This window comes from Dipteris shenzhenensis, chromosome 24 (genome assembly GCF_047967505.1).
Source record: "Dipteris shenzhenensis isolate YYH24624 ecotype China chromosome 24, Dip_SZ_1.0, whole genome shotgun sequence".
NCBI classification, from domain to species: domain Eukaryota; kingdom Viridiplantae; phylum Streptophyta; class Polypodiopsida; order Gleicheniales; family Dipteridaceae; genus Dipteris; species Dipteris shenzhenensis.
The window spans coordinates 21,279,791-21,507,031 of NC_141619.1; the positions used below are offsets into that span (position 1 = coordinate 21,279,791).

At 43.0% G+C, this 227,241-nt stretch overlaps 3 protein-coding genes across 7 annotated transcripts in view; 1 reads left to right on the plus strand and 2 right to left on the minus strand.

Annotated features, from left to right (window-relative positions):
• Nucleotides 1–34,509: 34,509 nt before the first annotated feature.
• Nucleotides 34,510–36,375, minus strand: LOC147886355 (3-oxoglutarate synthase-like). The gene is made up of 2 exons (XM_087395932.1): nucleotides 35,859–36,375; nucleotides 34,510–35,713 (listed from the first exon to the last, which is right to left on the minus strand). Exons 1-2 carry the CDS (start codon nucleotides 36,193–36,195, stop codon nucleotides 34,731–34,733), a joined length of 1,320 nt encoding a protein of 439 aa, XP_087252058.1. The 5' UTR covers nucleotides 36,196–36,375; the 3' UTR covers nucleotides 34,510–34,730.
• A 52,976-nt stretch (nucleotides 36,376–89,351) lies between these two features.
• LOC147886356 (Rab3 GTPase-activating protein catalytic protein) lies at nucleotides 89,352–218,459 on the plus strand. Of its 4 annotated transcripts, none has more exons than XM_087395211.1 (21): nucleotides 89,352–89,717; nucleotides 102,948–102,991; nucleotides 103,096–103,159; nucleotides 111,307–111,418; nucleotides 111,654–111,721; nucleotides 115,810–115,907; nucleotides 129,538–129,709; nucleotides 173,114–173,339; nucleotides 193,707–193,833; nucleotides 197,643–197,752; nucleotides 197,884–197,976; nucleotides 206,637–206,771; nucleotides 206,920–207,053; nucleotides 207,618–207,772; nucleotides 208,003–208,075; nucleotides 208,204–208,281; nucleotides 208,429–208,474; nucleotides 208,585–208,883; nucleotides 212,596–212,788; nucleotides 216,457–216,650; nucleotides 217,563–218,459. In XM_087395211.1, exons 1-21 carry the CDS (start codon nucleotides 89,676–89,678, stop codon nucleotides 217,860–217,862), a joined length of 2,763 nt encoding a protein of 920 aa, XP_087251337.1. In that variant the 5' UTR covers nucleotides 89,352–89,675; the 3' UTR covers nucleotides 217,863–218,459. The 4 variants fall into 4 exon arrangements, with proteins under 4 accessions (XP_087251337.1, XP_087251338.1, XP_087251339.1 ...); XM_087395212.1 differs by having other exon boundaries at nucleotides 208,207–208,281; XM_087395213.1 differs by having other exon boundaries at nucleotides 206,646–206,771.
• Nucleotides 218,460–225,804: 7,345 nt separating this feature from the next.
• Nucleotides 225,805–227,241, minus strand: part of LOC147886357 (uncharacterized) — a 1,881-nt gene continuing 444 nt past the window's right edge. Inside the window, exons 1-4 of one of the 2 annotated variants that reach the window (XM_087395471.1) lie at nucleotides 226,724–227,241; nucleotides 226,549–226,604; nucleotides 226,206–226,424; nucleotides 225,805–226,120 (exon numbers count right to left, since the gene is read on the minus strand). The exon at nucleotides 226,724–227,241 is cut by the window's right edge and continues 444 nt beyond it. In XM_087395471.1, coding sequence (XP_087251597.1) covers nucleotides 226,045–226,120; nucleotides 226,206–226,424; nucleotides 226,549–226,604; nucleotides 226,724–227,241 — 869 coding nt within the window. In that variant the 3' untranslated portion in view covers nucleotides 225,805–226,044. Of the gene's footprint in view, nucleotides 226,121–226,205; nucleotides 226,428–226,548; nucleotides 226,605–226,723 lie in introns of both variants that reach the window. The other variant, XM_087395470.1, reaches the window with a different exon arrangement.

The following is a 227,241-nucleotide window of genomic DNA, read 5'->3' on the forward strand; positions in this document are numbered from 1 at the left end:
TGTGTGGATGTTTTGACATTTTCTTCTCTCATAAAGAAAGAAAGAAACTTTTATTCTTGAAGATGGGTGTGTTACTGTATCAATCAAAGGATACTATGAACAATGCATGGGTTAAGATAATTCAAGCATGCATACTAAATCAATACATCTTAGGCAATCAAGAAGTGTTATAGCTTGCAAGCACAAGATCTAGATGATGAACAATATCATTTGTGTGAAGACTCCCCACATGAATGACAGTTATTGGAAGAATGCATGGCAATGGGCAAGACATTTATCATAATGCCTTACAAACATAGAGTACGAACACTGGTTAAACAAAGCTTGGTTGCAAGGATGGGTTGTGATGTGGATGGAATTTGCAAATCTTAATCTTAGATTAACTTTAGGAGCATATGCTACACATATGCTCAAGAAATGTTCTTGTTTCTTTATCAATTGGACAATTTTATCACTTGCGAACTTTGATAAAATTGCAATTGTAGACTTAGGATTTGCTATCTTTTGTTGAAGATGCATGCACATGCACATGCATGAGTGTGCATGCGTGCACACACACACATACACACGCGCACACACACATAATAGCTTTCCAAACTCCCATTCTCCTTTGCAAATATTTAGTTTAAAAGCTCACCCTTGATAGAGTAAACTCACCTGAATTTGTACCCCAAGCTGCTTCACCTTCTGATACACTAGTATCCATTACAAAAATGCTTATCACCCTTAGAATTCCCTACATCTCCAACAACCTTCCTTATCTCATGTGCACTTATAAGACATACAAATACAGCTTTCATTCACTAATTAATGCTCGTGATTGCATTTTCTCCCTCTCATTGACCTTATTTCTTCAGGACTAAAGGAACTTAAAAATGTCATCTCCAACCATGGAGATAAAATCCAGGCTACCTACAAAACTTTCCTTAATGTAAACACCAATTTACTTTGGGATATAGACTCAAACTTACAATTCCTTATTAACCTACCCCATGAAATCCATTCTCTCTACTCTGCTGACATTACAAACTGTTATGAAGCCATTCCTCACCATGGCACTTCTAGTCTTATGGAATCCCTATCTTATTTCTGTAATCTTGCTACCAAACTAGGTTTTAAAGGATTCTTCCAGAATAATGGTTGTTTCTTTCTCACAAAATCAACCAAAGTCCAAACCCTTTACACTTTTAGTACATTTCTTAGTTACAACCAATTCTTACTCGATTTTTGTGTCATTCAGGTTGGCCCACGTTGCTAGATCCAATCTAAACGCATTCCCATGGGTTTCTCTTGCTCCCCGCTTTGGTGCCACCTCTATCTTACTTATTTCAAATTCAAATTCATCAAGAAACTCGCACATCTTAGTCAAACCCTTTATTTATCTCACTTTCTCCATACCTTTAGATATGTCGATGACATCCTCTTCATAAATATTCCCTACATCACCAAGTTTCTTGACCCTTCCTCTAGATCACTCCATGATGACGACCCCTTTACCATCTATCCACTACACATTGTCTCACTGAAATGTAGCCTTTCCTCCTCTTTTGTTGACTCTAATCAAAATCTCATCGGCCTTGCCACCACCTTTCTTTATACACACATTACCCTCTTGCCTCCTTTTGTAGGTGAGTTCTCTATCACTTTTGGTTGGAAGAAAAAACTTCTCAAATTCCTTACCGTCTCCCTCATCAATTGTGCTGTGATAGTTTTGAGGCTTTCCTCCATCTATCCACTATCTTAGACATTTGCAAGGACAATGGCTTCCAACCAAATAGAATAAAAAATATTATCCTTGATTACATCTCTTCACATACCTTCCCTCAACTCAAACTTAATCTATTTACACTTCTTTTTCTCTTGGGTAGACAGTAGGTCATCACACTAGGTGATGACGATGACCTACTGTCTCACCTAGTGTGATGTACCCTATTGGGTCAAAGGCGAGCACACACACACACGCGCACACGCATCCTACCCCTTGTTTAAACACTGGCTCCCTTATTTTCTCCTTTATTTTACAGTTCAATTTTAAATTTTTAGTTTTCCTCATTTTTTAGTCCCCCTTTTTTCACTTTTTATATTTATTCCCTTTTAAAATATATTTCCTAATTACTCTTCCTTTTTTCTAATTTTCCCCTTTAAACGTTTTTTCTATTTTACTATTAATTTTCTTACTTTGTTCCTTTTATTTCCTAATTTAATTTCTTCTCAGAATCTTTTATTTTCTCTCTTCTTATTTTCTTGTTTTTTCTATCTTATAAGCCTATTATATTTTTCAATTTTATCTTCTTTACCTTTTATGTTTATTCCCTTATTCTTTCCTATATTAATTTTATGTATTTACTCTTTTCGCTCTTATGTTTTCCAAATTTCCTTAATTTATCCTTGTTTTGCTAAACCTTTCCTTATTTTTTCTCCTCTTTCTAAAATTTCCTTACTAAATAGCACGGTTTCCCTACTTAATTGATTTACTATTTCTTTATAATAATTTATTGTCACACTTTCTTAATCCCTCCCTCTCGGTCGCCATGACAGTTAGTCAGTCTCTCTAGCTCCCAAACCCTCGTTTTCCACACCTATGACTACTCATTTCCTACCTTGATTTTTTTGCTTTATCTTCACCATTTCAGCTCCGAACTAGGTACCTAGCTACTTATACTCCCCTTGCCTTACATTCCTCCCTCACAAAACTCTCAAAGCCCCCTAATCTCCTACTTTCAAACATTGTGCCTACCTACGGCCTTCACCTACAACTACCAAAGAAACTCCCCTACCCGCGCAGCCTTTACCCCCCGCCCGTGCGCTCCTTACCTCTTTGAATCGACTGTTGTAGTGCTGCAGCTCCAACCCATGCCCTACCTCGTCCCATGCGCCCTCTTACAGCCCGATCCTTTTACTAATGCTCGCAGTACCTCCTTGACTTCCTCTAACTTCCGACCTTCCCAAAAAAACCCCCCTAGTTTCTCGACCCTCCCTTCCTCGACTACCCCTCCCTTTTCCTATATATAAGCCTACCTCAAACTAACCTTCCCAACCTCAAACTCCATGGATGGATTTTCCTCTCCCCTTTTGGTTGCATGTCTCTCCCACCCTCAGTCTCCATTGCTCAGTGCCCTCTGCCTATGTTCTCGCCCTCTACAATCTACCCAAGAGTCTAGTCTATACTGCCACTGCCCCAGTCTAGAGCCTACCCGAGCTCCGTCTCACCCTCTACACTGCCAGTCTATAGTCTGCCCTAGTCTATAGTCTGCCCGAGCTCCATGCTTCGAGTCTACAGTCTGGACTCTGCCCCTTGCTTTGTGTTCTTTGATCCAATCGCGAGTCACCATTGTCTGTGCTGTAGTACTACGCCCATTTTATCCGGTATTCTATTGTGACCCCGATAATAAGGGAGGAGTGTTTATCAGGCATATTATAACTTATCATTGTGACAATAGTTCTTTAAAGTTCTTTAGTCAGCAGACTAAGCGTTAATTTTTATTGTGACCCCGGTAATAAGGGAGGAGTGTTTATGACACCTGCCTTACCAACTAAAGCTAAAGCTGGTTCTTACCGATTTTCTTGTTGGATGGTGGCAGGTATGTAGTTCTCCTCTTCAATAAAAGAGATGCTTGTCAGGTTTTCATCAGCTTAACTTTTTTTGCAAATATTTTTTGCTCAAACATTATTGGCATTCTTTGTCAAACAAATTCTTACATACTTTTTAATATATTTTTGTAGGTGTTTTACCTACTCACTCAAGCACTTCCTTTCACTCTATAATTGTTCTGTTTTTTCCTCTTCCCTAACTCCTTTGTCTTTTAACTATGCAAAAGGGGTTGTTGTCTTGTCTACCCCCCCCCCCCCCCCACACACACACATTTCTTCTCTTCTCTTCTTCTCTTCTTTGCCGCCTCTTCTTTATTACACTCCTTCCACGCCTCTTCTCCTTGCATGCTTGATCTCTCTACGGTCTTTTGGGTGCTCGTATAATCCTTGAAACCTCCATAAATATGTATTTGTCTCAATGGCTAGTGTGAATCTCGTCAGCCAGTACATAGTCAACCCTTCACTTACGTTCCCGTAGGAGTGGATCTCTTGGTAAGTGGACCTTGACATCAAAAGCTGGACTACTTGAGGATTCGACATCTTTTTTCAATATTGTCTTTTTCAAACTCATTATTATTTAAAAGGCTTAATTTTTGCAAACTGTAGTTGTTGCAATTTTCAAGTTATGTGTCTCAAACATTTTTTCCTTATATGTCCCCCTTTTTTTACTTTTTATCCAATTGATGGAATTAATTGTGTGGATCAATTATTGACGGGACTTTTTAATCTACACATACACACACACATGCATGCATCCTATGTGCTTTGTCCAACTAATGGTGTGAATATGTTTGAAATGGACAGTGTAACTTACATGCCATGACAATATTTTAAAATGCTCAATGTTAGCAATGGCTTGGAATGCAAACTGTGAGGCTATATCACCTTCCATGACAATGGGGGTTTTGACATTTTGCGAGTAAGTTTTTGTGAGTTTTACGAGTTTTTAGTGAATTTGTTTTATAGCTCATGGCATGCCATACCTTGCTATTTGAGTAAAGTGTTTCTTTATGAATCAAGTGTGAAAAACAAGTTCATATAATGAGTTTCAAGGAGCGATAGATGAAACATTACAAAATTCACAGTCATTCAAGTTGTATGATTAAACATTATAAATGTATGTGCTTTCATATGTCAAAGACTATAAATGTATGTGCTTTCATATGTCAAAGACTATAAATGTATGTGCTTTTATACTTCAAGCTGGATGATTAGGAGGCAGAGATGGTCCAAAAGATGGAGCAAGTAGAGATGGCACAGATGATGGAGTAGATGGCGCAACACTTATCACGGAGGTAGATGGCTAGGCTGGCATAGCAAGTCAAGGAAGTGGGGTACAACCAGCAGCAAGGAAAAGATGGCGAAGCAGAGGAGGCAGAGAAGATTCCATACAAAGCTTATTATGGTAAGAAGCTCATCATTTCTCATTTGAGTGTTTTCGGTTCTAAAGCATTTAAGCATTTAAACATATGTGCTTTCATAAGTCAAAGACTATATTCATTTCAAAACGTTGTCATTAAAAATGACCAATCCATACATATGACTTTTTTAACAAAAAATGTTTCATGCAAATGCAATTGAAGCACTTGAGTTTTATGTGCTATTAAATAGAATAAAAAAACCTTTAATAAGGCCATATAACCCAAAATTGAAAAACACAAAATTTTGGCTAAGCAAGGATGTTCCATGGAGCTAGAAGTAATTCCAATAGAGTATGTCAAACAACTAGATAGTGTCTTGGATGGCTAAGGATATGAAACAAATCAGTCGTCGTAAGTTGTGGCTGGTGAATACACATGTTTCTATCCATATCAACACCCAACACAATCATGGTAGCAAAAGTACATGTGTTTGCATGGTGTAAATTTTTCTTTCTCAACTCTTGTTGTGAAGTCCTGACATGAACAACGTGGCTTATCAGAGACATGCACCTTGTATTGCTCACCCTCTAGGTTTGTTTCTAAGTTCTTAAGGTGGAAGATTACATATCTTTCTGGTATTTTTATCTCATTGTGTAACAGAACATCACAAATTTATCCACAAGATTTCTCACATTGGTAATAGCCTTTGTGGATACTCCCTCAAACATTGCATGAGTTTGTTCCAAAAAATGTATCACTATCCTTGGGTATCAGATGTTTACAAGAATAATGTAATAAATTTTGCACACAATGGTGCAAACACAAAGGCTTTTGTGAGCAATGGAAGCAAGAGAATCCACCATGTGTCTTGTTTGCTACCCCCAGGACAATGATTAGAAAGACATCCTTTCCATTGAGGAGTATCGACAATGTCTCTGAGCATAAAGTATCCACGACTTGTATTCTTGCATACAAAGGACCCACCACAAATTGACACTCTCACATAAGCCTTAAAAGAAGCAATGGTGGTTGTTGAATACTAACCCATGTATCATACCATCCTTACTCTGTTCCATTCCTTTCATTGAGTTTTCTTTCTCGTCCACACTTGGGAGCTCAAAATATGATCACCATGATATGTTGTTGGTAGCTTAGTGACACATTCCTGCTTTTCTATCTTTTCAAACAATCTGCTCAGTTTGCTACTCCTTGGCAAGGCAAGAATCAAGTGTTGAACATGTAGTCAATCATGTTACTTTTAGTCATGTAGTTGCATGCTTTACAAAAGGAGCCTATGGAGGTAAGTATTTTCACATCCCGTATATCAGCAAGCAAGTTAGTTTCTTTATTTTTGGCTCCAACAACAATGTGGCTCCCTAGATTTGGTTGCATTTCATAAGCAATCCCTTTTAAAACGTATTTTTGCACAAGGTATTAGTAGAGTAGAACACTCATACATTCTTAAAGTACTTGATAACATGTAGATTAACTGCTCCTTTGCAATTGAAAAGAAATCTCAAATTGAATCCTCTAGAACCTCTATTGCACTAGAGTTAGAACACTCCCAAATCAACCCTTTTCCATTGCAAGATAATGATAATGTCTCCATCTCAACTCTATTAATCTAAGCAAAACTAGAAATGATAGAAATACCTGTCGCCTAGAGCAATGTAATTCCTAAGGTATAATGCAACGTATAATGCAACAGTAGACCAAACAATGTTTGACTGGTAAAAATCCCTACAAGAATTCAAATTATGCAGGGACAAAAAGAGGAGTTTGGGAGGCAAAAGGAAGGCACTAGAGATGAAAATTAAAAGTAGGAGAGATACAAAAATCTAAACGAAAGGAGAAAAAGGAAAGAGGAGGAGAAGAAGGGGAGGAGAAAAAGGAGGAAGCCAAGTAGGGTTTAGTTTAGTAGCCTTGTACTCCAACTTTGTAACTAGGGTTTATGGGTAGGCGTCTTGGTTAGGGTTATGGTGTTACTTCTTTTATGTAACATTGAAGAGTTACACTTCGCTGGGAAGAAAACAAGTAATAAAAAATGCATACAAAAAGATTTGTGAAACAAAAAGATGCATAAACAATGTGAATGACATTCATTAGACGTGCCCAGATCTAAAAGCTCAAATTTTCCTGAATATAGATCAGAACTGACACTTCGACCAAATGTCCATAAGGAAAATCAAAGTACCACTAGTTAAACGAGTTATTTTTCCTCTCCTTGGGGTCTTCTTCATCAAACTGAGCAAAGAACAACATCCTTAAATCTCACCAGGGCATACACGACAAAAACACGGACGATTGTCCTGATACACATCAACAAAGCATCCTCCAACAATCATCCCACCAACCAATGTGATGCCCACATAGTTGTTTATATTCTTGATGGAGGAGGCCAAAGCCCATGAAGAACCGAGGCCAAGTACACGATCAAGTTCATTGAAATGATGTAGCATGCAATCCTTTCAACAAGCTCACCTCCTAATGTTCAACGTGCAAATTACCATGATCTACATAGGTTGATTGCATATGCGTTTCTTGAACATCATCTCAACATTATGAAATCCAGTGATTGATGATGAAGACAAAAACTTCTAGCAACCTTTAATGGACTTGCTAATGATGTACAGACCTCATATTTCCATCAATGAAAGGTTGGACTAATAGAGATACGTTTGATGAAGTTCGACGGAGAGAATTAAGCAAACAATACTCTACATGCCCATAGAAGGAGAAAATAAGCTACCAACATTAGGAATCAACTTGATTCTCAATTACTTAATTGCAATTTCATTGCCAAAAATGGGGCTGAAAGTGGCTTCCGTCAATAGAAAGGCACATGCATATGACTAATGTTGAATTGTAAGTGACAGATCTCTGGCAAGATTGAAGCTGAAGTGGTCAATGGTTTGGTGTAGAAGAGGGTGCGGAAGGAGGGTGCTATGGAGAAGAGAGGCAGAAAGGAGAAGGCTATGGTAAGGAGGAAAGCGGCTAGTATGGCGATGAGAAGAAGTAAGGAAATGAGCTTGGCATAGCGATCATTGAAGCTCATAGCTCTCCATCGCCTCTAGAAATGGTCTCCAGATTTGCAATGAGGGGGTCCCAAATCTGTCAAGAACTGCCAATGGACACTGTCAAAATTGGAGGGCTTTGAAAGTTAGTAAATTTGGAGGGCTTTGAAGCGATGAGGCAGAACGGTGCTACAGAGAATTTCCTTTAGAGAACTTAAAGCACCTCTTAAACCCCTCTGCAATTCACAAATTGCCACATGGACCTCCACGAAAAATAAAAAATAAATTAGTTTACATTTTGAGGGAGAGCAACCATACCTATATTGGTCCCACAGGAAGGCCAAAAGAATATGCAAAATTATTTGAAATGCTATGAAATGCATGCTTTATATCTCATTTCATCCTCCTTCCGCCCTTCCACATTTTTCCCTCCTTCCTCATTTGGCCCTCCTTCTACCCTTTTTCCCTCCTTCCATCCTTCCTCCTATCCTCACTTGACCTCCGTTCTCATTTCACCCTCCTTCCTCCTATTTCCCTCCTTCCTCAGTTTTCATTTTGCCCTCCACCCTCATTGTACCCTCCTTCCTCATTTTGGCCTTCTCCCTCCTTCCTCATTTCTCATTTTCTTCTTCCATCATTTCGCTTTCCTTCCTCACTCATTTCTCCCTTCCACATTTTCCTACTCTTTCCTCATTATATTTCTCATTTCACATTTCACTTCACCTCCCTATTTTGCCTACAAACCTCACCTCCCTTTTTTGCGTACAAACCTCCTTTCTTATTTTGTTGAGCTCTTCACATTCCTCACATTGTTGTGGTAGTCGTTTGCTGGTCGTTTGGCATGTTCTAGTCATTCATGCCCTTAGTTTCCAAGTAAATCTTGTCTCTTTGCAGCCGTACACTACATTTCTCTTATAGGTTTTAGGATGTCCGAGTTAGCCATGCCTGAGTGCCTTCTCTTGTCTCAATTTCAAAGGTGTTGAACAATCGAGAAAAAAAACCCAAGTTTGATAGCATGCCAGCGTGCCATCAAACTTGCCTTTTATTGTCCTCCTTCCATGTTATGTCTTAGCAAGCTTCTAAGACAAACAAAATCATAGAATAGCCTTTAGCTAACTGCAATGCATCGTGACACAGACACACATAGTCACCCACCAAAAACAGCCATTCTACGCATCTTCAGATAATGAGGACACCATCAGTGGCAGTGCGCGGGCTGACATGTCTCTTCCACTAGCTTCCCTACTATTGTCAATCTATCGCGCCCACTTTTCCCAACATTGTTTTCCTATCTTTACCTTCTTAAGACTATAGCATCACATCAGTTAGACACTGAGATGAAGTGATAACGGAAACTTTGATCAATATATATTCAGTTGTGTGTTGATTTATTACGAGTTTTCATTTCTTGTTTTCCCTTTCATTGTGTTGATTTCACGCTAGTATGGAATATGGACATTCGTTTAAATATTAAAGGGAAAACGTTCCATTAGAGAATCCATTAAAATGAACAGGGGAAAAGGTTCCCGTATCGTTAACAATTTTATGTATGAGTTTGCACATGTAAGACAAGTCCCGTTTGGAGTCTCTACATATTCTATAGTGATTACAAAAGATTGCTTAGCGCAAGGTTAGAGAAGTTCGTTCTTGTGAACAATTGCATAGAAGAAGAAAAATTTTCAAGCGCTGAACTACATGTACATGGACAACAGCCGAAGAGATGGTGAAAGATCCTTCGTTTGAACTACATGTACATGGGATAGTGGCCGAAGGGATGGTGAAAGATCCTTCGTTTGACAAGTGCATTACCTATAATTTGTCGTTTTTGGGCTATTGAGCTCTAGGGGAAAAAAAGGCAAGTTTCATAGCACTCTGGCGTGCCATCAAACGTGCCTCTTGCTTTTTTATGTCATGTTTTGGCAAGCTTCTTGGAGCATAAGTCATAATACTCTAAATTGGTCTTCCTAATTCTCTACAACTTGTTTTGGGTAGAGCAACTTGTAGCTCATAGCAATGCAATCATTTTGGCAACTTGTAGCTCACTGCAATGTGATAACTCTTGCAAGTTGTAGCTCACTGCATACATACTCATTCTATTTTTGCATTTCCATTGAGATAAGATGACTAGAAATTTAAACAACATCATGGCTTTATAACGTCCAAACAAGGTTGAGATATAACTCCTTCAACTCTAATATTAGAGAAGCTTCTGGACTATGTTGAACGTGCAAGGCAAAACAAAAAGAGGCCACTTGATAGCTCGCTGGCATGCTATCAATATCTCTTTTTGGGATAGCTTCAAGTGATGTTATGTGTTAATTTTTGAATCAATTAGTCTCACTTTTATACTCATGAGAAGATATACACTACCTTTATGTAGAATGTTGCCTACTTACACTACTACATTCATAGTTTAAATGCCTTATATACTTGATAGTTGTGTCCATCTCCAATGGATTGGTCAGTGGAATGCTCTTTGGTTGATGCCCTATTGCATGGATACATCAATGCATTTACGTAGGATGGAAAAAGTTAACACAAAGATACTCTAGACCATGTCATGTCTTTGTTACCCTACTTGGGGGGTAGTAGCAAAACATTTTCAAAGAATAGTTGCACAAGCTTCCACATTATAAAGAACATGCAATCTAGCTTGCAAGTTATGTGGTATTTGAATTAAAGTTTTATTGTTGTTGTTATCTTCATTAAGCTACATGAAGCATAAGGGGAAGACGTCTATTGTAGTCTATGTGGGTCCTTTACAATCATGCTAAGCAAGCTAGGGTTCTCTTTATTGTGTGTCTCATGCTTGTATTTCCTAATTTTTAAAAACCTTTATGTGTCTTCATAGGAGTATTCAATCAAGAGAGTTGCTAACAATAGGACATGGAATTTTGACTTTAAAAGTTATAGTTTTGCATATCGCCGCCAAGTATATCAAATTGTGGAGAATGCATTTAGTGAAAGTGTGACTTATGAAAGCTGAATTTGTCTTCAAAAAACACTCAACATTAAATGGAAATGATTGTCTTGATGTTCCTTCTATTTACTTGCTTTTATTTAAACTTGCGTGCTCTTGGTTTTTGAAATGCTCCTAAGTACGTGGAGAAGCATTAAGCAATTCTGAGGTTAAAAATGTTATGCTCATAATTGTTGATTAGTCAAGATGTAGTGAGCTTGTTTGGTTTTATTTGCTTAAGATTATGAAAGAGTAGGAAGATACGGTTCTATATGAGATGAATTAGTACATACAAGATATAAGATTATCATGACTCATTGTTACTATAGTGAATGTGATGATGGGGTCTCAATGCAAACAAGCTACTGCTATTGAGTACTCACAAGAGGCATCAAGTTTGGTTCACCAAAGTGATCCTTAGAAGATGGATGGTGTGGCCTTTTCCTTGGACTGACAAGATCAATTGAAGGGAGACAGACACACTATCCATCCTTCATTGGATGAGGTAGGTGATTGAGATTTGCTACTTGCTTCATTTTTTAATTGACAAGAACCAAAATGAGAAATATATTGACAAGATGATGATGATATCCAAGAAAGAAACATGAAAGAGTATGAGAGGTAAAGGGAATTTCAATTCCAACAAAATCATATCAATCCATTTTTTGCCGATTCCATTTATGTGTTGTTGAATTTTAGCTTGTGAATATCCTACTAGCTTGAAATTCTTTAAAAAGTTCTGATGGTATGACTTGCATGCTTGTGTGCTCGACTTGTACGTTTTGTGTAGAGCCGGGTTGCTCTCCTTGTGTGCATGTTGTTAGGGCAATGCTTGTGGATGACAAGATGTTCAGCTTGAAATCTAACATTTAACATACTATGTTCCACACTCAGAATGGTGTATTGCAAGTCCAAAGTACCCTTGGCATGGAGGGTTGGAAAGAAGTGGCTTGCTAATACAATTCCTAATAGCTACTTTTTGCAAAGAGAGGGTGTTGTTTGACGTCTTTCTTGGTTGTGGTGGTAGCCTTGAGGTAGCTTGAAATGTAGGAGTTCACGTTTTGGCATTGATTTTGACAAAGTTATGATAGAGTGGGTTAAATACCACAAGGGTTAGTACACCACATACTTAGAGTTTCCTTATTTTTCATAGTGAAAGAAAATTTTGCTTCATGGATCTCATAAAATTTGGTTTTACATGCTTATGTGCAGTCCTAGAATACCAGAGTTGTGGGTTGGTGGGTACAAAATTATGGCATTCTAGACTTTTTATTGGCAAGCATTCTCCATGGCATTGAAGACTTCAAGATTTTAATAATTTCTAGGACTTTGCCATGTTATGCAAAGGTAGAGGAATCCCGCATGGAAAGCCATGATGAGATCTATAATACACAGCCTATCTAGACAAAGAAGAGAAATATTTGTGTGTTTGTAGATGACATTGCATTGGAGGATGATGATTTTGAAGATGAACCATAGAGATACATGTGGACACTATCCAATAATACTACTAAGTGCAAGTACACTTTGTTTTTCTTGAGCTATTAAGTTTGTTGGAGGTTTTTTATTTCAAAGTAAGAATGGCTTCTTTCTTAATCTCAAATTTTGGTGTCATTGAATAGACAAATTTTGGGCATACAATAATAAAATAGATTAGAACTTATCATCTATTTATGGTATGGGATATGTTTAGTGATTTATTGATTACATTGAGTTATTATATCAAGGATTTATAGCTAGTTGATTAGAAAACACATGGACATGGTCCAATGTTTGCTATGTTATGTTGCTACATGCACTTGTATTCTTTTTCTCTTGAACAATTAAGTTTGTTGGAATTTTTTTATTTCAAAGCAAGAATGGATTTTTATTTCCATATTGAAAAGCAAAAATGGTACTTGGATACTCGCATATTTTAACAGATGAGATATGATTATGGTTAAGGATTTGGATGGATTTAAAATTGGATGATTGAGTTGCCAATTTGAAGGCATTTCATATACATCATGTCTTTTGTAAAAAATTGGAATAAACATTGGTTAAATTGTCAATTCTAATAAGAACAAACATAATTCTTTTCCCTCATTGTCAAACATAAAAGAGCATGTTACTTTGCCCAATAAACCACAAGGCATGAATATTATACCATATGGGACAGTTTATGATGAATAATATCAAGAAGTGATTCGAATTTTACTAGTTGATACTAATTTATCAAGCAAGAAAAGAAGCTATGTTTTTTGTTTAAAACTTGAATCTTGCAATATCGATTAGTTTATTGTGCAATGATGTTTATTTTATGATGTAAGTAGGTAGGCTAGCTTGGGTAATGCCATTGTACTCTTTGTGGCTCGAGTTCTACATGAATGTGACTAGAATATCAACTTTAGTAAAATCCAAAGAGAAAATAGTTTTTTTAAAAGGTTGTTTTTGTTTTATTTCTTATGTCCTTATCTTTAAAGTATTTCTTTAGATTTGATATTTTCTATCTCTTGTATAGAATGTGTCCTATTACCAAGTTTGTGGCTCATGTATCCAGCCTAAATAACCTCACAATAGACATGATTTATTTGTAAATGTAATTTTGTGTTTGTAAAAAGTGGTGGTGTTGTGGTGTGAAATATGTCTAAAGGTGCATGTCTGTGTCCATTATTAGGTGTAGGGATTGCATATGCCAATCTAGATTCCCACACAATGAATGTCTAATATGTTTGTTACGTGACTTCATGTGCATGCAAATCTCTTTTTGAGAGTCTACAAATGTGAACATGTGATGTGAGGAAATGTGAATGTAAACCCTTGTAGAGTGTATAAGAAGGTTGTATTATGTGTACAAGTGTACCCATATTTTGGTGTGTTGTTTGTGTATTCCAACATACATATCATCATTTTGATGAGCATGTGTTCATGTCTAAAATTTTGGTGCTTTATAATCTACTACCTTTCCATTCCCTTTTGAATATGGTCCTATGTATCTTATTTACGTCATGACCAAGTGTGTGGTATATCTTAATATGTATGTGTGTGTTTATCATAAGGAATGTATATCATGTCGGATCCCCCTCATAATGAATGTCTTGGTGTGCATGGAATTTGCGTGAGGGTGCATGAGTATGTGCATAATGTGTATATATGTGCCCCTGTAATGTGAAAATCTACAGTTTTGTAACTCTTTTCAAGTGTGTAAAAAGGTGCACATGTATGTCCCTTATTAAGTGTGCGAAAATTCCTTTATGTGCACATTTCTTTATGTGTAGTTTGTGCATGTTAATGTAGCTTGTGCATATCTATGTACATCATATATTTGTGCATATATAGATTCTTTTGTGTAGTTTGTGTGTATTAACATACATTATATTTTTTATGTGCTTTACATACTGCAAAGTTTGGTTCCACCACAATTATCATCCTCTTTTGAGTATAGTCTCATTTATGAGTAGGTTAATGTACCAGAACCTTGGAACGTTATGATTTGAATCTTCTTCTTAGTCAGCACAAAATTCATTGGAGAGTTATCTCATGCAACAATACCTAGTCAATACATAATACTGTGTGCCTTGATGGCAAAGCATGGTGCCTTAAAATGATAGATGCTTACCCGAGCTAAACAAGGATGTTAGAGAATGAAATCAACATCCTAAGCCTTAAGTAGAGGTATATTATTATATTTATGACCCACCAATCAAGTCATAAGGGGAAAATATGCTTGGTTGGTTTCCCCATCATGAAGTCTAGATTTGGCACATGAGATATACCCTAAAGCTATTGATAGCTATAGTAGTAATTGTACTATGATTTTTTTATACTCACTATTAGTGCCATGATTTGATAGTATCAAAAAATTGTATTTGAATCTTATGCCATGCATTTATACTACTCAACCATTAGAAAACACTACATGCAAGTTGACACTTATAGAAAGAGTCAGTGCCACAGAAAATTGCCATGTAATGGGTTCTTAGGAGGCCAACTAGGGTTGGGTAGGAAGCCTTTAGACTAGAGTAGAAGACTAGACTCCAAGCAAGAAAGCACAAACATGAGTCCAATACATACATACATTCATACATACATACATACATACATACATATATATGTGTGTATGTGTGTGTGTGTGTGTGTGTGTGTGTGTGTGTATGTATATTCGGAATAGAAACTGAACAAAGAATAGAGAGTACACAGCAAATTGAAGATGAACAAAATTTTCCTTCAATACTGATGTAGTACAGATGATGGCTCCATCCACCCATGAACTCCCATAGTGAAGCTTAGATGGGGTGATCTAGATAGATACTAGGTGAAGAGATACTACCTAGAAGATCTGATCTGATCTGATCTGAACTGATGCAATGGACTGGGAACGTCGCCTCTTTATAGCTAGGGCAGTAGTCGGATCAACGTAGTCGGTCGACCAGTCAACCTAGTTGGTGGAACTGACTAGTCGTCCATAGAATATTCAAGGAATATTTCCTGTACCATCACCTCGGGGGCTCTCACCCCCAAACCCCCACCAAGGGGGCCACTGCCCCCCTGGGACCTCCCAGCTAGGCCCCCAGACCCTAGCAAGAGCAAGGGGCTCCCACACAATCAAGACAATGTGCCTCGTTGTGCTACCAGCTTACTTATCTTGCCTAGCCCATAGGCTAGACTCACATAGATTACCTTTCTACCATCAACGGTCTCATCAATAGACGTCATCTGACATGCAAGTCAGGATCCATCCAGTGTCGCGGGCTCACACATGGCTTCTCCTCATATGGGGGCCTTACAACTTGAGCACCTTGGACCACTGGAGGGTGGGGCATTGAGCATATCTAACACCCCCCCTCAATGTCCACCTGTAGGTGAACTACCTTCTCGGCCCAATGCTGAGTCTCTGAAGATGACCCTGAAGCTGATCCTTCTCGAGTGCCTTGGTGAAGATATCTGCTCCATTTTGCTCTGTTGGAAAGTAGACTAATTCCACTGTCCCATCCTTGATCAAATCACGCACATAGTGATACTGAATCTCTATATGTTTTATGTGTGCATGAAACACTGGATTTTTAGCAATGGCGATGCAACTTTGATTGTTGCATCTCAGCATAGTTGCCTCATCCTCTTGCACTCCCATGTGCCATAAGGTCCTCCTTAGCCACACTGCTTCACATGCAGCAAAACATGCTGCCTTGTACTCAGCCTCGGTAGAGGACAATGCCACTGTTGGTTGTTTCTTACTGATCCAAGAGAAGATACCTGAACCTAAGGAGAAACAATATCCAAAAATTGATTCTATAGAATCAACATCTCTAGCCCACCAATCTGAGTCACAATGACCAGCCAAGGAAGTGCTCGTACCATAGGTGATACCATAATCAAGAGTGCCCTTCACATACCTAAGCACCTGCATCCTTGCATTCCAATGATTCTCTTGGGGCTTATTGGAGAACTTGCTCAAAATGCCAACATCAAAATTGATGTCCGGTCTAGTGTTGCACAGATAGATGAGACTGCCGACCAACTTCTTGTAGCTCTCGATGTCTGTTGGTGGTGAGGCATCCTCCATAGATAGCCTCGCATTTACCTCCATAGGTGTAGCTATCTCCTTGCACTTGGACATACCAAATGCCTTCAAGATCTCCCTTGCATATTTCTGCCAAGAGATGAAGATCTTGCCTGGCTCTTGCCAGACTTCAATCCCCAAACAGTAGTGCATCAAGCTTAAGCTTGTCATCTCAAAATCAGTGCTCAACGCCTTTCTAGTCTGCTAGATCATGTCTTCATAGTCACCTATAAGAAGGAGATCATCCACATATAGAACAATAATAGCAGATTTTCCACCTTTCCTGTACATATACAAGCTAGCATCTGAGGCACATCTTTTGAAGTTTAATTTATGAAAGAATTTGTGTATCCATTGGTACCATGCTCTCGGGGCCTGTTTCAGCTTGTACAAAGCCTTTTTCAGCTTCCCTACCTTGTTCTCAGAATGGGGGGCCTCAAACCCTGGTGGTTGAGCACCATTCAAGAATGCTGATTTAACATCCATTTCATAAGTTGGCTACTTTTTATGAGCAACCACTGATAGTACTGTGTGAATAGTGGTCATTCTGGCAGTCGGAGCGAAAGATTCCTGAAAATCAAACCCTTCAACCTATGAAAATCCTTGTGCAACCAATCCAGCTTTGTACTTTTCCAAAGTCCCATCGGCCTTGTACTTTACCTTCCAAACCCACTTGGTGCCAATAACCCTTCTGTTAGGTGGTTGATCTACTAGCTCCCAAGTTTCATTCTTCATGATGCTGTCATATTCTACTTGCATAGCATTTTTCCAATCTCGGTCTGCAAGTGCTTCCTCCAAACTCGCAGGCTCCTTTACTTCTGCAATAATCTCAGCCATCAAGGCCATATTGACTATGTGAGCAGAAGCCCTCCTTTTCTCCTCGATTCTCTGAGACCACCTTGGTCCATCTGCATGCTGCTCAACAGACATAGGCATCAAGTTATCATGGTCGTAGAGCTGCCTTACCCCCACTGCGGCAATGGCTTTTTCGGTGGTGTAACAAGAGGTTGGTGACTTATGTCTTCATCATCTTATATTTCCTCCTCGTTTATAGCTCCTGGGATAGGTCCATAGTAAATTACCTCTTCGCTTGATGATAAAGTGGAAGAGCTCTTCTCTGCCTCCATTGCATGTGGCTACTTCGTGAACACCACATCGCGGCTCGCTATGATCTCCTTTGCCTCTCAATCATACAACTTATAGGCTTTCTTCTCATCACAATAGCCTAAGAAGATACATTTGGTGCTTTTTGGTTGTAGCTTGTTTCTCTCTTTGTCTGGTACATGCGCATAGCATTCACACCCAAACGTTCTGAAATGGGAGACAGATGGCTTCTTACCGCTGTAAGCCTTATGTGGTGTTTTACCTTTGAGTGCCTTTGTATAGCTGTGATTAAGGGTGTAAACTACAATATTGATAGCCTTAGCCCAAAAGTGGTTTGGCTATGTGATGTTGTCATTTGTCGCTTTGATCCCTTTGCTCTTGCAAAAATCTCCAAACTCTGTAGAAACAAACTCACCACCACCATCCGATCTAATTTTCTTCACTTTTCTCCCTATTTCATTTTCAACAAGCTGTAGCCATTCTTTCAATTTACTAAAATCTTGAGCCTTTTCACGAAGAAAGTACACCCACATCTTCTTGCTATAGTCGTCGATGATCAATAAAAAATAGGAAGATCCCCCCAAGGCCTGTGTAGGCATCTTATCGCATAAGTCAACATGCACCAACTCTAGAGGAGCATTTGCTCTATTCTTGCTTTTTTGTGGAAATGCCTTTCTTCTCATCTGCAATCTTCTTTTGGCACTCATTCTGCTTGTGCCTTGCCTTGTTACAATAGTAGCACTTGATCTTCTTCTTTCTCTTTTTATCATCAAAAGAAGATGGGTTACCAGAGTCCTTACCCTTACCTTTCTTTGATCCAGTCCAGAAAGCCGAATCTTCTCCAATCCTCATCTTTTAATGCATCTCCTCCTCCAGAAGCATCGTGCTGAAATCCTCAAAGTTGAGGGGTGAATTTTTATTCTGCGTATTCAACGCTGTAACAAGACCATTGTACTTTGGTGGGAGAATCCGTATGCACCTTTGTGCTAGATTCTCATTGATGATGGTGATGCCAATCGCAATCATCTGATCGTGTAGATTTTTCACCTTGGTGATGAACTTCTCTGCCGCTTCAGACTCAAACAACTTCTCGTTCACGAGTTGAGTCTCCAGATTCTGAATCCGCTTCTGATTCGTGGTCTCGTACTGATTTTTCAAGACCGTCCATGCCTCCTCCACTATGGTGACATGTTGAATTAATGCCATGATGGAATCACTAACACTGCAGACAATAGGACACAATGCATCTGCATTTCTTCTTGTCCATGTGAGAATCTCATCCGTAGTTGGTACTCTCTGTTGTCCTGTATTGGCTGGATCCGGAACTCGGCCTCACGTCCACCCCAGTAGCAGTGTCCCAAAGCTCATATGTGCTTAGGATGGTCTTCATCTTGAACTTCGAGAGAGGATAGTTAGAGCCGTCCAACTTTCCGCTTTCGCCGAATGGTGGGATTCGCAGTCTTGCGGGCTGGGCCATCTCTCACAATCTGCTCGCAAACAGAAACACACTACCAAATCTTCTTACTAGAGTCCAGGCTCTGATACCATGTAAGAAAATAATACGTCTATGCTCAACAGATAACACGATCTCGTACGCAAGAGAGAAAACAAGATAGTATGGAGAATCAAAAAATTGATTACTGTAGAACTGATACAAAAGATGGCGCTGCCTCCCAACCGTGCGCTCCTGTGAAAGAAGCTTCGATGGCATGCTGGAAACAGTAGAAGATGGAGGCTGGATGCTAAGGAATCAGGGTTTCTGTAGCCAATGATGAAATGGGCTTCACGGGCTTGCTCTTATATAGCCACCAGTCGTAGTCGGTTAGGCTCAATTGGGTGACTGACCCAGTCCGCCCAAAATGGTCGGTCCCGAAATAGGCCACCGACCATATGATAGAACTGGTGCGCAAAACAGAGCAACTGACCTACGGACACCCTTTGGCCCAGAGCCATCCGGGATCATCTAAGGCTCCAAACGGGCCCCGCAACCCGAGAGTGGGCTGCCCCGAGAAATGTTCCGTCTACCCTCAGTGTGGTCAGTCAAGGGATACCTTCCTGCACTTGCATGTAGCCTAGTTGGCAGTGTGCCAACTCTATCTGAAGCCATCCAACCATCAGGCCACACATGGCCCCCATCTGGTGTCCAAACTAGGACCTACCGGATAACCGAGCTACTCAAATGCCTTCTCCTCATATGGGGGCTTACAAGTAGAGTTAGCTGGTTCCCGCGTAGTTACACGAGAGTGGAGCATTGATATCTAACATATTGCACCAGCAACTCACAAGTCCTTGGTTCCAATGCACTCACTCACATTCACAATCAACATTAGGTGAATACGATAATAAATTTTTGTGCATCTTCTTTATATTTTTCATCCTGGCATGGTGACCTCACGAGTCTATGCATCACCTAGTCCGTCCACCCCGTTTTCCCGCTGGGCAACACCCTCAGCATCAATAGCCCCTCCTTTTTTCTTTTTCTCTTTTCCCCTCTCAACAACTCTGACAACTATCAACCCAATGACCCATCACCTTACAGCTATCCCGCTGGATCATCGCCTTATAGCTATCCCATCAGATCATCGCCTTATGGCTATCCCACCAGATCATCTCCTTACAACTATCACGCTGGATCATCGCCTTATAGCAGCTACTATCCCAACAGATCGTCGCCTTATAGCTATCCCATCGAATCATCGCCTTACAGCTATCCCGTCGGATCATCACCTTGTTCCTATCCCATCGACCCATAGCCTTACACTATCCCCCCGATCGTTGGGATACCAAAAACTATAAAAAGGCACCCTATCCCCTCAGATCATCGCATAAAAACAACAAAATTCTACCAAATTTTTGCCAGATTTTCCATAGCCGCCTACCTCTTTCCATCCTACCTTCCAACCACCCTTTGGATGTCCTCAGCCTCATCCTCCTCCACCGACTCATTCATTTTTCGAATTTGAAAGGGACCTCGGCCTCCTCCCCACAAATCCATTGCCCACCGGACCTTTTGAATCCCAAAGCACACCTCAGGGACTATCAAAATGCCATTAGACATCTTGGAAGAGGAGCTTCAAACAAAAGAGGAGATATTGACCCAACAGGTCTCCCAAGCATAACTAGCAGTGGTGGCCAGCACTCTCTCAAAATCATCGAGAAAGTGCTCCCTAGCTCCAACACAGGGGGAGTACAAGGTCTTGAGGTCCTTGGCACACTCACCACTCAAGGAAACATGGCTCCAACAACTTAATCGTTGTGTGATCCACTCTAAGTATGTGTACGAGGGGAATAATTATACCCTCTACTACCACAACGCGGCCACATACCAGTCTCTCAAGCAGCTAGAAGTACAAGCATCCCTGCAATGACAGGCTCAAGCCCGTTGTTACGGACCGTCTACCATGTCACCTCAACATGAAGCTGCTTGGGAAATTCATTTGTGCCTACAACTCAAACTCCAATGGTAGCATTCTCAATGTGGGCATGGTGCGGCTCTCAGCCTCCCCATCATTGAAGACAAGTACTCACACAAGAAATACGTGCACAAGGCCCTCGGTAAAATCTACAAGAAGAAGAGCAAGGGCCGCATCCACTTCTCCAAAATAATAAAGCCTGCGCTCGAGAAATTGGCAAGAGTGCTCCAGTGGTTGACCCAAGTCAAACACAGAGACCACCATTAGTCAATAGTGCCAAAATATCCTCGTGAGGTTGCCAGAGCAGTAGGCTACCAACTGGGTGAATTATTTATGCACGTAGATGAGAAAAGACCTAAAGACACACGGTAATGTCTTGGGCAATCAGATGATGTGCATGCCTGTAGTTTACCATATGTTGAGGCAACAACTTCCTATCAGATATGGGTTGGAGACAAGGCAGCCACAGGACCCATCCTAGTAGAGAAAGAGGTGACGGTGGCTGACCCCAAACAGCTGAGAAGCGATCCAAGCCCCACCCTCTCCAGCCGTCCTACTCAACAACCACTTGACAATCAACTGAGGAAACAATACAAAGACCATCAAGTGCAGGAATTCTTGGGGAGACAGTGATGCCTCAAGGCCTCCATTCGACACCTTAAAGGCAAGGCAACCATTCCGGACCCCATTGATGTGGAAGAGTTTCATAGGGATGACATTGTAAATATTGGTCTCCTCCTCACGGCAACAAGCATTCCCCCCACCCCCTCTGCCCCCCATACTACAACCACTACCCTAGTGCACTCCCAAGAGCCCGCTTCATTCATCACAGGCTCTTCCTCTTCTCCATGGGCTGGGCTCATAGAAGCCCTACAATTTTGCAGCGCACTACAGTACCAAACACCTGGAGGCTATAGTGCCATGTCGGCCAAACGGCTCTCACAGGCGAACCACATGGAGCTCCACTTACTAGATGCCAGATCCCTCAAGTGGCACACACAACTTTGCAGTAGAGGCAAGACCACACCTCCCAACTATCCTCCTCTCTCCTACAAGCATAACTCAGCACGTGCACAAACCACACTCTCATGGTTGCCACAAAAGCTACCAGGCAAACTGTTGACAGAGCAAAGGAGTATCATGCAAAGGTCAAAGAGCTGGTAGTCACTCTCACAAAGCTCAAGGATGAGCTCTCTACCAATGAATCCCTAGTTCAAACCATGATGGACCAGTTGGACAAGGAAGAATCCATCCTCTGTACCACGGAAGAACGCATACCACATGCCGCGAGGACCAGTATGCTAGGCTCAGGGAGGGATCCGACCAACAAATCCAAACCCTTCAAAATCTCCTTGCACAGGAGCAAGCCCTCACTGTCTCCATGTAAGCTAAGAACGAGAACCTTTGCACCTCTAGCCATGCATAGGAATTTATGTTGGAAGACAAAGAGCAGTAAGAGTTATCGATATACGTGGTCTCCACACAACTCGCCACCTATACCCTCGCCCCATGCACCGTCCCCCAAACACTCCAAATGAACTTTAATGCGCTCATGCACAAAACCTCATCTTCCACATAGATCTCACCACCCCTCTCCCCTACCCAACACACGCCAGACCATCCTTCACCTCGCAATCCTAACCACTGTCGCCTCGTCCTCACCATGCCCTACTTCTCCCTCGACCTTTAGCGTGCCAATCTATCCCTCCTCCATCCCTTCAATCTTCAAACCTTAGCCGCCCACCTCATCCTCCTAAACTTCCAGGCGTGGTGTCGAGTAATCATTGAGTCCAACAACTATCCCCACAAGACGATGAAGTGATGCAGCTAGCCAAGCCCGACGAGCTTAGCCTATGGGTCTGTACTCCTGATAGCCTCCAAGTCAAAATCGACTGGATGCTGACCTATGGCCATGCTTCTATAGTCCAAATGCAAGGATAGTTAGTTGCATATTGCTCCATGGCCTACCATCCACTTGGCATCATCATTTGTACAATTGGGTGCTACAAGCTGTCTAGAACTCACTCGAGTCCTTGGTCAGCAATTTTGAAACAATTCATGTAGCATACCTCGAAGATGTCACCGAGGAGGAAGGGCAGGAAGCCATTACTCTCTTTAACTCTGTTGCCCCCCTCATAGAAATTCTACAACCACCTCCTACAAATCTTGCCCAACCCCCTCAACAACCCACCAATCCCACCGTCCTGCCTCCTCTTCCCCGCACAAACCTACCTGAGTACTCCTATAACGCCTCCAACATGCACTCCACAGCACGGGACCTCCCAGTCCATCTCCTCCAATGCTCCTATCAACCTTCCAGATGAGGCTCTCAATACACTACTAAAGCCAGTAAATTTTGTACATACGCCCATCGATCCTTAGCCCATAGGGAATGTAGAGGAGGAGCCTATGCCAAATGTCGATGATGATGTCCCTCCAACACCCCCCTCCTCCCTGCCTAAAGATATCCAATGGCACGGCTTGACCTGCAATCATTTCAGGACTGACCTGGCAGCACCCTCATGCATCATTGGAAGACCCAACTAAAAGGCTGTTGCCTTCATTTGTATGAGATCATGGAAGTTCTCCCACTCACTCAGTTTATTACCCAGTCCTTTAATTACTAGAGGCGAACCCACTGCAAGCGCACACGTGGCGATTACCACTTAGCCCTTGATGCGATGCCCATTCCCCTCAATGACTTAGACATCGACCTTCAACCTCATTGGTGCATCCCCTTTTTGTAAAAGGAGACATTTTGGCACTACTATTGTAGCGCACGCCTCGAGCTGCAAATCCATCCCCTCTTCATACCCATGGAAAGACGATGGTCAATTCTGCGAGCTTCAACACAAAATATTATCTACAACTTCCCGAGGTACAACTTTCCCAAGGAAATGACTCAGGAGGGATTTTGATTTCACCTCAATCATTCAACGATATTTATGGCTTTGTTCTAGACCCCGTGTGGTTGCAGCGGTACACTTCAACCGCCTTATCCTTTTGCTACTCCATGATCTCCCCACCCACAGTTGGCCCATTGACGTGATCTCCCCTTTGCCTTATCCTCTCTTTTCCCCTCTACCCTTTGCCTGTTTCTCTCATGGAAACACATTGCAACAATCTGAGAGCCACTGGAGTGACACTTGAGAATGGCTAGTGCTTTGCATTGCTCTGACAAGGAGTAGCTTGAAGTGGAGGCTCTAGGCATTCCTTCAAGATCCCCATGACACGTGAGTCACTGCTGTTGAGACTACACACATCCAAAATATGGCATCATGGTATATGATGAATTGGCAAGTTTCATCTATGAGATAGAGCATATCGATTGGGGTTCCCTCATTGTTATTGTGCCTAAATGTAAAGAAAGTTGTAAATATGTGTCAACATAAAGAATGTGGATGCTACCACCATTAGAGATCACTATCCCTTGCCCTAACAAAAACAATATTAGAAAAGGTAGCTGGATCATAAATATACAACTTCTTGGATGGATTTAGTGGCTACAACCAAGTGCAAATTGCTTTCAAAGATCAATCTAAAATAACATTTGCAAATCAAGCACTATTACAACTTGTGAAGCATCCGTCTACGACAGGAAGAATAACCAAATGGCTTCTCTTGCTTCAAGTATCTAACTTCAAAAATACAAGTCCACAAAAGTGCACAACACTACATTCGTGTCAGATCTAGAGAAGAATCGACTCGAGTCAAAGACATCTTGCCTGATGCCACATTGTTCCAAATCAAGGCTATCCCAAAATGCTGTACTAGCATCATTGGATACTTAATGATGGGAAGACTCCAACCAAAGTTACGGTGGGTGGAATCCTAAAACTCATCATCAAAGATGCACTAGATCTACTCATAGTGGGCCAACTGTACAAAATAGGTAAAGATCAGATCCTATGTAGATGCGTCATGCCATATGAAGTCCCGCTCATCATTTATGAAGCACATGAGGGCATTGTAGGAGGATACTAAACTGGAGAAGCCACTGCCCAAAAAATTCTTTTAGCTAGCTATTGGTGGCCCACATTGTGGTAAGATGCCTATGAGTTCATAAAAAATTGTGATGTATGCCAAAAAACTACCAAACCCCAACACAAATACTTCAATCCCCTAACCATAGTGCTCGTGCAATAACCCTTTGAAAAATGGCTACCAATTGACTTCATAGGACCCATACATCCTGGTCCTCAAGGAATGCAAGCCTAGTACATAATTATAGCAAATGGGTTGAGGCAAAAGAAATACGCAAAGCTGATGCCAAAAGTACAGGCAAGTTCCTTTATGAAAATGTGATCACACGGTGTGGTTGTCCCTTAGAAATAGTCTCTAACCAAGCACACACTTTGTCAAAGTGATTCGAAACTTCTCTCAAGATTCATGGTTGTACACCAAAAGATCACTCCCTACTATCCACAAGGCAATGGACGAGCATAATCTACCAATAAATCTCTATGCATTATTCTCACAAAAGTAGTGGAACCCAAATGCTCCGACTATAGGCGAAAAAACTTAAATCTGCCTTAATGATGCAATTTATTATGTGCCTATGCAAAATCGCATGAGTGCACATTTCCTAACAACTAGGCAGGGACTATCTATATGATTTTATTTCATTCACCCTCTCAAAGCACATATTTCATTCACCCTTTCAAAGCATGTCATGAATTCACATTTTACAACACACACATTGTCCTCATGTGCAATTCTCACAGTCACATACACACTGATATACAAGTTTAATGGCCAAGGTACAATCCTATAAAAAATGGATGGAGGATGGATAGAAATGCCAAAGCTAAAGAAGATTCGGTGCAAAGAGTCCGCAGTCTCATCAACAAGTCCCCTACCAAAGTTCACATCCATCCACCTCTTCTCAAACAAGCGACCCCAAGCACTTGTGACAGATTTGATGAAGATTCAATGCATGAAATGGAACTAGGAGAAAAACCAATGCAACTCAAGTCTCCTTCCCACTACATCACCATTAATTTAGCTGAGTCCTTGGAACTTGTGTGGCCACCTCCATCAACATATGCACTTTCTAATGCCGCACAAGCTTTCCTAGGGTTAAGGGGACTTGGAACCTTGTTCAAACACTTACAATCCCTACTAGAAGCTCCTACATGAAAGCATATATCCATGAATTTCTCCACTCATATCACTCTAGGGATGAACAAGCTGGTAAATATGGCACCATCACTATAAATCAGAGACCACTTTATATTATTCTTGATACTACAGTGATCCAAAGGACACTTTCACTTCCAACTAAAGGGGAAAAATACCCCCCAATGCTTGCCGATGCCAAGTTTTAAGAAATTCAACATTTCCTTGCTAAGGGCACCAAGTTCCATAGGGATGGAATAATACTTCCATAGGGATGGAATAAAACTTTGTACAAAATCAAGGAAGGAGCTACATTTCTATCCACAATCTTGATTGTCAAGTGTGGAAGGAGTCAATCCCTTTGACCGCACACATTTGTTCTACTGTGGGTCCCAACTTTGAATGCTAATGATCAAGATATGGGTATAGAAATTGGGGCACATTTCAAGCATAAAGAAGAAAATTGATTTGGGCAAAAAATTTGCCTCTTTGATCGGAAGGTGGCCATGACATAGGTCTCCTTGTTAAAATGTTTGAAGAGAGTTTGAATTCCAAATTCATGTATGGGTATGCTTAATTAACATATGAGAAAAATTTTAACTTCTAGTCAAGCTTTACAAGTAAAGCATAATAAAAAATATGGCATGGGATGTACTGATGTGCAATATGCATGTATGTGCTTAAGAGTTGAAATAAGAACACTTCAAATGAGTCTATTTTGCACTTAGTACATGTACTAAGTGCCATGTAATAGCTTTAAGACACTTCAAATGAGTCTATTTTGCACTTAGTACATGTACTAAGTGCCATGTAATAGCTTGAAGACATGAAGAAATAGTTGAAATAAGAACACTTCAAACGAGTAGACCTATTTTGCAATAGGAAAAGGAATCGAACTGAGATCGAACTAGTCTACGATCTCCAAATAGGAAACATAGGAGCAAAAATGAAAACAAGCTACAGTGCACCAACAAGGTGCAGCTAGCCGACCTTCCAAGCTGGCCAACTACTATCTCCAAGAATATTAGAGTGCATGGTCAAGAACTTATCTCCCTCATAGATCTTGGAGGTCAAGGGTTCAGAAACTAATCTAGGAGGGTAAGGATCGGAGGAGAAGCAAAGGAGTGGGGAGAAAGAAGGTGTAAGAGCAAAGGCCCTAGGGGAGAGAGATGAGAAGGGGGGTGGAGAGGGGAAAGAGGAGGGGGAAGTAGGAGACAAGAGTAGGGCATGCTATTGGGCATGACAATGCAAAGGAGCATGGACACTTGGAGACAATTGCATAGAACACCAAAGTAGGGCTAAACACAATGCCCCCAAATAGCGTGGCCTTCATGCCATCATGAGATATTTATACAAGTTGGAGATCTTGTCTCTCTGCATGTATGGATTGTAGGACTTTCTCTCTCTATATATGTAGGAATTGCATCTAGAACGTGCATGTGGGATGCACATCTAGAAGTTGCATTTAGAACTTGCATGTAGAAATTGCATATATGATGCGCATGTAGGAATCGCATGTAGGATTCCTAAGAGATATTCCTAAGAGATTATCCTAGGCTCATGTGAGTACAAGTGGAGCTTTGCAACTACTCTACATGCACATTCTATGTTGCTTAAGTCCATGTTGACACAGGCTTAACACATCCCAAACCCATTTTATTACCCATCCTCAATTTATGCAACTATCGTGATCACAGAGTTGGGAAGCCATGTGTGTAACCCAATGGTTGTGGAACTTGTGGCATGCTAGTCAATCATGTTCTAATGCCTTCACAACATACAATTTTTGCTCAGTTTCCAAGAAGCTTCTATCTACCATCTATTCAAAGAGACATATGTGGTGAGCTTAGAAGAAGATTACTCTTTGATCGAGTCTAGTTGTAGTTTAAGCATCCATTGGGATTGAAATTGAGTGTAGGTAGATGGAAATCAATGTGGATCAGAACCTCAAGAATGAATTCCAAGGTTTTGCAAAAGATAGCACTTTGCCATAGGATGCGGTCAATGTTGCCTTGCATGCATGCTTCATGTTGTTGAAGTTCCCAGATCAATGTGCCTTGGATGTTCCATTCCACTCTAGAGTAATGGCTCAATCAGTGGCCAATTAATGGTGCAATCCTTGCCCTAGGTGTGTATGTTGGCATCCCAACAGTGGCGCCATGGTACTGCATAGAACTTGGGATGGGGTTTTGAGGCATGGAGGTGCACAGAGGTATTCATTCAAGAAGGCCTCGTCAAAGACCTTGGGTTGTCTCTAGTCAAGTTTGATGTTGGTGAATGTTGAGTGGGGAGTTGTTCAAGCCCCATCTGCCACCACAAGTCTTCGTATGTGGGAATTTGTTGTAGAAATCCTTGATGGGGTTACCTGGAAGTGGAATTATATTATAGTCATCCCCATATGTGGGAATTTGTTGCAGAATTCCTTGATGGGGTTACTTGGAAGTCGAATTATATCATAATCATCCCCATCATTGTATTTGGTCATGGGAATGCAATCAGGATCATCTAGGTCGTCATATTCAAAATCAAATATTAGGTCGGAGGTGATGGTAATACATGGAGATATTCTGGGGACATGGATGAGCAATATGGAAGGGGGTTATTAATGGGAGGGGTATGAGGGGAGTGGTGGGAGGATAGATCAAATTGATTGATTAAGGTGGTAATCCTTGGTGGTGGGATTAGCAATAGAAGGAAAGAAGCTAGCAGTGAGTTGCTGGTAAGTTTGTGAGTGTCGCGTGAGCTAGAAGTGGTGAGAGGCATGCCACAAACAGGCAGTGAAGGGAGTAGATATTTCACTAGAGCTTGGGAAAGGTTATGAGAGTGGTAGCAACAAGAGGAAGTGAGTTATGAGATTGGCATAGAGAGTGGTGAGATATGGCAAGTTAGAGGTGAGATGGGCCAAGTAATCCCCTGACCCTTTTTTTTCTTGGTGAGATGGGATCATCAGCTACAAGGGTGGGATGGTGGACATTTCATTTCCTATGGATAAGATTGAAGGCTTTTGTAGTAGCGGTAGAAAACCACCAATGACCCTGAGGGGAGGACTACCCATGAGGCATACATATGCAACAAAAGCATCAATCTTGAGTATAGTAAACCCTACATGGATGGACATGCAAAAGATATTTTTTTCATCTTCTATCAAGTCTTGACAAATTTTGTGCAAAGCTTTTGCCCCTATGGAACATTCCCATGTCATTGCTGCGTGTGGAGCTACTTCCATTGGTGGATTAGTGCACGCCCTTTAAGATGACGCTTTGCTTGTAGGGCTCCCACAAGCTCTTTGGTAGTGGGACTTCATTTGAGTGTGTCATCCATTGCCTCATTGTTCTGCTCTAGTAATAATTGGAGTTCTAGATTTTGAGATCGTAACTTTCTAGGAGTGCACCTCATCAAACTTCTCCTTATGGTAGATCGATGTATATGCACCTTTAAGCTTTTTCCTCTGTAAGGTGACATGTCTTGTTAAGGAATGGCTTCATTGGTACTTGACCACATTGCTCCAAGAATTGGGCTTGAGCAATGGTTGCCTTCAAATTGGTGGCAAGTTGTTCTTAGAGTACAAACCATTCACTTGCGAGCTCCTTAATGCGGAAAGTGCATGCCACTAGAGACTATTGCAACTCTACAAGATTTTCTTTGCAATCCTAAAGTCCTTCTTTTTGTACTAGTGTGAGCCTAGCTTGTATAAGTTCCTACCTTTGTTGTTGCTGAGCATGGTTTGAGGTTAAGTGGTCCTTGGATGTTTGTACGATTGTCGTAGCATGAACTACTACTGAAACTATATTTGGCTCTGCTGGAGATTGGAAGTCATGTCAAGCACTACTTTATCCTTAGCTTAGAGAGCTTGGTTTGTTCATACTTCCTCAAGTTTCTTCTTGACTATTTTGGCACGAAGAGCTACAACCTCTGTTTGGATTCCTTGGAATTGGACTTGGATGTTTGTTATAGTTTGGAGTTCCAATTCTTGGGTATTGTGACATGAAGTTGGGGGTAATAAACTTCACGCACCTCTTCACTTCCTGCAGCATTCGAACTGACTGCCAAAGACACTTATCATTGAGAATGAGACATTAGAAAGAAGCTTTTATTCCAAGATACCACACCATACTTTCCTCCCTTAGATGAGAATGAAGATGGTAACATCCCAAGTGATGTTGTAGTCAAGCATAGGGAGAAGGAAAGGATCAGCAGAGGCCATAATCTCAGCGAGCCGGTCTGCACCAAAGAGAAGAGCGATACATTGTTGAAAGAAGATCTTGTGGCTCAACATGACATGAACTGATATATATCGAGGAGTTTGAAGGGGCTGATTAGGTCGGATGGGTAGATTCCGAGGAAACATTGCACCTCCTTCATAGACACCTTTATACTTAGCTCAAAACACTCTACAAACTGTCATTAGACACAGAGGCCTATAACTTTCAATAGAGACATGATATCAAAGATTCAAGTACACAAAGAGATGTGACCTGAGATGGGCTTCGCGCTGATATAAGTTTCATTGAAAACAGACAGACGGTTGAAGAGATATGGACAGTTTACTGGAAGGGGGTAAAAACTGTCATGAAAACAGACTGTCAAACACAGAGACTCATAACTTTTTGCAATAGCATCTGATTCAAGATCTGATTATATAGCAACATGCGCCTTGAAGAGAGCTTCGCGTAATATAAATTTCATTACAATGGGACTAACGAGCAGAAAGTTATGAGCAAAACACTAATAGGGGGTCAAACTGTCATGAAAACTTCCTTCCACCCAGGCTAATTTCGCCTGAGTAGGATGCTCCCTCAAGACTCCACCTTCATCAACGATCCACCCCTCATAGATTTTGCCTAGAAGAGGGGAAGAAGTTTGCATAGTGGCTCGGGAAACAAATGGACCATGTGTGCACAGTGAGCAGCCGAATAGAAAGAACTTTTAAGGCTTTGAAAGAAAGAAAAGGGAAGAGACACTCCAGAGAGAGAGAGAACCTGAAGTGACCTTCATTACAAATAGAGTGAGAATCCACCTCAACACTACAAACACAAGGGAGAAGAAGAGGTTTCATACATACAAGAGGGAGCGGAAGCTCCAAGACTACTCATAGAGAGAGAATAAACTAGAGAGAGAAGGACTCAAGAGTCTACATAAGAGAATATCTACAAGAGGAAGAGAAGGCTCATGGAAGAGGCTTGGGGAGACTAGAACTACAGCAACATAAGGCCTAATGGTGGAAGAGACTCTGATGAACAAGGGAGAGGAGGGCTCCTTTTATAGAGACTTTGTTACCCTCCTTCACCCATTTACAATTGCTGTTTGTAGATTCCTTTCCCCATCAATCCCATAAGCACGTATGTCACCATCCATGTCCTTTTTGGCTACTCTTGCCATGTGTCCCATCAAAAGATGCTCAAGACTCTTAAAATATTAAGAAAGTCAAGAGTCTCCTCACATGGAGCCCATAGGGACCCTCTCTTTTCCACATGTCCACATCCTCCTTATTCCACATAGGAGTTCTAGAAGGATTCCTTTTGACTTCACACTCCTTCACATGCCTTCCACATGCTTGGCATGTGGCCTCTCTTATATTATTGGAACACATGGACATGAGCCCACCTCTTTATATGACTCACTCTTCCTATTTTCTAAAAAACTCATAATATCCCATACACAAATAACTCTCATCCCATACCAAGGTATTTATAATTCATACCTATGGTATTTACAATGAGCCATTCCACTCATCCTCTCTATCCCATTCAATATCATAGAAAATAGAAATAGGTGAGAGCCGCTAGGCTATCACTTGATACTCAAACCCTTATCAAACATAGAGAAAAACAATATCAATGCCAAGTTAAAAATATCAATTTTTGGCGTCACAGTATGCTCCTCCTTGGCCAAGCTAGTGAATATATATGACATTTAGCATCTGCTTGGCTTGCTGTTGGAGGATGCCAGATAGTGATGAGGTTTGAAGCTTACAATGACTTGAATCTAGCAAGCATGTTGGTTTTTTACATCGTAGAATTTCTATGCTATGAATTTGCATGCACTATCACCCACAAGTCAACTATCTCACTGATTTGGGTCAACAATCAACCACCCCATTGTTTTTTAGTAAAATAATCAATCTTGACCATTGCAATGGTTTAGGGAAACCACCCTGTTGGTTTGGATCCACTGTCAACCTTCTTGGTAGTTATGGTCAACAATCAACCACATCACTGGTTTGGTTCAATAGTTTACCACCATGAAGGTTTAGTAATCTTAAACCACAGCTTCTTTACATCCCAAACTTAGCTAGCATATAGTCCCTTATCACCTCTTTCCAACCATGAAAGCATGTAGTGTGAGGATTGCTTCCAATATCATATCTCACCGAAATATGACTCGACGCCCTATGCTACATATTAGTGAACATGTGCACTACACACACCACATGTAGGTGCCTAAACCATTGCTATCTTGTAAAAGGTAATACGTGACAACAATGCGAGTAAAAAAATTGTACAATGACAAAGCCACATCACCAAATATTTTTGCAAAACCATCGATGGTTAGTAATAGAAAAATCACCAAGGCTTTTTTTTAAGAGATGAAAAATGATAGTATATTACATCATACAACAAATAAAATTACAAAAGAATGAACCCAAAACTCAAAAGCTAGAACGTAAAAACCATGAACGAACTTGCAAACTTGAAATCTAGGAGACACAAACTAGCAACAATTGGATCGAACAAATGAACCCAAAACAGGGCAACCCAAAATTCGAAACAAGTGAAGACCAAAACTTGGAAAGAGTGAGCCTAGAACAAGTGAACTTGAGCCAAGTGAACCCAAAACCTAGAACAAGTGAATTCAAAACAAGCAAGTGAACCTAAATCCTAGATCCTAGAACAAGTGAACTTTCTAACACGTGGGATTGAAGTTAGAACAAGTGAACCCATGGCCCACAACAAGTGCTTAAAATTTGGAAAAGAAAATATTGAAACCAGGAAGGAGTGAAACTACTCCAATTGAATGTGGACAATGTGAACCTGGAATATAGAATAAGTGAATTTGGAACCAAAACAAGTGAACAAAGAATCTAGAACAAGTGAATTAACGATTGAAGTGAACTTTGAACATCATTGAAATAACCACAAACTTGCAATCCAGAACAAGTGAATCCAAAACAAGCAAATCTAAAACAAATGAACCCAAAACCCAAATGACTGGATGTAGAACAAGCAAATAAGGAACCCAAAACACTGAATCCAAAGCAGATAAGGAATCAAAAACACTGATGTCCACCTTTCCACTTAATGGGTCCATCGTCCTAGAGGCCAATCCTAACCACAAGATTTAGATGGGTGTCAAGTGCAAAACCATTTGATAGATCCCCTCCACTCCTTTCCCCAATGAGACCCCCCTTGCTTGGTTGCCCAAGTGTCCTTGCCCCCAACTCATCATTCTACCCTATGCTGGCCTTTTCCCCCCTCCCCTTCCAATTCCTAACTACGGCTAAACTTGCATCAACCTCCCCAAACTTAACCCTCATCCCTCTCTACCACGTGCTCTCCCTACATCACCCTCAAACCCCTTGCTTGTCCTCCTCACTCTTGGCTTGGCTCATGCAGCCTTCCAATGCTCTTGAGCCCTAGAGCCCTAGGTTGTCCTTGTCTCTATTTTGCCTCCTTTATGGGGCCTTCTCATTTTCTTTTGGGTAGGTGACATTCTTCTGCCCTTTGTGTTTTCTTTGTGCCATCTAGACTCTAATCGTCTCCTTGCCTCATCCTCAATGCCCATTATTCTACAATTTAGCATCTACATCATACCAATTTGTGCAATATTAGACAAACTCAATATTGGAAAGCGATACAATTTGTATACCTCTTCGTTGTAAATCCTTCTTTCATGATTCTCCTTGCCTTGCATTGATTTATGTCTACGTTGAGAAAGGATCCTACAAACCTCTTCACACTATCCCCACTTTCATCATCGTTGTCTCACCATGTTGGAGGTGAAGTCTATACAAAAACCTAATAACAAGTATACATTCTATGTGAACATGACATCTATATGAGGTACCAAAACTTCTCCCTTAACCCCTCTTCATTGAAGACAAGAGGTACACTTGGAGATTGAGTTTTAAACCACAATACGTTTCAACTGCTCAATAGGATGGCCTATCCAAAAACCAAATTACTTAATAGAAATTACAAACCAATGCCTTACACAACATACTTTGTATAATGAAAATGAGATGAAAATAGTACGTAAAGCTGCACTCTTATGGAGCTAGGAGCTTGAGTGAGATAGTGGGCTAAGAAGATACATGGGGGGGAGAGAGAGAGAGTTTTGAAAGGCACATGGATTTCTTTGGATGGAAACATAACAGCATATGGTAATACATTATGTACGTATGTGTAGCATGGATGGACACACAACAAAATATAATAACATCTTTAATGATAGGACCAATGCAGATTTGAAGGCCCATTTACAAGTTTGAAATGGACTAGCGTAGAAATGAAGGGCATGAAATATCAATTTATTTTAGTCCCCTTAGTCCTTTCAAGACTCATGTTCTCATGCGAGTTGGAGAAGGGAGATCCCCATGTACCTAGCCAAGTGTATCAAGGATCACTCATGTATTCACTTGCAACGCTTGAGGAGGGCCCCCTCAATGGTGACACCGGGCCCGAAAGCCACGGAGATGCCCCACTCGCAGTCGGTTTGTGTGTCGGAGGACGAGTCTACGCGACGAAGCTCGTCAAGCACGAAGAGGACGGTGGACGCGGAGATGTTACCGTAGTTCTCGAGGATGTGGCGACTAGCGGCAAGCTTCTGGGGGGTGAGCTGGAGGGCCTCTTCGACAGCATTGAGGATGGCGGGGCCGCCGGAGTGGACGGCCCAAAAGATGTCGTTGAAGGCGGGCTTGGCGGGGGCGTTGTCGAGGGCAGAGCGACAAAAGGTGCCGACGTGTTTGCTGACGAGGCTAGGCAAGGTACGATCGAGGTAGAACTGGAGGCCTTCAAGTTTGAGGGTACCCTCGATGATTTTCTCAGAGTCAGGGGCGAGGACCTCACCAACCCAATGGATCTCATACAGGGGGCGTTCAATGGAGGGTTTAGGCAAGGCACCAACGATGACACCAGAGGCACCATCTCCAAACAGAGCAGTACCGACTAGATCATATGGGAACTTCTCGTTGGGAGCACGAAACGTTGGAGCCGCCAGTTCGCTGCAGCATATCAAAATCCTCGACTCCGGATTGTTTTCTGCTAGATCCTTCGCCACCCTCAACGCTGTCACCCCCGCATAACACCCCAACATATATAACATCACTCGATTCACGTCTGGCCTCAAACCCAATGACTTTGTTAGCATCACATCCGCCCCTGGTATCGCCACCCCCGTCAGTGTTGCCACCACCAAATGCGTTATCTCCGATGCCGGCCTCCCCCACTCTTTGATCGCCTCGATCGCCGCCTCGTGTGCCAGCTTCGGCACCTCCTCCGCGAAGATCGAGTTCCTCTCCTCCAGGCTCGGCTGCCCTGGCGTGTAGAACTCCGGATGCTCCTTGAGAAACTTGTCTGTCAAAATAGAGTACCTTGTCTTGATGCCGGATCGATCACCTGCGGGCAAAACGGCAACAATCAATGTTTAATTTACTCGAGAATGAATGAAGTAGAAGACCCAGAGGCTTTGACGTCAATGCTAGCTGTACAACGAATGCTACGATCGTATGCTGCATGATAAACGATCTCGAAGGTCACTCACAAATGCGTTGCATCTTTTTCTTCAGCTCCACCTTCTCGCTGCTGTTCGTGATGTCAAAGTACCAGTCGGTGTAGGTTGCCTGATCGATCTTGTTGGGGGGGGTAGCCCTGCCCATGGCCAGGATGGAAGCACGGGGTTTCTCGGCGGTGGGAGGGAAAACGCCGGGGCGACTGAGACGAGGAGAGGGGGCCTCAACCCAAGTAGGGCCTTGGGGGAGAGGTGCACGGGGGGAGGGCTGTTCGACCCAGGTGGTGCAGGTGCGGGGAGTTCCGGGGGCAGGATCGGTTTGGACCCATTCACGACGGCCCTGGGCAGCAACCTCAACCTCGAGAAACATGGTGAGAGTGTGGAGGGAGAGCAAGAGAACTCCTGAAGACGAGATTAAGAGAGGCAGGAAGGCGGTCTGTTTGCGAGCTACGACGAGGATGATAAGCTTAGACAGAGCAAGAGAAGAGAGCTCAGGAACTGCTTGCAGAAGATGGACACTTCGATCCTTTCATACTCGCAGTTGATTGACCAGTCTCCTGCTTTGTTCGTCTTCTTCTCTGTAGTATGTATGTCATTGCTGACTAGTCTTCCTTCTATTTCGCACGTCTTCATTGACCCAGCACTTCCTTCTTTTTTTGGGCACTTGCACATGGCTGACACCTACACTATCCTATGTGATGTCTTCCCAATCCAATGCTCGCCCTTATTCTATCAAGATGGTTCTCATATATTGAGAATGGGTATTTAATTGCTTGCCTTTCCTTGTATACCCCATCAAGATTCTAATATATTGAGAAATACTTTAAACCTTCAAGAACTTCACATCTCGAGGGGTGTAAAAGGTTACCTCCAAAGCTGCACTCTTGGTCGGCCACCCTTAGGTACTACATCCCATGGTTGGACGATCTAAAGACCGCCGCTTTAGTGCCATCAAAGGTTGAAGGGGTCCAAAATAGTTGAGCAGAGTTGACATTAGCCAAATTCCTCTGGTGCAGGAGCTACGCAAGGTTGAAGGAGCGCAAAAATAGATAAGGAGAGCCAACTCAAGCCATCCTCTAAAGCAAGGGCCATGATAGCCCTGCTTGCTATGAAATGTGCATATCATCAATTGGCAATTTGCGTAGCATACTCATTCACACATGTCCAAATCTCCATGAATGTAGTTGGTTTTCGGCTTGAAAAAATGGATGCATGTGAAATGTTCACATGCATATTTGCAAGATGAAACCAAAAATAAGTAGAGAAGAGAGTATTTTACATAATGCAAGTGAAGATATTTAAAAAATGGATGCATGTGAAATGCTCACATGTGCACAATTTAAAAAATGGATGCTTGTGAATTGCTCACATGTGCACAACCTCAAGATGGTATCTACCTCAAGAAAGGTTGACTAACACCACACATCTCAAGGTCTAGATCATTTTAAATGCTAGATTCCTTAACAATTATTAGTTTTGGGCACTATGCATGCCTTTTCCCAGTTAAGGGTCATTGTTGTTTCATGGTACTAACGATCAACTTGTACGTCCACTGTATGTCCCAACCACCTAAGTTCTAAAGACGATGAAAAAAGATGAAGGTGTAGATTTACCAACTTATTAAATTTCCTTTTGGCCTTTTTGTTTAACCAACCAAAACATTGAAAGGAAGAATTAATTGTTTTTAATGCAAAATTGACCTTTCTTAAAGCAACACAAGCTTAGTGGAAGGGTCATTATTTCATGGTAATGATGATCATAATGTGCGGCCCTATCACGTTTTAAAAGGCAATGAAAAAAGATGAAGGTGTAGATTTACCAACTTATTAAATTTCATTTTGGATTTTTTGTTTAACCAATCAAAATGTTGAAAGGATGAATTAATAATTTTCAAGGCAACAATGACCTTTTCTAAAGCAATGCAAGCATAGTGAAAAAGCAAGTTACACATGTTTACACTTTTTGTGTCTTCGTCTACTTGCTATTCTAAATAGTTCTCCAACCTTTTGTTAGGAAATATGCTTGGAGTTTTACACTTTTATTTGAATAATAATACTCTAATTTCTACAAAACAATCTAAAATGTTAGCTTTTGTTTTATGTTCCCTCCTCGAATGTGTGTCAACTGACCACATGATTTTTACATATACTTGACTCTTTATGAACAAGTCATTTCATTTATATTACTATAACTAATTGAGGATAACCTATAAGCTTTTGGGTCATCAATGCTGATACATAGCATGCACTGGCAAGTCTGAATCAATAATGATTTGTTTTCATAATTTCTCACCTAAGTCATAGTAAAAAATTTATTGGAAACATCTTTCAAAGGTGCTCTAAAGGTGCTTTTTTGCATTGCAAATTTGCAAACTTCATTGTGTAGGACACTTTCAAATTAAGAAAATTTGATGGCTTGCACTTTTTGACAAATTGAACATGAATTTTAATCGGATATGTCATGCATCTAAATGGGGCCTACTTTTAATTCATATCATCCGAAATTGACAAAGGTTATTTTTTAAAAGTACTAAAGATTGTATTCCTAAAAATACAAACATCACTTTTTACATTTTGTTGCCTTTCAACACCAAACAAGAGTAGCCTTGTCTTTTGAACTTCATGTGTCTCTAGAATCCTAAAATCTACTAGGCTTGGTTCATCATGGACATACCTTTGAGCGTTGAAAGTCTTCAATTACTAAGATGTTCTTGAGGGAGTACTCATTAACATTGTGGTTGAAAATAAAGCTCGTGACCATGTTAAGAACATTACCCATCATTAATGCCATGTATCATCTCGAACAAATGGCAAAGAGGTGCATTAAATTTATGTTAGATTGTTTGCTTCCAACACTTCAGGGATTCACTCTTAATTCTATACAAACCATGTGCATGTAAAAGGAAAGGGGGTATTTTGAGCAAGGGTATACCACACACAAGGGAGGCTCTTTTAGTTATAACTGAATTTATGAGGTTCTAAGATACACATAATAGGGGTTCCCAATGCACAATCAAATTTGTTATGCATTGTAGGACATGGATGGTGCTTAATCAAATTTAGAGCATTTGGTAACCAATCATATTTTGGCCGTAGTTCAAACTAAAAGAGATGTTGGCCAAAACATGTTTGGCTCTATATATGTAATCAAATTCAGAGCATTTGGTAACCAATCATATTTTGGTCGTAGTTCAAGCTAAAAGAGATGTTGGCCAAAACATGTTTGTCTCTCACATATATAGTATGGCCCATCATTTTGGAGATAAGATTGCATTTGCATTGAATGCAATTGCAAATTTCCCCTCTACCTTTGATGGTTTGTGTGTGAGGCTTATGAGCAAGTGAGGTACTTGATGGATACTATTCAATATGTGAGTCTATGGAAGTTAACAAAACATCTTAGGACCTAGTCTTGTTAGATGTCTATGGTGTGGGAAAATTTGACCAATCATCTAAGTTCACGATTTGGTTAGTATACTTTCTTGAGCAAGGAAGGTAATGAGGATTGATCATCTTTTATGCCAGATCCATGCTCTACACCATCTAATGTAGTGTGGGGGTTAAAGGTCACTGTGCCTTAACCCCAGTTATGTACAATACTCAAACACATATATAAATGAATGAAAAAGAAGATTAGGGTGGTTCTGCACCCACCAAAACTTGTGTGGCTCTCTGTCTCTCTCTCTCTCCTTCTTCCATTCTTGCTTCCGTTGAGAGCACTCTCAACTGGTATCAGAGCTCGGGTGATCTAGCTGAGCGTGCGTGAATGCTTGGAAGCTCAGCAGCTCTGTGGGAGGAAGGAGAAGCTCTGTGGGAAGCTTTGTGGGCGACTTTACTTGCATCCAAGTATGCAGAGACCTTGGAGGAACCTTTGGAAAAGTCACTTTGGCTTTACGAAGTGGTTTTGAGAGCCTGTTAAGAGCTTTCAAAGAAAAAGTCGTTTTTTGAGCTTTTCCCTGTTCCGTTCGATGACAGAGACTCCGTATTGACTTGTAGAGGCAACTATTGCTTGCTTTTGGTGTCCACATTACTTCAGGAGCTTGGAAACACCTTCATTCTTGAATCCGGGATCATTTCATTGGATTTCTGGCTCTCTGTGTCAATTCCTGCGTTTTTTGCCCGGGTGTTGGAACTCAAGTTTGGAGCAACCATTTGCAGATCTGTCAGTTCCGGTGGACTCAGGAGGTCCTAAAACTTCTATGTTGCTCATCATTCGCACTCCGGTGGAGTTTACAGATAGCTCTGTTTCAAAAAACGTTTTTCAGTCCGTGTGTTGGACCGAGTGATTGAGACCACGGTTTCCAAAACCGTCTGTCCCATTGCGTTCCGGACGCCCAAAAACCCCTACCTATCAGTTCTTGCGCGATTCGGTGAAGGATTTTCAGAGTTATAAATCTCTGTGTATTCGATTTCGTCTCTCTGTTATGCATTTTTCATACTAAGGTTTTGAAACCTTAGATTTATGCCACATGGCAGTGGATAAGTGTTGACTCCCATTTCTCATTCATCGGTTGGGATTTTGGAGTTCTGGCAGAAGAGAGATATTTGCAGATTTTCTTACTGAGTCCGATTATGCAATGGCGCCCATGTTTTGAAGCATCTCAGGTTCTATTTTCAGTAGCGCTCATTACCGTGGGACTATGATTTCTTGAGCATACCTTATGCAGATCACTCTGGTTGCAGTTTGAGCAGTGTGCGCTCATTCGTGGTATGCATTGGGTTGCAATGGATGATTTATAGGCCATTTGGATGCATTGCGGTCCTTGTTGGATGCGCTGATAGGCCCAAATTGCCTTGTGGGATGCTATTTTTTTATGGACGCTTTGCACATGGATGCTATTTTAAGCTGAGGGACAGCTTTGACACATTGCAGGTGATGCACTGATAGTGCTATGCTCTCTTGGATGAGACATTATTGATGCATATGCCAGTGGACAGTGTTTATGCTTGAGTCATTTGGCACTTATTGGCATTTTCTTTTGGGCCAGATTTGCTCATATGGATGCATAGTATATGCACATGAGTCAGATGCTTTGAGTTTTGAGTTTTGGTGATATTTCACTCTATTATGGCATACACATTTGGGTGCACCTGGTATTTGGTGTGATTCTCTCTTGCAGGCACTAGCATTTGGGATTTTGCTTTATTTGCATCATGGCATCCTCTTCCATGTCTGAAAAGGAGTTTTTCAGCATTAAAAAGTTTGATGGGACAAACTTTTCTTTGTGGAAAGAACAAATAAGGGATGTGCTTATTCAAAAGAAGCAGATTAAACCCTTGGCATGTATTGAAGCTAAGCCTGCAGATATGTCTGAGGATGATTGGAATGAGTTGGATGCATTAGCAAAGTCTACTATTAGACTTCATCTTGCAGAGTCAGTTTATTTCACAGTAGTAAATGAGCAGACTACAGAAGATTTGTGGAAGAAACTGTGTGCCACTTATGAGAAGGAAACTGCCTCTAATAAAGTTTACCTCATGAAGAGGTTGTTTGAGCTGCAGATGAAGGAAGGGGTCTCCATTGCTTCTCACTTGAATGAATTCAATATTATTTTCAGCCAGCTTCAGGCTCAGAAAATGAATTTTGATGCGGAGACTAAGGCAATATTTCTCTTATGTTCATTGCCATCCTCATGGGATACCTTCCGTACAGCTGTCAGTAACTCTGCACCTGGTGGAGTACTGAAATTTGATGATGTTGTTGGTAGCTTGTTGGCCGAGGAGATTAGACGGAAGTCTATGGATGGCAACAAGCAGGATGCAGCCTTAAATGTGCAAAGGGGCAGATCACAATTCAGGGGGAAGTCCCAAGAAAGAGGGAAGTCTCGTAGCAAATCCAGGGCACGGAACATTGAGTGTTACCACTGTGGCAAGAAGGGCCATATGAAAAAGGATTGCTACAAGCTGAAAAGAGAGCAAAAGGATAAGAAAAAGAATGCAAATTGGGGTGCAAATCAAAAGGAAGAGAGTCCAAGGGAGGACAAAGGAAAAGTGAAGATCGAGGAGATCAATGCAGTCACACATGATAGTGACAATGATGTTCTCTTCATGTCTACTTTATCTGCAGAGTTGCTTACCACTTCAGATGATGCATATTCCCAGGATTGGATTTTGGATTCTGGTGCTTCATTCCATGTTACTCCCCATAGGGAATGGTTCTCCACTTATGACAGTGGAAAGACAGGTTGTGTGCATCTTGGAAATGACTATGCATGTGACATAGTGGGAGCAGGTGACATAAAGTTTTCTTTTGCAAATGGGTCTGCATTTTTTTTGAAACATGTGAGACATGTGCCTAAGCTGACCAAGAGTCTTATTTCAGTGGGTCAGCTAGATGATGCTGGTTTTCACACCACTTTTGGCTTTCAGAGTTGGAAAATTCAGAAGGGCTCTATGCTTTTGGCCAGGGGTGCCAAGTGTGGGACTTTGTATCCCTTACATGTATCAGGGGTATTTGATCATGTTGTTGCAATAACCGAGCAGCCAAGCACTTCTTTGTGGCATTGCAGGTTGGGGCACATGAGCCAGAATGGAATGAAACTCTTATGCCGTTTGGGTTATGTACCGCATTTGAGTTTCTCTGATTTTGAATTTTGTGAGCATTGTCTCTATGGGAAGCAGACTAAATCAGCCCATAAAAGAAGGGGAAAGAAAGAGTTTGAAATGCTTGATTTGGTGCATTCAGACGTATGTGGTCCCATGCCTACACGGTCATTAGGCGGGGCTGAATACTATGTGACATTCATTGATGATGCAACTAGGAAAGTGTGGGCTTATGCTATAGCTCGGAAGAGTGATGTGTTCCAGGTATTTCAGAAATGGCTGGCCTTGGTTGAGAATCAGTCAGGTAGAATGCTTAAATGCCTACGGACTGACAATGGTGGAGAGTATCTCTCTCATGACTTTCAGCATTTCTGTGATACACGTGGGATTAAGAGGGAGCTCACATCCCCTCATACTCCAGAGCAAAATCCAGTTGCAGAAAAGATGAATCGTACCATTCAAGAAAGGTTGCAATGCATGCTTTCCAATGCAAGTCTTTCTGGTGGTTTTTGGGCTGAGGCAATGAAGACTGCAGTGCATGTGATCAATAGATCACCTAGCAAGAGTTTGGATGGTGGTATTCCTGAAGAGGCATGGAGTGGCAAGAAGCCCTCTTACTCTCATTTGCGTATATTTGGGTGTGAGGCATATGCACATGTGCCAAAAGAGCTTCGAAAGAAGCTAGATCCTAAGTCTAGGAAATGCATCTTTCTGGGTTATGGTGAAAGTGGAGAGATGGGCTATCGTCTCTGGGATCCAGAAGCAAAGAAGATCATACGCAGCCATGATGTGGTCTTCAATGAGAAGAAGATGCATAAGGCACCCATGAGGGATGTGGAAATGAGGAGAATCACTTTCCAGGATGTGAATCCACCTGCATATGTTGATAGGCAGCAAGCTGTCCATGCACCAAATGTGCAAGAAATGGTACCAACAAGTACTCCTACAGGTATACAATCAAGGGTAGATGATGGATCATCTATTGGTGGAAATGATGAGCCAAATGTGGCTGATATGCAAGTGGGACAGCAAGCTGAAATGCCCTTGAGAAGATCATCTAGAGTGTCTAGACCGCCTGATAGGTTTGTTCCAGGGGTAGACTATGTGATGCTTACTGATTGCGGGGAGCCTTCTTGCTACAGAGAGGCTATGATGCGTAAGGATCAACGCAAGTGGGAGTATGCTATGCAATCAGAGATGAGTTCACTTATGAAGAATAAGACTTGGGACTTGGTTTCTTTGCCACATGGAAAGAAAGCATTGCCATGTAAATGGGTCTACAAAATGAAGGTCACAGGTGATGATGTGCCTAGATACAAGGCCCGTTTGGTTGCTAAAGGGTTCAAGCAAGAGAAGGGTGTGGACTTTGATGAGATATTCTCTCCGGTTGTGAAGATGACCACACTTAGATGCATGCTTGGACTAGTGGCAGTAGAGGATATGGAGCTTATGCAAATGGATGTCAAGACAGCTTTCTTGCATGGGGATTTGCATGAGGAAATTTACATGGTGCAGCCGGAAGGCTTTGAAGAAAAGGGCAAAGAGCATTTAGTTTGCAAGCTGAAGAAGAGTCTCTATGGTCTTAAGCAAGCACCTAGAGAATGGTATCAGAAGTTTGATGCTTTCATTCGGTCCCAGGGTTTTAGAAGGAGTGAAATTGATCACTGCCTCTACACTAAAAGGGCTAAGGATAATAGCCTGATAATCTTGGCACTATATGTGGATGATATGCTATTGGCTAGCAAGAATACTTATGAGCTAGATGCATTAAAGGCCAAGTTGCATGAGGCCTTTGATATGAAGGATTTGGGACTTGCAGGTCATATTCTTGGTATGCGCATCACGCGTGATCGGAGTAGGAAACTCCTTTGGCTTTCACAAAAAGAGTATGTTACAAAAGTATTGCAGCGTTTCAATATGGAGGGGGGGAAGGCAGTGAGTACTCCATTGCCTCCATATGTGAAACTGAGTCATACAGATAGTCCCAAATCAGATGAGGAGAGGGCCATGATGGCCAAGGTTCCTTATGCATCAGCAGTTGGGAGTCTTATGTATGCTATGATAGCTACTAGACCAGACATTGCATTTGCAGTGGGAGTTGTTAGCCGGTATATGGCTAATCCAGGAAAGAGGCATTGGGAGGCAGTTAAGTGCATCATGAGGTACATGAAGGGTACCAAGGAGATGTGCATTTGCTTTGGTAAAGGAGACATGCGTGTACTTGGGTACACAGACTCAGACTATGCAGGGCATGTGGATAGTAGGAGATCCACTTCCGGTTATGTGTTCACCTTTGCAGGTGGTGCAGTGTCGTGGATGTCTCGTGCACAGAAGTGCATTGCTTTGTCTACCACAGAGGCTGAGTATGTTGCAGCCACAGAGGGTTGCAAGGAGGCTATATGGCTTGATCGGCTAGTGGGAGATTTGGGGATTCATACAGGTGTACCGACATTGCATAGTGATTCCATGAGTGCTATTCAACTAGCACGGAATCCGGTCTTTCATGCAAAGACCAAACACATTGAGGTCAGGTACCATTTCATCAGGGAGGTACTTGAGGACAAGCGCATAGAGCTTGTCAAGGTTCATACAGATGATAACCCTGCAGATATGCTGACGAAGAGTCTACCTAGTCAGCGGTTTGAGTATTGTCGTGTATTGATGGGCATTGGATAGTATGCTCACTGGTTGTTCTCCCTTAAAGCACATTGTCCTTTAAGGTGGGAGGTTGTGGGGGTTAAAGGTCACTGTGCCTTAACCCCAGTTATGTACAATACTCAAACACATATATAAATGAATGAAAAAGAAGATTAGGGTGGTTCTGCACCCACCAAAACTTGTGTGGCTCTCTGTCTCTCTCTCTCTCCTTCTTCCATTCTTGCTTCCGTTGAGAGCACTCTCATGTAGGGCATCTATGAGGAGTCAGTTCTTTCAATTAGGTCAGCAGACTATTGCCTCAAGTGTTATTGGACTAGCATTGATATTAAAGTCTCCAATAGTTATGTCTATTGCTAGAAGGGATTGACCTTTGCTTATAGTCCATCAAATAGAGCAAGTTCTCAATGTGGCTACTTCTAGCCTGGCAAACTCCTCTAAACATTGGAATCATAGAAAGCTATGAAGTAGATGATGAATGTCCATAAGTAGAGGGGACTTGAAGGTTCCTTTCTACAAGGGTTCATAAGTATATAAATTGGGATAGGGCATTCAGTTTGTCTCTCTAATATTATCTTCCCTTCTTATAAAGAGTTTGTGGGCTTGCCCACTGTGTGACTAGGTTGCCATTTATTTGAGTGAATCTTGAAATTTTTAAAAATTTAACCGAAATTCATGAATTTATATGCAAATAACATTTAGGCTCCCAAAATTTCCTACAAAATATATATATTGTACTATATAAATATTTGGTACTAAAGAATATTTCATACAAAATATGCTTCATATGAACTATAACATTTCGTACTAAATAAGTATTTAGCTACTATTATAGGCATGAAGAAAACTATTTAAATCGATATATTTCTTACTCACATTTATGCCAACCTAGTGGGTAAAGGAAAAGTTTTTCTAAAGTGTTTGAGTTTCTATACAAAATTTTGAGTTTCTATACTCTCTCTTCTTCAGTCCACAATATGGACATGGGAGTAATGATACAAATTCATTTTCAAAGACTGGTGGAGCTGGGTCCAAATCGTTATGAACATTTGGCCAAAACATATTGCATTCTTCCTTGACATCCTTTGAGCCTCGCATTCTCTCAAGGTCCTTTATTAAATTTCGTGTCTTGTTAATTACAGTGGTAGTGTGTTCTCTCCAAGTAGGCGAATCAGGATATCTCTGGAGCATTTCCTCTTTGTATGTAATAAATGGTTTTAATCCTTCTATTTCACAGTTAGACCTCTCATTGAATTCTTGTATAGGAGCCCATGTTGGATACCTTTCCTTGCTAGGAATTGAAGTTAAGAGACTGTAAGGTTCTTCAGGTTCCCATTTTGTATCATGAGAATACTGTTGCCATTGCATTACGGGTTTTTCATCTTTAAAAAAAAAATGAAAGTAGTGTGGATTGGTATGACCTGTCAATGCATCACCACCCGTTTGTATGAAAGGTAGAATGAAGCTCTTCCAATCATACATTCTTTCGAGCCTCTCACATACTGTACTTTCCTTACGACCACCAACTTGCCTGCCACATCTTCTTACCAACTCATCTATTGTCTCCACATCCTTGCATTTAAGCTCCCTTGAGACTATGCTAAAAACCTGATCGATATCCTCATGTGTATGCCCAACATACAAAAATCCACATTCGACATCATTGAAGATTCGATGAGCAACTAGCATGGGGCAGAATGCAAACATGAGTACATTCTTATTTTCTCGCTAGCAATTATCAGCTTGTATTCTCAAAGTCGGTGGTAGGCGACCTTTTTCTGCATGTACATTGCGAATTGCCTTCATAATAGATGTTACAACTTGATTGCTATCATGTAGATGCAAGGAATCAATCCATATATCTGCAAAGAACTTAATTCCATGCACTAACACTCCACATAGATGTGTCTTTAGAAAGTGCTTTCCTTGTAATTTAGGTGGAATGGCAACAAAACGAGGCAATGTTGTTGTAATCCGATCCATGCCATCTACAATAAGGCACATGTAGTCATCGGGATGCGAAATAGCTTGCTCCTTCCAAAATGCATATTTTTGTCTGGAATGTCGAATAAGATCATGATGAGATTTTTGGTTTTTTTTGTATAATTTCCTTTGATTTGGACATGTTGCACTCTCAATCGCTCGCTTTAAATCATCACAGGCATTGCACTTTGACATTTTTTGTCCCTTGGGATTTTAACATATGCAAAGTTCTTCCAAAGAGTATACAAAGTATGAGAAGAAGCTACGGCATCCCCTCTTTGCCTTTGCTTTTCTGCAATAGAGTCAAATACTTTGAGCTTTGTCAAGCCCATTGGAAGGTGCATTTCAGTGATCGCGTCACCGTTAGGGAGTTTGGTAGATATATGGGGTTGAGGTAAAGCATTTTCATGTATGAAGTCTTGCAAAATTGATGTTGCCCTCAGAGGTATAATAGCAATTATAGCTATTATTATATAATGATAACATTGAGAGACATTGCTCTCAGCTAGAGTCTTTATATCCAAAATGATATAGATTGAACATATGTTTACAATTTAAATTGTTGCTCTTAAAGAGCCTCAATTCGTGCCATTTGCATAATTTGACTCCCCATTGTCTTATTGCTCAATGTCACGACAGTCCCTTGCCAGGTGCCATCTGCATAATTTGACTCCCACTTGTCTTGCCAAGCCTTGCCCCTTGGGTGCATTGACTCCCCATTGTCTTATTGCTCAATGCGATAGTCGCTTGCCAGGTGCCATCTGCATTAACTCCCTATTGTCTTGCCAAGCCTTGACCCTTGTGTGACATCCAGTGCAAAATACACGTGCCATCTGCATTAACTCCCACAAGTTATCTTGCCAAGCCTTGCCCCTTGGGTGCATTAACTCCCCATTGTCTTATTGCTCAATGTGATATTTCCTTGCTAGGTGCCATCTGCATTAACTTCCTATTGTCTTGGCAAGCCTTGACCCTTGGTGACATCCAGTGCATATTTTGACTCTCATTTGACATAGGAGGTGATGACTCTGATTATAATTGTCTTGGATTGGCTTCTTGCCTAGTACCCAAATAAAATCCTTCAATGGACTTCAATACAAAGCTTTAATCATGGACATTCTTCATTTGCACTGTCTCCTTCTACTTCCTCCATAGCGAGCATCCTTAAAAATTCGTGTATATGCAAAATAGTTTGCTGTGGTATTTTTATTATTCCTTCTACCTCATATCCCATGCGCTTCTTTGATTTCTTTGCCCTTGAATGCCAAGACACTATGCTTGTCTCCGTCGAAACTTGAGAGACCGCTTCATCATTTGGGACCCACTCCTTCATTATACAATTAGTACACAATGTGTTGTTATCCATATTCTCCTTCCTGCCCTTTGGCTCATACCATACCACTGTAAATGTTGTAGCTCTCCCTTGGTCATCTCTTTGCACATCAACTACTTTTGCAACCCAAAACTTCACATTTTCATATTCATCATCCGATGGCCGAACCATAACAAAACAATCGACCTCTATATCTACTTGTGGCATAAACTCTCTCTTCTTCGGTCCACAATATGGACGTGGGAGTAATGATACAAATTCATTTTCAAAGACTGGAGCTGGGTGCAAATCGTTATGAACATTTGGCCAAAACATATTGCATTCTTCCTTAACATCCTTTGAGCCTTGCATTCTCTCAAGGTCCTTTATTAAATTTCGTGTCTTGTTAATTATAGTGGTAGTGTGTTCTCTCTAAGTAGGCTTCGAATCATGATATCTCCGGAGCATTTCCTCTTTGTATATAATAAATGCTTTTAATCCTTCTATTTCACAGTTAGACCTCTCATTGAATTCTTGTATAGGAGCCCATGTTGGATACCTTTCCTTGCTGGGAATTGAAGTTAAGAGACTGTAAGGTTCTTCAGGTTCCCATTTTGTATCATGAGAATACTGTTGCCATTGCATTACGGGTTTTTCATCTTTAAAAAAAAAACGAAAGTAGTGTGGATTGGTATGACCTGTCAATGCATCACCACCCGTTTGTATGAAAGGTAGAATGAAGCTCTTCCAATCATACATTCTTTCGAGCCTCTCACATACTGTACTTTCCTTACGACCACCAACTTGCCTGCCACATCTTCTTACCAACTCATCTATTGTCTCCACATCCTTGCATTTAAGCTCCCTTGAGACTGTGCTAAAAACCTAATTGATATCCTCATGTGTATACCCAACATACAAAAATCCACATTCGACCTCATTGAAGATTCGATGAGCAACTAGCATGGAGCAAAATGCAAACATGAGTACATTCTTATTTTCTCGCCAGCAATTATCAGCTTGTATTCTCAAAGTCGGTGGTAGGCGACCTTTTTCTGCATGTACATTGTGAATTGCCTTCATAATAGATGTTACAACTTGATTGCTATCATTTAGATGCAAGGAATCAATCCATATATCTGCAAAGAACTTAATTCCATGCACTAACACTCCACATAGATGTGTCTTTAGAAAGTGCTTTCCTTGTAATTTAGGTGGAGTGGCAACAAAACGAGGCAATGTTGTTGTATTCTGATCCATGCCATCTACAATAAGGCACATGTAGTCATCGGGATGCGAAATAGCTTGCTCCTTCCAAAATGCATATTTTTGTCTGGAATGTCGAATAAGATCATGATGAGATTTTTGGTTTTTTTTGTATAATTCCCTTTGATTTGGACATGTTGCACTCTCAATCGCTCGCTTTAAATCATCACAGACATTGCACTTTGACATTTTTTGCCTCCTTGGGATTTTAACATGTCCAAAGTTCTTCTTCCAAAGAGTATACAAAGTATGAGAAGAAGCTACGGCATCCCCTCTTTGCCTTTGCTTTTCTGCAATAGAGTCAAATACTTCGAGCTTTGTCAAGCCCATTGGAAGGTGCATTTCAGTGATCGCGTCACCGTTAGGGAGTTTGGTAGATATATGGGGTTGAGGTAAAGCATTTTCATGTATGAAGTCTTGCAAAATTGATGCTGCCCTGACAGTTGAGATTCTTGATTTGGACCTTCCTCTATTACCGTGAATGCTAAATTTGTTGCCGCCCTTTGCCTTGGTGACTAAATCCCAATATGTACCATGGGATAATCCAGTAATATTGCGATATGCCTTATTGCAAATCTTTTTTCCATTTACGAGAGGTTTTACCTTTTGTCTTGAACTTAGCCTTTTATTGCCATTCTGAAGAAAGCAAGAGAGACTTGTGAGAAGGTATTCATTTCTTTCGCTTCCTCTTCTTTGCCACACGTGTCCTCTACATTCCCTGATGTCTGCAAGATCAATGAAGCGCATACATCTTCACTTGCAACAAAGATATCCCAATGCATTTAACATGTTCTCCTCCTCCATTACTCTCTTTCTCTTTGGTTGCTTTTGTGGATCTGCCTGGATTCGCTTTCTCTTTATGCATATGTATGACTGTTTTTGTTCCTCGTGCATGTTGTTATCTGTATTTATGCACTTCTTCTCCTCACATTTGTTTGTAACCAAGCATCCATGATTGGTCGTTGCATCCTTGGCCATATCACAATCAAAGTTAAATATTGAATAATCCTCTGTTGATCTCATCCTTGTTTTTAATATACTGTTAGGACCATTCAATATTTTACAAGAGTATTGAGAACCTTGAAACTCTTCCACTCTTGAGAGAACATCACTCATTGGGACATCTTGCATGGCTTTCACAAATCCACAAGCTTGATTGACACCAGGTTTGTTAATATGCATGAACTCATCCACACTTGACAAGACATCGCTATTGAAACCTTTGCCCTTCTCACTGTGCAAGAATTCATCCACCCTAGATAAGGCTTCGCTTCTAAAATCATTTTGTTTCTCGGAACCAATGAACTCATCCACTCCAGATAAGATGTCACTTCTATAATTGAGTACATTGAATTCATCCACATTTGAAGTGATAGAGCCTAGCAATGGGCACGCTTTTTAGGTCCTTTGATATTGTAGTATACCTTGTCTTTATCATTGAAAAGCACGTGCCTCTTTCTCATGTTTAAAAATTGCATGCTCCATCTCATATTCTTGCCTACCTCATAGTAGGGATCACATAAGGATGTTATGTTATCAACCATACCATCATCAGTGACTTTTAGAATCCTCATCTGTGCAAATGACCATTGCTCCACTTGTTCAAATCCCAATGCTTCACCTTCTGCTACAGTCTTATTTGCAAATGATCTCATTTGTAAAATGTCCCCTATAGTAAAATCCCTAAAACAAAATCTATAGCCATCTCCTTTGTGAGAGTCCTTTGCAAGCAAGCTGCAGTAGCAACAATTACATAAATATTAGTCTCTTTTTAATAATCTACTCATTTATTATAATTTTAAATTAGTACTTAATTTATTGGTGGGAGAAGTTATCCGATCAAGTACTCATCAGATGGACACACCGAGTTATCCTTTGCATGGTCGATCGAGCATTAAATACTATTTTTGCTCAAGTGTCATGCACATCCGTAAAAAAACACGATGCTAGGTATGTTATCCGATCAAGTACTTATGGGATGGGCACGCCAATTTGCATGTAAGTCAATTACACCTAGTTGAAGGTGCTTTGCATGGTCGATCGAGCATTAAATACCATTTTTGCCTTAGTGTCATGCACATCCGTAAAAAAACACGCTTCTAGGTGTGTTATCCGATCAAGTACTTATGCGATGGGAATGCCACTTTGCATGTAAGTCAATTCCACCTAGTTGAAGGTGTGTGCAAAGTATTGTGCCCATCGGATATGCTTTGCATTGTCGATCAAGCATAAAACACCGTTTTTGCCTTAGTGTCATGCACAACCATAAAAGAACACGGTCCTGGGTGTGTTATTCAAACAAGTACTTATCGGATGGGGGCTCCACTTTGCACGCAAGTCCGTTTCAACTAGGTTGAGGTGCGTGCAAAGTATTGTCACCATTGGATATGCTTTGCAAGGTCGATCACGCATTATACAACGTTTTCTTGGTAGTGATATGCACATCCACAAAAAAACACGCCTTTAGGTATGTTATTTGACCAAGTACTTATCGGATGGGTATGCCTCTTTGATAACATTTCAATATCACCTAGGTTAAGGCATAGGAAAAGTATTGTGCCCATCGGATATGCTTTGCATGGTCGATCGAGCATTAAATACCATTTTTGCCTTAGTGTCATGCACATCCGTAAAAAAACACGATGCTAGGTATGTTATCCGATCAAGTACTTATGGGATGGGCATGCCACTTTGCATGTAAGTCAATTCCACCTAGTTGAAGGTGTGTGCAAAGTATTGTGCCCATCAGATATGTTTTGCATTATCGATCAAGCATAAAACGCCATTTTTGCTTTGCACAACCATTAAAAAACACGGTCCTAGGTGTGTTATTCAAACAAGTACTTCTCAGATGGGGGCTCCACTTTGCACGCAAGTTGGTTTCAACTAGGTTGAGGTTCATTGAAAGTATTGTGACCATCTGATATGCTTTGCATGGCCGATCACGCATTATACACCGTTTTTTCCCTAGTGATATGCACATCCGCAAAAAAACATGCCCTTAGGTGTGTTATCTGACCAAGTACTTATCGGATGGGTGTGCCTATTTGAAAACATGTCAATGCCACCTAGGTTGAGGTGTAGGAAAAGTATTGTGCCCATCGGATATGCTTTGCATGGTTGATCGAGCATTAAATACCATTTTTGCCTTGGTGTCATGCACATCCGTAAAAAAACACGCTGCTAGGTATGTTATCCGATCAAGTACTTATGCGATGGGAATGCCACTTTGCATGTAAGTCAATTCCACCTAGTTGAAGGTGTGTGCAAAGTATTATGCCCATCGGATATGCTTTGCATTGTTGATGAAGCATAAAATACCATTTTTGCTCTAGTGTAATGCACAACCATAAAAAAACATAGTCCTAGGTGTGTTAATCAAAGAATTACTTATTGGATGGGGGCTCCACTTTGCACGCAAGTCGGTTTCAACTAGGTTGAGAAAGCATTGTCACCATCGTATATGCTCTGCATGGTCGATTACGCATTATACAACATTTTTCCCGTAGTGATATGCACATCCGCAAAAAAACACGCCCTTAGGTATGTTATCTGACCAAGTACTTATCGGATGGGTGTGCCTCTTTGAGAACATTTCAATACCACCTAGGTTAAGGCGTAGGAAAATTATGTGCTTTGCATGGTCGATCGAGCATTAAATACCATTTTTGCCTCAGTTTCATGCACATCCGTAAAAAAACACACTGCTAGGTGTGTTATCCGATCAAGTACTTATGCGATGGGAATGCCACTTTGTATGTAATTCAATTCCACCTAGTTGAAGTTTTGTGCAAAGTATTGTGCCCATCGGATATGCTTTGCATTGTGGATCAAGCATAAGACACCGCTTTTGCCTTAGTGTAATGCACAACCATAAAAAAACACGGTCCTAGGTATGTTATTCAAACAAGTACTTATTAGATGGGGGCTCCACTTTGCATGCAAGTATCTTTCAACTAGGTTGAGGTGCATGCAAAGTATTGTGACCATCGGATATGCTTTGCATGGCCGATCACGCATTATACACTATTTTTCCCCTAGTGATATGCACATCCACAAAAAAACACGCCCTTAGGTGTGTTATTTGACCAAGTACTTATTGGATGGGTGTGCCTCTTTGAGAACATTTCAATACCATCTAGGTTGAGGCGTAGGAAAATTGTTGTGCCCATCGGATATCCTTTGCATGGTTGATCGAGCATTAAATACCATTTTTGCCTTAGTGTCATGCACATCCGTAAAAAAACACGGTGATAGGTATGTTATCCGATCAAGCACTTATAGGATGGGCGTGCCACTTTGCAAGTAAGTCAATTCCACCTAGTTGAAGGTGTGTGCAAAGTATTGTGCCCATGGGATATGCTTTGCATTGTCGATCAAGCATAAAACACCGTTTTTGCCTTAGTGTCATACACAACCATAGAAAAGCATGGTCCTAGGTGTGTTAATCAAACAAGTACTTATCGGATGGGGGCTCCAGTTTGCACGCAAGTCAGTTTCAACTAGGTTGAGATGCGTGCAAAGTATTGTCACCATCAGATATGCTCTGCATGGTCGATTACGCATTATACAACGTTTTTCTGGTAGTGATATGCACATCGGCAAAAAAACACGCCCTTAGGTATGTTATCTGACAAAGTACTTATCGGATGAGTGTGCCTCTTTGAGAACATTTCAATACCACCTAAGTTAAGGCGTAGGAAAAGTATTGTGCCCATTAGATATGCTTTGCATGGTCGATCGAGCATTAAATACCATTTTTGCCTTAGTGTCATGCACATCCGTAAAAAAACACGTTGCTAGGTGTGTTATCGGATCAAGTACTTATGCGATGGGAATGCCACTTTGCATGTAAGTCAATTCCACCTAGTTGAATGTGTGTGCAAAGTATTGTGCCCATCGGATATGCTTTGCATTGTCGATCAAGCATAAACACCGTTTTTGCCTTAGTGTCATGCACAACCATAAAAAAACACGGTCCTAGGTGTGTTAATCAAACAAGTACTTATCGGATGGGAGATCCACTTTGCACGCAAGTCTATTTCAACTAGGTTGATATGCGTGCAAAGTATTGTCACCATCGGATATACTCTGCATGGTCGATTACGCATTATACAACGTTTTTCCCGTAGTGATATGCACATCCGCAAAAAAACACGCCCTTAGGTATGTTATATGACTAAGTACTTATCGGATGGGTGTGCCTCTTTGACAACATTTCAATACCACCTAGGTTAAGGAGTAGGAAAAGTATGTGCTTTGCATGGTCGATCGAGCATTAAATACCATTTTTGCCTTAGTGTCATGCACATCCGTAAAAAAACACACTGCTAGGTGTGTCATCCGATCAAGTACTTATGCGATGGGAATGCCACTTTGTATGTAATTCAATTCCACCTAGTTGAAGGTGTGTGCAAAGTATTGTGCCCATCGGATATGCTTTGCATTGTGGATCAAGCTTAAGACACCGTTTTTGCCTTAGTGTAATGCACAACCATAAGAAAACACGGTCCTAGGTGTGTTATTCAAACAAAGTACTTATCAGAAGGGGGCTCCACTTTGCACGCAAGTATCTTTCAACAAGGTTGAGGTGCGTGCAAAGTGTTGTGACCATCGGATATGCTTTGCATGGCTGATCACGCATTATACACCGTTTTTCCCCTAGTGATATGCACATCCGCAAAAAAACATGCCCTTAGGTGTGTTATCTGACCAAGTACTTATTGGATGGGTGTGACTTTTTGAGAAAATTTCAATACCACCTAGGTTGAGGCATAGGAAAATTTTTGTGCCCATCGGATATCCTTTGCATGGTTGATCGAGCATTAAATACCATTTTTGCCTTAGTGTCGCATCCGTAAAAAAACACGCTCCTAGGTATGTTATCCGTTCAAGCACTTATGGGATGGGCGTGCCACTTTGCATGTAAGTCAATTCCACCTAGTTGAAGGTGTGTGCAAAGTATTGTGCCCATCGGATATGATTTGCATTGTCGATCAAGCATAAAACACCATTTTTGCCTTAGTGTCATGCACAACCATAAAAAAACATGGTCCTAGGTGTGTTAATCAAACAAGTACTTATCGGATGGCGACTCCAGTTTGCACGCAAGTCCGTTTCAACTAGGTTGAGATGCGTGCAAAGTATTGTCACCATCGGATATGCTCTGCATGGTCGATTATGCATTATACAATGTTTTTCCAGTAGTGATATGCACATCCACAAAAAAACATGCCCTTAGGTATGTTATCTAACCAAGTACTTATCGGATGGGTGTGCCTCTTTGAGAAGATTTCAATACCACCTATGTTAAGGCATAGGAAAAGTATTGTGTCCATCGGATATGCTTTGCATGGTCGATCGAGCATTAAATACCATTTTTGCCTTAGTGTCATGCACATCCGTAAAAAAACACGCTGCTAGGTGTGTTATCCGATCAAGTACTTATGCGATGGGACTGCCACTTTGCATGTAAGTTAATTCCACCTAGTTTATGGTGTGTGCAACTATTGTGCCCGTCGAATATGCTTTGCATTGTCGATCAAGCATAAAACACCATTTTTGCCTTAGTGTCATGCACAACCATATAAAAACACGGTCCTAGGTGTGTTATTCAAACAAGTATGGGGGCTCCACTTTGCACTCAAGTCCATTTCAATTATGTTGAGGTGCATGCAAAGTATTGTCACCATCGGATATGCTTTGCATGGTCGATCACGCATTATACACCGTTTTTTCCCTAATGATATGCACACCCGCAAAAAAACACGCCCTTAGGTGTGTTATCTGACCAAGTACTTATCGGATGGGTGTGCCTCTTTGAGAACATTTCAATACCACCTAGGTTGAGGCGTAGGAAAAGTGTTGTGCCCATCGGATATCCTTTGCATGGTCGATCGAGCATTAAATACTATTTTTGCTCTAGTGTCATGCACATCCGTAAAAAAACATGCTACTAGGTATGTTATCCGATCAAGCACTTATGGGATGGGCGTGCCACTTTGCATGTAAGTTAATTCCACCTAGTTGAAGGTGTGTGCAAAGTACTGTGCCCATCGGATATGCTTTGCATGGTCGATCACGCACTATACAACGTTTTTTCCGTAGTAATATGCACATCCGCAAAAAAACACGCCCTTAGGTATGTTATCTGACCAAGTACTTATCGGATGGGTGTGCCTCTTTGAGAACATTTTAATACCACATAGTTTAAGGTGTAGGAAAAGTATTGTGCCCATCGGATATGCTTTGCATTGTCGATCGAGCATTAAATACCATTTTTGCCTTAGTGTCATGCACATCCGTAAAAAAACACACTGCTAGGTGTGTTATCCGATCAAGTACTTATGCGATGGGAATGCCACTTTGTATGTAATTCAATTCCACCTAGTTGAAGGTGTGTGCAAAGTATTGTGCCCATCGGATATGCTTTGCATTGTGGATCAAGCGTAACATACCGTTTTTGCCTTAGTGTAATGCACAACCATAAAAAAACACGATCCTAGGTGTGTTATTCAAACAAGTACTTATCAGATGGGGGCTCCACTTTGCACAAAAGTATCTTTCAACTAGGTTGAGGTGCGTGCAAAGTATTGTGACCATCGGATATGCTTTGCATGGCCGATCACACATTATACATCATTTTTTCCCTAGTGATATGCACATCTACAAAAAAACACGCCCTTAGGTGTGTTATCTGACCAAGTACTTATCGGATGGGTGTGCCTCTTTGAGAAAATTTCAATATCACCTAGGTTGCGGCGTAGGAAAAGTGTTGTGCCCATCGGATATCCTTTGCATGGTCGATCGAGCATTAAATACTATTTTTGCTCTAGTGTCATGCACATCCGTAAAAAAACATGCTGCTAGGTATGTTATCCGATCAAGCACTTATGGGATGGGCGTGCCACTTTGCATGTAAGTCAATTCCACCTAGTTGAAGGTGTGTGCAAAGTATTGTGCCCATCGTATATGCTTTGCATTGTCGATCAAGCATAAAACACCAATTTTGCCTTAGTGTCATGCACAACCATAAAAAAACACGGTCCTAGGTGTGTTAATCAAACAAGTACTTATCAGATGGGGGCTTCACTTTGCACGCAAGTCTGTTTCAACTAGGTTGAGATGGGTGCAAAGTATTGTCACCATCAGATATTATTTGCATGGCCGATCACGCATGATACACCGTTTTTTGCCTTAGTGTCATGCACAACCATAAAAAAACACGGTCCTAGGTGTGTTAATCAAACAAGTACTTATCGGATGGGGGCTCCACTTTGCACACAAGTATCTTTCAACTAGGTTGAGATGCGTGCAAATTATTGTCACCATCGGATATGCTATGCATGGTCGATTACGCATTATACATTGTTTTTTCGGTAGTGATATGCACATCCACAAAAAAACACGCCCTTAGTATGTTATCTGACCAAGTACTTATCGGATGGGTGTGTCTCTTTGAGAAACATTCAATACCACCTAGGCTAAGGCATAGGAAAAGTTTTGTGCCCATCGGATATGCTTTGCATGGTCGATCGAGCATTAAATACCATTTTTGCCTTAGTGTCATGCACATCCGTAAACAAACACGCTGCTAGGTGTGTTATCTGATCAAGTACTTGTGCAATCGGAATGCCACTTTGCATGTAATTCAATTCCACCTAGTTGAAGGTGTGTGCAAAGTATTGTGCCCATCGGATATGCTTTTCATTGTGGATCAAGCATAAAACACCGTTTTTGCCTTAGTGTCATGCACAACCATATAAAAACACAGTCCTAGGTGTGTTATTCAAACAAGTACTTATCGGATGGGGGCTCCACTTTGCACTCAAGTCCGTTTTAACTACTTTGAGGTGCGTGCCAAGTATTGTCACCATCGGATATGCTTTGCATGGCCGATCACGCATTATACACCGTTTTTTCCCTAGTGATATGCACATCTGCAAAAAAACACGCCCTTAGGTGTGTTATTTGACCAAGTACTTATCCGATGGGTGTGCCTCTTTGAGAAAATTTCAATACCACCTAGGTTGAGGGGTAGGAAAAGTGTTGTGCCGATCGGATATCCTTTGCATGGTCGATCGAGCATTAAATACCATTTTTGCTCTAGTGTCATGCACATCCGTTAAAAAACACGCTGCTAGGTATGTTATCCGATCAAGTACTTATGGGATGGGTGTGCCACTTTGCATGTAAGTCCAATTCCACCTAGTTGAATGTGTGTGCAAAGTATTATTCCCATCGGATATGCTTTGCATTGTCAATCAAGCATAAAACACCGTTTTTGCCTCAGTGTCATACACAACCATAAAAAAACACGGTCCTAGGTGTGTTATTCAAACAAGTACTTATCGGATGGGGGTCCACTTTGCACGCAAGTCCGTTTCAACTAGGTTTAGATGCAAGCAAAGTATTGTCACCATCGGATATGCTTTGCATGGTCGATCACGCACTATACAACGTTTTTTCCGTAGTAATATGCACATCCGCAAAAAAACACGCCCTTAGGTATGTTATCTGACCAAGTACTTATCGGATGGGTGTGCCTCTTTGAGAACATTTTAATACCACATAGTTTAAGGTGTAGGAAAAGTATTGTGCCCATCGGATATGCTTTGCATTGTCGATCGAGCATTAAATATCATTTTTGCCTTAGTGTCATGCACATCCGTAAAAAAACACACTGCTAGGTGTGTTATCTGATCAAGTACTTATGCGATGGGAATGCCACTTTGTATGTAATTCAATTCCACCTAGTTGAAGGTGTGTGCAAAGTATTGTGCCCATCGGATATGCTTTGCATTGTGGATCAAGCGTAACATACCGTTTTTGCCTTAGTGTAATGCACAACCATAAAAAAACACGATCCTAGGTGTGTTATTCAAACAAGTACTTATCAGATGGGGGCTCCACTTTGCACACAATTATCTTTCAACTAGGTTGAGGTGCGTGCAAAGTATTGTGACCATCGGATATGCTTTGCATGGCCGATCACACATTATACATCATTTTTTCCCTAGTGATATGCACATCTACAAAAAAACACGCCCTTAGGTGTGTTATCTGACCAAGTACTTATCGGATGGGTGTGCCTCTTTGAGAAAATTTCAATATCACCTAGGTTGCAGTGTAGGAAAAGTGTTGTGCCCATCGGATATCCTTTGCATGGTCGATCGAGCATTAAATACTATTTTTGCTCTAGTGTCATGCACATCCGTAAAAAAACATGCTGCTAGGTATGTTATCCGATCAAGCACTTATGGGATGGGCGTGCCACTTTGCATGTAAGTCAATTCCACCTAGTTGAAGGTGTGTGCAAAGTATTGTGCCCATCGTATATGCTTTGCATTGTCGATCAAGCATAAAACACCAATTTTGCCTTAGTGTCATGCACAACCATAAAAAAACACGGTCCTAGGTGTGTTAATCAAACAAGTACTTATCAGATGGGGGCTTCACTTTGCACGCAAGTCTGTTTCAACTAGGTTGAGATGGGTGCAAAGTATTGTCACCATCAGATATGCTTTGCATGGCCGATCACGCATGATACACCGTTTTTTGCCTTAGTGTCATGCACAACCATAAAAAAACACGGTCCTAGGTGTGTTAATCAAACAAGTACTTATCGGATGGGGGCTCCACTTTGCACACAAGTATCTTTCAACTAGGTTGAGATGCGTTCAAATTATTGTCACCATCGGATATGCTCTGCATGGTCGATTACGCATTATACATTGTTTTTCCGGTAGTGATATTCACATCCACAAAAAAACACGCCCTTAGTATGTTATCTGACCAAGTACTTATCGGATGGGTGTGTCTCTTTGAGAAACATTCAATACCACCTAGGCTAAGGCATAGGAAAAGTTTTGTGCCCATCGGATATGCTTTGCATGGTCGATCGAGCATTAAATACCATTTTTGCCTTAGTGTCATGCACATCCGTAAACAAACACGCTGCTAGGTGTGTTATCTGATCAAGTACTTGTGCAATCGGAATGCCACTTTGCATGTAATTCAATTCCACCTAGTTGAAGGTGTGTGCAAAGTATTGTGTCCATCGGATATGCTTTTCATTGTGGATCAAGCATAAAACACCGTTTTTGCCTTAGTGTCATGCACAACCATATAAAAACACAGTCCTAGGTGTGTTATTCAAACAAGTACTTATCGGATGGGGGCTCCACTTTGCACTCAAGTCCGTTTTAACTACTTTGAGGTGCGTGCCAAGTATTGTCACCATCGGATATGCTTTGCATGGCCGATCACGCATTATACACCGTTTTTTCCCTAGTGATATGCACATCTGCAAAAAAACACGCCCTTAGGTGTGTTATTTGACCAAGTACTTATCCGATGGGTGTGCCTCTTTGAGAAAATTTCAATACCACCTAGGTTGAGGGGTAGGAAAAGTGTTGTGCCCATCGGATATCCTTTGCATGGTCGATCGAGCATTAAATACCATTTTTGCTCTAGTGTCATGCACATCCGTTAAAAAACACGCTGCTAGGTATGTTATCCGATCAAGTACTTATGGGATGGGTGTGCCACTTTGCATGTAAGTCCAATTCCACCTAGTTGAATGTGTGTGCAAAGTATTATTCCCATCGGATATGCTTTGCATTGTCAATCAAGCATAAAACACCGTTTTTGCCTCAGTGTCATACACAACCATAAAAAAACACGGTCCTAGGTGTGTTATTCAAACAAGTACTTATCGGATGGGGGTCCACTTTGCACGCAAGTCCGTTTCAACTAGGTTTAGATGCAAGCAAAGTATTGTCACCATCGGATATGCTTTGCATGGTCGATCACGCACTATACAACGTTTTTTCCGTAGTAATATGCACATCCGCAAAAAAACACGCCCTTAGGTATGTTATCTGACCAAGTACTTATCGGATGGGTGTGCCTCTTTGAGAACATTTTAATACCACATAGTTTAAGGTGTAGGAAAAGTATTGTGCCCATCGGATATGCTTTGCATTGTCGATCGAGCATTAAATACCATTTTTGCCTTAGTGTCATGCACATCCGTAAAAAAACACACTGCTAGGTGTGTTATCTGATCAAGTCCTTATGCGATGGGAATGCCACTTTGTATGTAATTTAATTCCACCTAGTTGAAGGTGTGTGCAAAGTATTGTGCCCATCGGATATGCTTTGCATTGTGGATCAAGCGTAACATACCGTTTTTGCCTTAGTGTAATGCACAACCATAAAAAAACACGATCCTAGGTGTGTTATTCAAAAAAGTACTTATCAGATGGGGGCTCCACTTTGCACACAAGTATCTTTCAACTAGGTTGAGGTGAGTGCAAAGTATTGTGACCATCGAATATGCTTTGCATGGCCGATCACACATTATACATCATTTTTTCCCTAGTGATATGCACATCTACAAAAAAACACGCCCTTAGGTGTGTTATCTGACCAAGTACTTATCGGATGGGTGTGCCTCTTTGAGAAAATTTCAATATCACCTAGGTTGCGACGTAGGAAAAGTTTTGTGCCCATCGGATATCCTTTGCATGGTCGATCGAGCATTAAATACTATTTTTGCTCTAGTGTCATGCACATCCGTAAAAAAACATGCTGCTAGGTATGTTATCCGATCAAGCACTTATGGGATGGGCGTGCCACTTTGCATGTAAGTCAATTCCACCTAGTTGAAGGTGTGTGCAAAGTATTGTGCCCATCGTATATGCTTTGCATTGTCGATCAAGCATAAAACACCAATTTTGCCTTAGTGTCATGCACAACCATAAAAAAACACGGTCCTAGGTGTGTTAATCAAACAAGTACTTATCAGATGGGGGCTTCACTTTGCACGCAAGTCTGTTTCAACTAGGTTGAGATGGGTGCAAAGTATTGTCACCATCAGATATGCTTTGCATGGCCGATCACGCATGATACACCGTTTTTTGCCTTAGTGTCATGCACAACCATAAAAAAACACGGTCCTAGGTGTGTTAATCAAACAAGTACTTATCGGATGGGGGCTCCACTTTGCACACAAGTATCTTTCAACTAGGTTGAGATGCGTGCAAATTATTGTCACCATCGGATATGCTCTGCATGGTCGATTACGCATTATACATTGTTTTTCCGGTAGTGATATGCACATCCACAAAAAAACACGCCCTTAGTATGTTATCTGACCAAGTACTTATCGGATGGGTGTGTCTCTTTGAGAAACATTCAATACCACCTAGGCTAAGGCATAGGAAAAGTTTTGTGCCCATCGGATATGCTTTGCATGGTCGATCGAGCATTAAATACCATTTTTGCCTTAGTGTCATGCACATCCGTAAACAAACACGCTGCTAGGTGTGTTATCTGATCAAGTACTTGTGCAATCGGAATGCCACTTTGCATGTAATTCAATTCCACCTAGTTGAAGGTGTGTGTAAAGTATTGTGCCCATCGGATATGCTTTTCATTATGGATCAAGCATAAAACACCGTTTTTGCCTTAGTGTCATGCACAACCATATAAAAACACAGTCCTAGGTGTGTTATTCAAACAAGTACTTATCGGATGGGGGCTCCACTTTGCACTCAAGTCCGTTTTAACTACTTTGAGGTGCGTGCCAAGTATTGTCACCATCGGATATGCTTTGCATGGCCGATCACGCATTATACACCATTTTTTCCCTAGTGATATGCACATCTGCAAAAAAACACGCCCTTAGGTGTGTTATTTGACCAAGTACTTATCCGATGGGTGTGCCTCTTTGAGAAAATTTCAATACCACCTAGGTTGAGGGGTAGGAAAAGTGTTGTGCCCATCGGATATCCTTTGCATGGTCGATCGAGCATTAAATACCATTTTTGCTCTAGTGTCATGCACATCCGTTAAAAAACACGCTGCTAGGTATGTTATCCGATCAAGTACTTATGGGATGGGTGTGCCACTTTGCATGTAAGTCCAATTCCACCTAGTTGAATGTGTGTGCAAAGTATTATTCCCATCGGATATGCTTTGCATTGTCAATCAAGCATAAAACACCGTTTTTGCCTCAGTGTCATACACAACCATAAAAAAACACGGTCCTAGGTGTGTTATTCAAACAAGTACTTATCGGATGGGGGTCCACTGAGAAATTTCCTAGTGTGGTGGCAACAAGGATGCATGCAAAGATAATGTTTGAGTACCTTTAGGATGCACAATATGCTCCTCATATTCAAGGACCTTCACATGAAGGAGATCAAGCTCAGACTTCGATGCAGGGACAAGAAGAACATGCACACTATCACAAACGTGTAGAACATGAGCGCAAACTTCTAGAGCAAGAAATGTGGATGTAACTAAGGATGATGAAACACAAGCCTTGAGTGCACAAATTGAAGAAGATCAAGGTTGATCCACTGCAGTTATGCTAGAAGCTCTTGCTAGCAAACCACGACGTGAAATGCAAAAGGCTAGTACTGCAAGAGCCACGGTTCCAAGCAGTAAAAAAAGGCATCATCCCACTGTAGAGAAAGATCATGTGGATGAAAAATAGTTAAAAGAAGAGAAAGATGAAGAAGACTCAGAACTCGAGGCTGATATGCTAAAGGAAGCAAAGAAGGAATTCCTCCTTTATTGCAGATTCCAGCCCATTGATGGTCAACATTGGGCTTATGCTTGTAATCAGATCGCAAAAGAAGCAAAGGAGGTCAAAAAACTCACTTCAGAACAATTTGCACAGATAAGTTCATTCCATTATCCTCCTTCAACAATCTGTATATTCAAGCATGAGATCAAGTATTTGATTGAGTCTGAAAGACTTAATCATTATGTCCATGGAAATCGTAAGATATCCTCAACATCAGAGGTCTTACAGAAGGCAAGGGTTATATGGACAACATTTGGTTCTCCAAATCCTGATTTGAAGCGAAAGGTCACAAAAGCATACGCTGACACACTCACAAACTTCTATACTTCTTTGAGTGCAGTTGTGCCTAGGGGAACTCAAGAGCGAGAAGAAAATATGACAAGCCTCAAGGTGGTAAGGGACAGATATGCTGACTACACTTCTATCATATTTCATCCTGTTGAAGTGTTCAATGAGATGCTTGAAATGTGCATTGCTTGTGAGCGTGGACAGTTGACCTATGAAGCTCCTTTGTTTATCTCCGGAAAGTCAAAGGTAATGGATAAGGAGTTGACGGCAAGGATGTGGAGGCCTATAAAGTACTTACCTGACAAGTATGCATCCATGGCAGCACAAAAACTTTTAAAGAAAGAATGGTTTTTTGGAAAGAAAGACAAAGACCACCAGTGCATGGAAGAATGCATCAATGTACAAGTGAGGCGTGATGCAGTGCATAGTGCCATTAAGTATTTGCTGTCAGAGAAACAAATTCCACTTACTCATTGTAACATTGACTATAATGTGGTCAAGCATATAGCTTCTTTGTCAACACCCAAGGTAAAGCTATGGGCAAACAAGTGGATTAAAAAGGATGAAGATGGGTCAGAAATAGTAACCTCTTACATGAGAAAAGAAATCCCACAACAGGTGGTTGCATATGTGGAAAGATTAATCAGCGAGATAAGGATGCCGACAGATATGCACCAAAGCTTTCAATTCAATGTAGAGGTTATGGCAGAGTCTGGAAAGCTTGTGAACTTCAGGGGAGTTTCAGAAGATGACTTCATCAAGAATGAGTCAGCATGGGATAAGCCACAACTATTCTTTATCAATGAAGTTTCTAGCGATGATATCCATAACTTCATTGATAGAATAGTATATACCACCATTAGCAAAGTGGAAATTTGCAACATTGTCATTTTTGTTGATAAAAAAGACAAAGAAGCCATGCAGGTTACTCTAGAGCGAGCATATTCATCAAATTTGAAGATCTATAGTGGTGTTTATGCAGCAAAGAGAGGCAAGAGAGAATGTGGCATAGCGATTCAATCTCTTGAATCATTCTTCTTGTGTATGCGGAGTCCCAACCCTGATCACTCCTTACAAAAGAACATAAGAGGGAATTCAAATAATTTGAGATTAATGCTAGAAGAGCAAGATATTCCCAGGTCCATACATTATCAAAAAAACAACTATGGAAGTCCTGCAAAAAGTGGGAGTCTCTTGCTTACCATGATGGAGAATTTACTACCGGCAGGTTGGGAGGTCACCTTGTGCAGGATGGGATATTTATTTGAGGAATAACATAAAAGCTACCTTAAAATCTTATTTTCCTTTTTTTTTAAAGATGATTTTAAAAAATAAAATTTAAACATTTTTTTATTTAAATATAAATAGCACTAATTTGAAAAATAACTTTAATCTCTTTTTTTTTTAATAGATGATTTTAAAAAATAAAATATATACATTTTCACATTTTAAATAAAAAATTACGTAATTAAAAAAATAATTTTATAAAACTTTAAAATGCATTTGAAATTTTGAAATATTTTATAATTAAATTAGATGCTCCTATAAACTAAAATTTAAATAAATTTTTGCAAAAAAAAATGCTACATTAAAAAAACCTTACCTGGAATCTCCCGCTCCGTCCATCTCCGTCGCTGCCGCAATTCCGTCGAGCTCCCACAAATCCGTCGATTTCGATGAGGAGGAGCTCGATCGAGGTATGAAGAATGAGGGGGGTCCCTCTCTTTATATACGAAAATTTAGGGTTTCACTACCTCGATCGAGGTATTTCACATATCACATACATATCGATCCATCATACCTCGATCGAGGTATAGACATGCCACGATACCTCGATCGAGGTATTTGACATGCCGCATACACATCGCTCCATCATACCTCGATACCTCAATCGAGGTATTTGACATGCCAGATAAACATCGGTCCATCTACCTCGATCGAGGTATGGATCTGCCACGATACCTCGATCGAGGTATGTCAACTGCTAGCCGGATGCCGCATACCTCGATCGTGGTATCGGACATGCGGCCAAGTCATCGGTCCAGCATACCACGATCGAGGTTTCTGGACTTGCCACGGTACTTCGATCGAGGTATGTCATTTGCCATGTCGGATGGCACATACCTCGATCGTGGTATTTGACATGATCGAAGTCATCTATCCACGATACCTCGATCAAGGTATGTGGACTTGCCACAATACCTCAATCGAGGTATAGCTGGCTTGCCACGATACCTCGATCGAGGTATAGGTGGCATGCCACGAGACCTCGATCAAGGTATAGGCTCGGTTCGGTGAAAGAAAGTCTAGGACCTCGATCGAGGTATTGGCTTGGCTCGGTTTTCCTCGTGTGTGAGTTTCATTGGAGACAATACCTCGATCGAGGTATTTCACACGGAAGCATAATAGCAGATTTTCCACCTTTCTTGTACACATACAAGTTAGCATATGAGGCACATCTTTTGAAGTTTAATTTATGAAAGAATTTGTCTATCCGTTGGTACCATGCTCTTGGGGCCTGTTTCAGCCCTACAGAGCCCTCCTTAAGGTCAGCATTTAAGAATGCTGATTTAACATCCATTTGATAAATTGGCCACTTTTTATGAGCAGCCACCGATAGTACTGTGCAAATAGTGGTCATTCTGGCAGTCGAAGTGAAAGATTCCTGAAAATCAAACCCTCCAACTTGCGAAAATCCTTGTGCAACCAATCTGGCTTTGTACTTTTCCAAAGTCCCATCGGCCTTGTAATTTACCTTCCAAATATACTTGGTGCCAATAACCTTTCTGTTAGGTGGTCGGTCTACCAGCTCCCAAGTTTCATTCTTCATGATGCTGCCATATTCTGCTTGCATAGCATTTTTCCAATCTCATTCTGCAAGTGCTTCCTCCAACCTTGCAGGCTCCTTTACTTCTACAATAATCTCAGCCATCAAGGTATTGTTCTATATGTGGATGATCTCCTTATTACAGGTGACTATGAAGACATGATCTAGCAGACCAGAAAGGTGTTGAGCACTAAGTTTGAGATGTTGATGCACTACTATTTGGGGACTGAAGTCTGGCAAGAGCTAGGCAAGATCTTCATCTCTCAACAGAAATATGCAAGGGAGATCTTGAAGGCATTTGGTATGTCCGAGTGCAAGCATACCTACACCTATGGAGGTAAATGCGAGGCTATCTATGGAGGATGCCTCACCACTAGCAAACATCGGGAGGTACAGGAAGTTGGTTGGCAGTCTCATCTATCTTTGCAACACCAGACCGAACATTAGTTTTGTCATTGGTGTTTTGAGCAGGTTCTCCAATAAGCCCCGAGAGAATCATTGGAATGCAGGGATGCGGGTGCTCAGGTATGTGAAGGGCACTCTTGATTATGGCATCACTTATGTTACGAGCACTTCCTTGGCTGGTCATTGTGACTCAGATTGGGCTGGAGATGTTGATTCCAGGAAATCAATTTCTGGATATTGTTTCTCTTTAGGTTCAGGTATCTTCTCTTGGATCAGTAGGAAACAACCAACAGTGGCATTGTCTTCTATCGAGCCTGAGTACAAGAAGGCAACATGTTTTGCTGCTTGTGAAGAAGTGTGGCTGAGGAGGATCTTATGGCACATGGGAGTGCAAGAGGATGAGGCAACTGTGATGAGGTGCGATAATCAAAGCTGCATGGTCATTGCTAAAAATCTAGTGTTTCATGCATGCACAGAACATATAGAGATTCAGTATCACTATGTGCATGATTTGATCGAGGACGGGATAGTGGAATCGGTCTACTGTCCAATAGATCAAAATGGAGTAGATATCTTCACCAAGGCACTCGGGAAGGATCAGGTTCAGGGTCATCACCAGAGACTCGGCATTGGGCCGAGAAGGTAGTTCACCTACGGGTGGACATTGAGGGGGGGTGTTAGATATGCTCAATGCCCCACCCGCCTGGTAACCACCAATGGTCCAAGGTGCTCAAGTTGTAAGGCCCCCATATGAGGAGAAGCCATGTGTGAGCCCGAGGCACTGGATGGATCCTAACTTGCATGTTAGATGAGGTCTATCAATGAGACCGTTGATGATAGAAAGGTGATCTATGTGAGTCTAGCCTATGGGCTAGGCAAGGTAGGTAAGTTGGTAACACAACAAGGCACATTGTCTTGATTGTGTGGGAGCCCCTTACTCTTGCTAGGGCTTGGGGGCCAGCTGGCCCCCTAGCTGGGGGGTCCCAAGGGGGCCAGTGGCCCCCCTACTGGGGGTTCGGGGGCGAGAGTCCCCAAGGCGATGGTATAGGGAATATTCCTTGAATATTCCATAGACGACTAGTCGGTTCCACTAACTAGGTTGATTGGTCGGATCCACCAACTAGGTTGACTGGTCGGTTCCACCAACTACGTTGATCTAAGAGGCGACCTTCCTAGTCCATTGTACCAGATCAGATCTTCCAGTAGAGATCTTCCAGCTAGTAGCTCTTCACCTAGTATCTGTCTAGATCGCCATCTAAGCTCCACTATAGGAGCGCACAGGTGGATGGAGCCATCATCTGTACTACATCAGTATTAAAGGAAAATTTTGTTTCGTCTTTAGTTTGCTGTGTACTCTCTATTCTTTGTTCAGTTTTTGTTCCCCTGCGCCGTGTAATGTAACATTTTTTATTGATGTGGTGGTCATGCCACACCTTTCTCCTCTATTGGATAATGTTTTGTGACTAGGATTCCCTTAACTGTAATTTTTTTATCTTGGATAATTCATCCAATTGTTTCTAAGGGCTTCTTCTTGGCCATTCATATGTTGGATAAAGATCCTTAGACTTAGCACAAGGACCTTCTACTCGTACAACTGCTCCTGGATCAAATGCTAGCTAGAACAAAGTGTGCTTCGTTGTGATGTTAAATGCCACCATTTGATAAGACCATAGTGCCATGTGGTGGTCATGCCACTCCTTTCTCCTATGCTAGATGATTCTTTGTGACTAGGATTCCCTCAACTATAATTTGTTAATCTTGGATAATTTATGGTCTAGATATCATGCCTGGCATATGAGTTCCAGGATTTTGAAGCATTGGTTTCTAGACCGCTAAGTTTGTCATGCATCCATGTTGAGACATTAGTCTCTGAGTCATGTTTTGTACATAAAACAATGTGGGTGCTTACCAGTCTGACCTCTCAACCATGCTCAGACTTCAGCCTCTGAGTTAGCATGAGAACCATGTCTAGTTCAGACATTGCACAGTTTAGTCTTGTCACTGTCATGTTCTATCCTTGGTTCCATTCCAGTAGTCTCTCACCTTGCCTTCATGGGGGGGTGTTAGAACATGAAGCCAAGATGAGCCAGTTTGGTGTGTTCTAGTGTGAGTTCTAGTCTAGTGTGTCCCATGTGTCACATTGGGAGTTTTCCCATATGCATAGGTGTTCATATGTGTGTGTGTGTGCTATACTTGTCTAGTGTTAAATCAATCAAGTATCAAGCTACAAGCTCTTTGATCTACATGTGAGTACTTTCATTTGTTCATTGCTTAGTCATTTCATTTCCATTTCATTATGTCTTTCTTTGAGTATCATTATCTCTCTCCCTAGCCTATCCTCTCTCTCTCTCCTTCTCCACCATGTGCCTTCACTAAGAAATATCAAGGAGAGGTACTGCATGATCTCTTCATACTTATTTTTGTGCATCAATAGATTGAATAGTCTAGCATCAAGAAAGTCATCGTTCTATCCCTTTTATGGATTTCTTGTCTTTAATGTGAGACAAGCGATTAGCACTGCAATGAGATGAACTACATTTGTGAGGTTAAATTCCTATCATAGTAGCATCCATTTGATTAATCATAGGTTCATGATTTATTTGTGGATTAGGTACAACAATGCCTAGTGGTCCACATGGAAAAAAAATAAATCCATGTGCCAAAATTTTTGAATACTATACACCATCCCTAGGGCCTGCTTTTAGTGATCAAATATTCCATCTCTACCATTGACATCATTTGTCTTGTGTAAGAGATGTGAAGTTCCAAGGTCCCATTCGATTAAGCTAGAATGGACCCAGTTGCCATCTCAAAGGCATTCATGTGCACATGAATCATCAAATTCCAATCGGCCTTTCCAAATCTCCAAAAATTCATCACAATCTTCATCCCACGTGAACTTTGTATCTTGCCTTGTGATTTGATGGAGGGGCTTGTTTATGCAACAAATTTTCTAATGAGCCACCTATAAAAGTTGAGAAACCCCAAGAATAATCAGACTTTCTTGACGTTCCTTATTTCTTTCATCTTTATTATGGCATTAATTTTGGATTTCTCGATCATGATACTTTGCCTGAACTAGTGTGTCCAAGTAGTGATACTTTGCCCGAACTAGTGTGTCCCAGTAGTACCAAGACCCTTGAGAACACACAAAAGACACATTTGTGTGGATTCAGGGAGATTTGGGTCTCCTGGAATTTTTGTTTTGTACGAATTCTAAGGGTGTGTGCTTCTTATTGTAGATAGAAAAATCATCTAAGAATATTACAAGGAACTTGTAAAAGTATTCATGGAGCACTAAAAAAAGTCAGTGCATTCTTCAATCAAAGGGCATCACCTTGCTCATGTATGCACCCCTCTTGGTGATGAAGGTTATCTTTCTCACTATTCTTTGGCCACCACTATACCAATCTGTGAACCACTACATTTCATGACTTGCTACTTTGTCCAAGATGTTGTTTGTGAATGGAAATGGCAGTGCGTCTCTGATCATTTGTTTGTTGAGCTTCTTGTAGTTGGCACACACTCTCAACTTACCATTTTTCTTTGGCACAATTATGATTGGGAACAACCAATCCCTTTGTTCTACCTGGTAGATAAATCTTTCCCTTAGTAGTTGATCTATTTCAACTCTTACCAGCTTGGCATTGTTGGGTTAATTTAGTACCTTTATTGTTGCTGAATTGGCTTCACATCTAGAATGAAGGGAATTTGGTGTTGAATCAGTTTTGGTAATACCCCCTTTAGGTCCATGTACTCCCATGCAAGTAGATCCTTGTATTCTAAAAAGAGTTCTTGGGCTCAATTAAGGAATTTGCTAGGAAGTTTCTCATTCATCTAGATTAACTTTGGTTCTTCCCACATATCAAGATTGATTTCCTTGATGGCTTCCCTTTTGTGATTAAGCTTTTATTATAGATTCACTTGATATAGTAGGTTGGTTCTTCCTAGACTACTTTTTGTCTCCCTATCCTCAATGAAGCCCTTTGGGAAGTCCATCTTTGTCTCTTCATCTTCCACTCACATCTCCATCAATAAGCACATTGATCAATAGTTGATATCGGCACAATGTTGAGTGCAAGTAGCTTACCTTCAATTTTTGAGGCATATGCCTCTTCCCATTCCAAGCATTTGGGTTGTGTTTGCTTTGGATTGTGCTCTTGTCCTTTTAGCCATGGTCATCTCAATAGCATTGAGAATCCTTACTCATTCTCCATCTCGACCACGATGAACGTGACCATGAAGTATGATTAACTGATCTTTGTGTATATATCTCTACAGCATACCCTTTGACATCACAACCTTTGATTTGTAATGTGAATTTTGTCGACATATGTCTTCAAGTTTTTCCACTTGGGCTAATTTTTTGCTTCCTCAGAGATGATTTTTACTCTAGAACCCCCATCAATGAGCACTCCCTTTATTGTGTGCTTTTGAATTTTGATGTCAATCGTGGGTACCTCTTAATTACAAATTGCCATTTTAGTCATCTCCACCCTTGTTATCAATGGGTTTGCTATAGGTTTTTCATTAATTGTAGGTTTCTATAATACTTTTGCACAATTGTGAGTGAGTTCTAGTAGTAACTTGATGGAAATCATCATGTTAAGTTCTTAGAATTTCTCTTAAGCTATGTTGATTGTATTTTGCACTATTCAAATTTCTTTCACCTCTTCTTTGCTCCATGATTTGTTCTTGCCTTCATTCCTCTGTCTGCACTTAGTCTCCCTTGTTTTAATAAGCCTTTCTTTTTACTCGAGGGTGGGGCTAACCTCCTTTGCCATCTTCTTCTCTTCCTTCGAGCAAATCCTTGGCTCAATTGGATTCTTTAGACTCATCTAGATATTTTCTTATGACTTGTGATCACAAGGGGTTCTTTTTACTCGAGGATCGGGTTGAGCTCCTTCACCAACCTGAAGTTCTCCTTACCTCCCTTACATTGTTGGGTGGTGGAAGCGCATAATCACTTGCACTTTCTCAAGGTCTTCTTCTCTTACTTCTATAAAATCCCTAGCTCAATTAGCTTCTTCAAACTCATCTAGATATTTTCTTATGACCTTATGATCACTTGTGATTCCACCTCCAAGCACCAGTCCAAAAAATTAGTGCATAACCATCTTAGCTATGCTTTTGTAGCATGTCCAACTACTTATTCCACAATTTGCATTCACTCTTGTGATGGCCTTCCTTGTCACAGAAGTAACATATCGTGTTGATACTCTTAGGTCTTTTACTTGGTAGGGTCTTATGGCCTCCCTTTCCCCTTGAGGGACTTCTACATCCCTCTTGTGCTTATTGATCACTTGATGATGATTGTGTGGCCCTAGCGATTGAGAATGTTGCAATACTTACACAACCAACACATCCTTTGTTGTATCACTTGGATTCATGGATGGGAGGATAGATAAACCATTAAACACATTCATTATGGTCAAGCTACTTGTTATATTATAGGCAAGACCTTGGCATACAGCCTATTAAGGTCTTACAGGGGCTAAGAGGGATCTGGGATGGTTTTGCTCCATAATGGTGATTTTTTAGTGTTGACTAAGTTGATTACTTTGACTAGCCCAAATCATTCCATTAGGCCAATCGATTGATGATATGGCTTATGTGTCTAGAGGATTCTTGAAATTGGCAAGTGTAGTGGTTGTAAGCTAAGATTGGCATGTGAAATCTACGCTAGATTTTGAATGATCTAAGTTGGAACAAGGAAGTTGGAGTATGGTAAAGATTTTCCAAGAGTAGGGGAAGGGTTCCATCCTAGATGTTTAAGGGATAGTCCGAGTGGTCATGCTAGTTTTTACTTATTTTATGGCCATTTCTATATTTTTATGGTTCATGGTTGAAGTCAAAAGTTGTAGTTAATTGATGCACGTGATACAGTTAATGGACTTGTGGAGTAGAAATATTCCATAAATATTCTTAGATCAACAGCTTCATGGTGGCACTTATCTTTAATGATTCTATAAGGGATCATTTGATCTCTATAGAGGTGACTTGATTAGGCATTCAGAGCTAGAGATATGTCAGAATAGCTACCATAGTGCTCTTTGATTGTGATCATCTATCTTCTCTAGCATATCCCTTATCCTCTTTGCTTCTAGAGTTTTTCACTCTAGCAACATGGTTTTTAAATATCTATTTTTAGCTTTCTCTATGCACAAGTCCATGGTCTAAAGTTGGTTAGAGAAATCATGTTTGTTAGGGATTGCAAAAATTCCATAGATAATGCTAGTTCATCCCTCTTCCAAAGCTATTGTGTACCAACTATTAGAGGGAAAACTTATTGAGGTCAATGGGTGTCATCATAATCTTATAATTGAGCTAGTTACCAAGAAATTGTCTTTGCTAGTGGATGGTTGTCAAGGGCTAAAGACCGTTGATGACTTCATATTGATTCTTTTGTTTGGGGAATGCATTGCAAGAGAATTTTGACTGAACAATCTTGTACATGCTAATAAGATTGCATGTGTAAAGTTTTTTTGGAGATTTTGTGTCTTCAAAACCAGATTGGCAATGTCTTGGATTTTAAGGGCAGAGAGAGGGAAGTTAATAGCTTAGGCTCATTTGCCCTTAGCATGGTCTGTAAAGAGATTGCCAAAATCAGTAAGACTAATGTTCATGATAGACTAGGGAAAGTATTTATAATATTATTTTTGGAGTGTAAGGCTACACGACCAAATATGGGTAATGGGTAATGGGTCATTGACCCCATGTTCCCATTCATTGTAGGCTGTGGGATCATCTAGCACTATGAGGGAAGTCACACAAGTGGTAGAGCGTGTGGTGGATGAGCAAGTACCAGTGCAAGGGAATGTTTTGGTAATCAGGCCAGATCTTAAGAGTGCTACTATACAAAGAAGCAAGTTGGAAGAAACTGTGTCAATAAAGCAACTTAAATAGAGGTGATGTCTATGACAAGGGGTGGATCTATTGATGGTGATGTAAATTGCATCATACCTCTAGAGCAATAGGGCCAAACCCTAACCCTAACCTTAAGGGATTCACATGTACATCTTCATGTTCATGTTCAATACAACTTAGTGTATTGGTGGCTATATTGTGTGCACTCCTCTCTCTCTCCCTCTCTCACTTTTGCTATCATAGTATCAGAGCACCAAGTGCTCCCAAGCCCTTGTCTTGTCAAGGCATCAAGCCCTCCGTGCGTGAAGCATCTTCCATTGAGAGAGTTTTTCATCAGAGAGAGTATAAGCCCTTGCTCCCTCAAGGAAACAAGCCCTCTTTGTGAGGCACCTTCATCATTTCTCAAGTTCATCTTGTAGAGCATCTTCTCCTTTTCGATCTAGTTCAGAAAGCTCATCATTTTGAGCTATGGAGAAAAAGTTATGGTGTTCCAAAGTTTCATATGTTTCTTTGAGAGATTTCTCGTTTAGGGTGCAAATTATTATAAGGTTCGTACTTTTGGTTTCATCTTTGGTATAGCGTGACAGTCTGTCTTTTAGCCTACAGTGACTTTTTGATTATTTTGTCGATGATTCGTCAAGGGATAGAGTGATGGTTTGCACAATTGGTTTATGGCCTTAAGTTTTAGAAACCTTACAATGAATCCATCCAACAACTCAAATGATAGAAGCTTCAAGGCTTCTCTTGGAGAACTATAAGCAAGCTCATGCTCCCAGCCTTCTCCTACAATGAGCTTCTACAAACAACACGGGCTCCCAAGTTGCAGATCTGACTCAACGTTACAACAACCTCAACTACATTCTACACCCTCAGCAAGGGAACCACATGCTTCAACTAAACCTTGAGTGACAGCCAGCGAAGGCAAGCAATGAGTGATAGCAGGGGTTGTGTGCAAAGAGATCCAACCCTTCGGTGACTCAAGCAACACACTCGACCACAGCATGAAAGTTGCGACCTTGAACGACCTATATGCACACAGCATCCACGCCACAGACGAGCTCACCGAGCAACTCCCCCTACATCGAACAACAGAGGATAGAGCCTCTCTAGCCTGACTGCACAACTAGCTCCTCAAAAGCAGCAACATGCTAGATAGCACCTCAATCAACACAGTGACAATGTGCTAAGTCCTAGGTATAGCTTTTCGGAAAAAAAGTCACAACCATGAGCCAATGGATTTACTTTAGGAGGAAGTGTAGGTGCTGAAGGCATAGAGAATGGGGTCTCATGCTCATATCGGGGTCTTGGAGCAATGAGGTGTTGAGCTAATAGTAGAGCTACCCAAAAAAGGGTCAAAGCGGTAACCCAATAGTAGGTTCAAATGCTAGAGGGTATAAAGCAATAACCCAATAGTAGGTTCAAATGCTTGAAGATATAAAGGGGAGCTTGGGCCAGGTTCTTAGAGGCCCAAGTCAAGAGCTTGTCTAATATTCTTTCAATAGAAGTTACCACATGGTAGGATGAGGATATTGGAGAAGGCAAAGAACAAAAAGAAGGAGGACAAGAGCTCAAAAGGAGACTCTAAATTGGAACAAATGATAAAAGAGCAATTGCAGAATCTGAGGTTGTCACCAAACAGGGACAAGATTTATTGTTTCGCAATCCCATAACAATTTCATTTCTATCATTGTAAGGTTTAGTTATTATAAAATATTAATACCAAAAATTTTTAAGTTGATTAGACCCTTAATGAATTTGAATAATGCTCATAAATTTGTATGGACTATGGAATGTCAAACTAGCTTTAAATCTTTAATTAGATATTTCTAGAGTGGTAGGTTTTTAGTCATTCATATACTCCAATGATGGCTAAAGATTAGACATCTCATAGGATATAGTTTCTTGTGTCCAAATCCTTGGTGTTAGTGTGGTGTATTTGTGACCTAGGTTACTTGTAGCCTTGTGCACCACACTTAATAGTCATGAAAGATTAGACAAAGGTATTAAAAAAGTGATATTAACAAAGCTAGTTCAAGAGAAACAATATAACATGACATATTACTTTATAAAAGCTACAAGTACTTTCACATACAAAAATTTGCCATTAATAGAACAATAGTTAAATAAAAAACTTATCAAACGATTGCATTCAAAATTCAAGATCCAGTAGATCATTGCAATGCAAAAAAATAATAGAGTTACACAATGTTGTAGTGATGATTGAAGTAGATATTAAAAACGATTGGTCAACAATCTAGGTAGAATTGGAAAATCAAGTCTTTAAAAGTAGATGTGGCACCAATGGAGCCAATTATAAATGCAACACACACATATCAACACCTCCAAAATCCTCATATACTCCCAAAAGGATCATCGACCAATAGTACATTCAAAATTAGCACCTATCAATAAGATATGTGAAATGGATAATCAAAGAGCAAGTAGCAAGTAGAAGAAGAAGAAAGGAGCTAAAAGAGGAATAGTGAACCTACAATCAGTTGTTTGTCTCCCTTGAGGAACAAAAAGTATGCCTAGCAAGTAGTGAAAAAAAAATCTAAAAAATATCTATTACATCTTATCTCAAAGATCATGTGCCCTACATGTGCTAGTAGTATATGCTAGTAGTAGATCACAAAAGAAATTAAAAATCCATAAAATCTTCTAATAAATAGACTAGCTAGTGCACAATCTTGATTCTTTGGTCTACCTTTCCATTGCCATTTTTTGTAGAGCACTTGTACCTTTCTTTGGTACTTAGGGATTAGATTTTTGTGATTTCTTTAAGGCATGATAAAATAAGTATTACTTAGCCTTTTTAAATGGTTAAAAAAGTGAAAATTATCATGGAGCAAATTCTTTTATTGGGAGCCCTACTAGGATTTTGACTGAATAAATGTTTGTTTTTATAAGAAAAAAACGTTGTACTATAGACTGTTGGCATTTATATAATGATTTTCATATTGATTTCCCGATGGCATAGAACATCTCTTTACCTTTTATTAAGGGCATTACTAATTTCATGTGTGTTATACTCTTCCATCCACTTAAGCATGCATCAGAAGAATAACCAATTGTTTGAGATGTATTCCAAAAGATGGACGATGGATATCGAAGAAAAAGGCTGAAGCATTATTAGATAATAAATATCTAAATTGATTGAGCATTGACTACATACTATGAGATTATGACCTTTTCCCAAAATACTCAAAATTACCAATCATGAATAATATCATCAGCTTGTTGTATACTATGCCTTACCTCTATAATGTGATAGGATAACAAAATGAGAGTGCATGATATAGAAAAATTGAGTAATCTAATACCAAATTATGTAAAATATACATCTTTGTACTATTTTAGTACCAATTGACATAAATACAATGTTTTGATACAACTTCATTATAAGAGCTAAACCCACGAGTTTGACAAGGCACATTCACCTTGTCCAAGCAACCTTTGGAAGCTTAAAATGCCTTTAATCTAATAAGAATGTTGTATTTCAGCCTCATAGAATCCCACAACATGAATTTTCAGCTCCGGATTTGGGATGTGGTCAAGGCCATCCTCTTATCTTCTATAGAACATGATTTTCCCTTTGCAATTGCTTTGCGCCCTTGCGAGAGTGAAGCTCACACACAGGATCATTAGCATGGTGGACAAACTTGCAAAGCAAGAAATGCCCACGATGTTCAAAAGGGCTGCTAGGGCGACCAGGGCATGGAGCAGGACGGTGTGAATTTAAGCATGGAGTCTATAAGCTATTGCACTTTTGATGCCCGCTTCTTCTTCCTGGATCTAGACTTCAAGGTTGCGCATAAAACTTCCATGATGATGGATGGTGCTCGTGAGTCCCTCCTAGCTTAAGAGATGAGAAGCAAGGAAGGAAACAATGGAAGTTAGGAAATGTGGCATCCGTTGGTCTTCACAAAAGAAAAAAATAGTATTAAAGCTTATATTTGAATTTAAAATAACTTAACATGTGGCTCATTGAGAGGCCAAGTTTTCATTTCATCCCACAATGCTACCTGCCTAAAAATTCAAGAAAAGAAAGCAAGAAGAAGCCGACACTATGGGAAGCTAATAGTCACGACTCTGACCATAGCTCACCTAAGCAAACGACAAAGGCGGTGACCAAGGCATATTGGCATACCTAGTACAAAGGCACCATTGGTTGCACATGAGGGAGCCTTGTGAGATAGCTCTCAAAACTTCATGAGAGGTCACCAATCTTGGGATTAAGCTCACTTAGCAATTATGACTATCCACTAGGTCAAGTCACTTTGTTGCTCTACACTTTAAAGTTCATGGTGATAAAGATAACTTTCAAGGGAAAAACTGCAAGCAAGGGAGCAACCCAATAGATTTTGGAAGCAGGAATCCTAAGGGCCATAAGCAGGTGTTCGTAAGACAAGAGACAAACTACAAGTGCTATTGGACACGAGCTTTGCTTTGTATTTGCAATGCGAACACACTATTGGCATCGCGTGATTCTAAGAGGCCACAAAGATATTATACTCACCAAATAGCTACTTTCATCACTTGGAATAAAGATAAGCCTTGCGTCTATATGTATTTCCTTTCGTAGTGATTTTCTACATATTTAAGTATGTCAAGAATGATGGAACAGCATGAAGGATTCAGCAAATGGAACAAAATAGATGTTTATTCAAAAGAGGAGAGGCCCTTATAAGGGAAACTAATACAATGCATGTGCCCCAAAGGAGAGCATCTCTAGGTCCACAAACCACTCCACTAATTTCTTAATCGCACACCACACTCCTAGATTCACTCATTCACCCCTACTAACTGATACATCATTAGTCAAACCTAACTCAAGGCACACCTATACACACATGCGTTCACACACTCACTCATGTGATCACAACCATAGACCTTGTAACCCTTGGTATGATCCATTACATTAATTTATCCTTCATTACCCCCCACAAATTGATGACCTCAACCCTAGCAGGAGTCCATGGGAAACTTCATGGCTTGCCCACCTCTAGTGACAACATTCATGATCCCAACCTGGAACTCACTCTAGTTGCATCAGCAGTAGACTCATTTGGGCATATTCACCCCAACATGATCTCACTTTGACTTTGGTCTTGGTTTACAATTGGAAGACTAGACAATGACTATGCATGGGAAGTCCCCATAGGTCTAACAAGGAACTCACATATAAAACTAACAATCATTTATGGGGGACATCCCAGGGCAAAGAACCCTTTTTGACCACACACAAAAATTCTAAGTTGAAGATGTTGGGAAATTCCCCTGCTTGATGGCAATCTTTTTTTGGCATCGTTTCCAAGCCACCATTGTATTAGACTCATAAACTTGCTTGTCAATTGCATTGTACTTGGTGTCGATGAAGCAAAGCTTTCCTTCTTTGTGTATCTTCTTGGTATACCAAAGCATAATCTTTTTGTCCATGTGAAGCAAAGTATCCAATTCTAGGCAAGGTCTTACCACATGGGCATTGTCTAATGCCTTACAAGGTTTGGCAAATTGACTTAAGCAATTGGAACTTGAGAACATATTCTTTGAGAGCATAAGCATCATATCATCTGCATAGAAAAGCAAGAGCATAATGATGAATATAAACTTCATGATTGAGTTCTTGTGGTGAAATACAGTAAACATATTCAAAAGTTTCAGTCAAGTGGAAAAGCCCCAAATCTTAGTTGACTTGGTCAACCCTCAAATCCACAAAATTGCCAAAATATTAACTTAGAAAAGAGTAGAGATTGGAGGCTGAAATTAAAGATGTAGAAGCAAGCAATGAACGGGCTTTTGCAATGGAATGAAAACTCTTTTACCATTTTACCATAGAGGACCCCCTAGAGAAGAATTGTGCAATGCTACGTCAGAACGTCTATAAGAGTAGCGCCTTTCTCGACTAGTTTTTCTATCTGTTCTCCTCGTATATTGAACCATTGTTGCTCAAACTTCAAGAGAATGCTCCTTGTAGTGTTACCTAATAGTAGCTAGAGCCATTTGATGAATGGTGGCTCCTATAGGGAGAATTGTGCATTTCTTCGGTGGCAGCTGGAAAATGTGTTGGCACGGGCAACAGAGGAAACTATTTCCTAGTTCCACCTAGCCAAGGATTTTCCACAACACAAGGATGCTTTGACTCAGAGGACATGGGAAATGGCTCAAAGAATGGAGAGAACAAGCTTAAGCAAAGTTTGTGGGAAGAAAATGAAGAAAAGCTCCATTTGGGGAAGATAATAACATGGCACTCAAAGAGGGCTCAAGGAGGGTGGACATGGCTTTGATTACCACAAGATGGAACAACATGAAGGATTCAGCAAATGGAACAAAAGATATGTCTATTCGAAAGAGGAGAGGCCCTTATAAGGGCAACTGATACAATGCATGTGCCCCAAAGGAGAGCATCTCTAGATCCTCAAATCATCTCCAGATCCTCAAATCACTCCATTGATTTCTCAATCACACATCACACTCCTAGATTCACTCATTCACACCTACTAATAATTGACACATCATTAGTCACACCTAACTCAAGGCACACCTACACACACACATGTGTTCACACACTCACTCGTGTGATCACAACCGTGGACCTTGTAACCCTTGGTATGATCCATTACATCAATTTGTCCTTCAAGGAAAATGTATTCAATCAAAAATAGGTCATACTAAAGCTCCACATCATGACGAGGATGTGGGAAATGATTACTATCAACTAGCAAGAAGTCCAATTCCAGTGATGCTTATTGAGGAAGAGTAGTGAGCACGCTATCCACATGAGAAGATACAATGTTAGGAGATTGAAGATTCAGTACGTCAAGTGACATCAACTTGGAAGCTACCTACATTTATTAGGACAAGGACCCTATGCATACATCAGATTCATTAGAGATGCGTTGGACCTCAAGGAAGAACTTGAGTATATGCACATGTGCAACACGCACAAATCCAACTAAGAACGTGCAACTCAAGTGCTAAGAGATATGACTGAAGGCACAAAAAACCATATGAAGGATTGAGATGATGATGAAAGTGGAAGTAGCAAACCATTGGACACCACCAATGGCTAGTGTGGAAGAAGGAGGAATAGACATCAAAGAAGAAGCATCATGTGAAGACTTCACTATGGTGACACCATGACAATACTCCTTCACATGAGTCCAGTGATGAAGACAACATGGGAAAGGCCATCTTGAAAGCACTCAAGCTATGTGATAAAAAGAAGTCAGGTAATACTAACCACAAAACTTTGACTTTTCCACAATATCATGGTAAAAGAGATGGACAGGCTCTACTTGCTTGGATTAGTTCCTTCAACCAATACATTTTGGGGGAACAATACCAAGAGATTGAGAAGTTGAAACTTGCTACTATGAGTCACATAACAAGCAGTGCACAATTATGTACTTGTAGAAAGCATACATATTCCAAAGACATGGGAAGCATTCAAAGAAAACATCAAGAAGTGCTTCATACCTACATAAATCAAAGAGGATACTCACAGGCAATGGCAAAGAATGAGGCAAATGGACAATGAAAGTGTGGATGTATACATCAAGAAATATCTTTTCGCACTACTTCAATTGCAAATCATTGAAAAAAGTGCCATAAAAGGAGCAATGCCATACCTTTATTGAGGGTTCATGCCCTCCTATTTGTGCTGCTGTGTGAAGGCTTCAACCATCCAAGAAATGTCTTTTCGCACTACTTCAATTGCAAACCATTGAAAAAGTGCCACACAAGGAGCAATGCCATACTTTTATTGATGGTTTACACCCTCCAATGAAAGTGTAGATGTATACAGCAAGAAATATCTTTTCGCACTACTTCAATTGCAAACCATTGAAAAAGTGCGACAGAAGGATCAATGCCATACGTTTGTTGAGGGTTTATGCCCTCCGATTTGCACTGTTGTGTGAAGGCTTCAACCATCCACAACTTTTGATGCTGTGGATTTAGCATTAGAGTCAGAAATGAAACACAGTAAAGAAGCTTTGCTACTCACATCCTCGAGAAAAGAAACATACTCCATTCTTTAAGAAGGAGGGTACAAGTGGTAAAGCTGGTAGTTATGATGGCAAGTCTAATTGGGAACATCGTAAGTCACATGGAAATCAAAGAACTTGTGCACTTGTCACATGTTACAATTCCAAAGAGAAGGGGCACTACTCTTATGAATGGCCAAAAAACCCAATTGCTACATGCAAGCCACGTACTCAAGAAAAGGATGCAATAGAGCCAAACTAGAGGCCGTACCAATGGCAATGGTCAGTGCAACCATCCCACACGGATCAACTACATTGATGATATTGTTGAAGGATCCCAAGATGAATCTTTCAAGCAAGAGGGTAGAGATGAGGACAATGAGACCAAAGAGCAGACTACAACCCTTTAGGTAAGTGTTCTTCAAGTAAAATTGCATCTCTTTTCTGTACCTCTTTGTTACATATTATTGCAATATTGCACAAAAAAGAACATAATGCCTTGTTTGATGATGGAAGCACCCTGGACTTCATTTTGCATCATTTAGTTGAAAAACTAGGGCTTATAGTCCACCAATTTGAAATATCAAGTCAAATCAATTTTTCAAGGATCGAAATTATATGTGTTTGCAAACAGTTAAGAATCTTTAGGGCCATTAGTCGAGAGGCAAGATTTCCTAGTCGCTCCTTTGCGCAAGCAAGATCTCACTATAGGGACGCCTTGGCATGTTGATCACAATGTCAAACTTGACTATCTTGAGCATACCATTTTCGTGACTTAGGGCACCAAGACCATGACTTTAGAATGTGACAATAACCTTTCCTCTTGGCCTTTACTGTCACATACCCAAGCTAAAAGAGCTTTGTGCAAACATGACATGACATATCTTGTTGTGGTCAACAAGATCGAGGCTACCGAGGAACATAAGCAATAGCCTTTGGATCTCTAGCTACCTATGCTGACTACTCTATGGAAGACTTACCCTTGGCCTTCCTCAATCTAGACCCGAGGGCCACAAGATTGACCTCATCCTAGGTAGTGCACCACCTTCCAAAGCATCATATAGAAATAACCCTATCGAGTGGCAATCCCACATAGAAGATCTGTTGAACGGACCTAGCAGTTCACCATTTGGGGTACCCATTCTTCTTGCAATAAGAAAAATGGGGCTTTTTGGATGTGCATCGATTATGGTGCCTTGAATAAAATCACAGTGAAGAATTGATACCCCATTCTAAGAGTCAATGACCTTCTCAACAAGTTGAAAGGTGCCACAATCTTTAGCACAATTGATCTTAAGTCCAAATGTCATCAAGTGAGAGTTGCCACTACATTGAGCCGATGACCTAGTATGCATAATATCTCAGTCCTTAGTCATCGAGGGCAACCCTTTCAAACCTATGATGAAGGCCTATGCAAGTGGTTAAGACTCTTCAAAAATCTAGCATAAAATTAAGCAAGCCAATGGTACCCCTATCGGCTCGTGTTCCATTCATGATGACTACCTATTATGTGAAAAGTGCTTGTGCATCACTGCACTAGTTTGTGGCTTAGAAGAGGTACATCAACCACCCTACATGGGGCATTGAGGCCTCACTATGACGTATCAGACTATAATTCAAGATTTTCCCTAGACCAAGCTTAAAGTTGATGTTGCACCTTTTGTTGCACATTGGCTTATTTGCTAGAAAGTCAAGAGCTACAACGGCTAATATCAAGGTTTGCTTATGCCTTTATCGATCCCTTACGGTCCATGGGAGCAAATCTCTATGGACTTCATTATTGGATTTCCTATGACTAGCTGATGTTTTGATATGATTTGGACTATCATTGATAGATTTAGCAAACATGTGTATTGTATTCATTGCAAGAAGACCTTGACTACCATTCAGACTCCTCATCTGATTCTTAAGCACATCTTTGTACACCGTGGCCTTTCAAAAGTCATCGTGTCAGGTTGGGGCATTTAGCGAGCACAATTCCCATATTTTTTGCGCATAGCCACAACTTCAGTGATGTAGGGATGAACTAGGCTAAGCTTAATTTTTAATACTACAAATGCTCATGTACATATTTAAAATTTTGAACATTACTCGAGTGGGAAAAGATAGCTTTATTTTTAGAAAAAGCAAGTTATTTTGGAAGTGGCTTATGGGGCTTTACCCTAATTTGTAGATAGGGAAGAGGTACATGAAGCTTGTATGAATTTTTGCTCTTCTTCTTTTTCTAGCTTCAAATATCCAACCGATAGTTAGTAGTACCTCTCAAATATCTAGCTAATAACCTATAGTACCTTTCATTCACCTTTGGCTCCTCTTGTCTCTTTGTTAACCTCAAAATTCTCTCCATTATGGTGTTTCCAAAACATCCTAACCATACATATAGAAACTTTTGAGTAAATGGTCCACATTTTTGTGTTAATTAATGAAAGTATATTATGCTTTTCTCCAAAATTATGTGCCAAGATAATAGTTCATGAGTCCTTGAACTTTCTTTTCAACTTCTACAAATAAAACTAGTTTTAGTTGTGTGATGATGTTGCCTATTACTACTAGATCATCTACATACAAAGTACAAATCTCCTCTTTGAACTTTGAAATAACATGCATGATAGCAAGATGTGTGTCAATTTAGCTATACCAACTTTTGGGGGCTTGTTTTGATACATACAAACTCTTTATTAATCTACCAACTATGTTTTCCTTCCTTTTTCAACATATCCTTCTTCATCACTATATCCATTTAGCAATGCATTTTGACATCCAATTCATACATGCTCCATTTGTTGATGGTTGCCAGTGACATCCATTTAGAAATGCATTTTTGACCTCCAATTCATACATGTTCCATTTGTTGATGGTTGCCAACGATACCAAAATTTTGGCTATATCCAATTTTGCTACTAGGGCATATGTTTCTTCATAATCTTCTCCATATTTTTATGTAAATCTTTTCACAACAAGCATGTCTTCGTATCTTTGACCAATCTTGTCTTGCTATTGGAGCATATTTTCTTCATAATATTCTCCCTATTGTTGTCCAAATTTTTTTGTGAAGACAAACCAATCTTTGTATCTTTTTCAATACTTCTATGTGGATTGTTATTCACTTTTAATACCATTGGTAAATTGCACAACTCCCATATAGTTTTTGTACAATGCATTCAGTTCCTCATCCATTGTTGCTTGCTATTTTGGCTTTTTCAAACTATTATCTTCAAAATATATTGGTTCTTCTACTTGCATGATTATTGTCATCAAAGCACAACTTGGATTTCAACCTTAATTGCTTTACCTTTTTGTAGAATGCCAATCTTTGTTGTTGATTTGTTTTTTTGTGGTTGACCTTCTTAGTTCTTGATCTCCTATAGTCTGTTGTTCCTATTCTTCTTGCTTTGCATTTTGTAATTTTATGTCTTTTAGGCTTGGTGAAACAATGGTTTCATGTGATGTGAATGTTGATTTCACTATGCATATTCATCAAATATATCCCTTGAGATGGTTGTTTTAAAATTGGTTGGATCATATAGCTTTGGTGTATTTGCTAGTGTAAACGTCCATTATACATTTTATCGATTCACATATAATTTAATTCTATAATCATCATGAATATGGGCATATACTATGTATCCAAAGTGATCAATGTTTGGTTTTTATTTAGTAAGTGCCTCATATATAACCATACCTTCTTGTATTGGTTCTATCGATAACTTGTTCAACAATCAACTTGCTATGTTACTTGCTTTTGCCCAATATTGATTCGGTAGATGCTTTTTACTTGGGATTGCCCTAGCACTTGCTACTAGTGCTTGACTCTTTTTCTCTACTCTTGCATTCTATTGAGGCATATGCCATGATTCCACATTCTCTACAAAAATTAATGAATGCTAATGGCATATACTCAACACCTCTATTAGACTTTATTGTTTGCTTTTCAACAATAGCTTTGAATTCTTTGAAATTTTCAAATAGTTTTGATTTTTATTTGATAAAGTAGACACAACAATATCAATTATAATAATCTATGAATCACCCTTTATGCTTCTTCTCAATGCATAACCCCATACATCTAAGTGTATCAAATTCAAAATACCTTTTGCTCTTGTTGCATTTCTACCAAAATTGGATCTAGCTAGCTTGCCAAAACAGCATGCTTCATACACTTTTCCAAGGATCTAAGTCTCGGTATACTAGTAGCTATATTATTATTTTTGAATTGTTTCAATCTTGTGGAATTTTACATGACCATACCATTTATGTCATAACTTTGAAGTTGTCATAGATTGGTATTCTGTCAACATTACATGTAATTTTGGTGCTGAGGTTGTTATTCTAAATAATCTACCTGCTTTTCACTACTTCTCCAACAAGTTGGCATCCTGTTGATTTATATCTAATTGTGCAATCATCACCATAAAAATTTATAATTATTCTCTATCATTTGTCCAACAATAATAAATTATTTATAATCTTTGGGACATAGAGTAGACCATCTATAAATCCCCCTTTCCTAAAAATTTATCCGTGGTGACCTTACCTTTACTTAAATAGGATTTGTGTATTGTCTACAATGCATACCACATTATTTGGTCTTTATAATAATTTCATCTATATGGAATATTTATGAACTATCATGCATGATGAATCTCTACTATCAACATACTATGAATCCCTAATTTTGTTAGCATCCTTCACATGATAACTATATTTAGCTAAACTTACCTGATTCTAATGTTGATTGTTGTTATGGTCTTTGTTCCATGCTTTCAAGTAAGGTAAATGGATTATTTATTGTTACTATGATTTGCATATTGGTTTTGATTATGATTGTGTACTTTACAATTTTCTACTCCTCTTTCTTTGTTGTTGTTGTATTGTTATCCTAATTCTTTCACCAATCTTTCTCATAATGCCCAAAATTTGTGCAATAATTGCATTGTGTGCTTGACATATTTCTTGATGAATTACCTCTACCTTGAAATCTCCCTTCTTTTCAATAATAATCTATGTTTTGATAATTTATTTTGCCTAAATAATGTTGTTGACTCCTTTATTTTTACTTTATTGTTGATTATACTTTTGCATTAAACATTGGTATCCAATTTGTTTCTCATCACCATTCTTGTATCTTTGCATTTATTAGATTTTTTTTAATTCTCATTTAAAACCCCTTTCCTTGCTCGAATTGATTGATTCTTGATTTCTTCACTAAGAAATAATAAATCTTATATGACAAGTTTTTTTATTGAATTGCAATGGTTTGCAATTGGGCTTCATTATCTTCCCCTAATCCATTGAGAATGACCTACACCAAGCTCTTTTGGCTTCATGGTTTCACCTGCTCCTATAGGTTGAATGTTGTTGTCCTTAATCCTTAAAACCTATGTATGAACAAAATTACCTAAAATGTACTTTTTGTGTTTCTATTTCATTAATAAATTCAAGGGAAAGAGGAGAAAACAAGCTCTTTTGGGATTTTTCCCCAAGTCTCTTGCCTATAAACTAAAAAGTATAAGCCTTTAGGCAAATGATCTACCAATTGATTCCCATCACAATGCTTCAACTAAAACTTTGATTGTTATGATCCTTGTGTGTGAAATGACTTTGATATATTCTTTGATTCATAAAACGTGGAAAAAAAATCCCATGTTGCTTTATATGTTTTCAATGTTTTTAATTTTCCAAGCATAACATCCTGCACATTTTGCTTGATCACCTGACAAGCATGTCTATCAATATTAGCCCATTCTATTTTCTTTTTAGTGATATCAAGATAAGTATACGAATAAATTATTGGCCTTGGGATTATCCCATCAACATACTCCCAATGGTCTTGGAGAAAGGGAATTGTCTAAATTAATATTTCCATGGACTAAAATTCTAATTGTTAAGTTTTGTTGAAGACTACAACTTAATATTGCTTGATGCTAACATGAAAAATGTCAAATAAGACTTAAAACAGATGTCTAGAAATGATTAAAATTGCTTTAAAATAGTGCAAAAATATTGTTTTCTATGCTTGAAATATGGGTGAAAATCAAGGTCATAGTGAAAAGTTGTTGTGAAAGTTCCCTTGATTGTTGGTGCTAAATCCTAAATGTCATGAAGTCATGCTTCTAGTCAATGCCTTGGAACTTGAGGATGTTTCTATTTTAACATTGTCTGGGATCAAAACCTTCAAAATCTTAAAAAAAAAACCTTCACTTTTCTTGAGAAACTTTGCAATCTTGCCTTGAAAGTCCCGAAGAAAGTGCCTTATAAATGTGGATGTAGCCGTGAAAAAATATGGACGTATTGATATGGAAAACTTGGAAATTTCCTTTAAAAAATGTCAAAATTTGAGGCCACAAATCTTGGAATTTTTTGGCATTGGTAATGGCTTTGGATAGGCTTCAATGGTTTTTGGAGGGGACTAGATGTAGATGCTAGTAGCTATGGAGAGACAAATTGAATATGGTTTGAGGTTTGATGCTCTCGATCCAATCAAAGAAAAGCAATTGACCATAGATAGAGATAGAGATTGAGGCCTTCATGGAGAGGCTCAAATGTAAAGGTTAAGTGCTGAAAATGACATAAAATCCAAGTTTTTACTAATAGTATGACATTCAACGTGGGAAATTTGTTTTTCCCATGAAAACCATTTTCCCACATTACCCCTTTAGTATTATAATCTTGGTCTAAGAATGGACAAAAATTATAGCATTGGCATGCTAATTAACATTCCAATTGAGATATTTGCTTTGCATTTTCTTTTCCTTGAGAAGAAGTTCCTTTTCAAGAAAAGAGTTAAGCAGAGGGGCTGCCATGAGGAGAGAGACTAAATGATAGCGTAGCATTGATGTTGAGAAAAATGGGTCTTCAAATCTGAAGTAGTATATTGTGAATGCATTTGGAAAAATGCTTGAAGACACCCTGCCATGAAAGCTGAATGCCATACATTAAATGAGGTTGAGTGCAGTGTCAGTAAGGGAATCATGGCTTTTAGCTAATCAGAAGGGACGATCGCACGCCATCACTGATTGCTAACACCTGAAATAAACAACGGCAATTGCACTATGCACGGCTCTTGACAGGATCCATCATCCATAGAAGACCAAGGATAATAGATCGCCTGGGCAGATATGGACTCTGACTCTGAATCGGAAGAATTGGTATTGGATGATGTACGTTCGATCCTTAAATCTCGGTTGCTCACATTTACGCTTCTGTCTTAAGTTTCTCTTTTGTTGGGTGGCATCTTGGAGCTCAATTTTATACATCTTTCTGTATTTTTTAAAATGAATAGCTTCAAGTGACACTAATTGACTATTACGAAGAGAGAAAGGGAGAGAGAAAGAGTCTTGTGGGAGAAAGATCAAGTGTGACCCAAAATTCAAAGAGAGAACCGAGTCTGAAAGTCATATTAAGGATCCTGCATCTTAAAGAGAAGCTGGAAGCACGTTAGTTCTTGAGATCTAGTGTTTTAAAGATCCTCTGACCTTTCAAATCAAACAACACTTCAAGCATTTAACAGAGCTGCTTTGCTCATCACGAATAACGGGGTCTTTTGTCAAGCAAGTATCGCAGTTTCAGATTAATGTCACACTCTAAACAGTTTAAGACCTTAAAAACGGTGGTAGCTCTTTGTACAGGAGTGGTGATATCTGTGCCTTTGTTACTGCTTGGTTTCTTACTGCAAAAGAAAGAACCTCCACGGTGAAAGTGCTCATGGCTCTTCTGAGATTTGAACGAGGCAAAGCTGGGCATTGTAATGAAGCATAAATGATATACTCCTTGTTACAGCGTACTACATACTTGAACCTTGTACTTTTCCCTATTTGTGTCTCAACTTCTAGCATATAAAAGCCTCTCTGGATACAGCTGACCATTTTAAAAATTTGTTTGGTACCTTTTGTGGATTGGGTCATGGAATGTGTGCAAGCCATATACAAAGAGATAATTATCAGGTCCTTGAAACACATGGCACAAGGCTCTACATCTCCACTTGTGCAAAAAAATGTATGTTTGAAAACAAAACCTTTCGTTCTTTTGAATCTTCCTGCGGCAAAATATGGAAAATTTTTGGGACAGAAATGATGCGGAGTTTTCAGAAGCTAGCCAGCCAACTGTGTGCTACCCTGAAGCGGAACGTTGATGCCAGAGGACATTCAAACTCTCTTCCACCTAAACTCATGTCCGTCCTAGAACAGCACCTCATAGAGCTCCTTGGGCTGTAGGTACAGCTGTCTATCTGAAAACTCCAGCTTAGTGCTGGGTGTAGAGGGCTGCAAAACTGAGGTGAACTGTCTCCTCTTCTCTTTCTGTCTGCCTCCTGAAGCGTTCTCTGGGATGATGGAGAGGAGGTACAATGCCAATTTGTATAGGATTTGGGGAGGGGGGGTGCCCCCCTGAGCCCCCGCCTCAAAACAATACAAAATTAAGGCAATCATAGATCTTCTGGCAGTCGGCTTAAAGTCAGCCTCCTTGTGGGCCTATAATGATTGGCATTTTGCCAGTCCATTCCCCCGTGGGCTCACAAACCCGTCCTATGTGTATGGTTTATGCATAGCCCAACATTAACTTATGTCCCTCACCCTAAGTTAGTCCTAGCTCTTTTGTCATCCTCAAATGGGGGCTCACAGATGCTTTTCTAACACCCCCTCTCAAGGACTGGGTTGTGGTTTCATGCTCATCAATGTAATGAGGTGCTCCATGGGCTCTCTGTGAAGAGCATTCATGAACATGTTGCAGGCATTCTTTGCAAAAGGGGCAATCAGCTCCCTGATGAATGGTATGAACCTCAAAGGGTTCTAAAGGGTATCCATGGGGCTCTTAGCAACCACAATGGAACATTGGTTGTCACATAGGATCACTGAAGTGTCCTCCTAAAGGGTATCCATGTCCTCAAGAGTCAATCTGAGTTACATATACACACAAGCTACTGTGCATGCTGCACTGTACTCAACTTCATATTGATTGGCAGTTACTTCTTTCTGAGCCACAAGATGTCCCCTGAGCCCAGCAAGAAACAATATCCTATTGTAGACCATTTAGATTCCAATCTCGAATCAAAGTCGCTCTGGTGACTTATGTCCGATAAGTGATCCATACCCACATGTACGGCTGAGAGATATGAGTATCCTAATGTTCGCATTCCAGATGAAAACTGACAATTCAATCCTACTTCAAACCTGATGTAAACTGGTTTTGGTCAAGTAGATCGGACTACCTGTTGATTGCCGATATATGTCAACTGAGATGTATCCTCTTTGCTCAGCTTGGCTCCAATGTCCATTGGGTTGACGGTCCATGCTGTCTTTCTGAATCCTTTCAAGCCTTCTAGAGAACACTTCTGAGAAATGAAGAACTTGTTTGATTTCTGCCAGGCTTGTATGCCAAAAAACAATAAAGTTTATAAATCCATCATTTGAAACTCCTTCTTGAGGTCCTGTTCCTTGAGAGTACTTGTTTCTATTTTCGACCTACATGCAAGGTGGGAGAGAGATGGCAGATGAATGCAAGGTGAATGAAGAATGCTACGTGAGATTCACAATGAAAGGGTATGTCCCTTGAGATCAATCAAGTTCCATCTTCCCATTTACACCTACCCTTAGCCTATGACCCATGCATCTACCATTCAATGCACCTTAATGCACCCTTCCCTTCCTATTGCCCCTAGGACCTAGACACGTGTGTGCACATTTTTATTAATAGAATAAGTATCACATGTCCAAATTCAATGCCGTCTGAAGGAGTGGCTCCAGCTCAACTAGTCCTATCTACTGAGATGATCCACCGCCATAACAAATTGGTCGGTGCCCATCATAAATACAAATACATGTTACACCATAGGCGTATAATATATAATAATGTTTTCAATGTCTACTAATCACGGATTAGTGATTTCTCTTGTCATGACAGTCCCTCGTGCTTGCTTGAATGGGCAGAAGTCCTCTTTTGGATCCTCTCTTGTCTCTTTCTCTTGTGTATGCTTCTCTTTTACTTCTGCATTTGCATCTCCTCTTCATAATCTGCAAATATTCTTCTCTTGGCAGTATATGATCTCTTCTAAATCAAAACTTAAATCCCATTTTCAAGTTCTGATTCCTCTTGATGCTGAATATTCAAAATGCAGAAGTACCATTGCAGTGCTTCTTCAATATCTCTTCATACTCAGAATTCTCTTCTGAATACCAAGCTGCTGAAATCTCTTTATAGTAACCTGCTCAATAAGCTGAAACATATTTTCAACAAACCGGTCAGTATTAAAACGATTCTCTCACCCAAATGTATTATTGAACTAGATCATGGTCAGTAATGCCAGGAGATTCCAGCTCAGTAGTAGAGGTTGGAGACCTTCCAGAGTTCCTCATTGGGAGACATTTGATATTTGCAGAGGTGCTTCTGGAAGAGACTATGGAAATCCCATAGGAATAGAAAGATCACTCTTTTCTTTTGGCTTTCTATCCATGGTGGGATTGCAGTGAACCTTTGGAGATCCAGGTTTGGAGCCGACCCTACTTGCCCTCGTTGCCTCTCTGCTTTGGAGACTATTCAGGATTGCTTATGAGATTGCAGACAGGGGAGGATGATTTGGATGGGGGTAGCTAGGATTTTCAGTCTCTTTGCCCACTCCCCATTCTTTATGACATGGGCTCAGTGGCTTGGCTTTCTCTTACAGGGCCTCAGGTATTCTATGAGAGACTTGACTCCTCTCGGGCCATTTCGATTCGACATCATTAGGTTGAGTCCTGTTCTTTGGATGTGTTACCACACCTTCCTTTTGCAGCTATACATGCCTCTGTGGATACCTCTTGGGAGATTCTAGCGAGCATAGCAGCCTAGCATATCTGGAGAGCCAGATGCACAGAGGCATTGGAGGGAACTCAGGTTTATCCCTCGCACACATTGGCTAGTATCTTGACAGACACCATACATACCTTGATGGACATATGGACGAGTATGCAGGGAGACTCCCGTGCAGCCTCAGCTAGGAGGGCTTCTTTCTTCAGGGAATGGAAGGATTCTCCTTTCTTCTCTGAGACTCCTATAGGGTTGAGGTGGCACTTTCAGCCTCAGCCTTGGTTGTTTTCCACCTCATTTTGAGGGGGTTTATTTATCCTCATGATTTCATGATGTATTTTGCTTTGAGCTTGCTCTCGCGGGTTTTTTCTCTTACTTAATAGAAGTCTCTTTCTTGGGAAAAATAGAAGTCTCTTTCTTGGGGGGGGGAAAAAAAAAGCCAATCACTTTTATCTATAATATAAATGAAATCAACAAGAGGGTCACTAATAACCTCAAGGTGCGAATCGATATCCTCTTCCTCCCTCACCCTCTGCAAGGGCTCCAAAGCGGTTTGGGGAGATTGGAATGAGAGGAGTGCATGTAAGGGGTGTCACCGAGGACTAGAGTCATTTATGATCCCGAACCGTAATCCAAATCTGACTAGGGGCGTGTGGGGAGGAGGAAGTGGAGGAGCCTTGGAGGAGGCCTTGCTGGAGGGGCCATTCTAGTGGGTGTGGTCCTTCTGGGGCAATCCGGTGCTAGATGACCTAAATGCTTGCAAATGTAGCAGTCCTTCCTGAGAGTGTCTGTTGGGTGTTTGTAGAAAGACATGATTTTTGGTATCTACCCAAAATGAAATCACTCCCTTTCTCATGATACGTTCAATGCTTACAATGAAAGGTGAGGCAATAAAATGTACAAAACGATTTTATTCAATTGGGACTGTAGCTCAACTTGACCGAGTTTGTTGCTACTTACAACGACATGGAACTTTGGACTTTGGATTTTGGACATAGGAATCCGCTAAGTATTAGAGTTAGTCATCTCCTATATGTATAGTAGTGAGAGAGGGCTTCTATGTGAGTGTGCCCGCGTAGAGAGAGTAGTAGTGTTTTGGTCCTTTTTCAGTGTATTTCTGTAGGTTAGATGGGGGTCTAGCTAGGGAACATTGCCAGGGTTTGAGGCTGAGTTTGTTAGGCCTGGCTGAGGCTTATTTAGGCTTGGTTTGAGCGCATAGTTAGGGGGAGTTTGAGGCCCAGCTAGACGCTTGGTTTGGCCTGATGTGGGACCCTGACCAGGGTCGGACCTGACCAGGTCGGTTGGGTCTGCCAGGTCAGCAGACTTGGTTGGCCACATCAGCAGCCCCCTGCCCCTATAAATAAGGTAATTTGGGCCCCTCTCATAGGTAATCAGTGGAGCAGTTTTCCATCACTTGTTGGGCAGTCTTCTGTGCAGTCTCCAATAGTTCTTGGACAGTTGGTTGCGCAGTTTCCGGCCTGCAGTTGGATCATCCATGTGGAGGTTTTTCTTAGCATTTTCAGCAGAGTTTTTTCTTTATTTCTTGTGTCAATTTCCATTGATTTTTCTTGCTGTTCCAGTTCGCTGTTCTACTCTTAGTTTTCTGCTAATATTTCTGCTGCACTTTCACACGGTATAAGAGCAGTCATCTCTCAGCTCTCTTCTAGGATCTATCACTCCTGGATTTCACTCTCTCCTTCATGCAGTAACCCTGCATTTTGGTGGACAGCACAAGCCTCTCCCTCGCCTTGCAGAAGCGTCCTACATTGTGAGTGTGGTCAACATCAAGGTCTTGGTATTGGTCGGTGTTGCTTCTCAGGTTTTTGGGCTGCTATACGTGTGCACAGTGAGCTCTTCAGAAGCGCGTTTCCGTGCTCTCTCGAAGAGTGTTCTTTGTATTTCTCAGTTCTCTAAGTATAAAGCAAATTCTCCCCTGATTGGGGGAGCGGGGCCCTCAATGGGTATAGGGACCCAATCGGTTGTCGACTCTACTCTCCTTCGCACATGGGCAGGAGGTTCTAGCAGTGATTCTTGCACATATGTTTAACCTTGCAGTCATAGTTTTTTCCATACGTTACCATACACATACGTCATACGAGTATGGAAGTATGATTGGAGTATGGTTCAGCCCCTAGGGCTGAAACATACGTGACCCTAAATTTACCCAAAAACATTAGGAAAATATACATTGTACACATTACATTGGCATAGAGCTACAAAACTTTCAACTTTCATCTTGAAACTTCAAACTAGTATTAATATTAAAGTCATGAATCATGATTTATGAAAGTTCAAAGGGTCCAGCCTCTAGAGACCAGAGTCATCTGGAATCTAGATTCTGATACATAGTGACACTGCACCAAACATCATGATCAAAGGTAGTAGGTAGTAGAAACTTGGAAGTAGGTACTACACCAAAACATCAAAGGCAAAACATCATATAAGAAAAGGCTGCCACAGCCCGAATAAAGCTGAAAATTGAAATGCATCACAATTCACAACCGATGAGGCTCAATCCTCAAGCTGCATCCTCATCCTCATTCCCTTGCTAATCCTCATCCTCATCATCATCTGCATCAGTGCCATCCTCCTCCTCCTCCTCCTCCTTGAGACCATCCTTGAAGCCAACCACAGCCAAAGTCGTCTAACCGTGTACGGACTTCGGAGTACGGATTAGCAGCGTACGGATTAGAATAGTGCTAAAAATGGTGTTTTCCAAGGTTTTGGCCAGGCATAAAAACGATCCCCCTCCCCCCCCACACAACAACAACAACAACAACAAAACAAAACAAAACCACCCAACCAACCCAAAAAAATAAAAATAAAAAATATTGTATGGAAAGCCGTACGGAATACTGTACGTACAGACGTACGGATGGAGTATGGAAAAACTGTCCGTACGTGTACGGACCTAACTATGCTTGCAGTTTGTCACGGCTTCCCACTAGCATGGAGCACCACCACTATCGTACCAATACACAAAGCAAGAGACCTCATGGACACCGGGAACTATCGCACCCTCATGATTGGACACACATTGGCCAAGATCTATGGATCGGTACTAGAGAGGGAGATTAGCAATCATACAGAGGCACGTGGCACAGCGAGCCCTAGGGCAGGCAGGATTTAGGAGGCAACACTCTACTCTAGACCACATTTTCACTCTGAGGGCTGTCATTGAGGAGGCGAGGTTCAGTCATGAGAAAGTCTACACATGTTTCGTAGACTCTCGTAAGGCTTTCGACACTGTCTCACAATCCCGCATGATCAGGAGACTACAGGAGATGCAGTTCTAGAGACACTGATCTGGGGTGTGATGAGCCTATATGAGTCAGTCAGAGGTAGGGTCCATGCTCCAGGTAGTCGATCGGATTGGGTTGAGAGCACCATTGGGGTGAAGCAGGGCTGTCCTCTCTCACCGACTCTCTTTGGACTCTACATCGATGAGATCACATCTTTCATAGATCGCCTAGGGGGCGAGGGTTCATTACTAGGTGATCTCCTCAAACAGATATTATTATATGCTAATGATATAGTCCTTATATCCTCTTCGTCGTCGACGGAGGGGCTGTAGAGAGATCTGGAGGCATTAGAGGTGTTTTGCAGAGAGAGAGAGACCTGACGGTCAACCTTGGGAAAACTAAGGTTATGATCTTCAACACCTCACGAGCAGTGATTCGCCGACTTAGTTTCACCTATCATGGCGAGCCAGTAGAGATAGTGCAGTCGTACAGATATTTGGGAGCAGTCTTCAGAGGACCCATCTTCACGATGACCCATGCAGTCTAGGCACGGCTCACATGAGGGCATAGTGCTTTGGCTAGACTAGAGTGACAATGCTTCCAGGTGCACTTCCAGGATCCTCCCAGGAAGGGCTGGCTTTTTGACACACTAGTGCGAGTGACTGCCATGTATGCAGCACCGTTCTGGGGATGCGATCTTCTGAGGACAAACTAGAGGAGCTTCAAGTGGCTATAGGTGACGATGGGGTCCAGGATGATCCGATGTAAGCCCTCAGTCCCACATGAGTTAGTACAGGCATAATTCGCCATGACACCTCTCCAGGGGGAAAAATATTTTGGCGAGCTTTTTAATGTGAGCTTTTTTACCATTTCCTTTGTTTTTGCGAGCTTTTTTTAGAAATCCATACATGTTCTTGTTATAAGAAAGCTGGGGAGGTTAGAAAGAGGGGGAGAGGATATAGGATATGTTCATTTTCATAGCATGTGGAAGGGGTGGAAGAGTGTATCCTATGCACAAGGGGGGGGGCGGATATGAGTGGCAGTAGGAGGTAAAAAATTATGGAAGATATGTCCATATTCAAAGTAGAAGGGAGGAACTATGGGAGATATGTTCATTTTAAAAGTGTATAATTTGAAACTTTTGACCTCATATTTGGATTCCTCGTCGAATTCCGGTCATTTTGAGTACCGACATGACCATATTCCGATAAAAATTGGAAAAATGGTGTTTTTGTCATTTTGGCCTGTTTTGGGCCTGTTTTGAGTCTGCGCTAAACAGGCCTCAAAACAGGCCCAAAACAGGCCAAAATGACAAAAACACCATTTTATCGGAATATGGTCATGTTGGTACTCAAAATGACCGGAATTCGACGAGGAATCCAAATATGAGGTCAAATCTATCAAATTATACACTTTGAAAATGAACAAATTTCCCTTATGCTCTCCCTTCCCCTTTACATTTAGGAGATGAACATAAGTTTCACATTCCTCATCCTCTCTCTCCCTTCCCCTTTACATTTAGGAGATGAACATAAGTTTCACATTCCTCATCCTCTTTCTCCTCCTTGCACTCCTCTTTGCATACCTTATAAGTTCCCCCTCTAACTATGATAATGAATATATGTTCCAACTCCCCTCCCCTCCCTTCTCCATGCGACCATCCCTCCCCTTTTCCTTTATCTCCCCTCTCTCCCCTCTCTCCTCTTAACTGCAACCATAACCCAAACTTTCCACCCACCCCACTCCATGAAACCCCCCCTCCCCCTCTCTCTCTCTCAGGTGAATGAAAAGCTCACAATATTCATGAAAATTGAAAAAAAGCTCATGACAAAAAGCTCACCAAAAAATCACACCCCTCTCCAGGTTGATGCCATCTTTCAGACAATGAATTTCATCCATAGAGTCTGGGACTTACCGCATTGGAGACTTTCGAGGTTGGCCCTAGAGTCATCCAGACAACTAGCAGAGAGCGGGGCAAACACATGGTATGCACGCCAGGCACAGTATCCAGATGGATAGGCTTCCCCTCTTTCAGTACAGCATGGATGCGCCTCCTGAGTCGATCCCACGAGATGAGATCAACCCTATCATAGGTTAGACCTCCTCCAGCTTTATACATCCCAGACTTGGGGGGAGGACCAGGAGCTCCCCATCAATACCCAGTTTTATCGTGACCACTTCTTGAGAGTATCAGAGGAGGGATTCATCATCAGACCCCAGTATCTCGAGGACAGAGGAGTCTCCCATGCACTGAGGATTGCCATTGGTCAGATGCGGGTTTCTTCCCATCAGCTGAGGGATCGAGGCAAGGAGAACAACATGTATACCTAGAGAGTAGCGGGTCTGCATGCTATGTACGCTGGGGACGGTTGAGACAGAGGAGCATTTTCTTTGTGTTTGCCCAGCCTACTACGAGTTCTAGGGGCGCTACCACTGCCTCTACTGGGAGGGGAGTTGCTTCGGCCCTTTGTCACGACTAATCCATTTCCATGACCAGGTTTGTATCAGGCTTTATCTGATGGAGATGCGTCGGCATAGGGAGACACTTCTGCGACAAATCAGAGAGCAGTAGGGGATGGCCAGACCACCACAGGATATAGAGGGCAGAGTGACGCATCACAGACGTCTATACATTTGAGTCAGCCCTAGGACATAGTGGAGTGGAGCAGGAGGAGCTAGCCGATATGAGAGTATAGTATGAGAGTATAGTCTGGATGAGTAGCTGGCATAGTACCATTGAGAGAGGGGCGCAGAGATCACATGCGCGACAGAGAGTACCCAGAGTACACTCTATTGAGGTCCGACCTATCATAGCTTTCCTCAGGGCGGACCGACAGAGACGAGGGGTCACTCTAGACATAGCTCAGAGAGTCCACAGAGTGAGGAGACCGCGTCCCCCACTGCAACGCGAGACAGCTCGACAGATAGATATTTCCGAGACATCTTCGTAGCCCATCAGAGAGCCATCACTGTACCAGGCTGCGGCTTCTGATTGTGTTCTAAGTCCCAGTGCCGAGACTGACTTGTTTTTGAGTTTGTTCCTGATACTAGATAGATTGATCTAGCCCACTATGCAGTTGCAGTTGACTATTTCTATTCATGATTATGACTTTGTTAGCATAGATTAGTACTCAGCAATGGTCCTAGCGTGCTCTTTGCTTCAGCCCATTGAGGCTTGTATGAGTTTGCTTTTTGTGTACTTTGTCCCATAGGCCTGTGAGGCCTCCCGTGGATGTTAATATATCTTTCTTTCTCTCTCTACCCTCATCCCCTTTCTCTCTCTATGGTGAATTACGCTAATTCCTCGCTAAAGGCTTAAAGAAGGTCTTGCTGTGAATTACACGATCAGATTACCGTTGCATGTTACAAGGGGTGTTGAGCTCATTCGTGTAGATGCCTGGGCATGCAGGATTGCGGCAGTAGCAGCATACGAAGGATTGTGGTAGAGATAGTCTATGCCGACGGAGTGACGTAGATTGGGAGGAGCTAGACTAGAGGAGACTAACATCAGGATTGGGAGCATGTGGCTCAGCACCCGAGGTAGTTTGGTTGAGGCAGCTACGCGACCGGATGAGGTTTTCAGTGATGAAACTCACGACCTATTTACCAAGCCTCTACCACTACAATTCCTCAGTGAACATTCCAGCTCCCTTGGGTTGATTCGAGAGCCAAGAGCTGAGTGGGGATGTTAGAGTTAGTCATCTCCTGTATGTACAGTAGGTATGTACAGTAGCGAGAGAGGGCTTCTATGTGGGTGTGCCTGCCCAGAGAGACAAGTAGTATTTGTGTCCTTTCTCAGTGTATTTCTCCAGGTTGAGATGGATGTATTTATCCAGGTTTAGATGGGGGGTCTAGCGATAGCACATTGCAGGGTTAGAGGTTGAGTTTTTAAGGCCTTGATGACGCCGATTTAGGCCTGGTTTGAGCCCACAGTTAGGGGTAGTTTGAGGCTAGTTAGAGGCCTGTTTTGGGACCCTGACCAGGGTTGTGTCATCCGACCTGACCAGGTCGGGTAAATCAACTAGACTAGGTTGGTTGGGTCGGCAAGGTCAGCAAACCTAGTCGGCCACGTCAGTAGCTCCCTGCCCCTATAAATAGGGTCATTTGGGCCTCTCATAGGGAGTCAGTGGAGCTGTTTTCCAACACTTGTTGGACAGTCTTGTGTGCAGCCTCCAGTGGATCTTGGACAGTTGGTTGTGCAGTTTCCAGCCACTTGTGTGCGGTCTTCAGTAGATCTTGGACAGTTGGTTGTGCAGTTTGCAGCCCTGCAATTGTATCATACATGTAGAGATTTTTCTGGGCATTATCAGCCCTGACTCTTGTGTTGATTTCCATTGAGTTTTCTTGCTGTTCCAGTTCACTGTTCTACTCAGTTTTCTGCTCGTATTTTCACTGCTTTTTCGAACCAAGGACTATAGACCATCGGCACAAGGCTCTATAGAAGCTATGAACCAGCCAAAGAGACCTGGCAGCAAATCGATTACTCACGAAGGTCTTGTAGATGACTCTCTTAAGAGAAATACTGCATCTATGCAGCTCACAGCCGTGGCATCCAAGAAGCAGCCTGCAAACTTAGCCAGAACTCCTTAAGTCACGAAACTTCTCGTTCCTCATTGGGCAATCTTCTCATGATCGCATGCAACCACATGTTGATGGGGAGATCCCATGCAAACTACCACAATGCCTACCTTGGATAATCATGGGTTTTTTCCACCCCCGTTAATCCTTGGCCCACAACATTGATTACTCCTAACAAACAACCTTAATCAAAGGCGGGGACAAAACAAAGACAGTTGCTATCAAAGACGAACATCCAAATGACATGGAAAAACTGCCCACACAGGGCTGGTGTACACGAAAGAGAATAAGAGATACTGCATCTACGCAGCTCACAGCCATGGCATCCAAAAAGAGCCTCCAAGCACAGCCGAAACTCTTTAAGGCACGAAACCTCTTGCTCCTCATTTTCATGATCACATGCAGCCACATGTTGACATGGAGATCCCATGCAAACAGTCGTAAGGGCCCTCTGAGTCATCTGGGCTTAGTGTCAAAACTCAAACTTTTGGCACCCCATCTCCCTCTGAGCTTGTAGAGGGGCAGGATGGAGGAGTGGTCAAAATGACTCCCCAATGGTGTGTAGAAGCTTGAAGCACAATCTGGGAAGGCCAGGAAAACAATGGTGAGAATGGTGTACTTCTGGTCCTCAAGTACCTGATCGAAGTTAAGGCAGTGCCGGAGAAATTTCTTTCTCCGGTTGGGAAGGGGCAGAGCTGAAGAACTGCACTGGCAACCTCTGGGCATTCGAAATCTAGCGAAAGAAACCCCTACCAAGTAACTTTATGACCTTGAGATGGGACGCTTGGTCCTAAGGAAGCACTGCGAGTTACCAGTTGCGAATCTGGCTTCTCAAGGGGTAAGAGCTGAATACTTTGCCTTTCAAGGTGTGTCCATGCTCCACAGTGATGTCCTCCTTGGGGCCCCATGCTCGTCTTCTGAAAAGGGTACGATTCTTTTGACCGGTGGGGGTGGGATAGAGATCAGTTGAGGTCATACTGATCAAGGGTGGTGGAGGCCGACTCGAATCTAAGGTACAAGCTTTCTGATACGTAATGAAGAAGGAGCAGCAAGGAGGCGAGGAGCTCAGGTTCCCAAAACTTTTGCTTTGTCTCAATTCTTTCAGCTCTAGTGTGCACCTTCAACTTCTGTAATTTTGAACTCTAGTATGAGTAGGTGTACCTACCCTAGCATGACAGCATAAATAGTAGACGAGTCAGGAAGCTAAAAACGTGGGGTGGGGGTAAGAGGGGAGGGGCGGGCAGAGGATACAAATAGGCTCTTCCTGCTGCTTTAAAATTAGCCCTTGCCAGAACAGCCAAGAGGAATATCCTGTCTTCATTTTTCGGGGCCCCTCCTGTCCCCTTCCTCTTCCCGTCTCCCTCTTCCCCCACTTTCCATTTCCCATTTTTTGCCTTTGCCACAAAATGCCATTTTTTAAAACCATGGATTGAGCACACAGGCAACTGTAATAATTTATTTCAATGGTGGATTGTTGTCCATTGAGACAAATGGGAATGTTCAAGAAGGGGGAGATCGAATGCATGCAACTGTTTGGAATGTTATAATTGAAATATGCTGAAAAAGAAAGTGCCACATGGAGGCTACATGTACAGGTATCCTTGCTGGAATGTTGGAGAGACTTTAGGATCAAAACTAATCTGAGTTTTGGGAAGCCTTGGGGCAAACTTACTGATTTTAACCTGAAAGTGGGTGGTTCTGTTTTTGAGGCACACACCCTTTGAAAGCACAGCTTGAATTCACAGCAAACTTTACTCGTTAATTATTTCGTTTATTTTTCTTCTCTTGCAGCAAGGGGTCTTCGATGACTTCACAGTTGCTTCATCCTGGGAAAGGTATCAGTCACTTGATCAACTGAAGGAAATTATTCTCCTGCAAAGTGTCTATCAGATAGCTTATTTTCTTCTGTTCATTTATGTTTTGCTGACTGGAAATCCAGGCTTATTTCAGACATTGAGGCAGCTTGTCGGAAATGGCAGACTGCTAGTGCCAAAGGTTATCTGGTCTGTGCCTTCTTGCGACATATCTTCCTTCATTTTTGGCAATAAATCCTTCAGAAATTTTTTTTCAAATGCACACCTTGCAGATCTCTACTTGGGGTCTCAGTTAATTATTTTGCGATAGCTTTGTATTAGTTATGTATTTACCAGTTCTGTTTTTGGTTCCAGATTTGTATTGGCTTTTCCTAAGAGTAGAAACGTACGCTATAACTCGGGATGGAATTGAGGGTGACTCGCATGACTTTTATGTTGCTTCATGTGATGAGTTTGGGCTCTAGATATTCTATTGTCCCTGTTCTTGCTGAACAGTGTTTTTTTTTTTCATAGCTAGCAATCTGACATGAGTGCAATTTGCGTGATTAGTGAATATGTTGGGAACAAGTGAATTTTGTGAGTCTGTTGTGGGATAAATTACAATGGCTATGCTAGTAGGAGACCTCTGAACATATACTCAAAGAGACAATGATACATTGGATGTCATGGACATTCTATATTTGAATTCTCTTTAAAACCTCAGAGCGACAGCTTATTCAGCTTCATGCATTGTAGTTGTGAGTGTTGAAAGGGTCAAATTGTTTTAATAAAATCGAATTGCATGGAGGGAGAGTTACTTCTGTCATTGAAACTTTGGAGCTTGTAGTTCTGAGTACATTGCAAGACCATGTCATTTACAGGTTGCTCTTTAAAAAGGTTCTAGAGGGTGAGAGATACCATTACTGGATATACAAGATAAGCTATGCATGCAGATGCGTAAAGAGAGAGAATGGAATCATTGTATCTCTTTGTGTAGACGTATAGTGTGGAGGGGCCTTGGGTATTAGTTGCTTTAACCTTTTTAAACCTACTTGCCTTGCAAGCACATTGTTTCATTGAACAGCTTGTCGAGCAAGCAACTTTTATTAACATGTCACCAGCATCAACACAGGCTGATCAGGTGCCACGTGGATTGCTGATGTGGCATCTTCAACCCCAATTCTGTCGACCCTAGTGAGAAGTTACTTTTCACATTGACAGATAAGTCTTTCTCACTGGCTGCACAACTCCCAAAGAACTTAGAAAGAAAAAAAGAAAGAAAGTTTAATAAAGTCTACTAAAGACCGACGGGTCTATGAGAATGATAGAAAACTTGATACAATGAGCAAAAGGGTGGAGCTACTAAACGAGCATCCTAACCCATGCTAGAAAAACTGTGGACATAGTCAATGTCATCATCATCAATGTCACCATAGTGGCATCATCATCATCATAGTAGATACAGTCTAATCAGATTCAATACACACATGGCATGAAACGTCAAGGTACGCTCGGTGACAAACTAGGCAGTGTAGGCAAAAGCCCGTGATAGATCGCTGTCTACTGTCTGGAGGAGTAGTCCGTCGTGACTTCTTGGCAGCTGCTCTACACATCACAAAGGCCATAGTATTCCCTGTCGGCCGTATCCCAAGGTCTAAACATAGATGAGATGTCAGCTAGCGTGACCTGTGCGTTTGTCCTTTGTCGAATATGCCACGTCCTGGTCTTGGGGTCTCTGCCTCTCTTGCTATCTGTGATCAGGGGGGCAGCATGCTGAAGCCGTCTCTGAAAAGGCAGTGGTATCGTCCATGGATCTTGTAGTAGACTGGACGACGGAAGGCAAAGTGCTCCTCTAACTCGACCTCATGCCGCTCACACAGTGTGCAGATACGACTCTCTCTGGGGATCCCCTTTGCTTGTCCACTCTCGAATAGAGTCGGTGTGATGAAACACAGAACTGCCCAATGGCAATCCTAAGCGAGTGTGGTAGGTGGATCTGAGTGTATCCTGGTAGGATAATGAAACCCTCCTCAGAGATGCAATGGTCCCTATAGTAGATGAGCTTCACAAGAAGCTCTGTCTGTGCCAACCAGGTCCTAAATATGTGTAACCATAAAAGATCCTCTCGGATTATGGGGTTAAACTTGTTGCCCTGAAACGGGACAAATGGAGCATCAATGCTATACTTGAAGGGAGGCAGCCTATCTATATGGAACTCAATCTCTTTAACCATCTACATGTGTGCACGTACCAACATCTCCCCATCACCCTGAGCTGCTAATGCCATAGAAGAGGACAATGCCAACCAAGGTAGTCTGCGTCGCTCTGCAGTACAGGAGCCATAATCTCCTACGCAGTATGGATAAGTGAGTCTGGAATGCCGCATCTAACTGCAATGGAGATGTCCCGAACTTAGCATGAATAATCTGATGGGGAGCAGATGGCTTATTGCAGATCATCCATAGTTATATAATTAAGACAATAATACAATTAAACGACAATGGTTTCCAACACCCCTTCTTAAGTGTCACTTTGTATGTGGGGGCAAGATACAAAGATTATTTTCATGGACCTCTCAAACATAATTTGGCCATGATAGAAGCGTTGTGGAATAGATGAATACAAACTAAGGGGGAAAAAAGTTGTCTTTCATTGATTGAATTCTCACAATTGGATAGGCATGTACACGAGTGTGTGAAAGATACACATAAGCCACAAGTTTAGACCTATGTTGTAGAAAATTAGTGTTTCCATAACCCTCAAGTGGCAGTGCCACATGGCAGGCCAAGGATTTTTATTGGCCCATCAAATAGGCAGCTGCCCGACTTTAGCTTAAATAATGTCAAATTTTAAAAAATAAAGGCATTGAAAGTATGTAACATTTATTAATTCCAACACTTTCCCTTTTGTAGTTTGATATCCTGCAGCCCAAGCATGTCCATGACCCATTGAAACTTCTTGACTAAAGGCTTTGTAAAGATATCAGCTATCTTGATAATATCCATACTAAGATCGAGGGCGTTTGACAATGAGGAAAGATCACCTGTTAGCCGACTTGTCAAGGCTTCAGCTCACTGCCTTCGGTAACCCTGGGGCGCGTGCTAACAATTAGTGTGTGTTTATTATTCAAGTAGTGGATACCTCCATCCATTGAAGATCGAAACTACTAGTAGGCCATGCCTTGCAAAACATTGCAAATATGCATAGTGCTGCTTAGGAGTTTTAATGGTAAATTTTGCACATTGCTCCCAATTGAGTGCAGTGTCCAACCATACGTCTACAAGTCAAATCTGCTAGTTCCCATCACAAGGTTATACCCAACAATCCAAATACGTCATGCTGTGATGCTAATGAGTATCCCTCTAATGTCATCCTTCGGTGGATGGGATGGGTGCTACATGGGGATTTGAGTAATTGGTGGGCACCCATGGTGCAGCCTTGAGTTCCCATTCCATGTGTAAGTTGGGAGCCCCACCTTTGCTTCAAAATGAAGAGCTTGTACTCACAATATGTGTGAGGCAACCACCCCTCAAATAAATACATGATGTGTATGTTATGGTCATGAGATTGTCCTCTCCAAGGTGACCCGATCGTGCTTCATGGGAGCCCTGCTGTTTGGACTTGACTGCATAAAAGCGCACGGGCGGCTATTTGTATCTTTCTTGAACCGATGAAGCAAAATTTTCTCTAAGTCAACTACCTTTGCCTCATGGACCATCTTGGGCTGCTCCACATTTGGGATCAGTGTCATTGTCGGGCCGCATGAGGCTTGAAGCAAGACACGTGGAACACTAGATGCATGGTCCATGTCGCAGGTAATTGCAACTTTATGGACACTTCGTTGATGACGTGGATTATTGGAAAGGGTCCAACGCTTCAATGCCATAGCTTTGGACGCTTCTTCCCCATTTGCTTGAGTCTTTTCTTCATGATGCCAAGATAGACCCCCTTGCCCTTCGTGTAACCTTGCTGTTATGGGTATGTTACAATTCTTGAGGTTTGGCGATGCAGTCTTTGACTGTCTTCATGGTTTGCTCATAAGCGTTGATGACATGATCTGCTTCATACACCTTCTCGGAGGTTCTTGTGAGAAGTGGGTCTTGAACTTCTTCCCAAGGGGGCTTCGTAGGTAGGCCTACCTACCTTGGTTGAATGGGTGTCGTTGACAATCCCTTGCACCAATGGAAGGAAGTGCTCCCATTGGGCCAACTGTGGAATCATGGCCATCATATAACAAGAGTGGTAGAAACTAAGAAAGAACAAAAAGGTGTCCTTATGGAACAACCACTCGTCATGTATGGTGTAATCGTGGTGGGTTGAATTTCCAACATCACTTTGTACCAGTGAATTTGAAACTTGGGGGCGCCATGGTACTGGTATTTCATGTTCGGCAGTGTGGACTCTCGTACAATAGAAATCGTTCTTGCTAATGGCATTGGCCCACATTTTGTGGTCCGGGCAGATATCTGATCATGCCTTTGAATTGCTAGAACGTTTGGCTCCATTGAACCTGTTGGTTGGGCCATTGGGCTGCAGGCATCGTTTGAAGCCATTGCAACATCTCGCGATCGGTCTTGCTTCTTGCCCAATATAGAACATGTTTCCATGTCTTTAGGGCATGAATGACTGCTAGTAGCTCCTTATCATATTTTGAATACATGGTCTGTGTTGGGATCAATGTGTGTCCTTTGAAGGTGATGGGGTAACACACATCAAAGGGCTAGTCCCATTGTGCTGAGGCCAAAAAAGGGGCCATGGCAATTGCTTCCTTTGGTGAGTCAATGGCTTTGTGTGCCATCGTAGTGAAGTGGATGGATTGCTTCTTGGTCCTCAACCCCTGGTAAAAGATCCATGATATGTATGGCTATGTTTTTTTTGTATGCTTGGGCATATTCCCATGAACATGCGGACCTCCTATGCATTTATGGGCATGCACCTCCCAATCCACAATGTCTTTGACTAGTCCAAGAAAACACAAGTGGAGTTGATGATGTATCGTAAGTGATATACCTCCTCCAAGAAGAAGCTACTCTTCTTGGTGTTGATGTACAATTGGTTGCCATTTAGACGTTGGACCTATCAGACATGCTATAAGTAATCAGTTGTCATTTGGGATGCATATCTGCCAGTACTAGGATTCCAGATGCCTTGTATGCAAAGGAGGGCCTCATAGAGGATCTCTACTAGGGTTTTACGATCATAAGCTGATGCCGTCTTACGCATAGCTATAATTTTATCCTCCCTACTTGCCACAAAATAGAGTTGGTGAAACCAGAAATGAGAGTCTCACTTGATGTACCTTTCACCAATCTGAAATATAGGACTGCAATTCTTGCCTTCTACTACAAGGTCAAGTACCCGGGCTTAGTTGGGTTAACACCCTTGGACATGATTGGGGACTATCTTACCTCAGCCTTGCAGGGCACATTTGGGACTGTGGTAGTATGCCTGATTAACTTGTAGAGGGTTTCATTCATCTTATCCCAAAGGGGGGTTGCAGAAATTTGCTTTCCCAATTGAGGCCAATCACTCTTTTGGGACCTTTTATAAGATTTTGGCCAAAGCTATCAGTTTGCGTTTGCAGCCCATTCTTCCAGACCTCATTCATGATACGTAGATGGGCTTTGTGCATGGCCGAAGCATTTTTGATACTATCTTTTCATCGGAGTGGGCTACGTAGAGTTGCTAGTGGCTAGCCATTGTATTCTTGCATTTTGAGAAAACTTGTGACAGAGGAGATTGGAATTTTTTGGAGGGTACACTTTATGTTTGGATCGGAGCAGTTTCTTATTTGCCCAGGCCCAATTGCTTATAGGAGGGGATAGGGGAGAGATTTGAGATTTCCAAATTAGTCCGACAGGGATGCTCTCTTGCCCCTTTTTTGTATTTGTTTGTCTGTCTAAGGGAATGAGCATTTTTCTAAGATCTCAGGCTGACGTTGTTGGGTTGACTTCCCTCGAGGATGAGGAGCTTTTGGATTTTGAGCTTGTGGAGGACACTCTTGCTTTTTTGGACGCCTCATCACAGACTCTCACTTCTTTTAGGACAGCCTTGGAGTCTTTTTTGTCCTGCAGAGCAAGTGCACATATTAATTGGAAAAATTCAATGGTTTTTGAATTAGCCAACGAGGACACTCCAAATTAGAGGGCTGATTTCGGCTTTACTTGGATTCCGAGGAGAGTATCTATCAGGTACTTGGGCTACTAGGTCGATGTGGATATCTCTCCTTCACAAGGATTTGCTCATGTGATGGAGAGTATTAGGGGAAAACTCCTCTTTCGAAGTTTAGCCAAACTTGACCTTGCTTCCAATGTGGTTGTTGTTAACTTGATATTGTTGGCCATGGCATGGTTTATTTGCGCTTGTTGGTGCCACCCTACGAATTGCATCACTCAGCTCAAAAGTCCTATAAGAAACTTTCTTACGAGTAGGTTAGATGGTTTGACAGACACTAGGGCTAGGGTGACTTGGGAGACTTTGATCCTCCCCACATGGGAAGGGGGCCTTAATATCATTGAACGAGACTTGCAATGTAGGGCGTTGCTATGCAAGGTCGTGGTGAGAGGGCTTTTGCCATGATAGGCGTACAGTTTTGATCTCCTTCCATGAGTGGGAATTGGATGGATAGCACTAGGTGGAATTTTACTTAAGCTCTTCTTGGGATTCCTTTTCCCCCTCTTATGTCTGCTACCCTGAAAGCTTGGAACAGCTTCAGGAGTACTCTTGGAGGGTTCCCCCTTCCTCTTAGGAAGAGATTGATAGGCAGCGTGTCATGTGGAATGACAATATACTTGATTTTCATGGCAGACCACTCGGTACTTCTCATTATATGGAGTAGTCTGGATGGGATAGAGTTCTTGCTTTTTGTGTGGGCTCTTGGAAGGATTTCAGAAACCTTCAAGATGATCATAAACTTGAATTAGTAAGTCATCTTAGAAGATGTGCAAGAAGAATTTGGCAAAGTGATACAACCATGTGCTTGGATTGGGTGATTCGGATGACATGCCTCTCTATTGCTCCATTAGACTTGGAGATTTTACGAGGTTAGGTACCCCACTTTAGGTCATAGGACTACGACGAGGTTTAGACGGGGATGCCTTTGTTTTTTATGTTTGCTATGGGGGCTTTTTGTTCACGTCTAGAGACGGGGATATCCTTGTGGACGTTCCTTTTGAGCCAGCTAAGATTTATTGGCTTTATGATGGTGCCTAGACCCTAACCTAGATCACATTCCCTTTGGTTCATGGAGTATTCGGCTCTATGGAGGTGTCCCGTAAAGTATTTGCAGTGGGATCACGGGGAGTTGGCAGGGCATCGAAAGTAGAGCCTTCTCTTCTTTCACTACATGATTAGTAATGCCAGGAAATTTCAGCTTAGCCTTAGAGGCTAGAAGCCCACTAGAGCCCCTCGTTGGGAGAATTTCTAGATTTCTGTTGACCTACGGAAATCCTTTTGGAAGAGACTCTGAAAATCCCTTAGGAATATAAAAATTACTCTTTTCTTTTGGCTTTCTGTCCATGGAGGGATCACAGTGAACAACCTCTACGTACCCTCATTGCCTTTCTGCTGAGGAGTCTATTCAGCATTGTTGATGAAATTGCAGACAAGTGAGGATCATCTGGAAGGGTATTGCTAGTCTTTTGAGCACTTTTGTTCCTCACCCCTTCTTCATGACCTGGGTCCGGTGGCTTGGCTCTCTCTTTGGGAGCCTTAGGTCTTCTATGAGGGCAAGACTCTGCTTGGCTCTTTCAGTTCGACGAATATTTAGTCCAGCATGCTTTTAAATAATGTTCCTGGCTCTCTTAACAGACTTGCACATGTCACAGTGGATACTTTTTGGGAGATTCTAGTGAGCATTTCAGCATAGCATATTTGGAGATTCATAGGCACAACAGCTACGTGAGCACCCAAGGGTCTTCCCAGGCAGCTCTTGCCAGGAGGACAGTTTTCCTTGGGGAGTGGAGTGGCTCCACAGGGTTTAAGTGGCACTTTCAGCCTCAACCTTCTGCTTTTCTAGCTCTCTTTGATGAGCAAGTTCTTTGCCCACTTAGGGTGTTTGGTTTCTCATGCCTTGCATGAGGTATCTCTACTATGAGCTTTTAGGTTTCTCTCATGAGATTCAAGAGGTCTTACTTACATTGGAAAGTTGCATTTCTGTTCACTGTGCTAAGCAGCATCTAGAGAAGATGAGGTTTGTGAGGTTTTACTTAGATCGGAAAGCATTTCTGTACAAAAGCTTTCATCTAGATTCGAGAGGTCTGACTTAGATTGGAAAGCTCACTGTTGCTACTGTAAGTCTTACTAAAACATCAAACAGTTTCATAATTATGTGTTTGACAATGATTTAAAATGGTCAGTCTGCAGGTGGAATTGTACAAGGTAATGGGAGATTGCATCTCCTGCACAATGAATTTGTTCATGGAACCAAAAATTATCGGCTGGAGTTTTTTTTTGAAGTCAATAGACATGGTAATTGCAATGATGCTTTTTTACAACTGCACTTTGGTTTGATTATACAAGAGAGATCTTTGTTCTGTATGTAAAGCTGCCTACCCATATCAGGTGGCCTATGTTGGAGTCCATAGTCTCTAGATAACCGGTTGCTAAATCATAGATATATTAAGGCTATCTCAGTGAGTGGATAATGTGCACAAAGGCAATTCTTTAGTGTTTTTTTGATACTCTATGCACGTGTCTGTTGCAGGTGACATGGATGATTGGAAAGAAGACATACATCATTTACAATTATGGTTTGGTGTGCAAGATTTCCTGGTGAGTGCATGGAGATTGTGGTATATGTTGTTTATAGGGTTCAATGGATGTAGCTAGATAGAAGACATAACAAATCTTTTAAGGCATGATATAAGGTTTTCCACAGGTGTCTGCATCCTTGGGTATTTAGTTCATGTGTAATCATTTTTTGCATGAGCTATCTCTTGGTCATACTTTGATTCTTGTTGGTCTTAGAAAGGTTTTTCCCTCAAAAAAGAGGAACTGCATATATTCTGTTTGAAAATAATACATTGAGCAGCTATCATCAAGGGCATTAAAAAAAAGACCAGCTGTTTGCGGTCATCTTGTGAGGTCCCTGCTCACTGCATAACACAAGATTGGAGCAGACGCAACCATGCGCCAAGGGGTGGGAGAATTCCTCCCTCCTTGCCGATGTACAACATTCTTGTAGGGCAGGCCTTGCAAATCTGTATGTGATGCTTAGAATTCTGTCCGGATACCTCTTGTCCTTGCCCCACGATCAACCGTGGAGTATATATTATGTATTTTTTAAAGGCAGGGCTTTGTCTCTTCTTTTAATGCAAATTTGACCTTAGATTCTGCATCTATATACTCCTTGTAGGGATGGGTTTCCTTGATTTCAACTCCTCCATGATCTTACTCCTTAAATAGGCCTCAACCACTTTAGCATCCTTTCTACTGCCTAGAGAGAGAAATCGATTAATCGATTTACTTTTCATGGCGGCTGAAAGACTTTCTATTGGACCATGAAATGTCTAGGAGACCCTTTATCTTTGCCCCTGTGAAATGATCCCAGTCCACGAAGCTGGCTCCTCATTTAAGGTATGCTTTATTTGAGTACATATAGAAGTTAGGTAAGAGAAGTGCCATGATTTTACTTCTTTGTAGAAAAGATCTGAAAGTCATATGTGGAGATATGATTTACCCAAATCTGTCCCTGATACCAGTGTATGTGTGTGTGTGAGAGAGAGAGAGAGAGAGAGAGAGAGAGAGAGAGATTCAGCGCGCGCGTGTGTGTGTGGTGCGAGCGATGGAGACCTCCTCCTCTGCTCTGCCAGCATCGTCTTCCTCCCCGTTTCCGTCCGTACAGTCACCCTCGACGTCCCTGCTGCCTACCTTGCCTTCCGTACAGCTGCCATCAGTTGTACGGCCTTCCGTACAACTTCCGTGCAGCCTGCTGTCCCCCATACAGCCCCCCGTACAGCTCCTCGTACAGCCTCCATGCTCCCTGCATCTCTCCGTACGGCCTTTTGTGCCTGCTGTACGGCCATCTGTACAGGCTGTACGGTCGACCGTAGAGGCTGTACGGTCGACCGTAGAGGTTGTACGGTCAACTGCGCAGTCTCCTTCCTCCTCTTTTGTTTTCTCTGCCTCAGCGCCTCCTTTTGCCTTTGCTCCTCCTACTCGTGTTTTTCTTCGGCGGAAGCATGGTGGTTTGTCTGCCTCACCTTTGATCAAATCGGCAAAGCTGGATGTTTTCGATGGCCCTTCTTCTTACCTCCAGCTGGATCTTCTTCGCCAATTGTGCTCTACCTCTGTCACAGAAGTTCCTTCTTTGAGTTTCCCGCTTGTTTGTTCCTTGGATTCTGCCCTTTTGGTCTCTGGTCTTCGACAAGCTCAGCAATTTGGAGTCTGCCTCTATTTTATGCTTGTCATTGGGCTGATGGTGCAGTGGGTTTGGACTATATTTCTTCCTTTGTCTTTTGGGCAAAGGATTTTACTATGCCCACTGCTCTTCGATTGAGGTGGTAGAGCGCCTTGTCAGTCATGCTGGTGTTCCTAGGGCTTGTTTCTTTGCTTATGTCATGCCATGGGATCCACTTTTCGATCCTTCTGCAACCCTTTTGACTCACTGTCCGGTTTGGATTACTCTCAAAGCGCTGCCTGTGCCTCTTCTTCAGCATCTTCTAACTCTTGCAGCTTTTTTGGGAAGGCCTCTTCATGTTCCGAGACATGAGTTCTTGCAAGCCTTCCGTGATGTTCGTCTTTGCATTTTGTGGGATATGACACAGCCCGTGCTATCTACTTTGGATCTTGATTTGGGATTTGTCCATCCGATGCGCATCAGGCTTCATTTTGCATCATTTTGCACATGCTTGCCCTTCTACATCCAGGCCCATTCCTCCTACTCCTTCTTCAGCTGTTAAGGTTACTCTCCCTTCTCCTCTGGTTTCTGCTATGGCTTCTTTGGAAAAGCCCTCTACTGCTCCGAAGCACTACTGGAGGAAGGTTGATAAATCACAGGCAAATCTTCCTGTTGCTGAAGAAGCTCAGGATTGCACCCTTGTTGAGCACCATCAGTTTCCTTCTACTCAGGATATGGATGTACCCTTTCCAGAGGGCATTTTACAGGATGATATGCATGCTCTCTCTCAGGATGCTGCCCCTGCTCTTACTCAGATTGATCCTTAGAATGAAGCTCAAATGCTAAACCCTGCGTTATCAGATGCAGCTTTTTCATCGGAAGATACGGATGTTGATTTAGCTTCTCTGCCTTTGATGCCTGTGCCAGAGTTTTCTTCAGTCCGGGATGCAGAAGTACCTTTTTTACTGGAATCTTTTCATCCCATGTTACAACAGGTTTTTGACCCTCTGATTCAAAAATTTCGGGTACTAGCCTGTATCAAGAAGAATCACAAGGGCAAAAAACAGCTTGTTTTTATTGATGGTGTGGTTTCATCACTGCATCAGTTTTTATAGAGCAACAATTTGAAGCTGGAGGATGCTGTGTTTGATCCTCCTCTAGCTTGATATGTCACTTTTCACTTGGCTACCTCATGACTTTTGCTCTGAGGTTTTACTTGTAAAAACTTTTTCCTCGTACTTATTGGTGGGTTTTTACCTCTTTTGAGGTTTCCCACACAAAAATATAAAGATTTCACTTTTTAAAAAAAGTGTGAGAGAGAGAGAGAGAGAGAGAGAGGTGGACATTTAGAAATTCATCACTAAGGTTATGGAATGCATCTGGCGCACCAGACATGATCGTAAGGGCCCTCACCTTCTTAAATACAATTATGTTTGCTCGCCCAGGATGCATGGAGGTTTGAATATTCTCAACATTCACACTCACATGCAAGGCCACACTCTTGTTATCCTTTCTAGAGCAGCATCAGCCTTGGACTATCATGCTTTCTTGTCTAGTTGGTTCTCTCCATATAGATGCTTTCAGCTACTGGATACCGGCCATTACTGATGTTAATTTTGGTCACTTTCATCGTGATGTTCCTGGCTGTCCTTTTTTGACTAGTCTCTATTCCTGATCGGCAGCAGCTACTGGATCATTTGCATTTCAAAAACTTCTTTTAGATAACTTCCTAGTTTTGTAGCTGGGCTGCTCTAATAGATTTTTTGGATTGCCTTTGTTGCCATTAATTTTTTCTCTGATCTGTGCATAGGCCCGGCATCTTAGGAGTATGTGCTGCTCATTTTAACTTTTCCTGTGGGGCAGATTTTGCATAATCTTTCTTCCCTTGGGACTCTAGGTCTTGCCCACCTTCCCTTCTCCAGCTCTAGATCGTGTGAGCTGGCTCTCAGTTGTATATTAGATGCTTTTAAACATTGATATGTCTTCCCTGTGTGTGTGTGTGTGTGTGAGAGAGAGAGAGAGAGAGAGAGAGAGAGATTCTATTATGATGTTATTAGCATCTGTTTGGAAAAAAATTCAGAAGTTGCAGCTCTCAAGGCAGCTGTCAATGATACATGGTTCGCCATAATTTGTTTAGCTAAGAAGGCTTCTTTTTTTGTTCTGGCTGTATTAACTAAAGTAAAGCATCATCAAATTATATACTGGCTGGGGCTGTGAATTGATTTAGAATCTGGTTTTGCAGGGTGATTATTGTGACAATTATATGCATTAGGACATAGCAATTTCTGTGATCCTTGCTGCTGTGATCTGATTATAAAGTTTCTCGCTTGCAGGGATTTCATCTCTCTCTCTCTCTCTCTCTCTCTCTCTCTCTCTCTATCTATCTATCTATCTATCTATCTATCTATCTATATGTATGTATGTGTGTGTGTGTATGCTTTTGCAGGGCCAAGCATCTTGGAGAATTGGAGAAATAGGATATTTAACTAGAGTTAGTGGTCGATGTGGTGGAATAATGCAGGTTATTGCACCGGTTAGCATGAGTGGTGTCGTACTTGATGCTCCAGAGGCCACATCGTTGTTAAGTGCGGTTGCTATTGCTCTCTCCAACTGTGGCAGGTTGGTTACAGCTAACGCCCATGGATTATAATTGCTGATTATAACTTATGCAACAAGCCATGAACGTCCTGCGATAAATAGATGGAAGTATGTAAGCCGTTAGCTCTTTTGGTTTTTTGAGGTGAGGATTTTTCTTTTAAAATGCAAATACTTTTGTGTTTGGACCGTTTTGGATGGATGTGGACCATTGGAATGTCATCTCCTAGATTAGAAGAGATTTGGCTCTATATTTTTCTCAAGCTTTCGGTTCCCCTTTGGGGAGACAAGTTTGCATTTTCCTTGCTTTGCCTGCTGCATTGGGCATTCAAAGACCTGATGCCATCATGCCACTAAGGCATCCACTGGTGCTGGAACAATGGCTTTGATGCTATCTTAATTGTTTGAGTGGTGGTGCCACTGCAACCATGGAGGCATTGTAAAGAGTTGTGGATGGAAGGACATGTGGTTTTTGGAAGCAAGCAAGGTTCCTCTTTTTGGCATGCAGTGTTCCCTGCTACCTCTTCCCCTACTTATTTCAGGCTACAACTTCTTCAACGGCAAAACATTCAACCTCTGGTGTAGTCTACTTGAAAAGCATTCTTTCCTTTTTGGAGGTCAAATCATGAATCGTGGACAGGCCTTGGGCAATCGGCAAAGGAGTACAGCTGAATGCCTCCCCATGGAGCCCCTGGTGGGAATGAGTTTGGTTGGAGCAGCAAGTGCCACGTGAGGTCCTTGACAAGTTTTGGACCCATCTGCCTCTGCCTGAGGAAAATATCATATTTCTTTGGTTGGTGGCCCACATAGGCTTTCCTATTGGCCCTTGGTTGGAGCAGAAGAAAGACAAGACTTGCCATGTTGAGGGGCAAGGAACCTAGAGGTGAATACTCACTGCTTGTGGAGCAGACTTGTGGCTGAGAGGATCTGGCAATACTCCCTCAGGATTGCTGCCAAGATGCAGAGATCCACCATGTATTGGGCACGACAGCGTGGCTGAATGAGGGGCAACATGAATTCTCTGTAGAAATGATCTCCCTGGCCTAGTTGGTAGATAGGGAGAGCGCCATGAGCCAAGATATTCATGACTTACTGCTGCCTTCTTGACGGCACCCAGAGCTCTTGTTGGGGGGGACAATGTCTGGGAGACTGTTGTAGGCCTTTGGGAGAATGCAGTACGAGAGGCCTAAGTGGGGATTAAGGAGGAGAATGCCATGTGGCATAGGAGTTATCTTCCATATGATGGGCTGTGGAGAGGCCTTGGGAAAGTGGCCGTACTCATATTTGAAGGGGACTTTTGTTTTGGAGATCATCTTCATTTGAGCCTTCTCTTGCTTGAGTCTCTTTGTTCATGCTTCGTGGGTTGCCTTACCTAGGACCTAGGATATTTTGGCTATCCTGTTGGGGAGGTGTTGGGTTCTTACTCCCGCTTCCCTAGACCCTCTTATCCTCTTTGTTTCCCCTATACCTTGTGCTGGTCGACCTTCTCCTCCTCCTCTCCCTCTCCATCTTAGCCTTCCATTCCCACCTTATCGTCCTCTCTCTTCTTCCCTCTCTTTAGCATGCTTCCTCCCCTTCCCTCTTCAAGCTTAGCTCTAGTCGCTAGCATTTGATGATGCTGCTACAATGTGGGCAGGAGCGCCCCCCCTTCCTGATTGGTGATGTAGTGTTGAAGTAAGAGGATCTTGAGGGGGAAGGAACACCCCTCCTCTTGTTCAGTGTGATGCAGCTGCTAGTAGGGACAAGGAACAACCTTCTCTTAGAGTATTGGAGCGGTAGAGGCTAAAGGGGCAGGTGCGCTCCGCTGCTATTTGGTGCTGATGAGCATGGGGGAGCAGTAGCCCCTGTGAGAAGTGCAACGGCAATGAAAGGAAGAGAGAGAGAGAGAGAGAGAGAGAGAGAGAGCATGCCTCACACACCCCACACTGAGAAAGAGGGAAAGGAGAGAGGCGCAAGAGAATTGCAAGTGATCTTGGAGAAAGCCCTGCTACAACTGGGGGAAAACCTCTGAACAAACAGCCTGTTCGAGAGCACAACCGGACAGCTCAACAACCACCACAACTGGAGGCACAAGGAATGGATGAATTGCTCCACAACCCTGCTCCTGAGGTGCTACACTATGCTCCTCCATGAGGCACCAGAATGAGATGAACAAAACACGAGGGGGGGGGGGGGGGGGCCCTATATATAGCCCCCCAGCCTCCTAGTCGACCAGCAAGGAGCAGGGCCGACCAGCCTGCTAATGTGGGCTGACCCACAGTCCTAGAGGGGCCGACCCCTACAGCTTGCAAAAGGTGAAACAGGGCTGAGCCTATAGAGGGGCTGACACAAGCCAAGGTGGCCCGGCCCACCCTCTGATCTCCAGCCCTCAGCTAGGGTGCCTATAAGGGCACATCCATGGCAGCCCAACAGGGCAGATCTGCCCATACTGCTCCACACCCCTCTTGGGAACCTCTATGGCCAATGTGGCACCACATGGACCCACAAGAGGCACTGGAAAGCCACACAAACCTACTCTCATGGAGGGTGGGCACACCCACAACACAGGCCCTCACTCATCTACCCTAGCCTCACTCACTATGTGGGCACACCCACAAGCAAGGCCCTCTCTCTCTAGGTGGCATTAGGAGATGTTGACCTCTAACACCCCCTCTCAGCTCTTGGATGGAACAGAGATGCGATGGAGCTGGATGTGCCGCTGGAAAAACTGGAGGAATCCATCGTGTGATACTTCACGGTTGAAGTCCGTCACAGGTATTGTCAAAGAAGCCTCCTCTTGGTGTGAACCGCCTCAGCACGATCACTGGAAACCTGGAATTGTTTCTCCCTCGCCATAGGTGCTAGGTACACTCCTCTTCTCTGGTATTGGTACACTGGGTCATCTGATACAACAATTGCGGGTACTGGTACATGACTCCAAGAGAAGGTACTGAAACAATAATCCAATTGATACTGACATTAGTGCAAGGTCTGCTTCCTTGCATAGGCACCTGTATCACAGAGCTAGGTAGCCCCCTCTGAAGCCCCCTCTCAAGTCCAAACTGGTACAATGTCGCCAGATTGATGAAGTTTAGTGCTCCAATGACATCGGGCAGATAACAACTCACAAGGATCAATCAACTGTGACGGGGTTCCCGCACTGGCAATCTACTGACCCATGTCTCCAGCAGCATCAGACACAATAGCTGCAGTAGAACACTAGGAGAGCCCCTCTGGATCTGCTAGGTCATAACGTCCAAACAGAATACAAACTGGTAATTGCCACCCGAGTTAGCGGGCACAACTTCTTGTGGCTCGAGGTCTTGCCTGAAAGCCTGCCTCGATAAATGACTCCTTGCTTGGTGCACCTGATCGGTAGGTTCTGCTGCCACAATCAAGCAAGCAATCCTCCATCTAGATCCAGAAAGCCTGCTGGCAGCAATGCCTACCTTGTGCTACTAGAAGGATGGAGTATATGTGGTCACCGTAGTAACACTATTGGCCAATTGGTTACTGGACCCCTCAACGTTCCTTTGGGAACAATGACGCCAATAATGACCTTTCTGGCCACGTCAGTTACATGTATGGGATGCCTTGAGAGCTTCTCGTTCCTTGCCTGCCAACTGCTTTCTACCTTTCTGCTTAGCTGCCAAAGCCTTAGGCAAGACTCTCATAGGTACGATCAACAAAGTGCTCCTCCTGGTCAAGCACCATGGGGACCAATTCCTCCCATTCATCCTACCATTGGTGATCAAGGATGAATAGAAGGCCCCATACTGAGAGGATAACTGGGATAGTAAAGTTATGGTCATGTCCTCAGATGATATCTGCTTCTCTGCCTAGAGGATCTCCTGCTGAAGCTCTTGTGCTTCTCTGCCTAGAGGATCTCCTGCTGAAGCTCTTGTAACTTGTTGATGTGGCCCTGCATTGATGAAGACTTCTTGGGATCCAACAATCGCATCTGAACTTCTAGGTAAACCCTCTTCATGGGAGAGGTTCGATTATACATGGATGCCAAATGCTCCCATATACTCTTGGCCACTGTCATGTGCTTCACGTGATTAATCACCTGAGGAGTATAGTTAAGAAATATAAATGATCTTACCCTAGCATTAACATGGTCCCAGGGTTGGGACAGGGTCTTGGCCTCCTTCTATTGCAGGATGCCAAGGTCCTTCGCAAGGGGATCTGGTCTGGCCACACCTATCAAGATGAAATCTGCCATATCGTATGACTGTAACACAGACTCCATCATCACCCGCCAGACACTGTAATTGAACCCATCCAACTTCTGGTCAACCGGGAATGTGGGCAACACTGGAATTCTAGTCTTGTTCTCTGCCATCTCGGACAAGGTCGCCATGTCAAGGAGAGAAAGAAAGAAAGAAAGTCTATTAATGTCCACGGGAGACCAACAGGTCTACGGGACAGCAAAAAACCGTCTAGTACATCTGCTTTAGGGAGGGCACATGGCAGCTCCCAGGGAGTGCAAAAGCAACCCCAATTATTTAGAATACCTACAGCATAGTCTGAAAAAGTAATCAGCCATACATCAGTTTAAGATTGAGAGTCTTCTGGTTTTGATTTAAACTCTTTGATTAGTGCTATGCCTTCACGAGAAATTGCCCATTTTCCATCCTTCCTAGCAGCCTTGACTTTAGCTAATTCCGTTGCCTTGTTCTTCAATTGAGCTCGTGTAAGTTCCTCAGCTATCCATATCTTGGTCCCTTTCAACTTGTAAGATTGTCGAAGAAGCTTGTTCCGTAAATCTCGCAACTTAAGTGTAAGAATAGCATGTCCTTTGGAGTGCCGGATATTGGTTGCCCCGTCATCATCATCATTATCATCATCAACCTTCCATTCAATATTAGGCGGCTGGTTTGACATGTGCTAAAGTCTCATTGAAAGAGTCATCATCTTTGAACCATCCTTCAGGGAGCCCCCCCACTCTAATCTTCAATGCATTATCACGTCTGGCTTCTTGTTCTTTGATCTCTTCTTGGATATCAGTCTTGTTTGCCTTTGTGTCAAACTCCTCAATCACTTCTTTCTTGATTGATTGTACTTCAATATGGACCATATCTTTGACTGTAGGGACTAGTTGAGGAGTAGGAGGAGAATTCTTACATGAGTCCACAACCTCAGCAATCACTGCCTGCTTGCCAGGTCCCTCTAGAACTTGAAGTCGTGCTTTTACTTCAGCCAGCTCAAGCCTTAACTCTCTGACTGCTTGCTGCAAATAATAAATCTGTCCATGTTTTCCAATGATAGGTCGTTTGGACCCTTCTTGTTGGTAATTGTGCGCATATGGAGAGGGTGTCATGGCTGCAACTGTAGAGTACCGAGTCCTAATAGTTGAGGTTGATGGAGTTGAGGGGGATTTGGAGGAGAGGGTAGGCCAATCCATATTGGCTATTTCTTAGAACTCCCTAGCTGAACCTAACCCCCGAGTTGGGCTGGGAGTTTAGCCCAACTTGGGGTTAGAAACCCTAGGAGCTTGTTGTGAGAAACTACGGGTAGGTACGATGGACTGGTACGGGATGTACGGAAAGGGTACGGAGAACTGTACGGGGCTGTACGACGAGTTGTATGGGACTGTACGGAGAGTGTACGACGAGCTGTACGGGACTGTACGGAGAGTGCACGACGAGCTGTACGGAGGGGTTACGGAGCTGTACGATGGGCTGTACGGAAGAAAAGTGAAGGAGAAGGATAGACAGTGACAGAAGGTGGATGGGATAGACAGTGACAGAAGGTGGAAGAAAGGAAAGGGTTGGAGAAGAGGATGAAGGGCTGACAGCCCAATGTACCTTCACACCTCGCTACGGAACACCTCCTCTCTGATCTGAACACACCCTTCAAAGTCACATTTTGCTGGTCACCCGAACGGTCCACTCCTCGCACACGCTCCTCCTCAAAGACACCTCTGAACAGCACCCTATTCCTCCTCTTTGTGTTCTGGCTCAACTCTCCCTCCGCTCCTCGGGTTTCAAGCCAACTGTGGCTCTGATACCGTGTGAGAAGTGAAGCGGAAATGAATGGAAGAGAGAGAGAGAGAGAGAGAGCACGCCTCACACACATCACATCGAGAAAGAGGGAAAGGAGAAAGAAAGAAAGAAAGAAAGAAAGTTTATTAAAGTCTTCGGGAGACCGATGGGTCTATGAGACTGTGAAAATCCTGATACAACGAGCTGTGGTAGTGGAGCTACTAAACGAGCGTCCATACCAATGCAAAATGCAAAAAATGCAAAAAATGCAAAATGGCAGTAGTAGGCCGCAGTACTAAGTCCTAAGTACAACATAGTCATGTCGATGGTCGACTATATATCAATCTCAGCATCATCATCAATATCATCATCATTCCCAGCAACAACAAGATATCAGGATGGATGAGGCAGTGGAGGCATGAAGTCGGCAATAGAGTGCTGTCGGCCACTCAGAGGTGCGAACCTGGCACGTCTCCTGGTCGTAGCTCTCCGTCTAACCAGGGCTACTGTGACCCTTGTCGGTCGGGCTCCGACTCGATGTCTCCAAGTGTGATCTGTGTGTCGACCCTCTGTCTGAGCTGTCGGGTCACGGGCTCCAGGTCACAGTCACGTCGAGGCCTTGTCTCGTTGGGGTCCATGTGATCTAGCTGAAAGAACTCCGTGATAGAGCTCTGAGAGGGATCAACTGAGGAAGAAGTCTGCTCCTGTCTCCGTGCTCGGAGTATCCTCTCGCGGTGTCTAAGTGCCTCATGAATGAAACCTGCAAAACACCGTTGGTCTGGGTAGGAGAGGAAACGGGCTAAAATCCCATAACTATCTCTAAAGAGGCAGTGGAAACATCCTCGGATCTCATAGTACACAGGACATGTGAAGAATCAACCTCCTGTATGTCACATAGTGTGCATATGTGCCGCTCCTTGGGTAGTCGCTCTGCTCTGCCGCTCTCGATACGAAGTCTGTGTGAAGAGACCTGAAACTGCCCAAGAGAGAGATCCTCATCGAGTGGGGTAGGTGAATCTGTGTATCGTGGTGGGTCCTAGAAGGGAGGTAGTCTATCCATGTGGAGCCCCAATCGCTCAAACCATCTCTCTGTACGTGCATACCAGCACCTCTGGTCTCCTCCTGCTGCAAGTGCCATAGAAGAGGATAGACCTATCCATGGTAGCCTGCTACGCCCCGAGGTATAATCCCCATATTCCCTAACTCGGTACATATATGTGATGACCTGAAATGCAGCATCTACCTGTAAAGGGGGTGACCCAAACTCAACCTGAATGATCTGGTGAGGAATGGATGACTTACCACGAATCATCCGTGATAGCATGAGAACCTGTAGCCGCTCCACACGGGCCCACTCTGTATCCGACAAGTCTGGCCCCCAACAAGGACTACCGTACATCCCTGCTGGGCGAGCCAAGGAGTCAAAAAGCAACCCCTTGGTTGTGGATTCTGAAAGTGTGAGCGGAAGCACTGCCTCTCTAGCCTGGCCAATGAGGCATACCCTCCACTCAAGCGTGCCTGCATCGCGGGTCTCATAGTGAAGCTCGGTTTGGAGAAGATAACCCCAAGATAAGTGTATGATGAAACTATCTCAACAGATGACCCCGCAACTGTGAACTGCTCCGGGCGCATGATGGCTCGAGATGTATTGAAGATCATGACCTTGGTTTTACCCAGGTTGACCTTCAAATCATGAGACTCACAAAAGGACTGTAGTGCGTCTAGGTGTCTCTAAAGCCCCTCTGTTGAGGAAGACAAGAGGGCCACGTCATCTGCATAGAGCAAAATCTGGATCAGCGTGCCCGCAAGAGAGCAACCTACACCCCTCTGTGTCTGCATCATTGTCTGAAGCTCGTCAATGTAGAGGCCAAACAAGGTAGGCGACAAAGGATACCCTTGTTTGACCCTGATGGTACTCATGATCTCGTTTGTCCACCCGGATCATGCCCGAACTTTGCCAGAAACTCTCTCGTAAAGGGCCATGATAGCCCAAATGATCTCCTGGTCATAACCCAAGTCCTGTAGGCGCCGTATGAGGCGGGCTCTCGAGACTGTGTCAAATGCCTTGCAAAAATCCACAAAGCAACAATAAACCCTCTGCTTCCGTGACCTCGCCTCCTCGATGATACATCTGAGCGTCAGAATGTGGTCTGTGGTTCCATGATCACGTCGGAATCTGGCCTGTCCTGCTGCTCTGAGTCCTCGACACTCTGCAAGTCTGCTAACCTCGGAGTCAAGTACTGATGCATAAATCTTGGACATGACATGTCCAATCATAATGGTCCTGTAGTTCTTCGGGCTCATGGGATCCCTTGCCTTGTGGATGGGTGAGATAGTGTTAATGGTCCAAGTGTGTGGAAATCCCAAACAAACCGCTTCATTAAAAAGCTTTGCTAAGATCGGGGCTAGGAGGTTAATCCCATATGCAATGAACTCAGTGCATAGTCCCTCATGATCCTTCGCTCGGCCATTATGAAGTTTCATTACAGCATCCTTTACCCCTCCTCTAGTGAAGAGGGTGCAAGATGTGGGACGAGGCATGTGAGAGGCTAGGGACTGGCTGATTTGGGATGTCATAAAGTGTGCGTGCATAATCAAATCAGATCTTGGTGTCAGTGAGTGGCGGAGGGGACCGTCCTTCTAGAAATCTCCGCCAGAAGTCCTTAGAGTTGTTACTAAACAAAATGTTTAGTAGCTCCTCCTCGTTTCGACGAACGAAGTCTAGTTTCTTCCTCCGTACCAGTCTACGGTATTCACGTAGCGTATCTAGTGCGCTCGAAAGACTGTTTTTGGTTTCGAATCTGAGTTGACGGCGTAAGGCCTTACACTCATCATCGTACCAACTATTACAGGGTACGGTTCCAGGGGGTGGTGGGCGGGTGGAGCAGATGGTGTGGGGAAAAGCGTGAATGGCAGCCTCGTGTAGTGAGCGGGTGACAAGGGCAGCATGATCCTCTAAAAGGGGTATGAAGTCAATATAAGCGAGAAGTATGTACAGACGGCCGGAGTAAGAAGGTGAGTGATCCCGATCAAAGCGTATATCGTGGTAGGTGGAGTAAGCACTGAGTGGGGTGGAAGGTGCTGTGCGAAGGGAGGTGGAGATGCGAAAGAAAGGCACAAAAGAACTACAAGTGATCTTTGGAGAAACCCCGCTATAACGGGGGAAAAACCTATGAACAAATAGGCTGCTCGAGAGCTCAACGGGGCAGCTCAGTAACCACCAAAATTGGAGGCACAAGGAATGGATGGACTGCTCCACAACCCTGCTGTTGAGGTGCTACATTGGGCTGGCTATGCTCCTCCACCAGGCACCAGAATGAGATGAACAAAACACAAGGGGGGGGGGGGGGGGGGGGGGGGGGGGGGGCTATATATAGCCCCACAGCCTCCTAGTTGGCCAGCAAGGAGCAGGGCCGACCAGCCTGCTAATGTGGGCTGACCCACAGCCCTAGGGGCTGACCCCCTACAGCCTACAAAAGAGGGGCTGTCCAGGCCCTAAAGAGAGGGCTGTCCCGTCTGCCCTCCAGCCGAACGGCATGGGGCCTATGGCCGACCCCTCCTGCCCTATAAACAGGGCTGAACCCCCAGCCTATAGAGGGGCTGACACAAGCCAAGGTGGCCGAGGCCCAGCCTCTGCTCTCCAGCGCTTAGCTAGGGTGCTTGTAAGGGCACATCCATGGCAGCCCAACAGGGCAGATCTGCCCATACTGCTCCACACCTCTCCTAGGAACCTCCATGGACCCACAAGAGGAGTGCTTCTGTTGGAATCCAGCATATGATTTCTGAGTCTTCTGGGGATCTTGAGACTGTCGCTGACCTTGATTACCGGAGTTTTTTCGAAACCTTGTGTTATCTTGAGGGCGAGCACCTTTGGCCATAGTAGAGTTCTGTGTGCGATTAGCACTCTGCGTCCCTGTGTTTTGGAAATCTGTAATGCGCTCTGCGTAAGCAATAGCGCCAGCTGTGGTGGTGATGTTGCTTTAAGGACATCAATGCGTAACGAGGGATTTAGGCCTGAGATGAAAGCATGAAGGCGATCATCCTCAGTTAAACCATCAATCTCTAGCACTAATGTGGTGAACTGAGTATATGGTCATAGGCTTGCCATTCTACTCTTGGACTTTGAGAAAGCTTATGACAGAGTAGACTGGGGATATGATAGTCTCACTTGATGCACCCTTCACCAACATAGAGTTCATGACTGCTCTCTCTGCCCTTCACAAGGGCAAGTGTCTTGGCTCAGATGAACTTACTCCTTTTTTTATTTCTTTCTGGGATCAGATTGGGGATCACATTACCTCAACCGTGCAAGGAGGCGTTTGGGACTTGGGTGAGTGCCAGACTCACTTACGGAGGGCCTCATTCATCCTATCCCAACAGCGGGTTGCAGGAATTTAGTGTCTTAGTCCGATCACTTTGTTGGGTACTTTGTACAAAATCTTAGCAAAAGCAATCAGCCTACGGTTGCAGCCCTTTCTTCCAGATCTTATACATGATATGCAGATGGGCTTTGTGCATGGCAGGAGCATCTTCGATAACATCTTCTCATTCTGGGAGGCTTTCGACTGGGCCATGTATATGGTCATAGGCTTGCCATTCTACTCTTGGACTTTGAGAAAGCTTATGACAGAGTAGACCGGGGATTTCTAGAGGGTACCCTTGTTCGCTTTGGATTCAAAGATGCATGGATCAGAGGGGTGTCAGCTCTCTACAGATCAGCCCATAGTCAAGTTCTTATTGGTGGGGTTAGGGGAGACAGGTTTCAGATTACCAGATTAGTCCGTCAGGGATGCCCTTTAGCCCCCTTTCTCTTTTTACTTGTGGCTGAAGCTATGAGCTATTACCTTAGAGCTCAAGTTGATATTATAGGGCTGAGAGAGAGGCTTCCGTTGAGGCAGGAGAATGAGCTCTTGGATAGTGAGTTGGTAGATGACACGGCTGTTTTTTTGGATGCCATACCACAGACACTCACCTCATTCAGGACAGTCTTGGATTTGTTTTGCACTGCAGCAGGGGCTCATGTCAATTGGAACAAATCTAATGGCTTTTGGATTAATGATGAGGACACTCCTGACTGGGGGAATGACATAGGATGCACTTGGATTCAGAGCATCAGGTACCTAGGATGCCAGGTTGGCGTGGGCATCTCTTCAGCACAGCAATTTGCTCCCGTGTTGGAGAGCATTTGGAGAGCATCAGGAGGAAACTCATTTTTTGGAGTTCTATCTGACTTGACCTTGCATCTAGAGTAGTGGTTGTGAACCATGTATTATTGGCTACTGCCTAGTTTGTTTGCTTGTGTTGGTGCAGATCTAAAGGTTGTATCTCTCCGCTCATGAGACCTATCAAGAACTTCCTATGGAGTGGGTTAGATGGCACCTCATATGTTGTAGCCAGGGTGGCTTGGGAGACCCCCATTCTCCCCACAAGGGAAGGTGTCAATATTCTTGTAGTGAGAGAATTGATGCCTAGACATGAGCCTTGGAAAGATTTTTTCTTACACAGCATTCAGTCTTGTACACCATCTCATGGGGGAGATTGGATGGACTCGAGATGGATCTTTACTTCAGTCCATCTTAGATCTTCCTCTTCCCCTCTCATGTCTGCCATTCTAAAAGCTTGGGGCAGCTTCAGAGGCACTCTTCGGAGAGTTCCACCCTTCTCTCACGAAGAAACAGACATGTAGCCGATCATGTGGAATGACTCTAATTTGGATGAGCATGGCAGATCACTAGGAGTGTCACATTACATGCAGTGGTCTAGATGGGAGAGGGGATGCGCTTCCACAGTAGGTGCTTGCAAGGTTTTTAGGAAGCTTCTTAAGGATCAGAGACTCTTATTAGTTGGCCACCTCAGAGGGAGTGCAGTCAGGATAATGTAGCAGATAGAGGCAGCCATACCAGCAGAGTGGATAGATACAGATGACATGCCGATCACAGAGTCCACTTGGTTGGGAGCTTTCATGGGGACGGGTATTCCTTTATAGGTTATTGCCTTGCGGGATGCACATGAGGAGACCCTTGTCTCTGATATTCAGTCGGGAGGCAGACTTCTTAGATTTTCAAATGATATTTTTTTGGAGGTTGCCTTCCAGTCTGTTAGGATTGTAGGTTACATGAAGGGGGGCACGGACTCACAGTGGTATCGTGATCCTAACCCTTGGGTCTTGGAGACTGTGGTTGTATGGTGGTTCCTCCATTAGATTCTTGCAGTGGGACCTAGGCGAGTGGAAATGGATTGATGAAGGGCACCAAGAGAAGAGCATCCCCTTCTTTCGTTACATAGTTAGAAATGCCAAGAGATTTCACCTTAGCAGTAGAGGTTGGAGGCCCTCCAGAGCTCCTCATTGGGATAGTTTTCAGATTTCTGCAGAGGTGCAGAAAAACTTTTGAAGTAGGCTTTGGAAATCCCTTAGGAATAGAAAGATCACTCTCTTCTTTTAGATTTCTATTCATGGAGGGATTGTAGTGAACCTGTGGAGATCCAGGTTCGGGGCTGACCCTACTTGTCCTCGATGCCACGCAGCAATTCAATCAGTTCAGCACTTCCTCTGGGAGTGCAGACAAGCAAGGACGATCTGAAAGGGTGTTTCTAGGATGTTTAGCATATTTCATAGAACACCTCTTTTCATGACTTGGGGATCAGTGGCATGGCTATCTCTTACTGGCCTTTAGGTGTTTTTCGAGGGGCATGGCTCAAACTCAGCTTTCATTATACGACGATACTCTGTGGAGTCATGTTCTCTCCAGGATGTTCCCTTCACTCCTTTCAGAGCTGCTGATGCCTCGGTAGACAAATCATGGGAGATCCTGGCTAGCATTGCAGCTTGGCATATTTGGAGGGCCAGATGTACAGAGGCGATGGAGGGTTTCCAAGTTCACCCTTCCCAGTCTATGGCGAGTATATGGACTGATACTATACACACACCAATGGCCATCTGGGCGAGCATGCAGGAGTCTCCCAGAGCAGCTACAGCCAAGAGAGATACTTTTTTCAGAGTTTGGAGAGGATCTCCTTTCTTCTCTAAGTCTCCTTCAGGGTTGAGGTGGCATTTTCAGCCTCCACCTTGGATTTTGTTAGCTCTTTTTGAGCTGATTTTTTTTCCTCATGCATGGCATGATGTACTCCCGCATTAGAGCTTGCTCTTGTGGTTTCATTCATACTTAATGAAATAATCTTTTTGCAAAGAAAGCCAAACAACCAAAAATGTTTTCCAAAAGAAGCACTGGGGAAACGAGCCACACACACACACACACACATGTAGTTTTGGTATTCAAATGACACTTTTGGCTATAGTCATTTGGTTCTCCTTTGTGGTGTGTGAACACTTTTAGCTATGAATTATAGGCATGATGATTCTTTTTTTAATTTTCCAATAGGAGTTTCATGTCATTTTCTCTTTAGCAGCATAGCATTGCATTCTCGTCAGGATGATTCTTTTTTCGTTCAAATATGGGTCTTATGTCATTTTCTCTTTAGCAGCACACCTATTTCTTATTGTCATTTTTTATCCCTTGGCTAACCTAGATCATTCAATAATGATAGCTAGAATCCATGGGGTGTAAGGCTGCCTTGTAATTAGTTATCTTTCAAGTTACTTAATATGTATCGTGCTTTTGAAATCTTTATAAATGGGATTTTAGCTCTCATAGTTGCCTCTAATTTTCTCCGTTGAATCTATCGTACAGTATTTGGCCTGCATTTGTACCTGTGCACGATCCCACTCGCAGAGCATACAGGGGCATACAAGGCATGAGAGGTCCATACTCTAGGAGTTTTGAAGCAGACCGCCTTGGAAGCCAGGTGCCAGTGAAGCTGATGCATCTAGAAGGCCTTTATGATCTCTTCATCACAAAATTGGTGAGTCATTTGTGGCTCCACCATCCAATTTATGTTTATTGAACCATTTTTAAAAGAGGCTGCATGGATGATAGATGATTATTTCTTTCTGGATGAGGAGGCAAAGAAGAAGTATGCTGGTTTGATCAAAGTGCATCTGGATTAAGAACAAATGTATGACTAGACGAACCAACATTTAATAGGGTTGTGTCCAGACAATGAATTTACATAGAATGAATCTTTAGTGAAACGTTTATGTAGCAAAGGGTAGGGGCAGATCAGAGAAAGGGAAAATCGAAGAGCGGAAGGGCAAAGGGTGAAGGTGAAAAGGGGAAGCAATGGTTCCAAGGTCGGAGCTCTGATACCAATGTAGAAAAGGGGGTAGGGCCAGATTAGAGGAAGAGGATAGAAGAGCAGAAGAGAGAGAGATTGAGGGGGAGAAGGAAGGTGAAGAGGTAAGAGAGAGAGAGAGAGAGAGGACGAGGTGGGAAGGGGAGAGAGAGAGAGAGAGAAAGAAAGAAAGAAAGAAAGTCTATTAACGTCCACTGGAGACCAAAAGGTCTATGGGATAGCAAGAAACCTTCTAGTAGGGAGGGCACATGGCAGCTTCCAAGGAGTGCAAAAAGCAACCCTCATTATTTTAGAGTGCCTACATAATAGTTTGAAAGAGTAAATAGCCATTCATTAGTTTAAGACGGAGAGTCTTTTGGTTTTGATTTAAACTCTTTGATTAGGGCTATGCCTTCACAGTAAACTGCCCATTTTCGATCCTTTCGGGCAGCCTTGACTTTAGCTAATTCAGTTGCCTTATTCTTGAGTTGAGCTTGTGTAAGCTCCTCTGCTATCCATACTTTGGTACCCTTCAGCTTGTAAGATTGTCGAAGAAGCTTGATCCGCATATCTTTTGACTTCAGTGTAAGGATTGCATGACCTTTATAGTGCATAATAGAAGTTGGCCTGGAGTCATCATCATCCTGCTCATCATCATCCACCCATTCAATGTTGGGCAAGCTTGCTTTGATCTTTGTCAATATTTCACTATATGTGTCCTTCTCTTTGTCCCAATCTTCTGGGAGTCCCCCTATCTTCAGCGCATTATCACTTCTAGGTTCGTGGTCTTTGATCTCTGCTTGAATATCAAACTTGCTTTGGTGTCCACTTCCACGACCACTTCCTTCTTAGCAGTTTGTACTTCAATGTGAACAAGATCTTTGACTGTAGAGACTAGCTGCGGGGTAGGGGGGGAATCCTTGATCTTGGTCAGGTGATCATCAACAAGCTAGATTGAGTTAAGGCCTTTGAAGATTGGTCATAGAACTCGTAGAGCTACTTCTCAACTCTTATTTTAAATGACTAGTACATGCCTTCTGCTCTCAAGCATTCCATTTTTATTGGGGACTTGGCATTCTTTACAATGGAGGGTGCAAGTCTTCAAAAATATGTAAAATTAGACCAGAAAACACTGCCATTGCACTAACTCATAATTTTTGTTGGCACGTTTGGAGATAGGTTCTCGTCCCTTGTAGTCTAGATTTTGGCAACAAAATCGTTTGTTATGGATTTATATATCCTGAATGGAGTACAGATGCATGTATTCTGTTGGCTGCTTGTTTTGTGAGCACCAATAAAGTGCACAAAGTTGTTTGCATTGAAGATGGTTAAGCTGAAGCCTTTTTGGCGCTACAAAGGTTAGGCTAGTCATCTCAGAATAGTACTGCTGCTACTGCAAAAGAATTTGGAGTTGTCCTCGCTACCAATGGTTTATCAAGATTAATAGTTTTAAGTAATGTATCTGAAACAGTTGAGACATATGAAACCATCTTCAAGCTTTTTGCCCGATTACATGGCTTTCTGGATCATCCTTTTATCTAAAGCATAACTATTTAGCAGAGCAGTCACATGCATAATGTATGGAAAGATTCAGAAAAAGGTAAAAAATCCTAAAAATGATCTCATTTACCTGCCTGTTTTAGTGTTGACCATTCAACTTCACGTGGATGGTAAGTCAACCTGAAATCCTTTGGCTGAAATCAAATAATAATTCCACCATGGGGCATCAATAATAAAAATATGGTTTCATATAGCACACAGTTGACAAGAGTGTTGCCTAAAAACACCATCATGAATAGCCTACATGGGGTCTGAAAATATCCCTTGATAAACTATGGTAGGTCATTAATGACTCAGGCCAAATGGCAAGGTTGACTCTTCATAACGTCTCTGGATGTATCTTCTTACAGAGTTGGTCTGGTGATCTCAGTTAGCATTGTGCTTCACCAAAACAACTTACAAGTTCTCCATCTTAGGTGAATTGTTTTATAGCTACTTTAATTGGCTGTTTATAATTTTCGCAATGTGGAGTCTCCCACCTTGAAAGGATTGTGCTTCCCATGGTGACTTGCTTGGTGCATGTTTATAATTTGGTGTGTCTGACCACTACAGTGTCAGTACTGTGATTTACTTTCTCATAGGTTGTATCTCATAAGGTAGATCATCAGAAGTATATCGGTCCCTACTATAGGGAATGAGTAGTATCACAACATGCTACATACATTGGCATTATGCTTATACACATTTTATGCATACCTTAGCATAAATTTGTTAGCTACAATACAAGATATAAAAGAGGAGGAGTCATGATATTGTACCTCCAAACATAGATGCAAGTACCCTTTATGGTTAAAAGATACTTTGCCATTTTTCAATTTCCAAGGGCTTTTAGTGTAAATTCATATAACAAGCTCATTCCAAACCTCCAGATCCTCACATACTTGTGATAGCTGGCATTTGTGGGCAACTTGTGCCTGTGCATTAAACTTGCCTTTGGAAAATTGTGTGAGGTCTATTGATTTGATAGCACATTCACTATTATCACCTTAATGCTTTCCCTCAACTTCAAAAGATCATTGAATAAAAAATGATTTGAGGACTATGTTGACAAATGTTAAAATTACAAACTTCGATGACACTCCCAGATGTATGCTTATCTTGTGGGCATTCCCTATCCATGCTTTGCTCCATGCAATGGAGCTCTACATCCATCTGGGCATGGCTTTGCCAACATATTTCTGCAACCTTATTGAAGTTTGGGTTACTTTGAGGATTTTGTGCAATTCGGCTCATACCCTAGAGTTTGTAAACACATTACATCTTGCAGAGTTTTTTGTAGTGTTACTATACAGTCGTTCTGGTTGTATTTGCTATTCTTTTGAGAAAAGAGACATGTTAAGTAAAATAAACCGCCTAGCTGTAGGGGTCCATGTGATCTGGCTGAAAGAACTCCATGATAGAGCTCTGAGAGGGATTAACCGAGGAAGAAGTCTGCTCCTGTCCACGTGCTTGGAGTATCCTCTTGTGGTGTCTAAGTACCTCATGAATGAAACCTGCCAAACAACGCTGGTCTAGGTAGGAGAAGAAACGGGCCAAAATCCCATGGCTATCTCTGAAGTGGCAGTAGAAATGCCCTCGGATCTCATAGTAAACAAGACACCTGAAGATGAAATGCTCCTCTATCTCAACCACCCGCATGTCACACATTGTGCATATGCGCCTCTCCCTGGGTAGTCGCTTTGCTCTGTTGCTCTTGATACGAAGTTTGTGTGAAGAGACCCGAAACTGCCCAAGAGAGATCCTCAGCGAGTGGAGTAGGTGAATCTGTGTGTATCCTGGTGGGTCGATGAAACCCTCCACTGTGATATGTAAGAAGTGATCTCTGTAGAAGCTAAGCTTCATTGGTAGTTTACTTGGTCCCAACCAGGTCCGAAATGTGTGTAGCTGTAATAGATCCTCACGGATAACCTGGTTAACCCGTGTGATAGGAGGGGAGAAAACATAGCAACCATGCTGTATTGGAAGGGAGGTAGTCTATCCATGCGGAGCCCCAGTTACTCAAACCATCTCTCTATGTGTGCATACCAGCACCTCTGGTCCTCTCCTGCTGCAAGTGCCATAGAAGAGGACAGAGCTATCCGTGGTAAGCCTGCTACGTCCAAAGGTGTAATCCCCATATTCCCAGACTCGGTACAGATACGTGATGACCTGAAATGCAGCATCTAGCTATAAAGGGGGTGACCCAAACTCAGCCTGAATGATCTGGTGAGGAACGGATGGCTTACCACGAATCATCCGTGATAACATGAGAACCTGTAGCCGCTCCACACGGGCCCACTCTGTATCCAACAAGAGTCTGGCCCCCAACATAGGTTGCCGTACATCCGTGCTGGGTGAACCAAGGAGTCAAAAAGCAACCCCTTGGTACATGGATCTTGAAAGTGCGAGCGGAAGCACTGCCTCTCTAGTCTGGCCAATGAAGCATACCCTCGCTCAAGCGTGCCTGCATCGCGGGTCTCATAGTGAAGATGGGTCCAAAAAAGATAACCCCAAGATAAATGTATGATGAAACTATCTCAACAGGTGACCCATCAAATGTGAACTGCTCCTGGCGCATGATGGCTCGAGATGTATTGAAGATCATGACCTTGGTTTTATCCAGGTTGACCTTCAAATCATGAGACTCACAAAAGGATTGTATTGCGTCAAGGTGTCTCTGGAGCTCCTCTACTGAGGAAGACAAGAGAGCCACGTCATCTGCGTAGAGCAATATCCGGATTAGCGTGCCTGTAAGAGAGCAACCTACCCCCCCTGTGTTTGCATCATTGTCTCAAGCTCGTCAATGTAGAGGCCAAACAAGGTAGGCGATAAAGGACACCCTTGTTTGACCCCGATAGTGCTCATGATCTCGTCTTCCACCTAGATCTTGCCCAGACTCTGCTTGAAGCTCTCTCGTAAAGTGCCACGACAGCCCAAATGATCTCCTGGTCATAACCCAAGTCCTGCAGGTGCCGTATGAGGCGGGCTCTCAGAACCGTGTCAAATGCCTTGCAAAAATCCACAAAGCAACAATAAACCCTCTGCTTCCGTGCCCTCGCCTCATCGATGATACATGTGAGCGTGAGAATGTGGTCCATGGTTCCATGATCACGTCATAATCTGGCCTGTCTTGCTGCTCTAAGTCCTCGACACTCTGCAAATTTGGTAACCTCGGAATCAAGTATTGATGCATAAACCTTGGACATGACATGTCCAATCATAATGGTCCTATAGATCTTCGGGCTCATGGAATCCCCTGCAGCTAAGATCGGGGCTAAGAGGTTAATCCCATATGCAATGAACTCAGTGCATAGCCCCTCATGATCCTTCGCTCGGCCATTATGAAGTTTCCACGGCATCCTTTACCCCTCCTCTAGTGAAGAGGGTGTAGGATGTGGGGCGTGGCTTGTATGAGAGGTTAGGGACTGGTTGATTTGGGATGTCATAAAGTGTGCGTGCATAATCAAACCAGATTTGAGTGTCACTGAGTGGTGAGGGAGACCGTCGTTCTAGAAATTTGCGCTAGAAGTCCTTAGAGTTGTTACTAAACAAAATGTTCAGTAGCCCCTCCTCGTTCCGATGAACGAAGTCTAGTTTCTTTCTCCGTACTAGTCTACGGTACTCATGTAGCGTATCTGGTGCGCTTGGAAGATTGTTTTTGGTTTTGAATCTGAGCTGACGGTGTAAAGCCTTACACTCATCATCGTACCAGCTATTACAAGGTACGGTTCCAGGGGGTGGTGGGTGGGTGGAGCGGGTGGTGTGAGGGAAAGCATGAAGGGTAGCCTCGTGTAGTGAGTGGGTGACCAGGGCAACACGATCCTCTAAAAGGGGTACGAAGTCGATATAAACGAGAAGTATGTACAGACGGCCAGAGTAAGTAGGTGAGTGATCACGGTCAAAGCGTATATCGTGGTAGGTGGAGTAAGAGCTCAGTGGGGTGGAAGGTGCTATGCGAAGGGGAGTGGAGATGCTAAAGAAAAGATAGGTATGATCAACCCTTGGAGGGAGAGATGCTACTGTGAAGTCAGTGATGTGAGACGTGAAGGTAGGGGATCCCATGATGTAATCAACAATGCTGGATCCTCCCCCATGTGGAAAGCACGTGAAACCACTTGAGGCGGGCCATCTGTCAAGACCATTATAGATAATGAGATCATGCATCCTGCCGAGGTCTAATCGGGCCTGCCCATAAGATGTGAATGGACCTCATCTGTCAGCCGAAACCCGTAGCATACCTGCCTCCTCAAGGTCAATGTCTGGCAGTAGAGTGGAATCATCTTTGAAGTCGAGGAGTGGTACCTGACGGGCGCCTGTCCTCGCGTTGAAGTCCCTCACTAGGAGGACTTCTCTACGGCTAGAGAAGTCAACGATGGACTGATAAAGAGCAGCAAATGGGGATGTCTCATCCTCACCTCGGATATCTCTGGCAAAGTGGGAGGTCTCAGGGGGAAAGTAGCAAACTGCAATAAACAGATCCCGGCTGTCCATATGCCGAATCCGGATCCAAAGAAACCTGGAATGTGCATCTCTCTGCTCTACTGAAATGGTCCCCAAAAGTGTGGATCGGAAAAGGACTGCAAGTCCACCTGAACCTTGAACTCCCCCTGTATTCCTCGTCTCATCTCTGTAGGCAGGAGTCCCATGTATATCCGCTTACTACTGGAAGTTGGCACTCTAGACTCTGATGCGTCTCTGTATAAAAGACAATGTCATGACCTGTATAGGATTCCGAGAAGCTCCTTAGTTGTGACCATAGGGTACCATTACAGTTCCAAGTGGTGCAGGATAGGGTCTCGGATATCTGAGTCTCATAGACCCCGCTTCCCTATGTAGGGGAGGGGGTAGGTGCCCTACGGGGACCTATAAGAAGTCATCCCTCTCATACCACTGCCCACTTTCCCTCCTTCCGGGCCGATCCTGCTATTGTAGCAAAGAGCGTCTCTCCTCAACCTGTAGAGGGGTGAGGTCCTCATCCATGGAGATCGGCTTTCGAAGGAGTGACCTGCATCTTAGAGCTGAAAGTCATGCATGAGTGTCATGGAACCGTATGATTAGGGGTTGCTCTTGGTTGGGGTCTCTCCCCACCTGCCATGCCCTTTCTATCCTGTGCTTAGTCACACCTAGAGTAGCGGCAACGAAAGCAGTCGCATCTGCCATCGGTGTAGCCTCAATGCGTGGGATCCCGCGTACTCTGATGTTGAGAGCCTTGCTAGCTCTCTGCTGCTGCTCCATGAGGGTAGCTAAAACGGTTACCCTTGCGGGTTCCCGTTTGGCCACGTCAACCCATCTGGATGCCTCCTCAATAGCAGATTGCTACTCGCAATGTCATGTGCACGGATTGGTATCTGACGTGTACTAGGTACACAGAACTAGCTCAGGTTAGCCTGGGGAGGCTTAGAGCTAGGCAGGCTTGATTCTCGGGTTGAGTGGCAAGGGTACGAACTATTTATAGGTCTTCGCTATTTTTGGCGCCAGGGCCCGAGCCTATAAAAGAGGCCCAGGGGGTTCAGTTCTCAGTGTGCAGTTGGGAGCAAGTCTCGTTCCCAGGTGCTAGGTCTGATCCTGGATTGTGTCGCGGACGCGCGCCTGCATCTTAGCGTAGCCCAAGGCCCAGTGACAGATCCAGGGCTTCACAGCGCCACCTGGTGGTATGGGACACCAGGCTGGTTTGGATCTGATTGGGAGTTCGTGCCAGTAGCTCAGCTCGTGGCTCGGAGGGGACATCTTCTGATTCGGGATCACATCCCGTAGATGTCACGGTTGGGTGGTGAGCAGCCTGCTCAGTTCTGATGTTGTGTGTGGTTATTTTGCAGATCAGGGGTTTCAGGAGTGCTGGGACGTGTCAGTTGGTATCAGAGCCAACTCCTGGGGTAGGAACTTCTGATGCGAGAATTTTGACGGATTTCTTTTCCAGGTATGCCCTAAAATTCGAGATTTCCTGCTGCGTTTTTGCTGTCTACCTGGGGTAGAAGGGGTGAAGAAAGATCTGGAAAAGAAAGAAGAAGAGGAGTAAGAGAGAATCGAAATCTCTGAAGGCTTCGGAGAGAAGTTTAGAGGGAGGAGAAATTGAGCAGAAAGGTAGGAGAGATGTGCAGGAAATAGACAGCAAGGGAGGAAGAGATGCAGAGTCTAGGAAGGGGCGGAGTAGACGAGGCAGTAGGGGCTAGACAGCCTGTGTAGTAGGCTGTCCACAGCCAGCGCAACAGGCTGCGAACAGCCTGCGCCTAGGGCTGCGTGCAGCCTGCGCAGGACGGTGCTTTTTTCGAAAAAGCACCCCTCCAAAGCTGGAGGGGCTCGGCCTTTTTTGGAAGCCCAGCTTCCAAATAAGGCAGCCCTGCACCCTATATAGGTGGGGGCTGGGTGCTAGGCTACCCACAAGCAGCCTCGAGTTTCGAGCCCCTACCTCGATATCCGTGTCCAGCCAGCCTCGTCCGTACAGCCTGCGTCAGCATCGCCCTGTTTTCGATCAGCTTCTCGCATCTGCCCTTGCCTGTGTCAGCCCTGCACGGTTCTCGAAGCTTCTGCAACAGTCCGTACAGCTTCTGCAACAGCCGTACAGCCTGTACGGACTGTTTCGCCAGTCCCTGTACCTGCTGCTGCACCGAACAGTGACTGCGCCAGTACCTGCAGCCACCGTACGGCCTGCGTCAGCAGCCGTACAGGCCATGTCAGCAGCCGTACCAGCTACGCCCGCAACAGTACGGCCTGCGTCAGCAGACCGTACAGCTACTACTGCAGCCTGCGCATCCGGCTTGCGGGTTCGGGGAGGCTCCGTGACTCTGGGTCTTCCGATTCGCCAGATTTCAGCATCTCCTTCCGTCAGATTCATTCGGGACGGTTTTCTTCTGCACAGCTTCTGCAACAGTCCGTACAGCTTCTGCAACAGCCGTACAGCCTGTACGGACTGTTTCGCCAGTCCCTGTACCTGCTGCTGCACCGAACAGTGACTGCGCCAGTACCTGCAGCCACCGTACGGCCTGCGTCAGCAGCCGTACAGGCCATGTCAGCAGTCGTACCAGCTACGCCCGCAACAGTACGGCCTGCGTCAGCAGACCGTACAGCTACTACTGCAGCCTGCGCATCCGGCTTGCGGGTTCGGGGAGGCTCCGTGACTCTGGGTCTTCCGATTCGCCAGATTTCAGCATCTCCTTCCGTCAGATTCATTCGGGACGGTTTTCTTCTGCTCCATCCTCCTCTGTGTTTCGTTTCAGTCAGTTATTTCTCTCCGTTTGTAATCAACTCAGATTTCAGCCATGTCTGATGCTCAAAATCCTGAGTTCACCATGGGAGAGCAGGACTTAGATTACACTCCAGTGGGAGAGGTTGATCAGGGTCTCTATGACGACCTGATAACTGAGAAAGCCTTCAGTGAGTTTACGACTGCTCTTGATGGCAAATTCGAGCAGGTCAATGCTAATCAATCGGGGTTGACACAGCAACTCCAGGGGATACAAGCAACTCTGACTCTTCTGGCTAGCACGGTTCAGGCACTCACGCATGTGGATGCCATGGCTTCCGTGCTAGGCCCGAATATCACTCCGGATCCTTTTCCAGGTGACCAAAAATCAAGAACAAAGGAGGTAGTTGACACTTGGTTGCACAAGTGGCAAGTACACTTCCAATTTCACCCCTATCCAGATGAGAAAAAGATTCAGCTAGCAGCAGGGTTTATGTCAGGTAAAGCCTTGCTTTGGTGGAAAGAACTTCAGCCTAAGCCTGATACTTGGACAGAATTTGAGGGTATCTTCAGGAAGGACTTCCTGAAGAAGGAAGATGACTACGATATCGTCGGCAAGCTCAAGGCCCTCGATATGTCAAAATTAAATTTAACTTTTGAAGTCTATCTTCAAAGATTTAGGGATCTGCAAACCAGGGCCACTAAAATGGATCCTGTAACCTTGTTAGGTTTTTTCGTGGATGGTTTGCCAGACTCCTATAAGTTACAGATTAAGAATAACAAATGCACAACATTGCAGGAGGCCATGACATATGCGCGTATATATGATGATACCATGGCCGGTACCAAGGCAACCACAGTTACCGAAACGAGTGGAAAGAACAAACGCAAGTTCTTTCAGCATGCGACTGGTATTGGGGAGACGAAGTCTACGGACAACGCCTCCAGGAAAAGCTTAACTCCTGCGAAGAATGGTAAGGCCCGTTTCCTTCGCACTCTCAGGCTCAAGAAAGAAGGCCGATGTTTTTATTGCGAGGAGCGAGGCCACACAAAGAATGAGTGTCCTAAGTTGAAGAACCAAAAGTTGGTGCTAGGACCGAAGCTCCAGGCGGGTCCACGTACCGCAGCCAAGGGAGCCAACCAAGTCACGATGACAGGTATTTCAGTAAATGTCATTACCTGCCCCCTTTCTTGTAATTGTACCTTTAATACTTCGTTGTTTGGTTCCCATGATCTTTTCCGAGTTTATGGAGAAGTTAGGGACCAACAGGTTCACATTCTCTTTGATCCGGGCAGCTCTCACAATTTTGTTAATTACAAATTTGTGCAGAAGATGGGGCTGTCCACAGTACCTAGCGACCACACCTACGAGGTGCAGCTTCCAGCTGGGAAGCAGTTTTGGGATCGCAAGGTTGAAGCGCTTCCCATCCGGATTCAGGCCTACACGGGAGCTCTTACATGTTATGTTATGCATTTAGAGCATGTAGACTTGCTGATCGGGATAGAGTGGTTTAAAACCCACAATATTCAGATTGGATGGACGGAGCATACGCTTTCTTTTGTAGACAAGGACACCCAATTTTGTATTCAGTGTGATAAGATTCCCCCTTCTCAGGGGCCTATTGTATCTGCGATGCAGCTTCGGAATATATTAAACAATTCTCATTATGATGTCTATCAGTGTGTTTTGATTCCACTTTCTTCATTTGTTGTTTCGGTCATTAACAAAAATGAATTAAGTGTGTTTGAACACCGGGAATTGAGAATGTTGTTAGATAATTTTAAAGACATATTCCCAGCTCAACTGCTGGAAGGTTTACCTCCAGAACGGGCAGTAGATCATCGCATAGACTTAGTCCCAGGGGCTCAACCTATCAGTGTACCACCTTATAGGATGAGCCAGGTAGAGGAGGATGAGTTAGCTATCCAGCTTCAGGATTACCTGAATATGGGCTATATCCGCCCAAGTAAATCACCTTGGGGTGCACCTGTCCTCTTAAGAAAGAAGAAAGATTCTTCTTGGAGAATGTGTATAGATTATAAACGATTAAATAAAGTTACAATTAAGAACCGCTATCCTTTACCTCGTTCTGATGATTTGATAGACCGTTTGGCCGGAGCGAAGTATTTCACTAAGATTGATTTGCGCACGGGTTATCACCAAATCCGTATCTATGCTAAACACATAGATAGGACCGCATTCCGGACTAGGTATGATCATTACGAGTTCCTCGTATTACCTTTTGGTTTGACCAATGCTCCTGCTACTTTTCAGCAGATGATGAACGATTTGTTCAGAGATTATATGGGCAAATTTGTTGTCGTGTTCTTAGATGATATCTTGGTATATAGTAAAACGCTTGAGGATCATATAGGACACCTCCGGGTTGTCTTACTTGTACTAAGACAGCATAAGCTTTCTGCCAAGATGAGTAAATGTGACTTCTTTATGAAGGAGATCATTTACTTAGGACACAAGATTTCTTCTGAAGGTATTAGCATTGATCTGGATCGTATCCAGAAGGTTTTAGAATGGCCTATCCCTCAGACTGTGAAACAACTTCGTTCTTTCCTAGGATTTACGGTATTTCTTCGGAAGTCAGTGCGTGATTATTCACATATCACGGCACCCTTGACCAACATATTGAAAGGTCGTGGACATAGGTCTAGTCAACCGATCCCTTGGAATGATGCAATGAACAAGGCTTTTGAAACCTTGAAGTTTTCTATCAAGGAAGCACCTGTTCTTGCATTACCCGATCCTACCCGGCCTTATGTTTTAGAGGCCGATGCAAGTGGTTATGCGATTGGGGCACCTTGAAGTTTTCTATCAAGGAAGCACCTGTTCTTGCATTACCCGATCCTACCCGGCCTTATGTTTTAGAGGCCGATGCAAGTGGTTATGCGATTGGGGCAGCTTTATTCCAAGAGGGCAGACCTGTAGCTTTTGAGAGTAAGAAGCTAGACGACACCCAGTATCGTTGGCCCACACTTGAGAAGGAACTTTATGCTGTAGTGTATGCTCTCAAGGTTTGGAGACACTACTTGTATGGGTCAAAGTTCCTTGTATTGACTGATCACCAGTCAATTAAGTATGTGTGTGATGGATCAGAATTGAGAGGAAGGAAAGCTAGATGGGCAGAGCTAATGCATGATTTTGATTTCGAAATACGTTATCGTAAGGGTTCGTTGAATAGTGTGGCGGATGCCTTAAGTCGAGTTAAGTTTGTAAATGCTTTGTCATTTACGGAAATATCCTCAGACCTATTTCAATCCTTGAGAGGGCTATACGCAACTGATAGTCATTTCAGTTCTTATTGGCAGAGAGTCCAGGATGGGAGCTCCACGGTTGACCAAGACTCACACACATACTTAATTGAGTGGTGATCAGTCAATACAAGGAACTTTGAGCCATACAAGTAGTGTCTCCAAACCTTGAGAGCATACACTACCGCATAAAGTTTCTTCTCGAGTGTGGGCCAACGATACTGAGTGTCGTCTAGCTTCTTACTCTCAAAAGCTACAGGTCTGCCTTCTTGGAATAGAGCTGCCCCAATCGCATAATCACTCGCATCGGCCTCTAAAACATAAGGCCGGGTAGGATCGGGTAATGCAAGAACGGGTGCTTCCTTGATAGATAACTTCAAGGTTTCAAAAGCCTTGTTCATTGCATCATTCCAAGGGATCGGCTGAGTAGACCTGCGTCCACGACCTTTCAATATGTTGGTCAAGGGTACCGTGATATGTGAATAATCACGCACTGATTTCCGAAGAAATACCGTAAATCCTAGGAAAGAGCGAAGTTGTTTCACAGTCTGAGGAATAGGCCATTCTAAAACCTTCTGGATACGATCCAGATCAATGCTAATACCTTCAGAAGAAATCTTGTGTCCTAAGTAAATGATCTCCTTCATAAAGAAGTCACATTTACTCATCTTGGCATAAAGCTTATGCTGTCTTAGAACAAGTAAGACAACCCGGAGGTGTCCTATATGATCCTCAAGCGTTTTACTATATACCAAGATATCATCTAAGAACACGACAACAAATTTGCCCAGATAATCTCTGAACAAATCGTTCATCATCTGCTGAAAAGTAGCAGGAGCATTGGTCAAACCAAAAGGTAATACGAGGAACTCGTAATGACCATACCTAGTCCGGAATGCGGTCCTATCTATGTGTTTAGCATAGATACGGATTTGATGATAACCCGTACGCAAATCAATCTTAGTGAAATACTTCGCTCCGGCCAAACGGTCTATCAAATCATCAGAACGAGGTAAAGGATAGCGGTTCTTAATTGTAACTTTATTTAATCGTTTATAATCTATACACATCCTCCAGGAAGAATCCTTCTTCTTTCTTAAGAGGACAGGTGCACCCCAAGGTGATTTACTTGGGCGGATATAGCCCATATTCAGGTAATCCTGAAGCTGGATAGCTAACTCATCCTCCTCTACCTGGCTCATCCTATACGGTGGTACACTGATAGGTTGAGCCCTTGGGACTAAGTCTATGCGATGATCTACTGCCCTTCCTGGAGGTAACCCTTCCGGCAGTTGAGCTGGGAATACGTCCTTAAAATTATCTAACAACGTTCTCAATTCTCGGTGTTCAAACACACTTAATTCATTTTTGTTAAGTACCGAAACAACAAATGAAGAAAGTGGAATCAAAACACACTGATAGACATCATAATGAGAAGTGTTCAATATATTTCGAAGCTGCATCGCAGATACAATAGGCCCCTGAGAAGGGGTAATCTTATCACACTGAATACAAAATTGGGTGCCTTTGTCTACAAAAGAAAGCGTATGCTCCGTCCATCCAATCTGGATATTGTGGGTTTTAAACCACTCTATCCCGATCAGCAAGTCTACATGCTCTAAATGCATAACATAACAAGTGAGAGCTCCCGTGTAGGCTTGAATCCGGATGGGAAGCGCTTCAACCTTGCGATCCCAAAACTGCTTCCTGGCTGGAAGCTGCACCTCGTAGGTGTGGTCGCTAGGTACTGTGGACAGCCCCATCCTCTGCACAAATTTGTAATTAACAAAATTGTGAGAGCTGCCCGGATCAAAGAGAATGTGAACCTGTTGGTCCCTAACTTCTCCATAAACTCGAAAAAGATCATGGGATCCAAACAACGAAGTATTAAAGGTACAATTGCAAGAAAGGGGGCAGGTAATGACATTTACTGAAATACCTGTCATCGTAACCTGGTTGGCTCCCTTGGCTGCGGTACGTGGACCTGCCTGGAGCTTCGGTCCTAGCACCAATTTCTGGTTCTTCCGCTTAGGACACTCATTCTTCGTGTGGCCCCGCTCCTCGCAATAAAAACACCGGCCCTCTTTCTTGAGCCTGAGAGTGCGAAGGAAACGGGCCTTACCATTCTTCGCAGGAGTTAAGCTTTTCCTGGAGGCGTTGTCCGTAGACTTCGTCTCCCCAATACCAGTCGCATGCTGAAAGAACTTGCGTTTGTTCTTTCCGCTGGTCTCGGTAACTGTGGTTGCCTTGGTTCCGGCCATGGTATCATCATATATGCGCGCATATGTCATGGCCTCCTGCAATGTTGTGCACTTGTTATTCTTAATCTGTAACTTATAGGAGTCTGGCAAACCATCCACGAAAAAACCTAACAAGGTTACAGGATCCATTTTGGTGGCCCTGGTTTGCAGATCCCTAAATCTCTGAAGATAAACTTCAAAAGTTAAATTCAATTTTGACATATCGAGGGCCTTGAGTTTGCCGACGATATCGTAGTCATCTTCCTTCTTCAGGAACTCCTTCCTGAAGATACCCTCAAATTCTGTCCAAGTATCAGGCTTGGGCTGAAGTTCTTTCCACCAAAGCAAGGCTTTACCTGACATAAACCCTGCTGCTAGCTGAATCTTTTTCTCGTCTGGATAGGGGTGAAATTGGAAGTGTACTTGCCACTTGTGCAACCAACTGTCAACCACCTCCTTTGTTCTTGATTTCTGGTCACCTGGAAAGGGATCCGGAGTGATATTCGGGCCTAGCACGGAGGCCATGGCATCCACATGCGTGAGTGCCTAAACCGTGCTAGCCAGAAGAGTCAAAGTTGCTTGTATCCCTTGGACTTGCTGTGTCAACCCCGATTGATTAGCGTTGACCTGCTCAAATTTACCATCCAAAGCAGTCGTGAACTCACTGAAGGCTTTCTTAGTGATCAGGTCGTCATAGAGACCCTGATCATCCTCTCCCACTGGAGTGTAATCTAATTCCTGCTCTCCCATAGTGAACTCGGGAGTGAACTCGGGATTCGGAGCATCAGACATGGCTGAATACTGACTCGATTACAGGCTGAGAGAAATAGCTGGGAGAATCGAAGCTGGAAGGAGAAGAGTAGAGGAAAAAAACCGTCCCTCGAAGATGTGGCGAAATCAGAGAAGCTAGCTGGAAAAAAGATGTCGTGCCCTGACGATCAGCTCGCGTAGGTGATGGTGTACTTCTGCAGGTCCGCTGCAGGCCGTACAGTACGGAATATCTCCTGCTGTTGCAGCCGTTTCGTGGAGGCAAATCTCAGGCGGCAGAGGCAGGTCGCAGAGCTGCTGCTATTGCAGCCGTAACTAGATGGCGGAACTCTGGTAGGAGCAGGCTGTTCTTGCGCTGTCAAGCTTGAGACTATGGCTAGACTTGAGGTCTCGCCAGTCTTTATAGAAGGTAGCACGGCTATTCTGGAGGCTGTGCTTTCTAGAAAAGCCTAGCCACGCTTTCCAGAAAAGCTTGCCTCCCAAAATTGGAGGCTTGAGGCTAAATTTAGCATGCACCCCCTCCAATCTTGGAGGGTCGATGCTTTTTTCTGCCCCACCTTCCAAACTTGGAAGGTGGTGCTTTTTCGCACCTCAGCCACCCCTAGATGCTACTGGCTGCTCCCTGCTCAGCCTGACGCACTCCCTGCCTGGGCCGAATCCTGCACCAACAGATGGCGCACTCCTCAGCCTCACCTACCAGCGACACCTACCTGTGTGCAGCCTTGACCAGCATCCCGATTCCATCTCCTACCTAACAGCCCTGTTTCGCCTCTCTTCCACACTCTCCTAGCTAGAACTTCACTCCCTCTCTCACTTAGGCTCTTCAGTAATTTCGAAATCAAGCCTCTCCTTCTTCCTGCCTTTTCCAGATATTTCTTCACCCCTTCTACCCCAGGTAGACAGCAAAAACGCAGCAGGTAATCTCGAATTTTAGGGCATACCTGGAAGAGAAATCCGTTAAATTTCTCGCATCAGAAGTTCCTACCTCAGGAGTTGGCTCTGATACCAACTGACACATCCCAGCACTCCTGAAACCCCTGATCTGCAAAATAACCACACACAACATCAGAACTGAGCAGGCTGCTCACCACCCAACCGTGACATCTACGGGATATGATCCCGAATCAGAAGATGTCCCCCCGAGCCACGAGCTGAGCTACTGGCACGAACTCCCAATCAGATCCCAACCAGCCTGGTGTCCCATACCACCAGGTGGCGCTGTGAAGCCTTGGATCTGCCACTGGGCCTTGGGCTACGCTAAGATGCAGGCGCGCGTCCGCGACTCAATCCAGGATCAGACCTAGCACCTGGGAACGAGACTTGCTCCCAACTGCACTGAGAACTGAACCCCCTGGGCCTCTTTTATAGACTCGGGCCCCGGCGCCAAAAATAGCGAAGACCTATAAATAGTTCGTACCCTTGCCACTCAACCCGAGAATCAAGCCTGCCTAGCTCTAAGCCTCCCCAGGCTAACCTGAGCTAGTTCTGTGTAACTAGTACACGTCAGATACCACTCCGTGCACATGACATAACTGACACATCCCAGCACTCCTGAAACCCCTGATCTGCAAAATAACCACACACAACATCAGAACTGAGCAGGCTGCTCACCACCCAACCGTGACATCTACGGGATATGATCCCGAATCAGAAGATGTCCCCCCGAGCCACGAGCTGAGCTACTGGCACGAACTCCCAATCAGATCCCAACCAGCCTGGTGTCCCATACCACCAGGTGGCGCTGTGAAGCCTTGGATCTGCCACTGTGCCTTGGGCTACGCTAAGATGCAGGCGCGCGTCCGCGACTCAATCCAGGATCAGACCAAGCACCTAGGAACGAGACTTGCTCCCAACTGCACACTGAGAACTGAACCCCCTGGGCCTCTTTTATAGACTCGGGCCCCGGCGCCAAAAATAGCGAAGACCTATAAATAGTTCGTACCCTTGCCACTCAACCCGAGAATCAAGCCTGCCTAGCTCTAAGCCTCCCCAGGCTAACCTGAGCTAGTTCTGTGTAACTAGTACACGTCAGATACCACTCCGTGCACATGACATACTCCCCTTCCTCTAAGAACTCACTCCTGAGTTCGCTAAGAAATCGGGAAATGTTCTTTGGAGGTTTTGTAATGTCTCCCATGTTGCATCCTCCTCAACACGATCCTTCCACTTAATCTTGTATTCCGTGATAGTACGATTTCGAATCTGTCTTTCACGGAATTCAAGAATAGATTCAGGTTCGTGAGGAATAAAAGTTAAATCTGTAACTTCTATAATCTCATGAGGAGAAACAATTTGATCATCTGCACCCAATACTTCTTTCAGTCTACTGACATGAAAGACTGGATGTACTTTAACATCAGGAGGCAATTCAAGTCGATATGCAACTGGTCCAATTCTTTTAATGACCTTGAATGGGCCACAGTATCTGGGGGATAATTTCGGAACCAAACCAGTACTTAGGCTCTTGGATTCCTTAGGAATTCTCAAATATACCATCGTTCCTTCAGAGAATTCTCTAGGTGAACGATGTCTATTAGCATAAAATCTGTCCCGATCTTGGGCACTTCTAATAGACTCCTTGGCAAACTGCAACATTTCTTGCATATCTAGCAAGAAATTCTTAGCAGCATCATTTTGAATCCCTTTTAATCCTACCATAACTGGTGACTTAGGTTGAAACCCGTACATAAGCATAAAAGGACTATAACCTGTACTAGAATGCTTTGCACTGTTGTAAGCAAATTCAATCATGGGTAGATAATCTTCCCATGAAGACTGTCTCTTAGATACATATGCCCGAAGCATGTCTTCAACCAACTGGTTGACCTTCTCTGTACTGCCATCAGATTGTGCATGATCTGAGGAACTCATACTTAGAGTAGTTTCTAACTTCTCAAATACAAGTGTCCAAAAGTTACTTGTAAACTTTGAGTCCCTGTCACTGACTATGTCAGATGGCAAACCATACAGCTTGAACAAGTGGTCCACAAACTCGTGAGCCAACTGAACAGCTGAAATAGTTGTTCTTGTAGGTAAGAATCTAGCCATTTTTGTCAAACGGTCGACTATGACCCAAATAGAGTCATGATCCTTGCGCGTACGAGGCAAACCAGTAATAAAATTTATGGAAATACTCTCCCATTTATTACCTGGAATCTGTAATGGCTGTAATAAGCCCGCGCTTCTAAGGCGTTCAGCCTTAGTAACTTGACAAACTCGGCAACCTACCACATAGTTCTCTACAAATGCACGCATCTTAGGCTAATAAAAGGTATGCTTCACAAGAGACAGAGTCCTATGTATACCTGGATGTCCCGCACTAGGAGCATCATGACACTCCCAGAGAATCTTGGATTTAATGTCCAGAACATCAGGCACACAAATCTTTTCATTCCGGAACAGCAAGCCGTTCCTAATCATCCACTGACCTCCCGCCGCCTGTATCCTAGGTGGCACAATCCCTGAGTCCTGGTCAACCATGGAATTCCCATCCTGGACTTTCTGCCAATAAGAACTGAAATGACTATCAGTTGCGTATAGCCCTCTCAAGGATTGAAATAGGTCTGAGGATATTTCCGTAAATGACAAAGCATTTACAAACGTAACTCGACTTAGGCATCCGCCACACTATTCAACGAACCCTTACGATAACGTATTTCGAAATCAAAATCCTGCATTAACTCTGCCCATCTAGCTTTCCTTCCTCTCAATTCTGATCCATCACACACATACTTAATTGACTGGTGATCAGTCAATACAAGGAACTTTGAGCCATACAAGTAGTGTCTCCAAACCTTGAGAGCATACACTACCGCATAAAGTTTCTTCTCGAGTGTGGGCCAACGATACTGAGTGTCGTCTAGCTTCTTACTCTCAAAAGCTACAGGTCTGCCTTCTTGGAATAGAGCTGCCCCAATCGCATAATCACTCGCATCGGCCTCTAAAACATAAGGCCGGGTAGGATCGGGTAATGCAAGAACGGGTGCTTCCTTGATAGATAACTTCAAGGTTTCAAAAGCCTTGTTCATTGCATCATTCCAAGGGATCGGCTGAGTAGACCTGCGTCCACGACCTTTCAATATGTTGGTCAAGGGTACCGTGATATGTGAATAATCACGCACTGATTTCCGAAGAAATACCGTAAATCCTAGGAAAGAGCGAAGTTGTTTCACAGTCTGAGGAATAGGCCATTCTAAAACCTTCTGGATACGATCCAGATCAATGCTAATACCTTCAGAAGAAATCTTGTGTCCTAAGTAAATGATCTCCTTCATAAAGAAGTCACATTTACTCATCTTGGCATAAAGCTTATGCTGTCTTAGAACAAGTAAGACAACCCGGAGGTGTCCTATATGATCCTCAAGCGTTTTACTATATATCAAGATATCATCTAAGAACACGACAACAAATTTGCCCAGATAATCTCTGAACAAATCGTTCATCATCTGCTGAAAAGTAGCAGGAGCATTGGTCAAACCAAAAGGTAATACGAGGAACTCGTAATGACCATACCTAGTCCGGAATGCGGTCCTATCTATGTGTTTAGCATAGATACGGATTCGATGATAACCCGTACGCAAATCAATCTTAGTGAAATACTTCGCTCCGGCCAAACGGTCTATCAAATCATCAGAACGAGGTAAAGGATAGCGGTTCTTAATTGTAACTTTATTTAATCGTTTATAATCTATACACATCCTCCAGGAAGAATCCTTCTTCTTTCTTAAGAGGACAGGTGCACCCCAAGGTGATTTACTTGGGCGGATATAGCCCATATTCAGGTAATCCTGAAGCTGGATAGCTAACTCATCCTCCTCTACCTGGCTCATCCTATACGGTGGTACACTGATAGGTTGAGCCCCTGGGACTAAGTCTATGCGATGATCTACTGCCCTTTCTGGAGGTAACCCTTCCGGCAGTTGAGCTGGGAATACGTCCTTAAAATTATCTAACAACGTTCTCAATTCTCGGTGTTCAAACACACTTAATTCATTTTTGTTAAGTACCGAAACAACAAATGAAGAAAGTGGAATCAAAACACACTGATAGACATCATAATGAGAAGTGTTCAATATATTTCGAAGCTGCATCGCAGATACAATAGGCCCCTGAGAAGGGGTAATCTTATCACACTGAATACAAAATTGGGTGCCTTTGTCTACAAAAGAAAGCGTATGCTCCGTCCATCCAATCTGGATATTGTGGGTTTTAAACCACTCTATCCCGATCAGCAAGTCTACATGCTCTAAATGCATAACATAACAAGTGAGAGCTCCCGTGTAGGCTTGAATCCGGATGGGAAGCGCTTCAACCTTGCGATCCCAAAACTGCTTCCCGGCTGGAAGCTGCACCTCGTAGGTGTGGTCGCTAGGTACTGTGGACAGCCCCATCCTCTGCACAAATTTGTAATTAACAAAATTGTGAGAGCTGCCCGGATCAAAGAGAATGTGAACCTGTTGGTCCCTAACTTCTCCATAAACTCGGAAAAGATCATGGGAACCAAACAACGAAGTATTAAAGGTACAATTGCAAGAAAGGGGGCAGGTAATGACATTTACTGAAATACCTGTCATCGTAACCTGGTTGGCTCCCTTGGCTGCGGTACGTGGACCTGCCTGGAGCTTCGGTCCTAGCACCAATTTCTGGTTCTTCCGCTTAGGACACTCATTCTTCGTGTGGCCCCGCTCCTCGCAATAAAAACACCGGCCCTCTTTCTTGAGCCTGAGAGTGCGAAGGAAACGGGCCTTACCATTCTTCGCAGGAGTTAAGCTTTTCCTGGAGGCGTTGTCCGTAGACTTCGTCTCCCCAATACCAGTCGCATGCTGAAAGAACTTGCGTTTGTTCTTTCCGCTGGTCTCGGTAACTGTGGTTGCCTTGGTTCCGGCCATGGTATCATCATATATGCGCGCATATGTCATGGCCTCCTGCAATGTTGTGCACTTGTTATTCTTAATCTGTAACTTATAGGAGTCTGGCAAACCATCCACGAAAAAACCTAACAAGGTTACAGGATCCATTTTGGTGGCCCTGGTTTGCAGATCCCTAAATCTCTGAAGATAAACTTCAAAAGTTAAATTCAATTTTGACATATCGAGGGCCTTGAGTTTGCCGACGATATCGTAGTCATCTTCCTTCTTCAGGAACTCCTTCCTGAAGATACCCTCAAATTCTGTCCAAGTATCAGGCTTGGGCTGAAGTTCTTTCCACCAAAGCAAGGTTTTACCTGACATAAACCCTGCTGCTAGCTGAATCTTTTTCTCGTCTGGATAGGGGTGAAATTGGAAGTGTACTTGCCACTTGTGCAACCAAGTGTCAACCACCTCCTTTGTTCTTGATTTCTGGTCACCTGGAAAGGGATCCGGAGTGATATTCGGGCCTAGCACGGAGGCCATGGCATCCACATGCGTGAGTGCCTGAACCGTGCTAGCCAGAAGAGTCAAAGTTGCTTGTATCCCTTGGACTTGCTGTGTCAACCCCGATTGATTAGCGTTGACCTGCTCAAATTTACCATCCAGAGCAGTCGTGAACTCACTGAAGGCTTTCTTAGTGATCAGGTCGTCATAGAGACCCTGATCATCCTCTCCCACTGGAGTGTAATCTAATTCCTGCTCTCCCATAGTGAACTCGGGATTCGGAGCATCAGACATGGCTGAATACTGACTCGATTACAGGCTGAGAGAAATAGCTGGGAGAATCGAAGCTGGAAGGAGAAGAGTAGAGGAAAAAAACCGTCCCTCGAAGATGTGGCGAAATCAGAGAAGCTAGCTGGAAAAAAGATGTCGTGCCCTGACGATCAGCTCGCGTAGGTGATGGTGTACTTCTGCAGGTCCGCTGCAGGCCGTACAGTACGGAATATCTCCTGCTGTTGCAGCCGTTTCGTGGAGGCGAATCTCAGGCGGCAGAGGCAGGTCGCAGAGCTGCTGCTATTGCAGCCGTAACTAGATGGCGGAACTCTGGTAGGAGCAGGCTGTTCTTGCGCTGTCAAGCTTGAGACTATGGCTAGACTTGAGGTCTCGCCAGTCTTTATAGAAGGTAGCACGGCTATTCTGGAGGCTGTGCTTTCTAGAAAAGCCTAGCCACGCTTTCCAGAAAAGCTTGCCTCCCAAAATTGGAGGCTTGAGGCTAAATTTAGCATGCACCCCCTCCAATCTTGGAGGGTCGATGCTTTTTTCTGCCCCACCTTCCAAACTTGGAAGGTGGTGCTTTTTCGCACCTCAGCCACCCCTAGATGCTACTGGCCGCTCCCTGCTCAGCCTGACGCACTCCCTGCCTGGGCCGAATCCTGCACCAACAGATGGCGCACTCCTCAGCCTCACCTACCAGCGACACCTACCTGTGTGCAGCCTTGACCAGCATCCCGATTCCATCTCCTACCTAACAGCCCTGTTTCGCCTCTCTTCCACACTCTCCTAGCTAGAACTTCACTCCCTCTCTCACTTAGGCTCTTCAGTAATTTCGAAATCAAGCCTCTCCTTCTTCCTGCCTTTTCCAGATATTTCTTCACCCCTTCTACCCCAGGTAGACAGCAAAAACGCAGCAGGTAATCTCGAATTTTAGGGCATACCTGGAAGAGAAATCCGTTAAATTTCTCGCATCAGAAGTTCCTACCTCAGGAGTTGGCTCTGATACCAACTGACACATCCCAGCACTCCTGAAACCCCTGATCTGCAAAATAACCACACACAACATCAGAACTGAGCAGGCTGCTCACCACCCAACCGTGACATCTACGGGATATGATCCCGAATCAGAAGATGTCCCCCCGAGCCACGAGCTGAGCTACTGGCACGAACTCCCAATCAGATCCCAACCAGCCTGGTGTCCCATACCACCAGGTGGCGCTGTGAAGCCTTGGATCTGCCACTGGGCCTTGGGCTACGCTAAGATGCAGGCGCGCGTCCGCGACTCAATCCAGGATCAGACCTAGCACCTGGGAACGAGACTTGCTCCCAACTGCACACTGAGAACTGAACCCCCTGGGCCTCTTTTATAGACTCGGGCCCCGGCGCCAAAAATAGCGAAGACCTATAAATAGTTCGTACCCTTGCCACTCAACCCGAGAATCAAGCCTGCCTAGCTCTAAGCCTCCCCAGGCTAACCTGAGCTAGTTCTGTGTAACTAGTACACGTCAGATACCACTCCGTGCACATGACATAACTGACACATCCCAGCACTCCTGAAACCCCTGATCTGCAAAATAACCACACACAACATCAGAACTGAGCAGGCTGCTCACCACCCAACCGTGACATCTACGGGATATGATCCCGAATCAGAAGATGTCCCCCCGAGCCACGAGCTGAGCTACTGGCACGAACTCCCAATCAGATCCCAACCAGCCTGGTGTCCCATACCACCAGGTGGCGCTGCGAAGCCTTGGATCTGCCACTGTGCCTTGGGCTACGCTAAGATGTAGGCGCGCGTCCGCGACTCAATCCAGGATCAGACCTAGCACCTGGGAACGAGACTTGCTCCCAACTGCACACTGAGAACTGAACCCCCTGGGCCTCTTTTATAGACTCGGGCCCCGGCGCCAAAAATAGCGAAGACCTATAAATAGTTCGTACCCTTGCCACTCAACCCGAGAATCAAGCCTGCCTAGCTCTAAGCCTCCTCAGGCTAACCTGAGCTAGTTCTGTGTAACTAGTACACGTCAGATACCACTCCGTGCACATGACATACTCCCCTTCCTCTAAGAACTCACTCCTGAGTTCGCTAAGAAATCGGGAAATGTTCTTTGGAGGTTTTGTAATGTCTCCCATGTTGCATCCTCCTCAACACGATCCTTCCACTTAATCTTGTATTCCGTGATAGTACGATTTCGAATCTGTCTTTCACGGAATTCAAGAATAGATTCAGGTTCGTGAGGAATAAAAGTTAAATCTGTAACTTCTATAATCTCATGAGGAAAAACAATTTGATCATCTGCACCCAATACTTCTTTCAGTCTACTGACATGAAAGACTGGATGTACTTTAACATCAGGAGGCAATTCAAGTCGATATGCAACTGGTCCAATTCTTTTAATGACCTTGAATGGGCCACAGTATCTGGGAGATAATTTCGGAACCAAACCAGTACTTAGGCTCTTGGATTCCTTAGGAATTCTCAAATATACCATCGTTTCTTCAGAGAATTCTCTAGGTGAACGATGTCTATTAGCATAAAATCTGTCCCGATCTTGGGCACTTCTAATAGACTCCTTGGCAAAGTGCAACATTTCTTGCATATCTAGCAAGAAATTCTTAGCAGCATCATTTTGAATCCCTTTTAATCCTACCATAACTGGTGACTTAGGTTGAAACCCGTACATAAGCATAAAAGGACTATAACCTGTACTAGAATGCTTTGCACTGTTGTAAGCAAATTCAATCATGGGTAGATAATCTTCCCATGAAGACTGTCTCTTAGATACATATGCCCGAAGCATGTCTTCAACCAACTGGTTGACCTTCTCTGTACTGCCATCAGATTGTGCATGATCTGAGGAACTCATACTTAGAGTAGTTTCTAACTTCTCAAATACAAGTGTCCAAAAGTTACTTGTAAACTTTGAGTCCCTGTCACTGACTATGTCAGATGGCAAACCATACAGCTTGAACAAGTGGTCCACAAACTCGTGAGCCAACTGAACAGCTGAAATAGTTGTTCTTGTAGGTAAGAATCTAGCCATTTTTGTCAAACGGTCGACTATGACCCAAATAGAGTCATGACCCTTGCGCGTACGAGGCAAACCAGTAATAAAATTTATGGAAATACTCTCCCATTTATTACCTGGAATCTGTAATGGCTGTAATAAGTCCGCGCTTCTAAGGCGTTCAGCCTTAGTAACTTGACAAACTCGGCAACCTACCACATAGTTCTCTACAAATGCACGCATCTTAGGCCAATAAAAGGTATGCTTCACAAGAGACAGAGTCCTATGTATACCTGGATGTCCCGCACTAGGAGCATCATGACACTCCCAGAGAATCTTGGATTTAATGTCCAGAACATCAGGCACACAAATCTTTTCATTCCGGAACAGCAAGCCGTTCCTAATCATCCACTGACCTCCCGCCGCCTGTATCCTAGGTGGCACAATCCCTGAGTCCTGGTCAACCATGGAATTCCCATCCTGGACTTTCTGCCAATAAGAACTGAAATGACTATCAGTTGCGTATAGCCCTCTCAAGGATTGAAATAGGTCTGAGGATATTTCCGTAAATGACAAAGCATTTACAAACTTAACTCGACTTAGGCATCCGCCACACTATTCAACGAACCCTTACGATAACGTATTTCGAAATCAAAATCCTGCATTAACTCTGCCCATCTAGCTTTCCTTCCTCTCAATTCTGATCCATCACACACATACTTAATTGACTGGTGATCAGTCAATACAAGGAACTTTGAGCCATACAAGTAGTGTCTCCAAACCTTGAGAGCATACACTACCGCATAAAGTTCCTTCTCGAGTGTGGGCCAACGATACTGAGTGTCGTCTAGCTTCTTACTCTCAAAAGCTACAGGTCTGCCTTCTTGGAATAGAGCTGCCCCAATCGCATAATCACTCGCATCGGCCTCTAAAACATAAGGCCGGGTAGGATCGGGTAATGCAAGAACGGGTGCTTCCTTGATAGATAACTTCAAGGTTTCAAAAGCCTTGTTCATTGCATCATTCCAAGGGATCGGCTGAGTAGACCTGCGTCCACGACCTTTCAATATGTTGGTCAAGGGTACCGTGATATGTGAATAATCACGCACTGATTTCCGAAGAAATACCGTAAATCCTAGGAAAGAGCGAAGTTGTTTCACAGTCTGAGGAATAGGCCATTCTAAAACCTTCTGGATACGATCCAGATCAATGCTAATACCTTCAGAAGAAATCTTGTGTCCTAAGTAAATGATCTCCTTCATAAAGAAGTCACATTTACTCATCTTGGCATAAAGCTTATGCTGTCTTAGAACAAGTAAGACAACCCGGAGGTGTCCTATATGATCCTCAAGCGTTTTACTATATACCAAGATATCATCTAAGAACACGACAACAAATTTGCCCAGATAATCTCTGAACAAATCGTTCATCATCTGCTGAAAAGTAGCAGGAGCATTGGTCAAACCAAAAGGTAATACGAGGAACTCGTAATGACCATACCTAGTCCGGAATGCGGTCCTATCTATGTGTTTAGCATAGATACGGATTTGATGATAACCCGTACGCAAATCAATCTTAGTGAAATACTTCGCTCCGGCCAAACGGTCTATCAAATCATCAGAACGAGGTAAAGGATAGCGGTTCTTAATTGTAACTTTATTTAATCGTTTATAATCTATACACATCCTCCAGGAAGAATCCTTCTTCTTTCTTAAGAGGACAGGTGCACCCCAAGGTGATTTACTTGGGCGGATATAGCCCATATTCAGGTAATCCTGAAGCTGGATAGCTAACTCATCCTCCTCTACCTGGCTCATCCTATACGGTGGTACACTGATAGGTTGAGCCCCTGGGACTAAGTCTATGCGATGATCTACTGCCCTTTCTGGAGGTAACCCTTCCGGCAGTTGAGCTGGGAATACGTCCTTAAAATTATCTAACAACGTTCTCAATTCTCGGTGTTCAAACACACTTAATTCATTTTTGTTAAGTACCGAAACAACAAATGAAGAAAGTGGAATCAAAACACACTGATAGACATCATAATGAGAAGTGTTCAATATATTTCGAAGCTGCATCGCAGATACAATAGGCCCCTGAGAAGGGGTAATCTTATCACACTGAATACAAAATTGGGTGCCTTTGTCTACAAAAGAAAGCGTATGCTCCGTCCATCCAATCTGGATATTGTGGGTTTTAAACCACTCTATCCCGATCAGCAAGTCTACATGCTCTAAATGCATAACATAACAAGTGAGAGCTCCCGTGTAGGCTTGAATCCGGATGGGAAGCGCTTCAACCTTGCGATCCCAAAACTGCTTCCCGGCTGGAAGCTGCACCTCGTAGGTGTGGTCGCTAGGTACTGTGGACAGCCCCATCCTCTGCACAAATTTGTAATTAACAAAATTGTGAGAGCTGCCCGGATCAAAGAGAATGTGAACCTGTTGGTCCCTAACTTCTCCATAAACTCGAAAAAGATCATGGGATCCAAACAACGAAGTATTAAAGGTACAATTGCAAGAAAGGGGGCAGGTAATGACATTTACTGAAATACCTGTCATCGTAACCTGGTTGGCTCCCTTGGCTGCGGTACGTGGACCTGCCTGGAGCTTCGGTCCTAGCACCAATTTCTGGTTCTTCCGCTTAGGACACTCATTCTTCGTGTGGCCCCGCTCCTCGCAATAAAAACACCGGCCCTCTTTCTTGAGCCTGAGAGTGCGAAGGAAACGGGCCTTACCATTCTTCGCAGGAGTTAAGCTTTTCCTGGAGGCGTTGTCCGTAGACTTCGTCTCCCCAATACCAGTCGCATGCTGAAAGAACTTGCGTTTGTTCTTTCCGCTGGTCTCGGTAACTGTGGTTGCCTTGGTTCCGGCCATGGTATCATCATATATGCGCGCATATGTCATGGCCTCCTGCAATGTTGTGCACTTGTTATTCTTAATCTGTAACTTATAGGAGTCTGGCAAACCATCCACGAAAAAACCTAACAAGGTTACAGGATCCATTTTGGTGGCCCTGGTTTGCAGATCCCTAAATCTCTGAAGATAAACTTCAAAAGTTAAATTCAATTTTGACATATCGAGGGCCTTGAGTTTGCCGACGATATCGTAGTCATCTTCCTTCTTCAGGAACTCCTTCCTGAAGATACCCTCAAATTCTGTCCAAGTATCAGGCTTGGGCTGAAGTTCTTTCCACCAAAGCAAGGCTTTACCTGACATAAACCCTGCTGCTAGCTGAATCTTTTTCTCGTCTGGATAGGGGTGAAATTGGAAGTGTACTTGCCACTTGTGCAACCAACTGTCAACCACCTCCTTTGTTCTTGATTTCTGGTCACCTGGAAAGGGATCCGGAGTGATATTCGGGCCTAGCACGGAGGCCATGGCATCCACATGCGTGAGTGCCTGAACCGTGCTAGCCAGAAGAGTCAAAGTTGCTTGTATCCCTTGGACTTGCTGTGTCAACCCCGATTGATTAGCGTTGACCTGCTCAAATTTACCATCCAAAGCAGTCGTGAACTCACTGAAGGCTTTCTTAGTGATCAGGTCGTCATAGAGACCCTGATCATCCTCTCCCACTGGAGTGTAATCTAATTCCTGCTCTCCCATAGTGAACTCGGGATTCGGAGCATCAGACATGGCTGAATACTGACTCGATTACAGGCTGAGAGAAATAGCTGGGAGAATCGAAGCTGGAAGGAGAAGAGTAGAGGAAAAAAACCGTCCCTCGAAGATGTGGCGAAATCAGAGAAGCTAGCTGGAAAAAAGATGTCGTGCCCTGACGATCAGCTCGCGTAGGTGATGGTGTACTTCTGCAGGTCCGCTGCAGGCCGTACAGTACGGAATATCTCCTGCTGTTGCAGCCGTTTCGTGGAGGCAAATCTCAGGCGGCAGAGGCAGGTCGCAGAGCTGCTGCTATTGCAGCCGTAACTAGATGGCGGAACTCTGGTAGGAGCAGGCTGTTCTTGCGCTGTCAAGCTTGAGACTATGGCTAGACTTGAGGTCTCGCCAGTCTTTATAGAAGGTAGCACGGCTATTCTGGAGGCTGTGCTTTCTAGAAAAGCCTAGCCACGCTTTCCAGAAAAGCTTGCCTCCCAAAATTGGAGGCTTGAGGCTAAATTTAGCATGCACCCCCTCCAATCTTGGAGGGTCGATGCTTTTTTCTGCCCCACCTTCCAAACTTGGAAGGTGGTGCTTTTTCGCACCTCAGCCACCCCTAGATGCTACTGGCCGCTCCCTGCTCAGCCTGACGCACTCCCTGCCTGGGCCGAATCCTGCACCAACAGATGGCGCACTCCTCAGCCTCACCTACCAGCGACACCTACCTGTGTGCAGCCTTGACCAGCATCCCGATTCCATCTCCTACCTAACAGCCCTGTTTCGCCTCTCTTCCACACTCTCCTAGCTAGAACTTCACTCCCTCTCTCACTTAGGCTCTTCAGTAATTTCGAAATCAAGCCTCTCCTTCTTCCTGCCTTTTCCAGATATTTCTTCACCCCTTCTACCCCAGGTAGACAGCAAAAACGCAGCAGGTAATCTCGAATTTTAGGGCATACCTGGAAGAGAAATCCGTTAAATTTCTCGCATCAGAAGTTCCTACCTCAGGAGTTGGCTCTGATACCAACTGACACATCCCAGCACTCCTGAAACCCCTGATCTGCAAAATAACCACACACAACATCAGAACTGAGCAGGCTGCTCACCACCCAACCGTGACATCTACGGGATATGATCCCGAATCAGAAGATGTCCCCCCGAGCCACGAGCTGAGCTACTGGCACGAACTCCCAATCAGATCCCAACCAGCCTGGTGTCCCATACCACCAGGTGGCGCTGTGAAGCCTTGGATCTGCCACTGGGCCTTGGGCTACGCTAAGATGCAGGCGCGCGTCCGCGACTCAATCCAGGATCAGACCTAGCACCTGGGAACGAGACTTGCTCCCAACTGCACACTGAGAACTGAACCCCCTGGGCCTCTTTTATAGACTCGGGCCCCGGCGCCAAAAATAGCGAAGACCTATAAATAGTTCGTACCCTTGCCACTCAACCCGAGAATCAAGCCTGCCTAGCTCTAAGCCTCCCCAGGCTAACCTGAGCTAGTTCTGTGTAACTAGTACACGTCAGATACCACTCCGTGCACATGACATCTGACGTTTACTAGGTACACAGAACTAGCTCAGGTTAGCCTGGGGAGGCTTAGAGCTAGGCAGGCTTGATTCTCGGGTTGAGTGGCAAGGGTACGAACTATTTATAGGTCTTCGCTATTTTTGGCGCCAGGGCCCGAGCCTATAAAAGAGGCCCAGGGGTTCAGTTCTCAGTGTGCAGTTGGGAGCAAGTCTCGTTCCCAGGTGCTAGGTCTGATCCTGGATTGTGTCGCGGACGCGCGCCTGCATCTTAGCGTAGCCCAAGGCCCAGTGACAGATCCAGGGCTTCACAGCGCCACCTGGTGGTATGGGACACCAGGCTGGTTTGGATCTGATTGGGAGTTCGTGCCAGTAGCTCAGCTCGTGGCTCGGAGGGGACATCTTCTGATTCGGGATCACATCCCGTAGATGTCACGGTTGGGTGGTGAGCAGCCTGCTCAGTTTTGATGTTGTGTGTGGTTATTTTGCAGATCAGGGGTTTCAGGAGTGCTGGGACGTGTCACGCAATCTGTGTCTCGTGACACATCCCAGCACTCCTGAAACCTCCGATCTGTAAGCAAACACAAGAACACACACAACGTGAGAAAACTGAGCAGGCCGCTCACCACCCAACCATGACATCTACGGGATGTGATCCCGAATCAGGAGATGTCCCCTCTGAGCCACGAGCTGAGCTACTGGCACGAACTCCCAACCAAATCCTAACCAGCCTGGTGTCCCATACCACCAGGTGGCGCTGTGAAGCCTGGGATCTGCTACTGGGCCTTGGGCTACGCTATGATGCAGGCGCGCGTCCGCGACTCAATCTAGGATCAAACCTAGCACCTGGGAACGAAACTTGCTCCCATCGGCTCTCTGAGAACTGAACCCCTGGGCCCCTTTATATAGACTCGGGCCCCAAGCGCCAAAAATAGCGAAGATCCCTAACTGGTTTGTACCCTTGCCACTCAACCCGAGAATCAAGCCTGCCTAGCTCTAAGCCTCCCCAGGCTACCTGAGCTAGTCTTGTGTACCCAATACACGTCAGATATCAATCCGTGCACATGACATACTTCCCCTCCTCTAAGAACTCACTCCTGAGTTCGCTAAAAAACCCGGAAATGTTTTCTGGAGGTTTTGTAATGTCTCCCATGTTGCATCCTCCTCAACACGATCCTTCCACTTGATCTTGTATTTCGTGATAGTCCTATTTCGAATCTGTCTTTCACGAAATTCAAGAATACACTAAGGCTCGTGTGGAATAAAAGTCAAATCTGTAACTTCTATTATCTCTTGACGAGAAACAAGTTGATCATCTGCACGCAAGAATTCTTTCAGTCTACTGACATTTAAGACTGGATGTACTTTAACATCAGGAGGCAATTCTAGTGGATATGCAACTGGTCCAATTCTTTTAATGACCTTGAACGGACCACAGTATCTGGGGGATAATTTCGGAACCAAACCAGTACTTAGGCTCTTGGATTCCTTGGGAATTCGCAAATATACCATCATTCCTTCAGAGAACTCTCTAGGTGAACGATGTCTATTAGCATAAAATTTGTCCCGATCTTGGGCACTTCTAATAGACTCCTCGGCAAACTGCAACATTTCCTGCATGTCTTGCAAGAAGGTCTTTGGAGCATCATTTTGAATCCCTTTTAACCCAACCATAATTGGTGACTTAGGTTGAAACCCGTACATAAGCATAAAAGGACTGTAACCAGTACTCGAATGCTTTGCACTGTTATAAGCAAATTCTATCATAGGTAGATAATCTTCCCATGAAGACTGTCTCTTAGATACATATGCCCGAAGCATATCTTCAACCAATGGTTAACCTTCTCTATACTGCCATCGGATTGTGCATGATCTGAGGAACAACAAGTGTCCAAAAGTTACTTATAAACCTTGAGTCTGTCACTGACTATGTCAGAGGGTAAACCATACAACTTAAACAAGTGGTCCACAAACTCGTGAGCCAGCTAAACAGCTGAAATAGTTGTTTTAGTAGGTAAGAATCTAGCCATTTTTGTCAGACGGTCGACTATGACCCAAATGGAGTCATGACCCTTGCGCGTTCGAGGCAAACCAATAATAAAATCCATGGAAATACTTTCCCATTTATTACCTGGAATCTGTAATGGCTGTAATAAACCCGCGCTTCTAAGGCGTTCTGCCTTAGTAACATGACAAACCCGGCAAGCTACTACATAGTTTTTAATAAATGCACGCATCTTAGGCCAATAAAAGGTATGCTTCACAAGAGACAGAGTCCGATGTATACCCGGATGTCCAGCACTAGGAGCATCATGACACTCCCAGAGAATCTTGGATCTAAGTTCTAGAACATATGGCACACAAATCTTTCCATTCCGGAACAGCAAGCCGTTCCTAATCATCCACTGACCTCCCGCCGCCTGTACCGTAGGTGGCACAATCCCTGAGTCCTGGTCAACCATGGAGCTCCCATCCTGTACTCTCTGCCAATAAGAACTGAAATGACTATCAGTTGCATAAAGCCCTCTCAAGGATTGAAATAGGTCTAAGGATATTTCCGTAAATGACATAGCATTTACAAACTTGACTCGACTTAAGGCATCCGCCACACTATTCAACGAACCCTTTTGATAACGTATTTCAAAATCAAAATCTTGCATTAATTCTGCCCATCTAGCTTTCCGTCCCCTCAATTCAAACCCATCACACACATACTTAATTGACTGATGATCAGTCAATACAAGAAACTTCGAACCATACAAGTAGTGTCTCCAAACCTTAAGGGCATACACTACAGCATAGAGTTCCTTTTCTAGTCTGGGCCAACGATATTGGGTGTCGTCTAGCTTCTTACTCTCGAAAGCTACAGGTCTGCCCTCTTGGAATAGAGTTGCCCCAATCGCAAAATCACTCGCATCGGCCTCTAAAACATAAGGCCGGGTAGGATCGGGTAATGCAAGAATGGGTGCTTCCTTCATAGAAAACTTGAAGGTTTCAAAAGCCTTGTTCAATGCATCATTCCAAGAGATCGGCTGGGTAGACCTGCGTCCACGACCTTTCAATATGTTTGTTAGGGGTGCCGTGATATGTGAATAATCACGCACAGACTTCCGTAGAAATACCGTAAATCCTAGGATGGAATGAAGTTGTTTCACAGTCTGAGGGATAGGCCATTCTAAAACCTTCTGGATACGATCCAGATCAATGCTAATACCTTCAGAAGAAATCTTGTGTCCTAAGTAAATGATCTCCTTCATAAAGAAGTCACATTTACTCATCTTGGCATAGAGCTTATGCTGTCTTAGAATAACTAAGACAATCCGGAGGTGTCCTATGTGATTCTCAAGCGTTCGGCTATATACCAAGATGTCATCTAAGAACACTATAACGAATTTGCCTAGAAAATCTCGGAACAAATCGTTCATCATTTGCTGGAAGGTGGCAAGAGCATTGGTCATACCAAAAGGTAATACAAGAAACTCGTAGTGGCCATACCTAGTTCGAAATGCGGTTCTATCTATGTGTTTAGCATAGATACGGATTTGGTGATAACCCGTACGCAAATCAATCTTAGTGAAATACTTCGCTCCGGCCAAACGGTCTATTAGATCATCGGAACGAGGTAGAGGGTATCGATTCTTAATTGTCACTTTATTCAATCGTTTATAATCTATACACATTCTCCATGTAGAATCTTTCTTCTTCCTTAAGAGGACAGGTGCTCCCCAAGGTGATTTACTTGGGCGAATATAGCCCATATTCAGGTAATCCTGTAGCTGTGAAGCTAGCTCATCCTCCTCAAGCTGGCTCATCCTATAAGGTGGTACACTAATAGGTTGAGCCCCAGGTACTAAGTCTATGCGAATATCTACTGCCCGTTGTGGAGATAAACCTTCCGGTAGTTGAGCCGGGAATACATCCTTGAAACCGTCTAACAACATTCTCAATTCACGGTGTTCAAACACACTTAAATCATTCTTGTTATTTACAGAGACAACAAATGAAGAAAGCGGAATCAAAACACACTAATAGACATCATAATGAGAAGTGTTTAATATATTCCGAAGCTGCATCGTAGATACAATAGGTCCCTGAGAAGAGGGAATATTATCACACTGAATACAAAATTGGGTGTCCTTATCCACAAAAGAAAGGGTATGTTCCTTCCATCCAATCCGAATATCGTGGGTTTTAAACCACTCTATTTCGATTAACAAGTCCACATGCTTCAAGTGCATAACATAGCACGTAAAAGCCCTTGTGTATTCTTGAATCCGGATAGAAAGCACTTCAATCTTGCGATCCCAAAACGGCTTCCCAGCTGGAAGCTGCACCTCATAGGTGTGATCGCTAGGTATTGTGGACAGCCCCATCTTCTGCACAAGTTTGTAATTAACAAAGTTGTGAGAGCTGCCCGGGTCAAAGAGAATGTGAACTCTTTGGTCCCTAACTTCTCCATAAACTCGGAAAAGATCATGGGAACCAAATAACGAAGTATTAAAAGTGCAATTACAAGAAAGTGGGCAGGTAATGACATTTACAAAAATACCTGTCATCGAAACTTGGTTCGCTCCCTTGGCTTTGGTACCCGGACCCGCCTGGAGCTTCGGTCCCAGCGCTTGCTTTTGGTTCTTGCGCTTAGGACAATCATTCTTAGTGTGGCCCCGTTCCTCGCAGAAGAAGCAACGTCCTTCCTTCTTTAGCTTCAAGGTACGAAGGAAACGGGCACAACCATTCTTCGCTTGAGTCAAGTGTTTCTTGGAGGCGTTGTCTATAGACTTCGTCTCCCCGGTACCAGTGGTAGACTGGAAGAACTTCCGTTTGTTCTTCCCACTCGTGTCGGAAACTGTGGTTCCCTTTGCACTGGCCATGGTATCATCATAAATATGCGCGTAATTCATGGCCTCTTGCAAGGTGGTACACTTGTTGTTCTTGATTTGCAACTTGTACGAGTCAGGCAAACCATCCACAAAGAAACCTAACAAGGTCACTGGATCCATCTTTGTAGCTCTGGTCTGCAAATCCTGAAACCTCTGAAGATAAACCTCAAAAGTCAAGTTCATCTTGGACATATCGAGGGCTTTGAGCTTGCCTACGATATCATAATCTTCTTCCGTCTTCAGAAACTCTTTTTTGAAGACCCCTTCGAAATCTATCCATGTTGCAGGCTTGGGTTGGAGTTCCTTCCACCACAATAAAGCCTTTCTTGACCTGAACCCGGCTGCACGCTTTATTTTCTTGTCATCTGGGTACGGGTGTAACTGGAAGTGTACTTGCCACTTGTGCAACCAAGTGTCAACAACCTCCTTGGTACGAGACTTCTGATCTCCGGGAAAAGGATCTGGAGTGATTTTCGGACCTAACACTGAAGCCATGGCATCCACATGCGTGAGTGCCTGAACAGTGCTAGTCAGAAGTGTGAGGGTAGTCTGAATCCCTTGGAGTTGCTGTGTCAACCCCGTTTGATTCGCAATAACTTGCTCAAACTTTCCATCAAGAGCAGTGGTGAATTCATTGAAGGCTTTCTTCGTAATCAGATCGTCGTAGAGACCTTGGTCTTCCTCCGCAGGGTAGTCCAAATCCTGGTCACCGATCACAAACTCAGGATTTTTAGAATCAGTCATGTCTGAAATTTGATCTGAAAAGAGTAGTGAACTGAGAGAAGTGACTGGTGGAATCGAAGCTTGAAGGAGAGTGGAGCAGAGAGAAAAACTGTCTCTAGAGGAGGTGACGGAAGAAGAGAAGCTAGCCAAGAAGAAGAGGTACAAAGCTGATGTTTAGCTCGAGTAGGTGAACCCAGAGACTCCCCCTGCTGGTTCCGCTGCTGGCTGTACCGTACGGTAATCTGCTGTGAACCGTACCTAGGTGATGAAAATCCGCTAGAGGTGTAGAGGGATCTTCTTGCGAACACTAGCACAAGCTGTGGCTGAGCTTGGGATCTCGCCAGGCTATAAAGGAGACGGTGCAGCTATTCTAGGAAGCTATGCTTTCTAGAAAAGCCCACCCTCCCAAACTTGGAGGGTTGATGCTTTTTTTAGCATGCATACCCTCCCAAACTTGGAGGGTCGATGCTTTTCTCGCCCCACCCTCCCAACTTGGAGGGTGGTGCTTTTTCTTGCATCAGCCTCCCCGAGCAGCCTAGCCGCACCCTGCTCCAGCCTATGGCGCACCCCCCTGCCTGGCCGAATCACGCTCCAGCCTATGGCACACCTACCTGCGTCACCTAACCCACTGCGCAGCCCTGACCAAAACACGGAATCCCCTAGGGTTCCCTTCAACCCTTCGCCTACCCAACAGCCCTTGTCACGCCTCTCCTCCAATCCTCTCCACTCTCTCCTAGCTACATTAGGGAAGAGTTCAATCACCTCCTTGAGGGACATAACAAACTGGCTGATTTGCTGCATAAAGGGTCACCTTCAGCTTTAGGAACATTTGTGTATAAGCTCTTCAAGCATAGGAATCCACCTGAATCCTAGAAGGTGGTTTCTCTTTCCACCCTCCCATCTTCGGGAGGAGCTTTCATGTACTTGTGATATTGTATTGCTCAGGTCCCATAGGCCGGTTTTGGTCTTCAGAGGACGATAATATATTCTTCTTCTTCTTCTTCTTCTCACACCCTCTCTCACCTAAACCTTCAGCAATCTCGAATTCATCCTCACTCTCTTCTTCCTACCTTTTCCCTAAATCTAACCACTTTCCATAACCGATAGACCAAACAAGAACTTGCAGCATTAATTTCGAAATTAGGGCATACCTAGAGGAACAAATCGTCCAAAATTCTTGGAACAGAAGTTCCTATCTCTCAGGAGTTGGCTCTGATACCAACTGACACATCCCAGCACTCCTGAAACCTCTGATCTTCTGTTAGCAAACACAAGAACACACACAACGTGAGAAAACTGAGCAGGCTGCTCACCACCCAACCATGACATCTATGGGATGTGATCCCGAATCAGGAGATGTCCCCTTCGAGCCACGAGCTGAGCTACTGGCACGAACTCCCAACCAGATCCTAACTAGCCTGGTGTCCCATACTACCAGGTGGCGCTGTGAAGCCTAGGATCTGCTACTGGGCCTTGGGCTACGCTATGATGCAGGCGCGCGTCCGTGACTCAATCCAAGATAAGACCTAGTACCTGGGAACAAAACTTGCTCCCATCGGCTCTCTGAGAACTGAACCCCTGGGCCCCTTTATATATACTCGGGGCCCAAGCGCCTAAAATAGTGAAGACCCCTAACTGGTTCATACCCTTGCCACTCAACCCGAGAATCAAGCCTGCCTAGCTCTAAGCCTCCCCAGGCTACCTTAACTAGTCCAGTGTACCCAGTACACGTCAGATACCAATCCGTGCACATGACACCTCGACAACTGGGATACTCCCTGGGACTGTGTGTATGGCTGTGACCTCCCACCGGAGCTGCAGGATATCCTGTCTAAGTCCCTGAATGAGACCAGCTTGCTCTCGAATGGCCTAAGCCTGCTCCTGTATGATGTGGCTCTGTTGGTTGAAGTAGGCCTGCTCTTGTGCGAAGCGTGTCAGCTCCATCTCGTGCTCACAGAAACTATGTATCTCCATGAGCAAGGTCTCCTAGGCCTTTGGTGTATCAGCACACCCGTGTCCTAGCTGAAATTATGATGGCTGTGGCATGAAAGTGTGGGGCTGAGTCCGGAAGATGGACGGTGACTGGGTGAACTGGGTGACATATGGAGATGACAATGGAATGGATGAGGCAGTCCTAATGGGATGTTGGAGCGTGGGCTGACTGAGAGGGAGAGGGGAGAGTGAAGCATAATGCGGAGCAGTGTATGACACCTCCGAAGTAGGTGTCATAAGTGGTGGGAGAGCTATAACAGGAGAGGAAGGGAAGGAAACAACCGGCACCACGGGCATAAGTATGTCACTGATAGTGGCTGTGGCTGTAGCTGAAACTAGTGCTGAAGTGTAAGCTGAAGTCGAAAGTGAGGATGTAGAGGGAGTTGAGACTGAAGTGGGGGCTGAAGTCAAAGTAGAGAAAGAGGGAGTTGAGGCTCGAACTGGAATTGAAATTGAAGTGGGGGCTGAAGTCGAAGTAGAGATAGAGGTTGAAGCCGAGGCTGAGGTGGGCCCCACCTTTGCTTTGATGTCTACCCCGAGTCCACTTCAGTTGTAACGCGTGTTCACATCCTCAAGTTTCAGTTGTGTCGTTTGCTTTTTTTGTTGTTGTTGTTGCCGTCTTTCTTGGCTTTGTCTCCCATTTCTCTTGGACTGATTTGTGTCTTCTTTAGTGTAGGTCTTAGGAGTGGGAGCACCAGCTCCCCCCCCATGGCGGGAGGCACGCCCAGGGCGAGGGGGTAGTCAAGGTGAGTTGGCAAGGCAGAGTGGCAGCCGAAGGTGGAGAGGCTGAGGCGGCATAAGACGGAGGGGCAGGGAGGAGCGGGGAGCCTAGATGGAGAGGCCTAGGTGAGAGGGGCGGAGCAAGGAGGAAGGAGGTTGAGGCGGAGAGGAGCAGAGGGCCTAGGCCTAGGCAGGGAGCCTAGGTGGAGGGAGGTTGCCAGCAGGGGGCGTAGCGCGCAGTAGCAGGAGCGGTAGAGGCTGCAGGTAAAGAAGCGGCGGAGGAGCTGGCTGCGCGAAGGGCAAGGCGGAGCTGGAGTGGAGCAAGATGCTTGATCTATATGAAAAAAGATCCCATCTTGCATTATTAGCTAGCACTCCCACTGCTGCGATGCAGAATGCGGAGTTATAGCATGCCAGGTATGGGCACATGAGCTATGGCAGCTTAATGACACTTCGAGGCATGATATGGTTGATGCATTATCTCCTTTGGAGTCGCCTCCTCCTCATGCATGTGAAGGTTGCATTCTTGGCAAAATGCATAGGCTTCCCTTCAAGAAGGATGGTGTAGTGAAAGCTACAAGAAAATTGCAGCTTATTCACAGTGATGTCCGCGGTCCCATGAGGACACCTGCTTTTGGGGGTTATCTCTATTTTGTTACATTCATAGATGACTTTACCAACTACACTTGGGTCTATGGTCTCAGGGCAAAATTAGAAGTGTTTATGCATTTCAAACACTTTGTGGCTATAGTTGAGAATGAGACAGGACTCAAGGTGCAGACACTTCACATAGATGGAGGGGGGGAATATATGTCTCATGAATTTGAGACATTTTTGAAAGAAAAAGGCATTATGCATCAGCTTACAGTGAGGCTTACACCTCAACAGAATGGCAAAGCTGAGCGGAAGAATCGCACCGCCATGGAAATGGATAGATGCATGCTCACAAGTAAGAAGTTGCCTCACAGGTTTTGGCTAGAAGGCCTCATATGTGCCAACTATATTTTAAATCGAGCTCCTACAAAGGCTTTGAAGACAATCACTCCCTATGAAGCATGGCATGGGAGAAAGCCTTCAGTGGACCATTTCAGAGTATTTGGTTGTGTAGCATATGCCCACGTGCCTGTGGAGTTTAGACACAAGTTGTCAGATAAGGCACTAAAATGCATTTTTGTGGGATAAGTTCACAAAGCAAAGGCTATCGTCTCTACAATCCTGCTACACGCAAGATTTTTGTTAGTAGAGATGTCATATTCTCTGAAAATTCTGCACATATAAATGCTGAATTTCAGATTCCGGCCTCTTCAGATGATGTGTTTGAGGGGATGCTTCCTATAGCATTTGGTTCCCCCACTGAAACTCAGAATTTACAGCAACCTCCGCCAGCTCCACAAGTACAGATTCAGCCCCCAGCTGAATTGGTACAACCTCTAGGTATGGATGAAATTGTCAGGCAAGAAATTCAAGAGATACACGCAGCCAAAACAGTCCTGCATTGGTTGCTTCAAACTCTCAGGGAGAGTAGGCTTGAAGCTCCATTGCCTGGCAGAACTCGTAGTGCAGTAAGGCACATGGAGGGAGCTCATTCAGTTGAATCAGCTTATGCAGGTACTCTTCTTGATGAGGAGGAGCGTGAGACATTTGAAGAAGCAAAAGATAATGTGCATTGGATGAATGCCATGCACGATGAGTTGCAGTCCATTCATAAAAATCAGACTTGGGATGTTGTGGATTTGCCACCAGGTAAGAATGCCATAGGTACACGGTGGGTTTTCAAAGTCAAAAGAAAGCCAGATGGGTCCATTGATCGGTACAAGGCAATGCTGGTTGCAAAAGGATATGCTAAAAAAAAAGGCATAGATCATGAGGAGACTTTTGCTCCTACATCCAGGATGACCACCATCAGGTCAGTTATAGCCATGGCTGCAAATTTTGAATGGAATGTTCATCAGTTGGACATTAAAACAGCTTTCCTTAATGGAGACTTGTTGGAAGAGGTTTATGTTGAACAACCTCCGGGCTTAGAAAATTTCAGGGAATCCACTTCAGGTCTGCAAGCTGAATAAAGCTTTGTATGGGCTGAAGCAAGCCCCACGTGCATGGTATGCCAAATTGATGCCTTTTTGACCAGCAAGGGGCTGCACAATAGTCCAACTGAGAGCACCCTCTACATCAAGAAGGATGGGGGGGATATTTTGGTCATCATTCTTTATGTAGTACATCAAGAAGGATGGGGGGGATATTTTGGTCATCATTCTTTATGTAGATGACATGCTGCTCACCGGATCAAATGAGAAAGTAATTGCAGATTTCAAGGCCCAATTGAAAGCTACATTTGATATGTCAGACTTGGGCTTGTTACATTTCTTTTTGGAGATCCAGTTTATCCAAGAGAAACGTGGCATTGTTATGTCTCAGTCCAAGTATGTTCAAAATCTCTTGGAGAGATTCAACATGCATGATTGCAAGCCTATGTCCACTCCCATGGAGCCGGGGCTATCAAAGGGCAAATGTGTGCAAATCTTGTTGTTGACTTGAGATGCTTCAAAATTACCTTACCGCACTTCTTTTGTCATGAACTCGACCTGTTGTTGTTCGACGTGCTGCAGCTCCTCCATCGCCATTATATCCTACACACTATTCAGGAGATGTCTACACCACACTCATGGAGAGTTTGACCTGATTGACATCGTTGCATTTTTTGAGATTCATCACCTTTGTCTGCATGTGTTACTGGAGCTGGAAATCTACTCACCATACTGCCCCTGCCCTAGGCCAATATTTTGCGAATCTCTTTTTCCGGCTCAACCTTGTCACTTGGATTCTAACACTCCTTTCCATCGCTTTTTCCTTGAATCTGCCGCTCACGTTGTAAGCCATCATCCTGCTCTTGGTTTGTTGCACTACTTTGAATGAGTACTTTCACGATTGCGTCTGTGTTTTCGTTGCTTTAGTGATATGTGTTCCCCAAGGATGTCTTTGTGGCTTTCTTTTTGAAAGCGTAGCGTCATTATAGCAGTCAGTTTACATGTGCTGTCATTGCTCAGCACTACCTCCTTTGTTATGAGAATCACCTACCTACTGTTTTGCCTCACGTCAATCCCTCCATGTCAAGCTAAATGTGAGCTGGACTTATCTTAGCTGTGTGACACTTTTTTGCTACAGCATGTTGCTTACTACGAAGGCCTACTTCTTGTCAACAAATTGAGAAAAGACGTTGCTTCTACGTTGTTGCCACAGACTTTGCTCGCCACGATGGAATCTGTTGTCCGTCTTCTCCAGGTGCCTGCTTTTTTTTTTCATGAAAGAGACTTCTATTAAGTATGAAACAAACAAGTGTGACCAAGCTCGATGCGGAAATACATCATGCTCGGCATGAGAAAAAAACACTCTAGAAGAGTAAGCAAAAACTCAAAAAGACCTAGAGAGAAACCAAGGTTGAGGCTGAAATGCCACCTCAACCATGATGTAGTCTCAGCTATTGGATATGTTGTCCCTGCCAACACCACCACCAAGCTGAAGTTTTGGTCGCCTTGCTACTTACTGTCACCAACTCCTCCAGCAAGATGAGCTGCTGTGCACACCTTCATTTGCGTGCTCGTGATTCATTCTATCTCGTTGCTCTTCAATAAGCAAAGTGAGTAGGACAACCCACACCCTTATTCTCAGCCTTCACCAATTTAGATTGTGATCTTGACATTGTGCTGCTTCCATGACCATGGAACCCCCCCGTCTTTCCTCTCAAATCAAGAAGTTCTCCAGCACAAACTTTACACACTAGCATATCAAGATTTGGCTTGCCCTCATGCAATACAATGTGTGGAAAGTCGTCAAGGGAACTGAGACGACGAAGCCTGAAGGAGCTGTAGTGATTGCATGGAACGACAAAAACGACCGAGCTCTCACCATTATTGGTCTTGGTCTTGCAGACAATTATATTCATCAATACTTTCTTTGGAGATGAACTCAATAATACCAAGCTCTTTCTCAAGCAACAGTTTTATAAATTGGCCATCAAGGATACATTCTTGAGGGATCGTTTGATTGCTATCGGTATCATCATCCAACAACTGACTACCTTGAAATCTCCTCCTAATGATGATTATAAGAAAGCTGTGCTTCTTAATAGTCGTGTGCCTTATCCTATAAAAGGCTTCATGATGTCTTCCATACCTTGCTTAGAGCAAGGGGGGTTTGTCCACAGGGGCATATCACAGTGTCCTTCACCCCTCACTTGCATCTTTAGGGGGGACCAGTGTGTGGGTGTGAAGGTCAAGCCTCTTATCAGGCCTGACATGAGAGTTCAGGCATTGGCTCAATAAGGAGCAGTAGTAGGTCCATACCTTCAACCTTGTGAAGGTCTTGTCCTAGACTTCTCACCCCTGCTTCTAAGGGGGGTGTTGGATATCAAAGCCTTAGTGTGAGAAGTCCCTCACTAGAGTCCCAGTGTGAATGAGTCCTAGGTTGGTAGGTGGGTGTGCCACATGGCAGGTAGGTGTGACATGTGGGTTTTAGGTGTGATTAGAGATTGTGTGAGGTGGCTGGTCATGTTGACCTCACGTGTGATGTCAAAAGAGAAGGCCTCCCAGCCTATAAAATGGGGCATTATAAATGCATCAATAACCATCAAAGATCTTGTGGCTTCTGTGTCGAATTGTCACTCCAGTTGTCTCTCCTTCTACTATGAATGCTAACAAATTTCAGGTATGCCTCGCACTTTAACGTTATCTGCCCCTTGTTTTGGAGAGGTAGGGGAGGCATCAGCCATCTTCAAAAAGGCGCAATGCACGCATTTCCGGTATACCTGTTTTCACTATATTATGGGCGCGTGCTTGTGTGTGTGTGTGTGTGTGTGTGTGTGTACAAACAGTCTCTGGTTGAACACTTTTTTGGGGTACTTATTTGAGTGTAATTCCTGTTCAGAGAGTATTTAGAGTTAGCCTAGTTCAGTGGAAGTCATTGGGATGCATCCCTTGTGTGCCTGCTGTGTTTTTTGTTATCTTAATGTACCTTTGTTTTTTCTTTGGCAGGCTTTCTCTCTGCCAGATTCTACTTCTGATGATGGGAAAGTGAGATTTACAATGAAGTTAACTTATCACACACCAATGCCCGGCTTTGAATATGTCCAAACTGAGGATGCTTCATCGCCTTCAGTCAAAATAGTGGCAAATTATGAAGGTGATGTATCTGGGAAGACTCAATGGGATGAAAAATGTCCTTGGGCAGAGTGGTACTCTGTTGATGATCCTATTAAAGGTTGGCCACTCTCTGATTCTACAACTCTTAATCTGTTTATTCAGATGCACTATTCTAATGGATGAGCAATCTCAACTTAGTGGGAAGCTGCTGTTGATGTAAGGTCCTTGCTTTGTAATGCTTAGCCGCCATAAGAATTGTAGAACTAGGCTTGACAGGAGCTAGGATGCCATTCAGCCAAACTTTAGTAGAGTCTCACCTGGGAATGCCCAACAACAGCCACACCTGCATCTGCACCCATACCTACACCCACACCTGCACCCACACCCACACCAGCAGCAGCAGCAGAAGCAGCAGCACTAGCACCAGCAGGAATAACTCAAGAGTTTTCACAACCAGATATAGGGATAAGGGCGACAATAATAGCTCACAGAGTGGCTTGATACTGTCTGCCGCTCCACTTTAATTTTTTTAGTAGTAAAACAAATCTCCTCAGGAAAGCAGCAGTTCCACAGGTTCAATGAAGGGACCAGATGCCTGCCAATTGATGTCCAAACTTGAATGATGAGCCTCTACAAAGGAATATGACCCTCTACAACCGGAACTGATCCTGGGAAATAAACAGCTATGGATTCACGTCATCGACTGAATTAAAACTGTCCACAGCTCTCCCTTCTCTCTCTCTCTCTCTCTCTGGACAAACACTAGGGCCCAGGACAAACTGTCGGGCTGGACCCCCCCGAAGGTCTTTATTACTTTCAGAAAAACTGTTACAAAAGTTCAGCAGGAAGCTGTCTCGTAAGTCTCTCCTCCCTCATACGTGAAAAGAAATCCTTCTTTACAAGGGCTTCAAAACCCCATTCAAATTGGCAACATGCCACTTGTCTACAATCTAGACTAGCTCTTATTACAAGCCACTTAGGGCCATTCTGGAGTCTTCAAGGCTCTCGGTCACACGAACCGCTTCCTAGGTGCTTGTCAGGCTCCCATCTCGCTTAGGAAAATAATCCTTCCTAGTACCTGCAACAATTAATTAAAGCGCACCACCATGGTACCCATTAATTGTTAGCGCTTTGCATGCAAAATAACACACTGTGGACTAATCCTAGTCACGGTGGGCGTCCCCACTGAACACATGTGCACATCTAAACAAATATATATATATATAAATAAATATATATATATATATTTTCTCTGGTTGACCGAGGTCAACACTCTTGATTATAATTAAAGAGCTTCGACCAAAGGTCAAGGCGCTTTAATTATAGCCAAGTCTCTCCAACCGAGGTTGGCACATCTTGGTTAACCGGGGTTAACCCTCTTGGCGCAGGCCAAGTCTTGTTGACCAAAGTCAACATTCTCTGACCGTAGTTAGGTTTACTTGATTGGAGTCAAGTATCTTTGACCGTAGTCAATCCTTTGACCATTAAAATGACTCTTTGACCGTAATTAACACATATAACATTCTTTAATTAAGATCAAATAAATGGTCAACTGTACTTTGACTTAGGATATTTACATTGTGGTGACATCCCCTCGGCTTCTATTCAGTTGACCTCAACTGAAAAGCTTCCTTGTAAACATCCAAAAGGTGTGGATGATCGGATAACATGTCTTCGTCCATCCACTTGGCATCTAATGCCGTATAATTCTTGAATTTTACAAGATACCTGTAAAATTCTTTACCCTGAGGGCCTTTACGTACAGTATGGTACACAATTTGCTCTGGCTGAAGGACTTCCTCCAACTCATCCACTTCTGGTGGATCCTCTGATACTGGTTCTGTAGGCTCTGGTCCTTGAAATTTCTTGAGAAGACTCACATGAAATGCATTGTGAATCCTCCAATGCTCTGGCAATGCTAATCTGTATGCAACCTCATTTATTCTTTCTGTAACCCTGAAAGGGCCATAGTATCTGGGAGATAACTTTGCATACACTTTCTGTTTGCCTTTAAACTTGCGGAGCCTAGCTTTTTCAAACTTTAAAAGTACCCAGTCCCCTTCCTTGAGATCCAACTGTCTCCTATGTTTATCTGCAGCCCTTTTATGTTTCTCTTGAGACCTTTCAATTGCTGTCCGGACTTGGCTGTAAGCTGTCTGGAGGTCTCTTACAAACTGATCAGCTGCAAATATTTCATCTTTAGTCCTCAATATAGGTGGCAAAATCACCTTCCCATATATGACTTCAAAAGGGGCTTTCCCTGTAGAGCTATGTACTGTATTATTGTAAGCAAACTCTACTAACGGTAGGTACTTTTCCCAGTCTAAACTGTGGTCACCCACGTAGCATTTCAGCATATCCAAAATGGTAGAATTTGCTACTTCACTTTGACCATCTGTCTGGGGATGGAAAGAAGAAGAAAAATTCAGATTCGTCCCCATGTTATCAAATAAAGCTCTCCAGAATAGACTGGTCATTCTGGGGTCTCGATCACTAACAATGGACTTAGTCATACCATGATGTTTAAAGATCTGTGCCATGAACAGCTTAGCCATATGATCTGCCTTTATGGTTTTGCGAACCGGAAGGAAATGAGCTTGCTTGCTGAATCTATCAATGATAGTCCAAATCCCATCATTCCCTGACTTTGATCTCAGCAAATCAAAAATAAAGTCCATTGTAATATTTTCCCATGGTGCCTGAGGCACGGGAAGAGGCATAAGTAGGCCAGGTGCCTTGTGTCTATCATATTTCATTTTCTGACACGTAAGGCATTCAGTAACAAACTGATGTATATCTTTGTGCATTCCTGGCCAAAAGAAATACCTCTCTAGTGCTAGAGTTGTTGCTGTAATTCCTCTATGTCCAGCATAGGGAGGTGCATGGCATTCCCCCAAAATCTTTTTCCTCATCTCCTGGGTGATGCATAGGCAATCATCTTTCATTAAATACCCATCTTTCAGGGAATAGTGACTGGTGGGTTGCCCTTCTTGCATCTGCTGTAAAATTTCACCAAAATCAGAATCATGAACATATTGTTCCCTCATGCCTTCCAGGTCCTGATGATAAGCAATAGTTACATTATTGACCTGGGGTCTTCGGGACAAGGCATCTGCCACTCTGTTCCGAATTCCTGGAGTATGGACAATCTGAAAATGATACATTGACAGCATGTTTGCCCATTTCATATGCTTTTCTGAAAGCTTGGTCTGAGTCAAAAAGTATTTCAGACTTTGGTGATCTGTTTTGACAGTAAAATCTGCACCCAAAAGATAGTGTTTCCATGTATGGATAGCATGAATTACAGCCAATAACTCTTTCTCATAGATTCCTAAATATCTTTCCGCATCCCGAAGTCGTCTGCTTTCATAGGCTACTACATGACCATTCTGATGCAATGCAGCCCCAACACATTCTCCACAAGCATCGCAATCCACATCAAAAGACTGATACAGATCCGGAACTACCAGAATAGGCTCTGTAGTCAACTTTTCCTTGAGTGTATTGAATGCTTTCTTCTGTGATAATCCCCAGGTGAAGGCTGCGTTTTTCTTAGTGAGGTCATGTAATGGAGCTGCGATATCAGCAAAATGTCTGATAAATCTTCTGTAGTAAGAACACAAGCCTAAAAAGCTTCGAACTTCATGCACAGTTTTCAGCTCTGGCCATTCCTGAATGGCACGGATCTTTGCTGGATCCATTTGTATCCCATTCTTGGATATTATATGCCCCAGATAATGGATTTCTTCCAGGAAGAATTCACTTTTCTTGCTGTTTGCATAGAGCTGATGATTTCTCAGCTCTTGAAACACTATAGCAAGATGTTCTCTGTGGTCTTCATCTGTCTTAGAAAAAACTAAGATATCATCAAAGAAAGTACCGGTAAAATGCCTGTACTTCCGGAAGATGCGATCCATCATTCTGTTAAATGTGGCTGGAGCATTTGTCAATCCAAAAGGCATCACTAAGTATTCATACAACCCGAATGTTGTGCGGAATGCTGTCTTATGCACATCCTGAGGCTGTATCCTCACTTGGTGGTAGCCACTCTTCAAGTCTATCCTGCTGAAAACTGAAGCTCCATTTAACTGATCCAAGACATCATCAATACGCGGAATAGGGAATCTATTCTTGATGGTCATTTTGTTCAGTGCGCGATAATCAACGCACATACGGAATGAACCATCTTTCTTCTGTACTAACAGTACAGGGGAACAAAAAGGAGACGAGCTGGGCTGAATCAACCCTTTGGACAGCAAGTCCTGTACCTGAGCCATAATCTCCTCTCTCTGAGTCGCACTGACTCTATAAGGGGGTCTGTTTGGTGGCTCACTACTAGGCATTAACTCTATCTGATGATCTTCTGGTCTCTCTGGGGGTAACTCCCCTGGCAAAACATCAGAAAAGCAATCTTTAAAGTTTACCAAAAACTGAAACTTATCTTTGTCTGCATCATTCATTTCAGCATGCATATCAGTCTCTTTTTCTTTTACAAAAACCATGTACGCAGAAATTGCAGACTTTATTGCTTTACCGCATGAAACATCAGATACAATGGGGATAGTATCCCCTTTATTCCTGGCGATTACACGCTGATTTTTCCCCCTATGTACAAATTCCAGCACTCTTTTAGGAAGAGTCAACTTCACTGCCTTGCGGTGAAACCAAGGCATCCCCAAAACTACATCATAATGTTTCAGTGGAGAAATGAAGAAGTCTTCCTGATCCACATAACTTTGAACATGTAGACGGAGTTTCCCTATCAAGGGAGTAACTGGCACAGGATTCCCACAAAACATTTGATCGGCATCCAAAGCCCTGCCTAGCTCTTCCGTCTTTATTCCCAGCCTCAGGGCTAGATCCTCTGATATGAAATTATCAGTAGCCCCTGGATCAAATAAAATTAGCACTTGCTGGTCTCTAACTTTGCCCCATGATAGCAGCAATTCTCGTTCTTCTGGGTTCAAAGCATGACCCAGTATATCAGGAATACCCCCCGCCATTGGCTTTTGCGGTCCTCGTGGCTTCTCTGCCTCTTTTCCCTTCGATGATGAAGGCTTTTCTGGGCACTGGGCAGCCACATGCCCCTCTTTACCGCACCTGAAGCATTTCCCATCTCTACGGAATTCCGCTATCTGTTCAGGGGTAAAAATAGATTTGCCTTTATAGGTCTTTGAGAACTGAGTACCCCTCGGCTTCTGAGGCTGAAACCCTTTCTTTTCAGCCTTAGGGGACTCTTTCTTTTCTGATTTTATAAAATCAGATTTCTTTTTATCAGCACGTCCTGCATGCAAGGATGGCACTGTAGATGGATCTTGTAGCGGTACAAGACTCGCTACTGAGGCTGAATGCATAAGATCTTGAATATTCTTTGCCCCCAAAGCATTCACTACTGCCTAAATTCTTGGAGTGAGACCTGCTCTGTACTTCCTCATCTGGGTACCTTTGGAGATCTTTTTGAACGGTGCAACCTGCAAATAAGCATCCCAAAACTTTTGGTTGTACCCATCCACTGTATCTCCTGCATCCATGTGCAAGCTGTCCCAGTCTTGAAGAACATGGTCTCTGAACTGTTTAGGCATGAACTGCTGGTAGAAGGCTTTCTTGAAGCCCTTCCACTTTCTTGGGGCTGACCCATCTGTAGTCAGTGCACTCCACCATGCACTAGCCGTTGCTGTTAAGTGTAAGCTGACCATTCTTAATTTGGAGGATTCTGAAAATTTCTCTGTACCAAATGCAGCATCAAACTGTCTGATAAACTGCAATGCTTTGTCTGTATGACCATACTGTCCATTGTAGGTCATAAACTTGACAGATTTTCCTCCCTCTTTAAATTCCCTGGTCGCTTTGGAAGACTTTCTCTTCCCAAACTTCTCGTGTTTCCTTCTTTTCCTGGATGGTTTATCTGATAAGGAAGAAGAAGACACAGAAGTCGAACTCGAGGTAGACGGTGATGGACTAGGAGATCGGTGACGATGCCTCGATCTCTTTTTACTATGGGACCGTTTCCTATGAGATCTATGAGATCTCTCTCTCTCAGACTGTACACGGGAGTGTGCCTCTGGCATTGGCACGTCATATACTGGATTAGGCATAGTCTCTGCTGGAAACAAATGCTGAGCCCTGGGATCCCTTTTAAGATTTTCCAGCTCTTGTATACGAGTGCGTACCATTTGTTCAAATTCTTTTTGAGTTTGCAGCACATTCCTCTGTCTTGGATGCACATCCCTATCTTGAGAATCCCACTGGATAGGTGATTGATCCATATTCTGAGATCTGCAGATTTTCTCACACAGTGCAAGTAACTGATGCACACTACCTTTGCTTTTCCAACAGAAAAGGTACCTCAACAAGAGGTGTTTTGCATTCACAATCTATGCCAGTACTGGCTGTCAGTTCAAGGCATGTACCCACACAGTTGCCAAAGCATCATCAACTATGTTGCCCTTTTCTGGCTGCTGCAGATGGCTTCAAAAGGCATCTGTTTTTCCCTCTTTTTACTGTTTAAAGGCATGCATTCTCCTTTTTCTGCAAATCTCTGTTTTCTCTGCTTTTCTCTGGTTTTCTGCTACTTTTCTGACAGTAAAAGCCTGACAGGCAAGAGAAAATTGATAGCCAAAACTGTCTCTGCAACTGTCTCTTTTTTTTAAAATGAAAACAGTAACCAGATGAGTAACTACTGGTTACTTTAACCGACTGTCTGGTTCTGGTCTGGTTAGTCTGCAACTAGACTAACTGGACTGGTTACACCAACCAAACTGGTCTGGTTAGGCCAGCTTAACTGAACCAAAGTTGAACTAACTGGATACTGGTTCAACTAACCAGAGTTAACTGACTGCGGTTGACTTAACCAGGGTTTCACTAACCACGGGTCAACCAACCAGGGTTTAACTTTACCAGGATTAACTTAACCACTGGTATGCCAGGCTGGCTGCCACGTGTCAGTGCCATGTCAGCATCTGAGCTGTCTGCCACCTGTGCTGCGCCACGTCAGAAATGCACACGTCTGCCACGTCACCTGACACGTGTCAGATTACACACGTGCCACATCAGCACCTTGCAAGACCTCTGCCACGTGTGCTACGCCACGTGTCCCGCGCCACGTCAGCGCCTGCCCAAACCTTGGTCGTGGGCTGATCGTCGTCGGGCGTCGCGGTTTTTGTGTCTCTGGCGAGGCGATGATCGTCCGTCAGCGGGCGAACCAGCTAACCGATGCGTGAAGGTATCGCTGTCCCACCCGAGGCGTCACGCAATTATTTGGACAAAATATCTCTCCAAGGAATGACTGAAGCCCACGCCCCCGACTCCTCGTTTAGCTTACCAACTGAAGGACCGTATGAACTTTCATACTTTGCCTGGTCACCGTCCTGCGTATAGCCTTCGTCGGTGCATCCAAGGGTAGGTGGTCAGCAATCATTTGCAAACTAAAACTTGAGAGCCAGAATCTCGTTGTCCTCTGTTTGGACGGAATTTGCAACAGGCAAAATAGAACATTCAAAGGTCCGATAATCTTCTGATTACCCAACCAAACACCCTTCAGCCTTTCTTGGATCGTCACCACCTGAAAAGATGGCGAATCCCAGGCTCTGATACCAATACAACCGGAACTGATCGTGGGAAATAAACAGCTATGGATTCACGTCATCGACTGAATTAAAACTGTCCACAGCTCTCCCTTCTCTCTCTCTCTCTCTCTCTGGACAAACACTAGGGCCCAGGACAAACTGTCGGGCTGGACCCCCCCGAAGGTCTTTATTACTTTCAGAAAAACTGTTACAAAAGTTCAGCAGGAAGCTGTCTCGTAAGTCTCTCCTCCCTCATACGTGAAAAGAAATCCTTCTTTACAAGGGCTTCAAAACCCCATTCAAATTGGCAACATGCCACTTGTCTACAATCTAGACTAGCTCTTATTACAAGCCACTTAGGGCCATTCTGGAGTCTTCAAGGCTCTCGGTCACACGAACCGCTTCCTAGGTGCTTGTCAGGCTCCCATCTCGCTTAGGAAAATAATCCTTCCTAGTACCTGCAACAATTAATTAAAGCGCACCACCATGGTACCCATTAATTGTTAGCGCTTTGCATGCAAAATAACACACTGTGGACTAATCCTAGTCACGGTGGGCGTCCCCACTGAACACATGTGCACATCTAAACAAATATATATATATATAAATAAATATATATATATATATTTTCTCTGGTTGACCGAGGTCAACACTCTTGATTATAATTAAAGAGCTTCGACCAAAGGTCAAGGCGCTTTAATTATAGCCAAGTCTCTCCAACCGAGGTTGGCACATCTTGGTTAACCGGGGTTAACCCTCTTGGCGCAGGCCAAGTCTTGTTGACCAAAGTCAACATTCTCTGACCGTAGTCAGGTTTACTTGACTGGAGTCAAGTATCTTTGACCGTAGTCAATCCTTTGACCATTAAAATGACTCTTTGACCGTAATTAACACATATAACATTCTTTAATTAAGATCAAATAAATGGTCAACTGTACTTTGACTTAGGATATTTACATTGTGGTGACACCCTCACCTAGCGGCAACCATAAAACTTGACAAAGATGTTGCCGAGGCCTCATCAATATACTTGCAGCAAACAACCTGGGGACTGATACCTAGAAGTAGGATTGCCAAGACCAGCATCATTGATGCCCCAAGCCACTTGGCACAAGGAATTATGCAGGGATAGCTTGTGCATTGCCCAAGGCACCAAGTAAGCTAGCCCGGTAAGCAGCCACCACTTCAGCTTGCTAGCCACATGCTGTTGGGATAACTATGGTCAAGGGCTTGCTCTATGGTGCATGTGTGCATCTAGGGGAGTCACGTGTGTGTGTGTGTTGTAGAGGCACATCTAGTGCTATGATGTGTCTATTGTGTGACCTAAGTGATGATGTAAGCCAAAGACCCCCACATGGGAGGTTCCTTTGATTTAGGCCAGTCCCACTGATATAAGGGTTGATTGCCACTGATTTAGGGGAGGTGCCTACACCATCCTCTCTTTCTATAAAATGGAGGTCATTCCTTCATTCTAATACATGGATTTTGCCTCACTTGTGCTCTCACTCTTTGTGCCATGATGCATCTCTTCTACCCCACACTCCTCTACATTTGGTATCGGAGCTGGTAGGCTTTGTAGAACTCATTTTGGTAGTGCCACCTCATCATCTTCTCCAACACCTCTTTTTGAGCTTTCTTCCTCCTTCCTTCTCAGAATTTGCTTAGCTCTGTTCTCCCCATTTCTTGCGACTTTTGCCAAGCCCTTCCAGCTGGAGTTTCTACACTATGGGGCGCTCCCCTGGCCCAGAGCATTCTCCCAAAGGTGGTGTATTCCACCCGCGCTGATCCAAGCAAGCTGAAACGTCAAAACACACAATTTTGCCCTTCTGCTCAATCATTGCCTGAGCCCTTCTAGCACAAGTTGGTCCATGTCTAGAGCCTGCTGCGGATGAATTTTGAAGGCCAATGCTTGCTGGAGCAAGGAGGAATTAGAGAAAAGACAGTCAAAGAAGGCGCAACTCTTCCAGACAAAAAGGCGCACTATTTCAGCAATGCTCTGTGGTGAACTTACTTGGGTATTCAAGCTTTAGTTTTGCATAGAAAGCCCTCTCAAACTCTTCTTCAATTGTGTGAATTGTGCCCTCCAAGTTGAGCTAGTCTATTTTGAGAGTTTTGGACATTTTATGCTAGAGTGAATGCTAGAGTGATACTTGAGATTTGAAGTAATGCCAAAGTACAGATCAGAGAATGCTTTTTCAGTTTGAAATTCAGTTGGGACTGATCTCTTGTCAAAATGCCAAGCTCTAAAGGTTTTTCTAATGCTAATCACTTGAAGAAGACTTCAAGAAGAACAAATTTCAAAGTGAAAAAGACCCCAGCCAAGAAACTTTGGGAGAAGCCAACAGGGTATGAATATGCTAAACAATTAGGATTCTCTGAATTTATCTCTAGTAATCTACATTTGTATGGTAAGGGAGGTTTGTTCCACAAGATTAGTCATTTTGTAAGAGAGTAGACACTGCCTGACAAAGGTAAGACCCTCTCATGACTACTTATAAAATTGACAAGTTCAATGGCCAAGGCTTCCATACTTGGCAGATGAAGATAAAGTTTATGCTTATGAAGGAAAATCTATGGGACTTAGTCAAGGAAGGAACTCAAACCTCTCAGGAAGGTGAATCAACTACAACAAAAGGTAAAGGAAAAGCTACTGACTCTACTTCTACACCTGCAGATGCAAAGAGAATTGAGAAAGCCTATGCCATCATTGCATTAGGTTTGGGTGATGACTATGTATACCACATTTCAGATTTGGAATCCCCTTTTGAAACATGGCACAAGTTAGACATATTGTTTGGTGCTAGCTCTCATACATCCAAATTAAATATGAAAATTAAGCTCTTTGAACTCAAAATGGAGGGAGATAATGTTGCTGCTCATGTCAACACTATGAGAAGTATCATGACACAACTAGCTTCAATTAATCCCCTTGTCACTGAGGATGATGCTATGGCAGTGCTTTTAAAGAGTATGCCTCAGAATTTTGACAATGTGGTTACTACTTTGAAATATCTTCCTCAACCCTCATTAGAAGGCATCATTAGTGCCTTACAAGAAGAGGAAAGAAAGAACACTTCAAGAATGGAAAAAATGCATACAGAGGCACTTGCAGTGAAGTTTTCAAAGAGTAAGTACAAGGCTTGTAAACACTGTGGGAAAAACAATCACCTTGAGAAGGATTGTTATAGAATCAACCCTTGCTCATATTGTGGAAAGAATAATCACTTTAAAAAGTTTTGCAATGAGAAGAAGAGGACTATGACAAATCTGGTTGAAGAGAGAACTCCATCAGCAAAAGAAGCATCCAACTTTGTGGTGGAAGACAAGGACTTTGCCTTTTGAGCAACTTGTCTTTGAATTTTTTTAAATCATTACTTGGTCAAATTTTGAGGTTCTCTGCCTGGAGTAGTACTCCAAAAAGAATGTCATGTCTTTTGTAAATCACCTCTGGTCACCATATGATGTAGGCCATGTGATATGTGTTTGGTCTATCCCATTTTTGTAAACCTTGACCCTTGGGCACCTTTGCTAGCATGAGATCCTAGACATAGATTTATCCTTGACCACCATGAGATAGCCATGTGTATCCACCATGAGATGGCATGAGAAACTATGAGACTAGATGTATCCTTGACATTGCACGAGGCACCTTGAGGGGGGATATGTTGAGATAACTATAGTAAAGGGCTTGCTCTATGGTGCATGTGTGCATCTAGGGAAGTCACATGTGTGTATGTGTGAGAGATCCCATGCTAGCCCTCGTGCTCCCACGCTGCAGCTGCTTGTTTCTTCCTCAGTTTGACGCCCTCGAGGTTCTGTTTGACGCCCGTTTTGTGTCCGTACGTTGTGTTAGAAAATTTGAAAAAAATAAAAAAAAAATTTGTACTGTAAAAAAACCGTACGATTTTGTCCGTACAGTCAGAAAAAATCCTTATAGTTTTGTCCATACAGTCAGGGAAATCAGTTTTGTTGTCAGGGGAAAAAAATAAAAAAATAAAATCGTACTGTCAAAAATCCGTACGATTTTGTCCGTATACCCAAGAAAAATCCGTACAGTTTTGTATCTGCTATGCTTTCCTCCTTGTAAAGCGTTGTTGCTTCCAAGCCTTATCCTTAACTCGAATGGCGAATTATTCCTATGAGAAAACCTTTCACAAAGACAAGTCGGTTTCCAACAAGAAACAAAAACAGGTGATGGATTCAGATGATTTCCTTCATGACTCTGTTGAGGCTCAGCTTGTTTATGAGGTTATGCATGAAGGGTTTGAAGACACCCGCAAAGGTTGGAAAGATCCACTTCCCACCACTGGCATTATGGTGGAAGTGGATGATATATTTGATCCAGTTAAGGAGTATGCAAAGCATGCAATTATAATTTTCTTCCTAGGACAGATGCTTGCTACAATGTTGGGAATTGGTTGACTTGAACCCTAGGTGGCCCTTATGTCAAAAAAGTTCATTATGTAGTGAGGGGCTTTTTTGAGATCATCATGGCTGATGAGGAGCACCGTCAGGTTTTGTTGGAGCACTCTCCTCTCTTCTATGGCCAGCAGATGCTGCCCTGGTCTCCGACCTAGGATTATTAGGCATTGATTCGGCATTGTTGCCCTGTTTGGGTAGAAGTTGTGGATTTTCCTCAATGCTTGTCTTCTCTTCTACCTAAAATTGCAGCTTCCCTTGGTAAGGTGGTATGTCCACCGCGACCCAATGGAAATTCGAATCGCTTTTGCATTTTGTGGGATATTGTCTGTTTTTATGGTTCTGGCGATCCAAACATGGCAAAAAAAGTCTCAGGCTGCTTTCGATGCATCACATTTGTTCTCCCAAGATGCATGGTGGATTGAACATCACGGATATTCATGTGCATATTCTTGCCCACAGGGGAAAAATGTTGCTGCAATTTCTGCAAGGTGATCAGCCTTGGGCTCTTATGATTAGGACTCTGGTCACTCATATCAGTATTTCTGTGTTTAGTCATTGGCAACTCGATCACTGGGATTTCTTTTTTGGCTGCAGTAATGACACTTTGCCTGGATGCCCTTTTGTCTCTTGCTTGCTTCTTGACTGGAAACATGTTCTTTCTCATCTGGAATGGGATGGGTGACAATCTTTGCTTGGGAATTCTTTGAGAGCTGAAGGCATTCACTGGTCGAAAGTCTTTCAGCCTCCCTTGACTTTACATGAACCTCGACGTTCCTACTTTGTCTCGTTTAAAGGCATCACCTCGGTTGCTGATGTTATAGATGATGCTGGTACTGTGCTCCCCTTTTCTCTAACAACCACTACATATGGATTGGGCTCTCGTTATCATCCTTTGTGGCGATAAATTACTTCTATGCTTTCGCCTTTTGTTCCGATTCCTCCTTTGAAACTCCAGGACTAGCTGGAAGATTGGACTTTGACTTCTCCAACTTTGACTTCTCCAGGGTCCTCTGCTTGTCCTTTGAGGCTATCTCAGATTACTGTATCTACATTGTATAAAATCCTTTTGCCTCAACCTTGGGTTTCAGAGAGAGGCGATTGTGTTTGGCGAATGCATCGCTGGAGGAAAAGATTACAGCAACTTTGGGCCTATAAAGTACTGCTTTGGCAACAGGTTTTCTTTTGGCGAGTTCTTTTGGGAGTGTTTCCATCTGGACAGCTATTAGCTCATCGACACATTGCCCCTGCACTTTGCCACAGATGTTATGCTTCTTCAGAGATTGTGCCTCACTTGTTTTGGCATTGTCCGTGCTCTCGTGAGTTTTTTTATTTGCTTCAACAGCGCTTGCGAGCGAGATTCCCATCTGTTACGTTTGGGAAGTTCTTCTGGCTATTTGGGTTTCATCCATCCAGATCAGAGTTTCATCTTTTCTTCGTTTGGGTTCGCTACTAGGCACTATGGACTTTATGGACATATAGGAATTGTAAAGTCTTTGGTGATCCTACTTTCTCTCTGTTTGGCTTTTTTAGGCGTTCTCTGCAGCAATCTTTCTTTGATTGCTTGCAGACCCGCTGCATAGATCATGAGGTCTTTTTGGCATATACTGAATTTTCAGTTGATGTAATTGTAGCACCTTATTTTGAGGTTGCTACTCATATAATATAATCAATCAAAGATTTCAACAAAAAAAAAAGTGTGTGTGTGTGTTATAAAGGCACATCTAGTGCTATGATGTGTCTAGTGTGTGACCCAAGTGATGATGTAAGCCAAAGGCCCCCACATGGGAGGTTCCTTTGATTTAGGCCAGTCCCACTGATGTAGGGGTTGATTGCCACTGATTTAGGGGAGGTGCCTACACCATCCTCTCTTTCTATAAAATGGAGGTCATTCCTTCATTCTAATACATGGATTTTGCCTCACTTGTTGTTATGCTCTAGCCGAGATAGCATGACCTCGGATAGATCGGTGGGCATTTTCTCTTAGATGACCAACTTTTGTAATAGTTAATGTGCGTAATTGAAATGGTCAAGAGAAGTAACTGCCAAGGTCCTAGGTGAGGGTGGAATGGCATTGACTAGGTAGTTCTGAGTGCTAAAGCCTAGGTGCACCTAAATGTGCAATAATGCCAAGGGGCAAGTGGTTTTTAATGTGCCCCAAGAGAGGGGTAAAAAGGTGCACCAAGTGGAGAGGCTAAAATGATGACATTTGGCAAGGAGAACTATCTAGGGAAATGAGGGTCTCATGGATAAGCATGAAAGAAATAACGAAATGAATCTGACGATCTGCGATCCATGAGAATAGGCTGGGTGGAACAACTTAATGCTATTTCCCGTGATTGATTTAACGTAGGAAAAGAGATTCAGGCTAGAGATAAAGTCGTTGACAGTTGGTATCAGAGCTTGGTTGAGAGAGTAAGGGACAAGATGGAGGCTGTGCGTGAAGGGACCATGTGGACGGGCAATTTCGTTCGGTGATTGATCGATCGATCGGAAGCCCGTGAGGCGTTGACAGATAAATGACCTGCGTCAAGAGGAGCGTAGGGCCTAGGAAAAGGTAGACGAGTCGAGCTTGGAATTCGTCACGGGGTCAGACGTGACGCAGCGCAGGTTGGCTACCGTGGCCTACGAAGGACTTTAATGAACGAACGGCTGAGCTTGGGGGTAGCGTGGTGGTTCGACGGTCGACGGGAAAGAAGACCAGACGGAGCTTTTGTTTCGTGGCGGGATTTCAGGGTCACGTAAGGCAGCGAATTGTGGCAGGTGGAGCGCAGAGGTGACGTGATCCGTCGAATGATTGCGAGACCTCCTCTGATCGGCGCATATTTTATCTCGTGAGGTTGGGGGGGCTGGCGCAGACCCTTGTAGCAAGTTCTCTTGCAAGATCAACCTAGGCCTCATATCGTTGAGTCTAGATCCAATAATTGATGGTTGATGCTACCAAAAGAATGCAAATTAAGTCCGTGCTTGCGGGTATAAAATCAAGGACCTGTAGGTTGTGAAATCGTCAAATTGTAGGCTTCGCCAGCTTCTAGATCAGCGGGAACAGAGAATTTCGACGAAAGATGGCTCCAGTTTGTAGCAGCAGCAGCATTTTCAGGCATGGTCGAATCAGTTGAAGAGGAGAAATCAGGGAGCCCTTTCTTTCCATACAGTTTTTTGTTTTTCATATGGTCCTGTTATTTCTACACCGTAGAAAAGAAAAAAAAAAACCAGGAAAGCAGAACAGAAGTGAAGGGTGTATATATTGGTTATTTGGGTTCTAGAAAAGACTGAAAAAAAAAAAAACCATCTTCCATTGTGAAACTATGGAGGCAGAAGGACAGAATTCTAGGGTGAATCCTAGTGAGTCTAGAGTACAGTCTACACAACAGATGTCACATCATGCAGCACCTACTTTGATTGGTAGGATTTCAATATTAGAAGATGCTTTACAGCAGATTATGAACCAGCAGCTTCAAGTGAATGCTGGTCAAAATGAGATCAGGGAGATGGTGCAAGCCTTGTCGGCTAGACTGTCTAGAATTGATAAGGGCAAAGCTCCAGCAGAGCCAGAGCCCAGTATACATTCCTTAGAGCGCGCAAGGGTCAAAGTGACTAATATCAGTAATTATAGACCGGAGAAGTACGCTGGTCGGATGACCGAGCGCAGCTCTGATGTGATCGAGGTTTGGTTACACAAGTGGGAAGAAGCCTTCGCCATTTGTGAAATTAGATCCGATCTAAAGAAAATCCGCGAGGCCACACACCTGTTTATTGAGGCAGCGGACAGATGGTGGATAAAGCAACAGAAGGATCAAGTTGCTCCAACCACCTGGGAAGGGTTTAAAACTGAATTCAAGAAACACTTTCTTCCACCTGACGAAGAATCCCGAGCTTGGGATGCTTATAGAAATCTTCGTCAGAGGAGTCTGTCAGTGGCAGAGTACACTGACAAATTCAGGGAATGTGTCATGAAAATAACAGACCCTCTCCCTATGTCAGTTCAGTTAAAAGACTATATCTATGGACTGAACGACAAAATCAAAATGGAAGTTCGGGCTAAATATGTGACTACATTAGATGAATTTATAGCAGTAGCCCTGAACTATGAGGATGCCAAAGGCTGGTGGATTTGTGCAGGCAGGGACTCAGTATGAGTACTCGAAAAAAGGGGGATTTCCGAGGAAATGGGTTTCAAAGACAAGTGTCTCGCAGCCAAGTGGCCAAACCAAGCAGGTGAAGCCGGTTGAGGGACCAGTAAAAACAAGTACCACCGTTGGGGTGAAAAGGAAAATAACTCCAATGGCAGCCCCGGCTTGGTCAAAGTCCTCGTTGACCCCTGAACAAAAAGAGAAAGCTAGAAAAGAAGGATTGTGCTTCGGCTGCCTTCAGCGACATCAGTGGAAGGATTGTCCACTGAATAAAGACCGTCGCACGGCTAATATGATAATATCTGAATGCGACGTGGAAATGCAGGAGAGTCCCAATGCGGAACGTATGCAGATGCAACTGGCGGGACCTTCTCAGAGGTTAGTACCTTGTTTGTTATGTGTATCTGTTGTTAAGTTAGTGACGAGTGCACCTGATAACATCCTATCTAAGCCCGCAGCAACAGGATATACAGCCTTTAATGATACGGAGTTAATTAAAATGAAAGGGCAAGTGGCCAGTCATGATGTCATTGTGTTGTTTGACTCGGTGTCAACTCACAATGTGATTAACTCCAAGCTCGTGAAGAGGCTGAAACTAAAGACAAGTCCATCTGACTATGCGTATACAGTCAGGATGGCAGATGGAAGTTCAACTGAAGTATGGGACCAAAGGGTTACCTAGTTAGAGCTTCGGATTCAGGACTATGCTGAGAAGCTTGATTTTGAAATGACCAAGCTTGCTCATGCAAATATAGCCCTGGGTATGGCGTGGCATTCTAGGAAGAATCCAGCCATTGATTGGAAAAAGCACGTATATCAATTCAAGATGAATGATGTGCTTTATGTCTTGCGAGGTGAAAAAGATATACCTCAGGGACTGTTGGTTTCCGTGATGGAAATCAGAAAAGCTCAAGTAGAGTTTTTATTCCTTTGCACAGCATTGGTAGAGCTGGTGAATGATTCTTCGGCTAGCACTGATGTTACGCAAAGTGGTGAGATGGCCAAGCTGGCTAATCTTATAACAGAGGAGTTCTCTGAATGTTTTAGGGATGAACTACCTTATGGGTTACCTCCAGAGCGGAAAGTTCAACATAAGATTGAACTGATCCCGGGGGTAGAACCTGTAAATAGATCTCCCTATAGAATGAGTTTTGCTGAAGAGGCAGAGGTGCATAGACAAACGGAAGAATACCTCAAGTTGGGGCAGATTCAACCAAGTTTCTCACCTTTTGCTTCGCCAGTGATATTAAAGAGGAAGAAGGATGATACGTTTCGCCTCTGTATAGATTACAGAGCATTAAATAATATCACTGTTAAGCATAGGTATCCGATGGCTCGGATTGATGATTTGCTAGATGCATTACATGGACCCGTGATTTTCAGCAAGATAGATCTTAAGTGCGGCTACCATCAAATCCGGATTAGAGCCGAGGATGTGCATAAAACCGCTTTCAGAAGCAGGTTTGGTCATTATGAGTTTTTGTAATGCCCTTTGGACTTACCAATGCTCCAGCGACCTTCGTCATGCTTATGAACAATTTACTACGTCCGTATATCGGAAAGTTCGTAGTACATTTTATTGACGACATCTTGATATTCAGTAAAAGTGTTACTGAGCATCGTGAACACTTAAGGATAGTGTTCAGTACTTTGAGGAAAGCCAGTCTTTATGTGAATAAGAAGAAAACTATACTGTGTATGGTTAGGCTTGAATATTTAGGATTCATAATTACTCCACAGGGGGTAGAAATGGATCCGAAGAAAGTGGCTGCGATACTAACTTGGCCAATCCCTCAGAGTCTGACCGCATTGCGATCATTCTTGGGATTTGTCCAGTTTTATAGAAGGCATATCAAAGGATTTTCCGGAATAGTATCGCCATTGACTGATCTGACCTCAGATAAAGTACCTTTTATTTGGGGACAGAATCAACAAGAAAGTTTTAACACCATAAAACAAGCTGTGGTCTCAGGACCGGTGTTAAAAATAGTTGATCCCCAGAAACCGTTGTTCCTAGAAACCGATGCAAGTGGCATTGCGGTAGGAGCAGTTCTCCTTCAAGAGGGAAGGCCAGTAGCCTTTGAAAGCAAGAAGCTTTCTCCCTCTCAAAGGAATTGGCCAACTCATGAATTAGAGTTGTATGCCTCATGGCTAAGTCTGCAGCCCTGCTAGCACCTCTCTATCCTCCTGAATGTAGGTCCACAGGGTGGCTAAGGCCGAGCGGGTAAAGCCACCCGGACTTTTACAGCCCTTGGAAATACCACTAAGTAAGTGGGAGAGTATTTCCATGGACTTTATTGTAGGGCTACCTGCAACACAAGGAGGATATAATTCTATCCTTGTGGTGGTTGATCGTCTAATCAAGATGGCTCACTTCATTCCGACTAGAGAGTCTGTTAGTGCCCCGCAAGTGGCGGATTTGTTCATTAGACATATATTTCGTCTGCATGGATTGCCTAGATCCATAGTGTCAGACAGAGATGTTAGATTTACCGGTCATTTTTGGACAGCGGTATTTGAGACACTGAGGACTGAGTTGGGAATGAGTAGTGGGGATCATCGTGAGACGGATGGTCAGACGGAGAGAGTCAACCAGACTTTAGAGGATATGCTGAGAGCATATGTGTCATTGAGGCGACATACGTGGGACAAGTGGTTGCCATTGTTGGAGTTTGCCTACAATGATAGAAAACATTCATCTACCGGGTTCAGTCCGTTTGAGCTGAACTATGGTTATAGACCAGCCAATCCGACTATAGTTGGAGTACCTCAGAAAGTGCCTAGTGCTGCGAACTTTGTAGTTCAGATGCGGGAGATGCTAGCACTTGCGAGAGCTAATATCCGCCAGGCTATGGATAGGGCCAAGGTATATGCGGATGAAAATCGGTCTATAAGAGTATTTAAAGAAGGAGAAAAAGTTTTTCTCAGAGTTCCTTCGCACTCGAAGTCGTTGACTTCAGGAGAATGTGCTAAGTTATCACCTCGATACTGTGGGCCGTGGTTAATTCAAAGAGAATAGGCAGTGTAGCCTATAAATTGGAATTGCCACAGGGGTGTAAGGTGCACCCGGTTTTTCATGTTTCGCGCTTAAAGAAATTTTTGCATACATGTGACTCACTAATCGAAGGTGTGGTTTTGTTTCAGGAGATAGAGGATATTGTAAGGCGCAAGCCAACAAGAATCCTGGACCGAGGAACAATGCAAATACGAAATCGGAAGATACCCACGGTGTTGGTTGCATGGCATGGTCAGCCTCTATCGGAAGCTACCTGGGAATCCGTATGCCAGTTACGGAGAGCGTTCCCAGATTTCATCGTCGAGGACGCTGATGCTTGAAGAGGGAAGGAATGTTATGCTCTAGCCGAGATAGCATGACCTCGGATAGATCGGTGGGCATTTTCTCTTAGATGACCAACTTTTGTAATAGTTAATGTGCGTAATTGAAATGGTCAAGAGAAGTAACTGCCAAGGTCCTAGGTGAGGGTGGAATGGCATTGACTAGGTAGTTCTGAGTGCTAAAGCCTAGGTGCACCTAAATGTGCAATAATGCCAAGGGGCAAGTGGTTTTTAATGTGCCCCAAGAGAGGGGTAAAAAGGTGCACCAAGTGGAGAGGCTAAAATGATGACATTTGGCAAGGAGAACTATCTAGGGAAATGAGGGTCTCATGGATAAGCATGAAAGAAATAACGAAATGAATCTGACGATCTGCGATCCATGAGAATAGGCTGGGTGGAACAACTTAATGCTATCGCCCGTGATTGATTTAACGTAGGAAAAGAGATTCAGGCTAGAGATAAAGTCGTTGACACTTGTGCTCTCACTCTTTGTGCCATGATGCATCTCTTCTACCCCACACTCCTCTACACATGCCATATCAGCATACCACGAGGGCTCACTTCAGGCAAGCATCCAACACCTACATAGGCGCTTGCCATTCAGGACGTTGCTCATCGACAATGCATTGCACTAGGTGCATGTAGTTTGTTGATCCCAACTTTTCTTTGACTCTTTTACATTAGCTAGGGCGAGTAATCTTCTACATTGGTCCAAAGAAGCAGCCATTATGGGCAATAAAGCTTTGTCATAGTGATGAAAAATGTATGTAGTCTGAAAAAGAGATGTGCTCTTATGATGAAAATGTATATGATTGGATTATAAGAGATCTTTATAAATTCATAGAAGATATTCATGGAGTCATTGCAGATATGATCATATCAAAATGCAAATGTGTCCTAATGTATACTGCTTGCCTTGCACCTGTTGGTAATAGCCGGCTCCTTAGTATTTGTGTTGTGAGAGAGGATATGAGACAGATTGACATACTGTTTTAATATGATGTTCTTAGCTTCCCACTTGTTGGTATGCAGGATTTGAATTGATCACTGTATGGGCTAGTAGGATTGTTGAAAGCTCTCTTGACATGGCTGAATTCGAAAACGTGTCAACTTTTGAAGCTGACAAATGGTCACTTGCACCGATCATAGCAAAAGGCTTGTAAGGTTTTTGCAGCTATGTTTGAGCCTTTTCCAATGACCAGAAGTCATGAACTGGAATTTCATTGATTTGCTTCTTATATCTTGTAGCTTCATGATTGCATGGTCCAAGTGTGTAATTGGTGGGCCGGAAGGCGGGGTGTGTGTGTGTGTGTGCAGGGGATTGGAGGTTAGCTCAGTCTGCAATTTGTTTGCTTTCTTGTTTGTGGTTCCACCTATTGTCCTTGAAATACAAAAAGAAGATGTATCACAAAAAGTGATTGATATGGAGGGGATAAAGAGAGATTTTTTACCTAAAGTTTCTTAATGTTTGGACTCTCACCATAGCGAGAGTTTATTAAAGTCTACTAAAGACCGATGGGTCTATGAGACTGATAGAAAACTTGATACAATGAGCAAAAGGGTGGAGCTACTAAATGAGCATCCTAACCCATGCTAGGAAACTGTGTAGGACATTGTTAATGTCATCATCATCAATGTTACCATAGTTATAGCCCTCATTGACATCATCATCATCATAGCAGATACAGTCTGATCCAATACAATACAATATAGCACACACACACACGGCATGAAACATCAAAGTAGGCCCGATGACGGGCTAGGCTGTGTAGGCAAAAAGCCCGTGATAGATCGTTGTCTACTGTCTGGAAGTGTGGTTTGTCGTGACCTCCTGGCAGCGGCTCTACACCTAACAAGCGCAATGGTAACCCTTGCGGGCTATGTCTTGGGTTTGAACATGGATGAGATGTCAGCTAATGTGATCTATGCGTCTGTCCTCTGTTGGATGTGCCGTGTCTCGGTCTCGGGGTCTATGCTATCTGTGATCAGGGGGGCAGTCTGCTTTGGTTGGAAGAACTCTATCATCACACTTTGAGATGGGTCTGATACGGCCTCCTATCCCTGTCTATGTGATTTGATGAGGCGCTCTCTATGTCATACCGCCTCATGAATGAAAGGGGCTAGGCACCTCTGGTCTAGGTATGAGAGAAGTTGGAAAGGGGCCCGAAGCTGTCTCTGAAGAGGCAATGGTATCGTCCACGAAATCTCGAAGTAGACTAGGCAACGGAAGGCGACGTGCTCCTCTGACTAGACCTCATGCCAGTCACACAGTGTGCAGATACGACTCTCTTTGGGCATCCCCTCTGCTCGTCCACTCTCGATACAGAGTCGGTGCGATGAAACACGGAACTACCCAATGGCAATCCTAAGCGAGTGTGGTAAGTGGATCTGAGTGTACCTTGGCGGGATAATGACACCCTCCTCGGAGATGCATAAACAGTGGTCCCTATAGAAGCTGAGCTTCACAGGGAGCTCTGTCTGTGCCAACCAGGTCCAATGTTCAAGGGCACAAGGGTAGCTCATTGTTACAAGGACCGATATTTCCCAATACCATTGATCATTGTGAGTGCATACATCCAAAATCACTTGCATGAGAGGGTTCAGTTTTAGTCACATTCATGGTTGTAGGCCTGTTTGGCAGTTACTTACATTTCAAAAGCCATATTTCTTACTTTTTATCTGTTTTTGATTCTACTGCTATAATATATGTACTGTAGAACCATTTCTTGAGTAGCAACAATAGATATCAAGACATCAAGACTAGGATGGTGTGGATACCTTGTCTTGTCTGAGTTTTGTATCTTAGAATGCAACTTGGCATGATTGGGCAAGCTCAGGGTTGTGGGTTCGTAGGAGTCTCTCTATCATGGCATCAAATTTTTCGTGCTTGCTCTTGTAGGACATTGGGGGCTGTAGGTTGTCACTGGGTTTCCTCCTTATCACAACTCTTACACACTCTTTGAAAATAGAGGGTATCACTAGGCAAGATTAGTGAGGTGGCTTACGTATAGCATTGTAAGGGCCATCATTTTCCATTTGGTCACACTCTCTTTATCAGGAGGGAATGAGGAGAGCCTGGAACGTGATGATACAGATGAGATGCAAAGCTACCTCTGTTCGGGACTATTCGGATTTTGAGTGACTAGCATTTGGTTTGCTTGGGGTTGAGATCTAGATGAGCACAATCGGTGAATTGTGGCCACTCAAGTGATTGGTTCCCATTTCGGACATACTACCCAAGTAGATCAGCATCTATATACTCTGAGCTGGCCATTTCCTCCCTTTACAAGATATTCTTTGGTTTATTTACTAATCTTTCTCCCTAAAGTCTTTCATATCCTCATTGGATTCCTAGTAGAGGTGATTTCGGAACTTCACTTCTGGTATCTATCAGTGACTGCATCATTTCTATGACTCCATGGATCTAGTTCACTTCAGTGGTAGAGAATCAAAGTAATGTGGTGTCTTTGTATGGATCCATGATGGAGACAGCTTTGGGAGTTTTTCTAGTTTACAAAGTTGGGGTTTTTGAGGGTCTTCAAATTTTCAGCTCTATGGTGGTCACACAAAGCCATCAGTGGTGTCACCTAGGAGGTTTGTATATTTCTTCCAGCAATCAACCAGTATGAGATATAGGACATTCGATTATGCAGATATGATGATTATTGAAATTTGATCAACTTAGTTTTTCCAGTTAAGCAATCAATGGTATTATCGTTGGGAGATAGTTGAGAGAATAATATCAATTTCTCCCTGGCTTTCGTAGGATTAAAGCATTGCTCTCAGTACTTGGTTACAGAACATGGGCAGATCCCCTTATGTCAGCTTTGCTTATCGTTGTTGATGAAAAGAGTTAGAGAGAGGAAGTCACCATGATCCTCTGGCTTACCTAACATCAGGCATTGCTGTCAGTACTTGATTACAGAGGATGCAAATAGACCCCCATTATTTAATGTTGCTTGTTGTGGTTGAGCTGCAAAGCATTGTCGTTGGGCTTGCCCACAATCAAGGACTATTTGGCATGATGTGCATTTTTAAATGTATTGCTTCATTGATACAGATTATGATGGGCTCTATGGGCCTCCACTGGTGGACTATCTTTAGTTTAGGATGCAAAGCAGTTTATACTTTTTCTTCAGTGAGTCTCCCAGCTGACCTGTCATCTTTTTCAGTGACATCCTTTACACAATATCCCTACTTGTTCTACCATCACCTCTGTGGCAGGCTGGTCATTACAATGCGCACTAGCATAGTATGAAAATCCGTTATCAGCTTCCTTCCTCCTGGGTTCTTCATGGATGTTGATTGATCATCGTGGACCCTCACACATATTGTATATGGCTATTTCAATTTCTCATTCTCAGGTTGACTTTTGATGTATCACTATATGGGATTACCCCCTTTTCTGTGTTGTTTTTTAAGTTTATATATTCCTCTCTTTTGCTGAAATGGAGACAGAGGCAAAAGAGGACATGACGACATGAGGGAGAAGAGAGAGATCATTCCCATCCATTGAATGGTCCGGGATTTTCCCCTTACACGAATTGCCTGGATGCTAGAGTCTGTAGCATGACATTGACCTTGGCTTGAGGTTTAGACAGTCAAACATAAGTTTTGAAAAGTAAAAAAGTACCATCACCCGTCTTGAGAAGTTATAAACCTACACCATGCTTGGTAAACATTATTGAGAAGGGCGCTACAGTTCACCCTTATGGATCTTCAACTCTATATTGATTACTGAGGTATGCAAATCCTAGATGAGATAGCTCTTCGTCATTTGTTCCTATTCTTTTTTACTTCAGCTCTACCCCGGTTCTTGAAGTTTCATGATCATGAATATAAAACTTTGATGATGGACCACCTCTTATGCATGGCTTTTATTGAATGCATACCTATGCAAGGTGAGTTTTTTTTGGGAAGCTATACATGTATTATAAGGTCTGTCTTTGTCCATTATTGTTTTTGTAGGGAGGACACTGCTCTAGAAGAGCAAGTGAGCTTTGCTTCCCGTATGTGTGCTTTAGTGACGGCATTTTCTTTCTCAAAGGAGGCAAAATTCATGGAAGACTTTTTAACTGGTAGGCTCAGTTCTGCAAAATAAATATTTTTATGCGGATTGACCTTGTATGCTGTTCTCTTTCGTTATAAATTCTCTCTTCAAACATCTTTCCAAAGGCATTTCTGCTGACTTGGCTATGAAATTTTCCAGGTGATAGCTTAATCATGCAGAAAGTTACTTCATCTACAACCATTCCTCCGGTCACAGTTTTGGATCGCATTCTTAAGGATCTTTTCCAGGATGGTTTGTTGCTACTTGAGGACTGCTTATATCCTTTTTTTTTAATGGTTTGGAATTTGGAATCATATAAGGGACTTGACTTGACATGAATCACTTTGGTGATGAAGAACAGGCCGAAATATCATAAATTGCAGATGTATCATTTATAAGATGACAAAAAGAGTAAGTTTTTGGTTGGCTAGGATGTTCACTGTGTAGTTCTGTAGCCCTGTAAGAAGTGCCTAGTGCCTTCCAAATCGACACTAAATCACAAGCAAAAGCTTAAGCATGGCACAACATGCTAAACCCATCTAGGGCATCATACTAGATCTCTTGCGGATGCAGATTTGATATTGGAAAAGTAGACGCTAGAAATCATCCAGGGCATGATTCTAGGATCTCTTGCCGGATGCAGTTGTGCTATTGGAAAAGTAGTGACTAGCAACCATGTTCCAAGTTCATGATTTTTCTTCAACCTTCTCTCTAGTGAGCTAGGACTTAGGCCTTCTGCTAATCATTTGAGAGTATTTGGGTCAGTGGCCTATGCTCATGCTCCAAATGAACGCAGGTACAAACTTGATGCCAAATCTATCAAATTTGTTTCCACAGGGTATTCAGAAGTCTCCAAAGCATACAACTCATATGATACAGTCAAGAGAAGGTGGATAATCTTTGAAGATCTTATTACTTCATATTTTGATCATCCCACAGTAGTGATTTCAGTGCATTCACCTTCTTATTTCAAAGCCACCAACATAAAAAAGGGATCAATCCACCTCATATCAATACAAAGCAAAGGGAGGAAGAAAGTGCAAGATAATATTGCAATAACCATAGTCATCATGGAACTATAGAGTTCCACAACTTAAGTCAGAAGATCTTTCCATGAAAGAAAAATGGAAGCAACTGTGCTTTTATGGAAAAAGTTATGCTAGAGCTTCATGGATGCTGTGCTCATAGTTGCTACACTTTTTCCCGAAGAAAAGAACTTTCTATTAATGCTTGAAAAAAACAAACCATAGAAATCAGTCATTTGTGAGGTGCTGATCTTGGAAGAAAACACAAGGAGAAAGACTGGCTGCCAACCGGCGTGTTTTTAGAGAACCCATCTCATTGCCTAGGGAATCTTTGAATAAGGGCCAGCAGCCAGGGTGGAGGATTATACATCCAGCGAATGCCTTGCTAGGTAATACATAGAAGACACCTCCAGGCCAAGCCTTGCAAAAACGCCCGTCTCTCAGTAGTAGTCCAAGATGATGACGTCCAACGCTCCCACATGGGGTGTAGGGTGTAGATAATGTCTTGCTAGATGGCAAATCAGGGTGGCTGCCGGGGACTTGCTGGCCTCCCATCACCAAACTGTAGCGGGCGACCCAGATTTTCCAAGCAGTGATGCTGCACACCGTCTACCATAAACTGTCATGTGGTGATGATACAGGACATAGTCAAAAGGAGGAGTCACATCTTGTGCCTCTGTTTGGAAGAGGGTAAGAACCTCTGGCCTTGGATCCTGTAAGCTGGTGTGGCCAAGTTGATGGAGAAGCTTGATCCCTCTCCATCATCCATGCAACCATAGCCCAAGTGAAGTAGCATTGCATGCTGTGTGTCCTGGCTATGATCCGGAGGGCCCCCTACCAAATCCTCTATGTTGTAGGGCAGCTCCAAAGACAATGCGGGATTGTCTCCATATCACTATCCATGCAATGGTGGCATCTCCCATCAACGCACATCTGCTCCAGCCAAGGACCTCTTTGGGCAACCATCAAGAAGAAATACGTAATCTTCCATGGCCTACGCTTGGTCCACAAGCGCGACCAAACTCTGGAGATACCTCATGGGGCTCAATTGAGTGCCGCTCTCTCGAGGGAGTCTAGGATGCTGCCTCCAACTAGAATGACAACCAATGCATGTCATGTACAAGGAGAAGGGTACCTCAACAACCCTCTCAGAGTGCCACTCGTGAATGACAAAACCACTCTCCTAGATCCCACTACATCTCACGAAGAGGCCAGCCCTCCCATAACTAGAGATGCCACAACCACCCATCTTGACCCACTGTGACTAGTACTGGGTTAATGGTCGAGTCCTTGCCCAAGCAGCCTACTTCCTTGATCCTCTTCTACTCGAGCAAATCCGGGGCCCTGCCCATATCTAGGTCTCCATCTATAACTGGCTATAGAAGGCTATAGGTCTCCATCCATCACTAGCTATAGAAGGCCTCCGAGCCCCACTCTATAATGATTAGAGTAGAAGAATTCGAGGGCTCGATGTAGCAACTAAATCCCGAGGGGCACCCCTGTCCTAGAGAACTGACCATACCAGTGTGGGGAAGCTGAGGCTGTGTGTATACCATCCTTCCAAGACTAGGGATAGCACAACCAATCTCTAGCATCCAAATATCTGTCCCCGTCAGACAAGAGAAGGCTCTCGCTCCTGCCTCTGTTTTGGTGGGGAGATGGCTCTATGCTCTGAATGAACCTACCATACCAGTGCACCTAAACAATTTGCTGCCCCATAATAAAACCCTTTTGATCTCGAACCTCTGGATATCAAAGGAGGGGCTGACCTCAAACTCCTCACAAGTGGGCATCACATTATTCTCTTGATAAATGTTTTTGCTTTACACTTTCTAAAAAATTGTCATGTTTAAAATGAAAAGTACAAAGAGAGATAAAATGATTACAAAAAGTGCGGAAATAGCAAGGAAAGGGAAAGCTATCCTTGAAGAGGAAACACGCAAGGCAAACACATGAGGTACTCATGAGGATACTATGGACTCGGATGATGTCGATTATGCTTATTAGGGAATTTCGTACTAGAATTTACACAATTAGAAAATTGACTGCAAACCATAGAAATACACTTAGAGTCTATTAATTGCTCATTAAAGACTTTAACTAAAGTCATTTCCAAGGTATCTACTTCTCAATCGATAAGTGTTGTAGAACTCCTCCAAGTCAAATTGAGGTGACTACCTCTTGTCTAAAAGAAACATCGAACATTCTTAAGGACTTAAAACTCTGTGAAGAGTCCTCATTATGGGTGAGCCTTCCCTACGAAGGGGGCCTTTGACAAGATCCACCAATGGAAGTGTTGCCATTGGCCTCCTCTGCAGGGGTTGTTCTTGAAAAGCCCTCTTTGGAGTAGGAGCTTCCAGGGCTTCGAGCCTGGGGTGAGGCTCGCACTACCAACTTGCCGAGAAGGGCTCTACTTTGCATCTCTAGGTCAATGAGGCCAAGTCCTACCTCCGCTTAGAACAAGGTCATGGCCTTCTAAACGACCTTGGTTCTAATGTTCCTCCTACACTTCAATTGTCCCCACAAGTTGCACAATACGTACATGAGTTGTCCCTTGCATCTGCTGTGAAAACACGAGCACGAGGCTATGTACCATGCCGTGGCCAAGAGGACCCAGTTGTTCATAAGGCCCCGTCTTGCTAGGGAGAGTTTTGGCTTCAGTATCTTCGTGTCTGCCCAGCCCTCGCAAAATCCAATAGAATCCAAGTGTGTCCCCCCAATCCAAGGATCTCCTAAACCTCCTCAGTCTCCCGTGAGGGGCCCGATTGATTTGGTCCATTTGATCTTAGCCCCAGATGCCAAACAATACAGCCCTCCCTAGCATGCCCTCCACAAAAAGTTTCGTGTCATCTGCAAGTTCCAAGTCTAGTAGGTCCTCTTGCTGGATTGGGAGCCTCACGACTCCCCTTGAGTCAACCGTAGGAGTCTTCTTGTTTCTCTTGGACTCAAGACCAAGGGCCCACTCAAGGCAGCCCTCACCCGTGAGAGTTTCGGTAGATAGGGCCTTAGAACTCTCTCAAAGTTCCAGATGACTAGCCGATTTCTCTAGAGGTGTCAGAAAGGGGTTTCCATTGTTGCAAATGGAAGCCTGTCTCGTCCTTTTTGGGGCTTCAACTTTGCTTCCATAGGGGTCCGAGACAGGCAAGACATGGGTCTTGTAGCAATGGGCAATGATCAACCAAAAGAGCAACTCAAGCAGGTCGGACGGCGGTCGTTGAACCAGTGCCCCAACCGATACGTACCTCCTAGTGCTCCACTCTCTGTATGGGTCTCATCATCGCTTCCCTCCGATTCCCTAGAGGTCCCATTTCTTCCTCACACACACTCCTGTGGTTGGCTCTGTATTCCACACTATAAGCGAAGTTATCTTGTCTCTCTCTTTTCTACACTCTCTCTCTCTTAGCCTCTCCATATCGTACGGCCGCTCAGCCTCTCCCCTCCGCTTAGCCCCCCCCCTCCGCTCAGCCTCTCCGCCTCACCCCCCCCTCACCCGCTCAACCTTTCCACCTCTCAGCCTCTCTCTCTCTCTCTCTCTCTCTCTCGCAGCCGTTGCGTACCGTACAACCGCTCAGCCTCTTCATATTGTACCGTACCGTACCATACAACCGCTCAACCTCTCCGTACCGTACAATCGCTTAGCCTCTTCGTACCGTACAACCACTCTCATACAACTCTCTGTATCGTACAACCGCTCCCGTACAGTCTATCCATACCTTCATCGTACCTCTCCGCGTACCACAGCCTGGAGGCGTACGTCCATACCTCCCCGTCAACAGCTCTTCATACCTCTCGTCCGTACCTAGTCCTAGTCCTCCCGTTCGTACCCCCCTGTCCGTACAGCCATTAGTAATGGCCCCCGTACAGTCCGTCAGTGGTAGCAACCCGTACCTCGCCGACCGTACCTCTCCTTATATACCTGTTAGAAGCAACCAAACTAACCCTAACCCCGAGTTGGGCTAAACCTCCAACCCAACCTGGGGGTTCAGTTAAGCTAGGGGGTTCAACAAACAGCCAATTATGGACTGTCCTACCCTCTCCTCCAAGTCCCCCTCAACCCCTCAACTCCTTCAACATCCATCAAGACTCGGTACTCTACAATTGCAGCCATGACACCCTCTCCATATGCACGGAATTACCAACAAGAAGGCTCAAAATGACCCATCCTCGGGCAGCAGGCAGTGCTACAATTGGAACTGGCAGAAGTAAAGGCCCGACTTCACATTCTGGAAGGGCCTAGTAAGCAGCCAGTAATTGATGATGCAGTAAAATCTTGTAAGGATTCCCCCCCTACCCCGCGGCTAGTCTCTACAGTCAAAGATCTTGTTCACACTAAAGTACAAAAAACTGCTAAGAAGGAAGTGATTATGGAAGTGGACAACAATGCAAGTAAGTCTGATATTCAAGCAGAGATTAAAGAACACGAAGCTAGATGTGATAATGCGCTGAAGATTAGAATAGGGGGACTCCCAGAAGATTGGTACAAAGCGGAGGACACATCTAGTGAAATATTGACAGAGATCAAAGCAAGCTTGCCCAACATTGATTGGGTGGATGATGATGAGCAAGATGATGACGACTCCAGGCCAGCTTCTATTTTGCACTATAAAGGTCATGCAATCCTCACACTAAAGTCAAAAGATATGCAGATCAAGCTTCTTCGACAATCTTACAAGTTGAAGGGCACCAAAGTATGGATAGCAGAGGAGCTTACACAAGCTCAACTCAAGATTAAGGCAACTGAATTAGCTAAAGTCAGGGCTGCTAGAAAGGATGGAAAATGGGCAGTTTACTGTGAAGGGGAAGCACTAATCAGAGAGTTTAAATCAAAACTAAAAGACTCTCAGTCTTAAAATGATGTATGGCTGTTTACTCTTCCAGACTATCATGTAGGTACTCTAAATAATATGGGTTGCTTTTTTTCTTTTTCTTTCTTTCTCTCGTGAACCCAGTGCATGCTACGTGGAGCCTATTTGCGTGCCATGTGTCCTTCATTGGACCTTATGCCTTTAGCCCTCTGTTGGCCTACTAATGCATCCTTCAATTAATGCCTAGACATAGGGATCCCCTAGGTCTTAGCCTTTGATTCTGCAACAAGCACTGCCAAGCCCTCTGGTTTCCCACCTCACCATAACCTAGCTACACACTTCCATGAATTAGCTAAAGTCAGGGCTGCCAGAAAGGATGGAAAATGGGCACTTTACTGTGAAGGGGAAGCACTAATCAGAGAGTTTAAATCAAAACTAAAAGACTCTCAGTCTTAAACTGATGTATGGCTGTTTACTCTTCCAGACTATCATGTAGGTACTCTAAATAATATGGGTTGCTTTTTGCACTCCTTGGGAGCTTCCATGTGTACTCCTGTACTAGATGGTTTCTTGCTGTCCCATAGACCTTTTGGTCTCCAATGGACGTTAAAAGACTTTCTTTCTTTTTCTTTCTTTCTCTCGTGAACCCGGTGCTTGCTACGTGGAGCCTATTTGCGTGCCATGTGTCCTTCATTGGACCTTATGCCTTTAGCCCTTTGTTGACCTACTAATGCATCCTTCAATTAATGCCTAGACATAGGGATCCCCTAGGTCTTAGCCTTTGATTCTGCAACAAGCACTGCCAAGCCCTCTGGTTTCCCACCTCACCATAACCTAGCTACACACTTTCATGATTATGGTTACCCCCCCCCTTTTTCCCCTACGGTGGTGAGTTGGAACATGCAAGGCCTTCGTGATCGGGCACGGCAGAGGCTGTGGTGGAATGGACAATAGATATCTTTTTTATTCAAGAGCACATGTTCTTAGTCACGTGGACATCAAATGATGGTGCTGCCTCCTCCCGGGGGGGGAGAGGACATGAGGCATGGTCCCCAGCAATGACTTTGTGTTTCAGTATCCCAATCTCTGGCCTAGAATGTGTTTGATCAGGGAGAGCTTATACGAGGGTGTTGGTCTGGATTGGGCCTATTGATGAGATACTCCAAGATTGCGACCTTGCATGCTTATGCCTTGCTTGTTGGCAGCAACGTCCCTGTTCGCGGAGGTGACTTACGTAGAGCCTCCCTGATGTAGACTTCTTGATGTTGGTGGAAACTTCAACAATATAGAGTTTGAGGAGGATAAGCAAAGTGGAGCCGAGTAGCAGCTTCGCAATCAATAATCATGATCCTTGGAGGGAGGCAAAGTCTCCAAATGTCTTGGTAGTCTCCACTACTCCTTCAATTACAGCTCGTTGGTATGACAAAGAATCTTTACTCTTCCGGCCCTCTCATTGAAATAAACTTGTAGCTTTTTCCCTTTTTAGAGATACAACTAATGAAGTTGCATCCCATTTAACTTATGCTATCTCCTTCTTGAGGCATGTCATTCTCTCTTCTTCACTGTATTCTTTAGTTGGGAGCAAGGCCCAATCTTACAGGGGCTAGAAGACCAATATGAAAGCGCTCAGCTATGCCTTCAGGCCATGGAGATCCGTAGGGCCTAGTTCTCCTATCACTCCTCCATGTCACATTGGGTCTAGCAAGGTGACAAGATGACCAGACAACTTTCCTAGACCACCAGCCCTTGCTTGAGCAGGGACACAATTACAACATTTGTGTGATCAGAGTGGGCAGATGCACTCAGACCCTAAGGAGACTCTAGAGCTGATCATTGCCTTCTATCGACAGCTGTTTCAGCCCCCCTAGGCCCTTGCTACCTAGAAGGCATTCTGTACTCACATCCCATCAGTGGTCTCCTTGAGCATAAGTAGGCTAGTGGAGGGCCCTTTCAAGGATGAGGAGCTCTTGCAAGCCCTTCCTCCATAGAAGTGCCCCAGCAATGATCGATTGGCACCTGCTTCTAGGAGTGCATTCACCGTTGCGTCTATTTTCAGGAGATATTCGACTTTGGCTCACTTTGCAAGTCACTAAGTTAAGGGTGGATTTGTTTGATCAAGAGGGGGATAGATTAGATATTCAGCAGTGGCATCCCATCACCTTGCTGGATGCCGCCTACAAGATCTTAGCCAAGATCTTGAGCTTGCGGTTGAGGCCCCATGTTGCTAACATCATACATAACACGGAGAAAAGCCAGTATTGTGAACAACATGTTCACCTTTTGGGAGGTAGTGGATTGGGCCTGAAGGAGTGTCAGCCTATCTGAGTCCTTCTCTTGGATTTCAAGAAGGCTTATGAGAGGGTGGAGTGGCCTTTTCTAAAGGGCACCATGTACACCTTTCAGGTACTTGCCTGGACCCGATTTTGAAACTGTCACTGCCCAACCTGAAGAGAAAGTATAGATTTTTGCACCTTTTGTTTATCCTTTGGGAATAAGGAAATCTAGATGGCTGAGGATGACGAGAGTGCTGCCACATGAGCCCTCTGTCCAGACCAAGTGGTCACGTCCACTTTAAAGAAGAGGAGGGGAATGCAAAAGCCTCATGTAAAATATTTTGGAGGATGTGCAGTAAAGCCCTTAATCAGTATTCGTCACTGTGCATGAAAGTAATCTCAACAGGTTCATGATTAATGTCCACGCACAGTGTTATTATCATCAACTACCCTGTTATGACTCTGTTTTGTGTTAATTTATGGATATTCCTGTAGTCAAGTTTGAAGCAATCTGCTCTGGCATAAGTTTGTTGTGGAATGTCTCTATCATGAATGTTTGAATGGAAACTTCACATATTTCTACGTTTGTTGTGAGAATCAAGTGACGTATAAACCCAATAGGACTATAAAACAAATGTCCAGGAAGTTAGGCTAGTCAAGCTCAATAGAAAGTGACTTGTATCTAACATCACTTCTAGCTGGGTTGAAGATCTGAGTGTTAAGCCTAAACAAAATGCGTAACTTGCAGAAATGTTATTTCATTTGAAGTATGTGCCATGTCCATTCTTGACTAAATAATTTTTGTGCAGTACCATCAGTCTCTGATTTTAGAAAGAACAACCACGTCAATGAGGATGCTCGTGCCTTCAAGGGAGCACCAGCAGAGTCACTATTTGCTCAGTTTTGCCTTCATGCATTGTGGTTTGGTAGTTGTAACATCCGTGGTATGTTCATCCATGAATGCAAATGCTTGGTCAATTGTAGATACGCTATCTTTTGTCTTATATGCCATTTCCATTGATCAGATAATTGTTGCTAGTTTTGAAGTATGTGTTCAATCTTTAAGGGGGCTTACTTTCTTCGTGCGTTCAGCCATCTCTGTTCTGTGGATTGAGTTTATACGGGAGGTGCGCTGGTGTTGGGAGGAGCTTCAGCCTTTACCCAGAATCACTACAGATGAACCTCCTGATTTGGACGCCTGCTTAGTTCATCAGAAATTGCAATTGGTAAATTTACGGATGCTCATGCTTGGTTTCCATGCATTGTAGTTAGAGACCATCAGCTATATAAGGGGGTGATTGCATACGCACTCTATAGCTCTATTTCTGATTTAAACACGTTTGTGAGGCGTTGTCTATCTTCTCTATCTGCCGTTACCCTTGAGATCATACAAAATAAGTAAGAAAATCCCTGCAGATCTCATTTTATACAAAACAAAAATCTTTCAAGCCAATGTTTTGGCTTGCTGGCTTCTTAGGGGGACTGTTAAAATCTTCCTGAATTAAAGACTGGAACAAAATTCGATACTTTAATTTATGGCATGCATGGAATAAACAGTACTAGAACTGGTTGTCTTTTCAAGATTAAACCAGCAACTTGGAGAAAGGGACTTGGGGATGAATATAAAAACGTACACATATTGAAACTCTGTGTTGTGAACCATATCCATATGTTTACATTTCTTAATCTCTAGGGGTCTCCTGATTTTCCAGACTAAGACATGCTCTTGATTCAACAATGCTTTAAGTGTGCAAACATTGATGCATACGTCTTACATAAGTTTCTGCCAGCTCGCAGCATGCATTAAAAGGAAAGCAGCAGAACAAAGTGCACATAGCAGAGCAAACGTTAATGCTGATAAACATATCTATGAGAAACGTGTGGAGGAAGCTGGATCAGAGTACACCATCATGACTGAAGATAGCTCAAGGCTAGATACTGGCAGGTGACCACACACGAGAAGCACTAATTTTCCACATTAGAAATTCATTCCTTAGTTTCTCAACATGCTTGCAAATCTTTCCTTTTCTGAGTTCATAGAGCTTGCATTTGCAAAGAGTTGCATCCGTGGCCATGTACAATGCACAGACAGCAGTGTTGCTTGTTTGAGTCTGACCTTCAAGTTGATTACACTGTGTCTCATCAACAATCGATCTGGAAACATGACCAACAAAGACAAGGATCTATTGGAGCAGTCCCCATGATGCTTTTAAATTCACGGCAAAGATTGCATGTGCCTATCACACAGGTTTGCTTTTCGCTTTTAACCCAAATTTAAATCTTCCTTTTTCACAATGCATAATATGGACTTCAACCTGTGGCTATAAATCACCTCTCTTGCGTTTCTCCTCATGAATGCCTTTACTGTCTTGACAGCAGGAGCCACCAATCATGACAGAAGACATGCTTCTAGAGAGAGAGCAGGCAATAGTAGCCCTAAATGATTCACCTTCTGTAAGGAACCAAAGTCCCATACCTTCATATGATGACCCTTTTTTGGACGTTTTGTGCATTAAACATGAGCATTGTGTGAGTATTTTGGCTGGTGTGCAGTCATTTTAGAAAAATTGTCTCCTTGTGCACATTTTATCGTTTTGGCAGGGAAAGCTCACTCAAGCTCGGCTGCAAACTGACCTCCTTTCCTCAGGTAGGACAGTTTCCTCTTTAACAAATTTCTCAAGAGAGTATCTGGATGTAAGTTCTAATACATCTCTTGTTATTGGTGCTCTCTTTGGTAACATGGTCGATTGACTGTAGATATGGCTGCTTTCAAGGCTGCAAACCCTGGTGCAGTGTTAGAAGATTTTGTTCGTTGGCATTCGCCTCGTGATTGGGTTGAGAGCGATGACTTTCAAGACTCACAGGAGACTTTTAGTCCTACAGAAGGCGGCCATGACCCTGAAACGAGCTTAGAAAGATCATGGCCTCCACGAGGTAAACTGTCAGAGCGTATGTCCCATCCTGGAAATATGTGGGATCGAATGTGGAGAGCTGTAAAACCTGTTGCTGCATCTGAACAAAAACCTCTCTTTGACCATACTCGTGAGGGAGAGAAGGTAAATCAGCAACTCTACCTTTTCTATAGACTCTCTATAGTAAATGACATCGTGTTCTCACTGCTGTTTGTAGCTTGATCGTGTTGCAGGCATGTGTAGGTTCCTGGTGCGTTAAAAGATAAGCTATTTCTTCACAGGTTCCGAAGTCAAAAAAGACCTATAACAAGGATGGACTCTATACAAACATTACATGTTCCACAGGAAAAATGCAACGGTATTGTTGTTGGAGTTGAGGGCCTACTGAAGAAGTAACCTTAGGCAGCGGAATAAACTCAAACCTCTCACAGATCTTTCTCACACTGTTGGTGCTCACACACACGGTGAACCCACACAGAAATGAAGCAGAAGATAGAGAAGAAACACTCAGATTTTAACCATCCACAGGCACGGGAAAAGTGCTCACAAATAGAGCAAGAAATGCTCAGCAGCAATGTGCTGGGTAAAATGCAGCTAGAGAAGAGCTGCACAAAATCTGGTGTGTGTGGGCCTGAAGGGATGACACTTTTCTTCTTCTGTATGCCTTGTATAAAGGGCTTCTGTGGGACAGAACTGAGCCAACAAAGGCCACCTTATATAGGAAGCAATCACCTAACCAGGCCGATGTGATCAATAGAATAAACCAACAGATCCAGGCCAATCTGGTTCATTTAACCTGACCAAACTAACAGGATCTCTAGGAAAGGCATTCCTGTGCATTTTTCCCGCAGACATGTTAAGAGGAGTCTCCAAAGAAGGCATATCTTGTACCATCCCATGTCTCTGCAACAACTGTAACCTGTCTAGTTCACTTGGCCATAGCTTGCATGCCATAATTGTGCATTTTTAATTTCTATATATTTGGAATTCACGTGTCCCAAAGCGTCTGATACAGCTCCCCGATCATGTATTTTTGCCTTCCGCAATGTCTTATTCCAGGCCAATGGCATCCCTTCCAAAAAGTCTAAAGGGAATTGCACCCATGAAGCCTTAAACCATCCAGACGTGTGGCTGGCGCACACAAATGACCTTAAATACACCTCCACATCTTGACCCTCGATCCCCTGAAAGATGGTTACTTCCACCATCTTCACACACTACTATTTCACACCTCCAAACAAATTAGATTACTCACATAATATATCCACTTTGTGGTCTCCCCACAACCTCATGTACTCCAAAAACCTCAGAAACCTTTGTGAATAGTCATTCACAATCACTTTGTAATGGTCTACTGGCCAAGTCATGCACCTTAGATTTCACCTGGCAGTTTGCATCAGTTTTGTGAATCTCTGTGTACTTACTGATTAAATTGCATGCATGAGAATCCCTGAAGTGCGCACCCAAACTTCCTCAAAACATGTAAACAGTCAAACTGTTGACTTTGTAATGGTATTTGGACTAAGTGATGCATCACTAAATGCCTTTGGCTGCCTCATCCAACAATGCCCACAGCAAGGAATACGGCCTTTTTATAAGGATGGATAAAAGCTATCGATAAAACTCCTAAAATGGACCCCAAAAAAAAACTCAGTATTTAAGAGCCTTCTTTTCGATTTCCAACCAATCATCCATTTCTATCATTTCCCATCAAATTCCCTTATCCAATACTCCCCATCAATCTCCCATGGAAAAACCCATAGTTCTTCCACAATTTATCCATGTATTATCCACAAGGCATATTTTGATATTCTTCCATGGTTCTCCTATGGGAAATTCTTTCCCATTAGACTCCCACCCAAGCTCATTTTCCCATGAAACATCCATGTGGAGAAATTCACCAAAGCTCCCACGTGTCTGCCTGCATCAATCGGTGTATTTGCTTAGCTTTAAACCTGTATCAAAATAGTATTCAATTTTATCACCTAACGTCAATCACCTCACATCGCCTTTTCCTCTAGCCGGTATGCCACTCTCAGACCCTTGCTTACTGGGCCCCGGTGCATCATAACGATGATTTTTTTAATGCAAACCAGAGACCACCGCCAATGTAACAACCATCACTCAAGCTTCTAGCCTTAGATCATATTCACCGTGCGCATCCTTCTTGTTCGCTTATTGTCATCCAATTCCAGCTTCATGAGTATACTCATTTGTGTGTGTGGCTCATTGGCTCCCTGACACGCAGTCCTTGGCTACAAGCGTCTTCACAATCACGTAATAATTTGGGGATCATCGGCATTCATTGTCTAGTCTAAGTTGATTCTCTACCCACATTGTCACTACTCCAGTATCCATCTCTCTTCAAATAATCATAGGCATAGCTATCGTCTGCTATATAAGCTCGCATCATGAACCAAGCTTCACCATTAAAGGTTTAGGCTTCCTCTCTCCCTCTTGTGACCTCGAGCTGAAATGACGACAATTTTCTAATTTAGCAATGAACTTCGCTCTTTATTCGTAGAATGCAAGCAGGGGTGAAGGATGGAGAGGCCAAGCAAAAATCAAACACTGTCTGTACAGTACATCCCATTCTGAAATCCACCTCGCCTCTCTTCAACCTCCATTTACACCAAACCTTACCCCTCTAACAACTCTACAACCCACCCCATTTTTTCCATGGGAACACGACCACAGAACACATTTAATAACATATCTCCCACTAGACATCGCCAATCTTCAGTTTCTTGTTGCATGCTAAAGCTTACGGAGCTCCGTATCTTCCTCTGGACTCCATGGTGAAGTGGGGTTACATCTTCACCAATTAAAACACCCTTTTGCATAAATTAAAATTCATCGTAACAATACGAAGGGCACACTTGAACTCTGAAACCATTAGGGGCGTGCCTCTTACCTGACTATGTTGTGTACTGCTCAAACCCTCACTGTGTACATGCTGAAAGTCCATGAATAAATCAGCACAATCATGACCGCCATGACCTAAACTGTTTACCAAAGAGGAGGGGACCTTCAAGTCGTCCGAAGAACACTCATAACCTCAAGTGTAAGGTTGTCTCAACACAGCCATTGTCGAGACTCTCGATTGCTTATGAATAGAGAAGATCCACCCCCTACATGACATAGAAAGACTTCAGAGCAACACAAGATTGACACAACAATTTTCTTAGGACTTGGACATCCTACAGGGGTGATGAGGCATTGTATGGCACTCTTGAACTGCCTAATCAAGGGTTTCTCTCAGTTTAAGCTCAATGTGTCACATTTATATTATTCTTTGACTACCATTGCCAAGAATTGTGCAACCATAGGTTTATCATTAATGTTCTTGTTAAACTTAGGGTTCTAAGGTCCATGTCCTGATTTTTGTGCAGCCAATATTAGAAGGATCTTTGTCAATGTTTCAAAAACGAAGTTGGTGCAGAATGTAGCTGTGCTTTGAAATTCTCATTTCATATTTGTGCATTCTTTAAATGACCAGGTGTTAATTAGATCTATTGTTGACTGAACGAGGAACAATAGTTAATTCCACATTTGGTTGTCTCCATCAGAAGAAATATTGATCTCAGATATCTATAGTGCTAGGTGCTTTTGTACTCAAAAAAAGATCTGAGCATGGTGTGCCATGTAGTATTTGAATTCGTGTACAAGTATGCTGATGCCAATCATGTGGCACTAGGTGCCCAAATCAAGCCATAGATACTTGCTTTTCATGAGGCTTTCCCTTATTTGAATCGTTTTCCAAGTGGCTTTCCATTAGGCATGTGCTTGAACATTAAAATTTTACATTGTGGGAATGTATTAAAGAGATCTTACTGTTCATTCTGTGGGAATGCAGGTGATTCATTATCTGGAGACATTAAAGCCTCATCAATTACTTTCCCAAATGATCTGCACTGCTTTTGGGTCCATTGCAGATATCTTGTATAAAACTGAAGTGGGAGAGCTAAGATTATTACAGATGGAGATCAGTAAACTATATCTAACCATCAGTTCAATCTTGAAACCTTTGAGAAATTTAAATATATCTGGTAAGTCCTGCATCCACCCCCCACCCCTTCTCTCTCTCTCTCTCTCTCTCTCTCTCTCTCTCTCTCTCTAAGCTGTTGTATCAGATGGCTTTTCTATTGTCCCATAGACCTTTTTTGGTCTTCTGTGGACGTTAAAACTTAATAGACTTTCTTTCTTTCTTTCTTTCTCATGTGCTCTCTCTCTCTCTTGGAGAGTTTAAGCCTGGGTAGACATCTAGAAAAGCTGTATGACTGTAACAAAGAGGTGGTGTCATTTTCTCAGGTTGAATTTAGTTTTTTAAAACAGTTTTATTAGAGCATCCTGTGGGCCTCATTTGTTATTTATGGAGGATTCCTTAGGCACTCCCTCTGAGTCATATTATCTACAACATGCATTGTAGCCTATACAGTCCCTAGCAGACATTGATCAAAGGTGTTCAATTATGTCTATTGTTGCACATGTTAAATAATCCATCCTATTGTGTGCTGTTCATACGTTGAGAAAACATGAGACATTCAGGAATTAAGTCAGTTTAATAGTTTAATGTAGGGATTCTGCAGATTGTGCAGCAGAAAAAGAAAGGATGCGTTCTCAGCAGTTGGAACCTGCTATGCAATCTGTTTTCATCTGCTGCTGTCATTCCATCTGCCTCCATCCATGCACTTGTCATGCGTGCCTTTCACCTCTTTCTGTTTTTCGTATTAATGGTAGTAAAGGTTGTCCCAGCAACAAGTACTGAATGGTTTGTCCTCACAGCTTGCAGAATCCTTCATTATTAAGACAAAAACCATAAGTGATTAAAAAATATTTTTGGTTGCATCATCTACATTCACAGGACTCAGTCACAGCAAACTAAGAAGGACTAGGAATAAAACCTGTAAAAAGGGAGCAATAGCCCTTACTTGCACAACTTTCTGGTCCAAAATTAAAGCAACAGATGTAGGAGACCGCAAATTGAGTAATCTCAACCGTTAGAAAATAAGCAAGTGCCATACTATGCCACATGGAGTGATAGGGTCTTGCTGTAGAGGAATGCATAGAACCTGCAAACAACGAAGGGAAGATGCACAGGCTATGAGCATGGATTGATGTCTCTGGAAAAGAGAAAGGTAACAGGAGCCAGGCGGAGCAGCTCTTGGCCTAATAATGGCCCTAAGTGAGCCCCATACTTGGCCCATGTTGGCGTTGGAAGTGCCTCGTAGGTAGACAAACTAAGATTGAAATGCAGAAATAAAGTGGAGCATCAGTTTCCACCATAATCTGAGTAGAAGCCTGTGGATCCACAGCAGTGCATTGATGGCATGCCAGCCGCAGCAGTGCATTGACACAGACAAGGACTCTCTCAAAGTTTCCTTGAGGAGCCCTGGGACAGTTACCAGGCCATGGAAGATCTCTCACTTTGGCTGTTGGCACACAGAGGCCTTGCAGTGGGCACTTGAGTTGGGTTTGGTCATTTTCTAATTGCATGCTCATGATATGGTTTCTCAGAGGAGTCTCAGAGGCGCTACATTTGGAATTTCCTGCTGGAGCAGGAGGTTTGGAGGAGATCTTTGCATGGCTGGGAGGAAAATCCTGCAAATCACCCATGATTCTCTTGCTTGTGTCTTCAGAATTTGTTTTGGTCTTTGTCACTTGGTACAAGAGCTAGGTTTCGATTGTGACACACTGTCGTTGAATTAGGCCATTGGACCAAACAAATACTGCATCCTTGCAATCGTGTCACAAATCACTTTCCAGATAATGTACCTTTTGTGTGGGGACAGAATCAACAGAGAGTTTTAACACCATAAAGGAGGCTGTGGACTTCGATTCTGATTCACTATCTTTGAATTAGGGCATTGGACTAAACAAATACTGCATCCTTCCAATCGTGTCACAAATCACCATCCAGATAAAGTAACTTTTGTGTGGGGACATAATCAACAAGAGAGTTTTAACGCCATAAAGGAGGTTGTGGTCTCTAATCCAGTGTTAAACATTGTTGATCCCCAAAAACCGTTTTTCCTAGAAACCGATGCAAGTGGCATTGTGGTAGGAGCAATTCTTCTCCAAGAGGGAAGCCCAGTAGCCTTTGAAAGCAAGAAGCTTTTTCTCTCTCAGTGTAATTGGCCAACTCATGAAAAAGAGTTGTACGTTGTTATTCATAATCTAAGAACGTAACCCGGCTTGGGTTTGGTCTTTGTTACTTGGTATCAGAACGGCTTGGTGTAATGTATTGCTGGGAAGTTTCATCGCAAGGAAGTTCGTAGGTGGAATTTGGTTGATTGCAATAGTTGGCGCAGGGCAACTATTTCAGTTGTGCTTTCACGTAGAATTTTGAAAGGGAGATTCCAATGATGAAGTCAAGTTAGAATTTGCAACCCTGTATTTTGGTGTAGAGCTCAATGTATGTTCATGGCACGGTTAAGGGAGTCCAGGTGGCAGGTATCTTTGCAATTTGTCGTTCCATGATCAAACGTGTCTATGCTAGCCAATTCAAGTACTGTTGCTGAGTGGGTGATGGTTTACTAAGGCTTGCACTCTCGGAACCTACGCAATGATTGAACAACCTGCCTTGTGTGACATCTGACGCTGGTATGTTGAGCTTGTTAAGAAATCTTGATTTTGTGGTTTTGGTCATTTAATCCAAGGACTGCACAAGTGACCTGTCGATATAGTCCACAGAGAAAGTTGCAATAATGAAGGTGTCTCGATCAAGTAACACTAAATTTGGTAAACGCTTGAGGTAGCAATTACAGCAATGCTTGGCTCAAGTGTGGTTTTGTCACTTGAGTATCTGGGATTCCTGATGGGGTGGAAATGGATCCGAAGAAACTGGCTGCGATATTAATGTGGCCCATCCCTCAGAGTCTGACCACGTTGCGATCATTCTGAGGATTTATCAAGTTTTATCAAAGCCATATCAACAAGAGAGTTTTAACGCCATAAAGAAGGCTGTGTTCTCTGGTCCCTTGCTAAAAATTGTTGACCTTGAGAACCCACTTTTCCTAGAAACCAATGCAAGTGGCATTGCGGTAGGAGCAATTCTTATCCAAGAGGCAAGGCCAGTAGCCTTTGAAAGCAAGAAAATTTTTCCCTATAAGCGTAATTGGCTGACTCTTGTACGTTGTTATTCATGCTTTGAAAGCATGGAGACATTATTTGTATGATTCAGAGTTTTACTTTTGTAAAAGCCTGATTTGAGTGGCCACGAAGCTAGGTGGGTAGAGCTCATGCAAGAGTTTAATATGAAGATTCGGTACTGAAGAGGGAACGAAAATAAAGTTGTTGATGCGTTGTCGTGCATTATGTATAACATGAGTTTCATGGTATTGGAGAGTGCTATGATGACCGGATTAGGGAAACTCAGAAAGTGGAGAAGTTTGTCCAGAGCCTTTGGCCTAAGGCTTATGTAATTCAACCCTGGGAAAAAGATGACCTGGCATCTAGGAAAGTCTAAACTTCTGCAAGATATACCATAGCGGATGGTATGCTAAAACGTAATGGCAAGGTAGTTGTACCTTCTACAAGATACACCATAGCGGATGGTATGCAGAAACGTAATGGCAAGGTAGTTGTACCTAATCAGAAGATCTTAGGAAGAGCATTAAAATCTTGCCCATTCCTTTAAATAGCTTCTTCTTGTGCAAAGCTTATTTCATTTGTTTGTGAGTTCAGTTTGACTTTTATTTTTCTGTGTTTGGCAAAGAAACGGAGCTTGCAGAAAATATGGAGGACTGGCAAACCGACCTCATGAATTTATGTACATTGCTTGAGAAAACAGAAAAGTATGTCATTATGGCAGTGTCACTTTACCAAAAGCTTTCCAATGTACCACGCTTGTTTTCTGCATTTTCGAACAATTACATCAATCTGGAAAGACAAGAAAAGCCTTTCTCCAAGGTGCGTGATTCATTTTTATGAGGATTATGATCTTTGATTTTTTCAGCTAATGATATTTTTCAAAAATAAGTTGCATTTCCCCTCCAAAACAGATAGGAAATTCTGCTTTCTTAACATTGGGAGCCTTTAAGAATGAGAATAGAATTTGAAGGCCCATCATCCACACGCCAAAAAGGGACTTTTTGAACTTTTGATATAGGTTTTTCTGCTATTGTTTATAAGGGTATTGGACTCTTTACTTGATGCTGCCTAAAAGATTGCAGTCTGCGAAGTTCGTCCACCCAATCACTAAATTTATATTGCAATTTCATCATTTTTTGCACATAATTTAAGCAGAGCTTTGAGACTTTCCTTAGGAATGAGTAATTTTTATTTTGATCTTTGATGCTCCTCCATCTTGCATTTGGGAATGGCATCTCTGAGTTGTCAGATTGTCATCTTTTGGTATGTAGTTTCAAACTAACCAGATTCTCTTCCTGCACAAATGTCTCATACTCCAAATTCTAAATGATGACTCATGCTTCCCAGCAAGTGCACCTACTGAATTTCAAACATTGTTTAAAGATTTAAGGTTTAAACCTTTTGTCTGTTCAGCTGAGCATGAGTAAGGTTTGAAACTACACAAAAAGTGTGCTTTTGTCAACAAAACTCTTCCAAGCATGTTGTTGTAACACCATATCCACGAGTAAAACAAAGCGCTTTTTTCCTCTCACAGCCTTGAAAAATAGTGTCTCTTTTGTAAATTAGATGTCTAGCTTTTGAACATCTAGGAAGGTATCATGCAGCCCCTTGCAAGTATGTTCTCTTCATGAATTTTGTTCTGGTCACTTAAGAAAGGAAAAGAATCTGCACATCAAAGGTAATGGCTAAAATACTTGAGCTTTGGTTACTGAGTGCTATTTTGCGTGGCAGGTAGCTGTGCGGCAGATAGTGAGCATGTTAGAAAGGGAAACAATTGCAAACTTATTTCCTCCTCTGAGTTCCAGTGAAACTTGGAAAAAGAGTTTGCGAATGGGAAATTTTCTGAATGGCCATGAACCTATGCTGAGAGAGATTATTTTCTCCCATTTTGACCACTATTCTGAACGTCAAAGGGAAAGATATAGAATGGAGCATTCCCTTAACCAGGAGCATATATTGTCCCACAGAATGTACATACAAGGAACCTCGAATGATCTCCAAGTAGCATACTCTGTAGTTTCAGATGATTAAAATGCTTGGGCCACGACTCAGACCACAGAAGGGACAGTTATGGACTGGGCATTCCAGTACCAAGAGAGTATCCCCAAAAAATGTCTGACCACAGAAGGGACAGTCATGGACTGGGCATTCCAGTACCAAGAGAGTATCCCCAAAAATGTACATACATATAATAAAGGATATTCATTTATAGGCTTGTCTCTTTTTAAGCGCGCACACTGCCATTTTTTGTAAATTGCTGCATCACATCTAACACAGTAGAATCTGGAAGTTGGAATAGAGTCCCTTGTGAAAATGGGGAAGGTGCGGGAGTTATTTTACGGTGACAGTATTCCTCCTCAATTTGCCAAGGGTAGTATGGAGATGTGATCAACTTGTAAAATCAGCTGTATTCAGCAAAAAAGGTCACATTAAATTTCTTAATGCTTGTAAATTTCTGTCAAATAGGTGTGCCCTGGGGGAATTGAAGAGCTACTGTATGGTCTTTAGGTGTACTGCAGAATGTCAAGTAGGAGAAGTGTGTCCTGGAGGAACTGAAGAGCTACTGTATGGTCTTTAGTTGTACTGCAGAATGTCATAAAGGCACATCATGAAGGACACACACTCAAATGTGTGGCTTGCTTTCCTGATTGTGTGTTCAGGTTAAGGATAAAAAAGGCATGTAGGGTTTTCAAGTTTGTAACATTATTTTGAAAGTGTTGTTAACATGGTCCTGTTGAGGAACCTTGATGTTTGTGCTGGGGGGTGGCTGGGGGCGGGGGGGTGGGGGGGGGTGGGGGAGAGAGAGAGAGAGAGAGATTTGAACGACCTTTACTGTATAAGGATTGTGACTAGTGTGAGAAAGAAAGAAACGTCTAACATCCACAGAAGACCAAATTGATCTTTGGGAACAACCACAAGAGCTCTTAATCGGGAGTGTCATATGAGTGCATGAAGCCCCTGCATATTTCATGGCATTCCTAAGCACATTTTCCCTCCTTCCGAGCCTCTCTTGTGTTATTAAGTGCCATGGCTTTCTGTTGAGCTGTTCAAGTGAGTTCTACTGCTATTGATATTTTCATATCTTCGTGCCTTCCAATTTGTTTGTCAGTCTGATCTTTAGTTTTGCTTCTGTGCTGCTGCAACAAAACTGAGCATGTGCTTCCTTTTTCTTAATATAATATGTCCTGATGCCAACCAATTTTGGGTATACTCATCCTGTGAAATTGCGGGGCTCATCATCTTTTGCCTTTAACTACGTTTTTTGTTAAAAAACCACCCAAACTGTCCAGTGGTCTATTTCCTTCCTCCTCCAGCTTCACCATTCTACCTACCTTACTTTCAAATATCCTGTCTTTCTATACCACTTCCTTTCGTTTTTCTCCATCCTGCCAATTTTCTACTCTCTTAATGTCAGCTTTACACTTGAGCTCTTGCACTTCAAGCTGAACGAATTTGTTCCTCCCTCATTTTGCATGTTCAGGCGCTTGAGTTGCATTGAGTAAGGCAAATCACCTGGCACATGCCTTGTAGTATGAGTGTTTAGGGCTGCCAATGCATAGCTCTTCCGTGCAGATCCTTGTTATTGGTCTTGTACTCTAGCATCCATGTTGTGCCTCTTCTCCCCTAACCCCCCACCTGTCCTCACCCCTGGACTAGGTAGGGGAATTTGCACTAAGGAGGAGGAACCTAAAGAGCTATGGGAACTGTTTGTGTGTGTATCTACTTGTCCTACAATGAAATTTTCTGATTTTGTATTTGCTGATCCCACAGCCTCTTTTTGATATAAAGATACACCCCAAAGAAAAGTGTGAAGGTCTTTTCTTTGTTTGGGGGGCAGGGGGGGGGGGGGCACTGAGGAACGGCGGGCTGGAGCAGGGAGGCTGTGCAAAGTGGAGTGGATGTGCTTGGGTGAGGGGATAAAGGCCTGCATGGAGGGGCAGGAGGTTGGCTGATAGGAGACGAGAGAGTGCAAAACATATTATACCTGGAGAGAGGCGGGAGGTTATTTGGGCAAAGGTCTGGGCAGAGAGAGAGAGAGAGAGAGAGAGAGAGAGAGAGAACGGGCTGGAGCAGGGAGGCTGTGCAAAGTGGAGTGGACATGCTTGGGTGGGGGGATAAAGGCATGCATGGAGGGGTGGGAGGTTGGTTGATAGGAGACTAGAGAGAGAGTGCAAAACATATGATACCTAGAGAGAGACGAGAGGTTGTCTGGGCAGAGAGAGAGAGAGAGAGAGAGACACAGAGAGAGACAGAGAGTAAAAAATGTGATACCACTACCACCCTTTCTATATATACCTTTGTAAGACTAGAAGTCCAATCATACAAATTTAGATTTTTTGTTGTTCTAAAGATAAAAAATCTACAAAGAATATAAAAGAGAAAATGAAAGAGAAGAAAAAAGAGATAAACAAAAACTTTCATGAAAAACAAAAGGAAGACATACTTAGCAAGCAAAGCAACACTTATGTCGTCGTCAATGCCCAAGCATAAGCAGCTATACTGGGTTTCTAAAGACCCGCGGAGTCTCTTGGACAAACCTAGTGCTTACTAAAATACGTCAAATAAACAAATGAGAATGAAAACAAGAAATAAAGAAGAAACGAAGCAGGTGACTAAGCAAAAATAAACAAGCAAGTCAAGAAACAAAATCTTTCAAAAAACTAGAAACTCTCTCTCTTATTTAAAACATAAAAAGCTAAATGGCCTTTTACACTTATGTATCATTTCTACAAAGAGGCAAAAATACATTTCTAACTTAGAAAGCACAAGCATACTCAAGCTCTCTTTTGAGACTAAAAGAAAAACGGGCTATCAGCTCCCCGCTTTTTGTTTTCAGCTTATGTTCAATCATTCTAAACATATACCTAAGGCCGATACACCATTATTTTCCTTAGATTATACCTCTTGTGTAATAGTAAAGTGATCAAATTACTACATTGAGTGATAAAAGACTCCTTAGTTGTACAAAGGCGAGAAAATCTATGGAATTGAAAAGAAATGACTCCATATTTTGCCAAATCAGAAATGTTTGAGTCAATGTAAGGCATTTTTATAATGTGTAAACCACTATATTCAGGTTGTTCACGTTTATCATATATATCAACCTCTAATCCTATGGTAGATTGAGAAAGTCTAAGATCTAAGAAAATACAAGAATCCCCTCTTGAAGTGCAGTTCAGTCACGAGGATAGATTCCTTCTCCAAAAGCTCTAGCGTCTTTGTACATAAAGTCTTGAAAGTTAGGAACATCTGGTATAAATAAATCATCTATAAAATGCCTAACTTGACTAAGCTTATGTAAAATGATAGGGCAGGTATTGATAGAAATAAGACGTTGCATAAACTCAAATTCATAAGTGAAAAGATAACAGTTTGCTAAAAAGACGGCACAATTAGTGCCCATGGGGATTCCTATAACTTGTTGAAACAAAGAATCACCTATTGTGATGTAAAGATTATCTAAAAGAAAATCTATCCAAGAGCAAACATCTTCCACACTTACTACCTTTGTGTATCTTTTCTTTTTAGAACCTATGTCATGATCTTTATTTTTTAGCCACAAAAAGTCAAAGCATAAGGCTGTTTTCTCAACTATTAGCACTTTGCATCTATCTTTGTCAAATCTCAGCTTGAAAACTTCAACCATTAGCTTTTTAATTCTAAACTTCAGGTCTTCCAACTCGATCTTTGTGTAAAGCATGGTAAAATCATAGGTTTGAAGGAGAATAGGAGACTATTTTTCCTGAATGCTTCGAGAGGAATTAAAAATTTTTACAACAAGAATGACTCCTACAGAGTCATTTAAAATCCAACTTGAGTGCGAGGGGACATCTGCCTCTTTTAATAAGTCCCTCCAAAGTTAATGGACACTAGGCAACATGGCTTTAAAGCAGTAGCTTAGCCATTTAGAGACATCCGTCAAAGTAGCCTCACAAGCAGCTGCAATAAATCTTGGCTTTTTTGGAGTTTTGTGAAACTTACAAGCAGCACAAAGAAAAGGTATGCTTGGATTGCAAACAAACCCAAAAGACTTGCAAAAACTCTGATGTTTTGAGATCAAATCCTTTTGAGAAACTAAGGCAAGGGCGTAAGTTTTGGCAGACAAGTTCACTTCTCTCAGAAGACATTCTAAGTAAAACTTTTTGCAAATAAAAACAAAATTATTGGAACATTTGTCCACATAAGAAATGACAAAATTTTTATGGAATTTTCGAAGAAGAGTTTCATCTTCTTTAGAAAGATGTTTACCTTTCTTTGAGCAATTAACCGAAGGGACTTCTTCTAGTTTCAGAGCAACTTTCTTCAAAATCTTCCCTTTCCATTCTGATAAGATATTTTTAACTCCTAAACATTCTTCTAATTGCAAAACAAACTTTGAGATTCCCTTATCGATAGCTTTTAAAAGGCAACACTCTTTAAAAGAGTACAATCGAAATTTCGTGCTTCATGAAAAGGTCTCTTAGGTTACTAGAAAGCAAAATTGAGGTATCAACTGTGACTACATGTCCTAAATCAGCATCAATAAAGCTTTGGAATCTCTTACTTTTACAACAACAAGGTTCGTTAAGGATAGAAGATTTTGAATGCTCTGAAAGCCTTTTACCTCTCTGTCCATAGTTGAAAACCTTTTGTCCTAAAGTTTTTACATACTTCCAAGCTACTACTGGATGCTTCCAAATTCTTCTCACAAAATGAGGGAGAGAATCCATTACTTTAGGAGACTTCAAAATGGAGTTTAAGCCTATCTTGTCAAGTGAGGGAGAAGTAAAAATACAAATCAAGAGTTCCTTATTTAGATAGACTTCTTTGCTTGAAAGGAAGCTCTTACTTTTAAGAAGCGATCCAATGAAGTTTTAAGTTGTATATAATGGAGCTTATTTAGATTCAAATCCTCAAAAGAGAAGTTTTCCAAGGTGTATGGAAGTTTAAAAAGAACTTTGACATTATATTTTTCAAAAACTTTTATTGAAAAAAGACCTAGTGACATTAATCTATCTAGGTAGAGTAGTCTTCTTTTATAGTCTCGAGAAGCAACAACTCTGGGAACTGAGGAAGTTGAAGGAACTACAGGAGGAGGAAGTGGAGGAAGAGGAAGTGAGGGAGGCAACTCACGAACTACATGTGAGATTGTAGGAGAGCTAGGAAAACCTCGTAACTTTAGGTTTCCATACGATGTTAAGTGTATGACTATGTTGGTAATGAGGAATGTTAAAGGGCTTGATATGAGTTCTCCACATGAAAGGGTTCATTTTAGAGGTTCTTTTATTTTTACGAAGAGTTGATTTTCCTTCCAAATTAAAACCTCTTGGGAAGAATGTATAAAGTTCTCATCCAAAACAATTCATGAGGACGAGCAGCCTTGTAAAAGTCCTTGGCATTATTAAAATGGCCCTCTATATACTCAATGGGAAAGCAACGAAAAGATTCGAAACTAGACTTTGCCATTGCTGCATATAAGGGTTTTGAATTCTCAATTAAGAAATTCTTCCTATGAACTTTTCTAGCTTCCCTAACATGTTCTTGAAAATGAATAAAAGTTGTCCTATAGGTTTGTCCTACATAAAGCACATTACTACTATGTGTGTTATAGACAACATAAATTACTTGCATGGCATGAATAGGACTAATAGAAACAAAAGTCTTGTTTCTAAGATGTCTTAGTTTATTAAGAAATCTTATGTTATTATTAGTATAATGAGTACTAACTAATAAAGCCTTAAAGTTAGACCAATTAATGTTACCCTCCCCAAAATCATGAAGATTATCCATGTTTGACCTAGCTAAAAAGTTATACCTTTCTCTATATACGTTTCTTCTAAGGTGATAGAAAAATATACCTTTGTAAGACTAGAATAAGTCCAATCATACAAATTTAGATTTTTTGTTGTTCTAAAGATAAAAAATCTACAAAGAATATAAAAGAGAAAATGAAAGAAAAGAAAAAGAGGTAAACAAAAACTTTTAAAAAAACAAAAGGAAGACATACTTAGCAAGCAAAGCAACACTTATGTCGTCGTCAGTGCCCAAGTATAAGTAGCTATATTGAGTTTCTAAAGACCCGCAAAGTCTTGTGGGCAAACCCAATGTTTACTAAAATACGTCAAATAAACAAAAGAGAATGAAAACAAGAAATAAAGAAGAAATGAAGGTGACTATGCAAAAATAAACAAGCAAGTCGTGAAACAAAATCTTCCAAAAACTATAACTCTTATTTAAAACATAAAATGCTATTTGTTGCAGCATGGAGTTTGTGAAGATTATATTCTTTGAGACCTTTACATTGAAGGATTTACCCACCTTTCAACACAAGCTTTGATCTATTTCAAAATTGCATTTCTATTCCCAAACCTACAAGGTTTGTTCCAAGAGTCCTTTTTCTCCAAGGTTGTTCACTTATACCAATAAAGACTCTCATGATTTGTGTGGCACAATGTGCAAAACATTATAATGTTTCTTGACCAAATTACATTGGAATGTGCTATCTATATCAATGAACTGCAATCACATGAAAAGATCCAATGTCCCAGTATGATATATCACCCTGTGATATGTACACCACTGTTGAAATATTTATTGGAATTAAAAATAATTTTAAAAGATACAAAAAGTGCTACTGGGGTCTTTGAAGTGCACAACTGTGGTTTCTGAATTTGCAAAATAATTCTGATGGTTAGATATGGCATTTTATCCACAGCCATTTTCTCTCCCATGCTTTGGTAGAAACATGCATCACATCTTCAATAGCCTACAAAAGCTGGACAGACTTGAATGGCTTCGCAAGCTTTCGTCCTACTCAAATTAACCAAAAAACCTCTATCTGATCATTGGACTAGGTCTAATGACCTCATTCTACCCTAGCTCATCAGCAGTTGGGAACTCCACGAATATTAGGAAAGAAGATTTAGCTGGGTCTGGGGAGCAAAAGAGGCTCTTTTTACATAATAATATTTTTGCATTTACAAAGTCTCAAGCTGTAAGTCTAGGTCTGATGCATCTTTGTACCGTAGCTCACTATGAAAGCCTGTCTCTAACAGATGCATGTATACGAGGCAAAACTGTAAGAGTAGTAATCCGTAACAAACAATTACCTAACTAACACCACTTGTCAGACTCCAAGCCTCTACATTACCTGACTTTCTAGGAAAGTCGGTGTACTTAATGCCACTCCATGAGCAAATCCAGAGTTACTGATTCATGTAACTTCGTAACAATACCTGCGTAACAGTATGCGTGCCAAACGACAATTACCACCTTCAAGGAAGACTGCTGTACTTCATGCAAATCCATGAGCAGATCCAGAAATAATTAAGGTAACTTTCTAACTCAATGCAGCAGTATGAATATTAACCCTGTCTACTACACATTATAAGACTAGAATAAGTCCAATCATAAAAATTTAGATTTTTGGCTGTTCTAAAGACCAAAAACCTACACAGAAAATAAAAGGGAAAAGTGTCGTCGTCAGTGCCCAAACGTAAGCAGTTGTACTGGGTTTCTAAAGACCCGGAGTCTCTTGGGCAAAGATGCTTATCTCTGCTTAATACATCACTCGCATATAAACGCTCCGAAGTTGATTATTCAAAACGTCAAAACGTTTTGTCGAGTCCAAAGCAAATTATGGCTCGTGTTGACCATGTAGCATGGAAGCGTAGGCTAGCAATTCTGTCTGCTTCGGTTTAATATAGGTTTGCAACGTAATATAAGGTTACAACTAAGGGTGATATTGTAATCACTTTACAGCGTTAGCTTTCAACTTCAATCCGCGTTTGGAGTTTACCCTCTCAACTATGACAGCAGATCAAGGGAAATTCCATCTATTGAGAACCTCTGGGTTTGAATCTAAAGCACACGATGAACATCGCCCATTCAACCTGCCGGCAGAACCCTTTTAGCAGACCTTCCGCTCAAGCAATCTTCGGTAGACTAGACTACCAGAGACCTTAAAGCAGAGTACGTAGACTTAACTTGTTTCCATCGTCGTAAACGATACAAAGATACGTGCAAGTCGAGCCTTGAGAATAATGATGTACATTTGGTGCAAACCACTTGTAAATTTTATGTACAAAACCTGTACAGTCAATGTTTAGCACAGGTCTCATTTACTTGGTATACAACGTAGAATAAATGGAGTGCATTTCTTGCACGTTATCTTCGATTCTGCTTCAAAGAGCGATGAGCTCGGGTCTGTAATACGGTAGGAAGACAGCCGGCCTCACAAGTTAGGCTGCAAACTAATCCATTCGTATCGCCCGGGGAGAGGCACGTCGTTCACAGGATCAAAGTTGTACCTGCACACAGTATTCAGAAATTTAGAAGGAAACATGAAGATGGCAAGAAAACCGAAGCGTTTTGTAGATCCAAACAAGAGCTCACCGCTGCTTGAAACGCCTCTGTTCTTGCCCTTCGGCTTGAGTGAAAAATTCCTCGATTTCCATTTCCATCAAGGATCGCGCGTCCGAAAGCCCTGGAGGTGGAGAAGCTGTGCAATGACCACGCCCCGACCGTAATCTTGTTGCAGATCCGGGGGCCTCTACCTCCCTCACTTGACTGCTGGGCGTGCTCTCGCGTACCAGTCTGCCCTGCGACGCTTGGCTGCTGCCAAAAACGACTCAGCACGTGAGAAATCCAAATCTCCACTTCGAAATTGAACCTAGACACAGAAATTGAGAAATCTCCACCTGCATCTCTCTAAATTTGTTCAGCTTACGAATTTTACCTGTCTCTTACAGAGAGGCCTTCGTCAATTCGGTTCTCTCCAAACGAAACTTCAACCTAGAATTCACGAAAGGAAGGTCAATACAAAGCTCTCAGGCAACAGGGAGACACCATACACGGTCGTTGATCCGCAGCTTTGAGCACAATCTCAGCAAACAGAGAAAGAATCAACTCACATCGAAATTTTGGCCTCCCAAATAGTTTGCATCTCTTCTGCTGCAGAACACCTCCTTGTCTACATCCATATCTTCTATCCGAGACGACACTCCCGTTTCCTGTTTTCTTTGGTTTCTCGTCAGAATTCCACGAGAAAGCTCGCGAGAAACGGAATTGCTTCTCGAATTATTCCTCGAATGAGCTACTCCCGCAGGAGCTCTCCCCCTGCTGCTCCTGGATTGTCCACGGTATATGCCCGCATTCAGAGAGCCTCTCAAGTCTTCTTCCATGTGCAAGACGAACCCCCTGTTCTCATCCAAGTTTTGGCGGCCACTACCGCTTGCCGCAGTGGCTTCCAGAGTTGTCAAAACATGCCTCACCTCTTCAGAGAGCGCTAATCTGGAGCAGCAATCGTCAAGCATGTCGGAATTGGTCACGTCCGAAAGCCTGCACTCCGACCTGCCCTTGCGAGCACCTCTGGAGTGGCCAGCTGGGGACACAATCTTCTCCAGCCGCCTACTCCGCAATTCCAGATACG

Coding starts and splice junctions, on each gene's coding strand:
- LOC147886356 (XM_087395211.1), top strand. CDS start 89,676: ATGGACTCTGACTCTGAATCGGAAGAATTGGTATTGGATGAT. Junction 102,992..103,095: donor GTTGCTTCATCCTGGGAAAG/GTATCAGTCACT, acceptor CTGGAAATCCAG/GCTTATTTCAGACATTGAGG. Junction 208,282..208,428: donor CCCTAAATGATTCACCTTCT/GTAAGGAACCAA, acceptor TCGTTTTGGCAG/GGAAAGCTCACTCAAGCTCG.
- LOC147886355 (XM_087395932.1), bottom strand. CDS start 36,195: ATGTTTCTCGAGGTTGAGGTTGCTGCCCAGGGCCGTCGTGAATGGGTC. Junction 35,714..35,858: donor GAAAAAGATGCAACGCATTT/GTGAGTGACCTT, acceptor TTTTGCCCGCAG/GTGATCGATCCGGCATCAAG.